This window comes from Molothrus aeneus, chromosome 15 (genome assembly GCF_037042795.1).
Source record: "Molothrus aeneus isolate 106 chromosome 15, BPBGC_Maene_1.0, whole genome shotgun sequence".
NCBI lineage: Eukaryota > Metazoa > Chordata > Aves > Passeriformes > Icteridae > Molothrus > Molothrus aeneus.
The window spans coordinates 18,338,407-18,626,764 of record NC_089660.1 but is presented as its reverse complement, the minus strand read 5'-3'; the positions used below and the strand labels follow the sequence as shown (position 1 = coordinate 18,626,764).

General features: G+C 42.7%; 3 protein-coding genes and 1 long non-coding RNA gene across 6 annotated transcripts; 3 read left to right on the top strand and 1 right to left on the bottom strand.

Moving 5' to 3' along the window:
- Nucleotides 1-16,430: 16,430 nt before the first annotated feature.
- Nucleotides 16,431-19,660, bottom strand: LOC136562987 (uncharacterized). Its single transcript, XR_010784587.1, has 2 exons — nucleotides 18,282-19,660; nucleotides 16,431-17,654 (listed from the first exon to the last, which is right to left on the bottom strand). It is a non-coding gene; the product is annotated as an uncharacterized lncRNA (long non-coding RNA).
- Nucleotides 19,661-63,294: 43,634 nt separating this feature from the next.
- Nucleotides 63,295-239,698, top strand: KCNIP1 (potassium voltage-gated channel interacting protein 1). Of its 3 annotated transcripts, XM_066560212.1 has the most exons (9): nucleotides 63,912-63,951; nucleotides 78,009-78,076; nucleotides 221,745-221,869; nucleotides 228,653-228,722; nucleotides 230,159-230,229; nucleotides 231,856-231,963; nucleotides 232,897-233,001; nucleotides 233,569-233,631; nucleotides 235,857-239,698. In XM_066560212.1, exons 3-9 carry the CDS (start codon nucleotides 221,768-221,770, stop codon nucleotides 235,902-235,904), a joined length of 567 nt encoding a protein of 188 aa, XP_066416309.1. In that variant the 5' UTR covers nucleotides 63,912-63,951; nucleotides 78,009-78,076; nucleotides 221,745-221,767; the 3' UTR covers nucleotides 235,905-239,698. The 3 variants fall into 3 exon arrangements, with proteins under 3 accessions (XP_066416308.1, XP_066416309.1, XP_066416310.1); XM_066560211.1 differs by lacking the exon at nucleotides 78,009-78,076 and having other exon boundaries at nucleotides 63,295-63,951; XM_066560213.1 differs by lacking the exons at nucleotides 63,912-63,951; nucleotides 78,009-78,076 and adding an exon at nucleotides 82,560-82,646.
- A 13,847-nt stretch (nucleotides 239,699-253,545) lies between these two features.
- Nucleotides 253,546-269,410, top strand: GABRP (gamma-aminobutyric acid type A receptor subunit pi). Its single transcript, XM_066560385.1, has 10 exons — nucleotides 253,546-253,585; nucleotides 253,780-253,869; nucleotides 255,205-255,314; nucleotides 258,366-258,433; nucleotides 260,771-260,988; nucleotides 261,810-261,892; nucleotides 264,196-264,333; nucleotides 265,563-265,715; nucleotides 266,244-266,437; nucleotides 267,338-269,410. The coding sequence occupies exons 2-10, from the start codon at nucleotides 253,814-253,816 to the stop codon at nucleotides 267,650-267,652; spliced, it is 1,335 nt and encodes a 444-aa protein (XP_066416482.1). The 5' UTR covers nucleotides 253,546-253,585; nucleotides 253,780-253,813; the 3' UTR covers nucleotides 267,653-269,410.
- A 6,738-nt stretch (nucleotides 269,411-276,148) lies between these two features.
- Nucleotides 276,149-285,137, top strand: LOC136562875 (kazal-type serine protease inhibitor domain-containing protein 1-like). The gene is made up of 4 exons (XM_066559943.1): nucleotides 276,149-277,103; nucleotides 282,417-282,577; nucleotides 283,280-283,424; nucleotides 284,762-285,137. Exons 1-4 carry the CDS (start codon nucleotides 276,647-276,649, stop codon nucleotides 284,905-284,907), a joined length of 909 nt encoding a protein of 302 aa, XP_066416040.1. The 5' UTR covers nucleotides 276,149-276,646; the 3' UTR covers nucleotides 284,908-285,137.
- The last annotated feature ends 3,221 nt before the right edge of the window (nucleotides 285,138-288,358 follow it).

Sequence of the window (288,358 nt, the reverse complement as noted above, 5' to 3'; positions counted from 1 at the left end):
TATTGAATTCTAGAAGTAAGAATTTAATTAGACTTCATGCACTGGTTTTTTTTTTTCTAAGAGGATTTTTTGGTCATTTTTGACCCAGTGTGTATTTATTACCTGCAACAGCTGTGGGAAGGATTGTCTCAGCTTAACTACATATTACCCAGTGAAATACCTTCCCTGTGCTCAATCTCCTGTCTCAGTAGGTTTCTTTGATGGCTTATTCCAGCTTTAAATATTTTAAATATTTTGTAGTCTAAGGCTTTCTTGTCTGCACTGAACATAAGAGAGTCAACATTGTGGCCAGGGATTGTGATAAAAAGGGACCTACAGAAAGGGACAAGCCACTCTTGGGTGGCAGTTGGACTGATCTGTATGTATAACAATTGTTTCAGGCTTTTATAGGAGTTTGAAAGCAGATCAGTGATGGATACTTCTGTATGGAGAGGGTTTTGGAAGATCGGTAGATGAGCAAATGTGATTTTTGTGAAAGGATTGCTAGGCTAGATGTGTTTTCTCCATCTCATTCACACTCAGAAAGATTTGGTGCCATCTCCTTTTGACCTGACCCATGTAAAGGTGTGTGGTTTCACATGCCTTCAAGTGCTAGAGCTGCCAGAGAAACAGACTGTTAGATAACATGACATTTCCTAGCAGAGACGCTCCAGGTACTAGGAGTATGACTGACCTTTTTATTTAAATTTCTCCTTGCTTACCCCATGAGCACATACATACACTGCTGCTGCTAGTCCCTCTTGCATGTCCTCAGCTTGGGAGTTGGGAATTCCTAGATGTTTGGAAGGCAGAAGGCAGTGCTCTCTGCTGTCTGCATGCTATAACCATCCTGGTGGAAGGAAAAGGCTGCCTGAGGGGTTAGGACAGACCTTTCAGAACAACCTGAGGTACCCTGGAAGAGGCTATGCTTCAGCAGTCCTGGCCTATTCTCTATAGGGCACAGACTGATCTTAGACCTGGATTTTAGGCTGTTGATTGCAACAGAGCAACTGTATTTCTTATTCAGCCTTCTAGAGAGTAAATATTTGGTTCAGATCACTTTGCAATTTGAACAGAGACCAGAATAAGGCATGAGGAAAGGGTAATAAAAGACTGAACTTCATTTTTAAATAATTCATATGTAACATAAGTTAATAGAAACAAGAGCAAAGACCTGAATGTAATGCAGTACAGACGCATTTTAAGCTATGCAAGCCAATGCACTTTGCATTGAGGTGCCAGAACCATGGGAACCCTGGAAATCCCTGTTGCCCTCACACACTGCACAGCACCTTCAGGGCAGCAACTGGGATGGGCCAAGTGTGGCTCACCAGGGAAAGCAGTGATTTGCCACTAGGGTGAGAAGGACATGGTGTCCAGAGACTTCCTTGGGGCTGGTGGCTGTGCTGGTTGCAGTGCTAGCTGGCCAGGCACTTTGTGGTGTCCTACAGCAGAGGGTAGTGTTACCTGTGTATGGAAATAGAAACTGCTTTAAAATGATGGCTCTATTCAGCCTGCTTACTTCAAGCTGACACAGAGTTGTTAACATTTATGGCAGATGTATATAGGCAGCTTTACAGCTTTACTGAAAAGATTTTTTTCTGTGAAGGAGATACACAACCCATTAGTTCTTTAACTCTGTACCACAGTGCCAATATTTAGCTTGTAAAGTTTCTCAGGCTGCTATTTTCTGAGAGCATTCCTGTATAGTAGCTTCCTCTGGTAGCATTTTGTCTTAGTGCTTTATTTTTGGGTAGAATTTTATTTTTCTCAACTGCCACCCACGTGCATGAGAACAAATTTGCAGTATAACCTAATTAAGGACAACTGTGTAATTATTGTTCCCAGCTGCTCAGCACTCCTGCCAGGTGATTCTGGGATCTCCATCCTGGCATGAAGCTGTGGGCAGGAGCTCCCCATCCCACATGTGCCCCTGGTTCTGCAGCCTCTGGGCGGTGCTGCACACACAGAGGCCAGCTGATGCTGTGGTGCCCCAGATGATGCGTTGTTTGACTTGGCAGAGGAGCCTCTGTTGGCAGCTGGTTTTTGAGGAAACAAAAACTTCAGCCACCTAAAGGCTGAAGTTCTTGAGCCAAGGTGTGTGCCATGTCCCTTAGGCCTCCTGTATGCCTCTAGCATCAGACATATCTCTACTGGACTAACAGGGTGTTGTGGTTTGACCCTGGCTGGAGGTCAGGCACCCACAAAAGCTGCTCGCTTAACCCCCTCTGCAGCTGGACAGAGGGGAATATATAGAATTAAAGGTTCATGAGTTAAGAACGGGGAGAGATTGCTCACTTAATTCCATCAAGGGCAAAACAGTCTCAATTTAGATATCTAAAGTAAATTGATATTACTAACAAAATCAGAGCAGGATAATGAGAAGCAAAACAAGCCACTAAAAACACCTTCCTTCCATCCTTCTCTCCTTCCAGCTGTAACTCCTAACCCAGCAGTAGATGGAGGCAGGAAATAGGGGTTACGGTAAACCCATCACCCATAGCTTCTCACACTGCTCAGGGACAGAAGTCATTCCCCTGCTGTACCATGGGGTCCCTCATACAGGAGACAGTTCTCTCTGAACTTCTCTGATGTGGCTTCATCTCATAATGAGTAATAGTTTCTTCTGGCCTCCTGCAACTTGAGTCCCTCCCATGGGTAGCAGTCCTCCCAAAACTTCTGTGGCGTGGGTCACTCTTCCACAGGGTGCAGTCCTCTAAGGACAGGCTGCTCCAGCCTGGGAGCTGGGGCCTCTCTTCATGGGTCTCCCACTGGATCACAGCCTCCTCCAGGCATCCACCCACTTTGGCATGGGTACCTCTCCATGGGCTGTGGGTTGATCTCTGCTTCTGTGGATCTCCATGGGCTGCAGGTGCATGTCATGAATGGCAGAAGAAATGCCTCACACGATATGCGTGGATGGCAAATCCCAAAGTTTATTGAAAGCTCACACATATTTATATTGGTGTTAATGAAGCTTATACATATTGCAAAAGCTGAGCTCATTATTGGTTAAAGCACACTTGGATCAATCACACCTACTTCTATGCTCTAATGATTATTTTGTTTCTATGTTTGCATTCTTCTAGCTTCTCTACCTAGGATATCTACATTTTCTGGCAAGCGATTTTCTCCCCCGTCTTCCCGTTTCAGCGAAGGTCACTATGACCTTTGTCAGTGATTGGACACTGGTTACATAATTCCCAGCTTGTTTCCCCTATCCTTATCCAACAGTATCACATCGAAGTGGCTGTTTTCAGCTAGCTAATTATCCAAAAAGCTCTCTACATTTCCCCCGTTTTTCTGTTGAACAAGCATGGTTTGATTAAATGCGGTAGTTATCATCTTTCACACCATATTCTGCAAGCATATACAAAAACAAGGCAAAACTAATATTAACAACAAAGCTACAATAGCTACTACAATGCTAACCTTAACAATAGAGCGTAACTATAACCCTAAGCTTAAAGATTTGAGCCATCCATCAATACCAAGGCCTGATTCCACCTGTAAGTTCCCAGTTAACCTCCGTAACTCAGAGAGCTGTGAGTGAACAGACTGTGCATGATCAGAAAGATTCATGCAACACATGCCCTCAAATTCATCACAGCCATGGCCTTGTGCAAGTAAGAGAAAATCGATTGCAGCTCTATTTTGAAGCGTCGCATGGCGAATAAAATCTACACAAAGCAAAAGACTAGAAATCACTAAAGAAGTTGCATTTGTTTGTTTAGCAAGACAACACCCTAACCTATTTAAAATAGCATGAGCACGTGCTGCTGATACCCCTGGAGCTAAGAAAAATGCTGCAAATATGGCTGCTGGGGACCAAAACTTTACATCGTCCTGGCAGTCAGCTGCAAATGCATGAGCCATTCGTTTGCTTCTACGATGGCGGCGGCTCATGTTCAGTATCATGGACATGTTGGGTGTAAGTAGAGACAGCCGTCCAAGTGTACATGGTCCCCCGTGCAGCATTGATGGGATACCGGCCCATGCACGGTCTCCACATATCAGGAAATATCCTGCTGGCAATTGAATAGGGTCATTGGATGAGACTGACACTCTCTTTGTTGTATAATTGCACCAGGCCGATGCATTCCGGTAGACAGCCATGCTAGAAGTTACAACATTAGAATGGTTCTTGACTGACAGCAGGCTTCTATGGTTAAAATAAATACATGCATCTGCCATCGCTGACCCTAACAGCTCCAACTCTTGGGGTTCCTGTGGTGCTATAGGAAAGTGGGAAATCCACTGATCCCAATTATCCACACTCGTCCTAGCATTGCTGACCTTACAAGTTGGTGCATGTGAAGGGCACGGCCAGGGATCTGCTGGTAATCCAACCAAACAGGTTGTGAAAGGATTGCCAGTAGAAGATAATGACAGGCAAATGGTCTCCTGTTTAGTTAGGTTTGCCAGGGTGACCCATATGTTAGTCTTGGGCTGAGGTGGGGCCCATGCCTGATGGTCTACACTGTCCACAAAAGAAGCAAAAATTAATAAAGCAACAACATAAAGTTTCCATCAAACACAGCTGCTCGGGTCCATTTAGCAGGCACCCACAGAGATCCTGTAGGGGTAGAAACACAAAGATATCCGTGGCCCCAATATAACACCTTAGCAGGACCTTGCCATTGTCCTGTTTTAGGATCTCTGTATCTCACCCATACATCCTTCTTTACGCCATCTGTTTCATGTACATAGTGACGAATCACAGCAGGAACCTTATTTTCCCCAAAAACACACAGGTGGTTCAAAACAAACAAACATTTTAACAACCTTTCTTGTGGCTCTCTGGTATCCATATATTTACTCAAGTATCTTTTCAAGGTACCCTTTGCTCTCTCCACAATCGCTTGCCCTGTAGGAGAATTGGGGAGGCCTGTTATGTGTTCTATCCCCCACATCTGCAGAAATTGCTTTATTCTTTTGCTACAGTAAGCAGGCCCATTATCTGTCTCGATGCGCTGTGGCCCATATAAAAGGACTGTACGTGTCTATGTACGTACTTCAACCTCCCAAACTCTGCCACATGAGCCTCCCTTCGCTGCTGTGCATGGGCCCCTGCTAGGTCACTCTCTGACCCAGGGATGGGCGTCTTACTAGGCGGAGGAGTCGTAGGGTTCGACACCGGGGCAGGCGGCGCGGACGGCACGGCTGGAGTACGCGCTGGGGGGGGGGCTGCTGCCCGAAGCAGGAGCTGATAGCTGCAGGGAGCTGCTGTTTAGAGCAGGAGCTAGTGTTGGCGGGGAGCCGCCGCTTAATGTAGATGCCGGTGCCGGCAGGGGACCGCCGTATGAGGCAGGAACCGAAGTCGGCGAGGGGGGGGGGCCAAACCAGTCTCCGTAACTCCTGTTTCTTTCATGGGCTGCACTAGCCTTCTGGGCAGCTCTTTCCTCTGCCTGGTATTTCAACAATTCAGCATGCACGACCCGCCATAAGTTTCCCAACTTTCTCGTGGCTTTATCATCATCTATGACTGCCTGCCACAACTTATTCCTAAATATACGGCAGTCTGATAACCTATGCACTGCGTGAGGATTTTAAAACAGTCTTTGAGCATACGCATGAGCTAACAACCCATGAAGCTCTTTCTGCAAATCTATACCCTTAACCTTACGCTTTTATAAAAAGCTAGGAAATAAATCATATGCTGCTTGCCTTTCTTTATTCATGTTAAAGATAACAGCGCGCTTCTTGCAGCCCTTCAAGGCGTCAGCAGCACGTATCGTCCGGGGTCTCCGATGAGGTCCCCAGGGCACGGCACTTTCCCTTTTTCAGCGGTGCTTTTGCCGTCCTCAGCTGCGATAGGACTCGACTCCGTTACGCCGCTCGACTGTGGCTACCATCGAAGAAGAACGTCCGGGTCACCATTTGTCGTGAACGGCGGAAGAAATGCCTCACACAATATGTGTGGATGGCAAATCCCAAAGTTTATTGAAAGCTCACACATATTTATATTGGTGTTAATGAAGCTTATACATATTGCAAAAGCTGAGCTCATTATTGGTTAAAGCACACTTGGATCAATCACACCTACTTCTATGCTCTAATGATTATTTTGTTTCTATGTTTGCATTCTTCTAGCTTCTCTACCTAGGATATCTACATTTTCTGGCAAGTGATTTTCTCCCCCGTCTTCCCGTTTCAGCGAAGGTCACCATGACCTTTGTCAGTGATTGGACACTGGTTACATAATTCCCAGCTTGTTTCCCCTATCCTTATCCAACGGTATCACATCGAAGTGGCTGTTTTCAGCTAGCTAATTATCCAAAAAGCTCTCTACAGGTGCACAGCTGCTTCACCATGGTCTTTACCACGGCCTGCAGAGGAATCTCAGCTCTAGCGCCTGGAGCACTTTCTCCTCCTCCTTCTCCACTGGCCTTGGTGTCCCCATATTGTTCTCCTCTGTTCTCCCCATGTTGTCTCTATGTTGCACTCTTCTGTGACTGTAAATATACAACGGTGCCACAAACTTGGCTTTTCTTTCTTCTTAAATATATTATCACAGAGGTGTTACCACCACTAATAGGCACAGCCTTGGCCAGCAGCATGTCCATCTTTGGAGCTGCCAGAGATTGGCTCTACCAGACCTGGTGGAAGCTTCTAGTAACTTCTCACAGAGGCCACCTCTCTGCCCCCCCCCACTACCAAAAAGAAAAGCCATGGAAAACAAATACACAGGGAAAAGTGGCATTGTCAAGGCAGGAATAAATAGTAAAACTGAAAGCCAGCTGTTTTAAAGTAATGTAAAAAGAAAGTCAAACCAACTTCATAGGTAGCTTTGAGAAAAGTAGTTCCACATGTTGAAATTCCCTAGATTTTTAAGGGTCTATTTATATTTGAAAGATGGATCTGTTGTGTCTTGTTCTGTGATTTTGAGCAGATGTTGTGACTTGGCCTGTGCTGAAGGACATGCAGAGATGGGGCATGACTAGACTTTTCTTCCTGCTTTTGGTGTCTGAATATCACATAGTGGCAGTTAACTTGGGAACAGCTGGAATCAAACATCTTGAAGGCATGTTCCAACTGAAACTATTCTATGATGCTGTGAAAGATGACAGACTGAGTTCTTGATCTGATTAAGTGTGGCAAACCATTGTTTGGCAATTATTTGCCTTGATTTGTAATTTATTTTGAAAATTCTAAGTCATCCCTAAATGTGATTTTTCTGTATCCGACAGTGTGCTTGGAAGAAATATTGTCTAAGGGCTAAGAGAAAAAAAGTTTGTACAAATCCACTAATGATTTCAATGGGATGTTTTAATGCCACAAGAGGGGAACCAGATCGGGAAAGGTGGAATATAAACTGAGAGTATTCCCCACTCTCATCTATAGGTTGCTTCAAAGTTGTGTGAGCACCTCTTTACACACATTTACATTGCCCAGTTTAGAGATGGCACTGATTTTTGTATTCAGAAATCGAGAACCGAATAAGAAGTTTCAGGTTAAAAACAAAAAAAATTCTGTTGGCAACTTCATGATCCTTCACCAAGGTTTCACCTAGCAAGCACTTGTAGTACTGAAAATCCTGTAGCCATTTGGGGTTTTTCTCTTCATACAAGTTGCAAGAGTGAGATTTTCAAATTGTATGTCAAAAGGCAAGACTGAGGAAATTATGACATATGGTTTAATTTGTTTGCATTTAAATGGTTTCATTATTTATGGTTATAGTTTCCTTATTCAGTGTTTAAGATTTGAAAGCTATTTTAACTCTTTCTTTCCTTTTCATGTTGTTAGCTTTGAAATTGCAACATCACTTTTAAAACAATTTTTTTGCATGCAGTCTTGCATATTTTCTTCATATATTTTTATCTTGATAATGCCCCTCTTTTGCTTCATGTCTTATTTTAGATTTTGTTTTTTAATTTAAAAATTGAAACTAGCTTGATGCCAAATTTGGTGAGAATCATGTTCTGAACACCTTCTTTAAATATATTGTCTATCAACTTTAATTATACAGTTGCATATTTTTGTCTCTGTTTATGTGATTATTTTGTTTTAAACCTGAATTTAAACACTGCTGCTCAACGAATAAGAGAAATTGAGTAAAAACAAAACCAAAATGCTGATGAACTTGTAAACCTTGTTGAAGTAATTTTCTGTTTTGCAAGAGAGGCGCTTGGACTCTGCATACATGGAGTATGCCCATGACAGAGTAAAGGTGCAGATGGGTTTATATGATGTTGTTGTCATGTGGCTGTAAGCTCCCGGGGCTGCCAGTGATAGGTCCCAGTGAGCTGCTGTACATCTCTGCCCTGCTGTCTTGACCCATTCTACCTCACTATAATGATGCCATTATGCTAAAATACAGTCGCTGGTTCTGTGGCCAGGTCTATGGAGTTTGGTTTTGTTTTCTGAAGAGTACTTGGAAAATTCATTACCATGCAAGTAATACCTGTAAAAAGTCTGTACCCATCATGTAATCTTTCAAAGCTAAATGTTTATTTTCCTAGAACAAATACTACCCTGTAGTATTGAAATTTTACCATGGGGAGCAGCTGAGCCTTCTCTGCATAAACCTTGGTTCCTCAGGCAATGAGCTATTCTGTTACAGCTGGAGACAGTGGTAGCTCTGGACCCCTTGGTAAGCACAGGCATCCAGGAGAGTATTGCAACCACAATCTCTCTGTGTGTTTCTAGAGCATAAAAAATTGTCTGAACAACAAAGTCTGTGTAAGATTGCTGGTGGATAATCTTCAAAGTTCTCTTCTGCCAGAGCAACAGGGAGAAGACTGTCCTACTTGTGCAAGAAAGCAGAAAATGTTGAACTGGATTCAGATTTCTGCTGATTTGTGCCTGTACTTTGCTCCTTGGATGATTTGCTTATCATTTTCTGCATTTGTTTTATTTTTCACTTGGTTCTGAACAGTTTTTGCATGGTGCAAAAGAGGAATTTGTTGACTGAAAAGTGAGAAAACAGAATTCTCATCTGACAAGTTTTGAGCAAAGCTGGTAATTTTTGCCAGGAGAGATCAAAAAGTTCCTTTGAGAGGCTAAACAACCCACCTGCCCAGAGAAGGTCCTAGAAAAAACATGCTTCTTCCCCAGGATGTCCCTGTCTGCTGTCCTAGATGACTCTCATCTCTTCTTAATTGCAGCTGCCTGTGTTCTGTCATGTAGCTGCCAAGCAGGATATTGTTTTCTAATTAATTTCACACTTTACACTTCATGAATATATAATTTCTTCCATTTGGCTCTGTCACGATCCGCTCATATGAGCAGAGAGTCATGATGGTTTGTTTTACTGATCTCTGAGTGCAAAACACAACACAGAAAGGGGATTGCAGTATCAATCAAAACAAATGCACTTTTTATTGAATGACCACAGCAAATGCAATAGAAGGATTAAGAGAGAGAAAAAGATAGAGAAAGAGAGAGAGAGAGGGAGAGAGAGAGAGTGAGATATAGCTACCAAACATAGAAATGAAGTCCTTTGGTCCAGTCAATGGAGTTCATCTAGTCACATCAGGGAGATCTCAAAATCTCTGGTTAACTCAGGGGTTTTTATTATGATAAACCATCGTGGAGGGAACAGGTTAAGTCTATTGAAAATTGCCTAGGGGGGAAACAGATACAATAAAGAATAGATGTAACAGGTAGTCCATGTTCTCAGCAGTAGGTGAGAACCATTGTCTTCTTGGTCCAGTGGCCAAGCCTGTAGGCAAATATCTTGCTTTGGTCAGGTCGGCTCCCCCACACACCTTCTCCATGTTAGGGGTTTCAGTCTCAGTCCTTGGGAGGGGGCAGCTGCTCTGTACAGGGGGCTCACGTCTCCTTGAGAGAGAGGCTTCTTCTGTCTCCGTCCGTCACAGTGGTTGAAAAGCAGATTGAGGGGTCTTCCGTGGGGGGACCACCAAAGGTTACCCCAGAAAAGTCCAACCAGGCCAAGAGGTGGGGAAATTCACAAGCTATTGGAGCAGGAACCATGAAGCAGGTGCAAGCATTCAGGGCAAGTTCCCCCCCTTTACCAGGCTCAGTGTTCCATGGCAGCAAACACACCTGCAAACAATAGCTTGGCAAACCAGCAGGGTTCTCAGGATCTTGGTGAGCAACCATCTCAAGCAAGACCAGAATTCCAACCTGGGTCTTTTCGGTGATCCCAGTTTCTGTCCTTTCACGACGCTCATGAGGCAGATGAGAGAAACTTCGGACAGAGACTTAAAGGCTCTAGCAGTTATCCTCTGTGGTTCTGCTGACCATAGTTGTGCTCCTTTCATAATGAAGAATAAAGAAATAAACTCAGAGATTGGGGAGGAGGAGTCATGCATTGCACAGTGAGAAGGCACAGTTGTGCCATCATCTATACATCATTTCCACAGCTTTCTCCAGTCTTGCATTCTTTCTATGAGGTTCTGCTTGTGGTTCTGTTTGGCCAGGATACTGATGAAACACAGAATCTATGTCAATAACTGGGTTCATTGAAATTCATTAACTTTTCAACTGACCATTCACCAATTTTTCCTGACTTTTATGTTAGGTCAGCAAATCCTTTTTTTGTCATGCAGAACTCATTAATTTCAGTGAAATTTTGTTTTGAAGTTTTGTATTCATTCACACTCATAAGATGAAGCAGAAAGTACAAAGTTGACACCAATTGAAACCACTACAAGTTCCTTTCTGCATAAAGTGTGTATGGTGATGTCCTCTGGCAGGCTGTGTCTTGGCAGCAAGGACAAATGTCTGCTCTTGCTGCAGTAACTCAGCTGTTTTTGAAAGGGTCACATCAACGTCCTCTTTGTGTGAACTTGATTATTCATATCCAAATTTCTGGTTTATGTTCATTTGAACCTAAATATATGACCTGAGTTTTCCAAAATTCATGTGTACAAGTGTAGTCTTGAAATTACAAACATGACAGTGAAGTGACTGCTGTCATGAGTCTGGAGAGCTGGACAGAGTGTGAGCTGTGGTGTCTGCTTGGTAAGTTAGAAATACGCTGAGGAAATCATGACCTGAGATGTTTAGAACTGCTTGAAGGGTTTTTAGGCCACATTCTATGGGCTTAGGAACCCACTGTGATCCTCCTGCTCGGCTTAGCCAAGAGGAGCTGGCTAATAAAGAGGGACAGGAATGATAGAACTAGCCTGGAAAATAAAAACTTTATTAATGAAAATAACAAATGTGGCACAGGTACAGAGGCTAGATTCCAAAGACCCCCTGGGCGGGGCAAACAGCCAGGTATAGGGATGCACGGTCCAATCAGAAAGGTGAACTCAGAACATGACCTTATAAGAAAATGGTCTTGACTAACGGTGAAGAAAAACTGGAAACTTGATCAAATATAGGAAGGTTCTAATAAATATAGGAAGGTTCTAATAGCATACTGGCTCCCAAGTACCCATGGTTCCCACTGTGACCTGACTTGTAGACTGTCTGCCATTGTCTGTGGCCAAAGCCCTCTGTAAAAGTATCTGCAGTAAAGATCTCAGCAGGATGAGACTCCACATTTCCCTGTCTTTAGAAAAATATTTTGCAAAGATTTCTAAAAAACCCTTAACAGACAACTTACAAAACAAGGAAACAACATAAATACAAATTCAACTAGAAAAATTAGTAAACCCGTTTTGAGCAAAGATAAAGCCCAAGCTGATACATTCTATTTTTTTAACAGTCCTTTCAGCCAGTCTTCATCACTTTCCACTTGTAGTTTTCTGACTCCCTTCTTTTAGAATTTGGATGTTCTTGTGTATGGAATTGCTGTGATCTGAGAGCTCATGCAGCACATGCCTTTGAAATCTTCACAACCATGTCCTTGTGTTAGCAGCAGGAAGTCAGTTGCAGCTGTATTTTGCAGGGTAGCATGTCTGATACTGTCCACATCTGTCAGTAGCTCACTCAGTGCCTGAGACATGGCACTGGCTTGCTTACTTAGCCAGCATCCTAGATTGCCTAACATTTTCAAAGCTTTTGCTGTAGCAACCCGAGGTGTCAATATTGAGGCTGCCATTCTTTTTCCTTTACTCCAAAAGTTAACTTTGTCTTTGCAATCTGATTTGAATTGATGGATAAATCTCTTGCATCTGGCCTTTTTTTCACAGACTGGGGCAATCTCAGGTGCTAGTATGTTAGGTTGCACAGGGCGGGGGGGCGGGGTGAGGGGCAAGAAGACAAAGACACAGCTCACCCCCAGATGTTCGTGTGGCAACAGACAGATTTATTTTCCACCCCCCCCTCCCCTCCCCCCTTATAAAGGGCATTTTGAAAGACCTGGTCTGGATATTCTCGATGGTCTTAACTCCACGTCACTTCGGGATCTGGCCAGTGCAATGCTTGCAGCTTCATATGAGATCTGATTGGGGGGGGAGAAGCCCCTGTAAGTCAACCCCGGGGCTTGGTATGTGATATCCAGTAACATATCACCCTTCTTTGTTTAATAAAATTTGTAATTTGTTTTCTGTTACCCATCTGCAAGGGCCCTTTACAAATGGGACAACAAAAGACAGAACGGCTAAATTTGCACAGAAGCTGCAGCATTTCTGTTCAGTATCTGCTGGGGGAGGACTCAGGCCACAGGCACAATGCTTATATGTTATAACTTATAAAAAACAAAAAACATTCAACCTTTAACGCATTTAACCCTTATAGAAAAGCCCAGTTATTAAAAACAACCTTTAACCCATTTATCTCTTGAAGAACCCAACACCCAGAAAACAATCTGTAAACAGAAAAACAGTTTGTAAACTGGAAAACAGTTTGTAAACATGAGAAATAATTTGTAAATGAATCAAGTCCTTATATTGATTGTCCATGAGGTAGGTGGTCATTTGTGATCCACTGTTCTGTTGATGAGACTTCAGAATGCTGTCCAGTGTCCTTTACCTTGGATTTCATAGGAACATTGTACTATTATATGACTTAGTATAAAACATAAGAACGTGACACCAACCAAAACTCCAGACGAGGGGGTGTATCTTCACCCCAACCTTTTTTCCCCTTTTTCTATGTATAATAAGTAGAAATAGAAATAAACCATGCATTTCTTAACAGTATTAATAGGGTTGCTGAAAGGTCTCTTTTTCATTATGAGCAAACCAGGAGGGCTTCTTCTGGACAAAACCTTTATGCCTGTCTCAAAAGAAAAAGGGTTAACTTTTTTTTTTTTTCACAGACTCTTTACCAGCCAGGTTCATAGGTTGATCAGGCCAATGACTTGGTTGGGAGAGATTCCCTGTATAAAAAAGAAGTTTGTATTAATATCTAGTGCAAAACAAAATGAAAAAATTTTAGTATGAATCACAGTGTAGGCAATACTCCCTTCTTGCCTTATTAGAAGCTAGAAATTTTGTTAGTGATTTAATAATTGACTTTTTAAAAATTATTATTATGACAAGTGGCAAAACTTGAAGAACTTTGCAACTGAAATTTGCCTATGATAAATTAATTTTGGTATGTGTATCTTAATGGATATCCCCTGGATCTTACCAATCCTTCTTGAAACAATGCAGCAATAATTAGTAGGAGTATGGAAAAAAAACCATAATAATACACACACTAATGCTTCCCTGATACACAGCATTAATAGTCTGAGGTAGAAATGTAACATCTTACTCATCATGGGCTTGTTAATTTTGGTTCTAACAAATGCAAACATCCATAATGAATATTGTACCATGAGTTCTAATGCATGTTTTACAAACAGTTGTACATTATCATAACTTTTATATGGCAACGTTTCAGCGTCTTTATTAGTTTTTGTACCATGAAAACTTCAATTTATCAGGAGGTAACGTGGTTGTAATGCTTAGTAAGGAAGGAAAGTTGGTGTCTCTTTGCCTTTTTTGCCTTCCATTTGCAAGCAGTTGCTGGGTTCTCGCTGGCGTGAGTGACAGCCTGTCCTGGCCTCAGCTGCTGCGAGAGACGCAACCCCTGCGCCTGACTCTATCTCTTTGGGCAGACTCGACTCCGCCCCTGCGGTACCACACCCCCTGGTGCTGCCTTTTGCCGAGCGGGACCGTGGCAAAGGCTTCTCCCACGCTTCGCTTGTCAGCTCTGCAGCCTTCCCTGGGGGCAGGCTCGGGGTGGGGCCGCTCCCTCCGCAAGTGTGGCCGCGTTCCACGGAGGCTGGGTCGGGGGCGGGGCCCTCCCCGTGACGTCACTGGGCGGGGGTGTTGCCGGCCGTCCGGAAGGGGCGTGGGGCGGATCCCAGCGATCACGTGGGGTGGAGCCGGGGGGCTTCTCCGGTGCCGGGAGGGGCCGGAACGGCTGCGTGGCACGGCAGCCGTGGGGCGGGGGAGGCACCCACCATGTGGTCAGTTTCCCCCGAGCAGGGCGGCATGGTGTGCCCGCCTGGGTAAGCCATATGGCAGCCCGAAGTGGCTGCATAATGATTACCGCAGCCTAGGGAGGGCGCAGGGCAGCTCGGAGAAGCCGGCGCTGTTGGGGCCGCCATCTCTCCATGTGGTTGGATTTCGCAGTCCATTCCACCGGCTCCCTGGATAATTCCGGCATCTGCTGGGGTTCCCTGTCTCCCAGGGGAAACAATCCCTCTTTTTAGAAAGAAGAACATCAGTAGCTTTATCATGGTGTTTTCTGGTCCTGATATCCCAAGTTCCCATGGTCTCGGTTGCAATTTTAGTCCACAAAACAGGCTTTTAAACCCTCGCAGTACTTTGTGCTATCTGCCGAGGGGGTTTTTACCCCTGTCTAGCCAGTGAGTCCCGGTTTTTCGCCAGAAGTCCAGCTTTTACACCGTTCCACCTTTAACACTGTTCCCAGCTCTCAGGCTGTCTTTGGTTCCATGCACTGATCCAGGCTCCAATGTCCTGTACCGTGGGTCTTACCCCGATTCCCAGCTCTCAGGCTGCTTATTAATTCGGTTCTAGACGGAAAACCAGCTGTTATGCCATGTCTCCTTTGCTCTGTGCCAGGCTACGGCTGAGTCCCAAACACTTTGCAGGTCACCACGTGTTAGTTTGCTCGTGGAAGGGGTGAGGCGCAAGGAGACAGACACAACTCACGCCCAGATATTCGTGTGGCAACAGACAGATTTATTTTCCGTGCCCCCCCCCTTCCCCCTTATAAAGGGCATTTTGAAAGACCTGGTCTGGATAGTGTGAAAAACGCCAATCACTTGTTTTTAAAATTTTAAAAGTTTAGTAGTAATAAAATTGTTATGAAACTAGTAATACAATTAGAGTAATAATAATTTGGACAATTTTAATTAGGACAATATGAGACAACAAATACAAAGAGTTACGGACGTCTGGGTACCTTTTTCTGGGCAGCACGAGCCCGAAAAAGGACCCGCGTTAACAAAGGATTAACCCTTTAAAGCAATAGCCTGTTGCATAGTCATACACTTCATACATGATGCATAAATTCCATTCAAATACAGGATTCTGTCAACTTCTTCCTCTGAATCCTAACAGTGCCTTCGAGGCGGGAAGAAGTTAATTTCTTCTGATAAGAGGGCAATAAATTCTTTTTCTCTGAAAGATTTAGGTGTCCTGTGGCTGCTATCTCGCTGCGAGTCCTTTCTTTAAAAAAAGTATCCTACATAGCATTGTTTCTATTTTAACAATTTTTATAACCTAAAACTATATTTAACACAGTACTTAAGAGAACTAATACAGCATTACTTTCTAACACAACACATATAATATTCATTTTAATATTTGCGAAAAGCCAATCATAAAATACATGCATTTTTCACAATAGTCTCATTGGTCTTAACTCCATGTCACTTCGGGATCTGGCCAGTGCAATGCTTGCAGCTTCATATGAGATCTGATTGGGAGAAGCCCCTGTCAGTCAATCCCGAGGCTTGGTCATATGGCATATCCAGTTACACTAGTAGAGTAAGCCTCCCCAAGCTACATAGCCTGCCCTTAATGCAAGATGGAATGGCAGGCCATGCTCTGTCTCCACAAATGAGAAATGTCCCTGGTGGAAACTGTAATGGGGAATCACTGGACCAGGAAACAATGGGTGTAGTTACCCCAGGTACTTTCATTTTTATAAACTGGATGAAGTGGCGAAACATCCCACTATGTATTTGGTTGCTTTCTTATAGCATTGGCATTAATGATAGTATATAATAAATCAAGAGTAATTTTGATATAATGAAATCTAACACAAAAATCCATTTTTGCAGAGCCTAGAATTTCCAATTCTTGGGGTTCTAGTGGTGTGTGCAGTAAGTTCCTGGCCCAGCAATCCCAGTTATCAATGGGACTGTGAATCCATTCCTTGTGGGGATGCAAAACATGGATGGCATCCTTGTTTAAAGGCCACACATCTGTTGGAAACACAACTAAGCAGGTGGAAAAGGGGTTATCTTATAATAAGCTGAGCCATCATCTCTGACTTACTTGTTAAAGGTTTACCAGGCTGGTGGGGTAGGAAAATCCACTCTAAAATCAACAAAGGATCAGACGCCTCGGGGTCCCATTGAAAAATTAAGGTGTCGTGAACGGCGGAAGAAATGCTTCACACGATATGCGTGAATTGCAAATCTCGAAGTTTATTGAAACCCCACACATATTTATATTGGTGTTAATGAAGCTTATACATATTGCAAAAGCTGAGCTCATTATTGGTTAAAGCACACTTAGATCAACCACACCTACTTCTATCTTCTAACAATTATTTTGCTTCTATGTTTGCATTCTTCTAACTTTTCTACCTAAGATAACTACATTTTCTGGCAAGCGATTTTCTCCCCCGTCTTCCCGTTTCAGAGAAGGTCACTGTGACCTTTGTCAGTGATTGGACACTGGTTGCTCAGTTCCCAGCTTGTTTCTCCTATCCTTATCCATTGGTATCACATCGAAATGTCCTTTCTCAGCTAACCAATTATCCAAAAAGCTCTCTACATCTCCCCTGTTTTTCTGTTGAACAAGCATGGTTTGATTAAATGCGGTAGTTATCATCTTTCACACCATATTCTGTATGCATATACAAAAACAAGGCAAGACTAATACTAACAGCAAAGCTACAATAGCTACTACAATGCTAATCTTAACAATAGAACGTAACCATGATCCTTTTAAAGATTTGAGCCATCCATCAATACCAAGGCCTGATTCCACCTGTAAGTTCCCAGTTAACCTCCGTAACTCAGAGAGCTGTGAGTGTACAGACTGTGCATGATCAGAGAGATTCATGCAACACATGCCCTCAAATTCATCACAGCCATGGCCTTGTGCAAGTAAGAGAAAATCGATTGCAGCTCTATTTTGAAGCGTCGCATGGCGAATAGAATCTACATCAAGCAAAAGACTGGAAATTGCTAAAGAAGTTGCATTTGTTTGTTTAGCAAGCCAACACCCTAACTTATTTAAAATAGCATGAGCACCTGCTGCTGATACCCCTGGAGCTAAGAAAAATGCTGCAACTATGGCTGCTGGGGACCAAAACTTTACATCGTCCTGGCAGTCAGCTGCAAATGCATGAGCCATTCGTCTGCCTCTACGATGGTGACGGCTCATGTTCAGTATCATGGACATGTTGGGTGTAAGTAGAGACAGCCGTCCAAGTGTACATGGTCCCCCGTGCAGCATTGATGGGATGCCGGCCCATGCACGGTCTCCACATATCAGGAAATATCCTGCTGGCAATTGAATAGGGTCATTGGATGAGACTGACACTCTCTTGGTTGTATAATTGCACCAGGCCGATGCATTCCGGTAGACAGCCATGCTAGAAGTTACAACACTAGAATGGTTCTTGACTTGTCAGGTTCGGCTGTCTGTCTCTGCCCCGACACGGGTAGTGTGGTTCTTGGGTGGCACGCGTTTTAAAGGATGAGTCTGGACTCTTCAGCTTTTCGGTCTTCAGGTTGTTTATTATTTCTTATCTACAAAATTTTCTGTCTGCCCAACAGAGGTCTGATCTGCAAGCAGTCACAGGCACTCTCTGACCACCCACGGGGCGGTTATGTCTTTTTATACTAATATCTACGTACATAATATTTACCTTTATTTCCCAATGCTTTTCACCCATGTTGGCAAGTGCACCTTCACCATAAACCAATCCCCAAATGCCAACATCACCACAGGAGATGGAGGACAAGAAGAAGGAAGAAGAAGGACAAGACATGCCCTGATCCCTCCATCTTGTCTCCATAACCCCCCTGTACCCAAAAACCTTAAAATCTATATTTCACTTTCTAAATGTGTCTATTTTACACCTTTTACTCTAAAATGATTCTCTTGTCCTCAAACTCTTGTTATTTCTGTGGATGGATCAAAATCAAGCCACCAGACACTCTTGGCAACATTCCAGGATTTTCGAGACCCCCAAGGGTTCTCCTGGCATCTCTGGACATTGGGAACAATGTGCTGAGATCCCACATTGACTGACAGCAGGCTTCTATGGTTAAAATGAATGCATGCATCTGCCATCACTGACCCTAACAACTCCAACTCTTGGGGCTCCTGTGGTGCTAAAGGAAAGCGGGAAATCCACTGATCCCAATTGTCCACACTCATCCTAGCATTGCTGACCTTACAAGTTGGCACATGTAAAGGGCACGGCCAGGGATCTGCTGGTAATCCAACCAAACAAGTTGTGAAAGGATTGCCAGAAGACAGTGACAGGCAAATGGTCTCCTGTTTAGTTAGGTTTGCCAGGGTGACCCATATGTTAGTTTTGGGCTGAGGTGGGGCCCATGCCTGATGGTCTACACTGTCCCCAAAAGAAGCAAAAATTGATAAAGCAACAACATAAAGTTTCCATCCCATCTTGCTTTTCTCAGGCACCCTTTTGGGCCACTCGGCCATCATGCCTGTCACAAACTCTTAAGAACGTCTCTTTCTCCTCAGCTTCAGCTTCCTTAAGTTCTTCAGACAATCCTCTCACACTTGGTTGGGACCCTGACCTCCCAAAATAGGACCACGTTCGAGTGTGCTAGAGGAATATTTCTACCACACAAGTGGAAAAAATATACTGTAGCCAAAATACCACTTTTGAAATGAACAAACAGTTTAGATGCCTGATCTGTGTGAAGCCTTTGTTTCAGTGAAGTCTGATGTATCAACAAAGTCCTTCAGCATCTTGGTTAGACACAGGAAACAGAAAAAAATGACTCAGAACTAACTCACCTATAAAATATTAAGAAATAGAAATCAGATGACGTGTTTTAGATCAGATACTTGAGACAAATAAGCAGTGTAGAATAACTCATGTGCTTGTGAATCTCCTTATGCAAAGCCAGTGAAGAACTTAACACATGAGAGACAAGCTACAGCTCACACTGGTTATTTTCAGAGGGAAAGAAATATAAGAAGTGATGGAGAAGTTACAAGTTGAGTCAGGTGCTTAGAGTATTGCGGGTTTGCTTTAAATTGAACAGGTACAAGAAATATGTTTCTAAGTGCAAAGGGACGTTAATGCTGTGGTATGATTTTTAAACCCATATTCTCTTTCAGATTAAAATGTAAATTAAATGAGAAAATATTTTAAATGACATATTGTGTTCTCACTTGGACAAAGAAAAAGGATAACAACTAAGTACAAAATACTCTTTGTTCGATGTTACAGGAAAAGCTAAGCAACAGTTTTCTTGTAAACTGAAATCATTATTCAAACAATAGAATGAGTGTTTTCTAGGCCTCAAACCTCAGTGTTTATGTTTTATGTTTTAAAAGTCAATTGATGCTTGAACAGTAGGGATGAATATATTCCTTTTGGTAATTATTTATCAGAATTGTCCACAATAATAATAATAATAATAATAATAATAATAATAATAATAATAATAATAATAATAATAATAATAATAATAATAATAATAATAATATGGTTGGAAGTCTATTATATATTTTAGTATCTGTTTTGAGTGGGAGTTTTTTTGGGGTTTTTTTTGTGCAAACTAACATTCAGGTTAAATTATAATTCTAAATGTTACATGACATCCAGTCTAGTTTTCTAAACATATAAATATGTACAATGAGTAACAGTTGTTTGGATTTTCTTCCCGCATCTGTGTAAGCAGTTATAGCATCCGATAAGGGCTTTAGTGATCTTTTTGGGCATTGAATCCAACCCCACTGTCCTATCACGACCTTTTTTGAGCAAATCAGCTAAACTTTCAATTTTCTGAAAAAGGGTTTTATGTTGTTGAAGTGGAGGAGATATCCATTCCAAGGCCCATATCTCCCCCGTTTTTCTGTTATGCTGAGTAAGTGCACCCAGTAAAAATTTTGGTCTACACCAAACTGTTAGCTGTACAGGGAGATCAAGGTCACGTCTCCGAACACTGCCCTGTGTAACACAGTCTAATATCTGCTGCAGTGTCTCAAGGATGAAGAGCAATAGTAAAGAAGCAGTCCTTCAGATCAATAATCAAAAGTGGCCAGTCCCTTGGCAACATAGCCAGGTTAGGTAAAACAAATAATCCCATCATTGTAGCTGAGGAACGTCCTAAAAGCAAAGCTCCCATAGGTAATCCATCAATAATGAGTGGTCTCTTTACTCCCGTTGGAACTTTTCTGGGTGAGCAGATATCAGGGTCACTGTCCGCTGCTGCTGCCAGGTCCACTCCGAGGCTCCCGGCGGTGGCGGGCTGGAGGCCGGTTGAGCCGAGGAGGAGCTGGTGGCCGGGAAGCAGAACCGCGCCGGGCAGCCGCGGGGCGGGCGGACTCCCCGGAGCCCGCTTCCCCACGGGGGGTGGGAGGCCCGTCGTGCCGCCCCCCCCCTCGGCTCGGGGGTCGGGGCGGCTGCGGAGCGGATCCGGAGCGGGAGGCGGCCGCGCTGCAGCTGTTAAGTTGCCCAGGGCCGGGGCCGGCACGAGCCTCTCCGGCGGGGCGGCTGCGGACCCGGAGCGGGGGGAGGCGGAGGCGGTGTAGGGTTTAACACTGGGGCAGGCGGCGCGGACGGCACGGCTGGAGTACGCGCGGGGGGGGCTGCTGCCCGAAGCAGGAACTGATAGCTGCAGGGAGCTGCTGTCTGGAGCGGGAACTCGTGTCGGCAGGAAGCCGCCGCTTAACGTAGATGCCGGTGCCGGCAGGGGACCGCCGTATGGGGCAGGAACCGCAGTCGGCGAGGGGGTGCCACTTAGAACAGGCGCTGATGTCGGCGGGGCCGTGTTGCTTAGAGCAGGCGCCGATGGGGGTGGGGAACTGCCGTTCAGAGCAGGAGCTAGTGTCGGCGGGGACCCAAACCAGTCTCTGTAACTCCTGTTTCTTTCACGGGCTACGCTAGTGTGCTGGGCAGCTCTTTCCTCTGCCTGGTATTTCAAGAATTCAGCATGCACGACTCGCCATAAATTTCCCAACTTTCTCGCGGCTTTATCAGCATCTATGACCGCCTGCCACAACTAATCCCCAAATATACGGCAGTCTGATAACCTATGCACTGTGCAAGGAGTCCGAAAAAGTCTTTGAGCATACGCATGAGCTAACAACCCATGAAGCTCTTTCTACAAATCTATACTCGTAACCTTACGCTTATATAATAAGCTAGGAAATAAATTATATGCTGCTTGCCTGTCTTTATCCGTGTTGAACGATAATAGCGCGCTTCTTGCAGCCCTTTTCCAGCTTCGGCAGCACGTGTCAGCCGGGCTCTGCTATCAGGTCACCCGGAGCCGGCACCGTCCCTTTTTCAGCGGTGCTTTTGCCGTCCTCGGCTGCGATAGGACCTGACCCCACTCACGCCGCCGACCGTGGCTATTCCCGGAGAAAGACGTCCGGGGTCACCATTTGTCGTGAACGGCGGAAGAAATGCTTCACACGATATGCGTGAATTGCAAATCTCGAAGTTTATTGAAAGCTCACACATATTTATATTGGTGTTAATGAAGCTTATACATATTGCAAAAGCTGAGCTCATTATTGGTTAAAGCACACTTAGATCAACCACACCTACTTCTATCTTCTAACAATTATTTTGCTTCTATGTTTGCATTCTTCTAACTTTTCTACCTAAGATAACTACATTTTCTGGCAAGCGATTTTCTCCCCCGTCTTCCCGTTTCAGAGAAGGTCACTGTGACCTTTGTCAGTGATTGGACACTGGTTGCTCAGTTCCCAGCTTGTTTCTCCTATCCTTATCCATTGGTATCACATCGAAATGTCCTTTCTCAGCTAACCAATTATCCAAAAAGCTCTCTACATTAAGGCATAGGGTTGGGGTCCTTTTCCCAAAATAGCTAGCAGGAATGGTAAGTTTAGATTTATTCTTTGTGCCTGACAAGTTTGAATGGCACGGGATACCTTATTTAAGGGATCCCTTGCCTTGTCAGTTAACTGCCTAGGTGAGTTTAACCCAGAATCCCCCCTTAACAAAACAAAAAATGGAACCAAGTCCTCATTAGTAATTCCCAGAAGAGATCTGAGCCAGTTAATTGTTCCCAATAATTTTTATAAATCAGGGAGTTGTGAGAAATGCTACTCACTTCTAAAATTTTAAAAAGTTTATTAAAACCTTATGAAAAAAATACAACAGAAGACTGAATAGAGAAAATATTACAGTGCTGGGATCAAAGGATTTTTTCTACTATGTGCTTATCCACACAGTGAATGTTCCACCTTTTAACACTTTAGCCCCTCCCAAAGTTCTGTCCATCGACTCCTTCTTTGCTGTCCCGTGGTGGTGATCACTTTCTTACACCTTGCTTGGAAGTCAGGTGTTGCCATAGTAACAAGCCAACCCTCCCAAACGTCCTGACTGCCCAGGCCATCCCGAGAGAACAATGCAAGGAGGTGAAACATAACTATAAATCTATAAAACTTCTCTTACCATATACATAATATTTGCCTTTTAATTGTGAGAGTCAACCATTGCATTCCTCATGTATCACAGAGTGTTTCTTGTTTCTCATTTAGCTGCAATGGGTGATGCTGTACATCTGAGAGTGAATTTTGAGTCCCAAACATTTCTAGGGTGATATCTGTTGTATTTTTTCTTCTGCAGTGGTCAGTCCTGCTTGTTGGATAGCTGTGATGGTGGCTTTTAAAGTTGCATCTAAAGATGAATTATTTCCAGGTGCAATAAATGTACTATCCATATGATGAACAATTGCCTGTGAATAATTCTGGTGAAAGGAAGCCAAGACTTCAGCTTTATGCATGGTTTCCTAGGCCTTCGCTATAAAATTACAGAGTCTAGAACAGGTGTATTACGGTGATAAATAAGGCCAGCAGACCAGCTCCTTTAAAAGGCCTTTATTAAAGACAGCTCTGGGTGGGGAACCAGAGGGGTTGCACACACTGCAGCTGCCTGCTCCCACTGGACTACACCAAGGAGGAGGAGTGCAGTTTTGTCTCTGGGCAGAGCTGGGTTTCCGTCCTCACTAAAGTCCTTAGGAAAAGGATGTTAGTTTGTAGCCCAGGGGTATCCTCCAAGCTGGGTACTATCAAAGTTATGGTGACAGGACAGAATCTGGCTCTGGTCAAGAGTGGGTGACTTAGTGTAGTTCTGGTGGGTTAAAGTCAAAGTTTATGCGCTGGTTTGTTGTTTCGAGAGGGTTCATATAGTTCCCACAGCCTCTCATTTGAATTCAGTCCGGGTGCAAGTCCTCCTGGGAGCAGGGGAAGTGGTTCCCGACGGGAATGGATACAAATCCGGGGTGAGACGGAAAGGGGTACAAATACAGAGTATGAGGGGGAGAGATACAAATACAGGGTCAAATGGGAACATTTAACAACAGCCACTAAAGGCATGTCCTAGAACTCTAACATTCAACGTTTAACAACAGACCAACACTTCAAATTAAGACCTTATCAACTTCACTAACATCAGCTACCAATTACTACTCTGGAAAAGATCTCTCATCTCCAGGATTTCATTCCTCACATTACTATCAGGCACTTGCATAAATGCTCTCCTTGCTGCATTTTTAGTATCATCAAGCACTGCATTCAGGAGGTTTGCAGCCTGCTCATTGGGATGGGAATATGGGCTCTTCTCCAGCTAGGTGTTGTAGTGTTTACACCGACCCTGCTTGGTCCTCAGCATAGTCAAACAACAGTTAAATTAACAGTCTCTTCGATCCCCTCTCCCACAGAGTGTATTCTAGTTGGGATAGCAGCACAGTCACCACGTGTTTTAAATCATGAGGGGTTAAAGGATATACAGAGAAATTAGCTTGCATTAGATTGTTAAAGAAAGAATAATATCTTCCATAGTTTTTGGCAGCCTTACTCAGTGCCTTTATATCCCTGTAGGCTAACAGTTTCCATGTAGGGCCAGTCCTCCCCCTTCTGTTTTTTACCGTGGTCAGCCAGGTCTTCTGCCATGGATCAACAGAATCACTGGATCCAGGAGAAGTGATGTCTTCGTCCCAGGAGGAGGGGGTACAGGCACAATGTTGTTTTTGTCCTCCGATACCTCTGCTCATGTGGCCGGCAGGAGTGCCACCATTTTCGGAATCAGCGGCTTCCAGGACTGTGGTGGAAGCACGTGCCCTAAGGCGTGCTGGGAGTTGTAGTCCAGAGCAGGACCATCGGGACTCTGGGCAGCGGTGAAACCTGAAGCGACATATCATCTCACAAGGAGTACAGATTAGCAGAGTCATTAGTAGGCAATGCAACGGGGTATTCAGATGAATTGGAGGTGACTTGCGGTACCTAAGGCATAGGGAAGGTGAAGGGGGAGGGGTCCGAGATGGCGTGGCTACCGCCATCTCACATCCTGAGCGGAGGAGGCAGAATGGGATACGGGGTAGCAGAGTAACCCGTTGTGAAAAACGAGGTTCACTCTCCTGTAAAAATGTAAAAGTTTAATAAAGGACAATAGGATACAAAAATAAAGCAGAGTTTAATGGCTGAGTACGTGGCATTCAGTCAAAAGCACACCTGCTATTTTGGAGACACCCTTTACACACCGTTTCTATTATGCAATATATGCAATTAGCCTATTGCATATTCATAAATAATAATGCATATTTAAACTTTTCCCTAAACTAGTTTACATTTTCCAAGGACTGTTTAGCATGGCTCCTCCTCGGGTCCGCCTTTTTAGAGCATGCGCATTTCTTGCCTGTGGTTTTAGTCTCGTATCGCCTCCAGCTTGGGCTTTGGTCCGTACTTTCTTCAGACAGCAGGCGCTGATAGTTTGGCATGTCAGTAGCAGGGGTCTTCATCATGCGTTCATTGGATGTTATCCTAACCACGCAGGCAGTTCGAACCACAAGCATACCTATATCAGCTATTTCACTACTATGTCTAAGTTAAGATAATAGCAGAAATAAAAACGGTATCTTTATAGCAAAGTTTCATTAACATTAGACGTATAGCATCCACTTTAATATTTGCGAAAAGCCAATATTATAATATGTATTTATAACACCATAGGTTTTGTCCACAAACGGGCGTTCTCTACCCTGTATCCTATTCCAGAGGAGTCTGAGGGGTGACAAGGGAGAGAATACGAGAGAGCAGAAGTAGCTAAAAGCTTTTGTATGCAACAAGATCTGGTCCCGAATTCTGTCCCCAGGTTTAGAAGGTTGGAAGCAGTCCCGGTTTGGGAAGGGGTTGCCTGTGGTGGGATGGTCTCAGATCCCCCAGTCCTGCCACACTAGCAGGGCAGAAGAGGGGTCAGGTGCTGGGAGTTGGAGCTTTTCAGCCTTAAGTGTTTCGAAAACTGTGTGGAAAGCAGGGAACAGACAAACCACGACAGACTCTCCCTTGATTGCTAGGTTGTAAAGGGAACCCCCACGGAATCACAAAATCCCAGAGAGAACACTCCACCGTCTGTGCCATTTTCTGCTGTGCTGAGTGGGGCTGGATCGGCAGCCAGCGGTGCTGTGCCGCGGGCTGCTACAGCTGTGGTGGAAGCAGGCGGGGTTTCTCCGTGGACAGCGGCAGGAAAGTTTTGCAACACCCATTTTAGGAGGTTTTTAACTCACGTTTTTGGATTTTCTTGCCGTGGACTGCTAAAAGTATTTGAAATCGTCCATAAACATTCCTCTGAGGTCTAGACAGTCTTATTCCCCTTTTAAACAGGATTAGGTGGGCATGTAGGCATTCCCATCCGGTAAAGGGAGGATCAGGCGAGAATAAGAGTACCCTTTTCTCTGCTTACCTGCTTTTTTCAGGCAGGCGTCTGAAAGAACCAGGTCCAAGAGGTGGCTTCTAACAACGTCAACTGGCAATTTAATCCACAGCAGAGAAAAAAGTCCAACCAGTTTGCCAAGACCTGGCCAAACACAAACTGAGGAGGTGCCTCAGCGTGAGGTCCCTGTTCTTGGAGTGCCAGATATGGGCTTAGAAACCCACTGTGATTCCCCTGCTCGGCTTAGCTGGGAGGAGCTGGCTAATAAAGAGGGATGGGAACGATGGAACTAGCCCGGAAAATAAAAAAAAATAATGTGATAAATGAGTAATGAAATGGTTGACTCATAATTGAAGGACAAATATTATGTATATGCTAAGAGAAGTTTTATAGATTTATAGTTATGTTCCCTCCCTTTTGCGTTGTTCTCTCGGGATGGCCCGGGTAGTCGGGGCATTTCGAAGGGTTGGCTTGTTACTATGGAGAGACAGCGAGAGATTAGGTCTATCTTTGCCTTGGTCTTATCTCTCGCGCTGCCCCCTCTCTCTCCTTTCACAGCAGCGCTTTCAACACTGTCCCTCGCCCCTCTCCCGCTGCCGCCACGGCACCGCAGCGACCCTGGCAAGGGCAGACCCTGCCCTAGCGGGAGCGGGGGACACTTGCAGACAGTCACCTGCGCGGGGACCCTGGGGTCATGCCTCCCCTCCCTCTTGTTCTCTCTTTCTCTTTCTCTTTCTTTCTCTTTCTCTTCTCTCTCTTTCTCGACCCGCTTGCCAGGGCCGAGGCTGCCATCCTGGACTCGGGACCTCAGCAGGCTGGGAGCCGCCCCTGGTAGCTCCACCACCCCGAGCCAGCCGGCTTCTCAGCGGCAAACTCGGGCAATCCGCGCCCGGCACCGGCACCGGCGCCGGGCCGGCGACTGCATCCAGCAACCCCTTCACTTCAGGACCCTGGCACAACCAAGCCAGCTCCCAACCCCCAGCGGTGCCTCACGCAAACCACACCCTGTGCCGCCTCCACTTCGTGGGCAAACACTGGAGTTGCTCAGCCGGGTCACCCGCATAGATCAGCCCCTGCCGCAGCTCCCGAGACCTTGCCACTCGCTTGAGAGCAGCCAAACACCTCCTAAACTTGACAACCCCCAACCTGGCGTCCCCAGGTGCTCTTATAATTCTTTTTTCTTTTGTAGACATCTGGACAAGCCATCAACTTTTTTTTTTTTTTTTTTTTCCCTCTGGGAGGGCTTGTTCTGCTAGATCTTGCTGAACTCCAGTTCGGCACTGAACAACCTTTAAATAATCATGTGTTAAGGCTCCTCCCTGCCCTTCATACAGAAATTGTACTCAAACTATTCAAACTCCTGTCCTCCTCCAGTATCAAGTTATCATTATTCCACATTCCAACATCTTAGAGTCTGCTAACCTCCCTTCTTCTTTTTCAATCTCTCTTTTTCTTATTTTTTCTATTTTTTTTCCCCTATTTTTCTTCTTTTTTTCCCTCTGATTTAACACACTTTGGACTGCACGAGATGTATACACAACTATTTGATCTCTAAAAGAAAGTCCACAGCCATTTTTTCTTCTGGTACAACCCCCATTTCCAGTTTCATCTGCAACAAGCTGATGCCTGCCCCAGAAATCAACAAGACATCTCCTATTCCCATGCCAGTCCCTCTCCCAATTACTCCATCTTCAATGACAGAGATTTTAAACCTTTCTCCTTCTGCCTCTGCCACCTCTACCATGTCACCACCCACATCACATCTCCACGGAATCTCCCCCACATAAGTTCTTTCTGTCCCAGAATCAACCACAAATTCCAATACTTCCTCTTGGGGCCTGTTTCCCAAGTTATCAAAGGCTCCAGACATCATTTTTCCCTCAGAAAAAAGAGCCCCTGATCTTCCCACTCCTTCACAGGACACTTCCGCTGAAGTAGCACCTACACTTCCGCTGAAGCAGCACCTCCAAGTCTACCTATAAGTGAGGGTGTCCTCCTCCGCTGCAGCAGAAACAGGCAGTCCTGGTCCTCTTCTCTGAAACAGTCTCCCTGACCACACCAGGGCGCTGCCCCCCTCCTGAACCCCTCCCACAGATACAGAGGGAGCTGAAATGACAGACACAAGAACGGGGATCGGCAGTGAGGCTGGAACCAGTAAGAAGACAGAATTAGGAGTGGAAGTCAGGAAACCCGGGAAAGCCGGAATCAACAAAGAATCAGAGGTGGGAGCAGGCGGCTCCAGAGTCACGGCAGGGACGGGAGTGATCACAGTCAGTACGGGTGGGGAGGGCTGAAACTCCTGACACAGGCAGAGAAGCTGGTACAGGTAGGGAGACTGGAGCTCCTAGCAGAAAAACTGGAGACAGGGAGAGGCAACATTACCAGGGGGTTCCAGCCCCTTTCCCTGGCTCCCTGTCTCATTTTCCCAGACTCCAATTCATTCCCCTAACATCCAGTCCATTCCCCTGATAACGTGAACACCTTCCACTCTTCACAGCACAGAGAAACACAATCCACCTTCTTCCAGAAAAATTAAACTTTAAATTAACAATCCATATCACATATACTTTCATTCATTCACAGTCAGTCACTTATATTTCTTTAATATGTCTCATTCACTCCGATTCACAACAGGAGAACACAAAAATAAGGTACCTTTGTTCTCAAATCACTTGTTAATATCCACCCATTACAACATGGGTATTACAACATCTCAAAATGTTATTGGCCAACCCCGGATTTTCTTGGGCATATCCTCAATCCAGCTGTGTTATTCAACCCCGGATGCTCTTGGGCATGTCCTCAATCCGGCAGAATTCTATTCAACCCTGGATGCTCTTGGTCATATTAATCCCTCAACCCAGCAGGTTCAGTCCTGGATACTCTTAGCCCCAACCCAGCAGAATTTGGGGCCCACCTCCATTTTTTATCCTGCTTTCCCAGTGGATTGGGCCAGGAAAACACTCAGCTCCCTGCCTCCAATGGGTCTAACCCCTCCCTGAGACCCAGTCCCAGTTACTCTGGGAGATTCTCTCACTCCTTTTATCTCTCCCTTCATCTCTTTACTGGCTGTTTTTCTCACTAAAGAACAGATCTGCAGTGTGGGAGACTCCTCACTCACTTAGCAGGTCTGGGATAACCAGCCCGCCTCTCATTCACACACACATTCATCCCTCCCCCTGTATTTCCCCCCCATCTCCGAAAGAATACCAATCCTCTTTTCTTCGTGCACAAGAATATATGGGGCTGCCATGGTTTTAGGGAACCCTTCCCCCCCCTTTTCCTTTGCTTTATGTGTCTCCTCTTGTCGTCCTCTTGGGTATTCTGCCTGCAACCACCAATCATGCCAGGAAAGACAGAGCGAGGCTGCCTAAACCTGGCAGGGCATGCCTCCCCTGCTTGGGATCTCCTGGTGGTCTCAGGAGCGAGGTGTTACATCTGGGACAAGCACCCATTTGTGAAAAACACGTTCAGTCTCCTGTGAAAATTTAAAAGTTTAATAAAGGACAATAGGAGACAAGGACCATGGAGCAAAGGTTATTATGGCAGGTGCATCTTGGCACTCAGCCAAGACCACACTGTTACCTTTGGGGATACCCCTTAAATACCTTTTCCCCTACATCAGCCTGTTGCATATTCATAGACCCTTATGCCTATCCATAAATAGTTTACATATTCCAGGAACTATTTTACATGGTCCCTCTTTGGGCCCGCCTTTTTAGAGCTTGCATGTTTCTTGGCTGTGGTTTTGGCTCCTTTATCACTTCCAGTTTGGGCCTTGGTCCACACTTTCTTCGATGGTGAGTGCCGATAGTTGGCGTATATGTAGCAGGTGTCCTCATTCTGTGTTCATTGGATGTTATCCCATCCAAGCAGGCATTTTAACACAAGCATAGCTATTTCACTACTATGTCTAAGCTTAATTAACAACAGAAATAAAAATGATATCTTTATATAAAAATTACTTTTACATCACACATATAAAATCCATTTTAATATTTGCAAAAAGCCAATATTATAATGTATCTATAACACGGTGAAAGAAAACTGGAAACTTGATCAAATATAGGAAGGTTCTATTACCATACTGGATCCAAAGCACCCACAGTTCCCACTGTGACCCCACTAGGTGCCACCTCCTCAGTACACTGTCTGCCACTGTCTGTGGCCAAAGCCCTCTGTTAAAAGCATCTGCAGTAAAGATCTCAGCAGGATGACTCCACAACATTCCTCTTTAAATAAACAGTATAAACTCTTTTAACCTGAAGAAACTCTATAGCACATAAACATTCACTGCCCTGTGGTCATGTGCATAGCTCCAGATGGAGTAAATGTAGGCTGGCCTTGTCCTGCTGCTGTAATCCTACTGACCTTCATGGCCTTCTGTGGGGTTTTGTGTTTTCTTGGGACTTTGTACTTGTGTCTCACATTGGTTTGGGGACTGAGTATTTGTTTTTTCTCTTATACTATCTGTTCATTGAACCAAGCCAAAAGCTACACATGCTTTTAGTCTTAATATACTCACTCTTTCTAACAAGCCTAGCTGCTCATCTTTACCTTCCCACCGTAGCTTGTATTTGACTCAGTCTTTCAGTAGGAACTGTCCTTATGTTTTATTTTTGATTTCATCTGTTTTTATTCAGATGTCTAACAAGATTTTCAAGTTGAGCTACAAGCACTGATAGTTAATTTGTAGAGTCCTTTCAAATAATGTTGTATTTTGTCTGCTGAGAGTACCAAGGCATCATCTCAGCTCTTGTTTTCTCAGACTGTTCACAGCCAAAACTCCTGGCTGTCCCTGTGCACCTTTGTGCTGGTCTCCTCTGCATGTGCTACTAGTGAACTCAATTTTTTTAAATGGTTATTTCTCTAGCTTTGGTACAGAGTTTTTGAAATGCTGGGAATTATTTGGGGCTTTACTTTTGCTATGTCATTTACAATACTTCCTTTTGCATTTCTCTTGTATTTTGACATGTGAAATCCCTTCTGAATTCTTACAGTTATGGTCTTCTGGTTTTCAATTTCCTCTTAAAATGGTGAGACTAACTTTGTTTCATCTTATTTTCATTATAGCATTTCATTCAACACAATGGTTTTTTTCTGGAAGCAAAACCAGCCTTCCCTGTAAATCTATATTTGACAGTATCTCTTCTCTGAGCACAGTCTCGGTCTTCATAAGAAAAGCTGACAAAGTATAATGGTTTCTTTTTGTCTTGTTAATTTAAGAGCAGCCAAAAATAGTTAATCAGACTCTCCTTCCTCCTGCAGGAATCTTTTAATATTCCAATCCCCCAAGATGGATATTCTGAATTGCAACGTTCTTAAGACTTGCAAACGTGAGGCTAATAGCTTGCCCTCTCATCCTAGTTTACTTGAATGATATTTAAGAGATCAATTATCTTCAGGGCTCCAGGGCAACATTTAAGCAATATCACTGTTCTATCTGGGTTTCCATTGTGCTTGAGTCCATCTTCTTTCTTGTGGATGAGAGGGTTCTATTTAAATGTTCCTTTTTTTTTTTTTTTCCCAGGAAATTTCACCAGTGAATTTACTTATTTCTGAACTTTATTTGCTCTACTTGTTTCTTTTTATTCAGAGTTAACTGTTAGGGGTTTTTCTTACCCTCCCTCTGATATTCACTTTTCAAAGTTTTGTTGTGAGGTCCCATCATTTCTTAATGCAGAGTCTGTTCCAATTTCAGACAGTAACAGAGGGAGGAGGTGATACCTCAGTGCAGGGAGGTGTCTGTGTTCCTGGGGTCTCATATCCTTTTAACTAGATCTAGTAGTTGTAAGCGTCTCTGTCATGCATAATTAAGTTGACATATGTCAAGACAGATGTGTTTGAAGGGAATGTTACAAAAAGAAGTTAAATTACCAGTGCTTTTTCCTTAGCAGAAAGGTATAACTCCTTTGAAAAGAAGGGAGTTTTTATCTGCCACAAAGCTCAAATTATTTTTGAGGTCAAGCTGGAAGGCTGGAGATTAAAAGTTTTTATGTAAGACTATAGTTTTCTGAAATTTAGTGAGGTGATAGTTCATTGAGGGTGCAAAGGCTGACACTTGCTGTTCACCAGGAGAATACTATTTTCTTCAGAATTCAGCTTAGAACAGAATTCAGCTTTTCTCTGGAAAGGTGAAATGCTGTTCTGGCTCTGTGTGTGTTTGTGCCTTGTAAGGAAGCTGCTTTCTCCTAGTGCAGAACTGCCTTTCTCAGTACTAGCAAACCAGTTACTTCTGTCCTGTTCATCCAAGCCCTCTGTAGATGCCAGCCATCCCCTTGCTCTGCCCTTCATGAGCACTGCTGCTCTGAGACATCCTTGTTCACACCCCAGGCAGCTCTGAAGGCCTCACTGCCAGTTGCACAGCATAAAGGAAGTTTGAGCCTCCACCTTTCTCACCTTTCTCCTATTTCTCACCTATTCCATAAGGTGATCCTTATGGAATAACTGCATACTTAACAGTCCAGCAGGGTTTCAGTAGCACAGCAGGAGCTATCTTCTCTACTTTGAATATTACAGCAAGAGCTGAAGTGTCATTGCTTTTCTTAGCAGATGGCTAGCTGGGAGCACAGTGTCCTCCTGATTGATGTATTTTTAGTTTGGAGATTATAGCCATATCCTGAAAACAGTTAATGTTAAATACCAGAAATAGTTGAGGTTTATATGTTCTATCATTTGTTGTTCCTGCTTTATCTACTGCTGTTTTTTGAATATGTTGTGCTACATCCAAAAAACTAGTTATGAAAAAGCAATTTGTTAACCATTAAGAGAAGTGGAGGTTACAGCCATGAGTAGTATGGTAGTGGCTGAGGTTGACCCTGCAGCAGCAGTCATAGTTTTCCATATGGGATGGTTTGGGAACTCTCCTGAGTCTATCTCCTACTCAATGATGAGTCTTGGCAGTCATTATATATAACAAGTATTAAACTAGGCTAAATATTAACAATAAGTATTGTTGGATGTGAGATTTTTCAGCTTGTGGAAACTTGAAATACATACATAAAAACAATGAGCTATAAAAATATTTGTTATAATTATGATCTCTTAGTAGATAGGAGATCCATTTGCATGTAAGCAAGTGAAAAAATTGCCAGGCAATAAATATTTAATCAGCTCTGGCTATAGCAACACTGAGTTTTTATTGCTGTGTGAGTCAGCAGTTCTCCTCAACAAGTTCAGCCTGTTTTGTTTGCTGCAGGGGGCCGTCGTTGGAGGTGCTCTTATTTGAAGAAATGGGTTTCACATAGAAGCCCCTTTCACAGATGTTTAGAAATCAGCTGGGGCAGACTTATGCTCATGTTCAATGAAGGCCAGATCTAATTTGAGTTACATTTAATGGAGAGGTCAAACTTTCTTTTTTTTCTTTTTTTAACACTACTTCCTCCTACTGATGTGCAAAGAAACTGGGAAGACAATTTACCATCTTCCTTGTGGCCTCTGCTGAATGTAAAGCAGTGTATAGAACTCTGGCAGAGGACTGGAAATAAGTAGATGTTCTGAGTTTAAAGATGAAAAGAAAAACATCTGAGAGGAGACGGCCAGTAGAGGCATACGAGGAAGCTGCAGATCCAATGGCTTTGTTGAAATGAATTCCTCTCTCTTTAATAATTCCTGACTATTCTCAACATCTATTTTCATAAATAGTCCTTTTTTTCCCCAACATAGATTTGACTTTTCTGCAGAAAATTATAGAACGCCTACTTTTTGACAATTCACTCTTCAGCCCTGTTTTATCTTTATGTGCTCTTTGACTTTAGCTGTTAGCCACCTTTACCAATAACGTTTTAAATATAAATCTTGGTATGGGCCATTTCATCTGTGAAATGGATGCCTCATTTTTCCTGTGGAACATACAGGAGACACAGATGCCAAAGTGATTCCTCATTTTGAGGTGTAGTTGGATCTAAAGTCAGATTATTCATTTGTAATGTAGTCTTGCTGGAATTTCCATGGAAATTACTTCTATGGACTCAAGCTCCAAAGAGGTTCTGAAGTTATGGATAAATATTGGAACCTGGATCTGCATTTTTATTATGCTCACTGTTTTGGCTTACCAAGGTAGAAGTATGTTTCCTGGGGCAGAGAAAGTGCTAAACCTGTCAGTGATATTTGTTCACTGTTCATAGTGAAGCTGCTGCTAAACTGCCAGTGGTATCAGTCTCTCTAAGGAACTTGCCAGAAAATGTCCTCTAAAATGTCCTCTTGGGAAGTACTTGAATAGCTCACCAAGCCATCTGGTATGTAAGAACACATAAACATAGGAATTAATTAACTGTAACTAGCTCTACTGAGCAGGTACAAGATGAGTTGTTTTTTTCTTTTGAATGTTTATAACTTGGATGAAAACTACCTCGTTGCAAATTTATAATTCCCTTTAACAGAGCACAGAGTTGCGAGGACGCCTCGGCTGAGCAGATGTAGTGAGTTCTTAATACTTTTGATGGTTCAGTCTGCCTTGCCCCAGGCCGCAGTGCAGCCTGAGTGTTTTTCTTAGTCATTGCCCAAAAAAGTCATCTGCATGAGGACAGGTGTCTTCTAGCCTGGGCATTTACACCTTAAATTTCCTTTCCCCCCCCAATATTTAAAGGAAGTGTTAAGAATTCTTCTTTACCTCCCCATTGTTAATACATATCAGTAATGTGGGTATCAATAAAAGCCTTCAGTATTGAAATCTGTCATACTGTCTTGATTTACAAGACAGGTGTCTCCTAGGGAAGGCAGAAAGCCTCCCGTGGAATGGAGAATATAAACTCCCTCCCTCCAAATTATTATAATTTTGAAATCAGGAGCTCTCCGAAAAATACATGGGAACAGGAATAACAGTTCCTTATTAGTATGTACAAAGCAAACAAACAACAACCACTCTGGCAAACAAAGCAAACAAACAACAACCACTCTGGCACTAACACCAAACAGAACCCGAACCAGTCCCAGCCTTTGGGCTGCGGCACTTTCCCCTTGCTGCAGTTCTGGTCACAGCCGCCAGGGGCGCTGCTGGCTCCCGGCAGACAGGGGAGGTGCAGTGATCCCCGCGGGGCTGCAGGGGGCGCTGTGGGGCGGGCCCAGGGAACACGCAGCAATGGCGGCTGGGCCCAGACGGGGAGGGATGGAGGAGAGGCTTTGCTCCACAAACCCCGGGGCAGCCGATCCCAGGACTCTCGGAAACAGCAGGCTGGAAGGGCAAGGATGAGCAGAAATCCCAGGGCGGTGGATGAGATATATCAGAAACTCCACGGCAATAGCTCCAGGACAGCCTGCGGATGTCCTGGCAGGGCAGGGGGCCCAGCAGCAGAAGAAAGGTTCCCCACTGGGTGATGGTGCTGGCAGTAAATTTCTTTCGCCAAGCTGCAGGTCCGACCATTTTCGTCTGAAGCCCAGCAGAGAGAGAGAGCGTGTTCCCAACTCCACTGCCCTGTCTTTTTACCTGCCTCTATTCTGGTGGTATCTCTGTCCCCTCCCCCCCTGCCCCCCCCCACCAAGAAACTCCGATAAAACCAGAGGAGTTCCCCTCCCTGCCATCTCAAGCACACAGCCGTCAGTGCTTCCTAGCAACTCAATGGGAAAAAATTCCACAAATAACAAGGAAAGAAAAGAAAAAAAAACCCAACGCCCAACACATATGCATAACATTCTCTGGTTATATTTGATAGAGAGACACTGGCTGACTTAGTAAGTGAATGTTTCAAAGCGTAGCAATGTTTGCATGTCTCTTTCCAAGATTTTAGGCTTCATTTTCATCTTAAAAGATTTCAATAGCACAGCACTTATCTACAGAAAAACTACAGCATGTAGTGCAATGCCTTAGTGTAGCCAGGTGTTCTGTAATGAAATCAGGGAAAGACTTTTAATATCAGTGACACATAGGCACTAGGGTGTGACAGCACTAAGATAAAAACATTGAAAATTGTTGTCTCCTTGTGAACTCTGTCTTTCCTTTTAGATGTGTGCCAGGAAAGAGACTAGGTGTTGTAAATCTCAGCAAAGTGCTGGGCAAAATGTGAAGGCAAAATTCCTTTTGTCTTTGAAATCTTCAGTAAGTAAGAGCAAAAGGATTTAAACAATCTTATTTCTTTTTTTTCTTTTGTAAAAAGGCTTGCTTAGCTCAGCTTTGATGTTTGAAATAAACTCTTGCCTTTGATTGGAGAACAAATGTAGTGTGGCAAACTGGGCTTTGTCACTGACAGGAAAATGTTTGTGGAAGATGCTTTCTTACTGCAATTCACACAATGCTGTCATCAAAGCAATAGCTTGGGTTTTCAAGATGCTTGTTGCTAATGACAACCTAAGACTTGTTGCCTTTCTTCCCTAAAGTTGTGTTAGGATTTTCATTTGTAGCCACGTAGCTATGGGGCAGCTTTTCCACCCTGGGCTTGGGTTGTTATGTGCACTGCTACTACTGCCAGCTTTTAGGTGCTAGGCTCTCTGGACCTGGAGTATAGGGAGTTTCATCATTCATTGTAGAAATGAAGTGAAAAAGGCTGTCAAGCTCAACCCTGAACAGGTGGGAGCTGGTTTCTGCCCTCCATAACAACAGATCCTGACTTTAGTTATTGATCAGTTCATGTATACTAGATCTATTTGCTTCACCATCTGTAAAGGTAACTGATGGATTTGAACTTAGAGTGGGACAGTTAGGAAAGACAATGTCCTACTGCATCATTTTGAGTTATTTCATTCCAAACTGGGAAAGTTTAAGGGACTTAACATTTGACAAGGGGATCTAGATACATGACAGCTCAGGCTGCTTGAGCATCTGCCTTGTTACAGTCTAACTCATCCAAGATGAAAGCATTGAGTAACCAGCTGGTTAAACTATTAGTGGTACATTTTTATTGTATTGAAAAGGTCTGTTGGTCCTAATGGCAGATCTTTGCTTTTATTTTGTCCTCCTGACAGCAATGGGAACTCTGTCTTTGGAACGATCTCTGTTTGGAATGATCACTGGGGTACTTCTGTACTTTGTAGTGATCTTCTGTCTTCCATGAAATGCAGCATAAACTTTCATAGTGGCAAGAGCAAGGTCTATATCTGAGATAATACAGTGTAAACCATTCTTGGCATGTGGTAAATGAGGAGCCTGAGAATGGGCTTTTGTCTGTGTTGTGGAGTATTGTTGTTGTTCTATTATTTCTCTAGAGTCCCATAATGATATTCTCAGACTTCTAAAGTCCATACCTCTTTGGTGTATTCTCATGGCTGAAGATCTTCACAGACTCCTTCTTCTGCATACTATTCTCTCTCAGCTCAGAGCTCCTCCAAGGCTCTCCCTGACTGGCTAACCTGCCCCCTTTTATCCCAGTCATCTTCATTGGTTACAGCTGCAGCCCAATTAAGGACATCACAGCTGCAGCCCATCAAGGGCAACTGGGACCTCTGGGACAAAGCCTCTATACAGATATTCAAATACATTTCCTCTACTATAGAGTATATTTACCTGCTGGGAGTTCTCTGCAGCTTTTATCCTCCTTGAGGTCATGATATCTCTTCTTGAATGCAACTAATTACTGTGAAAGTTTCCTCTCACTAACGCAGATATCATCATTGTAAAGAAAAGAGACAGCTAAAAGGCTCTAGTGAACAGTGAAGACAATTCTGGAGATGCTTCTGCGTTGTATCTTTTCTCCTTTTGTAGTCCAGGGGCTCTTGATAGCTCACAACACTATTTGTACGCCCAAGTATTCATTATCCTGAGCATATTTAGCAAACTCAAATTCAAAATCTTCCAAAATTCTTGGTTTGAGATGAATAGTTTGAGTCCTTTGATCACTCAGCAAAGAAAGATAATTACTGAAAAATGTTTTATTTTTTGCTGAGGGCTCTGCTTGCAACCTGAAATGGAGTTTATGAATTGGACAATTTTACTGCAGAAGTTTGTGGTGGGCATTTGTATGGCACAATTTAAGGCAGGTGCCCACAGAGTGAGTGCAGTTTCACTAGCAGAACTATCTGCTATGCAGTAATTTATTTTTGCCTCCCCAGTGGAACACACCAAAACTGGAGACATGTTGGGATTTTTTCAGAGACTAGAGCATGTTGTTAAGGGAAGCAGCTTATGCAAACCTGGAGCATAAGTCTTCTCAGAGCTTTTGAACTAAACCAAACAATATATTATTACAAATTAGCAGTAGAAAGTACTCTGAGAACAGTTCAGTGAAGAGGCTGCGGAAACAGTAACATATGCTCCTTATACTTCTGCAAATGTTTTTAACACAAAATTGTTCATCCTCTCTTTCATATGGGGAAAATGGATATGCCCAAAGTCTTACTTCAAACATTCTCTTGTCTTATTAATATTTGCTATGTACTTTAATATAACCTTGAGCTATGGCAATTGTGGTGCATGGAGGGAAAGGCTGTAGTGACTCAGGTGCTGCCATAGATAACTGTAGGTTTCAAGTGCAGACATTCCTTTTTCCATATTGTATAGTATGTAATAACTATGAATAGTTTTACAGTTATTCTCATAATATTTTTACAAATTACTTTTTTGGGGGTGCAAAAAAAAGATTGATAGAAACAATTCTTAAGGGAATGGTTTTGCACAGAGGAAAACAATCTAACTAGAATTGTCCAGGGTGGCTTTTTACAATCAGGTTTTTATGCCAAGATTTTATGAGCAGTATAATTCAACTGTATAATTCTCATTTGCTAAAAAAAAATTTAAAAGTGCATAGTATCACAGGAGTGATACTACATAGAGGACAGGGAATTAGAACAGAAGGCATTAAGAAAGAAATATGGAAGATATGAAGGCATCTGCTTATTTATGAGACATAGTAGCAAAAATGGGAAGGTAAATAGCTTTAAGTGCATGCTGTAAAAGCAAGGCTGAAGATGAAAACAAACAGAAATAATTCAGAGTCAGCACAGTAGCAAATCTCCAGGACAATTTGGAACATTTTTGGCTTTGCTTATTGGTGCCCTGAATTCCCACAATGACAGTGAGCAAAGGAAGAAAGAGCCATGCCAAAGTAGAAATTGAGGGGATATAGGTTAATCCCCTACCTCATTCCAATAAGCTACTCTCCAAGTAGACTTTTGTTGGGAGAAAATATTATTCCATGTTCAGATGATCTGTTATTCTCTTTCTTTCTGCAGCTTCAGAGTCTAAACTTTCCTGCCTGGGAATCAGATTTCCCCGGGGTTCCTATTCTGTGTTGCAGTGTTCAGTGTGTGGGAGTTAGACCTGTTAGAGCAATTTAATGTGTAATCTGCTATTAGCAGTATTTGGGGCTTAAAAGATAAATTGGTAATTTTAAATAATAACTTTGAAATCTGGGTGGAACTACAGAAATGACAGTGAAATGGTCTGACTCTGCTCTTACATTCTTTGTATTTAGGCCCCTAAAGCAGATGTACTGAATCAGGGAACTCAAGGGGGTTTTAAACATATTCAGTGGTTTACAGGCTTTCTGCATGTCTGTACATGCATCTTTGTGCATAAAGTCTTGCACAAGAGATGCTGCTACTGCAAAAATTCACACCAATTCAGGCTGTTATGGTGAGTTTGTAGCCTTCTAATGAAACTTCTTTAATTTACAATTGGGCAAAAAAGGGCATTTTTCACAAAAGTCATGGTCCACATAAGGAAACAGCTCCTCTTTTTGCAGGTTCTCTTATGATCAATTCAGTTTTGAAAACGACCTTTTATATTAGATATTTTTACTGATGTTTCAGACCAAGAAGCCAATGAGTTATGTTTTTGTACTTTCTATCAGGTATAGAATATCTACCTTTTTTAAATATAAGGACATTTTTGGAAAATACCTGACTGGATACTTATGCAAGTGAAAACACCTACTTTTGTGTTTGAATCCTCATTTTGGTACCTTAATATCAGATTTAATATTGCATTTGAAATTAGATCTATGTGATTATACTCTCAAAATGAATGCTTACTTATCTGGAAGTCTGCTGGTGAGATATCTCAGTGAGCAGGTAATACTTAAATTGTTACTGACATCTGACCTCTTCTGAATGCTTATTCCCTGAGAAAGAAAGATGGGCAGTTACTGTCAGATTTAATGAGAAAATTTCTCTTCCAATCAAGTCAGTCTCAGCACCAACATGGAGTCAGGATCTGGTACAGCATTGCCACAGGGGAAAAGAATGGGAAGAGGGTGATGAGAAATCTAATTTTAATTATGCAAGTTAATCTTGCAAGTTAATCTTGGCTATTTCATAAACCCCATATGCATAAGTAGACATCAGGGTATTTTTCTCTGACTTGTGCACATTTATTCCCTTCTGATTTTGGGGTGACATTCCTTGTCTCCAACTAATTATCCAGTCAGGACACTTTGGGATTAGAGTCATTGTTCCTTATTTCTTGTTCTTTCTGGTGAACTTGCTCATAAGTGGATGCTGGTGATCTTCAGCAGTGACCAGAAACACAGAGGTCTGAGCTGCTGCCACTGGCATTAAGGACCATGGGGATCCAGCCCTTTCAGAAACAGCTGCATTTATAAAAAGCTGAGTAACATCTCAAAGTTACTGACATGTATTTGAATGGCACCATGATGTTTTCCTCAAAGATCCAATGGCAAGGCATTTAAATTTGCCCAGGGGTTAGGTTACTAGGCTGGCAGTCCCCATGGAAGTTTTGAAGGGGGGTGATAGCACCAAACCTGAAGTCACTGCTGCCATGCAGCTCCTACTGTACTTTAGTAAATTTTAAGATAGTTTTGCCATCAATGTGAAGCCCATTAGGCCGTGAGCCTGGCTTTCCCAGATCTTTCCTGCTCCTTTTTAAATTTTGCCAGCTTGACTTTGGCTTGGAAATTCATGTATCATCATGCATTTTCTTAGCAGGAACTGGAATGTTAAAAAGGCTTACTTATAAATCTAAGAGTTTTGTGCAAAAGTCTCCCAAGATTTGGTTTATAGCTTTGAATGTTTGTTCTCTGTAAAGCTGCACAAATTAAGGGTATAGATGAGTTTGTAGCATGAGAAACTGGACAGCATTCATAGATTCAGCACAGAGCAGTGTCTAGTGCTTTCCCCCTGGCATTAGTGGTGCAGTCAGACCCTACAGGGCTCAATGCCAAAGCCACAGGAAAAATGAAAGCAAATTAGTATTCATTAATAACTGTTATCCCAGTGCACATATAATACCCAAGTGCCTGTGCATATATTTAAAAGACTGCCACTGTCTCTTAGGAGAAGAATTAAATTCACTTGTTTTTTACTTTAATTGCTTCTACAAAATTAAATTTGGGGTGGTGGCTTTGCAAGAGGAACATTGCCTCACCTTTCATAAATTTAATTCTTGGATTGGTATAGAACCTATGGAAAATAATTATATCAATGTGTGTAAGGTCTTTTCCTCTCCTAACAGGAGGAGAATTCTCTGAAATATAGACTGGTGGAATTTTACACTGTTTCCCTAATAAAGAAATAATTAAGTGAGAGAGAGAGAGGGATGACATTTACAAGGCATGTCTTCCAACAAAACTGACAAAAGTATGAGTCAAAATTACTATTCCTTGGGTGAAAATCCAGGCTAACTCTTTGGGTGTCAGTGGATTTACAAGAGCAATGGTAAGATCAAGATCACATGGCCAAATTTTCAAGTAGTGCCTATGGTATTCACATGCCCTCTGAACAGAGAGAAGCTGTGAGACAAGCAGAGAAGAAGGAAAACACAATTCTTATCTCACTTGCTGTGCCTGTGTTGTGCTAAAGTAGAATGCAATATGGAGATTGTTTACCTAAAGTGAGGATGTTTTGTTCCCTTGGCCTATCAGGGCTAAGAAGTATGTGTGTGTGTGTGTGTGTGTGTGTGTGTGTGGGACTGTCACGGGACAGTCACGAGAGAATCAAAGATGAGTGCAGTTCTGTGCAGTTGTGAGCAAGAGTGAGTGCATGGCAGATTCAATTTAGATGAAATGTATATAGTATAGTATAATAAAGTAATTCATTAGCCTTCTGATGACGGAGTCAGATGCATCATTCTCTCTCCCCTTCGTCAGAGTTTCCTTTGATTTACAATAGTGCCAATGTAAGAACTGAGTATTAGCATTCAATTTATTACAGTGCTTGTAGTTCATATAGGGATTTTTTAATGTGATAATCTTTGTAAAATCCCTTTGTATTTAAAGCTAGTTGCATTAAAAAATATTTATTCCTGATCACTCTTTACTTGCCTAGAGATATATAATTTTCCCTTTAGTGTGTCAATTTTCTGAAGCTAGAAAATTGTAATTAATATGCACGAACTGCATTTGTGTGCCCTGTTCACACGGATTAACATATGTTTGCCCAGTTTTTATAGGCAAGTTACTTTTGGGGATGTAGACTGGACACCCAAATTATGAATATGGACCGATTGAAATTGAAAATTATCTCAAAGGAAGAACAGGTCTTGAAGAACCAGTTTGTCTCATTTAATCTTTTGAGACAATTGAGGAAATTTGCTATATGGCATTTGCTTGTGCTCTAGAGCCAGGCTCTTGCCCCTCAAACCTTTGACAGGCTTTAGAGGTTCTGAGTCTGTTCAGCCCATCTTTTGAAAGATTTGCTTTAGGATGGGCCAGGGGGCTGGATCACTCTCACTCCTGAAAGTCCCTGGGATACTAGAAATGCTTAGAGACTGAGGCTAGCAGAGAGTCTTTTGAAGTGAGTGGTAGAAGGTGGACTTTTATCTTGGGATACAAGTTGTGGGACATGCTTTGAACAGCAAAGGTTCATAGGGAGGAGCAAGTATTAAGCAGGAATGTGTCCTTCAAGACAAAGGGAAGTTTCTAGGTGCAGTCCAATTTCATTACTGTTCTCATCATAGGAAGAAAAAAAGCCTATACAAGTGTTTCCTTCTGTACAGATACTAAGAAATTACTTTCAAGCTGATTCTTCAGCCAATACCAAGGCTCTGCAGCCACATGTATCTGGCTGATGAATTTGCTGGTTTGTGCAGCAGGTCTGTGTCCAGGGATTGGATTCCCCTTGCTGTGGAGTATATTGCTAGCCACTTTCAAATCTTAAATGGGAATAATAACACCCTTCTGTAATCCCAATCTCATCCAATCTTGTGAGTCTTTCATAATGACTCCTTTGGTCTTACCCCAGTTGGGAAGGTTGCTTTTGTGCACAGTGTAGCATCATGTGACAGAAAAAAACATGCAGCTCTTCAGTGCTATTTTTTCTTTCCTCTGAGGACAAGAGAGCTTTGTCTGCAAACATCTTCTCTTTTTATATGGTAACTTATAATGATTTATTATTCTTGCTCTCTTTTTCAGGAAGTGCAGTGACTATGATGCTTTCAGTTATTTTTGTAATTTTTTGTGAAGAAATTGTAAATATGATTTAAATTTTTGAGCATCCATGTATTCAAATGAGGCACCAGTAAGGTAACAGGGTGGTTAAGGAACTGAGACTCATTTGTTGTATATCATTACAGCAAAAGCTTTGTTGTTGTTCTTTGCAGATGAAGTCACTTAACAATGATTATATTGCAGAAAATGACGTGACAAAAATAAAAAAAGCAATAAAAAATTTTTTTAGCTGTCTAGAGGGACGCAATTAGTATTGACTGTGTTTTATAGTCAATAAATGTTCCCAAAGTCTGACAATTTAAATTATACATCCATGAAGACAAAACTCTTACTGGTATCAAAGTCTTTATCTTATTGCTGCTGTTATATTCTTTTTGAAGTTCCAAAATAACAAGAAAAAAACCCAAATTGTCTTTAATTATGTTTCAAAAAGATAGAGTAAAACTGTTTAAATACCAGCTCTGAAAAAATGAAAGTTGTCTGGGCATTTAATTTTTTTTTTTTTAGTAACATTACTGGTGTTTTATACAATAACCGACATGGTCATACTCTATGCCCATGGAAATAGTGAGGGATGCAATCCTGGGTTAGTTCTGTTCTCTTTCAAGTTCTAGTGTTCTAAATATTTCTTCCTATTAAAAATTAAAATACAAGGAAATATGGAAACAGTAGTTGCAGGGATAAAAGTATCTCTATTTAACTAGAATACATAGAAGCAATCTTTATGTCCTGTTTTTCATTTAGAATATCCCAGCAACCTAAGAGGTCTTAGTTGTCTTATTTTTTCTGCATTTTCATTTTTCTCTCCAAATGTTCTTTCTGGCTGTGGTGTTTGTCACAGCTCTTTCAGACTTGGAGGGCTGATGTCTCTCTGTGGATATGTAAGCAGTGGCATTTGTAAGCAGTAATGTTCTCTTGTCTCTCTGCTTGTTGAGGGATGTATTTTAAGGGATTGTGTTCTGTTCTCTTCTGTAGCTGTGGTGAGTAATTTTTGAAGCTTTGATTCAAACTCATGGACCCCACAAAAGTGAAGTTGCACCATTTCACATCAGTGCCATTGCTGGTTTAAGTTATTCTTTTTCTAACTCTCAGAGACCTAGCACACCGTGTATTTCTGGAAAAAAAAAATAAAAAGAAAAAAGAAAGAAAGGGAGATTGTGCAAATAGCAGAGAGTGCCAGGCTTGCCTGGTTAGGGCTGGATGAATAGTGAAAACTGGCTCCTGGCTGGTGTACAAGACAGCCCGCAGTGCGAACCAGTAGGGCTGTTGGACCGGGTGGGGCTGGCACGGCTGTCCACTGTATCTCCTGAGCATGTGGAAGCTGTCAGCAATCTCCCTGCGGGTTTACTGGGTGTGGTATTAAGGAAAGGCTGCAATAGCCGCGTGTTTCTTCATTGTTCTTCATTGCTCCTCACACCAGCAAGTAAGTGGGGGTGGATGTGCAAAAGTTGGTGTAAGAGAGGTGGTGATATTAACTTACTGCAGTTAAAGGGGGGGAATGAAGCTTGAGGGCAAGGTGTAGGGAATTAAAAACAGGTTTTGTCCCAAAAAGTTTGAGCCACTTTGTGCACTGAATGTCAAGACTTCTATGCAAAAGTGCCAGAAGGTCAGAAAAACCTTTAAATGAGTGTGCCTGCGAGTGCATAAACAACGGCAGTAGAAGGGGCTGGAATTCCTGCTTTAGGGCTTGATAGTTGATTCTGTTTCATATGCCGGAAATCAACACAGAAGAGATAATGAAAAAAAAAAGGTACACTTTCTAGTTTGCTTTAAAGGTGGATCCTGCATGTCTTGCTGCAGTATGCTAGGGACTTGGCAAAAAATCTGCACTGGTCAGTAAGTGCCAGGAGGAGACCCGAGAAAATGAAATTGAATTGCAGGTAAGGCAGTGTTACTGGTATCATGTCACGCGGCCAAACTCTTTTTCAGTCTATTTTTGCAACTTATGTAAAGTTTAGTAAAACTTTGTTGTGTGAGCATTTGCTTATAAATATTCGTTAGTTCTGTTTTGGTTTTGTAAATCAAGTGAAGAAAAAAAATATTTTTTTAAGAGATGGCTGTGTTTCAGCCACAGATTATCCATTTATGTATTTTAGTATTAATTTATTTAAAAGCTCATACTCCAGACAAAAGATCTGGCCACAGTGGATCAGATTTTTCTGAAGAAAAATTCTAATAAAGTTACTTGCATCACAAAGCAGATAAAGTATTTTTGTCTAGTTATTTCACATTTTATTGCCTGAAACAAATAGCAGAACTGCTATTGTTGACTCAAGAGTTGCAGAGATGCTCAAACCTTTGCATGAACATTTTGGTATGTTCTGAAATTATTTTCCTGACCTTCTAAGGTCACTTTGGATATTAAAAGGATTGTATAAATCTGAACTTTCATTATTCCAACCCTTTGTTCACAGCTCCAACAGAAGTTTGGAATAGTTTCTCAGAAGTAACTTATATGAGAGCCACAGTAATTGAGGTCAGAGGAGCCATATGTTTGATGAACAGCATGCTAGGAGCTGAATTAAGAGGTCAGCATCCATCTGGAGATGAGGTTTTATCACTGAATAATTAATTGTGCACTTGCCTCTGATGGTCACTGTTTTTGACGAGGCTTCTGCCTTCTGAATGAACTAAAGCAGTTTTTCCTTCTAAAAAGGTTTTGAAGAGCTCCTTTTATGTTTCATGAAGCTTCTCCCCCCTGCTCTTTGGTAGCTATAGCTAGTTTGGGGGCGGGGAGAGGTTTCGATTTAAAACTTGGTGAACGCACATTGGAGAAGGACTTCTGGCTTCCTGCGAGCTGGTGCAGCTGAGAGCAGGTAAATTACCATATTCTTTATCATCATATTGTTCTTCTATAAGGGAAACAGGTTGATGGTTTGTAGGTAAGTTAAGATTCATGCATTCTTTTGCATGCAGCTGGCCAGTGGGGACATACGAAGGCACATGCCTGCCTTTGTGGTGGGGTTATCTACATGTGTGCTCTCAACACAGTCCATTTGAAGCCTTCCTGTAACTAAAGATGATTTTTTTTCCTTTTAGTTTGTCTGTCTGTTGTGACAAACATCAGACTTAGATTTGTCTTACCATTCTTCATATAAAGACTTGGTAATATATTGCTCGCCTGTCCTGACTGAAATGGAGGTGTGGGCATATGTGTGTGCATGTGAAGTCAGACAAAATTTATAAATTTTTTCTGCTTTCTTGTTGCTGTGAGAATTGCAAGGGGAGAGACAAGAGAAAATGTGTTGCACTGCAATACACGTACACTGGTACTGCAATGCTAGAAATTTTTCATTTGGGTAATCATGAGCTTATTTAACTAGTCTTGATGCCAAAAGATTTTTGCTTTTTAGGTATTTTTCATATAGACATAACTCTGTAGACTATTATTGTAAAATGTCTTAGTTAAATGCAGTACTTCTCCTACCCTATCAAACACATGAATCCTGTTCTAATCTTGCTTCTTCAGTGAATCAAGGCCATTTTAGTTTCCCATATATTGAGATATAAACAATGTTGGGCAATAAGCAAGGAGGAGGCTTCAGCAGGGGCTGAACTAAGAAGGGGAATTACTTCCTTAACCATACTTTTAATTGGGGATTCTTGACATTTATGCTAATTTGCTAAACTTATAAAAGTGTCAAAGCTATGTATCATATATGCATTCTGCCCTAAGTGCACCTGGTGGACCTTCAGTAAGTGGTAACTGCATTTTATAATTTTATAATTTTATCAGTTTTTTATCATTTTGGTCTTGTTTGGCTTGTCATTTTAGGGCTGATAAGGCATCAGTCTGATGAAAAAGGTATAGTTGTGTATTGTACAGCTTTGTGTTCAAGCATGCTTTGTATCCTGTTAGCCTGCTGTTCACTGCCTGTTTTTCTCTTAGTCTTCTTTCTAGATTTTCTGAAGTTTTCTCAATAAAAAGATGCCAGACTTTCAGCTTACGTAATGTTCTTCATGTTCCAACTTTAATTCCTGCTAACTTATTTTATCCTCGGTAAGCACATAATGTGCCTGTTTTGCCTGTAAGGAAATCTTGATCTCAGAAAATTCTGATCTTGAAAATTACCTTCTGAATGAAGGAGCTGGGCAGCTGTTGAGGTGAAATTGAGGTGAATGAGATAACATGCTATTGAAAGTTGCTGCTTGTAACACTCATAGAGTGAGTAAACAATGTGAGCTTCAGGACAGATATATCTTTCTTAGAGTGACAGAATAAATTGTGCTACACATTTCCAAAAGGTAATTTTTACATCAGTTATTTATTCCTGTAGTAGCAGTGACAGGTGCAAAGCAAAAGCAAATCCTTCCTTCCTTCCTTCCTTCCTTCCTTCCTTCCTTCCTTCCTTCCTTCCTTCCTTCCTTCCTTCCTTCCTTCCTTCCTTCCTTCCTTCCTTCCTTCCTTCCTTCCTTCCTTCCTTCCTTCCTTCCTTCCTTCCTTCCTTCCTTCCTTCCTCCGCCCCTCCCCCCCCCCCCCCCCTTACTAAGGATCTTTGAGGGGCTATTAATAATAACCTCCAGTACCTTATGGTAGTGAAATGTGAAGCCTGCCCAACAGGCATTGCTAGAGCTGTCTCTATGCAAATACTGCACTTCAAAGAGAAGTTTTCTTACATCCAGTCATTTGCAATAAACTTTTCAGAGCTGTAAGACATTAGATTTCCTTGTGTTAATCCAAATAGAATTCTTAACTAAGACAATGAAATCAAGTAAAGATAAATGTAGTGGTTTGTGTTTAATATTGTTTTTAGAGTCCTTACAAATCAGGCAGAAATGTTAGGAAAAATTGATTAAGCATATCCCTGTTGACACCCAACCAAACCACGATTGGTGAATAGACTAGAAAGAACAATTCAGTCAGCAAAATTCAAAAGAGAAGCATTGATGATTTGGACCCAAATTGTGATTCAGAAATTTTTCATTGGGCAAAGTCTAAGCAATTCGCTGTATCCCTATTCTATCCATGGGTCGCAGCAGCCAAAGCTTTAGGTGAATTGGACCACCTAGAGTGCTGGGTGGTCAAACAAGCAAACTTGACATCCATGGCCATCAGCTCCCTCGTAAAGGACAAGGAGATTACCAGGCAGGCCACACGCCAAAACTGTGCTGCTGTAGACTTCCTCCTGCTGCTGCATGGACACGAGTGCCAGGAATTTGAAGGACTTTGTTGCTTGAACTTAACATTGAAAGTGCCCAACGTCCACGTGGCTCTTCGAGAAGTGAAAAGCCTGATCAGACAAGTCAAGCAGGAATCCGAGGACTGGTTCAGCAGACTGCTCAAGGACTGGGGACTGTTGGGGTGGTGGACTTCCATAATTAGGACAATTCTGTTGTTTTTTGTTCTTTTTCTAGTCACGTTAGTGTTCGGAATTCTGCTTTGCATAGTTTTAAAAGCTATCAACAGTTTAGTCTCCACTACCTCAGAGCTTGTGGAGCTAAAGCAAACTGACAGGCCCACAAATCAGGAGTGGTGGAAAAATTCATAATTCGTATCAGAAATAAGCCGATGCTTTCTCCTTTATTTTTTTTAACAGAAAAGGGGGAGGTGTTATTTTTAGTTATGCACTAAATAGTTATTTAGCTGTCTGCACTGGGTGTTTGGTAATTTGCACTGTTCACACGATTTGTATAGTACTGCCACATGGTCTTCCCTTTCCCCCCACCCCAAGTGCCAGTGTTGGTGGTCTCTCCCTGGTTTACCCCTCCCCTTGCCCCTCCTCACTTGTATCCCATTGGCTGTAGTCCCTCTTCTCCAGCCCCTTTTCCCAGCTCTTAAAACCTCCTAGAGGCAGCTGGTCCGGCTCTTTTTTCCATGTGGGTTGTTTCCATCTGGGCGTCCTCCTGGGAATAAACCAAGGACATTTGTCCCCACATGGAGAAGAAAGCTTCTCATCTTCTGCCTTTGTCCATGTAAGATTGTGTGGCCTGGAGTCCGTAGCTAGCCGGATTGGACCCAAACAGCCCGTCCAGCCATGGATTCTTACAAGCATATGTCAGTAGCAAATAATAGAAGCCTGGATTACACCCAAGTCAGTGCTTAATATGAGCAAGTGATTAATATGAGCAGCTGGCTATATGTCTTTCCTGAATTCTGATGGCTTTAAGACTTTGCTTTGTACCAGTGTAGGATGCATCCTGATGTATTTCAAAACTGAAATCAAGCTTCAGTGGAAATTGATGCAAAATATTTGTTAGCATATTTTAACAGCCTGGATACTACTTATCTTTAGATATTGTTTGATGTTTGCTATTCAGTACTTCTAGCACTTTCCTAAAGTGTTAGCTCTAGGTGAAAACAGAACACATTAGAGCAAAATGTGCTTTTTTAAGTCTTCAAAATAAGCAGGGATAATTGTAAAATAACATTTACTAAACACTTGTTGCACAATAGGGAACTTGAAGGAGTTCAGAGTTAGTAAGGGTTTCTGTATGGGGCAAAAGTAAATTTCCCATTGCAGTGTCTTTGAGCTTGGATCCTCACAGTACTGCTGTTTTGGTGATTTGAGATCATATTATGGGAATTCCCACGTTTTGGAAATTTTCTGTTAAACAATTTAGGTTGTTTGTGAAATGTGGATCATCATAAGGAACTGCTGTAAGTCTCTTAACACTTGTGGTAATGGTGCATTTGTTGGAAATCTACTGCAGCATCATAAGAATAGGTGAAGCCCACTCTCAAAGAGCTCTTCTTCTCAAAGCTGCTCTCCTAAAGAGTCATGGGAGCTTGGGCTTCCTGGGGCTCCCTGGGGCCATACTGCTGCTGGCCATAACTTCTGGGCTGTGCTCTGCCATCGGTGCAGCTCAGGTAAGAGACCTTAAGGCTCCAAATTTCTAGCAGAAATGGTGCTTGGTGCATGGTGGGCAAATGCAGCTGAATTGTCAGACCTCAGTTTGGTGTGTTTGTGCTGGGCCAGGCCTGAGCTGGCTTTACTCACTGCATGTATCCCTCATTTGCCTGATGTACTCAGAGTCCATGTGTTGCACAAAACAAGGCATGATTAAGTATCACAACCTGTGACATGCAAAACAGGTGGGATACAAATGAGCCCCAAAGATATTAAATGGGGTGTTCAGGGTCAACCAGTGATTTTTCTAGACAATGACAATGACAAGAGATACTGGGTTTGCGTACAAGTAATGAATTGGGAGGTTACTTGCTCCGGACTTTCCATCACCAAAGCCTGTTCAGTAGCCTCTGCACTGGCTGCCATGCCCACTGCTTGAACCAGAAGAATAGTTTCCCCAGATCCACCCTGAATCGTCACATAGTGACTGACTAACAGCGTTTGTTTCCCTCTTATTTCTTTATTTTAAATAATAATTAGTCTAGCATAGCTGATTATGTGATTGCTGTTGAAGTAGTTTAGCTGGGTTGCACTGCAGTTTTAAAAAATACTTCCTTTCTTCAGACACCTCTTTAACATTCTCTCCAGTGCTCTGTGTCAAGGTTTTATCTATAAATGGTCTTGGCCAATTGACTTTTACTCAATTATTACTGTAAATGCTTCAGTGGATTAAGAGAATGCATCTGATGTGATAAATTTTTATTGTAATAATGCAGTTGATATTTCCTCATCCAGATTTCCATGAAAAGTCATACTTAGTCTAAAGTAGGACCATGGTGGTGTGGCTGGCTGGCTGAAAGATGTGACAAAATGGGAGCCCAATGACATGGGAAGATGAGGTGGCATGGTGGAGAGCTGCCAGAATCAATTGCAGGGCTTAATTCAAGTTCATTGCTGATTGGGGAGATGTGTTATACAGGACATTAATGAAATTTGCAGGTGGTATTAAATTGGAACCCCGCTGAAGAGAGAGAAATTTGAGTTTTCAGTGACCACAAGAAAAACAAGAGGAATATCTACTAAGAACTGTTTCGTTCTAGGAAAAAAGAAACTATTTCTGAAGGACAGTTATCGAATGTAACACTGAAGAGAGAGGATAAAGCTTGGAGATAGAAATGCTGTCACTGGGTGTCTCACTGTAGTTTAAGTACTCTATTTCTGTGTGTTACAACCACGAGAAAGCCACTGTAATTCTGGGAGCTGTTCCTGAAAATACTCTTTTCTGAACAAGTCATTAAGTGATACTGCAAGGCAGTACTAATGCTCTACAAGCTCACATAAAATCGGGAGCGGGGGGGGGGGGGAAATGAAGAAATGAAACCTGTCTTTTATAATGGTAGGATTGTTCAGTCTGACATGCTTTGTTCATGTACTGCACATGGAGCTTTTTTTTTGTCTGCTGAAGCCTACATGGTGCAATGACTGCTCCTGTTTTCCTTTCTTTTTTACAAATGGAAAAAGCATATAAAATGTTTTATTTCTGTCTTTATTGAGCTACTATTTTATTAGAAATGTTTCTACATAACTTGAAAACAATGAGGCCCATTCAGTCACTTTTCAATCTTTGTTACTAAAGAGGAGCTAGAGAGATATGTCATGCCTGTGTAACATGTAAGTCTGTTGCTGACTGGTTGCAAACCTGTCTGGAGCAGCATCAGTTATGGTAATTTCTATGCAAGTTGAAAACTTTGTTTTGAGCAGAAACACCTGATGAGGAATTCTCTAGAAATACATAAATAAGTATGAGAAGTTAGACATAGTTTGTTTCTTGTGCTTTTGGGCAGCTGGTGATATCTCCACGTGCTTATAGCCATAATAAGTATGTTGTAAAAGTACAGACATTATCAACCTGGGGCCAGCTCTATGTGCCAGGAGCAGCTGAGTTGTTTCTCTGATGGCAGTGAAGGTGTTATTTGTAGCTTCCTTCACTCGCTGCTGGTGATTAAACTTCTAATAACCACAAGAAGATATTAATTATGTTTGATCTTTCTAGGCTGTTTTGATATCAAGTGAACTTTTAAAAAGCCACAATCTTCTTCTGCAGAACTAAAAATGAGTTGAAATTCTGCCATGCAATTTTGAGCTGACACATTGGTAATTACAGAGAAGAAGGTGCATAAAAATAATATTCCAGCTGTACCAGGGCCCAAGGCCATCCTTGCGCAGTGCACTCATGTTAGACCACTGCAACTGGGCAGTGCCTTGCAGAGCCTTGCTGCAGGAATACCCACGGCCAGAAAGGAGAGAGGAATTTGGGGTGAAGGGATGAAGGACAGAAATGTCTTTAGCAGAACTGTGGCTACGATTTGCAGCTGGGCTATGGGCTAAATAGTGTGAATTCTCCAGAATTTTATGTTGAGCTACTGTATCAAAAACAAATGCTGTAGCTTTTTTCATTGTCATTCTGGTTCTAAAGAGTTTTGATTTCGAGAGTTATTCTGAGATAAATGTATCAGACTCAGCAATATCCTGTACTGTTTCTGTATGTGGACGGCACTTACCTTGTACTAGCATGGACTAAATTTAAGAAATGAAAGAAAGTAATGATGTCAGGATATTTATTAATAGGACATTAGTGACATATTGCAGTATCTTGGGTGAAATTTTTCGTAATGATAGCTAAATCCACAAACTGTTTGCAAATATGACTGACCTTGAGAAATGTCCCAGCATTAGCTGGGACAAAGTGGTATGTTTTACTGATGAATTCTGCTCTCCTGAGAAGAATGAGACGCAGTAATTTCAGCACGAAGACACAGCACATTTCAGTGTCCTAGTCTAAGATTGCGAGGTGGTTTCTGTTGATATTTCACCCACAAAAGTCTGCCCTACACTCAAGCCAATTGTACTGTCCAAAGTCTCTAATGTAAATAAGGGATAAAATTTGCATTGCCCACTTCTTTTTGGCTACCAGAATTCTCAGAGCTGATGAGTTTCCAGATTTCTTTGTTTAGGCTTTGCTCTGAGATGTGTTTAGTTAGTTGTTAGTCATAGCCTGTTGGCTTTGCAGTTTGTTTCTACCTTGTTTTGCAAGCCCTGAAGATGATCTCAGGGAGACAAAATTTTCTGTAGGTCTGCTTTTATTTTTTTTAAGAGATAATTCAGTGATTACTGGATGGATGGATATGCAGCTTTCCTTGTTTTGGAGGTTGATAATGTGCCAGAGCTGCACTGTACCAGTGTTAGGCTTTGTTATTCCTCAACTCCTACTAGTTTGAAATATTTGTTACTGTTTTATGTGAGTAAACACTTTCAGATTTGCTTTACAGGAGCTTTCAACTGGATTCTGTAACCAAGACTCTTGATGAATGTTCGGTTCATGATGCATCAGTTGAAAATGTAGGTCTCGGCTGCTTGCTGCCTAATCATGCCTGAGAAGATGCAAGTGGGATCCAGCAACCCCAGGAAGGCTGGCTGGTACAGTCTTAGTGTGCATATTTGTGTTGTATCCTTATGCCACCTGCACAAGGGTTTCTGTCAGCATTTGCCATATGCAGTGGCTGCTTCTGTCTTCCTTTTACTAGGTCTTTTACTATGAAAGTGACAGATCTTGGGCCTGTCTTTGTCCTCTGAAAATAGATTAAAAGGTTAGGACATAAAGATGAAATGGTTAAAAGCAAACTGATGTCCAGAGTCCTAAGTATCCCACCTTAATAGGAGTTTTGTACAAAATGCTCCCACAGAACTGAACCTAAAATAGAGCATGATCCATGGATCTCAGAAAGTCAAGGGCCTCTTGGCTGTGTGCTTCTGATGATGGCTGCTCCACCCCCCTCACCTGAACTTCTGGTACAGCTGGGTCCTCAAGAAGCTGATCTGTTTTTTTACATCTGTTAAAATTTAATCAGCTGAAGGGAATGTTACCTGGCTGAAAGCTGATGCCATAAAGACAAAAGCATAGAAGAGACAACCTGTCTAGTCTAGCAGAATAGTATCATGAGGTTAGATGAAGTGTTTGTTACTTTACGACACATTGTCACAGAGATAAATGTGAGCTTGGTTTCTGTAAACATGGCAGGCTTTGTTGTTGTCATTTGTGCAGTGGAGAAAGCAAGGTCATGTCTGTGATTTGCTTGTTCAGACTTTCAACTTGGGCTGGATAAGTGAGATGAGTAGTAACCGAAAAGAAGTGTGCTTTACTGAAAGGCAAGTTGAAGAGAAAGCAAGTAACAACTTTAAAAACATGTAAGCAAATTGTGCAGTAGCAATGTTGCTCTATGGGATGTGTTAATCCCAGCATTCCTGGACCTGGAAAGGCCTTTAACTCATAATAAACAAATACAAATACTTTGGAATTCAGCAGTAAGTTCTAATGCTGTAAAAAAGACATGTTATTTCTGCTGTAGTGTTTTTTTCAATAACTCATCAGTGATAGAATAAATATAGGCTACAGCACTTAACTAGGCTGTGGGAAAGTTATATTAATAGCAGAAAAAATGAAAAGGAAGTATTAATTACAGTGAACAACTGTGGTACATCTGAGGCTGCATATTATCTATCTCAAAATAGTGAAGCTGCGGTAGAACATCTAGTTCAAGTCTTTCCACCTCCCAAGGGAATCAATTAGAAAATATTAGAACCAAAATAACTCTTTGAATTCTTTGGAGTCACCATCATTAAACAGAAAGTGAGAGTAAATATTTAATTACATATGCAATCAGGCTGGAAAATATGGGCTGTTACAGCTTTACTGCTGGTCAAGACTGTATTCACTGGAAAGTGATGTGTTTCTGCCTGGCAATCTTTCAAATTCAGCCTTCCAAAAGACCTTTGGGAAGGTTTGGATGAGTGAAGGCATATCAGATGCAATTACAAAAAGAATCAAAAGATCAAAAAGGAAGACTGAGAGCAGTATAGGAGAAAGCTGCAAAGCAAAACTGAAGGGAGAAAATACTGAAGAAGAAGTTTAAAAGCTTGAAATTTTTTCAGGCACTGAAGGAACAAGAGATCACTGAAAAATTCAGCAGGACTTCAAGAAACAATTTATTGACAAAACCAGCAGACATTTCTCAGATGTGATGAGTTCTCAGACTCAGAGCTCACGCTCACCTAGCAAGGTGGAGGTCAGACACTACCTTGACAGAAACCTGCCACAAGGAGGAGAGGAAATGCTGGATGAAATTTTGCTCACTTGAGGTCAGCCAAAATGTAATGAGCCTGTGATGCCTCCCAATGTTCCAGGAAGACAACTGTGGTGAAGTGAAGCTTTATTAACTTTAAGCAGGCCAAGAATCAATTAATTTAGGAAAAAAGGAGGATTTGTTTTTGACTGTGTGTATGCTTACCCTCTGCACCCTAATTCAGTATTTTGCATGTTTTTAGATTTGTGGGCAAAGCTGATTGTGAGACTGAAGGCAAAGCCTGGCTGTAACAAACCTCTCAATTATTTTATTTATATTGCTCATCATCCCAAGTGATGCCCTACAGCTCAGCTCAGTGTTCCTTCCTTCAGCTCCTTTGGAACCTGTTGAATTCCAGTTCCATTGCTCTCTGAGCCTGGACACAGAGCAACTGAGTCACAGTGAGCACTGGCAATATGGACTTGAGGTAGCATTAGACTTCTTCCTCTAGATTAAACCCAAGATAAAGCTAGTGTGGGATATTTGGATGCTTATTAGTGAAGAGGGAAAGATTTGGTATTGGTCCATGTGAAATACAGAGTATTTATCCATAAGTAGAATTTATCTAAAATTGTTTCAAGTTTGCTGCTTGTAATGGTTTGCTTGCTTATGGAGTTTGTTTTCTAGAGCTGGACCCCTTCCATTTCCAGCTTCTGAGCTGTGTTGAGCACCTTGCAGGGTCAGGGCATATAAGCTCTTTGTGGAAAACAGCTTTTCTCAGCAGTAGTTAGTCCTTTATTCTTGTAGGCCATGAATCTCTATAACTTCATTTAGTCATCCAGTGGAGGGATATGTTGCTTACCACCAGAGCAGTGAGTGCCTTCTCAGGTTTACCTATGACATGGCACAGTATATTTTATATATGACATTCCTTTAGAAATGTTACTGCTGTTGGATTTGGTATACTGGTGCAACAATTTCCAATGTATATGCTGCCACTGATCTCATTTGCTGCTGTCTGGACCAGTCATTTTTATGTGTGAATACTTATGCTAATCCATGCCTTGTTCATATATTAAGTATCAATTTAATAAAAAAAGTTGTTGAATGCTGTAATTTAAATGCTAGGCACAGCTTTTTTTTTTTTTTGACAGGAAGGTATTAAAATAATTGTAATAAATATTTATAATAAAGAAACAACATAGAAATTGCTTTTGAATGGCTCTACAACAAGCAGAACACAAGTCCTGGTGTTGTAAATTTAGAGTGCATCAGTTCTCGAAGAAGCATGGATTTACTAGCAGAAAGGTCTGTGTATTTGCCAAGGTAAAAAGAAATGAAATTATTGGGAATACTTTTCATTTTATTATTTTTTTTCCTGCTGCTGCAAAAATGAATCAAGTTGTACCTGTATAATATCTATCCCATGAAGCTGACTTGTGAATCAGAGATGAGTGGCAAAGCCCCTCTCAACTTGGCTCTTACTTCAAATGGAGAATTCCAGCATAATTCAGGCTTAGCCCTGGCACAAGCCCTTTGGTATCAGTTCAGTGCTGGAAAAAGTGACTCTGGGATCTGTTCATTGTTCAGACCCTGGCTAGCCAGATTAAACTTTTACTTCAACTTGAGCTTGAAGACAGCTCCTTCTGGCCTTTTGGGCTAGAGGCTGACTTCCTGCGTGGATGTTGGTCAGCACTGGGAACATGCAGCCACGTGAGCTGACCTGTGTTCACTGTCTGGAACTGCGAGCAGTTGTGCCAGAGCTCTGCTTACGAGGGTGACCGTGCAGCTGGATGTATACATGTGTTTCTCTATATCCAGTTTCTAGAACAGTGGTTCTACATGTGTTTCAGTGCATCTTAAGTATGTGACAAAGCAGAATCTAAATTTCAATTTGGAATCTGAGTCTTCAGGTAAATGGCAGCAAGGAGAAGAATAATCAGGAGGCTCAGGAAATAACTTTGTTCCCCAGTAAATATACTGCAACATATATTTAGAGTGCATTTTAAATATTTGTGCCTAAAAAATAGAGAATATCCTCAATTTTTGTGTAACACTCTTTCAAATTTCAGTAATTTATGAAATTGTCATTGTGACTTTCCTCAGAATTTAGCCTGGCAGAGTAGGCCTGATCCTGGTGCAACAGGGATTTCTTTTCTTTTTACTCCTATTTTTTTTCATCTCTTCCCAAGTCATTGGCAACAATTCCTAGTTATTGGAGGACACTGTTTTGTTTAGATTGCCAGGCCCATATTAGAAGGCTGAGGAAGGTCAGTGCACTTCAGTAGATGACTTATTTTAAGACGTCAGGTAAGTCTTAGATTTAAAATACCTACAGCAGAGAGAAATAACTTTATTTGTGTGTTTTTACTTCTGTTCTTGCAGAAGTGAAACCAGTAACTCCACAAAGATCAGAAGCAGTGAATCTTCATTCACATTTTTTCTCTCTGGTGTTGTTCAGTGCATTTGGAGGGTTTTTATTTTTTCATGTGAAAGGTCAGGACATCATTATTCTTTCTAATTTAGACTCATTAAAGAGAAAATAGTATGTATTTTATGTTTTGAAATGGTACCATAGTCGAATGTCATAGGGGAAAATGGCTTCATGGATAATGCCGTTCAGTGTTTGTAAAGTTAGGGTTTGCAGCTTTAGCTGAAACCTGACATCTGCCTGTCTCTCAATGCCTCCGTTCATACACAAACTTGCTTGCAATTTGTGGCTGTATTGGGGGGTGGGTTGCTGCGTCCAGGGGCTTCTGTGAATTGGGAGAGGGTAAAGGTAGGTGCTTCTCTACCCTGGAGCCCTGCAGAGCCCTCTGCCCACTTCTTAGCCAACCTGAATCCTGTAAGTTCTTCAGGGCTGCTGTATTCCAGGGCTTTTCCCAGTGAATTAATGAAATCTTCATGACAATCTTCATGAGAGAGGACTGCAGAAGATTTGTTTCATATAAATTGGCTATTAATTCTTTTGCTGTTGTTGCTTTGGCAAGAATGAAATCTAAACCGAGGAATAAGTCTGCTGTGGAAGCCAACTGGAGGGAATCTGAAAAAAAACAAGAGCTGACTGGAATTTACTGATCTGCATGTAACTTCTCAGAAGTTATTCATTAGCTTCATGCAGAAACTTCCAGTCTGTAATTGTCTAGGTGGTTAAAGTGGGCTCCATAGTATGGCAGTGGTTTGTGTAGCTTTTCTTTCACTGAGAGGCACTCCAGTGACACTCTGCTCCTCTTCAAAGGTGAAAAAATTCCCATTCGGTGCAGTTTAGCAGCAGGGTTTTACCAAGGAGGGATCCATGGAATGTTAATCAAGCACCCATTTTCCAGTACACAAGTAAAACACTGACTCTCCTGCAAGAAATCCAAACAGGTCAGACAGCAGCTGGGAATCCTGTGATTGATGTAGTAGATATCTGGTTTGCCCAAAGAAGATAAATGCCCTGTCTTGGTGTCCATGCAGTCTGTGGGTCAAAATGAGTCTCCTGTAACAAGTAACAGAACTTGTATACTACTTACACTAATCTAAGTATGCCTCAACTTCTTGGACTCCTGGAAATACATTCTGGATGCCAATAGAGGAGAGGGGAACAGCAAAAAAGCAATAAATTTTCTGCATGTGTGAAAAGTGCTCGATAGACAAGAGACAAATTTTGTTCCTTTTACTCACATATATCTGTCTGGGCACTGTGCACAAATTGTGGGAACATTTGGCTGACCTCTGTGTGTATGTGAAATTGGCAGGGCTCCCTGAAGCTTGTGGTGAGCTGCTCCTGCCTGCAGCTGAGGGTTTGGCCCTGGTAGCACAGCAGGGAGGCTGCTTCCCTTCAGCATTTCCGTGCCTGAGAGATAAGCATGGCTTGTTCAACTCACAGAATCATATTCTGTGGAAGGTTTGGATTGGAAGGGGCCTTAAAGACCATCTTGCTCCTACCCCCTGTCAGGGGCTGGGACACCTTTCACTAGACAGGTTCCTCCAAGCCCCGTCCAACCTGGTCTGGAACTCGCACTTTAAAGGTGATGTATTACAAAAAGTTGAAGCTCAGTCTTGAAGCATTTACCCTCAAATGAGTAAATTAAAAATAGTGCAGACATTCTGATCTGAATATATGCATTTGAGTTTGCTTTAGTTTGGGTTATTTCACACATTAGTGCATTGCCAGAAGTGGAAGTAGTGCGACAATGTGTCTCCACCCTTCCATTGGTACATGGAGTTTACTTGAAATGGAGTATTTTTAATTAGTTATTAACTGCAGAGGATTGGTGTATTGAACAGAATTTGAAAATATCTGCCACCAATAATGTGATTTGGGGAGCACTTCAGCAGCAAGATAAAAGTTGCTATATAATTGTAACAGTAGTAATTCAGTCCACCAGCTAGCAGGAGAGGAATAGCATGTATTCCTTTTATTCATATATATGAAGCATTCTTCATCTGCTGTAACCTTAATGTGAATTCTCTCACAAAAATGAAGTTAAGATGGAGTTACAGATGGAAATACTCACTTGTATTGCTGAGAGACTCATGTTACAGAGACACTGCAGTTATTCTCCAAAAGAGGTGTTTCTCTGCAATATGCAGAAATCTCTAGATTGTCAAGATTTTTGAGTGTCTTAACAGTATATTTTTCACATCATATCTTTGAAGCTCTACATAGTTCTGCCATGTAGGAATGTAGCTGAATCTAAATAAAAACTGGCTTAAGAAACGGATTCTTTTTTCCCCCCTAAAAAAAATTTTTCCTTTAGTCAGAGGAAGGTTGAATTTGGCTCCCATTAAGATTTCAGGATTTCAGAAGTCCTGAAAACATTTAGTGAAAATGTGATTTTAACAGCTTGGGAAATACCTGAAATTATTTCTTTTTGTGAAACTCAGTGTAGAACAAACCTTATTTTGTCCCATGGGTCTCATGGGAAGGAAGTTTCAGTTTATAGATCACACTATTGTACTACTTTCTCAGTTGTTCCTTATCCCACTTAATTTACATTACTTGTGTAAGTATGCTATAGTGGTGAGCTTTATGCTACAATTTAGTCTTTGTTTTAATTTGGTGAATGACTTTAGTGTACTGACTGCTGGCAGAAGTGTCACAGACCTTTTGGTTTCCACGGAGATGATGGAATTTCCCATGATTGTTTGCATAGATGCTAATAAACAACTGCCCTTCCTAAGCTTGCTTTTGTGTGGAATTGCTGTAGCTATAGTGAGGTATCAGGTACAATCTGGTTTTGGTTGGCTATTTAGGGAAGGTGCCACATCTGAACTTCAAAGCCTATTTATGTCCACTCTGCAGCAAAGTCTGCTCCATCCTGCACAGATGTAGTGTAGTTCAATTCACAGTAACGACAAAGCAAAATACTCCCAGGCAATTTCCTAGACTGATGGTAGTGTGCTGAGATGCTGTCTTAGGTTGCAAATGCAAGATGTGGCCAGGGGTGTGTATTATATTGCCATCTGTTACAGGTGGACAGCGGTTATCTGCTGTTAATGGGCCAGCTGTTAAACCAGGTGGGGCAGTTTTCTGTATCTCCTCCACAGCCAGTCCTGCCTCCAGGAGATATCTTCTGTTAGTGGGCCAGTGAGTGTCCCTGCAGGGCTGATCCAATTCCAGCATCCCACGGGGAGATGCTGCGCCCAGGGCAGGAGCCAAGCATTCCTACCTGGATCCAATCTGAGCCTGGCACAGCACAGCAGCCTTTGCCCAGTGCATTCCCAGAGGAGCAGCTTTCTGCTGCCCTGCATTGCCAGAGGGAGCCCAGGCCCATCTCCAGCAGCCCTGGAGCTGCAGAGGAAAACTCCCCCCTTGTGCAGGATCCTTGCTCCAGCAGAGCCACAGCTGGCACTGCAGGAGGGCTGAGCCCCCATGGGATGGGACTGCTACCGACACCCTGACCCACAAAGTGTGAGGTTCTATTCTGACTGTGTCAGTGTTGTTTTGTATTACTGCTTTTTTTTGTTATTATTATTTTTATTTTTCCTACTAAAGAACTGTTATTCCTACTCCCATATTTTTGCCTGAGAGCCCCTTAATTTCAACATTAAAATAATTCGGAGGCAGGAGGCTTACATTTTCCATTTCAAGAGATGCTCTTGCCTTCCTTAGCAGACACCTGTCTTTTCAAACCAAGACAAGTGCACCTTTGTGTCAGAACCAAATTCTGAATTTACTGCAGGCAGGTTTACAGACAGAGCCTCAGTACATCCCTGATGTACTGAGTGAGGCAGTACCCTGCCCTATAAACCCCACCCTGGCAGTGGCTGCCAATCCTGGCACACTGGATGCAATGCCCCACACCCAACCCCTGGAGCCCCTAACAGAGCTCCTGAGGGGCCAAATGACCCGAAGCCCCACCTGGGGGGAGGGCCAAGGGGTTTTTTAAGGTCACAGGGCGTGAAGCACTCAAATGTCTTGACCCTACCTCCTCTTGGAATTTCTGTTGGAACATCACTGGAACCCAGGAGCTGGTAGCTATATATGTCTTTTTCTATACCTCTTCTGTCTTTCTTTCTCCTAATTTCCTCTTCTTGGAATTTTTAATTTAATTTTTAATTTAGAATTTGGAATCAAATGGGCTTAAAGTTTGCTAAGTTGAATTGGCCCAGTTAATTCTTTGAGAAGTGTTTTGTATTGATTGAATGTTGCACTAAGCCTTTTACCAAAGTTCCTTAATTTTCTGAAGTTGCCAGTGAAGTTCTTTTTTGTTGTTTTGATCTCTTGAGAATATCTTGCCAGCACTTCTGCTGTGGGTCTAACTCAGTGTATATAAGCAACCATAAACCCTTTTAAAAACCTCATCAGTGGAGTTGTTTGGGGCCTTACACCTTGGCAACACTTGACTTCTGCTAGTGACAGTTTGCCTAGATTGAATATTCCAGTTTTGACATCTTGGAGACATTGGCTGTAGCCTCTGGTCTCCCTCCAGCCTTTGTTGAATGCGCAAGTCCCAAGAACAGTGATTTTCCACATGTACACTGTAGTCTATGTAATATTTTGTTCTGTAAATGCAAATAAAATATTATTAAAATGAATATAAGTATTTGAATTTTAAAAAAGCTTAAGAATCTCATACAGCTGTTCAGTGCCTGGTGCAGATCAACGTAGTCTGAGGGACCCCCACTGGGAAATGGATGAGTGGAGAAGCAAGGGCAGTAGGACCTCACCTGTGGCCAGCCTGGGGGAAGGAGTAGGGGCTGGAAAGGAAGGCAAGAGTGTTGGAAGGCAGGAAATGGGAGGCAGGAAAAGTTGCACAAACTAGGACAGGGTCCTCCCACTATGACAAAGGCCCTTGTGTGCCTCCAGTCCTGGGCAATTCCCTGCAAATGGATGTGTTTCATTTCAGAACTTGGGTATTTAAACAGTACCTTCCCCCAGGAATTTCTCACAAAAAGTTCAATTGATGTGTTTTGAGTTATGAAACAATAAAAATTAAATTATTTTGTGCAATGCCTTCTGCAACTAGAAACTAAGGGGAAGCTCTTTGCTTGTATACACTAAGGATGCAAATATACCTGTGCATGCAAAAACAGATGCTGGCAGCAGGTGAACAGCAGGTAAGGCAGGGTTGTACCTCCAGGGACACCAGCATTTGGGGAGCTGGGATCTGCATCTGAAGGAATCTACTGCAAAGTTAGAGGAAAGCTAAGAAAACTTGTTGAGATGAGGTGGTTTGTTCTGTGCTGAATTTCCTCAGAAAAATACTGTATTTGCACAGATGCTGCCCTAATCTCAGTCACCACGTGCAAGTAGCAAATTAATTTGGGTTTTTAGACCTGCCTGAGTGTATTTAACACCTTCCGTACCTAAGCACTTGCTATTTCACTTTCTGAGAAAACAACCAGATGTCTAGCTGATTTTTTGAAATATGACAGAACTGAAAAAAATGCTGGGAATTGCTCTACCTCCTCCTAGTAACTCAGTGTTTGTAGAGTTTTGTTTCAACAGTTTTTTGTTTTAATATCCTTGAAAAGGATGTGCACATATATCCTTGGCAGAAAAAAAGGTTAATTGTCTTGCATGTCTTTCTGGTGTTTGAGAAAAGATATGAAGAATAAGGATTGCGGTGAAATTTTCTGTTTCCCCCCTTTGCCCTTAGTCATTTTTCTCTGACTTTTCTGCTAGACAAGACTGTTGGAGATTGCTGCTTTCTACCTTTCTGTCAGACTTTTAATTAGCAGGAGCACACAGCCCGTGCAGCTGGGGCTTTGATGCCTTCCTCACTATTGCTTCCCACTCAGAAGATTTTTATTCATTCCGAGTTGGTATCCAGCCCAAAGCCCCAGCTTCCCCTGAGACCCTCGGCATGTCTACAGGACTCCAGTTTAGTATTCACTGGAAGAGCTGCACTCCTATGCTAGACCTACAGGCTGCTGGTTGAAGCCATAAGGGAACAGGAGGAAGAATTAGCCTGTGTGTTTATGTGGCTGTGCTCCAGTAAATATTTTGATGCATCTGCTGCCAGCTCTGGTCTGAGGGAATCTACCTAGCATTTAAATTTTGATGGGGAGCTGTTTTGAATAATAACAGTGCAGCTGGCTGTGAGTCAGTGCATGTGTGTTGACTTAAAAAAAACGCTCAAAGCTTAACGCTTGCTGAATGCCGAGCTGCAGTGCTTTGCTTTTTCCCTCCTCCTTCCTTCTTTTCTTTATTGTCTGGTCTTTCTCTGTTTTGTTTTGTTCTTGGGGGCATTTCACATAGATTTTGTTCACTGTCAGTGGAGGGGTGGGGTAATAAGAATTAAAAAAAATCCTAGCCAAAATAAATTCTCAAAAACTCACGAGTAGCTTTTGCAATGGGTGCTGTCATGGGTACATTCTCTTCTCTACAAACGAAACAAAGAAGACCATCAAAAGGTAAGACCTCCTGCTATGCTTTTCCTGTCCCTTTGGTTTATTTGCTGTGGGAGATATTTGCATGGGGAAGGGAGGAGAAAATGAACATGTGCCACTTGCAAGTAACCTAGCAATGTTTTTGTGAGAGGTAATTTGCAGAGGAGAGTGGGATGCTAGGTGGTGGAGAAAACGTGGGCATGAGGAAATTGCTGTGGAAGGGCTTGGGGGTTGAAAAGAATCTGAAATACTGTAATCCTTAATGCAGGCATATATGAGGAGGAGAAACTCAGTGGTATCATATGCAGAGCACTTGCAGAAGAGACCTGTTTATTTCCAAATCCCATGTCGTATAAACCTTTTGAAGAAGGAATAAAATGTAGATATACAGCAAATTCTTCCCAATACCTTTGGGTTTCTGTCTCAAGAAGTATTGTTAGAGTTTGTGTTGCATATTCAGTAATCCAGCACCAAGCATGCAATATTAATGATGTGTGTTTTATAAAGATTAGCAAGAGGGGAAAAAAATAGGATGTTTTTGTAAAAGAGAGAAGCAGGAGCTCATAAAAATGAGAAACTAACCAGCAGTTCCCGGGATTTTAATCCTTAAATCCATAAATATTGCCTATAAATGCTGGTTTTTCAGGAGGTCTAGTTTGTATAGTATTTGCTTGAGCTTTGCTCTATTTTCTTTAGGGTTAATTTGAAGATTCCAGGGTGTTGCTGAGCAGAAAGTTGAAAGCACTGTCAGTGGCACATCCATACCTTACAGAACGAGTATTTTTTAGAAAACAAAAGGAAAAACTCTATGTCTTTAGCAATATGTGTGCTATTTAGAAATATTCCCTGCCTGAACCTCTGCATTTTAGAGTCTCTTTCTAAGGAGGTCTCTATTTCCACTGGATCTGTTGCTCAGTTCATATATATGCTTTTGAACTGCAGGTTGGTATGGATTTTCTTGCAATTTAAGTTGGAAACTGTGTTAGGAAATATCAAACATCAATTAATGATGCAAAAGAGAAGTGGGCAAGGGCTGTGAGATTTGTTTGTGGCAAGTTTGTGAGCAAAAGTCTGTGTTCCTGATACCTGTAGAGTAACGTTTTACGTTGGAGTGTCTGTACATAGTTTACAGTTCAGCTTTCTGTGTTACTGTAATGCTCTCATAATTGTGTGGTTGTTTGGGACATGTATGATATTACTTAAAATGTAAGACTAGCTGTGTAACTGTCTAAGCATTGAGTTGCACCTGAAGCTGGGAAACTTGTGCTTAGGCACTGCAGTACACAAGAACTGAACAGGATGTGCTGGGCATGGTGGTTGCTGTGACACCAAGGGGTGTCTTGTCCACTTGCCAGGAACCTGGGAGCTGATTTCCACTAAATGTAGATAATTTGTGGCTGAACATATCCATTCTCTGTGACTTTGTTGTCTTGTGATTGGCTCTGTGCTCTAGTGGATGGAAGCCATTGCTTTTTGTTGGAGGTCACCTGCAGTAAAAATCCAGGATATGGTTACACATTTTAATCTTTACAATGGAATTCACTCTTGCTGATGCCTGCTGACAGTGGTTGTTCAGCTATATTATATAAAACCTGTGTTTCCAGAGTTATATCCTCTTGGCTCTGATGTGTTATCTGTGTGCTTTGCTGGTGTGTTTTACACTGACTGTTAGCACTTCACCTTGTAAGCACTGAAACACTAATGCTGGGTTTGAATACAATCTGAAATTGTTTGGCTGTCTGTTAAATAGTCAATCATCCCTACATGATGGACTTGACTCCTTGGTGCTGCCCATGTGTTCCCTTGGCATCTCCAACCCTCAACCATCCTGGTGGCCTCTACCAGACCATGCTCTACCATATTCAAGTCTGTTTTGCTCTGGGGAGTCCAAAACTGGCCCCAGCACTCTGGCTGGACTTGCCAACGTGTTGAGCAGAGAGAAAGGATCATTTGTCCCAGTGTTTGCTGTGTAGCTGTTGATGCAGCTTGATGTGGGGGCTTCTCTGCCAGAGGGCAGCTGGCTAGTGGTGCCTGGGTGCCACTGTTCCATTGGCTATTGCTAAGTTTATCTTTGATCGAGTAAAGTGTTTATAAAATCTAATCTAAGTGTTAATAAAGTCTAATTTTATTATTAGATTATCACAATATTATTTAATAATTATTATATTTATCTCTGTGTTTATCTAAATATTTCAGGACTTCTTGTAGCAGATAAATCAACGGCCTGGATAAATAGTTGTAACAGGGCTAGATCCACACCTCTACATATGTGCTCCTCCAAATAGAGCAGTTCACACTAGTGTCTGAAGCTCTGATTCTCTGGTGTAATAAAGTAAAAGCAAAAAACAGGCATTGTTTCAAGAAAATAAACAGGTCATGTCTAAAGTGAGGCAGTTCTGAAGATCAGTTAATACCAGGAAGCCCATGGTGGGTCAGGGCAGAGTGGGTGCAAGAGGCCCATGCCAAACCCTTCCAGCTTCAGCACATGACACAGCTCTGCCTGTGCTGCTCGCCCTCATGTCCTGCTTGTGGCTAGGTCTGGGGTGTTGGCAGTGGGACTAGGGGCTGGTTTGGTTATTCCAGCTATGAGCAGAAAGGCTGGAAAGGACATACTAGCATTGTTCAAGAATACAAGAGTAAATTTCTTGCTCTGATGAAAATGGGTAGCCTGAATCAATAAAGGCAGGAGTGACACAGAAATTATCAAGTGGAGAGCAGTGGTCCATCAAGCATGAGACCTTGTCTCTGGGAGAGGACAGCATTGTGTGTTGGTACAGGAGGACATAATTCGCTTGGCTCAAATGTAAAAACTTAATCCAATATAATTGGGCATTTTGTGTTGGTAGGTTGGGACTCACATGCCCTATCCTGCAAGATAAAGATTTTTGCTTCTTCAGCTTGCAATCCTATCAGTAAAGCTGCAGAAGCTTTCCCTGTTCACTGAAGTGTCCCCAGACAGTCTGTGAGATTGTGCTGTTCACTTTGGGAGTGGCTCAGGACAGTTCCACCAATTATTTGTACATTTCATTAAGAAGTGTTTCCTGTTGGGATTCTTGTCTGTCTTTTCCAGCATTGAGTTGACCTACTAAAAGATAACACCTCTTTCTACCATGTTCACTCCAGTTGTATGTCAGACCAGCATTCTTGGGATGCTGATGGAGCCTGGCTGAGGTCCTAGGGACAAGCTGACAGTGAGCCAGTGTCTTGGTTTGGAAAGACGGAAGTCTGCTAAAGAAGGCAGGAGCCTCCCCTGAAATGGAGACTGTAAACCCTCCCCCCCCACCCCCATCCACCCCCCCGTTCTGAATTGCTATAAATTTTAAATTAAGGGGCTCTCAGGCAAAAAATATGGGAGCAGGAAATAACAGTTCTTTAATAGGGAAGAAAATAAAAGGCATAAAATAAACAATGCAGTACACTAGAACAACACTGACAGAATCAGAACCCAACCTAACACCCTGTGGGTCAGGGTGTTGGTGGCAGTCCAATTGGAAGTGTGGCTGCAGCCCTCCTGAAGTGTCAGGTGTGGTTCAGTTGGAGCAGGGGGTCGTGTAGAGAAGGATGGATTCTTCCTCCGAAGATCCAGTGGAAGAGGAGACAGCTGCTGTTCCTCTAGGGAATCCAGTGGAGAAGCCATGCTGGTGTTTCAGAACCTCCCGATTCTATCTGGGTAGCAATGCTTGGCTCCTCCCTCTGGGTGGGGCATCTCACAATGGGATGTTATAGTTCTTATCAGTCATGCACTGACATTCAATAGCCTGTTATCAGCAGATGTCCCCTCCCAAGGAAGGAGTGATTGTGAGCACTCACAGAGAGAGATAAAAGGCAAACTGCCCAATTGACAAAAGACAACTGCCATACAGATGGCAATAGAATACATCTTGCCTTGCATTCTGGAACAGCCAGCAGCAAGGGTGGCTGGTGGTCTGCTGGGCTGTGCTTGGCAGAGCTTCTCCAGTAGACTGAGGGAGGCAGTGCTCTTCCACTGGTGAGACATTTGCAGTGCTGTGTCTGGTGCTGGACTCCCCATGACGGAAGAGATGAGAACCTACTAAGCTGAGTCTGCTGAGGGACCATGACAAATATGAAGCAATTGGAGCATTTGACGTACAGGGGAGAGATTGAGAGAGCTGGGATTGTCCAGCCTGCAGCAGAGGAGACTCAGGGAAGTCTTAATCAGGGTGTACGAATACCTGAGAGAGGGGGGAGTAGAGGTGATGGAGCCAGATTCTTCTCCCTGGTGCCTAGAGGCTGGCCAAGGGCCAAAGGGCACAAACTGAAATAAATTCCACTTAAGCATTATGGGGGGGAAAAAATTACTATGAGGGTGACTGAACACTGGAAGAGACCCTACAGGAAGACTGTGGAATCTCCAAACTTGAAGGTACTCAAAATCCAAGTGAATACAGTCCTGAGCTGTAGTTAACCCTGCCTTAAAGAGGGAACTGGAGGTCCCATCCAACCTTATCTACCCTCTGGTTCTGGGATTACTGTCTCTTTAAAAACCCTAAAGATACAAGAATTTGAGGTGTTGGGATCAGGAAGTAAATTCAAAGCTCATTGTGACCCAAATGCCAGAAAAGCTGACTATTTGGTCCTCTCTTTAGTACATTGGTAGTTAGTGCTTAGACAAATGGTTGAGATGGACTTGAGACTATCTAGCTGCTTGTATGTTCTCCTGCAAACATAAGCAATAAATCAATAAATGAGCAGAAAAAACCCCATCAAAACCACAGCACTAAAAAGCAGAGGGCCAGCAGAGCAAATAATGCACACACAAATGCATCTCTGATTTCAATTAGATGCAGAAATAGAGATTTTTTTATGTTTTTCCAGCCTGCATCCAATCATGACCAAATTTGTGGCTAGATTCAGCCATTTCTGTATTTGCCATGGAAACGTTTGAATTAGCAGATTGCTAAAGCAGGGGGAATTTCTAGTTTTGACTGCTTTCTGCACCTCTGAGTTCTTTTGTTTGTTCTGTAAATATGCACTCACCCCTACCTCCCCCAGTGAAAGTGAAATATAACTTGAATATTTCTCAATATCTGATTCTTGTTTGGATTAGACCTACAGGCTTTGACCCTGACAGCAGCAGCAAGCACCATTTTCAGCTAGTAATCTGACTCTCTTAAATGTGAGCAGCCAAGTTTTGATCAAAGACCACCCAAACCTAAACTAGGAAGAGGAGTCTGGCACAGTTGTTTAATTTTGCTAGAGCAAACATCAGAAATTCACTTTGCTTAAAATGTCAGTTGTGTGATTTTTATAGTAAGTAATTTTTAATCTTTATTTTGAAATGGCTTATTGTCCAAAATTATCAGATTTTGTGCCTGACCAGCTGTATTTTCAAGTGGTTTACTTACCAGGTAACCAACTCTGCTTCCCTTTGCAATCATCATAAGAACATCAGATTGCCCCGAGCTCCTAAGGTTGTTAGGTCATGACAGTGCCCTTTCAGTTCCCTGTGCTAGAACAACCTGTTTCTCTACTCAAAAGGTGAAAAAGTGATTCAGTAGTGTTTCAAGGAGCAGGCCCTTTTCAGTCTTAGTACAGCCATGGAATGGAGATGATAGATTTCAGGAGGGAAGCTGCCTCGTTATTTTCTTTGTCCAGTACATCCTGTTGCAAAAGAAAAGCTTTGAAAGCTCCCCTTCTCTTCTTTCTTACTGTTCCTCAAAGAAATTTGACAGCTTGCCACTATTGTGAACAAATACATGTGTTCTAAAGACTCAGACTGTGCTCTTGGTATTTTCCGAATAGAGAGAAGATTAGTGCTCACCTGTTTTCTTTCTAGAACAAGGACAGTATTGTTCCCCCTGATCGGAGATCTGAGCAGGTGCTTGAGAGAATGGAAGAAATGGCTGACTTGGTTTCTCCTGGCTCTGCCTAAGAGCCAGTATTTGGCACTGACACTTCACTTTCTCTCCCTAGTCTTGTCTGATTGTTATCTGATACAGCCTGGCAGGTCAAGTCCAGGGTTGTCTGTCTGCACTGAAAACTGAGGATTTGACAGCAGATTTTTTGAGGCAATTACCTTTGTAGAGAGTGTATGGAACAGCACTCGGCAACAAAACTGTTTGATGTAAGCATTCAAATCAGAAACAATTTGGAAAAATTGTGACAAGCAATAAGTGTTGTCAGAACATGCCTCTTTGCATAAAGCATTTTGGTTTCTTTGAAGTACAGAGAGGTGTGTGGGAGGCTGCTCAGTGTCACTGCAGCCAAACATCCCCCATGTGGCTGATGCACCTACGATGGGTGGCTCAGAGGCGAGGGAGCTGTTTGCAGCCGGCTTCACTGTGTCCTACCAACCAGAGTTCACCTGAGTGTGGGGTTAGAGGTCTTATGGACTTGTGACTGCTTCCATTCCCCACTTCTCCATCTCTCAGCCAAAATTTATTTAGCTTCCATGCAGTTGCTAGCTCTAAATTTCTTCCTTTGCCTTCAAGTGACTCCTGGCAGTGTGGCGGAGTGATCTCAAATAGCTGGTCTTAGAAGTGGATAGCAATGATAAAATTAAAATAAGCTATGTGTGCCCCTGATTGCTTCCCACAGGCATACAGCTCCTGCCTGAAATGCTGCAGTCAGACACAGCTTGGAGGTTTGGAATAAAATAAAATGGATGGAGGAAAGTTCACTACAGAGTGTTCTATTTACATTAGCAAACAGGTGTGCTGATTTCCCACCCATGGGTATGGGTACTGTGTGCCTCTGTGCATGCAGCATGTTGATGCAGAGCCATGAAATCCCACCACAAAGAAAAGAGAGGATCAGAGACTTCAGCTCTGCAGGCCAGTGCTTTGAAGTTTCATTTTTTTCCACAGTAATACAAAAGAGTAAATCAGGAAAACTTTTAACTTTCAGCCTTGGCAATATTCCAGCCTTTGTCATTTAAAAAATGGACTTTTTTAGCTAAAATGTTTCATTATTCAAAATTGGTATTAGTGATAATTATTCCCTGAAACTTTCCAAACTAAATAAATTGGCTTGTGATTTGTTGTAGTTTTAGATATGAATGTCTAAGTGTGACTGTGACTTCCTTGCAGTGGGTGACACACCTGTGTGATTATGTTAAGTGTTTAGTTTCTTATTCAAAAGCATTACCCAGAGAATGTCATGGCACAGAGATGCAGAAAGTCTGAGTATCTGCTCAGGGTCTCTGTGTCCTGTCGCTGCTCATACCATGGCTATTTATAAGGTAAGAAGTTTTTGCATTTTTCTGAGAGGCATTTTCCAGCAGGTCTAGAGTGCTCTAGGCACCTCCTACCATTCCTGCAGGAAGGGGCCCAGTGGCCTTGCGTACCAACTAGGAAATGCAGGTAACAGCTGTATGGTAGCACAGCAGAATTTTTAACCAAAATATATATGGGATTCCAGGCAAGGTATTTAATTTTTCTCCTTTTATTTGTTTGAGATGCCAGAGGGAGGTGGAGTAACTGTTATTATAAAATGGATTGTACTTAAGCAAAAAGTTTTAAAAGTATAAACTGCATCCATGTTTTCAAAATAGGCAAGTCAAAACTGAAGGCAGCTGTGTCCAGATGTCGCCAGTCTGTGGTTGTGGCTGTGGTGATGTCTGTCCAGACTGAAAAGGGTACAGATAGCAGTCACTGCGTCTCTACCTTACTTCTGCCAGCACTGCTCAGTGCAGAGAGGCTCTGAAGAGTTTGAACAAAGCACAGTACAATTGATTAGAGGTTCATGGGCAGGATGTGGGTCTGGAGGAGGCAAGGGAGGACTGTGTGCTAGCAGGCAGGTGTGGGGCAGCAGAGTTGCCTGGGGGGCTGAGCTGGTACTTGCAGGCAGGCTGAGGGTGAGCAGGCAGGAGGGGAACTGGCCTGGCTCTGGTACCAGGATATTTGAAGGAAGACGCAAAAAGGGTAACAGAGTCATCCTTTCCTGGCACAGCTCTACTACATCTGTTTGGCTTTCCTCAATCCAAACATTACTTTCTTGACATATTTAACAACCACAGCTCTTCACACACACCAGTGTTTGCTTTTCTTTTGCTCCACAAAAACCCTTCTCTCCCAAACTTGTTCTGTGGATGGGTGGTTGGGAAGTGCCCAAAATTTCTGTAGATGGCCACAGCTACAGTCTGTAGGCTTAGGACATTTTATACTGTGGCTGAGAACAGCTAAGGGAGAACAAGGCTGTGAGGATACATGTTGTGCTGCTAGAGGCAGGTTTCTAGGAAACCCATGAGACTATGGCATTGTTTTACTGAAGGCTCCTTAGTGGAACAGGAGAGTGTTACTGGGAGGGGGGAACCAAATTAAAGCCTGCCAGAGATCAGTGCTGAACATCAAGGGCTTTTAGTGCTCTGACAAAATACATGTTTCTGCCTGTCAAATTTATATGCAGAAAAATATGGATGAAACAAGCCACGTTCATGAAATTTACCTCGCTACAGCATGGTTTCAGAAGCACAGTTCAAATGTTTTGACAACTATTGTAACTTTGGTGCCTGCAGCTTGGGGCCGAGCTCCCAGGTATGTTTTCCCAGGCTGCTGTTGCTCTATTCTAGTGAGTGATTCTGCACATCAACCCCATAGCTTTTTGATAATCAGCTGAAACCTCAGGCAAGGCCTCTGTTTAGCACATCAAACTGCATGAACTGAGGGTTGATCCCTGTGGGGTACACATAGCCATGTAAAGGATGATGCTGTTAGCTCTCCAGCTGCAAAATGTTGGTAGCCAGCAAATATCCATGGGAAAGGACAATTTCCCTTAGGGAAACTATTTCATCCCATGCAGATGAACATTGTGGTGCAGTGGGGAGCATCAGCACCCATTTGCATTCCTAATCCACACAATTCAAAGGACTTGTTGACCATGTTGCCATTTGAACTGGAAGCAGTAGATGGAAATTAGAACTGGGAAGCAGGAAACTTTTGTGTCAGTGCAGAGAGGATTGTTGCCTGCTAATCCTAATAAGCCAGTTTAATTGAATTGGCACACTGGTTTACATGCTTCTCTGGGAGTGTCAAACACGACCCTGAACTGTGATACTGGCACCCCAGGAACTGAAGGCATGTCCTTGTGTGGAGCTGAATCCCTGTAACATGGCTTTTGTTTTTAACCAATATTTTAACATGGGAGCTGACAGAAGGTCTCATTTGCGGTCTTGTGCATACAGAATTAGCCAGGCTGCAGACAGCTGGGGAGACAGCTACAGTAGGGCATGAGGAAAATTCTGCCAGGGTGGTCATTTGTATATACTTCACAATGGGTAAAGGCAAGCACGTGCAGTTCTGCAAAGGAAATCTGATCCCAAAAGGTCCTGTCCTGATTGTGTAGGTAGCAGCTGGACCTGCATGCAGAGCAGGTTTGGTACTGGGACAGAAAGTCAACCAGAGACTGAGCTTTCAGGAAAATGCCTTTCATTTCCAGGGTTTTAAGTCATCAGAAGGGGGTATTTACATTAGCAATTTGGCATCCTCTGCTTGGCAGGAGTTAAGGACATTACAGCTGAACTCCATCATTTCTAATCACCTTTGATTGAGCACTGGGCTGCCCTGGCTCACTGCAGCCCTCTAGAAAAGTATGAAGTAAAAAGCAGAGAATTTTCTAATCAGGTATTTTCTGGACGATGCCATCAGCTATAACACTTTATATGACTACATTTGCATTTCTTGTAGATGATAATGTCTTTTCTGTTTCCTCTGTCCTTATTATTGATGGAAATGAAGTACTTGCAGTTCAAAAGTTCATGTAGCACAAGAGAGGAGCATGCTGTGTGCACTTTCCTCAGGTGCTGGTTGCTGTGGCTGCTCAGCAATGCAAGGAGAGACCACTGTGTCATTCTGAGTGTCACTCACAGCCCAATCACATCTAGGTGAATGCTGTGCAGGGTAAACATGGAGCTGCATCTGTTCAAGCAAATGCATTCTCATATGGTGCATACTACTAGTTTGTAAAACCTATAAAGCCTATCAGTTGTTAGACTAAAAGTCTGATTCAAACCTGAAACTTTTCTTTGCCCCGTGGAATTTGTGAGATATTTTGGAAACTCTGGAAATGCTTAGACTTGGAATGAATTTTGTTATGGCTTTTTCCATTGTTTGTGTTTGGCAAAACTGTCCCCTTATGAGTTGTTGCCTAGAAATTATCAATGGGGGAATGACCTGGTAAAAGTTCTTAACCTCCATCTGGATCAAAACCAAGCTGCCAGTTGTTGGAAGCTGCTGGGGTGTGGCAGAGCCGATGCCAAGCTCATGGGCTGCCACGCTGCAAAGCACAGGCACAGCTTTGCTGCTCCCCTTTGTCAGCATGGTCCCCTTTTGGAGGGACATGCTCCCATTTGGAGATCAGTGCCCTAAATATCAGTATAGTTTAGGATCAGACCCTGTATTTTCAGTTAACATGCCTGATTTCTGTGTGGAAACAATAGTTTAAAATAGTTGAGAAAATATAAATAAATGCAAGGGATGTGTATGTCTGGTAGTGTTTTCCACCTGCAAGAAAGTTTCAAACCCTACTGAATTCCTGAATAAACAGAAACAATTGAGTGCACCTTTGATCCTCTCCCTGTTCCCATGAAGAGAGGCTTCCTTGCAGATGCCCACACAAATCACATTCGTTTACTTAATATTTCTGTCCTGTCAACCATGAATATAGAGCAATCCGTTTAACGAGCTTCATTTCCTTGTACATTGAACTGCTGAGGCAGGATGAGGTGGGAACGATGCTGCAGGAGATCGGATTTCATCTGTGCTTCTTCTGTGACCTGGTGCAAGTGCCGGGTCTGCATTGCATCTTCACAGCACCTGCTGCTCTGTATTTGCCAGTCTGCAGGTCGAGGACATGATGCTGCCAAGCTGCTTTAGCGCCTTTGGACATCCTCATCAGATGCTTGCTGTCCTTTTCTGTGTGATAGCTGTTAAGAGATGTAGAGTTTTGTCTAAGTTAGTTGCTTGCCACTGGTCTGCTTGTTGTGATTCAGTTTTGTTGTATTTTGTAAGCACTATGAGTTGGCTCCCAATCATGTGAGATTTAGGAGAGTGGGAAGGCATAGCTGAGGCACCATTATTCATGTTGTGAGTGCTGCTTTGCAATGTCAGACAGCACAGAGACCACAATATTGGAGTGTTTTGAGATCAGTAATGGTTGTAGACAGTGGTTGTAGGGCTCCAGTGAGAACATTTGTGATCATCCACAAATGGAAATGTTTGAGTGTGTCCACTCTGGTGCCAGAGTGGGCAGAGAAAGCTGGAACCCTGCAGAGCTAGGCTGGGCTGTGTGTGCATGGAAATAAGCATCACTTTCCTGAGGAGTCTGTGCAGCGTTTACAATAAGATTTTGTACAGAGTGAACGGATGTCAGCAGTAACTGCTCAAATCTTTATGTTTTAAATCCTGTGTGTGCTTTGAAAAATGTCCTTTATTCTGGTTGAGGGCAAGGTGCCCTTCCTCCATCATGTTGAGGTTACATCAAACAAAGTGACAATTGTTAAGGGCAAAGTAATGTAAATTATCTATTTTGCTCCTGTTTCCCTGATTTTGAGTCTGATCTTTCAGTAAATAACAGTTTGTATTTTAATCCGTTCTCTCGTGTGAAGGGTGGTTTTGAAGGTACCTGCAGTGGGGAGAGAGCAACTCAGAGAGACAGAGGTGTTAGTTTCTATGCTGGAAAAGACAGCAGAATATGACTTAAATTTGAACAAAGATAATATTAGGTTGGTTTCTAAGCCTGGTTTCCAGGCTTTTTTGTTAACTGAATGTTTCTTGTACTACTAGTAAGACAGCCTTGACCTGATTTACGTTTCATGGTCCACATAAATGTGGAGACACTGCCAAAATGATCTCTTTCCTACTTCTATTTTCTAATATTCTCTTTCCTTCCTATAATTACAGATATTCCAGAAAATGGAGTGAAATGTTTTTCCTACTGTTTGATTATTTGTTTCATGCATATGCATTTCTGGGACACACAGTTCTGGAGCATGCAGCTGAGTGCACAGGCTTGGAGTCTCTGCAGGCTTGTATAGCTTTGAAGCAAAGAATCTAAAGCATAAGTAAGATATTTGCAGAATTAAAGAGAATTTAGAGGAACAGGAGTAGAGATCTAAATTCCTGTAAATAAAATCCAGTCTCAAAACCAGGGATGTTTTCACCTTCCTTCTGCTACCATCTTAGAGATGTTTATTGGATGCTGAATGGAGATATTTACAGAATGAAAGTACTCACAAATATAAGGAAAATCACTTGAGTTACTGGCTCCTGTTGATGTTCACTCTAATGATCACATTACAGAAGGGATTTATTAGTTAACAGTCTTGAGTGCTAAACCTGCAGACACATGGCAGTGCAAGAAAACACTGTGCATAAATTGGATAGCTTTATTTTTGCAGCACTCTAATTAGGCACCTTCATAAAACAGACATGTGGATTTGTAAATCCAGTTCCCAAAATCTCCTTGCTCACCAGCTGGAACATATCTAGGACTCTCAATTAAAACATCTCAATCTGCTACCTGTCTTATTTTAGCTAAGCCTCGGCTTTTAAACTTCAGCAGCTATTAGAAAAACGTTACCCTACATCATACAGCATCCTCTGAGTCCAGGAGGAAAGTTTGAAGCCATGAACTAATTGTGCAGGAATTTAACAAATCTTGTCGAGATGAATTCAGCCAGGAAAGTTTGGGGCTGGCTTTGCTACCAACGCTGCTATCTCCAGAGAGTCCCTTCCCATTTTTTCTGGAGTTGTACACTTTGGTAGTACAGGAGGGCAGTGAGCAGATTAACGTAGGTTAATTCTCAAGGTCTCACTTCCCTTGGTACCAGTAACCTACTTAGAGGAGCGGCAGCGCAGACTCATTGTGCACTGGGGAGGATTGGATTGTCTCGCCCAGCAGTGCGGCTGTGGCGCCTCTCTGGCAGCCAGCTCGGGTAGGGATTGACGTTGTGAGCAATAGAAAACCTCTGGTGCCCAAGGAGGGTGAGGGGGCCCCATGCACCTGATTTTTCTGAGTTGTTGAAACAATAGGCATTGGAAGCAAGGGAGAGGCTTGTGTAACAACGGGTGATGTGTGCCTTGGGCTCTGAGTAGAAGCGCACTTTGCTTAAGAGCTTCCTCTTGAGCAGCCTCCACAGGTTCCTTTAAAGCCAAATAGGACATATTTTTCTCTGCAAGGGTGGCAGGCAGAAGTAGGACAGGGTTTTGTCCTTTTGAAGTATTAATACAGATCACAAAAAAATGAAGTGCCAGAAGATACAGAAATTTAAAAAATATGTTGAAACTTTTGAGATAATTTATTTTTTATTACAGCTAATATTGTATTTGGTGTAAAACACAGAACATGTTTTGATCTATCCTTTCCCTGGTGGAAAAGAGAACAAAAAGGAGAATCCAAATTTACTCTTGATTAAAACCTTCTGAACCCTAAATGTCTTTTTTCCATGAATGGTAGTCTTAAGAAAGACACATTTCATTCCTAAAGCCCAAAGAAAAAATAAAGTGTAGCCAGCACAAACTGCTACTGTCTTCTGAAAGAGCTTTAGCAAGTGTGTGGGACAATAAATCACCCAACATCAGTCTTAGCACCTGTCCAGATTTGAAGAGGAATACAGCATCATGTGGTGAATCCATTTTCTCCCGCATGAAATAGAAATCATCACATCAGCTGTGTTAAAAGAGCTACTGCATGTGCAGTGTCTATATGATTTACACAGTGATTTAAATATCTGTAGATATCAGCTCTCCAAGGAATTTTGTCTGTTGTGACTCACATCTTATGTTGTAAATTTATCTGTAAATGTCATCTTTTACTGAGGTATTTACAAACTTAAAATATTTTTTGTAATTATTTGTAAATATTAGCTGTATTGTCAGCAGCAAGAGTTTGGATTGTTTTGTCATAGAAAAGTGGGAAGGAACCACTGTTTTGGCTAGTGAGAAGCCAATAATTCAAAGTCAAGTGTTGGATTGGAGTAATTAAATCCAACAGCAGTAGATATTCAGAGTGAAGTTCAGCAGTGAGATTGTGGCTGCTGAAGGCAGCTGTGCTGCATGCATGTGTGAAGTGCAGTTTGGTGTTCCTCGGAGAAACCTTCCAACTGCACCTCTTGCATTTACCAGGTCCCATGGAAGCCGGAGGAGTTTGGTGCAGCTGCTTTTCCAAAGTGTCTGGCAAGTGCTTCTAGAGGGTGAGTGTTTAGTAGATTACCTGCATGAGCCTGTAGAAATTTAGCCATTGACTGGGTAAATTGCATTAAAAAGAAGCCATTAAATCACTAAGCAAAATCTCTTTTGAACTTGCCTAGTATCTAACCATCTTCTGCAAGAGGACATTGGCAGGCCTCCTGCTCTGCCTCTTTGAACTCATGCACATGTCCTTGTGCAGCTCTCAATCCTGCTCTGTTCTCCCTTGCCCTCTACATGGTCTGGGCTTTTGTGTTGCCAGCTGTGCTCCTCATCCCATTGTTGCAGGCTTGGGCATAGCTGGGCTGCAGTTTGCTCTATGGGCAATTACACTGAAAGCCATTGGGTTTTTGCACTGCTTTTGCCTGTGTGGAGGTATTGTACCTACAGCTGTTCTTTCGTGCTCATGTGTGGTTTGTGCCAAATGCAGTCATTGCTGATGATTAATGAATAGTTTTGGTATACACTGTAGACTGTGTCCTAGATTATAACTCAGTTCTCCTATATAGAAGTCCGTAGCAGCACTGTGAGCAGCATGATGTAGAAAGCATCCCAAAGGACAGGATGTATAGGCACACAGCTTCTCTTGTTCCTTGCCAAACTACCAATGCATTCATAGTTTCATCTTAAGCAGAGCAACAGCATTGCCTGAGGCTGTAACTACCATCCTTGCTCATAATGGCCTTGGGATCCTGGGGTGAGCTGAGTGCCCTGGTACCATTGTGAATTTGGTGAAATCATTGCACATACAGTTCAGGAAATCATTCATGTGCTGCTTAGAAACTGCACCACTTATTTTATAGAGAAGTATTATTGAATTAAGGTCATAAATTTATAAAGTGAACAGCAAGTTTTTTGTTTGTTTCAAAAACCTTTATTGCCTTCATCCAAGGATGTTGTCTATCTGTAGTATAGCCTTTGTGGTGACAAATGGTTTTAATATTTGTCCCAGTTTGTAGCTTTTTCTTTTTCTTCTTTAGTCAAGCATGGCAGAAATAGGAGTGATTAATACTGAGAAAAGTTTGCAGCTACCCAGGCTCAGAAGTATTCATCCTGTCTTGGAGTATTCCACTTTCTCTTTTCACCTTTTCAAATAAGTAGATTAGATTTTGCCTGAACTCAAGACATTAAGCCTTCAAAAGATGAAGGTTTACTTTATTGAGCTCTCTTGAGAAGAAGCCCAAGATCTAGGCCCAGTCTTACTTTAAATGATGGTCTGTCCCCACTGTTTCACCACTTCCTAAACCTCAGGGAGAAGCTAAAAAAAGAGGAGAAAGCGAATGATGGTTTTGCCCTTGGCAAAATGCTTTTTTTTCACTCCCTCACTGTCATGCCCAGCACAAGCCTGTCTCAGGAAGCCACTGGTGGGGACTGAGACTGAGATGACTGACAAGGTGGTCAGGAAGTTCCAGCCTAAATTACAGCCCTGTGTGTCCTCAAAGTGCACTGGTGTAATCTTAGGGAGCACAGTAAGAGGTTAGGACAGAATGAGGAAGGGGTCATGAACATGCATTACAAAGGAACTGCATCTGTGAATATGAGTATAGAAGCTAGTGTCAGGAGCCCACATGTTTATTTTTTTTTAGGTATGATATTAATCTCTTTCTAGGACACTCAAGATTACCTCACCAGGGTTTATGTGTGTTTGTAAGTTTAAACATAGTATAAGAAACAAGTGCCACACAAGCCAGCTCAGAATTTTTTCTGTGGATACACTCAAAATTACTTCATGGAAGAAGCAAAACTTTTTTCTATTAAAAATGGCATGAATTTCCAGTATCAGCATGTGTCTGCTTGTTTCTGCATGTTCCCCAATCTTAGTCAAGGGAAGAGTTATTTGGTATCAATATGCAAAAAGAAAATGCAGAAAGAAAAATAAAAAATAGAGGAAAGCAGATAATGTTATCAGGACAGCAAAGGGAATCCTAAGGTCTGTGAGCTTGGTCAAGAAAAGCTGGGAGAAAAAATTGCTTCTGTCAAAGGAGGCTGTAAAAGCATGCAAGCAGGTAGGATAGGTGCTAGAGCAGGCAGTATGAACTTTTGGATCAACACTAATAAACTAAGTATTGTACAGCTGCTCTGAGGCTTGATTTCACTTGGAGGAGAAAGTGACCCATTTGGTAAGCCTTTTGCTTTTCTTATTATTCACACTGCCTTGTTCTTAGTGCTTTGTCTCACAAACCGGAGGTGAGGAACTCTCTGGGGCAGCAATGGAGTATGGAGCAATGGAAGCCTGGACTCTTGTATTGCCCCTATATAAAGAGAGAGTTTGGGTCTTGGAAACCTTGACGTCTATTATTGTCACAAGCCATGTGAGACAGGTCAGGTGGAGGCAGTGACTGATCACAGCAGGAGCTCCATAGCATCAGCTGTCTGGACACAGAAATGATCTGTGCTCCTCCTCTCTGCTAATCTGTTTTCCATTGCTCGATAGTTAAGTGTGGCTATAATACATAGGGGAAAAAAAACCAAACTCATGCTATACAGCCCATTGTTAGGCTACCAAAAAGACTCACTGTCATCCAATTCCTTCAGCTTTGGACTGCTAGTAGACTGCGGAGCATGGCTGCTATATCTTATTTTCAGCAGTTAACTTGCATCAACAAACCGCTGAGTCTTACCAAAACTAGGACCTGAGGATGGCAGGGGGTGGTCTCTGAAAGCAGGAAGAGGATAAGGGGGATAGGCTTTGCCATCAGAGTGTTACTGAAGGCTTTGTGCAGTTTGGCTGAAACAGCTCAAGAAGCAGGTGGCACCAGAGTTTGTTTCCCTTTTAGCCAGGTTAGAACAGGTTGGGTGGGAGCTTTAGAGGCTGATGCTTCCCATCTCATCCATGTGCTAGCATATGCAGGAGAACAATTCTTAGATGCTGTATGACTGGCAGCACAAAAGTGTGAACACTAACTATTCCTCCTCAGTTCAACCACCTCCATGTATCCTCCAGACACATCTCTTTTAATCTTACTTCTTGTCCAAAATCTCAAAGGTGACTTGAGTCTGTGAGGATGTGCTGAGGTAGTAGGGCAGAACTCCCTCCTCTCCTGTGCTGCTCGTTTATTCCCTTCCTGTGCACCATGCTCAGGATGAGCACGGTTGTTTGTCAACAATGAAGCTTCAAAGATGTACAACCCAAAAGTTGTGCCTTCCTTAGCTTGATATACAGTGTGTACAGCACCATCCCCTTACCCAGGTGGAAAACCAGCAAAGTACAGGGAACTGAGGAAACCTTGCTGAAAGCTCAAAGTGAGATAATACTTCAGCTGTCTGGTGTCCATTCCTTGCCATATGCTTCAGTATTTAACCGTCTTATTAAATCTAAAATAAGTTTCCATGGCTTTATAAAGCTTATTGCGTTTTTGTCGCCTCTGGAAGCTGCTTGGATTATAATTTGACCAGTTTGTGCCCAGGTATTAAAGTCAAAAGCAGCTTCTTTAGTTGTGTCTAATCCGTCGTTCTTAGCCCATGTTATTAGTGCTAATAATGCTTTTTCATCATAGTCTAGGTCCCATTCCTCAAGAAGAAGTTTCCATACCTTTAGTACTGGGTGGTCCTGTGCAGAAAGGAAGTTTCCCATATCTTCAGTGGGGTTTTTCCTCTATTTTCAGCTTCTCTGGTTTCTTCTTTCACACAGCCCTTTGGCAGTGACTCTTGCAGCCTTTGCTGCAGTTATTATTCTTGCAGTGTTTACTGCAGCTGTAATTCTTGCAGCCTCTGCTGCAAATTGGGCTCTCCCCACCTCTTTCTTTCCAGCTTATTCCTGTGGGGACAGGCTTTGCAGGCTCTGCCCTGTGTCCCTCTCTGCTCTACTTGCGGGCAAACCTTGGACTGTTCGTCCTTATAGCGGGAGCACCATGTGACACGTGGGGCTGTGTTTGAGACGGAACACACACCAGACCTCTGGTGTACATCAGCCAAACAGCCTGTTTTATTGTACAGAGCATACTCTTATAGGCAATTTAAAGCTCTCGGCTCTAAACAGTCATCGGTCTAATCTCCGCACCCTCTGAATCAGTCAAATGTGTGTATTTTAGGAGAGTTGTTATTGGTTGAAACATCTGTCAGTCAGCCTAGAGGCTGGTTTATGGAGCTGGGCTGGGTTTCTTTTTATATAACCAGATTAATGTTCAGTACAAGTCAGCTTGTACTGCAACATCAAAGCTCACACATTTTTTCTTAAAGCAATAAATAACCAAAGTAAATGTATCTGGATGCTGTGGAGGATGACAGTGCTATGCCACTGCCCATGTAGACATGGGCTGTGGGCTGATAAAGCAGCATTTTGAGTATTGGGATGTTTCTCTTGGTGTGGCAAATGCTCAGTCACCCTGCACGTGAGGCTTTGAATTTTTCCTGTAGGATTTGTAGGCTTTGAAATTTTTGCTTAGGATTAGTGAGCTTTTATCTGCATAGGACATCTCTGGAGGCCTTTAATAAAGCTCTCAAACACTTTCTGCTCATCCAGCTTTAAAACTGTTGTATTTTGAGCAATAAAGGGGTCCTGGTGAAGAAGTTATTCCTGATGCAGATTCTGATGGGGTGCTGTCCTGCTGCCAAAACGTCTGGGCTGGTCTCCAGGTATTTTAGCACTGTTCTAATTGTTTCTTGATGTCAATTCCTGCTGTTTTCTAAACTTTTTTTTTTTTCAAATATCTGCTTTTCCTGCTGTGTGATTCTTCTCCTTTTCTTCTCTTTTTGTATTCCTGATCCTCTCTTCTTTCTCTGAGTGTTTTGCTCTTTCTTTTTTGCATCTTTCCACGTCTCTGTTCCTTCTATGGGGAGGTAACTTGTGACTCCTTCCATTGCAGCTGCTCAAGAGAGCAGGGATTTCTTTCACAGGTAGGTGGTTTGAAGGGAAAATGCGTGGACTACACCTGAGAGAATGTGATCCCTAGGCTCCCACTCCTCAGCTACCACTGCTCTTCTGGCTTTCGCATTTCAGCTTTCCTCAAAGCCCACCAATAATCAAAAATGATGCAAAGTCCTTCTGACCCTGCTTGGGGTAACCCTCTGAGGTTACCTCCATGTGCCAATATTGAGGCTTATTCCTCCTGAAAGCCCCCACTGTGATGACTTCCTGAAAAGCATTTTCTGCACTGCTTAAGTTTTAAGCACTGGAACATTCAGAAGGGAGAGAGCTGGGTCCCAGTGCAAAGCCTTTGGAGCATATAAACCTCACAAAGGGACTATGTGTTTTGTGTTCGCTACAGAAGTTCTGTACTCTGTCTTTTTTGGGGAGGGATTTTCTCCTTAATGATTTTCCCACACCACTAGGTTTTTATTAATTATTTGGTTGCCTTGCAGGAGCCAAGAATTATGCTCATTGCTTTTGATTAAGAATGACACTTTCCCAGTTATTTCCATACACTTCTTCTAAAGATTATAAAGAAATTTGCCAGCAGCTATTAATTCTTCTTAGACCATCCTCCATGTTTTACAGAATTCCCGAGAGATTAATGTGCTTCAGTAAGTGTTGATTCACCCTTTTACTGATTTCTGTGCTGAAATATAGACCAATGTACAAGATAATGGTAGCAGTTCCCAGTAGTGTTACTTCTGATTAGGTGGGGCCTTGCTCTACAGATGCTAATTGCCTACGCTGTGTTAAAACTAGAAAATAAGTTACATTAATCACTAAAAATTGATTTTAAATAGTTTCAAAGTTATAAACAGTTGATCAATAAAGGTGAGAGAAAATGCTGGGGCCTTTGGGGATTTAGCAATACATTCATTACTGTAAACAAATTCAATACAAGGAGTAAATCAATGTCTTAACTTGCCCGCAATGTAATGTAATATTTAATAAAATATTGTCCCACATAATCTAGTCCAGGCCAGACTGCTATTTCTTTCATGTGATATCTGAACAATTACTGTCCTTCTCCCAGTGAATTGCTGTTTGATATTTTCTGCAGAAGAAAATATGAAATAATAATGAGAGTGTCAAACACTGCCCTTCCCCTACGCATGTGTCCAGCTTGCTTTGGTCTGCAGCCTACTTGCCAACACTTCTCTGCATGCCAAAACCCTGGAATGGTGAGAGAGTTCTACAGAGTGCAATACAGAATGGCAGCCCTGAGCCACCAAGACCAACAGCGAGATAAGTGCATTGTATGTCACAGAAAAGGATTGGATAAAATAATTTAAAAGTTAAACTATATGGCAATTATTCAGAAAGAAAAAAGTCTGTACCGGGTGATACCTACTAGAATGCACATAATTGTAAGGTTTATGGCAGTGGATCCCTGACCGGGGAATAATGTGCACTGACTCCAGGATTGCAGAAGGCTTATCAAACGCTTTATTGTGCTATACTATATTACACTATACTACTATATGAAAAATCCCTTCGCCCTTGCCAAACAATCCATTTCAGCTTTGACCTAATTGGTCAATCAATCAAAACACCATCACCAGTGTCCAATTAAGAAACTATCTTTTGGTAAACAATCTCCATAACACACTCCACATGTGTACAACAACAGATGCAGCAAGTGGAGATAAAAATTGTTTATCATACTTTTTCTGAGCTTTCTCACAGCCTTCCCCAGGAAAATCCTGACAAAGTCTATGTCTCTCTCTGTTCAGAGGATATGTGAATACCACATTTATGTGCTCCAAAGGCTTTGCACTGGCACCCAGCTCTCTCCCTTCTGAATGTTCCGGTGCTTAAAACTCCTAGTGTGCAGTATCAGTCTCTCAAATTCTTCAGAACAAAGACCTCAGTTAATCTCAGTTATCTTTTCCCAGATTGGTTTTTCCATGCCCGTTTTCCCCTGTAGCACCCACAATGCTCACAGGGAGAGCCAAGCCATCCTCACAGGCCAGAGGTGGGAGCCTCTCTGCTCTGGCCTATCTGGGATCCTGTTGTGAGTTTTCTCGCTGTTTTCTTTCTCTGATAAACATAGGTTAGTGCACAGTAGTGTGGTTTCACCATGAGAGAAGAGATGACTTCTATCTCTTGAATTATATTCAAAAGCACTGAATAATGACTGAAGTGGATTTCCTATCCCTTGCTGAAACCCTTTGCCAACTATGTTAGTACTGACAAGCACCATGTTCCATCTGTCAGCACTGTTGCCCAAGTTGGCAGGAGATGCTTCTGGATCACAACTGGTCCAGGAGAATGTCCTCCCTCTGCCCCCCAGCACAGGGCATGGTGTCCAGGATGTCTGATATATAACAATTTGCTACTCTGCAAAGATAGCTTTAGACAGATTCTCTTCATTGTCTTTAATTTCTTCACATTTGTTCTCCTTGAAAGAACAGCAATGTTATTTAACTGCTGTTCTCTGTTTATAAGATACTGCTATGTTATTAGGTCAGGGAATTCAATCAGGAACAGAAAAATTAAATCAGAACAAATGAAAAGTGTACTTTGGAGGAGGGTAGTTCTAACTGCAAGAAGATGTCAGAACATGCAGAACAGCTTAACACTTAGGTGTGAGATAAGGCCTAAGTGTCTGATTTTATCAGCATGTCTGCAGAGCACACAGAGGTTATTGAGGTGGATGCAGGCACACTCTTGTTAGCATGACTCCAGCAAGAGCAGACAGAAGGGGTTTTTTTGCAAGGTTTTGCAGTCATGTCACCACTGCTGCTACCCTCCTCCGTGCTGCTAAACAAAAGCCAGGGCAGGACTGGCTCCCCTGACAGTGAATACTTTCTCCTGCTATGCTGCCATCCCTGCAGTGCCCTCCATCCACCTCCTACTCTTCTCCTCCAGAACCAGAATGTTTACTGCACGTGTGCCAAGGAAGACCCTGCCAGCCAAGCTGGTGTAAGGCCTGGATTTGGTCTTATGAGGTTGTGGCCAGTGAAAACACAGTGCCACTGTGTCTCTCTGACCTGGCTGGGCCTTCTCTGTTCTTTGTTGTTCCCCAGTCATGTGATCTTTGTGGCACTAAGTTGTTGGATTGAGAACCTCATGGGGGTCTGGTTTGACTAGCTCTTGACCCTAGCTTCACCAACAAGGACAAAAGCAAAAGACTAGAGGCACTCTTTCTTCTTGGGACTAAAAGTCCTATAGTTTATTGTGGAACCACTCCAAGGATGTCTGGGAAGGAGCTGTTCAGGAAAAGAAAGAGGCTGGGATGGAGCCGTCCAGGAGAAGAAAGAGAAAGAGTTTCTCATGGCAGGAGATTTTAAACCTGAGGGAAGGGGGGCGGAGGGAAGGGACTACAGCCAATGGGATACAACTGATGGGGAGGTGACAGGAGGAACCAACCCGGGGCAAGACCACCATCAAGGGCTTTGGAGGAGAGGGGAGAATGGAACAAACCACGTGATACAAACAAACCACTTCGTGCAATATAAAACTACTAAGTGCAAAATTCCAATCACCCAGTGCAAAATAATAACTAAATAAACTACTTAGTGCAAAAAAACACCTAGTGACACCAGTGGAGAATGTATCCTCAGAGAAGCAGCAATCCCTACATTGTGTGAGTTTAACAACCCTCTGCTCCCTTTCTCTGCTAATTGTTCCTGTTATTACAAACCAAAAAGGGAAATTCATACATCAGGCGAAGAGCGTTGGCTAATTGTTCCTGTTATTACAAACCAAAATGGAAAATTTATATATCAGGCAAAGGGCATTGGCTGCTCTATCTCTGTACTTTAGGTCTGTACTGTGGAACCACAGAAGCTCCCTATCACTCATTTAACAATGGGCAGTGGTTTCTGGAAGGACTAGACCTCCATGTCCAGTTTGAGCTCTGTTGAACATTTATCACTAACCTCTAATGGCCATACACCCGGCCCAGCCACTTGGATGTTATTTTTATGTTGGTTGCTGCACTGCAGTTGGGGTTTCAATATTAAGACCAGATGCTGAGGAGGAAAGAGCAATCAGTCCTGCTGGCACATGTTCCCTGAATGACATGCTGAAGTGATGAATTTAAGCTTGTGACATGTTCTTCACTGTAATATTAATAGCAGTGATTACTTCAGATGTCAGCAAATTACACAGGACAGGGTCCCCCAATGCTTACTCCCTGCTACTGAATTAATTTTGGTGGTAATATTTCACTTGATTGAAAAGTAGCAATTAAAACCTGTACAGTGTCCCATATTTTCATTCCCTTCCAAGAAACAGAAAATCAGGCTTGGGCTGAAAGTGGGACATTGACATTCAGGTCTGTGTGATGATCGCCTTGGGAAGAACTGGTGAAGTTGCACTGGTTAGGAGTTGCAACCTCAGCTAATTGTGTGGAAATCAGAGGCAGGGAGAAATCACAATTTTTCTTTCAACTTAAAGACCAAAGCCTTATTTGTAAATGTGTATTCCAACAGTGCTCAACTGCAGGAGATCAGCAAAAAAGTGATTTAATAAAATTTCTTTCCATAAAATTGCATATATCGTACTTGATAGTGGTAGAGCTTAAGGTTTTCTTGAGGGTTTTTTTCCTTGCTTGGTTTGGCAGGGAGAAGCAAGGGACAGCGTTTTGTTTTCTGAAGTTGATTCAGTGCAAGCTTTAGTTGATCAAAAAGCCCAACTTGCAAGTAAGTCCTCATCCTCAAAAGCTATGTTGATGAAAGGCATATAATGAGGACTTCAAAGTGCTTAATGAGAAGCCACAGGCAAAAAGAAAACTTAAAGAACGCTATTCTGCACTGGGTCAGCTGTCATGTGATATTTGTGCCATGCCATGATACAATGTCAGGACCAGGCTGATTGCAATCCCTTGGACTTTGGTGTATGGAAGAACTGCTCTGTATGGCTGGGAAGACATTCCCTTGCAGACACTGTCTTGAGTTAAACTGTCCCTCCTAAATCTATTGGGAACTAGAGTGTTTCATGGAACCGGTGTGAAGGTGTCCAAAGCAGTTATAAGAAGGCAGGGATGGCAGAACACTGTGCTTGAGCAATGGAACATTAACTTTCTTTATGGTTAGCAGCTGTGGCAGCAGTTTCCATGTTTGTGTGACTATTTGGCTTCAGAATTCAGAGCTCATTTTATTATGCTTGCATTTCTCCCATGGTCTGTGTGTTGTGTCCTGTTTAGGTTTCCCTATGATCTGCTCATGTGAAGGTGGGCTGAGTTGCATCAATTACAAGACCCAAGAGTTAGATCAGTGCTGCTTCCCTAAAAAGTTTCAGCTGTTTTTTCTTGACTGCTGCTGATGGATTGAAGGTGGTGAATCCCCTCATGCCAGTTACCATTAATTCCCAGAGAAACAACCATTTCCCAGAGTACCCATCAATTTGATGAAAATTTGATTTCAAGACTTGTTCTCACAACATGACCAGGGATGATTAACTGGTGTTGGCACAGCGCTTGCACCACTTATTTGACTCTTATGAGTCCTTGCAGCAGGAAGAGGTGAGTGCAGTGGCACAGAGTCCTTTGGGGTAGCTTTAGTTTTTTTGAGATGTTGACCTAAGTGAGAAATTTTATACTTTTTTTGCCTCCTTCGTTTTGTTTGGGTTTTTGGTGTTTTTTTTGGTTTGCTTTTTTTGTTTGTCTTTTTGTTTGTTTGTTTTTGTTGTTCTGGGGTTTTTGTTTTGGTTGTTTGTTTGTTTGTTTTGCTGATGCTTTCTTTTGACAAAGAAAACAGTAGCAACGAGGACCCTGCAAGTCCTTAGAGCCCCAGTTGATTATTGTTTGAATGTGGAGAAGTTAGCATTGTTTTACCCAAGAAAGGCATCACACACTGCTGGAACAAAACTGAGGACAGCAATTTGTACATAATTTATACATTATTTCTGTGGGCCTAATCGCCACACATGCACTGGCCATTCTCCTTACTTGAGACACGTAAACTGCAGAGAAGGGCCCAGGTGAAACCATGTATTAAGTTTCCTTGTGTTTTCTGCCCCAAAATCTGCTTCTGTTAAAGGTTTGCTAAAGTACTGAAAGTACAGATATTAATAAGTAACACACCTTTGAATTATTATTGGGTTTTGGAGGGATTTATCATTGCCCTCAGTTAACACATGATTACTACAAATTGCTGTGGTTCAGCACACACTCCCGCAGTGTCAGAGGACCAATCAGGAGTCATTCTGGTGCCCATGGCTTGCCATGGAACTGGAGTCACTGCTGTCATGGCTAATGCAGAAACAGGATTCTGCAAGTTTCTTGTACTTCCTATGTGACTGATAATGTAGGCAAGAGATGGGGATGCTATAAAGACAGAGTTTTGTGAATGTTTATTTGCTTTACATGAGCTTGTCACAGACCTTGTAATGTTGTCTGAGAGGTGGCAGATGCATTTATAGATCAGGAGAATGTTGCTACCTAAAACTGCCAATGAAGATCATGACGGAAAAGGAGAAGTCCAGAACTGAGCACACCAAACTTGTGTGCTTGGTCAGTGCCAGCAGCTGAGAAGGGAAACCCAAGGCTGGAGTTAAATATTAAGCTGAATTAGGATTTTGTGTTGTGTTTGCGCTCATTTGTTCCTTTTTCTAATAGAATCACTAAAACAATCTTTACCTGAAATATTAAGCCCTAAATATTTCCTGCCACTGTAAATTTGCTGTCACTTTTGAATTGATTAGGCACATTTTGGAAATCAAGTCACATTCTTAATAGGGGAGAGGTGCATATTTCCAATATTTATCATACTGTATTAGGTGTTTAATTAAAAATAGGTTCCCAGAAGATTAACCAGCTTTTGCCATGTTGATGGCAAAAGAATATCCGTTAGCAATTTTTGCAGGTAATTATAATGTGGAACTGGATGGCTTGAGGTTAATATTTTATGATAGCTCTAGTGGGAATGAAGAGAAATATAATCACTCTTCTTGCTAAGGGGAAAAGACAAATTAAACAAGTACATCTGTTTGCTTCTGCAAGTTTGCTAGCTTGGTAAATTAGGACAGAATTAGTGTGCATGTGACCCAAATTACTGGGCTGAGCTCTGTGTCAGGGAATGTGGAGTTGGCTGGCGGCTCTCGCTGCATGCACTCCTACAAACACTGGCTCTCCTGTGCTCCTTGGGGAGCTGGGGGACTTGATTTCCATCATCTGCTCGTCCATTCGATTAAGCCAGACCAGCAGGATGAGATGTTGCCCTGCTTGTGAGACATACAGCATGGCTGGCAAAGCAAAGTGTCTTCCTCTCCTTAGGTAACATGCTGCCTATCCAGGTGTGATTTTCAAGAAATGATTTTACCCAATGGAGCCAGCAACCACTGATCGCTTTGCTATCCCTGTGTCTGAGCAACCTTGTCAATGTTGGTTGATCTTAATACCACTTGTGGCGGCTGGTTTGAGAGGAGAAACAACGCCTTGAGAGATGGGTGGGCGTGGAGCACACTTGTTTCAGATAGCCCCAGCCCAGACCTGGTCCCACCAAGCTGCTCCTGTATGAGATCTGGTTCCATGGCAGGTCTTTCGGACAGATTGGCACATATGCCACATATATTTGCTGCTACTCATGTTGTTGCAAAAGCTGCAGATGAATAGGTTTTACTGGATCAGATTGTGAGATCTCTCACTTTTAAATTTCAAAGGTTTATTAAACCATACCAAATACAACAAATGGCTGAATAAGGAGAAAGAGCAGCACTGGGAGCTTGGAACTAAACCACCATGTGCTCACCCACAAAATGGCTGCTCCACCTTTTATACTTGAGGTGCTGCATCAGGTAACCCTAACCCCTCCCAAAGTCTGTCAGTCAACTCCTCTCTGTCGTCCATTGGTGGAGATCACTGTCTAGCAACTTCATTGGAGGTCAGGCGTTGCCATGCTGCATCTCCTAGTAACAAGCCTGCCCTCCCCCAAATGCCCCAGCTACCAAGGCCATCCAGTGACAGCAATACAAGGGGGAGGGGAAAGAGGGCTATGCAGAGAACATATCACAATAACATAACTTTACATGAACAAAACTTCTCTTAACATACACATAATATTCATCCCTAAATTGTGAGAGCTAACCATTGCATTACCCATCTATAACAAGGTCCTCAATCTTTTAAGTCCTGCAGCAATCCTTTGCTGTGGTGAATGCCTGAGGTCTCATGTGAGAGCAGAGGAACCTACTCCAGCTGGAAATATTCTGTATGTTATCTGTCTGCAAATCCAAGAACTGAGTCTGATGACTCTCTGGGAGCAGACTTGTGAGAGACATTCATGAATGTGGCTCTATCTAATCACTCAGTGAGTCCATGAAAATGAGAGACCTTAAGGTGGGAGAACTTGACCCTGTACTGACAGGTATTTTATTATTAGGTGTTATATTCAGGGCAGATGGAGACACAACCCAACACTCCAAGGTTCAAGCAGCAGAGAGAGCTTTTAATGCCTTACACAGCTTTTATATACCTGATTCAAAAGAATCCACACTCAAACCTGATTGGCTCTGATTGGTTACCTCCCAATTCACTGACCAATAGCTGCCTGGTTACATTTTCATCAGGGATTGGGTCTCTGTAGCCAAACCCCTCCTTCTTTCAGGCTTCACATACAAGCTGTTTCACTGTTATAATTAGAGGCTGAATTAACAATATATACATATTTTTTAAATTGTTAATATTTGGTACTGACTGCAGTGGTATCTGTCTCTGCTCTCATCATGCCCTGTGTAGTGGGGTATGTTTACACACGAGCATGTCTTTCCTGGAGCTTCCAAATCCAGGGAAAGGTGGCTGAAGTCACTCATGAACGCTGGCTGGGGAGTTTAGAGATGCCCTGAAACATTTGGCTCAGCATTTTATAGGCATTAGGCTGAACGAGTTGATATGAGGAGAAGGAGAAAACAGATGGGAGAAAGCATTTCTGAAGCAGCTGCCCAATAACCAATAATTTGGTACATTTCCTTCAGTTATTTTCATTAAGCCACAATGTGTGGTTGTCTCATTTTATGTGAGATGCATTGAACGTTCAAAAGACTCAGCTATAATTACACAAACACTGAAAGAGCAGAGGCATGTGCTATGTCAGGAATAGTTCTCTCTCTTTGTGTTGTGGAGTACAACAGCCTGATGCAGCATCCTTCCTCTATAGCCATCTCTTCTCTGCAATTAACGGGGAAATGTGAGGAACTGATGTTTTACAATGAGTTGTTTAAATCTGAGGGCTCTGTATGGAAGATTTGATTCCAGATTTGGACACATAGGTGGCAGCTTAGTATGGTAACACAGAATTTATCAATTAAACTTGCTTGATTGTCTGTAATCTCTATTCCAGGAGAGAATTTAATCTTTCATTCTGATGACAGCCAGATATGTCACATCTTCCTTGCACTATTCTGAGACCCTTTACACCTGCAGTTAGAAATATAAGGCTGAATTTTTCTAAGAATTCAGAATAAAACTTATTTTCCTGACTGTGTTGCACAGTTTGTTAATGATGACGAATGTTTATGATATTATATTAATGGTTCATTACCTATGGATGTTTATGATATTATGTTAATGGTTCATTACCTATGGACAATAGTCCATTACTACCATCTTGCCTGCCCACCTCAAGTTCCTCACCAAAATGCATGCTGGCTTTGCCAGAACTCTGCCGTGAGATTAGTAGGGAGAGGCCATGTCATGTGAAGCATGTCTCTCCTGGAGGAGGAAGATGAGCACAGCTTTGGTATGCTTGCCTGGCCCAGGAGCAGAGTGGGAGATGCTGTTAAGCTCTGCTTCTCATTCCTTCTCATTCTGCTTCTGGTCCTCTAAATCCACCTGCAGAGAGTTTGATTTACACCAGTCTCAGGCAGTAGATGTGAACACAATTCCCAGTGTGTTGCATATAAGCAGTTTCCTTAGTGACTGTATGCACTGAAGGGATGAGGTGCTGGATGGGGAGAAGTGCCTTGAATACACTCTTATATAGGCTAGGAATTCTACTAGATTTCAGATGGAAAGGACTTTTGTATGACAAGACATAATACATAATCTTCTATATGCTGCCATGGTGAGCAAGCCTTTGTTCAGTCTGCAGTTCCCATAAGGTAAGTTAAGGCCTCAGATACCAGGTCTGCCTGCAGGAATCTTGCATCATTTTTAACCTCGGGTGAAAAGAAACCTGAATCATTACAGGCAGAACCAGTGCTGCCTGACACAGTGGCTTGCCAGGCACCCTGAAAGTGACTGGAATGGAAACCTTGAATTTGTGTAACTTTTGCCCACTTGTTCTTTGGGCAGAATTTCCAGAGAGTTTCAATCTTTCTGTGATTTTGGATTTTGGAGTCAAGGGCAGAAATACTGGACTGTTGGCAATTAGACGTTCATTAGGAAAAAGACAGTCCCATGGATCTGGGACAATTTCCACCATTTAAGTGGTACTCAAAGGAACTCCTTAAGCCACTAGCACAGTGAACTCAAAACGGATTTCAATTTTATTTCTGAAAGCCTTAAAAATACTGATGTCAGAAAATAGTAACTTTCTTGTGAGCTTCAATTGGGGTAATATGCAGATATGGTAATGCGGGGATGTGCAGAATGTCAGTTTACCAGTATCCACTCCATGAAGGTGTCTGAGACTTTGGGGATGTGGCAGCCAAGTCCCACCTTTGTGTTGCACCCAGAGAAATGAGGATGTCCCCAGCCCCTGAGAGAGCTCTGCTCTCCAGTGAGCAACACAGTGGTGGCTCTTACCTCTCGGGTTGTCTTTGGTCCTCAAACACGAAGTGTTTCAGCTCCTCTGTCTATGCCAACAGCCCAGCCAGCACTGCTGGCTCACTGTGCTTCCCTCTCTCGAGCTGGAGGCTGGGCCTGCAGCATTCTGGCACTGGGTGTAGTGGGAGGTGTATGCGTGCAAAGCCTCTGGCTCCTGCGGAATGCAATTACATTGATCAGGAAGAAGCAGAGCTGTGTGCTTTGAGTTTAGCTTTTCATGCCAGAATTGTTACCTGCGAAATCCATTAACTCTTCAGTGCTGCTCAGAGTGCTTTAAAAATTTAAATAAAATTGACTGAAACCCAAAACTTAAGTACAGATGAGTGTTATTTACCTCCAGTTCTCTCTATAATTCTTATTTTGGAGCTAAAGCAGCAGCAGTAATTTTCTCCACCTTCTAGGGATACTAGTCTTCTATGTTAAAATTTAGATTAGTTGTGTGTCTGTATTGCCCTGAAGAAAAGCAGGATCCACCTGGACACAGGTGAGGCCAGCATCAAGGAGGAGTTGAGGGCGGCAGGAGCTGGCACTGAGGAGAGGTGGGTTTGCAGTTTGTGTGATGGCCACACCAGCCTGTGGCAGGTCAAAAAGCTGCCTGGGCTGTCCCTGCAGGGGCTGGTGTGAACAGAGCTTTGCTTTCAGCCACAACATTGTACTGTGTGTTACTTACGCAGAATCTCTAATGGTTTCTGAGAATGGAGCTCTTCCTCCATGGAGGTATATATACAGCAAGTTCCTCCTTGTTACTCATATAGTACCTATTTTTATGGCACCTGTATGAGTTTTAACTTTCCTCAAGGAGTTCTCTTTTGTTTTCCTCACAAGAAGATTAAATTGGTTGTTCTGAGCCTGGAACATGCAGCTGTTCTTATGGTGCAGGAGTGATCGGGAGGAAATCGGGCCCATTACTCATATAGTACCTATTTTTATGGCACCTGTATGAGTTTTAACTTTCCTCAAGGAGTTCTCTTTTGTTTTCCTCACAAGAAGATTAAATTGGTTGTTCTGAGCCTGGAACATGCAGCTGTTCTTATGGTGCAGGAGTGATCGGGAGGAAATCGGGCCCATTTCCCTTTTTTTTCCCTCATCCTTTGTAATATCCAAAGAATGAAAAGGTGGATTTTTCCAAAGGAGGGCATACCGCCAAAGAACAGGCTAAGCCTCAGTAGACTGATGTTGCCCATCCCACTTGTTTTGCTGCAGGAAAACTGTAGCTGAACACCACCACATGGGCACTGGTGGCACTGGCAATGGAGTGTAAAAATCAGTTCTTTCCCTTTTTCATTGGTGTCATACATACATCTGATGGACCTCAGGCAGAGTGCAGTCATGTCTACCACTGGCAGCCTGATCTTTCCCAGGAAATTAAAAGATGTCTGGGCCACTGATAGGATGCCCACATAGTGAGGAGTTTTTCTGTCCCCTTCTGCTTGCTGTGCTTTGGGCTCCTGTTACTAGAAAATTACTGACTGTGCAGAATATGGAGCAATGGATGCATAACTAGATTAACAGAGACAGCACATTGTGCAAGCAATTCTTCCCATCTCTAGAGACAGAAATAAGCAAATGTCAACACAGGACAAGATATTGCAGCTACAAAACTAGTGCTGGACTTACCACGACTCCTTATATGTTTTTTGCTCTGATTACAAGTACTTCTCAATGCTTGTTACCTTTACTGTATACATTGGACAGAATATGTACAATTTGTTTCAATCACTGTGTTTTGTAAGGTTAGAAGGCAAAAAATCAGAAATTAAATTTGAGGAGACTATAAAATTTAAACTACTTAGGGTCAAATTTTAATGGCTGTAATTTCTGATGACAGGCCTCTGTCATTGTTGCATTCAGCGGAAACTAAGTGCTCCCTGCATTGAAGTTTGAGGGCCTAAAGTGCTAGAGTTGCTCTTTAACTATTAATTAAAGTGTTCTGTTAAGATGGTGAAATCATAATAGATATTCTGCAGTTGGTATAATTAATTATCTGATTTATCTAAGTGAAATTATGGGTTTGTGAGAGTAAAAAAAATTATTACTAGCTTATTGTTATGTCTCTACATCACAGCCTTATTACTTGGATATAGAAGGTTATTATGAAATCTATTTATCTGTAACCTAGTTACATGCCTGAAATATTAGTGCCAGGCACTGCATTTCAATAATCAAAGGTAGATTGTTTTTAAAAACTAAGGACATACACAGTCAATACTGACCCTGGTTTAAATCTTTATTTTTAAAAATATATATATGCTAATGTCAAGCAAACTAGATTTCTTTTAGCTTTGTAATTCTTTAGATCCTTTTTTACTCTATCAACTTATGCTAGTCCTAAGTTAATTAGTACTGATGTGTGCCTGAATAGATAAAGAGAGGAAAAATATTGGTTGTCCTTTCTTGAAAGGGCTGGGCTTCTTTTTCGTATTTTGAACAGTACTTATTGATGCCATTCAAAGGCATTCCTTGCTGAAGGATGAGAAGTTTCCAATAGCCAGCAATGATTCAGCACCACAGCTGTGTATAACAAGAGAATCATCATAAATACAGTAGCCAAGAGCAAAGCATGTCTGTAGTGTCATGTTTTTGTGGAATAAAATAAGGAATGGTTCATGTATGAGACATCAGCATAGCCATGCTAGAGGTATTTTGGGGAAACTGCAGTCCCAAACTGCCATTTAAGAGCGAAGTGGTTTCTGTGAAAAGAATTAAGTGTTATAAGCATTAAGAAAGTTAGTGTTATGACAATCAAACTGATCAAAGGAAAAAGAAACTATTAACAGGAACATCTCTGAGTTTTACTGAATTTGTTTATCCATTCTGGCAAATGCCCCTTTGCCACCTGGTTTATCTGTTCAGGAAGGTGCTTGGAGAAGAGATGCAGTACATTCCTGCCCCAAACAGTTTCACACTCTGTTCAGAGGGCCCATGCACAGATCTTGGGGCTTGCATCAGGACAAAAAATCTGTGTAGCCTCCTTTTAAATACATTTCTCCACTGAGATTTTAGAAGAAGGAGCATGAATTATAGCAGAAACTGTAGAAAAGCATCCTGCAGGCAGGGAATTCTTTACTCCCACTGTGTTAGCTATTTCTGTGCTACATTGAGCAGAGATTTGAAATGTAATGTTGGCCTTTTAATAGAAAACCAACCACAAGCAAGAAAGTAGCAGTCACAGTATCAAGGGCTTACATGCCACATTGGCCCTAATCTCTAAAAAAATGAATCCGCACTAGCTTGGTGGACACAAAGATCCTGCTCCTTTTAGTCCAGCTGTGGTAGTTCTTAGGACTGAGTGCAGTGTCATCCTGCAGAGGCTATTTGTCCTGTAAACTTTGAATACAGAAAGCAGCAAATGCACCTCCAGGATATTCTGTGGTACATGCAGAATGCACCTGTACATCCTCATCTCATCCTTTCTGTTTCTGCCTGGGGGAATGCCTGTCCTCTGCCAGCTCCTCCTGGGAGTGATGCTGGTCCAGAGCTGCCCAAGGGCTTGAAGGCTCAGTGCATCACCCTGTCCATTCGTGTTTTATGGATGGAGGGGAGACCATGAGCATCCTTGGGTCTGGCACCCAGGGCTGGAAGGAAGCAGGACGAATTTATTCTACTGCCCAGGTTAAAACAAGCCAGGACACCAGCCAAATCTTAAGGCAAGTATGCAAGACTGTAATGTGGGGATTTTGTAGGGTAGGTTCGTAGCAGAAACTCAAATGACCACATAGGCTATGTTCATAAGAAAGCCAGAACATAGAAAACTAGTCTTGTGTATGTATAGATTACATCAATTTTCTGGGCATTTCTACTCCATAATATCAGCTGCAATCATAAAAATTTAACTTAATTATCTGCTTTGGCACAGGTACAAAATAATAATCCTGTCTTGCTTGTCAAAACTGAGATGGTGGCTGATGGCAGCTGTGTGATTGTCTCTGCCCCAACCATGAATTTCATTAACTCCATCAATGTGACAACTGTGGAGTCCTGCTATTGACAGGAACTCCATGGTAAATTTGCTAAATTCCTTGGCTCGTGCTGCTGCTCAGCTGTGTTATAATACAAAGATATTTTAATGAATCCTAGGAACCAAATTATGTCTACCATAAAGACTACTCCACAGTTTTTCAATCTTATACAATACATAGAAATTAGTCATTTAGTTCTTGAAAGGGTAGAGAATGTGTAGAGTTTACATCCCCAGTGAAGCATGGTTCAGTGCTCATCGTGATGTAGTTATTTATCAGTGACTATACTGGAAGAAGTGTTGAAATTCAGCATCTCTGCCATTTCTAAGAAGAGCATTACTGGGAGAACTGTCAGCTGCTTGATACCAAGTTATTTGTTACATCTTTTTATAATTCATAATATCAGTTCAGCCTTTTTTCAAACAAGTCTGACTTGCTTCTTCAAACACTTAATAATCTTCACAGAGGCCCTCACCTAATAATGCAGGCATATATTCCTATTTGAAGGAGTTATGTTTACATAGCAGTGAAGATTAGGAAGATTAAATGTCTTAATTATTAGTCTATATGTTTTTAATGAAAAACTGCAGGTGTCAGTGTTGGGGGAAGCAGCAAAGCTGCTTGGTGTTACAGTCACTACTCTTCAGGAATGGGGCGCTTGCTGTCTTTCCACATCATCATCAGTCACTCCAGCTGTCAGGCCAAAGGGGCATCGGTGAAGAAGCCCAATTGTTTCTTGAATGATAATCCTGTCCACAGATGGTGTCAGAGGGTAATGAGAGAAGTGCACTCTTGCTGTGGCTGTTCCTGATTGCCCCTCTCCAAAGGGGGAGACTGCAGAGGTCAATGCTGTACATATCAGTCCTATCCAGAGCTGATTCCCCATCCCCACAGCAGTGGCTGTATGATGAAAGCCTGCTGTAGCCAGCAGGGAGAGCTGGAGTTCTAGGTGAGCTCAAGAAATTTGGGGTTTTCGCCAATAGTTACAGTAATCTGACGAATGAAAATTACAATTTGACACACTGCATGTGCTGCCAGAAATGACTGCAATATTAATAACTGCTAACAAATGCTATCAGATACCATGGCTATGACTTTTACTGTGATCCACTCTCTAACAGTCAAGGCAGGATCTCTGGAGATGGGCTTAGGAACACCAAATCTGAATCTTGCAATACTCCCTAGGCCCCTTTGGTACTTTGTATGTATTATCTACTCTTAACTTTATTTAGACTATTTTTGCAGCTTTGAAAGATGTGTTCTTGATTTTGCCAAGTGTGACCAATTAACTGTAAAGTCTTTTAAAATAATTTATTGGAATGCAGTAAATTGCTTTAATTCAGAGAGATTAATGCTTAGTCCCCTTTCTGAATTACATGTACAGGTCTAAGGGATCATTTCAAATAAATGTAGATTGTAAGTGGGGTAGCACTGCTGGCAGTCTTCTGGGCAAACCCACAGCTGTGGACAATGATTTACTACTCTCTTTTAAGATGAGTAGAGCTAGTTTTCACTTGGTAGGGTAGGATACCAGTAGGATAAGGACATGGATAGGATAGGATAGGAGAAGGATAAAGGCAGGCTTACAGTAAGTAAAGCAAAAAGAATCTGTATGACTCTGGGAAGAGAACTTTTTCAGAAAGAATGAAGGTATTATCCATAAAGTAATTATTTTGATAGACTCTCAGTGGCCCACTGAAGATGTATTTGGGTTTGCATTCATGCAATAGAATCAGGTAGATAACCATCAGCCCAGTTAAACATGTCATCTGTAGTTGTTTTTCCAGGTACCAAAGACCATCAACTTTTAATGAGATATTGATTGTTAAGGAGCATTTGATGTGTTCATAAATCAACTGGGCTGAGCAATGGAATGCCTATAAAACTTAAAACAGTAGCTTGGCATTTTAATGTCAGTTAAAAGCCTTTTCTTGAGCTGGTATAATTTCCAGAGGTATGTGTGTTTCATTATTGGAATGGCCTCACAAATAGCTAGATAATGTGACTGTGATTCCAGGTCCTTGCCAGAGTTTTGTTCTACAAAAAGAGAATCTAAAATTAATTATTCCCAGGACCTACATAACTTACAGAGTTCATAATGACTGGTGGGGCAGCCACTGTGTGCAAGCAGGTGGGGACAGGCATGAGGAAGATTTGACTGACTGTGCTGGGGAACCACGATGCTCTTATGAAATTATGCCAGGAATAATTATGAAAATGACACATCTTCCAAACAATTAAATTGCTTCTGAGCAAAAATCTGCTTGGAAATAATCAATGACCATAGCAGTTTACGCTGTGACCATAGGATGAACCTCCTTACTAAATATCTTGTATACTGGTGGGTATAAAAGGTTATTCCTGAAGCAAACACAGTGCAAAGTGAAAATGGTAGAGAATAGTAACAGGCAGCAGCTTGCAGAGCTGTTCTAAGCCCTAGAGCTTGAGCACAGGAGGCTGCACTGTGATGGGCACTTCCTTTACCCTCGTAGCTTCCCTTGGAGCAGTACCTAATCCAGAAGGGCTCTGGGCAGTTGTCTGCTACACAGAGAAGCAATGATCCTTATTTTCCTATCTCTTTTGCAATAAAAAGGTCGTAGCTCTGCTGCAGGGGAATAGCAATAGAGCCAAGAGCAAAATTTGCCATTCTTCTTTGCCAACCAGCAGCATTCTCTTTAATTTTTAATGATTACAAACTACCCTATTCATGAGGCTTTGGACAAATCAATAATGTATGCACATTTTGGGGTGGGGAGGGGAAGGCAAGTGATGTCATCTATCTTCAAGTGTGCGATTATGATGTGAGATGAGGTACTGACAGTTCAAAATCCTTTATAAATGAATTAAATTGCTTTGTCTAAAAAGAATAGCATGAACAAGATCAAAACTGTTATTTTCTGAGATAATAAATAAAGTAATAATGTGATTGTTAATTTCCCTGATTGAGGTTTGGAATCAAATTTAGAAAGGAAAAACTGAACATAGGTGCGAACTCGTTTCTAACAGTTGTTTTATCTCAAGAGGATCTTGGGTTCCCTTTCCATAGGAGAGCCCTTGGGTTCTGTTGAGAAAAAGCCTGATATAAAACACAAACTAAAGCAGGCAAAGCCAGGAAATTAACACAGGCCTTCCCAAACCTACTTTGATGGAAGTTCACCGAGTGAACTACTTTGATAATGTCAGCTAGTCCAGCTTTACCTTTAGGGAGAGGCTGCACCCCTGTCAGTATGCTGGGAAAACAGTGCTGCTGGGCTATTATTATACATCAAGGTTTACTGTTAGCTGGGCAGGGATCACTTTTTACTGGAGTACTGTGGTAAACTGAGTTCACTGAATTAATTAATGTTAAGTGTACATTTCTATTGGGAGAGTCTTTCTGCTTCCTTAAAGAATTTTCCTCAAAAAATAGAGCAGGTGGTTCCTTACAGTTTCCATCTGTCCAGCCCTAAATAACCTGCTAGCACATAACTAAGAATCCTCCTCACCCTGATTCTAAAATACCTATAAAAATGCTTAAATTTATTTGCGCCTTCCAGAGGCAAATATCTGTTCTTGTTTAAAACCTTCTGTAAGGAAATGTGTGCCACATCATTGTCACATGCTGTCAAATTAGAAGTGTTGGTCTGAGGAGATGTCCCCATCATTTTTATAGCACAAGCACACCCCACTTCACTCCCTGATTACAGACAGGTACCAAACAAATCAAAGTAATCAGGAATTAAGAACAATCTATTTCAGACCACAACCATTTGAGATTTCAAAGTACATACCTTGCCTTGCAACTACTGCTATTCTGGCTGGTTTTTTCCACTTCAACCAAGTTAGCATGACAAGGATGTGATAGCAAAGGATGAAACAGCTGGGTCCTTTTCAAACTATGTCAATTATTAACTTTTCTCTGTTTATCGAGGAAAGAATCCACAAGGGTTTATTTTTGGGGTTTTGGAGGACTTTGTTGTTTTTCATTCCCTCAAGTTTTTTCAGTATCACGTCCAAATAGAATTCACTGCTTTATATTGGATCCTAAGTCATGGCTGGGTTCTAAGAAGGCAAAGGGGATCTCTCCTTCCATTTGCAATTCCTTCCTTGTGTAAAACAGTACTAACTCAATGTTAAACCAATATCTAGTTAACAAAATTACCCTAACAGATACTTTGTTGGCAAGAGGAAAGGAAAGGACAGTGGGGACCCATCCCGCTGTTTGAATGTTTGAGCTTAAATCTGGAAAGGAAGAGCTTGAATTTATCTTTTTGTTTTATTTATTTGTTGTTATTCACCCATGCAGTTGTTTTTAACACTTCCCCAGTTGCTGAAGCATGTTCTCACTGACAGTGCAAGTGAATAAGTCCTATGGACCTGGACTTTTTTTCCCATATTTTGCATAAGCACTGTTAAAATACAGCTCTTCACTCTGGTGCCATGTATGCTAAGCAGAAATGTAAATCAGTCTCATGCAATTCAAAAGCAATTCAAAGGAACTCTGAGTACTGCATACTTTTTAATCATCTTCTTGTTACAATTAACAACAATAATTAGTACTATTAGCAATAACTGTGTATCATTTTAATCTGGTAATATCTCCTGTTGTGAGGGAAAGGGTCAGGGTGCAGTATTTAGAAAAACAGGAATGCCTGTATGAAAAGAGAGAAAAGTGGTTTTAATATTCAAATTAATTTTGAATTGGGATGAAATTGAGGCATTCTCAATTGTGCAATGGTTGGATTTATGCATTTAATGCAGAGCAGGCTTGTGAGCAGGGCCAGCAGTTAGCACTGAGGAAGATGGGTATGAATCTGGCTCTGCATGACTTGCCCCAGGATTTTTGCCCCATTGTCACCTAGACCCTGGCTAAGGGCCTAGGGCAGCCATCAATCTAGCAAGGAATATCTTAAAGACGTAATTCAGGAGCAGGCCTAGTAATGCCAATCTGGGAGTTAATCCAGCTGTATTCCAATTCATGGGAGTAAAGCAAGGAGCAAGAAAGCTCTTTGCTGCACTCTGCAATATTAGTAGACATCAGAGTGGTGCACACAATTTCCACCTCTTGACCATGACTGAATTACCCTGGGTTGTGAGCCCTTTATTCCTCTTCCGATAGCTTTCTTTTCATATTTCTCTACTGAAACTTGAGGTAGGATCTCTTCCACCACATCTAGCTCAAAAGCAGTCAAAATACCAGGTGCTTCCAAAGTAGATGCTGTCAAAACCAAGACTTTTGCCTCCCTGCCTTCTGGCTCTACCCATCCTTGCAGGTGCAGAGGGGGGTCTGCTAAACTTTTTAAAGTTCCATTCCAGAACATAGGTGGATTTTTAGTTGCCATGTTCTTTGTTAGTTTGTTTTATTCCTGGTTTCCCATGCTCTTCAATAACTATTTGCAAAGGCTAGGGTTAACTGTATTAATTGTACATAAATAGTCTTACATAAATTAGAAATGTAGAAGTTCTGAGCTGTGCCTGGGCTAGTGAGGCAAGAGCTCTTGGAGCTCTCTGGAAGACAAGTAGCTCCATGCAAGTTTCCATCCCACCTCCCTTGAGCACCTATTTTGGTAGGGAATTAATCACTTTTTCATTCCTTTGCGCAGAAAGAACCTGCATGACTCACACACACTAGCAAAGTGCATAAATGTTAAATATCCTGGCTAAGCTCATCCCTGAGAACTCTTTCAGGAACTGGTACTTTCAGAGACTGGCTCAAATGCCTTGTTTGAGAGGAGAACCAGGGCGGGAGGGAGGGTGATTTCTGGCTGCAGTGTCAGGGCATCACTGGTCTGGCCCTCAGCTGTGCAGTACATTATGGTTGTGCACCATAGCACAAGCTGTGAGTCCTGGTTACAGTGGCCTCATGCCTGAATCTGGAACTGTTCCAGTCAAGCACAATCTGAGCAGCTGAAAGAAAACGCTCTCTAGTCCTAAGGAAGGCTTACACATGCCTCTGGGATGGCACAATCAGCAAGCTGCAAAAGGATGGCTCCAATCCCAAGTTATGTTTTCATCATTGTGTTTTCATCCTGGGTATCTTAAACTTGCTGAATTTCCCCAAATCTCCCAGATGCAGCTGTTATTGCTTATGTCTTTTTAGGTGTGGGTATATTCTGCTAAAACTGCCTGTTCTTCATATGATTTCTACAGCAGTACTTCTCATAACAATAAATTCCTTTCTCTTACAAATACAGTTAAGATAACTGCTCCTTTTACAACCCATGCTTAACTAAACAATTTTAGATAAGAGCTCTGAACAAGCATTTCCACATCCAAAGCAATAAGGACAATCCAAGAGTGCTGCTGCCAAGCAATGCTTGAGCCCCCCTGGGGCAGGACCTGTGCAGGCTCTGTTCACTGAGGTGGTCTTAGAGCCAAGCTCCTCAGCTCCTTATCGGACCTGACAAAGAATTTCATCACAGATGAACATTTCCAAACAGCTGTGCAGCTTGATACACAGATCAATATTTGGCATAGAAGGTTGCACAGTCTGTCCTTTTCTACTTCACACTCATCATTACTTTTCCACCATTTGGCATTGGAATAGCTGTCATTCTGCTTGATTAGCTCCCAGATGATGGAAAAGTTGGCAAACTGTTTATAATGGAAACACAGCAGTCTGTGTCTAGAAGGGGGTTGTTGAAAGTGAATTTAAAATATAACGGATACATTTAGGAAATTATTTACATTTTACTGTGTGATGGTCCCCTGGCAACTGTGCACAGAATCTCACTGAGGTGTTGCTGTGTAACAACCCTTTGGGAGAGAGAGCTGGCTGAGAATTTCCCATCCAAGCAATTTTCTGAAGTGAGGACACAGTTCCCAGAAAATAAAGTATTTTCTGAGAAGCTAATTTTTATTACTAACAATAAAAAATTCCATATTTTACAGTCATTTTCATCTGTGTATTAACACATTTGTTAAAATGGCCTGAGGCATTTAATATTGTGTTAGTATTAGCTCAAATTCCCTTACTGCTGTGCATCGGTCCATGGAACCACAGCTCAGGACTCTCTGTGTTTACCTACTTGCAGGCTGATCTATATATCCCTCAGCTCCAGGCTGGTTTCTGGCCAGCATCTCTCACTTGTTCTAGAGAGGGACTCATAGCAGGTCTGGGACTCAAAGGAAGGCAGGAACAGCAGGGCTCTGGAGGCTTTCACACTGTCTCAAACTACACTATTGTGTGTTGAAAAGGAGTGGTTAAGAGGTTGCACTCTCAGGTGGGTGGGAAATCAACAAAATCAGGCTCAAAGGTAGTTTAGTCAGTTATTTAAACTTTCCCAGTGAGTCAGATTACTAATACGTTTTTTGCTCAGAACAATACCTTTGGAGGATATTCAGCACAAAATCTGTTGGACCAAATTAGAGGCATCGTTTCAACAAAGAGAGCAGGCTTGAGAAAGGATGTCTTCTCTGGGGGGAGGAACAAAAGATGCACAAAAGCAATCTGCATTCCCTCAGGAAAATGAAGTAAATTCATTTCAGCTTGTAAAAAATTAAAATATTGATATCCCAAGCTGTTTTGGTTATTTTATCCTGATCACTGCACTCTGTGTGCCTCTGCACTGCAAAGTTAGCATTTGCTGTCTGTAATCTCTGTCAAACCAATTGCATTGATTTATACCTCTGCTCTTATCCAGCTTATCTCCCTTGTGACCAAGGAGGCAGTTCTCTTCTGCTGTTGTGACTTTTTCATTATTGGAATTTAACTCAAGGCTGTTACTGTAGTGCAGAGCGTGCTCACTGCCTCTCTGAATGAAGAGCATGTTGCATTTTGACACAGCTCTGGAAGGAACAGTGTTTCCCTCTCCCTGCCTTGGGAGCCTGGTACCATGCAAAGCATGAAGAGTGACTTCAGAACTCCCTGGGAAACTCTGTTTCCACTGAATCAGACTTTAAGAAGGCAAACATGAAGAAGAAAGATTTTTCTTATCATGGCGGATCAATTCAAGTTGTAGCCAACTGCATAATGCTCTAGATGCTATTTTTAATGAAAATATTTTAATCTCTGTGGCAGGCTAAATGTTCCTGATAGACTGTATATGCTGTCTCTGACTTCTGTGGATAAAATAATTTTACTGTTACCATCAATAATTCTCTCTGTTTCCACTTAAAGTGCTTCAGTATTATTCCTGGTAATTGAAACACAGACCCACACACGGCACACATTGCTGTGAATGGGAGCAGATGAAGGACATGGGAGCCAAGCTCTTGCTCTGGCTTCATGGGCACAACTTTGGGGTCCCAGGGGAGTGAGAGTCACCCTGAAGGGATGCTGTCTTGAAGGAGCTGCATCCCATGTGCAAGGAATTGTAAAGTGGGGGGTTATCCTTTACTGCTCCCTGCTCTACAGGACTCAGTCTTTCATGGAGTCAGCTCAGCTGGTAGCAGAGATGGAGAAGGCACAGCTAGGGAAAAGATACCCTGAATTGCTTGAAAAAGCTCCTGATACTTCAAAATGCTTTCATGTGACCCAGGTGTTACTATTCTTCTAGTCACTTTCACATCTGTATAGCAGAGAACAATTGGTAAGGTTTCTGAGTTAAAAGGGTCCTAATTCTCGTGTTTCACCATGAAAACAGGGAGAGCCAAGCCTGAAAATACACTTGTAAAATGATATCTGGGAGAGCAGAGCCATGCTCCCAGGCCCAGATACAAACCTTTGGAAGGGATATGGGGTCATCTGACTGTGGCTTTAGGTAGTTAAATCCCTTCACTGGCCTGCACAGTTCCCTCATCCATTTATTACAACACTGAAACTGAAGTTCAGGACCTGCTGCCAGATGGCACTGGCACTGCGTGGGCATGAAGTGGCAAAATTCAACCCTGTGCAGTGAACCACCCAGTGCTGGTTGGCTGCAGGTGTAGGGTTGGGAGCCACTGGCAGACACCTGAATTCCTGCTCCTGTTTCCTGAAGGTGTGCTGGCTGAGGCTGGGCCACCCTGTACTGTGCATCTGTCTGTCTGTAATGGAAGCCAAATGTGCATTTTGGACACTGAAAAACACATCTGAGAAGCCCTCTGTTAATGGTTATCACTATGTCACTTCTTCCCACCCAAAATCACATCAGATGAGAACATCAGAGATAATGAATTGCACAAATCTTTTTTCTTCATTAACACATACCTATTTACCACTTGAGTTTATTACAGGTTTTGTTACTTTCTTTTGTCATAAGCTATTGATTTGACCAAATCTTTTGGTAGGCAGCAAAACGTAAATTTTGTAGTAGTCTTGTTACCCTGAATAAAAAAACCAGCCACAGGCATAGAGCAGGAACCAAGGATTTGCTATGCTCATGTCTATTTGCTGGGGAGTGAGCTGGAATTTCGCATGGTGTGTTCAGCAGCAGCTACTCAGCATCACCTAGGAAATTGTAATTAGGGACATTCCTCCTGCAGGATGTGCAGCCTGCTCTCTTTCAAAATCCTCACATCTCTCTGTGGGTGTAAGACTTTGTGTTCATAATTCCTGTATGGCTGTTTTGGAACCAGGTTGTTTTTGGGGGTGTCCCCAAGAGTTGTGAGTGACAAAGTGTCTCCAGAGGAAGTGGCAGCCCAGTGTGGCCCTGGGGACTTGGGACAGATTCTGCAAGGCGTTGAGGAGGTTGATTTGGACTCCAGCAGCTCCAGGCCTGCTGCTTGCAAAGTAACAATGTGTGGGTACTGTCCCCTCTCACCCAGCCTGTGGCCACCGTGGGCTTGCAGAGCACCCGAGGGCATCAGGACACTCAATATCCCCTGCTGCAGGAGCAGGCACTGGGAGGGCAGCAGCTCAGGGTGCCTTCCTCCAGGGTCTCAGACATTTCTGTGCAGGAGAAAGTGGCCTGGGTGCAGCTGACATCCTTCTCCCTACAGTCCTTGAGCTTTCAACAGAGCCACAGAGGAGGAGGGAGGGGTCTGGGGGCTGGGCAGAGGTCAGGGCTGGAGCAGGGTTGGGAGGGGGCTTGCACAGGCTTCAGGGCAGGGGAGAAGGGCACAGCAGGCTGAAGTCTGACTCAGGAAAAAATCCCATGATGTCAATCACTGATGGCTTATGTTTACTGATGAGAGAGGGCCAGAGGTGGTCTCTCTGAGCTTGGTCAACAGTTCTGCCATTGTCCAGTGCCTGGGCTGGTCAAGCTATTCCTTGCCATGGACTTTTCTCGTGAGTAATCACCCACAAAGGAAAAAGCCTGGAGTGCTGCCCAGATGAGGTGACTGGAGTGTTACTAGCATGTTAGTAGCAAGCAGTACCAGCAGTGCAGTCTAAATTCTCTGCTTTCTATTAGAGCCCCCTCCTCTCACAGGACATCCATGCTACTTACAGGTTAATCCTCCAGCCTTGCAAACTTGGCAATGCCACTTCTCCCATGATCAGGGACTCTGACAAAAACAATACCCTGATTGCAGACAGAAGCTTGATAAATTATAGCTCCTCAAGTCTGGAGTACAGTGAAATGTTATGCAATGAAAAGGAGTGAGAGACCATTTCAGTGCCTTTTATGGTGATTCATTTGGGAAATTATCTGGGAGCAGATAATTTAATGCTAATGCCTTTTTTTTTTCCTCAGTGTCATTGTCAGATGATATTCCAGCATCCACTCTCCATGCAAAATGGGCAAGGATTTACTTTGAAATTCATCAGCTACACAGCCAGTGAGATGAGTAATGAGCAACAAAGATCAGGAAATATTCTGAGGAGGATTATGGAGCCTCCCAGAAACTGATTTTTTTCCTGACTGGGTGTTATAGGGCAAAATCATAGTCTGGGGACTAAATACTTGGTTGGTGTTAGGTGTTGTAACTACAGTGAGCTTAAGGAATTGTACTTTATGGTAGCTCTAGATGCAGCAAAGGCCATGTGTGCAGAGAACAAGCAGGAAAAGTACTTGAAAGATGGGAGGCAGAGGAAGGGAATGGTTTATGTCAATTAGTTTACTGGAAATGCTAAAATTGTTAATTTGCCATGTAAACAGTGTTTCATTTTCTAGCCCTCATAAGTGTGGTGTAGAGACAGGTGCTTTATTAGCATATGGTGGCAGAAGTCCATTAGGCAAGTGATTAGAACACTTGGCAGGTTGAGGGAGCCTGATTCCACCTCATCTCTGCAACACCAGCATGCCCTTGCTGCTGCCTCTCTGATTTTTATTTCCTCCTCTTGACACATCCAGCTTGCATAACCAGACATCCAACTGGCCCAGACTCCTGTTGGAGATATGGGAGAGCTTCATCCAATTCCTCACTCCAAAGTGGGCTGGCCATAAGCAATTTTTCATCTAGGTGCAGAATGTACTTATTTTTTTCCTCACAGTTTCTAAAATGTTCCTAGACCATGTACCAACCTGAGACTGGTCTTCATGTTACCATTCCCTGCCACTGCTGAAGAGCCCACAATTTCTGACATTCATACTTAGGAAAAAAAATGCTTGTTAGAGTTCAAACGAAGCATTTCCATGTTATTGTACAGTCTCCAACACATGCTTTTACCACCTCCAGCTCTTTTTTGGACAAAAATTGAAACCAACTGTATTCCAAGACTTGGTATATAATAGAAAATAGCCTGAAACAAAGTGAAGGAAAATGCATTTGAGATCAAAATGACTTCAAGGTGTAATGTGTCCTTGCTGCTGCCATAGCTTATAATGAATGGCCATACAAGCACACAGTTGAGATGTTGAGACACACTGAAAAGAAGTTTCCTTCATGTCAAAAAGTAATGTTCAATCACAGCTGTTATTTTCATGCCAGATGAAAATGCCACCAAAAAGCCCCAAGAGTGAAACCTCTATCTGCAGAGTAGAGGAAACATTACATCCAGCTAAACACAGATTTTGCAAGGTCATGATTTTTTTTTCCTAATTTATTTCAATTTTTTGTACCTCTTAGAAAACTTCGCCTCTTTATCTTTTTTTTTTTGAGGTATACAAAATTACAATTCTCTCCATCAGGAGGTTTGCATCTCCACATATAGTTTTGTTGCATTATTTTGTGTTCTTAAACCCTTTGAAACCTTTTTTTCCATATTCTTATTCCCTTGTGTACAAAGCAAAAGTCAACATTATAATTTCATTACAAAAAAATTAAGTTCATAAATTCTTTGATAAAAAAATTCAGGGACATACCTTTTTTTTTTAAACAATGTTTAAAAGTGTTTAAACAAGGTAACAAGAGAAGTGGGAAAATGCATAACAGCTATTTTTTAATCAACTCTCTGATACCTGACCTATCTTCAAAACAGGAATCAGTTTCATGCTAAAACTTTCCTAGTTTTTTTGTGGCTCTGGCAATCTTAACTAAATAAAATTTTAAATGACAGATGTGAAAGCCTGCAGAATAATTGCTGTGCAGGTAAAAAAGCATGTAATGGATTTGATGCTGATCCTGTGATTTTTCTGGGGGTAGTTTTGCAAGCCTGACTGACATACTGTATTTATGTTTTCTGCTATTTTACATGTACTTGTAGACATTGAAATGTGCTTTGAAAAGAATAGTATCCTGTGAATGTTTAACAGGAAAGTAGAATTTCACTGCTGCTCAGGGAGCACCTTAGGCCTCGTGCAGAGCTGTGGTGCAGAGGCAGGTTGTGCCCCCTCACGCTGGGGATGCTGTGGGCTCATGGGAGGGCCAGAAGCCATAAGGAGGAATGTGGCAGAGCTTCAGACTTTCTGTCCTCAGTTCTTCTGCAAACACCATCAGTGCAGCAGCTAGTGTGCTTTTTTGTTCATTTCGTGCTCCAGGGGCAGATTTCCATCTTTCCCCCAGAGGGAATCCTGTGGGAAGGGCTGCCACCACCACCATCTGTCCCACTCCTGGGCAGATGCTCTGCCAGGGGTTCTTATCCATTCTCTCAAATCTTCAAAACCTCAGCATTCAGAGACATTATGTATAAGAATAATATGGCACAAACATTACAGATATGAGCATTAAGCAGAGCAGTACTTTAAGGTAACAGACAGCAGCTGAAGTCCCAAACAAATAAAAAAAATCATGGGCCCCATGGCTGAGACAGGTTGCTGTCAGGTGCTGCATGCAGTTGCCGGGTGTTGTCATCTTATTGCAAAAGTTCCATACCTTCTTGGGGATTTCTCATAGGCAGCTCCTCACAGAACTGACTACTTTCTCACACCACAGCCAACAAACTCCAACCCTCTCCTCACCCACCTAACCCACTCTTTTGTAGCACTCATCCTTATTAGACACAGCTGTGGCCTGTTAAGGGCAGGCCTGTTCCTAATCTTTGGTAATTAGTACAGCTGCAACTCTTCAGGGGTGAGATTACCTTCTCCACTATCTTTATTTTCTTACATTCTATCCCCCCACAGCTGGGTTCCTCATCTCGATGGGGTCGATTATTCAGGGCCTGACAACCCCGAGTGACACTCAGAGGTTGTCTAAGCACTGGGTGTGACAAACATTTCTGCTCTGGTATTTCCTCAGAGAAGGAACCAGTGAAACACCTGCTGCTTGCCTGAACCTGTTGGTCCTTTGACGCATATACAACTTGTGTTGCACTCAAGTAACACGTGTGTTATTAAATTTGGTGAAATTGAGAAGTTTCGCAGTATATTCTAGCATGGTTTATGCAAAATTCCATGATAGCTCTCCTTAAGCTTTTGCCTTCATCTTACACTACTCTTTGTTACAGTCATTTGGTGGAAGGCCGCAGTGCGCAAGAAGAATTAGCTGAGGTTTACATTAGCACCTGTAACAAGATTGGAGATGACTAAAGCAATTTTCAGTGAGTCACTGGCATACCAGTGCTATGATGCATGTGGGTGAGAGCTTGACTAGCACTGGAGTTCTCTGGAGACAGCTGCTGTCCACCAGGTGCTGGACTTCCCAGCCCAGCAAACTGATGTTTGAATCTAATGCACTGAAAAAGACTGAGGCAGCTCTTTTGCAAAACCAGATCCCACAGATCTAGTCAATCACTGTTTAGGATACCCTATTGCTCCTGCAAAGGGACTGTGGACAGGTCAAGCAGTGAAACTTGCCCCTGGTTTCAGCACAGGCTTCAGACATGCTTTGTGGGAGGGCATTGGGGATGCTGGAGAGCCTTCGTTGCTTGGGATGGGATGGGATGGGAGCAGTTGGGAGCACTGCAGAGTGCAGGCATATGCCTGCTTTGAGAAAAACACCTGCCTGTTTTTTTGGCAGCTCCTTTGACCAGTTTTTTGGAGAGGAGTTCAAGCTGTACAAGGTACACCCTGCACCTTCTAAATTACACTTCATTACATGAGACTCTGTGTTAAATTTAAAAATCTGTTTTGACAACCAGTTTGTTTGCCTGCTTCAAACAATAAATAATTCAGCATTCCTCCCAAATGTTTTTTACAATTAATAAAACTGTGTTTATGATATTGAAATAAAATATTGAAGACGGAGTAAAATGACTGTAACACAGCTGTGAATCTCATTCACAGCTCTGCAATCTGCAGTTCAGCAGTGCTGCTTTCACTGCCTCTTGTTAGTTGTGTGTTTGCAAACTTCTTTGACAATATTGGGGAAGAGCTTTTCTCTGGGCCAGGACAGAGTGAGAGCCCTGGTGCTGCCCTTGACCAGTGCCAAGCTGTTACTGGCCTCAGCAGGGCCAAAGGGCAAGCTCTGGCTCCTGGGTGTGAAGCGCTACTTCACTGCACTATGTCCTGGGCTGGAGGAGATATTCACCCCCAGCAGACCCTTTTCTCCCTCAGGCATGACTTCTGCTTGCCAGGAACTTGTGTGCTGCTGGATGGATTGCATTTAGGTGGTGTTGTAGAAAAGAACAGTAGTTTGAAAATATTATTTTTACTGTGGTTTGTTTTTCCAAGTGTAAGGAGTACTAGGTTGCGGCCATTAGTGAACACAGATCTTTAGCATTGCAGTCTGAATAGTTGCTAGTAAAATCCAGGGTAAGGAAGAAAAAAGGGCCTTTGCATGGTATCCACAGATGCTTAATTCAGCCGCACAGTGAGATGTTCAGAGTCCCAAAGCACACACATGTGGCGGGTCCAGGTTTCCCTCCGCCGAGGGGCCTGGGGGTGAACCTGGTCTTGGGTCAGTACAAAGATGAGGGCCAACCAGGGAACAGAGAGGGAGTGGCTCAGGGATATAGAAACAGGGGAATAAGCCAAGGGAGTCTTAACAGCTTTTTGAGGGAAGATTCTAATGTCTCTCTAAACCAGGGAATGCCCCCAAGGTCTCCACAACTCCTCCTTTCGATATTATTAAGAAAGCTTCTCTGAAGGATCAACTGAATCAACACAAAATGACAAAAACAATCAAAAGCGCCTGTAAGACAGTTTTCAAAATGCAAACAATTCTGAGTACCCAATGTCCAAACAGATTTTCTTAGAGCTGGCAGGACGGGTGCAGGGTTTTCTTAGTATGGTTTATCGGGAAACTGAGTCAGGAGAAGGTTCCTTCAGCAGGGACTGGTTCTCTGCCACCTATGGCAGTGCTGTTGTGCTTGGCTTTGTATGAGGTAGTGTAGGTGGTGGTGTGTCTGCTGGAGACTCCAAATAAAAATCATTCATTTTAAGAAAATGATGGTTACTTTAGGGAAACTTTCCTTTTTTTCCCTCCCAATCACCATCCCTCTGATATACTGCTGTGTGCTGGATTTCTTCAGACCAACTAGCTCCCAGCACTGTCAGCGAGAGTAGGCCACCCCCAGAGCTGTGGAATCCGGGGTGCAGCTGTAGGGCACAGCTGCTCTATGGCACAGGTGGACTGCATTGGGGATAGGACTGCGCCGAGGGTAGGAACACGGAACAAGGAACAGGGAGAGGTCTTCTGTATATTTTTCAAAGGAGTTTATTCCCTGGAACGTCACGGACAGAAAGACACTGACTCAAATGCATACATCAACTTAGAAATGGGGAGCGGTCCCAGGCAAGGATACAATCATTAACCAACTGGGAGAAACTGGGGGTGGACCACAAGGCGGGGAATACAATGTTTAAACTAATCGGGGACTACAGGGGAGGAGAATAACTTAAACAAACCAATGGTGTTTCGAAGGATACAAAATTGATAGGGAAGTTTCTAGAGAAAGGGGCAGGCTTGGGGAGGGATTGACATTCAATGGGAGGAGGAACAGGGTACAAAAGGGCAGGTCTTTGGGGAGATGGACAACTAGGGCAAAAAGCAACAGCATGGGGGGAAAGGAGCAATCTATTGGTAGTAAAATGTGCTATAACAATACAAAATAGGGGGAGGGTTATAAAACTGACTACTGGGACTGAATTACAATCAAAAACACGCACCGCAACACTTTAGAAAGTTTATTTATGTCACTCACCTTGTAGCTTGGATTATGTAGACTTTGCTTTACCCTGGTTTCCAGTGTGATGTTCAGCTGGTTCCTCCTCCTTGCCCCAGGCAGCACAAGGGAAGTGGCCACATCCCATGGCTGTATGCAGGTTCAGAAGAACATTTCCCAGTGTCCAAAACTCAGTGCATTTTTTGGGGGGGCCTTTGCAGACGTGGATTTTGATTCCAGACACTTCTCCAAGGCTGTCCTCATAATGTGTCTCACAGATCACTCCTTGGGCTTGAGCTCATGGGAATGGCTTCAAGGAAATCCCATGGCATTTGTCATAATAAGAAAATGGAAACAAGGGAGATGAAATTTATACCTTTTCTCTGACACCATACAGCTGTTGGTTTAGCTTCCTAGGGATGAAGTTATGCATATTTATATGTTCTCCATGCTATGATGGTTCCTTCTGTAAATGACAGAGTCTAGCAGACAGGGAAGCAGAGCAGCTGGGCTTATAAATGTAAAAGCCTGAATGCTGAAGGGAAGCATTCACAGCAGTTTTCCTGAGCAGCCCTTCTTTAAGGCTAGCAGTGTCTATAGATTCCTGTGGCATTTCCACTGTGTGGGTCTGCAGCATGTGATGCTTGGTTTTGACAGACTGGATGCAGTTTATCTGAAGTAAGGAGCAGTCTGTGTTTGTGCTCTAAGGGCCTGACTCAACAATCTTTCAGCCTTCCCTTTTCCTTGGTTTTATTGGGAAAGTGCTCTTCCTTTATCATTGTGAACTGTGCTTCAGCTGTATTATCTAAATAAGGGGTTTACACTTCCCCTTACCTGCCACTGGTTCTAGCAGAGATAGGTGGCTTTCTTGATCTTCCGTCCTAGGCAGGGAGGTCCTTCCCATCAGCAGAGTACAAATGTGGCCAAGTTAAGCACTCAAAACACGGTGATGCTAGGGTGGAAGGTTTCTGTACAAAATGAACCTGCATCTTGGCTGTAAATGCTGAGAATGCAGGTCTAGCAGGGAGAAATACCTCAGTAGCCAAGGGAAAGGAAAGCCCAGGTTCAACAACCAAAGAGATTGTCCAGTTATTGTAATAAAACAACAACAAAAAAACCCCGGGTGATTTTCAGTAGTTTCATCTCCTAAACCAACTGAGTTGCTATGGCCGGATTTCCAAAAAGAAAAAAATTCATTAGTCTGAAAAATTTTTCCCATTCTGTAAAGTTTTAGCTTAGAATAGTGAAGAGAGGATGTTGCAGCAGACAGTGTCAGCCAGCAGTGCTAACAGACTGTTCCTGCCCCTACCTATGCTACCTAAATAAGTTCATTTCAAAGATTTAATCCATGATGTAGTTGAGTGTTTGTGTAATTTGTATTTTCATGACATGTGTCATCTGGTTTCTTCTGGGTTTGTCCTTAGTGCTCCAATGTTCATTTTCTGAGTGTGACTCTGAAGTTACCTTTCCACAGGGATGAGCTGTCACAGGCACTCTGCTCCACCAGCAGTAAAACATTCCAGAATGAAGTGGCAGTGCACAACCCACTTTAAGAAAAGCCTCCCTTGTTTCTTTGTGACAGTAGCTTCCATTGATGGATTCCACAAAATTGATCATGTTTTAAAGAACAAGGCCATCAGTCATGTACTACAGGCTGTCCCAGGCACAGTCTGCAACAAACTTGTTGCCAAAACGTCCATCCCCACACACATGTGGTGTATAGCAAGATAAGAGATAAAGAATATTATTTGTTCTATCTGGGATTATTTGTTCTAACTCAGATCTCTGGAGACATGTTGTCTGGAAGAAGACAACAGAGAAATTAAGGCATTATCAATTAAATTTAATATCGAAGTGTTAACTGATAGTTGCTAGACATCGGAGAAATCTAATAATTTATCAGTCAACCACAGTGGTATCAGATGTCCACTGCAGTTTGCTGGGGAATTAAACATGAGGAGAATGCAAGTATAGCGGGTCCTCCCTCCCTCCCTCTTTGGTTATGTTCTGTGTTTATTTGCCTGCACAGAATGAATGGTTGTAACTGCTTTCTCTACAGCACCTTGTTACCTTCCATTCAAAAATATTCCCAACAAAAGGGAGAGCAAAAGGATCAATAGGGAAACGCTGCAGAAAGCCTTGTTTTCATTTCATAGACAAGATATATAGAACAGGGGATAACTCAGGTATTTGCATTTAGAAGAATATGAAAGGAAACTCAAGAGATGAACAAATCTGATTTCTGCATGCTGTCGCTGTTTTCTGTACATCTGTTCAACAAGAGAAATGGTGAAATAATGAAAGATTCCCCTCCAGCCTGTAAACATGCCCAGCACAGGGAATTCTGCTCAACCCCACCTAACATTGGTATGTCTTTTGGCAGAGTTATTGAAGTTTATTGCTGTGATGCCATTTTAGCTGCTGTTTAAGCCTAAAGTTTCACTAACAATGCCAAAACACTTCTGGAAATCAGCCACATGCCTGGGTGCCTGCTCCATCCCTGCAGTGGCTGGGACAGCGTGTACCCCTGAGCCGTTGCCTTCCACAGGGCCATCATGAGGAAAAAGAAAGAAAGAGATTGATTCACTCTGTGTTATTTTTATTTCCCACTCTTAATGGTGAACAGATATTTTGTCCTGCTGTCCATCTCTCCTATAAGTTTTCCAGCTATTCTGAGTACATTAAATACTCCCCTTATTAAAATAGAAGGAAAAAAGGGAGGGGGAAAAAACCCACTGCTGATTGTGGGTGGGGGTAGCCAAATTCCATCCCCACAGTACTAAAAAAATCTTCCACATTGTCTTCCTCATGCTTGGTTCCCTGAGAAGCTGTAGTGCTGATACTGGTGCAAGTCCTGGTGTTCCAGGTACCACACTTTTTGCTTGACTGGGGCTGTCAGGAGCTGCACGGTGTTATGGCAGAAGCTGGACTCACTGGCTTGTTCTGTGCTGAGCTCACTGGTTACAGGTGCTGAGCCCTCCAAACCAGCTTCTCTGATGGGAGTCTCAGTGCTTCATATTGCCCTGTGTTACACAGGATGAGTTGAGCTCCTGGCTGGCACATTATGATAGATTGCCCTTTAGGGACTTGTTGGTGAATAAATTTCCAACTTGCAATTACAGCAATTGGACTGCCTTCCTGTTCCCCAGAGCATAGCTTTCTGCTTTAACAGGTGAAACTTTGAAGGGACAAGTGCCCAAGCCTCACAATGAAGCCATGTCCTATGAGCATTGTAAAAGCCCTTGAGCAGCACTGAGGTACCAGAGGAGCTCAGGCAATGACTGCAACCTGCTGCCTCCTCACCACTGGCCACCCCACGAGGCCTGGCACGCTCAGGTACGGGTATGACTAATCAGAAAACACTTCTCAGGCAGTTAGGGCCCTGCAGTAGGGCAGGTTCTTCATCATCTGTTTCTCTGGATTTACTCAGTTGTTCAGAGACTAATGCAATTTCAAAGTCTTTTAGCTCAGGATTACACTTGCCAGTAGAAGGATGGGACAGTATCGGCCAACACAGGAATATGGTAAAGTGTTTTTCTTGGGCAGAGGGTAAATATTAATGCTGTCCAATTTCTTTGAGAAAGGCAGCTGGCAGATGTTGTATCAGACTTTTTTCCCTAATTTGTTGTGTGTCAGGAGCCATCGCTACAGTGGGGTCATGCCGAGGAACGGGGGGCTGAGCGGGGCAGCTCTGGCAGCACTGGCCCATGCACAGGCACAGGACTGCGGCACAGGACATTATCTGTCTCCCTGCTGGTACAGAGGTTGTCTGTTTTATTTTCCAGTGGCTACCAAACTAATACACTGTGTGCAATATAATAAATTGCTGGCCAAGTAGGATGTTCCGGCACTTAGACTGCCGAATATCACAGATGCTCTAAATTCAGTACGCAGAGAGGATAAAACTGGACTACTCCTGATGCACTGGCACAGCCAGGGCCTGTGGTGTTGTGTAGGATCTCTTTCAGTTGCTCACCAGCACTGCATTTGTTAAGATGGTCTGGTGGAGATAGTTCTGATCTCCTTCATCGAGGGTTTTATGAATAAGTGGGCACCGGGAGCAGTGTACACCTTCCACTTCCACCATGGCAGGAAATATACCTGCAAACAGAGTTTTTTGGGAAACTCAAATACAAGCATTTACATAGAAATTTGACTGACTTTTCAAAGAATTGCCCTATTTGATATGCAAGGTTTTTATCTAAATCTGACTTTCCCATGTGTAAAGGAAATCAGGGCAAGCATTTAGCACTAAATAAATTAGATGCACAATGAACTGTGTTTCATCTTTGAGAATTACTCATCACTAACATTTCATTAACATTAAATGCTTGTCAATAGGTTTACAAATTAAAGTGGTCTAACAACTTTCCAGTGATTCTAGGCAAGGCCCAAAGGCATGCATAGCAGCTAGACAGCCTCTGTTGTGTGTCAGCATAGCAAACAGCAGTGACTGTGCCAGTCTGGCTGCTGACTCAGTGGGCTTGTCCAGCAAATACCCTGAGGGATGCTGGAGTTGTTTATCCTATGAAGTGAATCCGTTCATGCAGGTTTATTACTGTCTGTTTTTAAGGAAAACCCCAAATGAAGCTGTGAACCAATTGATATAATGCTTTTCCTTACTTCTGCCTGTATTGGGCTTGCATGGCCAAACTTTGGTAGCAGGGGGGCTAGAGGGGTGGCTTCTGTGATAAACTGCTGAAAGCTATCTCCTGTCGGGCAGAGCCAGTCTCTGGCAGCTCCAAAGATGGACATGCTGCTGGCCAAGGCTGGGCCGATTAGAAATGGTGGTAACACCTCCATAACAGATGTAAAATATTTTAAACAAAACTTTTCCTTTTCAAAGGCATTTCTGGAAAACATCTAGGCAGCAGTTTTTTTGCAGTTTAATGCTATTTGGATATGAATATGCCCTAGCCTCAATATAATAGAAGATAGCTGGGGACTTCAGGACACATGAAGAAAAATATGACTTCACAAAAACAACATTAGGACCTAATTGCAAGACCAGTGGGTTAGAACAACACTAAGCTGCCAAAAATCCCTGAATAGTTATTTATTCATGGTGAAATGAAATCTAGCAATTGAGTGGGGAAATGTGGCTGTAATAAAAAATCATGCCTGGAATATTTATAGAGAAGTTTATCAAACAGAGTTCAATAAAAAATACAGTATTAACATTTATAGGCCTTTAAGACAATCTTCTAATTTCAGTTTGAGCTGCATAATTTTATGCAGCACCAAGTCCATTTCAGCATGCCGTGTTCATTAAAGAAAAACAAAAATAGACTGCTTAAATAGAGACACATTTCATAGAATCCCAGGCTGGGGCAGGACAAATACCTACAGAATACTTACACTGTGTTTTCTCTTCTTTGGCTCATACATTTCTGACAGTAGGCAGGGCTGTTTAGAAGGCTTCACCTCTGATGTTTGCTACAGAGGATTGGAAATAGTTGACTCTTTCCCTAGACAAGAGTTAAATAAGAAATATTTGGGAAATGTTTCTGAATATATTTTTTCTTCCAAGAATATGTCTGTCTTGCATAGAAAGCAAAGAAAAGCAAAGAAGAATCCCCATCTTCTGTTCTGAAAACTGGTGATCTTGTGTTTAGCCTGTAGCTAAGAGAAGTTATAGAAGATGGAACATTCCACAAAGTTCTTATTTTGTTCACAGAAACATGTATTCCTGACAAGTTGAAAGACATTTTCACCACCTATTTTTGCATTGTGCATGTAGGTGTTTCAGCTCCCAAATATGTCTGTGCTGCATCTGGAAAAGGTTTCAAATGTAACTATTTATCATCACCCACAGAACTTTGGTCCTTCTTTCCTACCCTGTTCATGCTTTCAGCATCACTGAGCTTTTACCTCATAGTTATTGGAACATAAAATACTCCACATTTGGTGGTGTGTGTGGCCCCCCAGTCCTGGAATCAGGTCTTCCAGACGCTTGTCATTGATGTGAATCTGTTGGGAAGACCCACTGTGAAAGGCTGAAATGCTGCCTACCAGCCAGTCTGCCTGAAACTTCTCCTTTCTGACAAGTGCCATTCAATTTTGTCCTGTTTAATGTCTGCGTTAGAGCAGAGGCTTCCTTTGCTTTTTGAGGTTTAATGAATGATTCAGGGCAGGGTGGTTCTTTTGTCATGAAGGGAAAGCCATCACAGCTAACAGTGTCAAATGCTCCTTTGATGCCAGTTTGCAGGCAGAATCACCATTCTTTGCTTTCATCCATTCCTTTGTTCCTTTTCTTCATTCCCTGTTCAGTCTCCTAATACCAGTGTCACAAGTAGTGCAGCCACAATATTTTTATGGTCAAGTTCCTGTGGCTTTAAAGAATGTGTGAAACAGGATTGTGTTGCACACAGGCTCACCCAGCACACCATCAGCTAAACAGCAAATTCAGTTAATGAGCAGTAAAGATTGATGGTGGCTCACAAGGATCATTAAAGTCTGTGACGGAAGTCTGTTTTCTCCAGCTGATGCTTAATGTGATAATTCAAAAGGATCCATCTGTTTTCTGTGTTCTGCAGGAAGGCACTGCCGACCTCAGCACTGCCTGATGTGCTGTGCCTCACTGACCTTTGTTCATGTATCAGTAACTTCCCTGAGGGATGCAGGCAAGACTTTAAGGTGCTTTGCATATGGCTTAAGGGGATTTTTTTCCTGCCCTGAGTGAACCCAATCGCTGCCCTTCTGGCTCAGTTAGAGTTGCCCACCACTATTACCAACCTGGTACATGTGGAAGGGGAGGGAAAACAAATCCAGCCAGTAAAACACTGTCCTTTGCTGTATGTATGCTGTGACAACTGAAATCTAATGACAAATTGGACTTCTGTTCTAGACAGCAATCTATAGACTAAATAAACCCCTGTTATTACTCACATTAAAACTAGAGAAGATCCTGGACAATCAGAACACCAATAGTAATAAAGCATCTTCTAGTGCCATTACCTAAGATGATCCAAGTGGACAAGGTTTGAGCGGAGAAGTCTCGTGTTTTATTAGACCAACCAATGTAACCAGCAAACAAGGCAGAGCCCCAAGGCTCCAGCACTGGAGTCCCTGTGAGTGCAGTAGGTGTGCTCAGCTCCCAGGTTCATCCCATCCAGTCACTGCAGGCTGTGTTTTCCAGGGGCTTCTCACCATTTGTTTGGAGGCACAAACATTGCTACCACATTTTTTGCAGTGAATAAACAGCATTTTCATTTTGTGGAAATAAAAATGCCTTCAGAACCTAGAATATCTCATAGCACTTAGTTGTTGTTGTTTCTTGTGCTTCTTTGAATATTTTTCATTACAGTTGCTGTTTCCTTAAATATTCCCTGCCAAATGGTTGTGAAAGGGAGCTGCTGCAATTATTAATTTCAGATTGAGACCCCCTTTTTTTCTGTTTTCTTATTTTGTGAATCAGTTCTGATTTCAGTGAAATCAGTTGTTTATTCCTAAGCATTCACAGGAGAGATTTTTAGACTGCGAATGCTTGCTTTAGAGTGTTTGCTGCAATTATGGGTCATTTAATTATCTGGAAATGTTTGTTCTGTTGCATAGGGCTCTGGAATCTTAGGCTGCATCAGTGGACAGGTAACAGTAGAGCAATTTTCAGTGTGAAACTGGGGGGGAGGGTCCACGGTGGTGGTGGATACTACCTTCCCCAAGAGTGTCTTCCACCAATGGGTAGGAGCCATGAGAGCACCAGCACACAGACGGACAGACAGACAGACACACACACACAGAGATAGACACAGATACAGACACACACACACACAGACAGACACATGGACCGACACAGATACAGATACAGACACACACACACACACACACACACACACACAGAGCAGCTCAGCAGTGAAGACACAAGAGGGTCCAGGCATGCAGCTCCAAGATGCTTTATTTCACACAACGCTGAAGGTGTCCAGGGGCCAAAGACAAAGGAGGGTCCCGGGTAAAAATGCAGGGAAAGAAGGGCCTGAGGGCTCAGGGGTGGTACACAGGGAAGGGCCCAATAGGGAGTGCCAGGGTGGATGGGCAGAGTTACACAAACCAATGGGAAGACAGGGAAGGGAGAACTCACCAGAACATGAATTTATAAAGCTAAAAAGGGTAGGGGAGACCAACGGGACTAATGTTCCAGTGAGTAAGAATATTTCTGTAGTGTTTTAGCAACCCATGATTGTTTTATTTCACCAGCATAACAGTGATTAGAAAGAATTTCCCAAAATCTGAAATCTTGAACTTCTATCTTGAAAACCTGATCAAAATGTTTGGCCTCTCGTTTTTCATCACAAAACCCTCCTGTGCATTTCTCCCCCTCCAAACCACATCAAGCAGTGGGATTTCTCCAGCTCCCTCTTCTGTGCCCCTTGTAACTGTCAGCTTCCAGGTGTTTGTATGGTTGTAGTCCCTTATTCAAAACCTCAACATTTCTCCCTCCTTGGTGTTCAGACAATCCGTTTTGTATTTTCTAGTAGCTGGATTTTCTGTATGCACCAAAACGAAGAGGGGATTTTTTTCAGTGGAAATGACATACTTATGTAGCCTTAATGCTAGGGAGCTGGGCATGGAAAAGTGCCTCCTGCAAGCAAGAGGCACCAAAAATTCAATTTTTTTAACGCTGAGCTTCTGGTAATAACTTACCTGCTGCTTTGGGGGAGGAATGTAACCTTACATCTGCAAGCAGGTCTGTTGCTGATACCAGTGACAAATTTTGCTGGGGATACTGAGAATGTAAATATCCAGCCTAAGCTAAGATCTTAATGAGACTGTCTTATATGTTAAGTTTAATTAGCCAGGAAGAGACCAAATTAACATAGATAAGAATTTGCCTGGATAAGCCATGGAGCAAAGTTCTATAAAAAAATGCATGAAAGACTCCTTGTCCTCCTATGTCTTAGCATGAGCTACAACAGCTCTGTAGTGGTGCTTGCTGGGGAAGAGGCATGGTTGTGATGGGAGCCAAAAGCCAGCCTGGGGCTGGAATTCACAGGAACCCCAAATACTTGTCAGGAGAAGAGCCTCTTGCTGGTGAGGGCTTAGTGCTAAAGGCGAATGTAAATGTCCTAGACTCAAGCAGAGAACAGGTTCTGGAGGACCTCTTTCAGCAACATCTTGGTGTATGCAGGGCAGACAAGTTAAGCTGAACTTTCAGTAGCATTAGAGTGTCACCAATGGCTGTGCTGCAACCTCTGCATTTCAGTGAGATAGCAAGGTAGGAGAGTGAATATTCAAGATGAAACAATCTCAAAATTAGACAGTAGTTGTGATGTTTGCGAAGCTGTAGCAGACTATAAGCACTTCTGCTTTCTGTTGCTCTTGCTGTACAATTTGAAGCATAAATAAAGGTTCTTTAAAGAACCTTTATATTTTTGCATCTGGGATGAAATGCTGTTGTGTTGGAACATTCATCAACAATCCAGCAAATTCAGAATTACTGTTTGCTTGTACAGGATTTGTCAGCAGAATTGGAATAAATAATTTTTGGTACATGTTAAAAGCCCCAGTACTATTTTAGCGAGCTCTTTGTTTGCATTGGAACGGACTGCTGCTCCAGCCTGGCCAGATGAAGCAGGAGATACAGTAAGGAGCTGGTGTCTAGCACTGGGATTTTCAGAGATACTGATGTTTCCTGGTACTTGCCTCATTCTGGGTCCAGGAGACCCTCCAGATCCCATGCTTCTTGTGAGCCTGGAGAATGTGGCTGGGGGCTGGTCCAGATGGTCTGTCTTGAGGGCAGGCACGGCTGCTGTGGCTTTGGGGAGAGCACAGACAGCCCTGGGGATCCTGTGCTGTTTTAAATTCTGTTTTAAAATTAGCAAAATATTTCACTGTGTGACAGCACAGGCAGCTGGTCCCCACTCCATGATACCAGCACAAAGAGCAACATCTCCAAAAAAGCAGATGAGAACAAAAAGGTCCTGAGCCACATTGAGAGAAAGTGTGCAGCTCCACTCCAGCTGTGGGAGGTCTAAACTGAAAGCCCTGAGATTGGGTAGCCCAAACAGAAAGTGAGAAACCCAAGAAAATCCTTCATGCCCGGCACTTACCCAGCATCACAGGCAGCAGGAAGGCTTTGGGTTGCTGTTTGCAAATCTTTAGTCTTTCCCTTCTGCAGGGACATGTTAAAAAAGCAGCCAGATGTGAAGTGACAACAGAGAGATTTTTTAGCTCAGATGTAGCCTCTGGAAACAGAATATACTATATAAAGCTGTGAGTCTTACCATACCTGACCACACAGGTCTAGGTGTTGTATTTGGCTCTTGGTTTTTAAAGTACAGGCTTAACCAAACAGTTCTATCCACAACAAAACAGCATGATAGTAATCTAAAATGACTAATTTTAGTTTTTTCTGCCTTTTGTTACCATTATTGCAAATTTTAATCAAGATTATTTCACATCAATGAAGTTTCCTTAAGCTGTATTATCTGCATATTATATGGAAATCACAGAGCTCAAGTATGTAATGGTGTGAAAATAGAATGTGTTCATTTCTCTCCACTCCTAAAATATCAAACTAGATCTTTTTTACTGGGATGCTGATATTCTCTACTAAATCTCTACTCCAATTTCTCACTCCCTTTCTTGCATTTGTTCTGTAAAGATTTCACATAACTGAGTTTGCAGTGGTAGCTGCTGGAATCAGACTCTCTCATCAGGGAAGCCCAGTTAAAGGCTGGGCTAATTCACCATATCTTTCAATTATTCTTATCACTATATCTTTCAATTATTCCATTTCTTGAGATTTCTGTGAGTTTTTCATGGAAGCTCTTCACAAGCTGTGGTTCTTCAGATTAGCCAGGCATTTGTCCTCCAGTAATGCTGATTGTGCTGAGATAAGCCTGACATTGAGGGTTGATGTTGAGCCTATGGCTCAGCAAGCCTAAGCCACACAAGCCAACTGCCCCTTTTATGTCCTGCATGATGTACATCTTTTATAAAGCTGTTCTGTCTTTAAGGAACACTAATCAAGGAAATAGCACTTCTGATAGCATTGCTGGCAGCATGGCACCAGCTGTAGGAACAAGAAACTCGAGCTACTGCTCCTGCTCTGGACCAGGATGTAAGTCCCTCCTGGAAAAGGTGAAAAAACTCATGTTAAAGAAAAAATAACATCTGAAATCAACACATAGGAAATACCATTCTGATGAGGCACAGCTGGACACAGCTGAAATGCCATCTTTCTCATTGCTCTGGTTACCAATACTCTAATGGGTCAAATTGTTCAGAAAAATGTGTCCTCTGTCCTTCAGGTATGTGTGTAACAAACAGGGCTGTAGTTTTGCTTGCTTGTTCTTCTGTGCTTTCACTTGTTCTGTACTTCCATGGCTTTTCCATTTCTGTACAATTCTTTATGTTTCATGCAGACTGCTTTTTCTTTTTCATGCTTGTAACAGATCTTAGACATTTTACTGTTAAGAACAGTTTTCTTAATCCATTTTTAGTTTTCCCTTTGTTAAGTAAAGCAGTCTTGTACAGCAATTCAGGAGGGTCTTTGCTCCATTTCATATTAAATTCTAATTGAATGGCAGCACCTTGTAAAAGAAAAACCTGGTGACCATCTTTCAAATGACTTCAGTGTTTTAATCTAGCAATGCTTGATGGAAGGCTGGTTGCAGGAGGGCTGTGGTGAGAGATGCTTGCTCTCTTTCTTGTCACACATGCCATCAGCTGCCATCCTGCTGCTCCAGGGTGCTGGCTGCTCCCATTTTGGCAGAGCTTGCATTTGTCTTCTGCCTCAGGTGTTTTCCCAGATCGAACTCCATCAACTGAACTGCTCCAATAACTCATTTTTCTTCATGAGTTCTATCACTGGGTGTTGCTGAGGATGCTGGTTGGTGAGGGACCTCCCAGATGCCCTCCCCATCCCACTCCTGAGGCCCTGTATTGCTCCTGCCCCCCTGCAGACCTGGGGCATTTCTCATTCTAGCTCTTCTTTGGGCTATGTAACTTCCTAGGCACTGCTGTGAGCTCACATGAAGATTATAAAGACTCAGGGCATTAAGGATGTACTTTCTTTACTATGAATCCCTATTGGAAGCAAGAGCAGGTATTTAAGTTCTGGCAGTGGCTGCTGGATGTTTCAGCTCACAGCCACAATAACTGTCCCCATATTAGAATAAATCTCTTGAATGAGAGATTTGAGGTTGGTATTAAACCTTGGTCTGAGAAGTCCTAAGGCTAGAAGAGTCACCTCATCCAGTCAGACCACTTACTGATTTCAGTCTTGAGCTGAATTCTCCAAACTGGACGAAGTCTGTGAGTAATGGAGCTCTGTGTGGAGCTGCACCCTTGTCAGGCTTGGCTGCTCCCCTGTCACTGGGCTCTAGGCTGTCACTGCTTAGGGTAAATGGGGTGCCTGGCTGGCTGTGTGCTCTAGGCAGCCTCTTCCTAGAGCAAAACCACCCCATTTTAGCACTGCAGTCAACAAATGAGCTCTGTAAAACTTAGAAATCCCTTAGTGCATGATGCAATTATCTCTATCTTTTTATTTTATTTTTCTGGCCCCAAAAGATGTGAATAATCCAGTTTAAACCTGCACTAGCTCTGTATCCTCCTGGATTTTCTCCCTCAAGGGACAGATCATCATTTCACAGAGATGATCATGACATAGGGGACAGGTGCCTGAGATGAGAATATTTTAATATTTGTTTTTAAATTATTCTGGTCAAATGGATCTACATATCAATTGTTTAACTCATCAGCTCTTAAAAAGTATACTCTGTGGAAGGTAACGTGAAATTTGGTTTAGCCTGAAGGATGGTAGAGAGGTGTGACTCATCCTTCAGAGATAAAATTTTTCTTTTCAGTCATGAATGGATGCACTGTAGGTCAGGCAGGAAAGTGAGGCAGAGCTGTACACGGCAAAAAGATTTAACTCAGAAGAATGTTCTTGTATTGACAGCACAAATTATATAAGCAATTTGTTTTAAATTACTACTTTCTTTAGAGGAATTAATGGTTCAGGAAAATCTCTTTGGTTAGAAGTTTTCCTATTTTATGAACAGATCTGCTTCTCTTTGCCAGTGCATCATGCCACTCCCTCCAGCTGACACAGAAAGATTCTTGCAATTACAGGAGCTATCAGCTCCTTACTGATAAGGATTTTAATTTGGCTGTTTCTAAGACATGCCATGCATAGAAATCACAAGATCCTCAACCCCTTCTGCACAAATTGTAATTGCAAGTGAAACTTCATCAGCTAGTTCACAAGCTAGGTCTTCTTTAGGGTCCTGAATGCGTTGAGTGGTGAGACCTTGGGGAAATGTGCAAGGAGCTCTCTGGCAGGCTGAAGTTTCTGCTGGCAGAAAGCTGTGGAAATGAAAATTGTGGAAATGAAACCCTCTGTGCCATGTTCAGCAGTGCTTCTGGAGCAGCTGCCCTGTGGAGAGGCCCAGCTCTGCTGTGGCCAGGCTTTGCTCTGCAGGGACAGGGACAGGGACAGGGACAGGGACAGGGACAGGGACAGGGACAGGGACAGGGACAGGGACAGCCCAGCTCTGCTCTGCAGGACAGGGACAGCCCAGCTCTTGGTGCTGCCAGGTGCCACGCAGCCTGCCCGGGGTGCTGCCACCAGCTTCCTGCCTGCAGGGAATTGTGGCAGGGTTACCTGGCTGCAGGATTCTCTTGCTGGCTTTTAGTTACTTAGTTAAAATAAAAAGACACAGAATGTGAATTATGATCATCAAGGAAAAACAAAGAATGCAAATCAAGAGTGGTCTATCCTTGTTATTTCTTTCACATTTGCCATTACAGTTTGATTTCATTCTGCAGCTCTTTACCTAGAAATACAGACTTTTTTTAAGGACCTCTGTTTTTTTTTGTTTTTTTTTTAATTCTACAACAGGACCAAAGATGCATCCCCTTACTGCTAGACTGCAAGAGACTTCTGTGCTGCTACATCTAATAAACATTTTTAATTTGGTTCCATCTCTTCCAGCCTTTCTGAAACAATTAAGAGCCCTATTTGGATTCTGATCCATGCTTGCAAGATAGCATTAATGCCCATGTCTTAAAGAAAATGGTTTGCCCATGTTAAGGGAGGAAATAAACTACATTTACCCTGATGGGGACTTCATTTTTAAATGTCTTTAAAAACAGCAAGAGCTGTTTCTTTCTGAAAACAGCAAGAGCTTAATTTTGTACATGACTCGAGGCTTCCCTGGGTTGCCAGCGTCGGTGGCTCCAGGAACAGCAGGGAAACAGTCTGGCCCAGCTGGCTGCCACAATTAGCACAGGCACATGCTGCCTCCCCCTAATTACTGTGCACTCACTGTGGGCCTGGAGTGATCCTTCAGCGTGTGCTCCATGTGCTGCAGACATGGAACAGCCTTGCTCCAGTGGTACTTCCTCCCACTCTCCTCTGGGTGCTACAGACCAGTGAAATAGAAACAGATTTCAGTAAATAATTTAGATGACCAAGTTTTCAGCTTTCTGAATTTTCCATCCATTTTCACACTGGGTTTCATACTGATTGTATCATCCTTTGGTTGCTGATTGCTAAGGGGTAGCAATTATTATTAAGAAGGTTTAAAGCAATCTCTCTTTGATTTTGGTGGGGGGGAGTTGATTGATTTTAGTTGAGACATGCTGAACCCAGATTTTCACAAGCCTGAAGGTCTCTGGGCATTCTTGGCATCAACATGGGTTTGAGTGAGAGTTGCAGAACCCTCCCCATGTCCGGGGCTGCATTTATATTAGCCAAAGATTTTCTACCAGCTCTATGTCTAGGTGCAAGCTGATGCTCTGTATACAGTCCCATATGGTGTTCACTTTATCTTGAGAAAAGACAATACTTAAATTCGCCTACATGAGTGTTGGATACTATGTGCTCTCTGCCTGTGCTGCTGGAAGGTCCTTCCCTCTCATTATTCATTAGTGAGTTATGAAAAATAAGCTGGCAATGTAAATCCAATATCTGTTAGAAAATGGATATTGCACTCGTGCTTGGCATTCTTCTTGGCAGAGGCAGTAATAACAGCAGGTGGAAAATTCATCTCCTCCTGGTTATGGCCTTCACAAGCACAGAGGAGCACAAGACTGGTACATTGGACAGCAGGAATGTGTTTCAGGGACATTAGCTGACCTGACTGCAGTAGTGTGGCATTTATTTTTTTTAAGAGATAATAAACTGTACAGTTTAAGATATAAAATTGACATTTGGATATTCCTGAACTTAACAGGTTTTTTGCCAGAGGAATTTTATCTGGAAAAGTGTCTATTTTGGAGCCCTAGTTTCTTGATTTTTCCTGATCTTTTATGTAGTGTGACTCTTTCCACAGCTGTGGCTGCAAATGATACTGATCTATGCAAGAGTTACACATAGAAGAGGATTTAACTTAATGTGGTGAAAGAGAAAATCTTATGCTGATCTTTTATTTGAAGAATCCAGGTACTGCTTCATGAGGGAGCCATCTCGAACCACCATTCAAGCTTCACAGATGAGCTTTTAAAAACTTCTTGGAAGAGCCATGTGCACTGCATGGTTTGCAGTTAAAACACCATGACCCCCTGTATACTGCTGACTAGTTGCCGCTGTCCTCCTTTAGCTGATAAAAACTCCATTGTTTACTACTTCCAGCAACTGATGCTCCTTCCTCTACTTGGCCTTTTGCTTTCCCATCCCCAGGTGTAGGAGGAAGAAAAGCAATATGCAATGGGAGTAAGAGAAGTTGAGTGTCAGAGAGTTAGTGTTTGAATGTGAAGTTTATGCATGCTACAGAGCATGGTGTTCTTGTCCCCAAAGATGGAGGAAATGGGCTGGCACTTCCTTCTCTGCACATTTTGTTATCCTAAGTGTTTTCTCCATCTCAGGCTCCTGGGAGAGTTGTGTCCATGTCCAGACTTTCTGAGACACAGGATTTACAGTCAGCCAACATTTTAATGACTGTGAGATATAGAAAAAGGTACCTGCCATAAAACTCTGGTAACCTGCCTACTACTGCCTCTGGGCATAACAGAGTTGACCACAAGGGCTGCAGGTGGATGACAAGGGAAGCTCCTGTCTCTGGTGGAACAGCTCTCGTGTGCTGCCTCACACTGATAAAACTTAAGTTGCGGTGGGCTGCAAAGTTCCCCTGCCCAGGTAAAACCTGGCCATATTTTCTCAGCAGATCTTAGCTCAGTTTTTTCCCAACTCTTGCAGACTCTGAAGGTGGTGTTGGCCTAGTCCACCTAGTCCACCTCCTAGTCACCTCCTGCTACTGGGAGTCCACCTAGTCTGGCACTGAGGTAACTCTGCTTCATGGAATATCCAGCAGGATAGTCAGCCATAGTGACAGCCTATTGTGATTTGGTATTTGTTACTGCTTTGGTGCAGCAAAAACAACCATTAGGTGTCACATGAGAGGATTTCTGTTGTTGTGCAGGGAAAGAAAGTGCTCCAGGCAAGAATCTTCTCATTGGGGAAAATACCCACTTGTAGGGCTGTAATTGGATCCCTTATGTTAGGCTAAATTGGGCTCCACCTGCCTTGAAATCCTCTTCAACTATGCTCTTTCCAAAAGAAAACAAATTAACAAAGCTCATAGCCCACCTGTAAATGAGCAGAACCTGTTCTCTATTCTAGGAGGAGACAATTAGACAAAATTATTTGTTGTGATGAAAAATTAGCAGAAAAGCCTGTTATGCTATTAGCCTTTCTGTATGCAGGGGAAGTTGGATATTAAAAAAAAAAAATTATAAATGGGAGAAACTAAACTGAGCTGTGAGACCATGATGCTCTACTGCCACATGGTGCAAACACATTCCTTGTTTACAGCCCCCTTACACTTCACAAATTATGCTGTCTTATGAATCAGATAGTTAAACAGTGCTTTATTATCTCTAGTTTGGGGAGATGGTCTACAGTGCAGCTTGCAAGGCAAGCTCTCCCCTCCTGTCCCTAGGGCAGGCTGAACCCTGGGCCCTGCCTGCAGCTGCAGCAGCCCCAGAGACTGCTCTTGGGTTACTAGGGTGTGTAATCCTCCTTCCTCTGCCAGGAGTGCTGTGCTCCCTCAGCTTCAATTCCTTCTGAAAACCCATTTGTTGTGAGGCTCACAAATACTAATCTGCATACATCACATCTTTATGGGGAATGTGGTTTACATCTAGCTCTCAGATCTCCCACTGTGTGGGTGTCTTCTCTGATGGGTTTTTTTGCACCTTGTATTTGGTAAATGCAGGGAGGCAGAGCACCCTCTTCTCCCTCCTAAAGTGCCAGCCCTATTGTCAGTAGGGAACTGTCAAACCCTTTTTGTTTTACTGTGCCAATGGTATTCTGCAACCTGCCCACCAGATATTTTAGTTTTCCACTGACATTTGAATAACCCACTCTGCACTTTCTTGCTTAGTTCTTTCACTAATGCTTCAAAAGAAAATCCTCAAGACTGTGCAGCAGCTTGGCATGCTGTACTTGGTGATAATACTGTTGATATATCACATGTCACTTGGTCTGAGCAGCAGAAAGCGGTATCCTTCAAAAGCAGCTGCTTGCCTCTAGAAAGGTTACATCTATGGCTTTGTGCCGTGGAAAAATAATATACAGCAAAAATATTATTTATTATTGGCAGGGGCACAAACAAGAGTGAGCTTCAGGGAACAGAGAGGCACTTTGGGCTAATAACTAAAAATTTGTGTTCAGTGGTGTCATGGAAATCACCAAAGGGTGGGAGTTAACATGGTGAACATAGTTTGGGAAGGTAGAGAGATTCCCTTTGTCCCTTTTGATGGGAAGGTTTCTGCCTTGTGGGGGGAATTGTTGTAAATTGGAGTAAATCTCAGCTCTGAGATGATGCTCTACAGGCAAGATTTTAGTAAACATTTTGAAAAGCATTTGAAGGTGTCAGGAGCCTAAATTCTCATGGCAGATGTTACTTAGTCTTTGCAGTCAGTCTTGTGCCATTTCTGTCTGCAGTCCCATGTAAAAGCTGACACATCTTGAAGTATGTGCAGCAGTGGTCTGATCTGCAAGGACAGCCCAAGGCAGTGGCTGTGCTGGTGCACGCAGGGACTCTGAGAGGCATTTGGCTTGGGTGGGTTTGCCTTGCCAGTGGGAAATTCAATCTGCTTTTGGAGAAGACAGACATCAGATGGGCTGGAGCCATATCAAATCTGAGACAACGTATTCTTGTGTGGCTCATAATTCTCAGTCTCTGTTACATTTGCTAACAGGAGGAACAGTAGGTGCTAAATGGAAAAGGCTTTTAAGACTATGCCTGATGGTGTAAAATAATCAGGTTTGTAAGCTCTTTACACAAACAGCTCTTTAAGGCTCTCAGCTGGTGAAATGCAAATACACATTGGAAAAATGTACAGCACTATAACCTGCTCTACTCCTCAAACGCTCCTGTGCTTCCCCTCACCAGCAGCACCATGCTCTGGCAGGATCAAAATCACAGAGAATTGGAAGAAAATTAAGCATTTTAAGGGAGTTTTAGCATGTGAGAATTACTGTCCTTGCACGTGGTCTGTGCCATGAGCTGCAGAGGTGTGCTTCCTGCAGCACGAGTGTTGACAAGTCTGGATAATACAGCAATGGCCCTAAAACATTTAAGATGAACTGGCAAAGGGGAGTTTCCATTGTGTAGAGGCCTTTGTGCCGCTCCTCATGGATGCAGTTGGAAGCTTGAGCGACTCAGGGTGCTTCTGACCTCCTCTGGCAAAACACAGCAGACACTGAGGGGAGGTCTGGCTTCAGGAGGGAGACTGGATTTATCTCACTGTGGGAGTTAACGCTGAGATTCCCAGAGTTGCTGGCAAAGTGAGCTCCCGGTGCTGAGAGGGTGCCCTGCCTTCTTTAGGAAAGGTGATATTTTAAAAGGGGTAAGGCTTTTCCTCACATAAATTAGGCTATTCCCAATTTTAAAGGAAATGTCAGGATTTCTAGTTTCTTCTCAAGTTACCTCAACCAATTTTACCCCTCCTGGGAAGGAACCATGTTTCAACAACAGTCATGAAAGCAACTTACAGAAAAGTAAAAGGCTAGATTACCAGAACAGCTTCATGAAATAGCATGTGTGCCAAAGTATTTTTATACCTTTCTATTTTCTGTTTCCCTTCTGTGTGAGAAAGATGTTTATGTGTTAATCACATGCATCTTTTTTTTAATGTGACAAATGTCACTTATTAATCACTCTGAGCCTTTCCTTGCACCATAACTCAACTTCTAGTCTTGAAAATGAGCAAAATGTGGTTCTCCTAGTCTATGCCCAGTTTGGGTTGACTTATTGCACTGAAGTTCATATCCATACAGCTCCCAGGGTCAGAAAAGCTACAGTACACATTTTCTATCCCATGAAAGAATAATCTCCATGGAAAGACATGCAGTTTTTAGTTGAACATGTTCTTTTATCTTTTTGGGAACATTCTGCCTTGGCTGCAGTTTTTGCCTATCTCTGACGTTAGAATAATGGTGATTTGGACAGAAGAAATATTCTGCAGAAGTGGGGTCTTAGGATGCAGAATCTCTCCCCCTGTAGAAGGGGCGAGAACACTTGGCTTTATTCTCACATTCTTTGGTTACCAGTGTCTGTAGGTGATTCTGCACTGAAGTTTACCATCAAGTTATCCACCTGTCAGTAATCTCCTTGTGTATTTTTCACTGCAGTTAGCTAACAGAGAAGAGACAGACGGATATTGAGTGATTAATCTCTTGCATTCTTTAAAGTCTTCTACCTCAAAACTCAAAATGCAGGCAATATAAGTAATTTATCACATAGAAAATTACTGCTTCACTTTCAGGCATCTCACTGCTGGACCTTAAGCAAACAACCATATAAAAATATGTTTAAAATATAATTAAATAAAAACGTCATTATCTCACATCCTTAACATGTAAGACTCAGTGAAATTTCTGTTTCTTTAATGGAAGTACATGCTAGTACATCATCAGTAAATCTGTAATTGTTTAATAGCTCAAATTCAATCAGCCTTGCAAGCCTCATTTTTCATAAGTTTCTGCTATAAGGGAGCTGTAATTTCACATTTAAATAAGCATTTTATTTAATATGTAATGACTTTAAAATAACAGCAGAGCCATAACAGGATCAAAGAGCACATGGAATACTCTGATACACTTTAATTGCACTTTTAGTGCATTGGGAGAATCTTAACCTCTTAGCTTTTGGAGATACTTTCTATATTTTCCATGTGATGCCAGTCAATACTGCCTGGTCCTTCCTCCCAAAAGCCTGAGATGCTCTATGAAATCTGACCCCTGTATTTTAGGAATTTTTTTATTGTTGTGAAGGCTGCCAAGTGAAAGGGTGTAGGCTTGCTACAGCTGTGGCCTGGCATCTATAGGGTCAAAGTAAGAGGTTTTGTAAGCCATATACATTGCTTAGGGAGTATGATGTGCTGCAAGTGAGAAAAGGAGGCAATGTGAGACTGGCTCTCAGCCTACCAAGGCGTCCGAGGAGCAGTGCTGGTCTCAGGCCATGCTGTTAGGATATCCTATGCTTTAAGGAGCACAGCTTCACACAGATTTAATGGTCCCATGCAGTCAGAGGGATGAGAGTCAAGTCCTGGGAGTAATCCAAACAATGAGTTTTATTCTCACTGCCCAGGCTGGGCCTCATTTTCTCCCTGCCACTGGAGTGAGACATCTCCAGTCTAATCTTTTAGGGATAAGGCCTCTATTGGGCCTCATGCTTCAGCTGCATGAGACCAGGAATCAGAGAGGAACCCCTTGTGCCAGCTCTGGGAGCACCTTCCCTGCCTCCTCCTTCCCAGCAAGACTGCTGTTGTGTCCTGCTGCAGGAACATGCCCATGTATCACAACCTGTTCCTATAATATCAGCTCCTGTTATAGGTGCATCTTGCCTTCCTTTCCAAAAGCCTGGCATTTGCTAAAAGTCACCCTGTGGTAGGGCCTCCTTCTGTCTGGAAACAGGGGACCCATGTTTGGGAAGGAGTGTTGGGCTTCTGAACCAGCCCATTAGCTGTCAGCCACTGGCAGCACAATTAGAATTGTCTTGCTGTTACAGGGCACCTTCGTTGCTTTCCTTTGGGATTAAGCACATTTCTCTGCCTGACATTAATTGCTGTTGAAGCAATAATTCCACTTGCTCAAACCCTTGTCAAATTCCTGACATTAAAATTTTAAATTATTATTAAGATGGAATTAAGAAGTCGCAGGATGCCTCTCATAGCCTCATTATTTAATGCTGATTAATGTTGCTGCAAATGTCTCGTTGAAGCTGCTGAGCTGAGAGGAACCAAGGTTAGGTCTTAGTTTTTGTCCCTCCTTCCCTCCCTCCCCAGAAGCCTGCTGCCTTTTTCAGTGTAAGGAATTACATTTGATGTTACGTGAGATTGTTGGTTGGAGACAGACAATGACATGAACTCTCTGAAGATCATGAGACAAACAGCAGCGGTTTATTATGGAAGACTCTTTGTACAGGGGATTGAAACTCCTGGGTTAAAACAGCTGATTGGTTGGGATCTCTCTCTGCCCAGACCTCTGGCCAGTGGTGTGCCTGCATCTAAGTTTGAACAGGGTTGGCTGAGGGTCCCCTGTATGGGTTTGAATACAACCTATTGTACTGTGAAAATTTGATATTTTGGAAAAAATGTGGTTTAGTTTTAAACTTGTTTTACATTCTGCTCCAAACAAACCACTCATACTCTCTACTCCCCCAGCTTGGCTTTGCCAGAGAGTTGTCAGAGATGTCTCAACAGGGGGGAAATGGTGTAAGATGTAAAAATCTGCACATCAGAGTTCTTGTTGGCCAGTTCCTCACATCCCCATAAATGTTTACAATTCCATAGCGCAGCACAAGTGGAAATTACTCTTGAATTTTTATCAGCTGATTAAGAGATGAAAACAAATTGTGGCTACTGAGGTTTGCTGTGTAAACCTGAGGAGCATTAAATGGGAGGTTAATGGGCTCTTGACTTTGGCTTATTCAGCCTCTGCTGAAAGTTATAAATCTAGAGCTTATGGAAAGGAACTGTTTGCTAATAGGTAGACTTGAAATAATGCAAACATAGAAAAAGTTAAGTGTAAAGAGTGCTGTCTAGTGTTATCCATGGCTGAAGCTGGGCATTTTTTGTTATTGGAGGAAAGCTAAAGTTTAGCCTGGATTTTACAGCACTTTGCTGTCTGTTAATGAAGGTGGCATATTATGACACACTTCGGTTTTTTAATTGCTGAGTTGAATTTACATTTGTTTACTGAGATGTTAAAATGAAGTGAGGATAGTAATTAAAAAAAAATACTATAGCAGATTTGGTCAAAGCAGTTGGGTCGTGGGAACAGGTTTTGTTGCATTTAGATGAAAGAAAGTTTTTTCTTCATGAAATGTTTGCTGCCTACAAAATGTCCCATTAAAATCCTTCCTTTTTATACAAGTAAGTGAAATTGCTTTTATATGTATTTCCCTACAGGGTTTATTTTGCCTTAAGACATCAGCATCACATTAGAGGTATCATGATGTTATTTTAACTCCAGGGCACTTGCTGTTAATGTATAGCTTGTTTCATTACACCACACACAGAAAAAGCTTCAGCTTTAAGATAAATCACAAAGAATTCTCACATATCAACATCTGAAGATCTGGAGGATTGGAAAATCACTGTCAATTTGCTGATTCTGAAAAAATCTGTAAATTGGTAAATAATCTTGTAAGGACAGATCTTTAAAAAATCATAGTTATTGCTGCTCTTTGAACCACACAAACCTGGCCAATACTGGTCATCAATGCAAGAAGATATAGCACCAACCAGACATAGTGAACCTGGGTTCATTGTGAGCCTCTGAACTCTTGTGTAGTTTAGTGTTGATACTGTGGTGTCTTGCTGAGGCAGTCAAATCCTGCAAATAGCATTTTCTTAAATTGCTCTGCAAATTTGAAATTACTCTTGAGGTCTTGAAGATTTTTGTGAAAGCTAAGCCATTCTTCATGGATTCTTGTTCTCCATAAATGAGGCTGCAGCTCAAGTGGGCACTTCATTGGTGTCTCAATCACACATTTTTCAAGTTGGATGTTTTCAGTGCAAATGTCATGGATTCAAAGAGTTGTGTTTGGTTAAGTTAGAATAAAACTCTTCAGTGAGATTGCTGAAAATATGGAGTTTTAAAAACAGGCAGGCACTGCTGGAAGGCTCTGTGCTTTCCATGTATTACACTTGTTTCCCTCCTTTGTCCTTTCAGTCCTGGCACAATGAGGAACTGGACTCTCTCAGGTTCCCAGGCACTACCCAGAATCAAGCTGGTAGCTCCCACAGAGAACTTGAGCCATGAGCACCAGCAGTTTCCATTTTCAGAGATGTGAAGTGTTCTAGCATGTCAATCTTTTAAAACAGTAATTTCCTGTAGGGGTGTTCCATGTGTGTATGTGTTCACAGCTATAAAGCTGGACATATATGAGCTTCATCCCCTCCTAGCCATGTTCTGCAGCCCTGGTACTATCCTGTTCCTCAAACTGAGAACCCTTGCTCTCCCCTGATAACTTATCAGTGAATCTGTTCTCAGTATGGTTTTGATTGCCAGGAAGACAACCAATTTGATTCTCCCTTATGCTTCAGCTGCCTGTTAAATTCATCTTGGACAGATAACATCAGTTTGTAAAGGTATATTAAAATTTTTGAGATGTTATTTCCTACCAAAAAAAAAATCAAACCATCAAATATCTTCTTGACTTAGATTTGAGACACTCATCAAAAACCCCTCAGAGCTGGTTTGATGCTGCAGGCAGATTTGCACAACTCTTCTGTTTGGTTCTGGTTTTGCATACAGCATCAGAATCAAATCCCAGCAGCTGTGTCCTGCAACCTACCACCACACCAGGGCATCCACAGACAGTACTGGACACTATGCTACATGATGTTGACATCAATAGCTTTCACCCTTTATATTACCAAGGCATTGCAGCATTTGACAAGATTTGAGTTATAGGTACTTTTAACAAACAAATCCATATTTCTCTCGGCTCTGGCACTGTATTGAGAGATAAAGCTTGGGAGGAGCATTCCGAGGCTTGGAAACAGAGCACAAGGTTTAGTAGTGTCTGACTTGTTACTGTTAAATGTAGCTACTGCTAAATGTAGCTATTGTTCCACTTCAGGGTTGAAGAAGAGTAAATAACATGTTCCCTTCGAGGGCAGGCAGCTGTGGCTGCAACCCCGGGCATAAGATGTGAATGTAGAAGTACCATAATACAGTTTCAAGAGAGATTGTTCTGTATTTATGTGGTGAACAGAAGATTAATGTTGCAGTGTTGCATGGGGAAAATTCCAGGTTTTACTAGCTACTTCTGATCTTTTGGTAGAGCTGCCAGCTGAAGTCAGATGTAAAGGGGCAGACCCCAATGGGAATTTAACATCAAACCAGGAACTTCTATGACCCCCTCTACTGTAGCAAGTTTAAGAGAGTGAACCCAGCATGTTGGAGCTGGAGATAGCTACTTTGCCCTGATGGTCTTTTCCTCCATATAAAGGAGAGCTCCTCTAAAAAGGAAAGCTGCTTTGCAGCAGAATATAGTAGCAAGTGTTTGAAACATTCTGAAAATATACTCACTTTGAAATTTCAGATTGTGGGAAATTATACTCACTTTCAAAAAATTTAGAAGGTTTATGAAAACCTTATCAAAAAATACAACAGAAGACTGAAAATAATACAGCATGCCAGGAGCAAAGGATTCTATCAACATGTGCTCATCCACACAATGGATGTTCCGCCCCTTTAGCCCCTCCCAAAGTCTTGTCAGTCTGCTCCTTCACTGTGCAGTGGTGGTGATCACTTTCTTACACCTTGCTTGGAGGTCAGGTGTTGCCATTGTAACGAGCTGACCCTCCCAAATGCCCCCACCACCCAGGCCCTCCCACGATAACAATGCAAGGGGAGGAGAAACATAACTATACATCTACAAAACTTCTCTTAAAATATACATAATATTTGCCCTTTAATTGTGAGAGTCAACCATCACATTCTTCATCTATCACAAACCCCCTTTTTCCTTTTCTATAAGTCATTTGTCTCAAACAACTAACTCATTTTTTTTTTTCTCCTGAATGAGTCATACTCACATCTGTTGATGTGGGCAAGGACAATGGGAACTGAAGGAAAAAATCTCAGATTTTCCCTGGACAAACTTATTTGGAATGGACTAAAGGACATTACAGAGGTCTGGTTTTGACTCCTGTCTACCTTGCCTGTGGGGTTGCTACCCATAGTAGGTGTATCTTAGTGGTGAGTACAGAGTCCAACTCGGTCTTGCCCTCTAGTCCCTTTTGTATTAGAATTGAGGAATAATAAGAGGTCCAGTATGGCCTTTTGTCCCTACCTTACCATGCCTATGGGGTTGCTAACTGCACCAGAGCTATGGAATCTTCTTGGTAGCCAACAAAAAGGCCAACCTGGTCTTACCCTCCATTCCTTGTCTTACTTTACTTGTGGTTCTTATGGAAGCTGCCCCATAACCTCTTAGGGTCCCTTGTGTACTTGCCCTCTAGAGATGCTTGTAATTCTCTCCCATTAAAACAGATAAACAGTTCTTGAGCTGGTGGGTGGAAGCTTGACTCTACTTTTTGGGTGTCTTGTTGTTTCTCTGGTTGTCTTTTGGTCTCTGCTTAAGAGTCAATCTCATTTCACCTGGCCTGGATGTTATAGTCCATTCTGTGGATTCTTCTACTGGGCCTTTGACTCTGTTGGTATGAGTCCATCCCCCTCTGCACTTTGCACAGCCGATTTGGTGGTGAGCAGAACCTGAAAAGGACCTTCCCACTAAGGGGTTAGAGGCTGATCTCTCCATGACTTGATCCTTACCAATCCCTGGGATTAATATTAATAGATTTTGAAATCCAGGGTGGTAGTTTGAAGAATTGCCCCTTTAAGTCTTAGCCCTTCTAAGGTCTGTGCTCTAGACATAACATATTTCTTGGCATTGGCTTCCCCTTCCTCATAGGTGGCAATCTTCTGGAGTGAAGTCAAAAAGGGTAACCCAAACATCATTTCGTAGGGTGAGACCCAGAGATCTGTCTTGGGGCTGGGTACTAATTCTTAACAGAGCTAAAGGGATGTATTTTATCCATGACATCTGGGTTTCAATCATCCGCTTAACCAGAGTTCTTTTAAGAGTTTGATTCATCCTCTCAATGTGACCAGAACTCTGTGGATGCCATGGAGCGTGCAACTCCCATTTTACTCCCAGGACTTGAAGAACTTGCTGTAATATTTTAGATGTGAAATAAGTCCCTTGGTCTGAATCAATCCTGTTTACAATCCGATATCAGGGGATGATTAATTCTAGAAGTGTTTTACTCACAACACTGCTACTGGTTTTAACAGTGGGTACCACCTCTACCCAATGAGTCACATGCTCTACTATCACTAGTAAAAACTTCCACCATTGTACCTGGGGAATCTCAGTAAAGTCTACTTGGATATTTTGAAAGGGCCTTAAGGCTAGTTCTCACCCTCCTCTGGGTGTTTTCCTCATGATTTTCTTATTCACTTGTTGACTTATCACACACCATTCAGTAGGTTGCTTAGCTATTCCAAAAATTCCTATGCAGCCCCAGTCCCATAGGTACTGATCACTCAGCGCTTGTGTACCCCAATGTGTTGTACCATGCATGCCTTCTAGCATTTTCTTGGCAAGGGGTTTATTCAACATTTGCCTCCCATCTGCTAATCTCCACTTCCCTTTGTGATCTTTCTTGGCTCCTATTTTAGGGAGTTCTTCCTCTTCTGTCCCACTGAATATGGGGACTTCTTGCATTTCTCTCATGGGTGTTAATACTATCATTAGTTTTTCTGTCCCTAATTTAGCTGCCTTTTTAGCTTCTAAACCTGCTAAATTGTTTCCTTGTGCCTCTTGAGTCACCCCTTTTTGATGTCTTTTAACATATACTACTGCCACTTCCTCTGGTAATTGCAAGGTTTCTAACACTTCTGAAATAAGTTTCTCACGAATCAGTCCCTTTCACTTTGAATTTAATAGCCCCCTCTCTTCCCAAATTTTTCCGAAGGTATGCACTACTCCAAAAGCATATTTTGAGTCTATATATATTGTTCCTCTTTTCTGTGTTATTATTTCCAGAGCTCGTTTTAGGGGATACAACTCACATGCTTGGGCTGCCCAGTTGGAAGGTAACTTCCCCTTTTCTATGGCTACCAACTCTTCATGCACTATAGCGTACCCTGATACCTGGTGCCCCTGGATTACACATGAAGATCCATCAATGTACAATCCTTTCCCTCCTTGCAGTAGTTGATCTGTTAGGTCCTCTCTTATTTTAGTTTGATAGTTTATAACCTCTAGGCAATTATATAATAATTCCTCATCTGGTTCTCCATACAAAAACTGGGCAGGGTTGAGTTGGTTACTCACAATTAGCTCTAAATCATTATCTATTGAGATGGCTTCATACTTTAGCACTTGGGAATCAGTGAGCCATTTCTCAACCTTTTAGCTTAGAATACTTATAAGTGAGTGTGGGGTATATATTTTCAATTTTCCCTCAAAGGTTAATTCTTTGCTTTCTTCTACAAGTAGGGCGGTCGCTGCCATCTCCTGAATGCAGGTTGGCCATCCCCAGATGACAGGGTCTTGCAATTTTGATAAATAGGCCTCTGGTTTCCTGGACCCTCCCCAGTCCTGGGCTAGTACATGTGCTGCTCCTTTTTCTACATCTACAAACAGATAAAAGGGTTTGTCTAAGGCAGGAAGACTCAGTGCAGGTGCACTGACTAATTTTTGCTTTAAAGCTTCAGGCTTTTGCTCATTTTCTTTTTCCCATGTAATCTCTTCTAACTTTTCATACAGGAACTGAATGGCCTGCGTGTATCCTTCAATCCATAGCCTACAGTATCCCAACAAGCCTAGAAACCTTCTAACTTCCCTCTTAGTTTTAGGCCATGGAAGTGAGACTATCCCCGCAATTCTCTCAGAGTTCAGCCGCTGGCTCCCTTGACAAATCACATGTCCTAGGTATTTTAGTTCCCTCTTTACAAATTGGAGTTTCCCTTTTGATACCCAAAGTCCTTGGTCTCACAGAAAATTTAACAATGCTATGGTGGATTCCTGAACTTCTTTTTCTTTCCATCCTGAGAGAAGCAAATCATCTACATATTGGATAAATTTTATCTCAGCTTTGATGGAGAACAGTTGTAGTACTTCTCCAAGTGCTTGACTGAATAGGTTGGGGGATTCAGAAGACCCTTGGGGTAACCTAGTCCACCGAAGTTGTTGCTTTCTCCCTGAATTGGGGTCCACCCATTCAAAGGCAAATATACCTCTACCTTCTTCTGCTAGTCGGCAAGCCCAGAAAGCATCTTTTAGGTCTATCACACTAAACCACTGGTGCAATGGAGGGATATTACTCAGTAGTGTATAAGGGTCAGGCACTACCGGGTATCAATTCACTGCTCTTTTATTCTCTGCTCTCAAATCCTGGACAAGTCTGTAAGTCCCATCTGACTTCTTTACTGGTAATATGGCTGTATTATGGGGGGACATACATGGCTCTAAGGTCCCCTTCTCGAATAGGTCCTGGATCAGCGGCTGCAGTCCTCGTCTCCCTTCCAGGGAGAGTGGGTAATGTTGCACCCAAACTGGATGTTTCTCATTAACTATTTTTATTACTATAGGTTTCATGTTTAATTGACCTCGATTTTTTGGTTTTGCCGATACCATTTTATGATTTTTTATCTTCGTAATTGGAGAAGCTTAAATACCATTTTCCCTTCCTCTGGGAGTACTCCCATGTCCAACTGCACCTGTAAATCCCATCCTAATAAATTGCATCCTGCTTCTGGAACTCATAGAACATTCCCAATCCCTATTTTATTTGTCCCTTCAAACTTCACTTGCTTTATAACTGAGGCTTTGAACCCTTCCCCTTTAGCACCTACTACTTGCACAGTATCTTGGCCCTTTTTACACCCCTTTGAAATTCTACAAACACAAGTTCTTTCAGCTGCCATGTCTACTAAAAGTTCAAATTCTTCCTCCTGTGGACCTATTTTTAAAGTTATAAAGGGCTCCTGATGGTATTCTGTCCCCAGGAGGTAGAGCCCTTGACACCCTAATCTTCTGCTTCTCCTTTATGCTCAGTCTCATAGACCCTCAGGTCCTTTTCCCACTAGGGGCAATTCTTTCTCATATGCCCATTCTCTTTACAGTAAAAACAAACTGTTCCTAGGTTCCCCCATTTCCGAAACTCTTCCTTTGTGCCCAGTCCCAAGGAGCTGCAGCCCCCTTCCATGTATCTCTTTTCTTTCCAGCCATGTAACTTTTCCAACTTTCTCCATGTATCTGGCCAAATGTGAGTGATGAAATTTATCTTTAGTAAGATCTGTCCAACCACTGTATCAGGGTCGACCCCTGAATATTGCCTAATACTTCTCCTCAATCTTTCTAGCTGCTCTGTTGGGGTTTCTTCCCTCTTTTGCTGCTCATCAAAAGCTATACAAGCATTTTGATTTCATGGAGCTTCCTCTTTGATACCTCTTATAATTAATGTTCTATACTCCCCCATGTCTAGCCTTCCCCCATGCTGTTTTGGTCCCAACTGGGGCACACTGTGGGCTTTTTCAGATCCCCAGGAGGTCCTTGCACATGCTCCCTTTCCCATATCTGTATCCCAGCCGCCTGGATCACCCGTCTTTCCTCTGGTGTGAATAGCATGGTCATTATTGATTGCATCTCTTCCCACATAGAAATATTGGGCCCCAGAAACTGGTCTGTTTCACTAATCCAGTGGGGTCCTTTAGTAATCCTTTTAATTCTTTCTTGAACATTTTCACATCAGAGGAACTGAGAGGTACAGTTATGAATCCAATCCCTCCCTGCACCCCACCCAGTGGTACTTCCCTCAGGGGATATAATCCCGCTGCTTGGTTCCCCTCCCCCGATCTGCTTTCCTCTCATTGTGCCACATTGTCTCTGGTGTTTTGGCTATGCCCATCAGGGTCCAGGGGAGGTGCAGTTGGGGCTACTGGAGGTGCAGGGGGCAAGTTTAAGGGGGCAAGTGTTCTAACAGGTCCCCTTCTTTATTTTCTGATACCTTAAACATGCTCACCTTCAAGGGTGAAGTCTCCCCCTCCCAGCAGGCAGCATATTCACTCTCTTCCTGATTGAATGGTTTCTTAGTTCGTACGTGGATGTTTAATGCCCAACATATTCACCCTTCATCTGATCCATATCTCAGCCAGTGTAAATGATCGCTCCTTATTTCCCTTCTGGTCCATTCTACTATGCAGTACTGAATCATTCTGAGCTCGTCCTTATCTCTGGTATTGGGGCCATATTTCTACTAGGCTAGTTTCCTTGCTAGTGGGCTCTATGGGGGTATCCCTGTTGGTACCTCCTCGCTTCCTCCTTCCTCCTCGGGGGATTCCCTACTTGTTTCCAATCCCATCTGGACAGGCAACCACAGGCCCTCCCAGCAAGGCCCACCTTCCTAAGAAGGGAAAAGGAAAGGAGGGGGGAAAAAAAAGAAACAAGGAAAGGAGGAAAGAGAAGGAAAGGGAATAGAGAAAAAAACTTTACCTCTCTTCTGAAAAGTAAAAAAACCACCTATGATCCAGGGGCTTCCATATCACCGGGTTGGTCCCTACCGTTCCTCTTCTCCTTGGTTCAATGCTCTGGTCCCACGGTTGCACTCTGCTCCCTATCCAGCCTAGCTCCGCTGGGCTGTGGCCCCTACGCTGGCCTGATCTGGCTTCTGCTGCGGCCCCGCCATGCCTGGCTCCACTCGGCGGCAGCTCCACCCCGAGCGCCATCTCCCTGATGGGCGACCCCAGTGTAAACCCTTTGGCGGCTGCTGCACTCACTTTGTGCGGGTGGGCTGGAGTGAGAGCCTGAGATGAGAGATGCAGGACTTCAGGCAGCTCTTCAAAATGCAGTGTATTGTATCCTAGATGGTACAGCAGTCCAGGGTCGTGGGTGACAGAGGCACGTGTACAGCTGTCAGCTCCAGCTGCAGACAAGCCTGACGACCCTTTAATTTTGGTTACAATGCATTATATATTTTTCTTTGCTGTGCATCTCAATACATAATCAACCAATTGATACCTTTACCATTACCTACAGCCTGTCAAAACTACCATCATTACCATATTATGGTTTATACTATTGAAATAGAGATTTTTGGAGTTCATTTGAATTAGCAATACGATTTAAGCATTTAAAGTTTAGCCTGTAGAACAATGTGTTGAATTTTAACCTTTCTACTTAAGAAACCTCTGCCATGGTACAAAGGGCATAGGAAAATGCAAATTTCTGAAGCTTCTTGCATAAAGAACAATACCAGAGAAGACCAAGAGATGCAAAGAACCCAGATAAAGGGACTCCTCCGTCTCCAAGCTAATCAAGGCCAACAGACGAACTCAGATAAGCACCAAGGGACCAATAGCGCATGTGCAAAGGAGAAAAGTTCAAAAGTTCAGTCATGAGGAAGACCAAAATCTTCAGCCTCAGAGACCACCAGAGACCCCCATGTGACCACCACAGCAAGCAAAGCATGCCCAGAAGGGCGTGGATCTGATTACCATCGAGGCGAGAACAGGCGGGGCCAAGGGTTGAATATGCATGGCAAAGTTGTGCAATGTATTGCATATGGGACATCTTTGTGAATAAAGATGTGGGTCAGACTGAGGCTCGGGGCACAAGTTCTCACGAGAGCTATCTCACTTGTGCCAGGCGCTGATATACATACCCACTTCATAACTATATCTAGTTGCGGAGTTCATTTATTCCGCGTATCGCTTCACTATCCAATCACATGAGTTAGTATGTTACAGTTTAAGCTTAAAATTGTTTTTCAGTTTTCTTGCAGTGGAAAATTCTTAAACCTTTTTTTCTACTTGCCATATTGACATGTCTTGTTTGCCTGTGATATCTTTCTGCTTGGTAAAAAAATCTTTTTGTTTGTGGTCAGCTTATCCTTTGCTCTAAGTCATAAAATCTCTTTCCAAGTTGACATAACCTTGGCTTTCTTAGTTGTCCAGTAAGACTGGCTCAGCAAACCTCAATTTACACATCTATTATTCTTCTATATCAAAACTTGCTTACATCTCTGTTTTGTTGTTCTACCTTCTGAGAGCTTTCTGCCAAGCACACATATCTGTTAAACTTTCTTGTCAGACTTTTATCCTTCCCAACAGGCTGGGAAACCCGCTGTGGCTCCCTGCCCCGACACGAGCATGGTCTTCCCTGATGGGTGACCCTTTGGCAGCTGCCCCGCTCCCAAGTCTCCACAAATTCTTCAATCTCATGAGTCCCGCTGGCCACAGGGTCCTTGTCCACAGGGTCCATGTTTTCTTCCCCCCATGAGTCCTGCTGTTTTTTCCATCCAATATCCTGAAGCTCCAACAGATCAAGACCGGTCCCGTGTATACATGTTTGAAACTAACTTTCATACATCGGAATTACGGAATTACAATCTGGCCAAAAATAGTTATGAGGATGGTACTCACCTCCCCTTCCCCTTTTTTCTTTATTTAGTCTCCTGGTGTCTTTGGGTTGCAACCTGTGACCACTGGTGGACCTGGGAGGTACAGATAGACTCCGCCAAACTTGTGGTGGGGTGCAGCTCTTTCAAAAACTCCTAGGGTCAGTGGGGCGAGGTGTATTTCCTGGAAAGAGCCCCCATTTGTGAAAAATTATACTCACTTTCAAAAAAATGAGAAGGTTTATTAAAACCTTATCAAAAAATACAACAGAAGACTGAATACAGAAAATAATACAGCATGCCAGGAGCAAAGGATTCTATCACCATGTGCTCATCCACACAATGGATGTTCTTCGCCTCAACCCTTTAGCCCCTCCCAAAGTCATGTCAATTGATTCCTTCTTTGCTGTGCAGTGGTGGTGATCACTTTCTTACACCTTGCTTGGAGGTCAGGTGTTGCCATTGTAACGAGCTGACCCTCCCAAATGCCCCCACCACCCAGGCCCTCCCACGATAACAATGCAAGGGGAGGAGAAACATAACTATTCATCTACAAAACTTCTCTTAACATATACATAATATTTGCCCTTTAATTGTGAGAGTCAACCATTGCATTACTCATATATAACAAGATCAAAATGACAAATGTAAAATACATTGCATCTTGAAGTGCAGACAATAATTTAACAACATTCTCTGTTCAAAAAATTGAAATCAGTGACATGTCAGGGAATAATGTCTTGGGACTGAAGACCATTTCAGTGATTGTTACCACAGTGATGATTTCCTGTCTAAAGTCAAAGTGATCAATAACTCCAGTTAGAAAGAAAACCTTTTAGAGGAAAGAAAACTCAAGTCAGAGGAATTCACTGCACTGTTTAAGAAACAGCATTTTATAGATCTAATAAAAAGCTATTCCCAGTCCAGTAATCATAATTCCTAAACTATAGGTCAGGTACAGCACAAATTAACTTAGCTCAGTATGTGTGTAGCTTGTAGAATCATTCACAGCATTACAGAATTATTTTGGCAACACTCCTCATTCCAGTCTGGCTGTCCACAGGGCAGTTCACAAAGGAGGATCACAGACTCACTGTCATTACATAGAGTGCTTTGGAAAACCCCAGGTAGGATTCATCCTGTGTGGTTAGATAGAATCATAAAGTCATTTAGATTGTAAAAGAACTTTAAGATCATCAAGTCCAGCCATTCTGCCAGGACTGCCAAGGCAATTAGTGAACCCAGTCCCCAAGTGCCACATTCACGCCTCTTTTAATTCCCTCCAGGAATTGTGACTCCGCCCCTGCCCTGCTCAGCTGGTTCTAATGCCTGACTATCCTTTCAGTGGAGAAATTTTTCCCAATCTAAGCCTTCTCTGGTACAACTTGAGGCCATTTCCTCTTGTCCAGTCACTTGTTAGTTGGGACAGGAGACCGAGTGAGTCCAGACAGACAATATCCTCAGCAGTTTCCTCATTCACTGAGTGGGTCCCCATGTCACAGGAGGAGATAAGTTTGGTCTAGCAGGACCTGCCTTTCATAAAGTCATGCTGACAGGTGTTTCCCTTCTGCATCAGCTGTAATGGAAGGTTTTTATCCATCTCAGCTGATCAATGTCTGTGTGAAATACAGTCATAAATGAGTATCATCTCTGCATGACTACAGCTAATGTGAAATGGCCAGACAAATCTGGTAGGTCAACAAATGGTTAGAGCAATCGTGTCATAGTCAGGGTTGGTACTCAGACCATGGGACTCACTCTGCCAAGCCTGATCTGCTCAGGGCAGATGGGGTCTCTCTGACAAAGAAGCGAATAAATATCTTTGGTCTAGGACTTGCCATGAGTGAAAGGGCTTTAAACTAGGTTTAAACTGGTTTTGAGAAGATTTCTACATGTGCTTCTGTGCACTAGCCTGCTCAAAGTAGGGAGCACTAGCCCTGAATTTCATTGACTGCCACTGGGAATGATTCTACTGCATTCGCTTTAGCCAAGCATGTCTCTAATGCTTCAAAAATGGGTCATCTTGTTTTTTCCCTCGGATGTCACAGGTTCTTTTCTCATCACATAAATATTGATCCAGAATCAGCATAGGCCTAGCCCTGCTCCCACAGATCTTGCAGAATAATTTAGGAGAAGTGAACATAATGGTTGTTTTGACTACCTCAGTCTTAATGTGAAATGACAGTTCTTCTTAATGAGTGTTATCAAATCACTGGTTTTGCATAAAATGCGTTACTGATATGGAGGGGTATTAATCTATGCCTAGCACCCGAAAGAGGATTTTAAGTTTAAAAGCTGTTTCCAGATCTCTATATTTAGCACTTCCTGTTTCAGAGATATTCAATTTGCAAATACCTATGCTACTATTTTATATAAATCCTATTTAAGGTATTTGCATTTCAAATTTGATTGGAGTTATGCAAAAGGCTCTGCATAGTGTAAGGCAGCTTGGTTTGGAGGCCTTCCACTGAAAAGTAGCAATGTAGCTCAATGCATGTTCCACAAAATGGGCAAGACATGATCACATCTTAGAGTGCTATTTTCCTACTGTGACTAATGCCCCAGTCCAGCCCCCACAGCCATACTTGACAGTGCAAAACACTGCAATTCAAGCATGGAGCTATACCCACAGATGGGAATGCCAAGAACACTTAGCAATCCATGATTCAGTCCAGCAGATTCAGATAATGTATTCGATCCATAAAGAAAAATATGCTTTTAGTGTACTACTAATGTTTTTCTTTCTGAAAGGGAGAAGATTTTCTGCACAGGGTTCTCCCCTTCTCCAAGGGAAGTAGCTCTTTAGAGATGATAACTCCAAGAGCCTGTACGCAGCCCAGCCAGTCCTTAGGGTCAATGAACTCAGACAAAACCACTTCACTCCTTGCTCCCGCATGAGCCACGGAGACCTCAATTTAGCTGAAGAGTGCTCACCCATTCTTGATCACATGCAGTGATCTTTCTTGCAGCAGGGCTGGTTTGTATCTCTGGTAGAGGAGGAGCACTTCTAATATTGCTGGGAACCAGGGGGTGTCTGGGATGCTTCCTAATATCATTACAACAGGAGGAATCTGCAGAGACCCTGCAAAAGAAAGGACATTTGCCTGGAAATTACTGATCACTGTAACACCCTCCTTCTCTGGGGAAATAAATGGATAGAACTGCAGGTGAAACCCAAGGGAGCCTGAGGTACTTTATGGCAGAAGTATAGGGAAATAAGCACCCAAAGAACAGCTGTCAGGGAATCTGTCTTCTGGTTGCAAGGCCTTGTGTCCCACCCTGGCTGGGCATGCTGTGGGACACAAAAAGAAACAAGGCACCACTACCAGCTGTCTTTCTAGCCCTAGAGAAGGAAGGAAGTCAGTCTCTGTTCTTTTCACCACCTGGAATAAGACAGGTGTAGGGAAACCTTGGTTGGAGTGTAAAACACTCTGATGTTGACCTGACAATCTAGAGCAGCAGAGTCCCATCAGCTTGGATAGGAGCCATAAAACCTATTCTAGTGGTATATTTTTCCAATTTTTCCTCTTTGTGAGGATCTTTTAGAGCTGGACAAGGAGAGGACGAGTGAGCTGTGTACACTGGGGGAACAAAAGCCTGTTAAGGAAATTTCTCAGTCTGAATAATGAGACTCTCTGGCTGTCGCACTTCCAATGCCAAGACTTTTACTGCTGGTACTGAGGCCCTTTCACAACAGTGGCTCCAGTGAGCCCACGGGTGCCTTGCTCCTACACACCCCTCACACACAGTCAGACCAGGTTTCCCATGACAGAATCTCAGATGTGCTTTTCCATAAAGCCATTTCTTCCTGGTGCAGTCCTGTGGCTGTGGCAGGCACTGTGAGAGATGATTCTTATCATCTCTCAGCAGCCCATTGTTACTTTTAAGGGCAGAAATTCAGTACTGCAAATAAGATAGAATGCTTATGCCTATATTTGCAGGTTTTGACGTGCATTAACTTCATTTAAATGAAAGTTTCAAATGCTTAGACTTTAAGCCTGGCAAGGCTATGGTGTCAAACAAGCCTTAAAGGATGCTCTTGGCTGGCATCTCTCTGAGCCACAGGCCAGCCAGCGTTGGCTGCTCCTGCTAGGTGGCAGAGCTGTGTGAGGGCCAAACTCCAACTTTTAGCTCTTTCCTGCTGTTATCTGGCTTTACATTGGCTAGGGACTAGGAAAAGGAATAAAACAACAGCTAAAAGAGAGAGTCCTTGGATGCCCTTCCTGCTGATTCTTTGGCTCTGGTTTCCCTATCCCATTCTCTGGCTTCTGCCTGTTGTGACTATGCTCAGCCCATCTCACTTCTCTCTGTTGGCAGCCAGTGAGGCATACTGGTGTATGAGTGTTGAGGGTTGGGCCACAAGTACAAGTTTCTGTAGGAAGAAAGGCAAGGTTTTTCAAAGTCTGCGCTTAAAAAGACACAAGTTTATTTGTGCAGCAAAATAATGTTAATGTAGGGTTGCCCAAAAAGTCCCTTTGAAATTTTGAATGTTAATGTGAAAACTCAGTAAAGCACAAATTGGGTTTATTTATGCAGCAGGAAAGGAGGAGAATTCCTCATAATCTAACCTAAACTCGTACAGTGATCGCCATTCTTTTCTTTCTTCACGTAATTCTCTTTCCCTGCAGTTGTGGGCTGCCAGGGCACAGCGTGTGGCGCTCGTGTGTGTGTGACACGGTGACAGCAGGTGGCAGCAGGATCCCACCGGCTCCCGGCATTAATCCATCCCCAGGGCACGGGCTGGGAGCCCCAGCAGCCCGGGCCGGTGCGGGTGGAGCGGTGAGAGCTGCAGAGCGCGCCGAGCTCGTCCTTTCCCCGGCACCCCGGGAATGTGCGGTGTTCCCGCTGGATCTGCACTGCCCGGCAGCGCTGGACACCGCCGGCCTGCTGCTGGCACAGCGCATGGAAACGGAGGTGGGAGACAGCGCAGCGCAGCCTGGCTGCGGCGCTCTGCTTTTGCCACCTGACAAAGCACCAGTGCCACTAGGTGGGGATAAGAGCCTTTTAGGCTGAAGGTAGATAATACGGGCACGAACAACGGCATCAAGTTGCTGCCTTTATTGTGTCGCCTGTAGAGTAGAGAGGGGAGAGCCTGGAGTGGGACTGTCACTCCGAGTGTGGGACTGTCCCCTGGAGAGAGGAGAGGCTGTGTGTGGGACCATTTGTCACATTCCCACCCAGGGAATTGACGCAGAATCGTTCTGTGCTGTGGCATCTAATTCACCTCAGTGCATCGGGCAGCCACTGGGGTTAGAAATCTGGGAAACCCGGGTATTTCCCAGAGGAGGAATATTTCAGTTGGAATTGCAGCCTGCCACCCAGCATGGAGAGCCTCTTCTTGTGATGATTATTAAACCACCATTAATAAATTTACTGTCTTTTGGCAAATGGAAAAAAAAATTCATTCAAATATTTTTCACCCAAATGTCATTCTGTAAAAAAAAACCTGCTGGGAGACTGATGTGAGGACTTCATTATAAAAGCTCACCTAACTCCAACTGATAGTTGGGATCCAGGTACTTGCTTCCATAGTAGGAGCAGAGTTCACCATGTGGATGTTGGATTTTGACCTTTCTTCTATTTAAAAGGTCAATGAAAAGTGTGCAAACCCCATCTTTTCCAGTCTGCTCAGCCTTGCTCTCAGTCATGCTGTTTTAAACAATGCTGAAATCTGTTGCATTGTAAAGTAGCTGTGGAAGGGAATGCTGGGCTTGGAGGGCAAGACTCAATGAACAGACAAAACAGTACTTTGTAATGAGAAAGACAACAGATTTTATGTTTTTCCCTTTGTCAGTGCAACCTTTTTAAATTAAATTATCAGGTTAAAATAAACGTCTTTCAATTATTTAAGGACTAGGAGAAAAGTACAGTTAAATAAATTATTCATCATGCTATAAATAGTTATTTTAATTCTAAGTACTGTAACATTTTTCAGGGAACCATTATTTATTTGCATGCCTCAGTGAGAGAGTTTTATTAAGGTTGAAGTTGTAACCCCAGATTTGCATGTTGTTTTCTCGCATGTAAGTCTGGATTGGTCTGTTTGAACTGTGCTGTTTGGGAATGTATGTGAACAAAGTAATCCTTCTTCAAGCTGTCCCAGCCTGTTGACAAACTCAGAGAATTTTTTTTTTTTGAGGTCTAATGCTCTGTGTAGATCAAAATGAAAATGGAATGGATACTGTAATTGTAGATTGCATGGTTGTGAGACACAATGAGATCTTCATGTCAGCTGTGAATGTTACAGAACAAATATGTGCACTGGGAACTATTATGCAGGCTGCTGTTTCTCTGGTGTGTCCTTTAACTAGAACTGAGTGGGGACAATATGAAATATTCATGTTACTGACATTTTGGAGGGTAATAAGACTTTTTATACTATTTTTTCATTGATCATTTAGATGGGTTATAATAATTTTCAGATATAAAACTTATAGTACCTTCACTTGAATAGGGCCAAGTTAACAGGTCATACTCTGAAAACCTTACTTTGTGGATCATTCAGAGCTGGTTATCTTTTATTAATCAACTGACAGCAGGACCTTGCTAGAAGTCAGTAAAATGCTGGACTGGCATGCTGTGCTTCCCACCTAACCCATGCTCTGTGGCACTGCTGCTAGCAGCAAGAGGGCTTCCCTTGCAAGCTCCAAGCACTGGAATGAGTGGGCTCCATTCAGACAGTGGCATGTTTATTGTATCAGAGTTGAAAATTATTTCCTTTGAAATTTTCTTTCTCTTTTTTCTTCTCCCATTATCTCCAGGAACAATTACATTCACATCCTGTCAAATCCTAGTGTTATCTCTGTAAATCAAACTGTGGCTTCTTTAGAAATCCATACTATGAAGGATTCTCTTGTCCTCATCTATGATTCCTCTGTATGTACCAGTAACAAAAATCTTTCTGTAAGCAATATTTCTGTACACCCATGTTGTGGTATCTCTTCAGATCAGTGCTATTATAATGCAAATTGCAGATATTGAAGATCAGTATACAGAAAATGTATACTGTATACTGCAACATAACAAGGCATGTTATGTTGCAGTCACTTGGGAGTTTTAAAACTCTTACTATCCAAATACAATTTTTTTTCATATTTCAGTTAGACACAGCAAAAGCTACTGCCCATCCTCATAATATTGATTAGTTCTGCACTACTCTGGATTTTGTGCATTTGGTTTTGTTTCGATTAGTATTCAGATCTGCCAGTGAAATGTTATATGAATGCTGAGAAACTTCTTATGCTTGGCTTTTCCCATTTCCTTTTTTCTTTCCCATTTTCTCCTTTATCCTTTCCCTTTTCTCTTCTATTTCCCCTTCTGTTCACTGATGTTAGGATGGTTTTCATCAACTAAGAATTCACATGTTCTTTACAGCTGTATGACCACTACCCTTTTGAGCATGGCATATCAAGGGACCATTTCCCAGGTTAGTGAGTGCCTCCCTTCTAAAGTGAGTGAAGCTGATAGTTGAGGTCAGCAAAACGTGTAACTGGATTCACATGTGCTGCATGTCTGTCTGTTACTTTTTTCTCCTGAAAGATAGCAATGGCTTTGGTCATGCTCACCTGTCTGTTTGGACATCCTAGACATAACAATGTCAATATACATTTACATCCACTTTTGAACACTTTCTGGTTACTAGTTTTAGAACTCAGCTTACATCCAGCATTTGCTTCAGATCACGACATTCACCACAGAAGTTTTACACTTTAGGGTTGTTCCTTTGAAGCCTTTTGATTCCATTTTTGGCTTTTGAAATCAGTTTGGTTTCCAAATAATGGTTGAGCAGATTCTTTTCCTCTCCAACAGTTACCAGCCTCTAATACATCTGTGTACCATTGACTCTGTCATGACATGTGATACTTCTGTGCCTTTTTAAATGTCATGTACTGAGCTCATGCCTTAGGTACCTGGCTGTGTTCCCCCTCCACATTCCTTAGATCCCTCATCAGCCTTGGCTTGAAGAGTTTTGCACAAAGACCAATTTCCACACTCCTTGAACAATTTATTCATTGCCTCCAAGGGCAGTAAGCATCATTTTGAACCAGGCACACTGCACTGTAATAAATATGCTGTAGTGTAACAAGGTTGCATGGTGTATTTTAAGGAGCTCTGGAGCTACTAGTGACAGAGGGGTTGAATGTGAAAATACCATCCATCACATCTCATTGCCATGAAAAGCAGACTTGTATTTCAGCATTTCTGTTTGAAATGTATAAATGCCTCTCTCAAAGGTTTTTAGATGTAAGTATGAATACTGCCAAATAAAAATAAAGCCTTTAAAATACACATCTAAAGTACCCAAAGTTATAAGCAGCATTATGGAAAGAAGCTGCAATATAAAAAACATACAAAAAATAACTTCCTATAGATCCACTGAAACTGAAACTGGTATTCAGTTCATACGATCCTTCCACTGGGTGCAGAAAAGATGACGATGATTTAGAAGAGAAGTTAAAAGGGAATGCTTTTGAAAATGCTGTCCATAAATAGTGAGTATCTGCCCCAGTATCTGCCTCAGAACTCTGCACCATGTAAGATTTCATCAGGGTTTAGAATTTAATTTTTAATTAAATTCTTACTGCATCATTTTGTATGACCCCATTAGAGAAGAATTATATTGTTTTGTGTGAATTTTATTCACGGAATAAATTTGGCCCAGAATTAATTCTTTATCAGCAATTGAGAAAATACTGAGAACATTAAAGAAAATATTCAAAGAAAACTGGAACTGACACATTTGGCTTAACAGAGCTGTATTTAAAAAGGATGTGCACATGAAGAACCCAAGGCATAAATGAAGCCTCCTACACACAACATGGAATAAAATATTTATACTGTAATCATGCTATTAATAAAATGATGTATCAGCTGGTGTCTGCTGCAACAAAACTCAGCTGAGAGCCTGGTTACTGTCTAGATGGGGCAAAGAAATCTAAGAACTGAAGACCAGAAGCACATGGACTAGCTTGGGAATCCCTATCCTGATTTAGCTGTTCAGTTGTGTAATACCCTGACTTTCAAAAAGTCTCCCATGGCAGCTGGCATTGTCCTTTCACACCAAAGATGTGCAGTGAAGGGAGCAGAGGGAAGGTCTGCAATCTGGCTGTGCTGCTTCCATCCCTGGTGGATCCCTGTGAATGCTGGGGGTGTCTGCAGTGATCTTCTTTTTTCCAGTTGTTGTTGAAGGTAATTCTATCCTTAGGAATGGTTTGGCTTGATCAGAGCAGAGCAATCTCAGAGGCTTTGCTGTCAGTTGCTGCCCTTGTCAGAGTGCTGCTGTGGTACCCAATGGGTCATCTTCTCCTCTTTGGGCTTGGTCCAGTTTCCAAGGTTTAAAGAAAAAGATAAAAACCCATGAGGTTTGTGTAGGGGCAAAATGACAGATAGGAATGAGAGGAACAATTAATCTGCACTGTGAACGGACACTGTGGGGCCAAATCTTAGATGCAGTCTTAAGGGTAGCTGTACAGGAAAATTTAACTAGCAAATAGATACTGCTTGGTGCTTTTCCTGTTGCTATCATGATTCCTTGTCCTGGATTGACAAGCAAATTGTATTCTATTTGCCATCTGTATGGCAGTTGTCTTCTGTTCAGTGGGCAGTTTTCCTTATCTCTCTCAGAACCACTCCTCCCTCCGGGGGGGCATCTGCTGATAACAGCTATTGAATGTCACTGCATAACTGATAGGAGCTACAGCATCCCACTGGGAGATGTGAGCCCAGAGGGAGGAGCCAAGTATTCCTAACTGGATATAATCTGGAGATTCTGGAACACCAGCATGGCTTCTCCACTGGGTTTCCCAGAGGAGCAGCTGCTTCTTCCACTGGATCTTCAGAGGAAGACTACACCTTTCTACAGGATCCTTGCTCCAAGAGAACCACACCTGACACTCCAGGAGGACTGCAGCCACATTTCTAATTGGACTGCTGTCACCCTGTTCTACTAAGTTCTTCTAAGCCTTCTGATGTTTACATTCTTGTAACAAACTTTCTCATGTGCTTTTCTCTAAATAATTATTGGTTTACATTCTTTTCTGGAGGAGGAGAAATTTGATGAACTGTTCGTTTGTCCAGTGTCATTGGAGAGGTGGCACTGTCATCCTCCAATCCACTGTCACTTTTGAAAATCTATAAATGTTTGGGTCAGAAATTAAACTGCCTTCTTTTTACCTTGGAGATTCCAATGTCTGTGTAGTTTTATTTCATGTCCTATAGTGACAGACTGCTACCAGTACCCTGACCAACAAGGTGTCAGGTCATGTTCTGACTCTGTCAATGTTGTTTTGGTTTACTGCATTGTTTATTTTATCTTTTTATTTTCTTCCCTAATAAAGAACTTTTATTCCTGCTTCCATATTTTTTGCCTGAGAGCCCCTTAATTTAAAATTTATAGCAATTTGGAACGTGGGGGATGGGGGGGGGGGTTGGTTTACATTTTCCATTTCAGGGGAGGTTCCTGCCTTCCTTAGCAGACACCTGTCTTTCCAAACAAAGACACCTACTTTCTGATGCATGTGTGAATTCACTTTGAGATCTCTCCTTGTTTTCTGGGAGCAGAAGGGAGGTGTTGCTCACAAGTGAGGTGATGGCCCTGGCATGAGCCATTTATCTGTGTGGTCCCCAGAGTTCTGCCCAACACATTACCTGCCAGAAGCATCTTGATGCCCAGTTCTGCAGCAGTTCAAACTTTATCCAGAGCCAGAGTATGCTGAGCTCCCAACCTTCCTCCTTGTATAGAGAGGAGGAATACAGGCAGCAGTACCCCTACTGCTCTGCATGTGCATGGCTGAATTGGATAGTGGTAGGTGGATACTCTCCTCCTAGAACACTCCTGCATTTCTTTGTTGACAGGATTAGTTTCCTGCACGGTGTATTGCTTAGGCTCAAAAAAAGAACAACTGAAAATTATATTGAGAGTTATAAAATATGATCTATTGCTGTGAGAAGGTTACGAGCAGGAAACACACAGCCTGCAGCTTTGTTCTGTCGGCTTGGCCAAGCTAAATTAATTTTGATTGGAGTTTATTGGAGTAGGTTCTCTTTTCTCTCTCTCTCCCTCTGTCTCTCCCCAAAGACACTGTTACTGGTGGACTAAGCTGTTCAGAGAACAGCTGGGAAGTGCTCTAGGTTTAAAAAATTGTTCTTTTTTGCCTGAAAAAAAAGAGGAAACCTCATGTAGCCTCCAGGAATTAGGGTGCAGAGCAACCAATAACTCAGTAACAGAAGTGTCATAAGGAGAAGGCAAAATCTGTGGAAGACCCTCTCTGCTTTCCAGGGGTGGGAGAGGCCCCCTGACTGGAGCGGTGCGCAGAGCAAGGGCATGTCTCTGCTCCACTTGGGATAAGGCAAAACTTGGACTTTACCTCTTGAATCCAAGCAGGGAGAGTCACAGAATTATAGAATGGTTTGGGTTGGAAGGGGACATTAAAGGGCATGGAGTTCCAGACTCCTTGCCATGGCAGGGCCACCTGCCACTGTCCCAGGCTGCTCCAAGTCGCAGTGTCCAGCCTGGCCTTGGGCACTGCCAGGGATCCAGGGGCAGCCACAGCTGCTCTGGGCACCCTGTGCCAGGGGCTGCCCACCTCCCAAGGAAGATTTTTTTCCTAATATCTAATCTAAATCTACTCTCAATTTGACCCAATTCCCCCTTTGTCCTCTAACTCCAGGCTCTCATAAATAGTCTTGCCCCATCCTTTGTGTAAATTCCCCTTCAGGCACAACTAGGTGTCTGAAGCCTTCTCTTTTGTAGGATGGACAATCCTAATTCTCTCAGCCTTTCCTCATAGGAAAGGTGCTTCATCCCTCCGAGGAAGGGAGGATGCCTTGGCATGTCAAAGAGCTGGGCTGCTCTGGAATGCAGCTTTCTTTAAAAAAAAAAGAAAAAAAATCCATTTCTCTGGAACAGTTTTGTTTTCTACAAAATAGATCTTTTAACAAGAAAAAGAAATAATGTATTTATTAATTTGTTATGTCGGTAGATCAGCTGAGAGCAGCAGCAAACCAGAAAAGAGGTAAAAGTGAATTGTGAGAAATCCCCTTTCCCAGACAGAAATAAAAGTAAATATCAATGCTTATTGGCATCACTGAGCTAATTTCATTTTTTGTAGGAGCAGAGATTTTAAACCTGACCAAAAATAAGATTAAATTCCTTTCTTCTTTTTACCCTCTGTCCCAGTCCATTTCCATCAGGTAGTGTTTCTTTCTTTTGCTTTCTGTACTCAACCATTGTTTATTGCTCTAAATTATAATAACTTATGTCTGGACTGTTCCAAAGGTGGTTTGATTTCCATGGCAATTGGATTTGATATTTCAGTAAATTCTTAACCTACTCTCAGAAGTGTTTAGGCTCACTGAGAATTTCAGTAAGGGCTGTGAGATGCTCAAGTGAAGTTCAAAAATGGGAAGTATAAGATTTATTTTGGATGAGAAAAGCTGTGGATGTCAGTGATGCTAATTACATTGCTAAGGAATTAATACTTCTAAAATATTAATAAATATTAGTATATTGGAATACTCATACAGAAAACAGCTTCACTCAGGCCTTTAGGGACACCTTGCTACACAGCAAAGCTTTAGTGAAGTCATTAAGAAAAGCATTTACAGCTTTCAAAAGAATCTTTCAAAAGAATCTGTGGGACTGATCCTGCTGTGAACAGCAACACAGGGTCCACTGTGGAGCTCAGGAGAGTCCCCTCTTGTTACAGAGACAGCCTCAGACTCACAGCATATCAGTGCTTAATGTGGCTGGACAAGAGTGTCCTGGGAGACAGCAACATAAAGCATTAGCTGAAGATAGAAGTACCCAAATGGTTAAAAACCAGTAACTGAAACAGCAAGCTGGATTTCAGGCTTTCAGAGGAGTACTATTAATGCAGTAGCTTAATAAGTACAATAGTAATGTAAGGTTTTACTTTTACACACATCTATCTGTCTGTCTATCTATCTATCTATCTATCTATCTATCTATCTATCTATCTATCTATCTATCTATCTATCTATCTATCTATTTATCTTCCCAGGTTAGATTGTCCCAAAATGAGTTAAAAGAATGATGAGTGTGGTACTTGATGTTGTGTGCAGATTTTTTTTTTGTAATTATATGCACGCCTGGCTGCAAATCTGGAGAGCTAAGGGAAGGTAAGTAGGAAGGACAGACAAGTGCTTGCTAATGGCAGCTATTAGGTGGCTCCGAATAAGGTCCTTCAGAGAATTGGTTACTAACTGTCATGTGCAAGGACTTGGAAGCAGTTTCAGTGTTTCTGGGTGCTTGTGGAAGTGTCTCCTAAGCCAGGGGAGTCAGCTGCCTGCAGTGCTGACCATGGGCACACTTGTTGGCTTTCCTCGCCTGGGACAGCCGCAGGACCAGCAGCTGACCTGCACCAAGGGCAGGTGTTAAATGCCTGCACAAGCCCCCGGTGCTGTGCAGCATGAGGAAAAGGCTTTTGCTGCCCATAGACCCCTCAGACTTAATCTGATTTCCTTCTAACAAGCTGCTTCTTATAGTATTTCAGATTCTACTAGGTTCCTGTTAATGTATTTGCAGTGTGGGAAAACAAGCTACTTGAACAAATAGCTAACCTTTTGTAACTGTATTCCAGTCAATAGTGAAATACAGAAGTGGGGCATCTTTTTAATGAAACAATTTTGCTTTGAGTTTTCTAAACTTCACTATCAGGCAAAGAGAGTGTTTTGGACTTTTTCCTCTGTGTTGTTAAAGTATAAGAGCCCTCTAAAACTGTAATTCAGCGTGAAAAATTTTACTAGGTGGATTTCGGCTGTGACAGAGAGGAAATGCTAAACAAAGTGTTTACTGTATATTCTGTTGCCTTAGAGACTAAAACATCTGTATCCATGCAGGCAAGTGATGCAGACATGGTAAGATTTGACTCCTTACATTCCTCTGTTCCTCTGGCTGTCAATGGAAATGTTTTATGGTGCGAATATTCTGGGCTTCTTTAGCATTGTATTTATCTGGTTGTGTGGCATGTCTTGGACTAGGAGGGCTTTTTAATTAAAGTCTAACTCTGAAGTCAGGACTCTCCCTAAGAAAAGATGCTTTTACACAAATAATTTTTCAAGATGAACTTGGAGGGACTTGAAATGATTGTTGTACTGGTGATAATAGTTGGATTTGTGAAGGCACTTGAGCATATGGGTCTCCTAGAAGACAACTTTGAAGGTAGGATATTAAGAAATCAAAAATATTTTATTCTGAAAGCCAGTTGCTGCAGAGGCTTTTACTTTAATCTGTATGTGCATGTGCAGCATTTGAGTATCTGGGGAGCTGAAAAGTAGCTGAAATAATGTTATACACACTCTTTAGGCAAATGATATATATTTGAATGTCTGTATAGTATTGTAGCTCTCATTGCAATGCTGAAAATAAATGTGACAATCTTAAACCATTGTTTATGTTTAAGATTGTTTCAAGAACTTCAATACAGATTTGTGTGCTTTAGTAAACTGCAGCTCACTTCCCAAAGCTCTAAATGAAAAGTTTGCATTTTAGTAAGTTTATCATTATATCCTCTCAATTTGTTCTAATTTCTAGAAATGTCATGGCTTATTTTTAGCTATTGGCTGTTACTAACAGAAAATCCAAAAATCTTACTGAACTTACTTGGCTGAATGTTTCTGTTGTAATCAATTTAGCCCTCTCTCAGAATATTTGTCTTTAACAGATCTGCTTGGTCTCGCTCTCTATTCTCGAATATGTTTTAGGGAAACATTGCCGATTGAAAGGTAAATATGCTTTGCAGAATATATTTTGAAGGAGCTATAGGACTGCAAAAGATATCCTAATTCTTGTTACCTCTCTGATTTATAAACAATTCATGTAGAAACATGCAAATATTAAATTTAAGAAGGGATGAATTTTAGACAGTGAGATCCATAAATCAAAACATATCTGTACAGAGGGTGTCATATTTTAATAGGGAGAGTAGATTTACAGTATGCCTGAATATTCCTGAATATTGAACAGCTGCTTTTTTTAGACACTTGAGAGTCATTTTTTATGGTGAGCAAGAAATACACAGTTGTTAAAATAACCTTCAGCTACAACAGATAAGAGAACAATTATTCCTTTCTGCTTCAGAGCTTCTGACAACGTGGAAGAGGTGAGCTTGCTGGCCTCATAGTAATTTACCTGACTACATTTGGTAGAAGGTTTGAAGAATCTTGAAGAACTATAAATGAAGGGAAAAAGTTATAAAACTTTTGGTTCATTGACTGTGTGCTTTATTTTAGTTCTCATGCATGTGTTTGCTTTTCCTACTTCCTGCTGCTTTGAGCATTTTTCCTAACTTTTATGTTTGCATGAATTAAGAGGTACCTGGTGATGACTGATGCAAAGCATTTTGAAGCTGGGGCAGTAATGCAGTTTGCATAGCAACTGCTTTACCTACCAGCTCTGACTTTGCCAGGGCTATTGAAATTATCAAATTCTGCAAACAAGACAGAATGACAATAGAAATATTCATTTATTCTGGCTTTTGTGAGTCCTCAGATGTCTATGTGCTCCTGTCACATCTAAGGGCAGATTCTATTGCTTGTTAAAAAAGAACAGAGCATTGAAGAAGGAAGCTTTAGGAGAGAGTGGTTCATGGATTTGGGTAGCTGCTCCTTCCCAGCACCCAGTCTCCCATGTACCTGTGAGCTGTACTCATGTCATGAGTAAGGGGAGAATGGCACATTGCTGACTCCTAAGGAGATGGAAAGTTTGGGAATATTTGAATAATTCGGAGCAAAGCATCATAATGTCTAGTTGTATTTCTGATTAAATTTACATTAAAATACTGTGAATTATGCTGAAAAAGGGATGAGGTTAACTTCACATTAATATGTTAGAACTTCAGGTAAACTGGTATTCAGACTCTGTACTTTGAACCTGTACACAATTATGGCTTCTCCTGCCATGTCCACCCTTTGTAAGAACATACAACATACACATACTTTGTGAAGTTCTGGTCCTTGTGAGATCTGCTGCTTCCTTTGCTGTAATGGTGAGATGAATGAGGTTGTCTGTCAGTAATTTCCAGCAGAGACTATTGACTGTTTGTTACAATAGGTTCTTAATGCTCACATGTTGGTTGTTATACAAAGAAATTATATTTAATATTCTAGTGAGAAAAAAATTGAGCTTTTAACTTCCCTTATTTTTAATAGTACTGCGTAATGCTGTAGGATTTACAGAGCATGATGCTCCATAGGAATCTACTCTGTCAGTACAGTGTAAATTCCACAAGTGTGCGTTATGCTAAGAAGAAACAAATTTCTGTTGCCAGGCTTCATTGAGCAAAGAGAAAACAGGTATCAAGTTAAACATGGAGCTGTAGAAAGGTGTGCTGAACCTTAAGCACTGCATATGGAGTGCTAGCCAGCAATAGCTGGAACAACTGGACCTTGCCTTGGGCCCAGATAATGCCTAGCTGTACTTTCAGTTTCCCCAGACTGTTGTGGACTTTGTTTATACTGAACAGCTTACAAAAGTACACTGCTAATAAACTCTGTGTTGAAACCATTGTCATTATAATTCAAACTCATCAGTACTTTCTACAGAGAGACTTTCAAACTGACATACAAATACAGAATATAAAATCTATACATTTTTAAGTGGAGGAAGAGAACTCAAATTACCATCGACAGAAATAGGCAAAACTTCTTGAAATTCTGCACCCTTCCAGCTAGCCATGACCATCCAGTAATAAGTGTTCTCTCTGGAAGATCACAGTCACTAAAGGAGATGCTGGTGCTGGAGTTGGAGTCCTTGACTCTTGCTGGCCTCTTGCTCTTACTCAAACATTGGGCACCTGGACAGGTGAGCCAGCTGAGTCTTTGTGCTGCTGAGAAAGGGCCTCTGTCTAAATGTCACATAGAGCACTCAAACTTACAAACTTTTTTGCAACAGCATTAACTCAATCCATCTGTCAGTAACTGAACAGAGTGGAGGACATCAGAGTTTTCCCAACTGTGCTTTTGTTTCTGTCCAAAACTGGTTTTGAAAAACATACCAATATTCACAGTAAACCCCAAATACTCCTATGCAATTTCCTATCTCTTCCACTTCTACTAAATGCAGTGGAGAACAATGTTCAACACTAGACTAGGTTCCTAGGGAAACCTGCTGTCCTTCAGCTTCAGCCTGTGGTATACAGGGTGCAGGACAGAGGAAAAGAGTAGAGTTTCTCACAGAAGAAAAGCAGAATGATATGAAAATTCTCTTGACAACTACAATTCAAATGTTCATATACATCTCATAGTCTTAGTTTGGTTAGAATACCTGCATATTAATTCCCATCTTTTTGAGATCTACTGCCATGTAATCTTGAAATTTAACTCTCTGTTCCTCAAATCTCTTATCTCCTTTTCCTTTTCCTCCTTTATTTTCTTGAAGTGTGTGCCTTGTTAAGTCTCAGCCCTGGCTCACTTCCCATGCCTTGCTTTGCTGTGGCTTGGCTGTTTGGCAGTATGTGGCTGTTGGACAGGGGTTCCTCAGCAGGGCTGGTGGCAGAGCTCTCGGAGCACGGCGATGGCACCACCACAGTGCACTGACTGCCTGTGGCCAATGGGGCAGAGCATGTCAGCACCAGCAGGGCTTCTCAGACTGCAGGGCCACTTCCACACAGCAAAACACAGGAGCACTGCTAGAAATATATGGTCACACAACAGATTGAAAGGCCTGAGTTTGTATTTTCTGGCGCCCACACTTGGGTTTCTCCCTTTGCTACTCCTCTTTCTGGCCCATTTGTCCCTGCTTTTTATCTTTAAAAAAATTAATCAAGCCAGTGCCCTGGAATGAGCTCAGAGAGCTATCCTTGAGGATAAAAGACTGGCTCTGAGTAGACTGAGCCAAGCCAGCAGCTTCCAGACTAACAATGAAGACAGCTCTGTGTATGCATTTACCCTTGCGAGCTGAGAGACACCTGCTGTCCTCAAGAAGGTGACAGAGCTGACTGGATGTCACACACTTGCTGGCTGAAAGGAAGTCATTATCAGAACTGCAATATTTTCTCGGTGTTCCCACAGCAGTCACAGCATGGCTGTGTGCTGTGTCTCTGCTCATAGGTTTTGGTACTTGGTGCACACTGACGTGTGCCCACAACACACCCCACAATGTGCCTGCAGGAGAGCCTGAGCTCATGGTCAGCACCTCTGCTTTGGGCTGTATGAAGTACCACAATTAATCTGGTACTGGGCAGTTTCAGCTGTCATTGATGGACATACTTTGGGGGTATCTGCTTCAATGTGGACTCAGGATGAGCAAGTACTCATCTTCCTGTTCCAGCTTTGGAATTTTTATGGTCTTGCACTTTCATTGGCTTTTTTGAGTTGCTGATGAACTCAATAGGAAGCATTTATACCTACAGGTGAGCTCTGGCCTACAAATCACTTCTGTGCACTCATGTGAGCCACTAGGACTGTACCCCTTTTGTGAGCACAGAATAACCAAAGGACAGGGACCTTCTGAACAGAAATAAACTTGTTTGCTACCATCTGGCATGGTTTTCTACATTCTAACAATGACAGGAGTGTTCAAGAGATTTTCCTCTCACTTCTTCAAGATGGTGCTCAGACAGATTGAATGTCTTTTTCTCTACATAATTTATGCATAAGAAAAATTGAGTTAAAAATAATTACTAGTTCCATCTCCTCCATGCTTAACCTTGACCATAAAATACCTGTAACTCTTACACGGAAAGGTTCTAAATCAGCAGGCTGTAAACTGTAAGAATCTGCTAGCAGTGTGTGCTATTATGTACTGCTGTGCATGTAATAAACTTCTGTCTTCATTCTGCCACTTCTGACAGACTCATCATAGTGATCATATAATTCACACCTTAGAAGCTGGATGAGAGATCATCACAAGAGACTTGGTGGGTGTAATGCAGAATCAGGATCCTAATTTTTTTCCACTGGTCTTACATGACTCTAAGTTTGTAATATCAGCTGGATATTTTACATCTCTGCTTATCACCTACACTTGAAAAATCTTTCCACGTTTCAGAAAAATCTGGAGGTGCTTGATGCTTTCCAGGTGAGTACAGTGCCGCACTTTTCTTGCATTCAGTGCACTCCTCAGGCACACACACTTCAAATGTGGAAAGTGACAAAGTAAGATTCTGTCTTAGTGTATAATTCCTAATAAGCTGTCAAGATGAAAAAGGCAGGAAAGCAGGTTAGGGCAGAAGAATGTAACTGTTATTTCAGGTGGGGAGGAGTATGCCCTAATTGTAGAATCATAGAATTGCAGAATGGTTTGAATTGGAAGGGACCTTAAATATCATCCAGTTCCAAGCCCCCTGCCCATCCACTAGATCAGGTTGCTCAAAGTGGCTCCACAACATTATGAGACTTCTTAGGCAGGAACTGATAGTGTTTGTCTCCCCAGGGATATTGTATCAGCACAAACAAGAGTGAGCCCCGAGTGCTGCTGTGTTAGTGGACGGAGCAGCTGTTGCTGTGTCAGTCATGGTGCGTGGCCCCTGGCAGGGTGGTGCCACAAATGGTCTTACTGAAAATTCCTGCCAGGGGAATTGGATGCAAGACATGTTGACCCAATAGGAAAGTCACTCTATTTATAGTTTCATCATCTCAGGTCTTTTTGAAGGGTTAGGGGATCTTCTCTGACCCCATCATTCCCACAGAGGCCACTGTGGTGGACTTAACCTCTCTGGGGCATTCCCTGGACTCTACTAACTAATCCTAAGTCCATATTGACAGAATGTCAATTTTATTTCTGTATCTCAAAACCATCTAGCTTTAGGCTTGTTATTTTATTGCCGTACTGCGGAGTGGAAAAAAACTTTTCCCTTTAATCTGTGGTTTTCCATTGAACACCTGACCCACTTTTGTTCTAACTGGAATGCTTCTGTGCTTAAAATTGCTTCCTAGTTCAGTTGTCTTGGATTCAAAGGATTGTAGCAGTTGTTAAAACTGTCCCTCTTTTTGGCTTTTGTCACAACCTCTGAATTGTTAGCATTCTTACAAAAATTCTTCTATTTTGTCATTTGAAAAATGGTAGAAAAATATGAATTCAATAAACATCCCAACAATGTTGAGATGACCTAATTCTGATGTGCTCTGAAAGGTGGGTTTTTTCTCCTAGTTCATTCTTGTGAAAATTCTACTGTAAAATATGCATATTTTCAGAGTGGAAAAAGAAGAAGTACTCCATAAAAATGTGATGCATCTTAATTTTCATTTATCATATAGTTCAAAATATTCTGCTTTCTACAGCACATTTTTCAATTCTTTGAGCACACACCAGCTCACATGCAGTCACTAATTTGCAATGCCTTGGTTAATATACTCTGAATTGAAGTATTTCATTGAAAAAGTAGGGAAAGAATGTTCTTATATGTACATCAGTGGTGACATACTGTGGTTCTGTTAGAGGTCACTGTTATACACCATAGGAGAATCTGAGTTGTCTTTTGAAGGTGGAAGATCATTGCCTTGTATGAACCAAAAAACACAGGATGAAGAGGTAGCCCAGAAAAGAACACAGGAGGAGGGCCTCGAGGATCCCACTTCAGTTGGTATCTTCCTGCATTAGAAAAAAGAAGAAAGAGAGCCTCGGAGTAAAATAGTCTGAATAAAAAGCACTTCTATAGCATCTCAACAGGTTAAAGAAAGCCTTGTGAAATGGACAGGCCAAGGTTCAGTGGATCAAAGAGAAGGTATGACCAGAGGGCCCCTTCTGCATTCCTGTTCCTCCATGGCCTCTCAAGGGTCTCCCTGTGTGGGACCAGTGGTCATGCACAAGGCAGGCTGAGGCTTTCCTTTGGCAGAGGGGGATGCATTGCTACTCAAGGGGCATCCAGTCTGGGACAGCACGTGAGCTGCTCTACCAGTCTAATATTACTTTAGAACATGCTAGGATGATAAAAGCAAATCATCCTACAGTACTGGAATGGAGGAGACCCAAATCTCCCAGCCATGTGAACAATTAGCTACTTCCTTTACCACAGCCTAAGATGATTTTCACTTTTGTAAGTAAAAATAGCTCCAGTAATTGTTTTCTCTGGGTTTTTCTCCAAAGAATATGAATGTGTCATTGCTTCCAGTTGACCTAAATTTGTTTCCTAGCAGGACTATGTGCTAGATTTTTTTCTCCATGTCAGGAAGAGCACTGGCTATGGCTGGCCATCTGCTCACTGTCCTCTACCGGCTGTCCAAAACTTGCTTTCCTCAAGTTTTCTGTTATTTATTAAACTTGAGAATCCTGTGTTGAGACCTGCAGACCAGAGGGTTTGAAGAACAGTGAGGTTCTTCAAGTTTCTAAAGCTTGTCCCTGCAAATATGTTTGGGAAAAACCTGTTGTCAGTCCTGCTCAGAACTAGCCACCCAGGTCCTGCCACATGCATCCTGCATGGACACACTGGGAACCAGCTGGCTGTACCGGAGTATTTCTGCTTCCACATTTTGAAGATTTCAGTAGCTCTCCCTGCAGCTGATTGCACTTCTGCTTCTTGATTTTAAAAGCAACTTTTTGAGTTCAGCTGCTTAGAACTCCCAAATGGGCTGTTTAAGTACAGAAAGAAAAGGTTGAAAGGAGCTACCATTGATCCTGAGCAGAAAAGACAACTCCTAAAACAACATGCACATATTGTTGAGAAGAAAGAAAACAAATGTGATGGGACTTGTAGGAGAAACTTAAGTAGCACCATTGCAAACATCAGAGACAAACTAAAATGTGTGGTCTGTTAATGATGTCCTGAAGGTCTTTCTTTTAAGTTATGATTACTCCTGACCTCTCTCCTCTTCTGCCTTCATCCCTTGATTCTCCCACATCTGTTCAGTGGGAAAGGAAATTGGTTCCAAAGTAAAGACCTGAGTAATGAGCTAACAGAGCTGGCAGAAGCACAGAGCCTGGTTTCCTAGCTGTGGGATGGCATGCTCCATGCCAGTAGGGACAGTCTTCCACTTGACTGTAGATGCCTAATTGTGCTTATAAAGGAAGTTGTTTGTCTGGATTTTGGTTTTACAGGCAGAGATGATGGGAATAGTCTTTGGATGTCCTACAGCTCTCCCCTTCAGAGTTTGTTTTCTGCAGTCCTGGATCAGTTTCCTGGGTCCAAGTTCCATGGGACATTGGTGCTGACCCTGCAGAAAGTTTTGAAGATCTCTCCTGCACTGTATCTTCAGGTTTCTCATTTTGTTTTCAACAGGAAGACCAGTTCTGCCTATGAATGGGCTTCACAGCAATATGAGTGAGAAAAGCTTTTCTTCCTTGTCTCTACTTGAATATTTGGCCCAGTGATAATATTAAAGTGAATTGCTGTGCATCTGGCCAAAGAGCAGGGTCACACTGCATACCCATAGCTGCTGTTGTATGGGAAGAGCTTTTGCTTAATGGCAGTGTTCAGGCTATACTAATTTGTACATTATTTACCCTTGTGGAAAGAGTTCTGAATTGCTTGAAAACTTACATTGCAAGCCTCAGAAAACCTGCAGGGTAGGCCATTATAGGCTTCAGCAAGAACTTTAACAGTCCTTGGCTAAAAACCCAGCATTTACTGTAGGTCATAAAAGTAAACACAGATGTAGCAAATCCAATTACTGTGGAATATCAAACATCTGAGTGCAAGATGAAGGAAGTTGTACATGAATGCCTGACAAGAAAACTATTGAACATATTCAATTATGCACCTCTCCCAAAATAGCTGGAGTTTTAAAAAGAATATAGTGCAGCAGTACTCAATCAAGAACAAAAGTAAAAGCCTGGTGCACATCAGACTTAGGACAACTTACTCATAAGGACTACTTTGAAAGCGAGAAAATAGCTTTGAACTGAACACTGTGCCTTTGCGCAAAAAATGCATGCAAATTAGAAAGCAACCTCTCAGTAAAAGTGAAGCAATGTGACAGCACCCTCCTCTATAAACCAGGACAAAGGCAGTGGAAATAAAAAAGAGAGCTGAGAGGAATAGCCGAGCACAGAGCCAGCACTCCAGCTGGCAAATGCAAACTACAGGCCACTGTGCCCTGGCTGCAAGCCTGTTATGTACCCACTATTCTTCGGGGGGGGGGGGGGGGGGAGGGGCACAGCTGCAGTCAGGCTTTTCTTCTTGGTGCCTGATGACTCTTACAGTTACAGCTGCAGAGGCAGGAGCAGGAAACCTTAGTGGAAGAGAAACAGTAAGGTTAAAAAAAAAATCCCCCCCTCCAACAGCTGTGAATTACTATTCTCTCTGGGAGGTTCTTTCAGACCCCGCACCATGTATTGTTTGTTAATAACATAAAGCAGATTTGATTCCAGCAATGTGTTCAATGTGTTGTGGCAAAGGTAATGGTTATCTTCACTTTGTTTCTTTAGTTATGCAGAGTGGTGAGGTTCTTTTTACTCAAGCCCAAGTGTTTAGATTTACCCCTAACTCGGAAGCTTTGCATTTCAACTGTGTTGTAGTTTAACCCCAGCCAACAGCCAAGCCCATACAGCCTCTCTCTCACTCCTCCACCAGGAGAATCAGGGTGAGAATCAAAAGAGTAAAATCTGGAAAACTCCTGGGTTGAAATAAAGACAGTTTAAAAGGGAGACCAGAAGTTGTCCACACAAGTAAAACAAAACTGTTGTCCCTGTTCTTTGCTGGTCTTAAACACAGGCTTTCCTTACTTCAAATATAATATAAAGTCTTTTGTATGTTGGTATTAATCATAAACATCACATGAAATAATGTTAAACTCATGATACAATGCTGGAAGAAAAATTCAGTGTCAATTATTGAAATTAATCCCCAAATTTCCTAATCAGTAATTTGCCACTGATTTCTTCAAAAGCAAGGTACATTTCAAAACATGCCTTAGCATACAACCAAAGGAGTTGTGCTTGAAAAGTGGGGGATATTCACTGGATGGGAATAATTTCCAAGTGATCAGTCTGTGATTCTGTGTGAACAGAATCCCCAAACCTTTAGCTTGAGAAGGGATGTGAGGATTGAGAGCTGTTGAGGTGACAGGATCTAGTTTGTAGGGAAAAGCCTAACACTGACTTATTAACAAAATACACATGAGATCAGGCTGGCATTCCATAGCAAGCTATCAGGCTTTTTGTCATTATCAAGTTCTAAATGAAAATGTTTGCTCTTCTAGTAATGTTAACTTACACACACAGAAAAAAAGTGCCATTCAAGAGTTTTGCTTTTCAAAAATGTGTGGGGATAGAATGTAAGAAAATAAAGATAGTGCAGAAGGTAATCTCACCCCTGAAGAGTTGCAGCTGTACTAATTACCAAAGATTAGGAACAGGCCTGCCCTTAACAGGCCACAGCTGTGTCTAATAAGGATGAGTGCTATAAAAGAGTGGGTTAGCTGGGTGAGGAGAGAGCTGGAGTTTGTTGGCTGTGGTGTGAGGAAGTAGTCAGTTCTGTGAGGAGCTGCCTATGAGAAGTCCCCAAGAAGGTATGGAACTTTTGCAGTAAGATGACAACAAAAAAAATTAGGTGAAGACATTGTAAATCAATTTTTCTTTAGTCCTGAGATAAGTCCAAATTTGGAGAAGTATATACTGCCAGCATAGACCTGTATTTACAGGGATCCACTCGACTAAAACATACATTTTACTGTTTTCCCAGTGAAAGCCTGGCTTTGCCCAGGTACATTTGGCTTAAATGTTCATAGATAATGGGACTAAAGCATCTATTGGTGTTAGTGACAAATTGCCCCAAGCTCTGGTGCCTATCATCCCTTCTAATAATAAGTACATTACTTATTAGTCCAAGAATTAATTCAAATAAAGAGGTGGTTCTTACAACAAAATTGATTCCAGCTACTCATCTGGCTAAGATCTGTAGTACATGTGGTATTGTGACAAAATCTGGTTCTAAGTGAGGGGGGAAAAAAGTCTAAAAACTTAGATTTTAGCCTTGACATTTGTTGAGTCATATAAAATTTGTGCAGCATCAACATAAAAGCTGGGATTATGAAAACAGTAAAGGGAATTCATCCATGTCAGTTCTATATATTTTAATGAGATGATAACTTAACCTTAACTTGTGTTGTCTACAGAGTACTCCAAGGATTTTGTAGTGCATGCTATAAGCACCAGAAATTAATTGGAAGGTTGCTCCTTAGCTGCATTTAATGCAAAACCTAGCCATTTGGCTGAATTATCTTTTTTAGGGTTGTATGGTTTGGTTTTCTTTGATGCTACAGCAGTGTCCTGAGTTGACAAGGAAGTGAGTTTTTTGGGAAGTTGTAGTCAAACCAATCAGTGGTCAGATTTGAATATTGGCACCTGCTGTGGCCACTGGAGACATGGATATACCTCTGAGAACACAGGGGGTTAAAAGCAGAGAACTTTCTCTTGGTTGAGGTCAGAGCTCCCCTGCCTGGGTGTGGGAGGGGAAGCCATGCGGCCGGGTGAGGTAAAGCCTTGGACAGAGAAGGGAGGTGAAGGCCCCTGCAGGATGGAAGGGTGGAGGAACACTGAGAGGCATCGGGCAGCTCCGCCCCCCAGGAGAGACAGAGAGAGAGCTGGTGCCTGTGCTCGTGCCCCCTTGAAATTTGATGTCATGTGCTGGCAGCACAGCGGAAGGAGAAGGGGAGGTGTGGTGAGAAGGTGCCTGGTCACTGTGAGAGTTCTGTGTGGGCAGAGCCTGGGATTTTAACCCTTTTCCTGGATAATGAAGACTTTGCAGAACATTAATCCTCCTTGATTTGAATGAGAAGAGAGACAGACATGAAATAGAAGGAAATGGGTAAGTGTGGTGGAAGTCTGAGCAAGTGAAGGATGTCAGAAGAAGATGAGGAAGAATGCTAGGTGGGAGGAGATGATGGAGTGGCCTTTGGCTGGACTTTTCTTGCATAGCCATAGATTGAACCAATTTTTCCTGTAACACAGAGACTGCATTTAGGGGGATGCAATGGCTTCAGCCAAGAGAGTGACCTGCTGCAGTGACGTCAAGTGCAGGAGTGGAGAGAACAGAGAAGGATGGGGAGGGTGTGGTGGTGCCCCCTAGCTTCAGGGAAGAAGATCTCTGCCCTTGAGACCCTCAGCCCTAGGGGAAGTGAAAATGGCGGGGAGGGGGCAGGACACTGTTGTTCCCAGATGAGAGATGGTTATTCTGTGGTACTTGAAAAAGCATCCTTAAAAGGGGAACCCTATAAGCAGTTTTGGTCCATGAAGGGTGGTGAGGGCACTGCATGTGGAAGGAAGGTGTCACGATGGTGGATTTTCTCCAGGTAGTGCTATGTGTCACATAACTGTGTTTCCTGGGGAAGACTATGGTACAAGAGAGGCTCTTCTCTCCCTTGATAAACTGAGAATTGATTATCTGAGGGGTGGTAATTTGACTGAGAATCTAAGGTTTTGTCTCACTGTGCTTGAGTGGAAACTGGGTGGGGGCAGGGAGGAATGTTTTGGAAGGTTTTCATTTTGAATTCTGTGTGTCCCTTCTGTTATAGTTGCAGGTTAATAAAGTTGGGTTTTTTTTTTTGGTTTTTTTTTTTTTTTTATTTCTAAGCTTGAGGCTGTTCTGCTCTGTTTCTGGTTGCATCTCACGGCACTCATTTGAGAAAAATATATTTTCATGGGTGCACTGGCATTGTGCCAGCGTCAAACCATGACAAGCAGGTACTGTGCAAATTGCAATGCTGCCTGTAAGACCAGTGGGGAATATATCAGTCACACACCTCTGTTATCACTGCCTTTTAGCTAGGGATGGGGAGGCTCATCCTGACATTTGAAAGAGAAATGGCCATGCTCCAGCAACCAGCCTGGAAACTGTACAGCACTGCAACTCTCCTATTCTGCTTTCCACACCCAGGGAGTTGGGTAACAGTTTTGTAGTTTGACCAAGAGACACTCCTTGAACATTTCAGAAGCAGAAAAAAATATAATTTGTAAATTGATGAACTTTTTTTAGGTACAAGTATCTAATAAATCATTTTCATAAACTACTCTTGCCACCTAGCTAGGGAAGCAAGCCATTTCAGGCAACCTGTTGTGACTACTCGTAGCACAGAAAACACACAGATGCCTCCTTTTGGATCCAAGTTTTCTAACAGCCTGATTTGTAAAAAAGATTTGTATAGTCACACAGTCCCAGTATTTTGGCTGGCAGGAAATGCAGTCATCAAGCTGTGAACAGTTTCCCACACTTTCATGCTTCATTTCCAGGGAAAGAATCATGTGTGAGTGACTTGAGGGGAAGGAACTACCGAGGCATGTCAATACCTCTGCTACTCTACAACTTTGCTGCTTAGACGTGATCCTATGTCTCAGGGCAGTTCTGCTGGGAGTGCTTTCTGCGGGAAACAAGCTTTAACAGGACATGCACAGAGTTGTGCAGGTAGTAACAGAGGCTCCTGTGAGGAGTGAAGGTTGCATGTGAGCAGAGGTATTGATAGGCAAGGCTTTATAAAGGGGAGGCCTAGTAACATGGCTCTGGCCTGTTACTTTGGCTAAGTAGAAGGAAACTATGTGAGAGTGATTCAGCTGGAGCAGGGGTAGAGTGATGTGCTGCAGAGACTGCTGCATGTCCACATTGTGGTGTATAGTGATTGGTTGGCTTGTGCTTGTTGTCTTAAAACTATGTAAACTGATAACCGGCTAACTGCTTTAAAAGACCGGGTTTTTAGCAACAAAGAGCATTCCTTGGCACCTGCCTGTGGTCCTTGCATCACTCATTGTCACAACCCAGGTATGGTGAGTGTGTGCACTCCCCTAATGCTATTAAAAGTACTGACCTGGCTTCCTACCTGAGGCCTTTGCAGGCACTGTACAGGACTGTCTGTGTCTGGAAGTGTGTGATCACACACTGCTGGAGAGGTGCTGCTCTTTAATGGGAACATCTTTGGTTAGCTGTGAACTTACTGCTGTAATAATGCGTTGATGTGCCATTATCTGCTGTCATAATAGGATGTCTTCTCCCCTGCACTGTCTGTATGTCTCATGTGTTTCAGGGATGAGCTGTGATCCAGAGGGAAGCATTGTGCTGGGGTTTAAAGTGTGGAGTTGGTGTTGGATCTTTTCAGTTAAACTGTTTATGCAGCAGAATGGTCAAACTCATTTATAAATTTGACACCTTTAAATAACTAGTTTTAGCCAAAAAATAGATTATTGAAGTGACATATACACATTTCATTTGAGCTCATTTTAGAAGTTAAGGTAGTTCACAGAATAGTAAGAATTGAGTCTTGGCAGGTGCTGAGGAAACCATGATGTGTATTTGGGGAGCCTGAGGAAGAAACTCCTAGTCCAAGAGGCTGGAATGCTAGTCTGGTTTGGGGGAAAAATTCCTTCTTTTTGAAGTGACATTTGAATGTGGGTTCCCCTTTCCCAGGAGAATGTGTGTCATCCCAAGAGGTACTCTGGTCTAGGTCTCTTTCAGCATTGTTGGTTGGGCTCAACATGTAATAGAGACAACTGTAATAGTCACAAGGCCAAAGAGCAAAAGATATCTTTGGCAAGAGATCTCCGAGGATAACTTAGGTTTAGAAACCTGAGGTACAGGAAAGCAATTTAAACTTGGATTTCTGTTCTTGATGAGCAACAGTATTCTTGGTCCCCAAATGTTGAAGAGGAGCTCCAGGAAAGGCTTCATGGCAGTGAATGCCTGTTAGAGGGAAGGGCCCTTGTTACCAGATGGGTCCACAGGGCCTCCTCACAATCCTCCTGCTGCCTGCACAGAGTGCAGATCTTCCAAAGCCTCCAGATGGGCCCATGCTGTGGAGAGCCTGGCCCATGATCAGGGAGGGGCTTCCTCTAAGTACCTGCTCACTAAATGTAAGCAGTGCTCCTTGCCATCACTAAACTGATATTAAAAAATGCTTTGCATTGGGATTTTGCTGCCATTTGAGCTGTTTTACATGAAAGCCTGTGATTACAGAATGATAGTGTTTTGACACAGTGATAAAAGCCAGGAAATTCACCATCAGTGGTGGTGTTTCTCTTGCCTTCACTGCACGACTGTTCTTGTGTAGGCAGTAATTGAGTAGAAATGACAATGGCAGTTAACTTAGAGCCTTCGGCTTTGGTACACATTTTATCATTCTTTCTAGGAAAAATGTTCATTAAGAGTAAATATTTGTATCTGAGTGATATGTATTTAAAAATGGCACAGCTTCAAGAATCTGCTGTAAATATCTGCATCAATATAGGTGAGACTAGGATTTTTTGCAGGTTTTGCAAAAGTCCCTTGCAGGTTTCACAATAAAAGAAGTATCCTGAATTCCTTCTCTTCCCTAGTTTCATGCTTTCCCTGTAACAATAATTGTTCAGAAAAGTGAAGTTTAGATAATGTTCTCTACACAATTACTATTAATTGGTTAAATAGGCCCTTTTGGCATTGAATTTTTCCCCCAAAAAAGCCTTTGAGGTTTTGTTTATGGTTCATTACTGTTTGCAATTAGCTGGGTGGGAAAAGAAATGGAAAATGCTGATTTATGTTTCATGAATGACAGCTCCCTATTTCTGGTTGCTCCATATTTGTGGTTTAAAGCCTGGTTTATTAATAAATAAGTAGAATTTCTCTGTGTCTTTGATCATTGATACAATCACACAGAATACTGATTGTTTTAAAGGAGTTTCCAGTTAATCTCTAGCACACGTGCTCTATTACAAGTCAAAACATCACCTTAAAAGAACTATGCTCAGTGAATAAATACAAAAGAGGCTTACTCTCCTGTTTGGAGTGAATGTATTGTTGGTGAAAGTGATAGGTTTAACACTGATTTGGGCTGAGCAACTGCCAGGGCAGATTGTGAGATGTTATTCCTAAAATAGCTGCTGACAAAATTCAAAATTATTTTTAAAAATTATCCATCTTAATAGCTAGACTTGATAAGGAATAACCTGAGTTTCTGAAGTCCTGGACTTTTCAGAAATCTTATGGATTTTGGTACCTCGTAAAGACAAGTTATTTCATTAAAACAACTGGATTTAACCTACTACCTAATTAGGGGAAAAAAAGATCCCCTCAAAGCCAACAAACAAAACTGAAAAAATCAACTCCAACTTTCAAAACCAGACAGCGCCAGCTCCCTTTTGGTGGTTTCTGAAGATCTGCTTAATGTGATAACTGCTCATGTAGGCCTTGGTTTCCCAGCCTGTCAGCATTTTGTCCCAGTTCATGCATAGCAGAGGAATTTAAAGAGAAAACTGTGTTTGGGATAAGGTCAGCAGTTCCTTATTCATGTAACGTTCTTCTATTCTCTGTGTGCTGGGGGAGGCCTTGGATTCAGAGGCAGAACCTTTCCCAGGACTGTGGCACAAGCCGAGCCCCGCCCAAGGAGCGGCAGCGCTGCCGGAAGGAGCGGGGTGGATCGGGGCAGGGCAGCCGGCAGCGTCTGCAGGGAGCCGGGCAGGGCCGACGGCGTCCCCGGGGCCGGGGCCGCGCCTGCACCGAGCGCTCCCTCAGCGGCCCCAACCCCGCTCACCTCCAGCCTCATCTGCCGCCAGTAGAGTCGTGCGGAGGTGAAGGCCAGTTCGCCAATGGGCAATAACTCAGAAATAATTCCCATAACTCAGCCCACCTGTTCAGAGTTTATTTGCAGCTGGTTCCATTAAATCTGGTAGATACACTCGAGGTTAACGAATACCTGAGTTGCAGCCATGTTTTGATGTGTTTTCTGGGGGTATATGTATCCTTTTGTTGAATGCTAGTAGATGTTTGCTAAGGTACAGTTAGTCTTTTGGGATTCATTCACTATGCAGCACTTCTACTTGGAAAAAAATGCATTTGTATGAAGCACAGCCCTTTGTGAAGAGAGGCACTTGCTGCTGGGTGAGCACCTGAGTGAGCGCTGTTGCATAAGGGACTGGATACCAGGTCAGAACCCTTGACTAGCATGGAGGAGCACTCAAGTTCAGCAGAGCTGCTTCAGGCATGTTTGTCTTTTTTCATCTCAAGTAAGACCATTTATTTAGTAGTCTATTTCTCCAGGTATCTTTAGCCTCAAGATTTTTATGTGTGGCTTTTAAAACCTTTTTGGTTTTGAAGTATATTGAGTGCTTCTGAAGCATTTTTTTTGTAAATAGCTTTTTCTTTATTGCTTATTTAGTAGTAATTAGACTTTCTAATTGTTTTAGTCTAGCAAAATTTTGAGTTGCTTGCTAAGGCATTTGTGTAGCTGCACTGGTGGATCAGGCTTGCAGAGAGCAGGAGTGTTCTGGAGCTGAACTAAATGTGTTGCTTGGATTTGACTTCAGGTAAAATTCTGGTAGACAGTAGACATTACATCAGACTAAATATTAGCAGCCTGCTCTGAGTGTACTATGGGAGGTCAACTTGTTCTGTTCCCAAAGAATATAGTAGGAGATAAAGGCAGGGGAGCAAAGCAGTATGAACAGAGGCATAAACTTAGCTGCATGGTTGTCTTCTGTGAAAGTAAACAATAATTTGTTTAGGAAAAAATTGTGTGGGAAAAATATATTTTTAAATATTTTCTTAATCCTTAGAATTCTTTGCATTTGTAAAATTAGCTACCTATCATATAAAACTGAGGATTTGGAGGAGAATAGAACAAGTTCTTCTTGCTGTTTCTGTCTCTGCTCAAAATCCTTCATGGTCCCTCTTCTCTACATTCTCCAGGCCTTGTCTTTGTTACATTTCCTATCAGGTTAAACCACAGCTGCCATGGTAATGCAGTGGAAAGACAGAAAAGAGAGCTTTCATTAACAATGTTCAAATTGAACTGATTTGTTTCGATTAAAATAACAGTGAAGGTGGAATGACTTGGATTTCTACTTTAGTTCATTTTCCAGCTTAAATGGCTACTGCTTGGCAATCAGGGTGTTGCAGTGTGAAGCAATATCCTGTTTTAGCTATCCCAGTTTCCCAGGTGTGCCAGCCTCTCCCTTCCCCTCTCCCTTGCCCCCTTGCTAAGTGCTGTCTGTCAATCTTAACATTCCAGCAAGGGCGTCGTCTGGTTGGTCAAGTTCAAAAGATGCTTCTCAGCCCTGGGGTCATTGGCCAGTCTCGGTGTCATTGTCCCCTGAGACTGCCCCCCTCCCACCTGGTTGGTGGCACACCTACCCCTTCCCCTTTCCCCGGGCTTAAAAACACACGGGACCACGCAGTCTGGATTCTGTTGGAGCTGTTACCAAGATTCAGAGATCTGTGACCATGGAATAAAACTCTGGATTAAACCCTCTGGCAGAATCAGTCTCCTTTTCCTCTTCACCTCGCCTAAAGCCTTCCCATTAGATGTAAAAACTGAATTCCTGCTTGCCTGGACTTGTTCCACGTGCCAGCTGCAACATCCAGCCAGCCAGGGGTGTCTCTGAGGTGAAAACACCACAGTTGCCGCCTCTGTTCAAGCAGCAAGGGCCAGAAGAGCCCAGGCACATTCCACTCGGTAATATTGGGATCATATTCCAGTACAGGGAAATCTCTCTGGCAATCTGCTGAAACAGTTAAAAGCAAATTGTATGCTTTTTGTTCAGCCCAACAGTCTGGTGATTTAGAAGATGAGAAGCACTTCTCAGCATAAATGAACTGTGAAATGTATTAAAGAATGAAAGTTTTGATGAGAAGCTACATAAAAAATCTACCCAAACTTCCATTTTAAAATATATTACAATGTTTATTCTTACAGAGAAGTCTTATTTTTTGAATTTCAGATGGTTGTGCGGAACACATCTTTTAAAGATATTTTAATGACAGTTGACATCTGAACCCTCCCCTCCAACTGTGATGGGGGAAATATTCTATTCTTGAGTTTTTCTTGCTGCAGATGTAATAAACCTTGAATATTCTAGGCCAAATGCCTTTCAGAGTGATACTAGGTTTTGGCTCCTAGATGGTTGGTCTGAGCTGAGGAAAGCTCTTCTGCAGATGGCATTGCAAACTCTGCAGCAGAGTTGTCACAGAGCAAACTCATTCCTTGGTTCCTCGGAGGGTGACAAGTGCTCCTTATTGTACAGAGATGAATAGAACATCATTTTTCTAGCCAAGGTGCATATGACACAGGACTACTGCCTATGTGCGTTTGCATGAGTCTGAAAAACATTTGTTCTAGGAAGTGCGTGAAATAAGTTATATGAGGAAATGAATTGAAATTATGGTAAATTATATGCAAACGTAACCAGAAATGGTTCTCTTAAAGCACCAAGAGAGACTGATAAAGTTCAACTGACTATCATGAGTGAAAGTCACAAAATGTAAGTTGCCAAGTATCCTGGTTCAGGGCAAATGTGGGAGAGAACCCCCAAAGGGGCTCCTCTAGGAAAGCAGATTCAATTGGCCCCTCCGTCCAACCGGTCTGGGAGAAAATACCTCCTTGGAGAAAAGTGGAAAAAAGCTGTTTATTAAACAATAAACCCTAAACAATATTAAGCAATAAAACCCCTTGCTGCTCCAAAAGAGATGACAAACTGCGAAGTCCCTTCCTCGGGTTGCAGTTCAGCTCACTCAGTCTCTGATCAGTCCCTCAGTGCTGGAAATGTCGCGGGCCAGGCCCGGCCTGGTGGGGCACAGGTGGAGCTGCCAGTGCTCCCCTGGGTGTTCAGTCCAGAGCAGGTTTAAACAGGGCCAAAGAAAAGGGGGAAAACCCACAGTCCAGGGAACTTCTTTGCCTCAACTAGCTAAACTAACTAAAAGCAAAGGAGAGCTCTGTCCCGCTGTCTGTCCATCCACAGACAACTCAGTCCAGGAGCAGGAATGTGGAGGAGTGAGTGCAGTGTCTGAAAACAAACTGCTGCTTCTTCTCTGCCCCCTTCACTGTCTGCAACAAGTCATAAAGGTGCAATACTTATTATTCAGCATAAACAGAACAAGACGATTGGGGATAAAAGCATTATATAGTCAATCTAGGACATCAAGTCTAATAGCTTTTACAAGCCTACTGCCATTTAAGTATAATAGAAAGTGAAAATTATTCCGCTTTCACAAACAGTCGAGCTCCTCTGAGTATACTGTGGTCCATATGTGTTGTCAGAAATCCTTAAAAGATATAACTATAACAAAAAAGAAATTAACAAAAAGAAATGAACCCCAAGACAAGTGATGCAAATAGAAGCATTATTCACCCCTGACCAGAGTTATTAAACTTTTTATCTCAATATTTTTTTTTTTCACTTTCATGCTTCTAATTCTCTCCCCTGTCCCACTGAGGGTGAGCTAGGGAGCAGCTTCATGGGGTTGAGCTGCTTGTTGCAGTTAAGTCACAACAGCAAGTTCATGCCAGCTTCATCAATTCCAAACTTAGCGTTTTTACTTTTGTAATGTGGACCATCTCTCAGAGCACACTTAGGTTGTGGGAAATAGCACCTCTAATTTTCTAGTGTGGCTTTTAGTTGAGCTGGGAAATGCACTGCATGCATCAATTACATATTGGTGAGGATGGGAGCACAATGCTTGTGGTCCTCACCTGGCAGAAATACTTCCCTCTGCAACACCAGCTTCTTGATCACTGTCTTTACACTGCTGTTCCTGAGGGCTGTGATGAATGTGTGCACACAGGGCCTGGCTTGCTGCTGCTGGATGTCAGTTGATGGTCATGCCATGGGAACTGCTGGTTTCTGTTGCTACAGGTATTAACCAAAAGAACCTGTGATGCAGCAATGTAGTATCAGAAAAGCTGTGAATGAAAACACAGTTTTCAGTGAAGGAAGAGGGGAAAGAAAATGCCCAAATCCCATCAATGTTCAGTGCAGAGTTGGGGGGATTGATTTCAGTGACCTGACAGCTGTCTTAAAATCTGTCCTGTATTTGCTTTAATGATTTGGTAAGCATGGGTTTTTTATAAAATGGCTTCATCTGAATGAAAGTATCAAAACCTCTTCTACATATAACGTACCAGATTGCTTAGTGACTGCAGGTATAGAAGTCTCACAGGGAAACGTAAGTGCAGGGATAGTGCAGCAGCTCTGGCTGGAGACGTAACACAGATATGCTCCTTGTGCCTGCTCTGAGGATGCATGAAAGACTTTTAATCTCTAGAGCTTTTACTTATGTTTTTTTTCTTGGCAGTTCACTCAAAAAATGCAACTTCCTTTATTTAATGTACATTTCACGCAAACTTGATTAGATGGAAAACAAAGCTTATTCTGCTGTAGCAATGGATGGAAACATTCCAAAATCCCAATTCACCTATTGTCAGAAGTAACAAACAATCTGATTTCTCATTTCAGTGCCACCAAATAATTCAGCATTCAAATTAATCATAGACCTCAGGAAAATCAATAATACAATTATGCATGAAATAAAGCATGGCTTCTATTTAAATAAGCCTGCTCATTTCTATTATATTCTGATTCAGCAAATCTTTAATATGCAGTTAGCCTGCCTAGGAAGGTTGCTCACAGCAAAGCATTGATGGCAAAAGTGCAGTGTGTGTCCTCAGACCAATTTTCTTGCTTGGTTTTTCCTTTATGACGCAGATAAAGAACTGCAGAAGGATCATGTAGGTAATTAAAGAACTGAAGCATCTAAAAATAAAGAAGCAACTAAGTCCAGGATGTGCAATTGACAGCTGAGATCTGCAGAGAGAAACTGCACATTCTTGTTCCATCAGTTTGAAGCTGGAACTATGGAATTTTTATCCATAAATACTCAAGTGTAGATCAGCTTGATGACATAAAGGGTCAGAAAAGAGATAGCTCAAACTGTGGCTCCAGTGTTTCATTATAGCTGCTGGGACCATATAACTAGTACTTAGTAGAATAAAGCTTTAAATTATACTCATGTCACACACCTGCTGGCAATTATAGCATCTTGTCTCATTTGGGGTTTTGTGCCTTTCTTGTAGCAAACTGAAGTCCGTTCTCATTTAGTGAACGTTTTAGAAATAGTTCTGTACAGTGTGAAGATCACTTCAAGAGTAATGAATTTTTTTGCATGAATAAGTGATTGTCAGGATTGATGTTTGAGCTGCTTGAGGACAATAGTAACTTGTCTGATGTTGCTTGTGAGGTGAGTAGGCAAACTGAGAGCAAAACCTGTATCTAATATCTACATATCTGGATCAGTCTTTCTTTTCTCATTTTGTCCCTCATTTATTTTTCCTTCAGCAAAATCCAAACTAAACCTTTTCAACCTGATCCTATTAAGAAATCTAATTAGTGCTACAGCTTGCAGGGCACTATTATTGTGTTGACTTTTAATCATGCTACTGTAAGAGTGTTTTTCCTGAGCCCTGAGTGTTAACAGAATAATCAGCTTGAACATGCTGAGGCAGAAAGCTTTTCTTAAAAAAGAAATAACTCTTCAAAGTATTGTGTATTTACTAGTTGCTTATGAGATGTGGTAAGAAAAAAAGATAAGTGAGCTATCCAGACCAGACAGGTGAGCTTAACGTTGACTTCTTTGTAGCAGCCCTCCATGAGTGGAACAGATTGTCTTGTGTGTGAGAAAGTGTAAGAAAGTGCAAGCTGACAAATAAAATTAGCTGAAGGACTCCAGAATTGAGCCTCCTCTGTAAAAGGACTGACCACAGCTTTCAGGGATCTCTGAAGGTTTGTGTAATTGCTTCTTATGGCTGTGTCTTACTTATGAAATGCTTTCTTTTAATTAAACCATAATTTGTATGGTAAGTACTACTTTCACTTGTTTTTAAATTAGGGAAAAAACTGTGCTGTGCATTGCTGAGCATTCAGAGGATACCAAGTGAAGAATAAAGAATTGTACAAACAGAATGTCAAACCTTGTGAGTGTTCCTTCATTCACCCCTTTCTCAGACCTCCATTTCTACACTTCGGTTTTACTGTAGTTGTAATGGCTATAATGTCTATTAACACTGCCAGGATGATAAAAGTACCAAAATTTTCATCTAAAGTCCCCAAAAATAGGACTTTAGGCAAAATAGGCAAAATAGGAGTTGGGAGGAATATAATGGATTGGAGAGGCAGGGGGATGGAGGAAAAGTCCTTTCTTCAAGAGTCATCCTGCCTTGCAGAGCAGAGCCAGAGGAATGCAAGGGCTGTCCTGGCCCTGCTGCTTCTGCTGTCTCTGTGACTGTGTCCTGAGCCTGGGGAGGGAGGAGCTGCCTTGCAGAATGGATATTTTCACTTCTGAAAAATTAAGTGTATATTTTGTCCCACAATAGTTCCTTTTTGTAAGACAACAGAAGTTATTCCCTTTTAAGGGGTAGAGAATAGAATTAATAGGTTGTATCCCCAGAAACTTGGAACAGATTCCCTCAGAGTGATGGGCTCATCAGGCAGAATCAGGGGCTACCAGGAGCCTGTGCTTGTCTCCTCAACAGAAGCAAAAGGACACAAAGCCACTTCTGCCCTTACAGTTCACTTCCACCCTCCAAACTGCCTGGATTTTTCTTTATGCTACAAATGCATGGACCAGTGTGAGCTATGACTCATGGGGGGCAGGAAAGGTGGGCTGGGAAAACCACTTGGGTACAAGACTTAGGGATCCAAATTTGGGGCTGGGGGAGGTTGGAAAATCTTGGTGCTTTGGCAAAATTTGTTGCTGTGAACTAATTTTCTCTGACTTTTTTTCATTATTTCTGCTGCCCTTTTCAGTAAAGGGGTCACTTCCCATCCTCAAAATTCTGCTCTGGGCTTTTGTTGTAGATAATGAAAAGTTGGGGGAGGGTTTTTTTTTAGTTAGCTGAAAGAGCACCATGCCAATTTGCAGAAAACTGTTGTCATTACATGATTATATAAACTGTGTAGCTTTTCTGCTATTTTTTAAAGTTTCATTCCCTTTCTGAAGTACTACAGTGACACTTAATCTCATCTAAGCCAAGGCCTTTTTATTTAGTATTATTACAAGTCCTTAAATCAAAGTATATATAGATAAATTCAGTATAAAACAGTGAACAAGTTCTTTGAAGTTGTGAGTTATGAGAGATTTACATGGGTTTTTTTTTTTCAAATGAGACATGGAAAATTGATAAAAATGAAGACATCAAGCTGTTTGACTCCAATTTGTTTAGGATTATTTATGGTGCACTTCCCATACCACTGCATCAAAATGTCTTATGAAGTAGAAGGCAGAACCACTTGCTTTCAAAAAACCTCCATGATCTTTCTAGAGTGTTTATGAGCCTAAATAACGAGTGTCATTGTGCAGGGTAACTCATGAGGTGTTGAAGTCAGTAGAAGGTTGCTTGTTGACTTGAGCAGGTTTTAGATCCAACACCGGAAGAGGCTGACTGGATGGGTTATGGGGTCTGTATTCGAAATAGCCCAAGCCTGACTCTAAACTACCCTGCTGTAGTTTAGAGTGTAGTGTAGTTAACCCAGCTCTGTACAGTGCTTCTCATCATCTTCCTAATGTCAGCTGGTCTCTGATATTCTATAAGAAAAAAATATGTTAATGTCTCAATCATACGCTAAAAGAATGACGATATGAAATTGCAAAATTAAGTATTTAACAGAAGAAAAAGCACTTAAAGTGAATGTTATATTTTTCTTGGAATGAATCAGGCTTTTCTGATATAGTCTGATGAAATAAGAAGTGTAAGGATGACTTCATGATTGTTCTAGCAGGGGGCAAAGGAAGTTTACAAACTTGTGTTATTCTGTGTGCTGCCTATAATGGGAAATGAGATTTGCCCTCTCTGCATGTGATTAGTTTCCTTTGGACATGTAGTAGAGATAGACATCCTGGTTTCAATTGTCCTTGTTCATGATAGATTAAATGTTGGCTCTCTCATTACCAGATTATAACTTGGATTTACCATCTGTGAAATAAGACAGTCTTACTCCACTTGTCACTGGCTAGGGGAGCTCTTCTCTGTCTGCTTTCACAGCTGGATGTAGTCCACATTCTTGCTGATAATACCAGCAAAGAGATCAAGCACAGAAATATCCTGGCTCAGACTTTGCTGGGTACTGAAGTTCTTGGCAAAACTTACCAGTGCCATCTTCAACAACATGGAAGATTTACGTTTACTGCTGTAAAACTTCTAAAGTTGGACATAAGCTGAAGTGTAGGTGTGTGTTATGATCCCCTCAGAGTTGGGATTCTGTGGGCAGAGGCTCTCATATGATAGTGTTTGCAGCAGGTCTCTGACTTCTGGGTCTTCTGGCTTCAGTTGGAAACTCCCAACATTTATTCCCAGTGTGCACAGGTAGTAAGAAGCAATTCTTTTCCTAAAGAAGGTGACATCTATGGCCTCCCAGAGGTATGAGAGGAAAGGGTGTTAACATGCTGTTGAAAATACCCGGCACAGGAGTCAGCTCTCAGCCATGCAGCCTTCCACTCCAGCTTACTACTCATGGAGAAAAAAAAGGCTAAATTCAGATATTTTTCCTGAGTCTGGTGAGCCTGGGTTTATTCCCTCTCACATGAAGGTATGCATAAAAAGTCTGCAATCTGCACTGGAATCTGGGCAGGTTTAGGGCCGGTAGATGATCTAGAGGATTTCTGAACAAGCAAAACTGTGTTGTCTGAATTGCTGGAAGTATTTTATTTTTAAGATTCCCTGTCCTTCTCTTTGTTATGTCATGCACAAATTAGTCCTTCGGAGAGTAATTTGAAAACAATGACTGTGTGTGACAAGAAGTTACAATGTGAAATGCATGGTACTTTTGTTTTCAGTTAATTAGAAACTTGAGATCTCTCATTACTAATAAAGCTTCAGGTTTCTGTTCTTTGAAGCTGACACATTTCTAATCAGGCATAATTATTGAGAAGAGCTCCTTGGCTGGATCCATTACTTACCCTTCTCTTTTGGTCCCACCCCCATCCTTTTCCTCATGTCTTGGACTGAAGACAGTAAAATATATAGCGAACCTCCAATAATTACCTGAATGGCAGACATTTAATAGCTTTATAATGTGTCTGAGTGAAGGTTATTAAATCTGCTGTATTGAGCTTTTCAGCTACAGCTGTTTTATTCTCCATCTACATAGAACTTTAAAAAATTCTCTGTGCAAAAGAAGCATTACTTTCCAAGTAATTACTTTCCAAGTAATGTTAATTAATTGTCCATTTGTATTTATGCTGGACATAATTTGTGAAAAATTCTTACAAAGTGTCTGCCCTTGAATGGTTTTTTGGGTAGACCACAAAATGCAAATGCCTCCTTATTGTTACAGATTGCTTTTCCCTGTGTCACTTTAAAATTACTGCTTTCTCCTGAGCAGTGAGAAATTATGCATTTCAAACATTTTCCATGGGGACCTTACCTACTAATTCCCTGAACAGCCTGAGGTTTGCCCTCCTCATGTCCAGAGCTGAGGTTTTTCTGGCACTTTTCTTCCTGTCACCAGAGATTTTAAACTTGATGGCTCTGTGCTGGCCATGGCCAAGTCAGCCCCAGTCTCTACTCTGCTCCAAGATCTGCTCTGTTGACCAGAAGGGTGTCTTTCCCAGTGGGCTCCCTTAGGACCTGTTCCATAAAGTTGTCTTCCAGGTTTTTTAGCAATCTCCTGGCCCAGTTTATACCAGCTCTGTGATGTTCTCAGTTAATTTCTGGAAAGCAAGTCAGAATGGCTTTGTGGATGTTTGCTTGGGTAAAAGCAAAGGGTCTCAAGAGCTGCCTGTAAGGTTTATTGAGCTGCAGTCTGTTGTGACTTCTCAGTGTTGTGTCCAAGTGCAATCATTGTTCATCAGAATTTCAAATGGGTTTATGAAAATTACTCCTTAAAATGAAGTCCTGCTGGGAGAACCTGCTGCTGGCCTGTGCTCTGTTTTTGTGTGTGCCTGGTGTCACCTGCAGGGGGAACAGAATTGCTTGTGATGAGTACTGCAGATTTAGACAAAAAGTAACTGCTGTTAGGTTATACTCCTCTATCTGTGGAAGTATTTGCATTTAGATAAATGCTTTAGAGTCATCCTCAGTCTTGAGCTGCTTATTAAGGCGTTTTCCCTCAAGGTTGGTTCAGTCAATTGACACATTTCTTGAAACAAAGGCAGGCATCTCTAAGTAGAATTAGGCAATAAGCAGCACAGCTTTAGCTGGCACATGTGGCTGGATAAACTGGAATCTGATGATTCTCTTGTTGTTAGTCTTGATTTATCACTCAGTTTTCACTTTTTCCTTCTTTCTTTTGTCTTGCTTTTTTCTCCCCTTGTGTATTCTTCTGCCTTGTGTTCTGAGGCTGTCTAAAACAGTATTAAATGGTATTGAAATTAGGAAAAAAAAAATTAAGGCAAAGGCGTCTATGAACCTAAGCCTGAATAATTTGAACTTAGGGGTTCAGAAAGAAGGCAGAGTACCAAACTAAGCTGCTTCAAAAACTCAGGAAATCTAACTTCTGTCCCTAGCTTTCCTTCAGGGCTCTGGGAAACATTATTTTGCTTTCTTTCATTTTTTTCTTACTAGAATTTTCTTTGTCAAATATTCCAAAACCGTAGGTGAAGTTTCCATAATAGTAGTAGCAATTATCCCCTGTGTGGTATTTACCTAACATGAATTTCTACCAAAACAATTTGCCCATTTGCTTTCTTTTGCTGCTCTTTGTTTATTACAAAGGTTGTGTGACACTTTCTCCCCTTTCTTAATAATTTGCTAAATTTTATTGTGCTGTGCAATTTAAACCTCATTTAAGCAATGTAGTGTACAAACCATATCATCCAGAACTAGAAAAAATATCTGCAGACATACTACGAAAGTGCAGTTCTCAGGACTTAGTTCCATTTTGTTATAGCTGTGAAATGGAGACCTTTGCTTTTCAAGAAATAATCCAATACTGTAAGAAGCCCCAATTGCAGTGCCAATTCCTAAACCAGCTAGAAATGTTTCCTGCTGATCACATAGGTGTTAAAAGAGGTTTTATGGCTTGATTTATAAGCAGAAACTGAAGCAAAAGCAGCTTATGAGTTTTTCCCTTCTTTAATCCTAAGAAGGAGGCAGAGAGCTGAACTGATAACTTAGAAAAAAATTGCTGTGAAAGGGAATTTAGCACTCTTTCTCTGTAAGTGGCTTTCAGGCAGAACTGAAGAGCTGCTATTCTTACACTCCTTGAATACATCAGGCTTTAATATTTGAGCTAAGACCCAGCAACAGGCAAATAAAAAGGTGCGACTGAAAGGTTCCTGTAACTGCCCTTTGCCTTTGCTGATTTTTGCTGTGTATTGAGCACATGTTCTGTTGGTAGAGCAGGGTCTTGGAGGAACTTTCTAAGATACCTCCAAATAGTGCATCCTGAATATTTTGATACACAAGGCTTACTCTGCACAGAGATTTATGCTGCCAGGCCTTGCCTTGATATGGGCCAGTTCATCGCTAGTTTAATATTATGTTCAGAATACTACTTAAAACTACCCATCTTCTGTGTAATGGCAGCTGGCTCTGAGCAAGCTCGCCAGCAGTTGAGTCCCTCCAGCTTTCCTTGGCTGTGCAGTGTGAGTCAGCTCTCGAGTATGCTGGAGACTGCAGCAGTTGCAGTAGATGTGTCTTACTGGGTCTTACCTCTCCCACCTTTTTCTGCAATTACAATTAGCTGGAAAGCAGAGGCTCGGAGGAGAGGTTAATGAAATAAGAACATGCAACTTCTAATGACTTATATCTAAGATAATTGGTTAATTACAGAAACTTGTTAATTCCCCATTACTGGAACTACCTTCCCCTGATGGCATTTTTGGTAACTGATTTCTTTATTAAAATGGAAATGTTGGTATGTGCCTTTCCTAAGTCACAGCACACCCACAAGATAATGTGCCTAGCAGCTGATGTCTTACTGAACACCATTAGATAAAGGGGACCGCAGCCCGGGGCCTCTCTGGAATGCAGTCTGCTGAAAATGTATTATTTCCTATCTGTTGGTAGAAATGTATTATTTCCTATCTGTTGGTAGATTTTACCAATCGTTCTTGGTAAAACCAGAACGATTTTTCAAGGAACTTGTTTTAAAATTATGCCGATGAGACCTGGGGAAGGGATCTAGTTTGATCCCAAATGACTTCCTGGAAGGCAAGTGTCCTTGTCAGCATGTGACAAAATTGGCAGTGAGTTGCTGAGCTCTGAGAGGCTGAAATTTATATGAAGAGGTTGTTAATATTTTGTGACATACAGTTATTTCCTAGAGCTAAGGCTTACACCAATACCAGTTCTGCCCTGTGTGTGTTTCACACTGAACTTTGCTCAGTGAGCTCCCCATGCTGTAACTTCCCAGTGTTGCACAGCACTGAGCACACTGGTAGGGAGAGCTCTCTGAGGCAGCACCGTTACCTGCCTGGGAGAGGGGAGCAAAGTCACAGCTCAGGGCAGGTGTGTCCCTGAACACACCAGGCCATTTTGGTGTCTGTGACTTGGCTGTGATTTCATAACTTCTCCCCAGCACAGCAACTAGGTTTCTGAAGGCTTGGGCTCACACACATCTTTCCTCTCTTTTTGTGACACCCTGTAGCATGTTAGGAACAAGAAAGGGCTGGCACTAACCACCTATTAGTTATTGCTTCACACAAGTAACAGCATTTGTGTGAGTCACCTAGCAGTAATTGAGGAGCACTGTAGCAGTGGTGACACAGAAACACCTCAGCTAGGCAGGAGCAATGACAAAAAAGGACAATGCCACTATCCAAGTGGTGTTGACTCAGATATGCCCAAGAGAAAAGTAAAGGTGATAGAAATAAATAAAGAAATAAAGCTGACCAGCAAAGCCAAACTATTAGGTGTTTTTTGGATAGTCGGGCAGAATACAGGCGTGCAGAAAAGGACTTCCCATACCAGCCAGCCCCCAGCAAGTCACAGTGTGCCTGTGATGCCCTGGTGATTCATTTGTGGGTGTCCGATACAGAGTGTGGTGAGTTGATCCTGCTTCATGGATATGCAGGTGGGACTCTGCATCCTTTCCCTCCAGCATGTTAAGAAAAAGCTGGATTGGAGAAATTGGTCTCATGAAGGCTCCAGCTCAGCCTTTGCAATTCATCATGATCCAAGGCACAGCTTTACTTTCAAGTACAGCCGCAGTTTAAGACTTGTCAGCTTAGTTTTTGTTAGCACAAAACAAAAGCCTGTCAGCTTTGTGGCACAGTTAATTCCCCTGTTGCAGTACTTTGGAGTTATAGTAGAGACCAAAGCAAAGTCAGTTGAGGGTCTGTGCAGATAACACCAGTGTAAACAAGTAATAACCAGAACCCTCAGCTGATGTTTAAAGTTTAAAGCTGTTGTATGGCATTTCCAAGTCAATGTGCTGTCTAATGCCCCCTCTGAGCAAAATTACTGTATAAACTGAACAGAATGCATTGAATAAATATGCCAACTTCACCTTCTCCTTCTAGAGTCGTAACAGTGAAATTTTAGTGGGTTTGAGATTATGTTAATTGAGAAGATGCTATTTCGTTCTTAACTGACTCTCATAGCACTCTTCTGTGGTTCAGGAAGATATATATATATATATATATTCCACTGGAAAATAGTTTACACCCAGGTCTGAAGAAACCTAAGTATCAATGCTTACTGATGGTTATATCCTAACAACAACAGGCTGCCTACTTGGTATCCAGGAGAAACACACAGGAATTGGGTTTTTCTATGGCAATCTATAGATTGCAGATTTGCAACCTGGGCAAGAAACTGGAAAATTCCTTCCTGTTTAGATCAGTTATTTTAGCAGAATCCATGCCGTTTTGCCCATGTGTGAAATCAAGTGGTTTTCCACTTTCCTGTTTTGATGATATTGGAACTAGCAACTGAAATGGGATTAGTGCACTTTGTGGAACTGGATGATTTCAGAGGCTTGCAAATAGCTTTCAGGCTCACAAAGCTTAACGTATCCACAAATATTTTTATGTATCTTTTCCAAAAAAACCCCTCCCATAATCATGATGTATGAGATTTTCATGGTGCCTTAAGATTCAAATGTGTTTTTCTTCTAATCTAAAAGCAATCCCTCTTGTAAGCAGCCCATACAGCTGAAATAGGTCGAAGTAGGCAGAAAGACACTAATGCTGCCAGATGAGCCTCTGTTCCTGTGTGGTTGTAGGCAATAGCCAGTCTGTAAAGGCCACCCCTGCCAGTTAAGTGTTGTACCAAACAGTGGGAATGGTGGGCAGCAAATATAGTGTTTTCCCAACATCCATCTACCCTTAAGCAACCTAAACCTTTATATAGCAGCTCGAATGCTTGCATTTACATCACCCAAGTGCTGTCATTCTCTCTAAGAAGCCTAAACTGTCAGAATGATTTCGTGATTTGCCACAAAATTTAAAGAATTTTTGCCTGCCTTCATTTCCCAAATGTTAGCCTGCATGCTTTTCTTCTGCAGGGAAGCATCCTTCAATTCTTAAGGCCCAATAAAAATGGGATCCTGCTCAGTAGTTTGTTATTGAGTAGATAGTGGTTTGGGTGTGTGCCATCTTTTTTTCTCTCTAGAAATAGCAGAGGTATATCTAGAGAGATATCTCTAGAATTCATATCAATACTTTTGTTCAAAACATACCTGGAAGGTAATCCTAATACAAACCCAAGTGTATTGTAGTGCATGTTTTCCTGATGACTAGCAAGAGTTAATAGTAATTAGCTACTTGCTGTGAATGTAAAATGCTTAAGGATAGAGAAATCTCAAGCCAAGGATTCTTCAATGTACTGAAGAGTGTTTCATGTTCTACATTAACTAAACTGTTATCTCCAATACCTCCAGACATAATTTGGCGTAATTGCTGGATTTTGGTTTTTTCTTTGCCTGAAAGCACTCTGAACAGAAAAAGTACTGACAAGTGAAATACACTTTGATTTCATCTAAGTGTATTGCCCTCCAGGCCTGAGCAGGGATGTATTTGAGCAGCAGCAAAGCATGCACTGATGCATCCATTGATATGTAGTTTAATGATGACAATTAAGCTTTGCACTTTTTTCATGAGAATGTAACTCGCAATTAATTAATAAGCTGCAGTTTAATTAAATTGCAGGGAGGGCAGGGAAAGTAATGTCCTCTATCATATTCTTTTCCATTAGTTAGGATGTGTTCCAGTCAGCAAATTGACAGGAATAGTAAAGTAAAGGCAAAGGTTTATTAAAATTTTCAATTAATAGTAAGGACCATTGTGAAAATATCTAGTTAATTGAGATGGACATATTTGACCAAGTTTTCCTTAAAAATGCTCTTTGAATAGTCCATTGCAGTGTCCTGGAGAACAGTGATCTTCCTGTACCTGAACTGATTGAAATTTAGATTGACAGGGAACTGGTCCATCACAATTCACTATGGGATTTGGCCTTTCATCTCTGTACTTTGCATGCTGTGTATTTGATTTTCATCAAGAAATGTTATAGTACAACTGATAATGCTTATCACATGGTCATTTACATATGGACATCCAGGGGAAACTACTTGGCTCCTGGTGCCAGGGTCAGGTGAGTGCTGCTGTAGGGCAGCTGTTTCTGGAGAGCTCTGGGGTAGGAGTCTCTGGAAGTGCTGGCATTCTGCAGACATTGACAGAAGCACTCCAGTCCTGTGCTCCTGTGCTTCTAATATGTGCTGAACTCTGTCCCTAATTCTGGAACCTGGTTTTATCCCATTCAGTGCTGGGATTAGCCTAAGAGGTGTATAATTCCTTCACAGGATGAGTGACTCTGCAATAAGATCCAAAATTTTTCATGCAGATGAATGTTTCTCTTATCAAGGAGCTGGCTCTCAAATGTCTTACTTTTTTTGGAAAAATGTTAGGCTTTGAGTTTTGCATGGTTAAGGCTTCGCCACATTTCTCTTCACAGAGAAAAGCAAGGCACAACTTCCCAAGGATATTCTGGGATTCATATTCTCTGAACCTCAGAGAAAAGAAAAACAATTCTTACCTCATTTGCTGTGCCTGTGTTTGTTCACAAGTGGAATGCATTGTGGAAGATTGTTTACCTGAAGAGAATTGGTAATTGGATTTTGATGTGTTTTGATTCACTGACCAATTGAATCCAGGTGTGTGTGTCGGGACTGTCACAAGATGTTGTGCAGTTGAGCACTGGGCAGATTTAGTTTAGATGTAATGTAATATAATATAGAATAATATAGTATAACAAAGTAATTAATTAGCCTTCTGATAAGATGGATTCCTCCTCATAATTTCTCCCAGACATCAGGCAAAAATATCCACTATAGAAGGCCTTTGAAGAAATGCTTACACACACACACACACAAACACACACACACACAGAGCTATGCTTGTGATACCATCTTAGTCATGGAACTGTGAATCAGGAGGACTGTGGAATACTGGGGGAGTATTCTGCCTGCTCAAATGTGCATGATAACATGCTTGGTCATGGAATATTTTGATACACACAAGACACATGAAGGAGGCTTGTTATCTGAGGCTGCTGCTTAGCTTTAATATCCTAAGTATAGTTTCTGTCATGCACTCTTCATGTGCTTTGTTTCCATGAAAGTCAGCCTACCTTCATGTCAAGAAGCAGAATTTCACTAGTGGTGCCACTAGAGGAGCAGTTAAACTGTAATTTGTAAATCAGGGACTGTCTGGTTAGCTGTGAGAGCTGACTCCTCTACTGAGTGCAGGTTACAAGCAGCTGCTGCCATAACCTTACAGTGGGAGCACTGCTGGCAAAAGCAAAGCCAGCCCCCTTTCCAGACAGCACTCTAAAAGTTCTACTCTCTGTGTGCTTGGAACTACATCATAAACTGGCATTTCAGCTTTTGCTGCCTATGTTTTACAAACTACTTTAGAAAGTTTGACTTCAGATATTAGCTTTATAAATTGACATTTTTGTTTGCTGAGAGTTTACCTGCTTTGTACAGATTTAAAAAAATTTGGGATGGTGGAATTTGAGGCTATGATGTATCTAAAATAGTGTGGTACTACTTCATAATTCACTGTGATGTATCTAAAATATGGTTTGTTTTATACAGATTCATAATTCTTTCATTAATTTATTACTCTCATCTCCTAGTAGTTGTGGCACTATCTAGTATACTTATGCAAATAACTAAGTAAATTAAACCTTTTGAGCTGGGTCCAGAACAGGAATACAGATGATTATTTTATGATATATTAGACGATAAATTACAGATGATAAAATAAAAACCTAAGTGCAACTATTACATAGATGGTAAAATGAAGATGAAATGCCAGCAGAGACAACAAGAGTATTTAAAGGTAATTCATACAACAGTTCAGTAAGTGAAACAAATATAGGCTTATTCAGAATATTGTATAAAAGTATAAAAGACCCTTGAGGTCACTTAAAAATAAGAAATCCAGAACAGCATGAAAAATGGTGAGAAAATAGTTTAATGTAACACACAAAGAAACACTGGTCTTCAAGAAGTGGAGTGTTTTTCAGTGCTTAGGCCTGTTGTTACTAAGAAAAATGTATGAGATGACCTTTACTGGGCAGTATTTTTTATAATTCTTATGCAAAAATGAGGCCATCATTTAGTATGTCACTAGAGTGTGAGTTAAAAATGCACTAAGCAAAGTGATTATTCAGTTTGCCTCTTAAAAATATCTTGATTGGAGACCACCAGAGCTGTGATGAGTCCACTGCAGCCTGAGTTGATAGCAGAGGCTTTGAGCTGTATGCCTCTTAACTGCTTCCAGAGCCTGACAGTGATAGACCCCCAAGGGAGGGGTCACATCTCCTCTTGCTTGTGGCAGAAATCCAGTCAGCTAAAAACTGCCAATGCAAAGCACATCTGTCCCCTGGTTATTTGTGGGCTTTAACAGCTTCTTTTGGCTGCTTGTCACTCATCAGTGATGTGTATTTGCTGGCAAGGTGTGCTCACCTCTGAGTACAGGCTCGGGGGGAAATGCTCAGCTGGGTGTGGGGCTCAGCACAGATTTGCTGCATGGACTCATACAGTGGCATTTTCCCTTTTTGGGGAATGAGCCTCCCAAATAATTGAATTCTATTTTTGAGTAGTTTCATGTTGTACATAGTCCCATCCCACTCCCTCACGGATCTGTTGTTCCCATTACATACCCATATGCATTGTTCCTTGTTTCAGCCTTGAAATACCTTGTTTTCCTGTTTCTTCTTAACTTTTCACCTTCTCTGCCTTACTTCTCTTTTCCTCACAGCATGTGTCCTCCTCAGCTTTCATTGGCTGTTTAAAAGTAGGACAATGAGAAATGTCCTTGCAGCCTTTCCCTGTCTCGTCTCCTAGCACAGCTGAGGTCATTAAGTGATTGCTAGCAGTCCATCCAGCCTCAGTAACAGCATGAAAGGACAGTAAGTTTGGTGCTGGAGAACTTCCTCGGGTCCATCCTGAGAACAGACACTGCATTTCTGCAAATCTGAGAGTGACGTGTGATCTCAGAGGAGGCTGCTGGGTTTGCTGCTGTGGTTTGTGTACCTGGGTTGGTTTACAAATAAAAATCTAGAGAAATTGGTGCAAACTAGAAGGGAAAAGTTAAATAGAGCTTGACAAAGATATTTAACAGTTGTGAGCGGCTCTTATTACTTTTTCATTAATTATATATTGCCTCTATTGCGGTTTCAGACTGTGCATGTAAACTGTGGCTCAGGTTAGTCCTTCAAGGTTCCCTGGTTTCTTTGTTAGGTGCTGGTCTTCTCATGACCTGGCTGTGCATTGCTAACACTCACTCAGGTTTTGCCATCGTGAGCTCCACGGTAAAGCCAAACCCTCACTTCAAGGTGGGATGTGCTTGTCTGTGCTACCAACTCTTCTGGAAAAAGTCAGGAATGATGGATTAGATTTCTGGAACCTTTCAGAGCTATTCCTGTGTGTTGTGAAGTTGACGATGTGAATTGTGCCAACAAGCTCACAAAACGCTGGGAATCACTGGCTCAAGACAGTCCTCTGAAAGGGGGGGATCCTCCTGCTTCTCCTCATGGGTCCATGGACCCCACAACCACCTACCGTTGTCAGCAAGCAGGGAGATTCTGATAGCTCAAAGATAGCAGAACCTTCACATGCATCAGAAGAACTGAACTAAGGGGAGAATGTTGAAGGAATTATAGCTGGTTTTGTTATAGCAGAAAAATTGATACTATGTCAGGTCAAGTGTTCATCTGCAAGTTATTTCCCTTTGCTTACACAGCAAGGAAATGGCAGCTGAAGAACTGAGTTCTTTATTCCCAGCTCCCTGGGTAGCACTAATAGAAAAACATCCCAATTTCTGTGTTATCCAAACTACCTAGGGAGATTTGTGTTTCATCTATCCTTATACTGAATGTACCTCTACTGACAAAAATAATAAATAGCAATTAGCCAGGACTTTAAAAAAAAACTATTCTAGCTGGTGGATAACTGCTGGAAAATACCAGTGTGATATGACATCCAATTAATTTGCAGGCAGAGGGGTCAGGCTGGAATTGTAGTGGTGCAAATGGGCAGGGACCTGAGCTCATTGGCACCAGATGGCTGTGTGGCTGTGGAGATTTTTTTTGGACTTGTTCTAAATCATCAGTTACTTAAACACCAAACTTCTAAATTTACTCACAGCTTTTCTTTTTTTTTAATTTTTAATTGTAGTCAGTAGTTATCAATAAGTGGCTTTCTCGTCACACAATTCGCAGATGACACAAATTCTTTGGGGCTAGTGAGATCCAGAGAAATCTGAGAAATGTGGATGAGCATGAACAGGACAGAGAAATGACTGGAGACCAAGGCAAGCTGATAAAAATCCTTCAATTTAAGCAGTAAATATAATTGCTTGGGACTAGGTAAGTTAAAGTCAGTCACGAGAAAGGCCTAATTTTCTTTTTGGTTTGAATAACATTAAATCAAAACAGCAACAAAACCACCTAACTTTATGTACACACAAAAGAACTCATTGGATAAATATGTGGGAATAGTAAATTCATATTTTTGATGCTGCCGTGCTGTGAATCATTATGCCACTTCTAAAACAAGCCACAAGTGGACGGGCTTCAGAAATCTGCAGTGGAAATAGATTTATGGACAGCAGCCATATGAGAAGACCGTTCAGGACTGCTGAGTGTCAGAAGATAGGTACACAGAGCTGTTCTGGGGGTGTATGGAATAATGTACTCTATAAGAAGAATCATTCAGATGTTCCTATTTATTCTTTATCATAACACAACAGCAAATGAGTAGTTCATCAAAATGACAAAAATCTAATATTTAGAGTTTTAAAACAGGCAAATCATAGAATACCACCAAGTTTTCTTAAAGGTATGGGTATTGAGAACATGTCATGTTTCATTTGTATTATGCAAAATGAGGAGACAAATCCTCCTCTTCAAAAGTGTAAATCTGTTCCAAATAGCTTGGTCATTGAAGAAGCTTCTGCTGAGAGGAATATTATTCTCCATTTTGGTGTGAATTTTTCACCTGTTTGATGCATTATTTCCCCCCAGCCACTTTTAAGAGCTGATTATATATTACACAAATAGTTTATATGACTCATCATAGCAATTCTTTTATTACCAGAAAATACTTTTCATTGCATGTTATTTTGACTGATCTTTATGAAGTTCCCACTTACATTCTCAGTGCACATGCTGTGCATACCTGTTCTGCAGCTAATTGAGCATTCAACTCTTCTTGCTGCATATGAGAGATGTGTACAGTAAGCACTAGCAGGAACATCTATCTCTATTATCAGAATGTCTGGTATTTTAACATTACATCCTCATTATTTAAGGTTTGGTAAAAACAAAGCCTACTGCTTCATTGGTGAGCTTAACCTTGTCTGTATATAACTAGAAAAATGTCCTTCCAGCTGCTCTTCTGCAAAATCTGTTGATCAGTGTCTACAGTAGAAAACCAGGCAGTTTAATTTGTGCAGTTTATTCCATGTGATTCTAGGTAAAATCATAGTCCCTTGAGCTGCCTACCCTAAGGATGACAGCACATATTTTGCAGAATATTAGAAATCTTTGGGAAGCATCAATCCAAAACCTGAATCTGCAGCATTGTTTACAGATTGCAGAGCGGAGTTCTGTAGAAATTTTTAAAAAAGAAAAAAAAAGTCACACACAATATTTACTTGGCATTGGTTTGGGTTTTTCCTCATATCCTCATTGCTTCAGAAGCAACTCAAATAAAATATCTAATAATATCTTGATTAATATTTCTGCCTCTTTTAAGAGTTGATGATCCTCTATTTCTCTGCAGATTTCTACTGTAAAACTAAGCTGGATAGCCTTCCTTTGGTTTAAATCACAGAACTGATCTCACTCATTAGCTCAACACTACAGTAAAGAATGAGTGTGACTGTAGGGAATGGGCCCAGCTGTTGAGGAAAGCTCTAACCCTTACTGCAATTAGTTCCTATTATGGGGAAAACACATGAGTATTTGGGTCCATAGGATTTGCCTCCCATGACTCATCTGTAGTCAGCTCTTCGGTCAATCACTTGTGATTATTTGAATTCTTAAGGAACACCAGAAAGCTGATTTGGATTAATCATAAACTATAACAGTAGGTCAGTATGTGGCTTCCAAGCTGGATGGTTGTATGGATGAAGGGACTTGGTGCTCTGCATGTCAGGCAACTTAACAGCATTTTCCATTAAAAGTTAGCACAGTATGACCCTGATATGTGCCCAACATGAGGAATCCCTGTTCTTGGGGTGTAGCAGTCTGAATTCCTGCTAGTATAGTCCAAGGTAAGGAAGCAAAAAGGGCTTTTGCATAATACCCCCAGATGTTTTATTCAGCCATGCAGTGAGATGTTCAGGTCCCAGCATCCACACATGGAGTGTCTGAGTTTCAGTCTCCCAAGGGGCCTGGGGTTGAACTTGGTCTCTGGGCTGTACAAAGATGAGGGCCAGTCAGGGAATAGGGAGGAATGGCTCAGGGACATGGGAACAGGGGAAGGAGCCAATGGGGTCTAACAGCTTTCTGAGGGAAGCTTCTTGTGTCTCCCTAAACCAGAGAATGCCCCTCCAGGGTCTCCACATTGGGGCACAAACAAGCACGTGAGCAATGAACCAAGTGACGATTTTGAGTAGTTTTGGGAAGTGGGAGAGAAAAAGCAGCATTCAGGAGGAACTGCCAGCATCAGGGTAATCCTAAAGCAGCCTGAAGGTCCTGGATGGGAAAATTCTCATTCAACATTCCCTCCAAGCTTGTTTGAAAACTGATTCAACCTCATAAAAATCATGATTTGGCCTTGACAGCATTGGATATATTGTTAAATGAATTCTGAACTTCTGTCAGGCACAAACGCTGGCTCACTTCAAGCAGTGAGTACTTGAGGGAACAAAACTGCATGTTCTTTTGGAGCTGCTTGTATCAGGAATGCCTATAGCATCAAACAGTTTGGACTTGGTATAAATTGCAGTAACACAAACAATGGAACTCACACTTTGCTGTGTCTTTCCCCCTTCTCTTGCTGAGGTGCTGCTGCAGGGCTTTAGGAGTTAAGATATTAGGGTGAGAGAACCAGAGAATTGCAAGACACACCCTTGGGGAGCCAGGTGCTTTGAGTTTCATTGCTCATTATAGCATAATTTTTTTGAGATTCCCTTTCTTTTTAATTAGTGGTAATCGGATGCAGCTGGGAAGAAACTTTGTGAATAAATATATCTGTAAGTAAACAAAGTGCCTGGGAACAAGTGTGTGAAGTGGACTGTGATTCTGTGTGCTCTTTAGGATCTGTAAACTTAAGGAGTCTAAGAAAACAGTGCAAAGCCCACCAGACAGCTAGTAAATCTGACAAGCATCCCTTCCATAGACAGGAAAGAATCTGGCTATTTTTGTGGTCATTATTCCTGTCCAAACCTCATGTGATGAAGGAAATATTTAGTGCAATACAACGGGGGGGGGGGGGGGGGGGGCATGATTTCTTGTTTATTTGGGGGTTTTGTGTAGTAGTAGTTTGGTTTTTTAATTGGAACAGGACATGGTACACCAAGGAATTCTCTAAATGTTTTGAGGTCTACTTCTCATGATACTCTTTCAAATTATCCTCCTTATCTGGGAGAGATTTGACAGTACAGTGATTTCAGATCCTTGATAGTTTTAAAGCTGGATGTGTTAATCTGGGAGATATGAAACATGATGTGGCATTATAGCCAGCCATACAGCCAGGGGAATGAAAACCTAATATGGCAGATGCTACAGAGCACTAAAAATTCCTTTGGTCTAAAGTATTCATCAGGAGAAGAGGCTTTGATATAATGCCACTGAGCTCTGGGAAGGTGGATGCCCATGGCAGAGAACCCTCATAACACATTTGCTAGTGTGTTCTCCTCCTTGGCCACCTACATAGAGAAATAAAGCTCAAAGTCAATTAAACTGCTCATTGCTTGTTGACTTGATCACTCAAGTGTGTGTGAGTAGTCTGCACCTCCAACCTGGCCTCACTATGAGCATCTCTTAGCAATCCAAGTGCACTATTTAGTTACTATGATACACAAAATCCTGTTGAGATTCTGCACCTGATGTTGGTATTCACCAGCAGTTTAAGGCAGAGTCAGCACCAGGAGAGGCTGTGGTCCAGTGCTGTGGGTGAAAGGCAACCTGCCCTGCTCACTGGGAACTGCAGGAAAGGGGAGCTACTGATTGCCTGGATTGAGCTGGAATGTGGGGATGTAGCAGCCTTGGAGTCCAGTAAAATAAAAGGCATCAGTGAGCTCAGTTCTCCTGAACATCCAGCATGGGACTACCAGCGTCTAATAGCATGCCTGAAAACCCCAGCTTTTACTGGTGTAGCAATATTGCATCAAAACTAAGTGTTTTCTTGTCTCTGCTGATAATGGAGAAATACAGAATCAGCTTGTGAGCAGCCCACAGTGCTGCCCAGTGCCAGCAGCCTGGTGAAACACTGAGATGAAATGGTGGGAATTGCTCTTCTGCCTTAGCTTCCTGCAAGGGGAGCTTGTTCAGCCAGCCTGGCCCACCCCATTGTGGCTGCATTGGAGATGCTGGGGTGCACTTCTGGCTGTCCAGCTGTGTACCCCAGGGGAGCTGTTACTCTGCAGCTCCTGGGCTGGGTGTGGGTGCACACATGGATGTCGGAAGTGTGATTTTGTTTATCCCAGCATGTTGTAGGTGAGGGGAGGCATTCAGCAAAGGAAAGCCCTTTCCTCTCCTACAGTTTCCCTTATTCTCTTATGCAGTACAGAAGAGGCATTGACAAAAAGCATCTGCATTGGCAAAATTACTGAGAAAAATCTCGAATGCAAATGGTATCACAGGGTTAGGGTTATTTATATTATATTATTATTATAGGGGTATTTAAAAAAAAACCAAGAAAAAGCTGTTAGATGTCACTGAGGTTAGCCATGTGGTGCTCAATTGTTCTGGAGCAGAGCAAACTCCTGAGAGAATTACCCTGAGGTGAAAGAAAAGAAAACCTTAGATTATGGTTTAATGCAGAAGTTGCTTGCGTGTTCAAAACAAAAAAAAAAAACAAAACAAAACAAAAAAAAAAAAAAAAACAAAAAAAAAAGCAAGTGAGAGGGGGAGGGGGAGAGGTTGGGAAAGAGAGGGAATGAGAGAGGGGGAGAGGGGAATGTGCTGTGCACTTAGCTGAGCAGCAGGAAGGAAAGCTTGAAACAGGATTTCTCAGCTTCTGATGCCTGGCAGTTGTTTGCAGGCACACCAGTGGTGTCCGTGTGGTGCCTTGCAGGATGTGGACTAAAGGCGAGTCAGAGGGACTCCAGACATTAGGGATTGTGGTGGTGGTGTGCTCCTCTCTGAAACTCTTGCACTACCTCGGGCTAATTGTCTTGTCAGATGGTAAGAGAACTCCAGTTTTGCAGCTCCTATTTGCTTGCGCTTAAATGCATGTGAGTGTAGCCAGTGTAGGCAGCAGATGGCTGTGGGAGGAAAGTGGTGTCTGTCAGTGCACAGATTCTCAGTGTGGGCTTCATCTTTATTAAGAATCATACAGGCTGCAAAGAGGCAATTCTGATTTATGCTTTATTGAGGACTTTTGTTTGCTTTTGATATATTACCTTAGCCAGAGAGAATCTGAAGCTGTGATGGTTTTTGCCTTGTGTATTATTTAAGTTTTCCGAATTATTTTTTCTTACTGGTAGTTCTTGCTCTTTATTGAAAATGAATTAGTACCAAACTTGAAAAAGGAAAGGGCCTCTTGGGATAATGGAACCAGAACTGATAATTAGGTGTATGATTTCATAGGGCTACAAGAGTTTTGTTGTGACTGTAATTTGCAGATTAAAGACATGATGGATTGAATGTGAACAAAACAAAACTTCACTGCAATTGCCATTCCAGACACATAACCTAAGAATAAATATTTCTGTTTTCACCAGCTGGAAGATTTGGTCTTCTCTTCATCTTGTAGTGAATCAATGTAATAAACTCAAATTAATGTAGTGAACTTTTTTGTATTAAAGGTTTTCCCAGATGTAAAGCATACAGGTTTTAACAACTAAGTCTGCTTTAGAGTTCATCTTTTTATAAAGGGATGTAGGTATCACTGAATTTTTAAAGAAAATAACTTCCTAGTTATGCAAGTGAGGTATTTTTTAAAACAAAGGGACCCCCAAGTCACTGACTATATTCTTGCTTTGATCATTAACTGTGTCAAGTTTATCTACCAAAGGAAATAGTAAGGATAAAATACTAGCATAAACACTTATGTTTCTTTATACGGATTTCTTCAAGATATGGGTTAGTACAGGCTGGCAAAAGATTCCAAAAAAGTAAAGAAAATTTATATATTGAATCTGTTTTACTGGATCCAGAAAAGCAGATGGAATTTTAACCCTACTGCAGTAAAATCAATGCTGTCACATAATCCTAGAAATCCTCCTGCAGAATTAGGAAAAAATACTAAAAATTGCTTAATTAAGAATTATTTATATTAAGAGATGTAAAACAGCATGTATTTGTTATTACATGATTGATTTCCTTATTTCAAAATTAATATCGTGGGAGCTTTTAGTTTACTCTTAGAATGTCACTGGATTGCAATTACGTAATTACAAATAAATTAAGATCTCCAACTATGACAACTAATTTCAAATAATGGCAACAGAAATGCTCACCTTAAAAATAGGTGACAAGTAAAATGTTGATGCATTTGCATTGCTATTGCTTTTGTTTTGCATTTACTGCAAGAATGTTTTTATACCTCCTTTGCAGACCTAATTACTATAATTCCACTCTCTGTTCCTGAATTACTTTTTTCCTAGAAGAGTCTCCCTAGTGTTTCCCCAGCAAAGTCAAGTATATGACAGGTGAGAAAGGTGTCTGTGTGAAGGTGAGAGGAGTAAAAGTGAGCAAATAGCTCACATTGTATTCATGGAACAGCTCTGCCTGTGCTTGTTGGTGGTCAGCAGTCAGTGACTGCTCCATCCCTGCAGGTGCAGGAGAGGGTGACATTTACCTCTGTAAGGGACCACAGTTACTGGTACACAGAGCTCTGATTGCATGGGCTGCCTGACAACATGTAGGAACACAGTATATAAACCTGATCAGATTTGGATAGCTTTTATTGGATATCTGTGTTTCTGGCTGCAAAAGAGTTCACTTGGAAACCAAGATATATTTATTCGGTACTTATTAGATAAGATTGCGTTTTTCCCTTTTGACTTTGTTCCTGTGCTAAAAAATATTTATATGCGAAGTTAGAACATTAATAAAATGTGGGTGGTTGTTAATATCATGCAATACAGATTTCAGTAAGTCAGAGATCTTTAAAGGTGACATTAAGTTGTTTTCTTTGATGTGCTGGTGGCAGCAATGGAAAAGGCAAAGTAGATGATTACATTGCAATGCAAGTATTTATCAGAACTTGATACTCACTAGAAATGATCACTACTTTTACTTATTAAAAATAAAAACCTTATTAAACACCTAGAAATTCCAGCTGTGTTCTCATAGTTGTGCGTAATAATACTAAAATAAGAAACTGCAATTGGCTATGTATATTTCTTTTAAAACTGTTCTCTTCTGAAGATGGAACAGGCTTACTTAAGCCATGTTCCTTTGTTCTGTTTAAATAAAAAATATAAATAATGAAAAACCCCCCATACAGAGAAAAAAACTGGCTGGAAAAGCCTGTTCTTCTGAGTACTTTTGGGCAAGTCCTTGCTGTCTTTGCAGCCTCTTGAGACTAGTCATTTTTGTTCAGCTCCTGAGCCAGGATCGTGTGCAGATCTCCAGCTGTACCTGTGTGCTTTGCTCTGTTGTCAGACTTGTAGCCCTTTGCATCTGTCTTTATTGAAATCCATCAGTAGGAATCTTCAGGCCTTTTCTCAATTCTTCCCAGCTGTCAAGTCAGTTTCCATCTGACTCACAGCCCTTTCATAGACCATTCTTTTCCCCAGCTTCCAGGAGTGAATGATATGTGAGACAGGGCCAAAAAGGATTGGGATGGAGATGTAATGCATTCTGTTTCTCTCCTCTGCACAAGGATGCATTCTGACAAATGTTCTCCAGCAGTTCTGGCCATCCAGTGACCATGCATCATTGGTTGTTTCAGTACTTCCCAAGAAGTGAAGTGAAAGGTGAAAAAAATTACATAGTCCTGTATCCCTCCCTCTCTTTTAGCTGTTTCTCCCTTACAGGATAAAATAGAAGGGCCAGTCTTTGGTCTCCCAGTTCCCTAAAGGTAGGGAAAACACAGTGATCACCAGTCCTGCGAAGCTAGGAACAAAAACAGGATGAGAATATCATGGGACACATTCCACACAGCCTCATATTTAGGATTGTCTTAGAGAGGTTCTGGTTGAGGAACTGTTCCCTTCTTGCTCTTGGTGCAGTGTCAGCTCCCCACAGGCAGCACATGGCAGGGCAGGAACAGCTACCTCAGACCCCTTGCTTTGGGTTGATTAGAGTGAGATACTAATGCTCTGTAAGGAATTTGAAAGTAGGGGGTGTCATCTGACTGACTTTGGCAATGCCCTCCCCCACACTTCCCCAGGTCATGTTCTTTAATTGCTGGTATGGGAGTGATCATGACTTGAAGTACAGAAGTGCCCTCCTTGAAATTCTGGAGAAAATGGCCACGAGAAGAAAGGGATGTATTTTTAGCGGGATGGGCAGAGTGCTGAGGGGAAGATAAGTGCACTAGTGTGTGAAGTAGAACTGCTTATTGTGCTTTATGCATCAGTGTTTGAAGGACTTGGGTGCTAAGTTAACTTAGAAGTTTGTTAATGGTTTGAAAAGTGCAAACCTTTGTAATAGTGATGCAACAGCTAGATAACTATCTTGATTAGGTATTTTATTAAGCACAACTTAAATTGGGCCTTTCTTAAAATAACACGGTAGATGTGCAAAAAGAATATACCAATATATCACAGCAAAATTTCTAACATAACCCACACCATATTCCATGATTGTTGTGCTTCTGGTAATTTTCCATGTATATAAAAATGCAACAGTACGTGAGTTTTGTACCTGGATATGCTTCTTCCCTTGCATCTTGTCTCTATCCCTTCAGACGTCCTCCCTATATGCATCACTTTATCTGCTGGGAAGAAGGTTGCAGGAAGCACTTAATATTCTGTAGACTGTTTTAAAGTAAAAATAATTGAACTGTATAAAGCTTGATGGAAATCCTCAGTTTTATTTTTTACAATAATTTTTGTTTGGCTTCAGTTTTTTTCCAAGATAAAATGCACTGATGATAAACTGATCTAACATATTTCTGAAGAGGAGGAGCTTATGCTTTACCCATTTTCTAGAGCTGCAGGAGAGACTGTGGACTGTAACTGCTGCCTAAAATCCACCTTGCACACTCTCGGGCTGCGGGTGGCCGTGCATGTCAGAAGTGCAGCTCCCTGAGCCAGGATGTGGTGCTGGGTGCTGCCCTCGTCCATGGGGATCCACATCTCATCCAGCTGCAGCAGGGGTAGAGGCATCAGGCAGCTAGAGGGGAGAAGGGTGCAAGGTTTAGTACCTGCGAGGCAGGGCTTGGTTTTAAGGAAAAGCTAATATGATTCAAGAAAAATACATGCTCAACATTTTCTAAACTGAATGGCAGCATCACTGAAGCTGAGTTTGTCCTTGTAGAGCTTGTAGCTGTCAAAGTTATTCTTCATTAATAACCATGGAAGTGTTGGCTGTGGAGGGTAGAGATCCCCCGATGCTCTTGAATCAGCTGTCAGGCTGCTTGATAGATGTTAGAGTGTCTGTGATCGATTGTTACAGATCAAACTCTCTATACCTGATGAGTACCTTTCTGTTCTCTTACTGTTTATTGTCTCTTCCCTTACAAGACTTTCCTCTGATGTACTTTGGAAAGGAGGAGCTGTTGGATGATGAGCGATTCAGGCAACATTGTACATCAGTTCCATGAAGGTTACTTTGTTTAGAAGAGAGTGTTTCCAAAACAAGGTAATAAAAAACCAATCCAACCTCCTGAAGACTGAAAGAGAATTCTGAAGTATAATCTGAAGGGATTTCATTTTCACAGGAAGATTATTTCTTTTTCTTTCAAATCGTGGGAAATACAGCCAATATCTAATAGAAAATGCACACGGTAAGGATAATACCTTACTAAAGAAATTGGCATCCCTGCCTGCTTCGCTCAGCCAGGCAAGAGCGATTCCCCGTGTGCAGTCTGGAACACACAAGTCCTGAACATCTCCCTGAGTTCTGTCTTTTGTCTCTTCAGTCCTGCCATTGCGTTACAAATGCATTTCTAGGTGTTTCTGGAATTATTTTCCTGAGTGAAGAAGCTGTGCAAGCTGGCCTCAACGTGTAACCACAAGGTTGGGTGTGTTTAAAGAGCTGACCGTTCCTTGTGTGCGGTGGCTATCAAAAGTCTCTAAAATCAGAATGTAATAATCTGATACTCAGGAAGAAATTATCAGACATCACTGTTGTCTGTCAAGAGATAAAATGTTAGCAAATGTGGAAAAGAAAATATTCCTTCCATGTATACTCTTAAATGTAGCCATGACAGGAAAACTTGTCATTTCATATGAGAATTTAGCAGAAAGAACAGAAATTATTTTGTGGTTTACCAAAAAAATCTTTCTTTTTCTTCTTGCTTCTCCCCCCTTCTTTTTCTTATTTCTGAAGTGATACTATGAGGCTCTTTAAATGAGTTTTATTACAGTTAATTCCCCCTCTCCTCAGGCAAGCTTCAGCTTTATGTACCAAATTTTTATTATACCCAGAAGCTTTTCTGCCTGCTAATAAATAATGGTGGTAAATTTTATATGAAATAGATGTGGTTTCTTATTGCAGTAGAAAGGAAAATAAGTGTGGAGTTTTTTTTCCCACTTGGCATGCATGTTTAAATTATAGAAGTTAAATAGTGGGAAAACAGCATTCACTTTAAAGAGATATGGCCATGTTAAAAAATAGGTTTTTTTGCTTGTACCATTAAAGATAACTTAGATCATCATTACACAAAAGGTGTTTGGAATCTTGCAGACAGATGTATTTAGTAATTTTTCATTTGGCCTGCGAGGAGCAGCCAGCTATGGTTTCTGTTCCCATTGCTGCAGTGAGCTCCTGTGAGCAGTGACAGCCTCAGTGTCCTGAGAGCAGGTGAACACAGTAGCAAGTCCAGCAAGGGCAGGAGATTCTCCTCTCCCTGCAGGAGGAGGGAGGGACGGAAAGGGGGCACTGAGGGGAAGGAACGAGAAGTGTGTGACCTGAAGCTGACTGTGTGAACTCTGGAAAAGACCATCAGGGTTTTGAAGACACGTCCTTCCACCAACCCCAGGGCAGTGTCTGAGATGGCTTCACTCTGGTGAAATCTTAAAAATTGCTCATCTTTTACACTGATTTGCCAAAGTATCATGGACACAGTTACTAGTAAGTCTTAAAATGAGAGTTGCGCTCCACCTTCCCCTATTGATGCTGAACACATTCTCACAGACATGAAGCATCACTCGCCTAGATACAGACCTGCCTGTGCTTTCATGGTTGTCTCTGTGTTTTCAGAAACATTCAAGAACTGCAAGAAAGCTATTTGAAAGTATCATGTTTTGAAATCTGGAATAATTTCACTTGACTTGATAAATTTATGTTTCTAGGGGGAGAGATTTCTTTTGACTGAAGAGGATCCTCAAGAATTTCAGGATAAGGCTGCTTTTCTTGAAGGAATTGAGTTAGACGTGCTTATAATTGGAAAGGGATAGCTATATAAATAGTTGATATAAATGGAATATAATGAACATTAAGCCCTCTTCTGCAATTCTTAAACCCACACATGGGAACCTTGAAGTGAGGATGCATATCCAAATGCATCTTAATTAAGTCCTAATTAATCTTAATGTATCTTAATTAAGTCCTAAATTCTTTCTCTCTTAAAAGGAAGTTGCACACAGTTGAAAGAGTAAAACATTTAATTTGTCCATTTTATGTGTACCACCCTTCCTGACAGGAGTGCTGGCAGTCCCTGGCTCCCTGCTGCAGCCGTGTGCCCATGGGTGGCTGTGGCTGTGGCAGTGGCAGTGGCAGTGGTGGGGTCTGTCACCACACCTGGTGCGAGGGGCTGCTGGAGCTGAGTGCACCTGACAGCACTGGGGTTTGTTATAGATGAGTAATGTGATGGTTGGCTCTCACAATTAAAGGATGAATATTATGTGTATGCTAAGAAGTTTTATTGCTGGATAGTTATGTTATTGTGATTTGTTGTTTGAATGTCCTCTGTTCTCTCCATAGTCCCCTTTCCCCCTGTACGGTTGCCAAGGGACGGCCATGGTAGTCAGGACATGTGGAGGGAGGGCGTGTACCTGTGCCCCTTGCATGGGGCATTTGGGGGAGGGCAGGCATGGCAACACCTGACCTCCAATGAAGTTGCAAGGAAGCAGTCTCCACCGATGGACGGCAGAGAAGAGTTCACTGGAAGACTTTGGGCGGGGTTAGAATTACCTAGCGCAACACCATAGGTATAAAAGGCAGAGCATGCATTTTGTGGGTGAGCACATACTGGTTTAGTTCCATGCTCCCAGTGCTGTAATTTTTCCTTATTTGGTCCTTTGTTGTATTTTGTCAAAGTTTAATAAACCTTTGAAATTTTAAAAGTGAGCATCATTTCTCACAGGTTTAGGCACAAAAGGTCCTGTAGTGAAGGTGAAGCTGCCAGACCTGTCCTAGGGCCAGAGGGGCAGGAGTGCCCTGTGCCCACACCTCAGGGCTGCTCCTGCTGCCCCAGGGCAGGAATGAGGGCTTGAGGGCTCCCAGGTGCCAGGGCAGGATTGGCAGCTCACAGAGACTGCTTTTGTGTGTCTGCATGTACAGTGCTCTAGCTCTCCATTGTCCTATTATTCTGGGACTAGGCCAAAACTTAATTAAATTTTATGTAGATGAATAAAAGGAGTATTGACATTGCAAGATGAAATCTGAAGCATTCTGAAAAGGAAATTTTTCTTCTTTATTCTTCACATGCACCATTTAAAATATTTCTTGCTAAGTATTTCTTTCTCCCTAAAATAAATAGGACTGTGCACCTGCACCTGGTCAGGCTTCCCTAGGTTGATCCTAGATCAGAAGTTCCCATCACGGGTTGTGGGTCTTGGTTGCCTTTTCTCTTTGGTGGTCCCCATGCAGATGTCAGAGCCCAGAGCAAAAGAGAAAGAGCCAAAGGGCTCTTCTGTGCAGTGTTCAGCTCTGAGATGAGCTTACCCATGATGGCACATTCATCTCAACCTGTTCCTTGTGCCTCTTGGTCTTTGGCAGATTTCCTTCTTGTAGTGGTTTTGGTTCACCAATTTAAGATTTCCCCAATTTTAAAATTTCCCAGTCAATGCATTAAGGAGTGTGGTGGGCTTCAGTGTTGGCCAATCACCAAGGCACTCGCTTTCTGCTGTGAGATAGGATTAGGAGAAAGGCAAAGCAGGCTTAAAACTTTACGAGGGTAAAAAGAAAATTTTATTAATAGTGACTAAAAGAAAAAAAGTAGTGAGAATCAAAACAAACCCTTCAGAACACTTCTCCTCTCCCCACACAACATTTTCTTTTCCACTGACAATGTTAAGAAACCAAACCTAAAATTTCCAGTCAGTTTACCACCTCTAAAATAGTCTTTCTTCAGTTCACTTAAGGAAAGAAGTACTTCTTGTTAAGGTTATGGAGACTTCTCCACAAGAGAAAAAAAACAGTTCTCTCATGGCTCTCAATTTTGTCAGGACTAGCAGCTGCCTGGGGAACTCTGCCATCATGAAATCCTTCTCATTTCCACAAGCCTTCCCACAGCTTGTTGATGGGCCATGTTGACTTATGGGGTATTGTTTTAAAGATGAGCTGTTCAAAGACAAAAGTTCTCTTTATCTATCTCTAAAATAATCTTCATCCCTGGGAGCAGAAATCTTCTCCTGAGGGCATGTGAGAAGGCACCCTTCTCTCTTTCTCGGTTCAAACTGCTTATCGGATCACAGCTACTTCAACATCAGCTTACTTTAACATGGAGGCCTTTGCTCGGTATCAGTTTGAACACTTTCATCTCCCCATAGTTTCATGCGTTATAGGGGGGAAAAAAAAAGTCTTTTCTCCATAGCTTACAAGAGGATTTCAGCCCGAAGATCAAGACATCTTCTCCTCCCTCCCATCTGAGACTTAACTTCTTCCTCACTAACCCCACAAACATGTTTTCATGTTGTTCCTTTACATGCTTGCATCTTGTTCTTTTCTCTGACTCATGTGAGGACTGAAGCACTGAAAGGGTTAACATCACGCCTGGGGCATACCTGACGCCGGTAACTCGTGGTGGGAGTGCGGCTGGGCTGTGTCAGGATCGATCTCATGGTTGATCTTTGGTTTTCTCCGCGTTCACTTCCAGCCGCCGGGCCACAATGCATGGGCTGCAGGATGCAGGGCTGCCTCTGGTCTCAGCCGCGCTGGGGGAAGGGCATCTGACGCCAAGATCTTCAGCCCTGCTCCGGCCAGGGCTCCGCAGCCCCCCCCCCGCCATTCCATTCCTGCCCGGCAGCTGCTGTGGCCCAGCCTGGCCAGAACGGGGCCCATGGGGGGCGGCGGACGGCCTGGGGAGGGGGAAGGGGCACAGCCCGCGGCAGGACCGCCCAGCCCGGCCTGGCCAAGACGTGGGCCGGGGCTGGGGCCTGTTACCTTTTTGCCGACCAGAAAAGAGAGTTCCAGGCTTTTTTTGTCTTTAACATGCGTCTTTCACAGAGGCATGTCCAGCTTTTCAGTGGTTCAACGGACTGTCAGTTACACAAAAAAACTTTGCATCGCTTCCCTGAATTTCCTCCCATTCCAAACCATGACAGTCCTATGGATTGCATTAGACCTGCTACATGACTTCCTTAAAACAGAATGAAACAATGAGAATTATGAAATCTAATATAGTCAAATGTTTTTGTGGCTTCTTTAAAATCAACTGACTTGTAAGAGCGATCAGCGCACGTGTGCAACATCTGCTGTAATGACTCTTTTCCAAACCTTGCTCATATTGCCAGCCATTTCCCAGTACTCATGGGCACTCCGTCTCCTCGTTCTGGTTTAACATCTGTGCTGCTAAATGAAAGTAATCACAGTCAGCATGAAAATTTAATAAGCTGCGTTCTGGCATTGGTCATGTTCCTAATTGTGTATTTGTTTTCTGCCCACAGAAGTCCTCAAACATTGTAAGCCAGAACACTTCCAGTGTTTATTAGTCTCAAATCACTCTCTGTTGGTGGTATTTCGAAAACAGACCAGATCTCTGAATTTGACAGCGCTTTTAGGAGACTGATCAAAGCCGGAGCCCAGCCTGGGAAGATCTAAACCTCACGGCCTTCCTTTCCTAGTTTGAGAATTACTGAGTTTTGGAAGCAGAAAGATCCTTAGACAGAATAGTAGAATCTAAATCTTCTAATCCAGAGAATGGTAAAGTTTTAAATAACTAAATATTTTGGCTTCACAGCAACTCACCAAGTGTGTAGTTGGTTGCATTTACATCCTAGTAAAGTGTCTTACAGTGGTTGTCCCTATTGGCCTTCCAGGAGAAGCAGATTAAGGACAGAGAAAAATGGAAGGAAGTTTTGTGCTTGTCCCAAATAACCTTCTGCCACAGGAACAATGTTGTAAGGTTCCCAGCACCACTAACGGGGCCAAGTTTAGGAAATTGTTAAGCTACTGTCTGTTTCCTGAAACTCTTCTGTCTTGTCTGCTGGGCTTTCAGCTCCCTGCCTGTTTGCTTTGCTGCCTGGCTGGAGCAGCTAGCTGGTGATTCGGCTCTTGCACAGGAGTTCAGGGAGGTCTCAGTTTCACCCCTGCTCTGATGCTGCCAGTGAAACACCTCAGACCATGTGCCCCTCATTCGCTTTCTCCCTCCCCCTCCAGTGGGATGGAGAAGAGAACTGGAGACAGAAAGGTAAAGATAATGGGTTGAGATAAGAACAGTTCACTAGAAATAGCAATGAAATAAGAAAACAAACAGTAACAACAACAATGCTGATATCAGAGTGTACAGGACAGGTGAACGATTCACGCCCCTCTGACCACTCACTCCCTTCCTGAGGGAATAACCCCAGGGGTGAAGGATGGGGAAGCAGTTGGCTGAAACATCACCACAAGCTAGGTATAGCCCTCGGGAAAGAGAAAAGGAATTCCTTGTAAGAAACTGTTGGAAATCTTGAAACAACTTGCTGCTCTTACACTAGAATTTTACTAATGCCAAAGAATATAGTGCATTGGATAATGTTTTCTATTTTTTTTAATTGCCATCAGGAGCTGACATTTATTTGGATGAAAAGTTTCAGCAAGCAAATGCTCTCACCCTGGGCAGCAGTGTGTTTGTGTATGTATCAGTACCTGAGTTATTCTGCATTCAAAACAATCTGTGGGAGGAGAATCTGACTACAGGTACCAAAAGCAGTTTTATCTGAGCCAGGAAGAAGTACGTAGTCTGTACTTAAAGGAACATCGGCAGTAGTGGGGTTCAGGCACTGTCCTTTTATCTTAATGTCCTGAAGCCTCCCTTCTGGTTCTGCCTCTTGGCAACCAAAAACTGGGACATAAATGTTTTTATGAAGACATCCAGGCACTGTTGCTTGCCTGAGATCAGGATCCATTGAAATGCCCGAAGTGAGGGTGCTGTCCATACAAGCACATCTCCAGAGCAGTCTCTGCCCGGCGGGCGGCCCTGAGCTGTCCCCAGCCCACTGGGCATGCACCATGTGTCAGCCAGAGAGCTTGTTCACAGCACCACACACATTTAAGGACATTTTCTCTTACTGAAACATCTGAATCTGTATTGGAATGATACTTTTTTTGCAGTTTCTTCCGTGCAAATAGAGCTTAATCGGTACTTGTGTTCTGCTTAATTATGCTTCACATTTTGGAGCAATCTGTTCAACTTGAACAGTTCTGTGAAGTGGGAAAAGTGATCTTCTGGGAAGTAGTAGCTCATTTGGCTGGGATATGCAGAGTGCTCATTTATGGTGGTGTTTCTGTCCTCAATTCTGACTGGACCAAACCAATTTGTTCTTTTTCTAGTCTTTACACAGGTGAATTGCCATAATGCAGTGGTCCACCTGTTCTAAGAGGAAAATTGCTTCCACATTCACACTGCCACTGTTGCTTTATATTTCTGTGGCAAGTTCTGTTTCATACACTGCTGTTTCTGAAAGGGAGTTGTCTTGGTTTGGAAAGACAGGTGTCTGCTAAGGAAGGCAGAAGCCTCCCCTGAAACGGAAAATGTAAACCCCCTCCCTCTGAATTTCTATAAATTTTAAATTAAGGGGCTCTCAGGCAAAAATATGGGAGCAGGAAATAATAGTTCTTTATTAGGAAAGAAAATAAAAAAGATAAAATAAACAATGCAGTAATCCAAAACAACACTGACAGAATCAGAACACAACCTGACATCCTGTTGGACAGGGTGCTGGTAGCGGTCCAATTGGAATTGTGGCTGCAGCCCTGGTATGGTTCTCTTGGAGCAAGGATCCTGTAGAAAGGTGTAGTCTTCCTCTGAAGATCTAGTGGAAGAGGCAGCTGCAGCTGTTCCTCTGGGAAATTCAGTAGAGAAAAGCCATGCTGGTGTTCCAGAATCCCCAGATTATATCTGGGTAGCAATGCTTGGCTCCTCCCTCTGACAGGAGCATCTCCCAGTGGGATGCTGTAGTTCTTATCAGCCATGCAGTGACATTCAATGGCCCATTATCACATTATCAGCGGATGTTCCCCCCCCCCAGGAAGGATTGGGTGTGGAAGAGATAAAGGAAACTGCCCATTTAACAGAAGACAACTGCCATACAGATGGCAAATAGAATACATCTTGCCTTGCAATCTGGGACAGGAATGTATGCTAACACACACACAAATTTCCTTAATAAATGTGAGCAAACCCACATGTTTACAGCTTGGGAAAATAAATATTTCTGTTTTAAAAATCCTAACTGAAGCTTCATTTAAAAAACAACAACAACAAATTCCAAACAAACTGATCATAAATTGACATTTAAGGTCAAAGTAGTAAAAACAGCTAATTGTTTTTTAAAGTTTATTAGCATGAAATTGGTGTTGTGCAGAATTCCAGTTTAGGTTATGAGCATGGATGTATTACAGCTCTGCTCATTTGCTGAACAATTCCCCAGTGAAGAAGTAAAATTTTATGTAACTGGGTAACTTGAGAGAGAGAAAGCGGCAAAGAGCTGCTGTGCTGTCAGTAGACTTTGACAAACTGACCACAAACATGGTGCAAGGGGGAGATGGCTTCAGGATCTATCAGAGTCATGTGAACATTTGCAAGGAATAAAATTTGAAAGAGTGCTCTGGCTGTCCCCACCTGGGGACAGGTTGCTCCTACAGGATGCTCCTGCATCTCCCCAGATATGCGCTTGGTGTCCCCCCGCTCAGGGTGCCTTGGGAAGGGCACAGGCCAGGCCCTCAGTGGAAAGGGAATGCACACACACTTAGAGGCACAAGTTCTCTGTCTCCAGGTGAAAAGTCCCAATACAAACTAAAATCTCAGGGGAGGCTACAGTTTTGTGTTCCACTGCAATTGTGCCCTTAAACACTGTACATGATTGAGAGTACAAGTACACTTACAAGCAGTTTATGTGGTTTAATTTGTGTTTGTGCCAAACTGATACCTGTTCACCTTCTCTGTGCCAAACTCTGTACCTGTTCACCTTTTTCTGAATGTTTTTCTATGTTCTCTTGTCAAGTCTGCAGCCAGTGCCAAGTGTGTGTAATCCTGCCTGCTCAAAAAAGGTGCCTCTAAGGAGGGGGAAAACCCTTAGGTTTTACATTGTAGTTAAAACATGCATGAATGTAAATACACAGGTCTATTTTCCCCATGATAACTCAGGGATAAAAGGTACTTGAATTAGGCACTGAACTAATTAATATTTTTGATTGCTTGATTTCACTCTATTATATATATTCATTGATAATTGTTCTTCCAAAACCCATTTCCTAACTCAAACCTAGAGCAAACCAGTCTAAATGGAAGTTGATGCAGTCATAAATCAAGGACTTGAAGTGTCTGATTTGCTTTTTAGTGACAAAAAAAAAACATTGACAACAATAATTCACAGAGATAATAAGTTCATTTGTAATGCATTTTCTGGGCTCATCAGAGGTTTTTTTGATAAATTACCTATTCCATAAAAGGAAAAAAAATAGTTTTACTTACCTAATTCATAATTCAGAAGTCTCTTACAACTATTTAATGAAGTGTGCTCTGAAGAGTTTCTGATAGTTCTTCTAAAAAGGCATCAATGTTTGATGCATCATGGGTTTTTTTTTCCCTTGCTGCTTTGGTATCATAATCCTGCCTTGGTTCCAGCTCAACCTGCATTTCCCACCTGGGGAAACCAGTTTAAGGCCAGTGGCTCCTGCCTGCATATCCTTTGTGTGTACTGCAAGGACATGTTGCAGTCTCCTCCTCTGGGAATGGTCACAACAAAACCAGTTCTACTGACAGGTGAACTTCATACAGTGTCTGCAAAACGTCTGAATTCAAATTTGACATTGTATATTTCATGTTGAAGCCATGGTACCTGATCTTAGCTGTGTGCCAAAAAAACATTTGGGAGGTACCTCAAAATTCTGGTGCCCCCCTTTTTGGAGAATAATATTGATTTTGCATCCCTGTATACAGCTGTGAAACTAATTAAAGGAGAGGCAGAGGACAGTATTTATACCTTGTGAACAGATCATTGTAAGGATTAGGCAAGAAATCTAAAAAAGTCTATTTTTTACTAATTATATTTGTTATTATTAGCTGTTTTTATCTTAGAATTTTATACACTGTTGGGTTTTCAGGTATCTTCTCTTAGCAAGTGGTGGTGTTGCAGGTTCACACAGGCAGAAACAGCCTGCTAAGCTTGGCTGTTTGTGAAAATAATTTGATGTTGCTGGTTTAGTGGTGAAAATCACAGAATATTCTGGCTTGGAAGAGACCGCAAGGGCCATCAAATCTAACTCAAAATAGACCTGAAGGAGTCAAAAAGTCTTATCAGAAAAAAGGGACTGGATAAGGAGACAACACTCTCTTTTTGGTTTATTGCCTGGAGAGAGTCCCTTTTGGAAACTGATCTCTCCAGCCAGGCAATATAATGTTAATAATTATTTTAAATAATAATAATGGGTGATCAACTTTATTTGTGTTTACTATTTGATACATCAGTAGGTACCTCTTTTCCATTTTTTAACTGCTGTTTGCCATGAGCAGATTTTCCTTACCCCTTTTCAGGATCACAGCTGAGTGTGAGCTGGCGCTCCTGTCCCTGTGCGGCTGCGGGGGTGTGCGGGATGTGCCAGGCGGGCGTCGCCTCAAGGCTGGACAGTGCCCGGGGCGAGCACATGGCACAGCCCAGGAATGAGCTGCCGGACAGCGGGGCCAGGCATCGGGAGGCTCAGGGTCCCAGGGACACCCCAAAGCTCTCGCCCAGCTCCTGCCCCAATGAGCACTTCAACACTCAGGCCTTGAATTATTTTTCCTCGTGAAATTTCCAAATATTTGCAATTGATCTCCCCACGGGGAAGACCTCTTTTCTGCACGACCTGCCCAAGAGCACATTCTGTCTGGAGATGAATTTCAAGTATAATGCGGGTAAACTAGAGTTAATTTTTTTCTTCAGGTCCTTGCTCCTAAAATATAGCTTTTTCTTTTTAATAAAAGTAAGATGCAGTCTAATAATTCTTGCACATAATTTAATCCCCTTCAGCTGTATTTGTAAAATTACCCATTTTATCTAACGCCTGTCAGTTTTACAATTAACACTGGGCACATTAACTGCACTTTATGCCTTGACTGTTTTCCTTAACAAAAAGTGAATTTATTATAAGCAACTTGTTTTCAAAGTCCTCCCATGAACCATGGAGACTGGTGTTCTGCATTTTCACCTTGCAGCCTTCAGATGTAGGGGACAGTGTCATTTACATCTTTATTAAAGTCATCGTTTACACCCTTTAAACTGTTTTAGGCTCTGCATTGTCCTTGGCCAGCCAGCACCTGTATGAGGCTTCAATGTTGTGCATTTGGCAGGACATGGGCTGGAAATACTGCAGGATTGCACCTGAGGAAGATGTTAGGTGCTGTTTGGTGATTGTTTCCCCAGAGCGTGGGGCCGAGCAAACCAGCCCTGGGCACGGTCCGGAGGTACAGGGGCAGCTGCAGACACCAGCAAGGATGGGCAGGCTCAGGATGGTGGCTGCTCAGTCCCAGAGCCGAGGCAGCAGCTGGGGAATAACACACCATTGTTTTATGGAGCACAAATTGGCTTTGGGGTTGGTGGAAGGTGTCCCGGCCTGTGGCAGGGGGTTGGAACTAGATGATCTTTAAGGTCCCTTCCAATGCAAACCGCTGTCTGAAATGCAGGGCCATTTGCAGGCACTTTGAGTGTGGAACTTTGCCCAAATTAAAGATAACAAAAGGTAAAATTGGAGCAAATATAAAAGGATGAATAAAGCAAGCATCATTAACTAACTTCTAAAGTGTATTCTATTTAAACACTGATTTTCCTTAAGGAAAATTCACACTCTGCTCTTGAGCAAGGAACAGTGAAATGAAAAAAGTCTCTTTCATTAGCGACAATCTAAAATATGCATGTACTTGCAAGTGTGTCAAGATTATTTTTCTTCGTAAAGTGAAGTCACTGTTTGATTTCCGTTAGGAAAGGAAATGTGCATATCCTATGGGCTAAGCAAATACAGCTGCTATTTTGCACAAAAAATAAAAACTTAAGTAAGTGATTATTTTAACCTGGGCCTACAGTGGAGTAAGATTACCACAGGTGATTCTACCAGATGCAGACCTCATACCCTGCTATTAAAGCAGCCACAAAAATATGGGCAGAAATAGATCTGAACTCAATAAATACTACATCCCACTATTCCATTTTAAAACACATCGTAAGGAAAACACTAAGTGAATGCTCTGTTACTGCAGTCTCGTCCCGCAGCCACTGGAGCTGACGGGGCCGGCTAGCCGCTCCCGGAGTGACCGGTGGAGACCACAAATCCCGCCACTCCCGGGTTCTCTGCGGGAACCCCGAGTAGTGGCTCCGTCTGCGGCATGGTGACGCAGGCGAGAGCAGGACTGCGAAGCACTGAGGCGAAGGAAGGAAGGAGTGGACACGCGTATGGACGCTAAGGCGCTTCAACAACCCAGGCAGGGCCAGTAACGGTGTCACAGAAAAACCCCGAGGTTTAGGGAGGCACTTATAATGGGGAAGGGTGTGACACTAGGAGCCACGAGGGACCAATGAACGAAGCCCAGGGGAGGAGCGAGGGACCCAACTGAACCAATAGGAATGGCCCAGGGAGGGAAAGGCTCAGGGGACAAATCATATGTTAGGTAAGGGAAGATTGACATAGAAATTTCTCGAAATGAAAGGGGGGTTGGTTACAATGATGGACAGGTAACTGGTGGGAGGAACAAACCATTATGAGGGAGAACATGGGGGGAACCAAATCTTAACTTATAAAAAATAACCAACTTTACAATAAAACCCGTATAAACGACACAATGCTACATTGTACTAGCTAAACAATCCTCAGCCTAGGACAAAATTCACTGCAGCCATCTGGTGTGGAAGGGATTCATCCTGGGATGATTTCAACAAATGTTGGAAATAAAAACAGAAAAAGAATAAATTACCATGTATCAGTACCTGTAAGCAGAAGAAGCCTTCTGCATTAGTTACTGCTTCCCCCTGATTAGTGAACACGGAAAACCCAAAAAAGAAAAAAAACAAAAAGAAAGAAAAGCAGCTTTGCTAAGGATCAAGCTCTCACTGAGCGGCTGGATGGTGTCCAGCCCCTGAGTGTGTGTCTCCATTGTCTCCATCAGCAGCACAGGGATGTCTTGCCAGCTTGGAAAGGATAAGGATGCTGTAAGAACCAGGCAGGTACAGGTGTCACTGAGCTGGGGAGGTGACGACACTCGCCCCTCATTGTGTGTGCAGTTGGTCCCAAGGTCTCTTCATGCATCAATTAATTGAAGAAGAAAAATTAACTTTAAAACAGCAGCAAGGTTGTTTCCTACACTTGAATCTCTCAGGAGAAAACTGTAAACAAGGCAAAACTGAGGAATAATGTGGTATTAGATAAAATATCTTAACATCATTCCTATCAGAAGTTTAAATTTGCATGTGTTTATGTATATACACTTCTGCTTGCACTCACCACCCTCAGTGAAGTTCAGTTTAATAAAACTGTAGTTGTAATAAATGCAAGAGCTCATATTTCATACAGTGACACCTGGGAAGAGCTGGAGGGACTGAGCCAGAATGATAATGAAAATGCAAATAAAAGGAAGTACAATGCCCGTGATAAAAAGTGAGGGCAGAGGAGGAAGTGCCAATCTCCTGGTTTGCCACTGAAGTTTCTGTGGTTAATGTATAGGTGGAAGAAACAGGTTGAAAAGAGCTGACTTGAGAGCAAGCACTGAAAGGAAACAAATAACAAAAAACACCAAATCTTTGTGGAGGGTGAGGACTATTGAGGTGGATTTTTCTCTCCTTTTTTCAACCACTCATTTCTCGTCCCTCATTTTAAAGAATTTCTTCCCCACAATTTTCTCTCTTTATAGCTTCTGCATTCCTTTGTTTTGTGTCATTAATTCTCTTGCAAAGAAAATGGCTTTCCCCCTTTATTTCAAATTACTTTTTCCTGTAGTAGACATCCTTTTACATTTCCTTTCTTCTAACAGGAGTTGTAATTTCTAGATTCTTCATTTTCCCTTTGTGCGGGGAAGGTGTGTACTTCAGGCTTCTTTTGGCCCCTTGCCAGCCTTGAGTCCCTTTTTCTTTATCATGAACAGCTGATACTCTCCTCCTGTTCCTTGCTGTTACAGCCTCTCACCTTTTTCCCTGCTGTGCAAGGGACCTTCAGAACAGGATTTAGGAATACATTTTATCTGTTCAAGCCTACAAATGCTGACTGTGATTTTGCAGATGTGGTGGATTAAGAGGATGGCTGAAGTCACCAATATTTTGAACCAGTTTCTTAATACTGACAAAATGAACCAATGTTAATTAAGCATTAGCATTTGCTGACATGTGCCCTCCTTAATAATGGTCAATTTAATATGTGTATATGTATGTGTGTGTGTATTTCTGCAAAATTAATTAGCTTATGAAAATACACCTTTGGGCTGGTCTGTTCTGGTCTTTCACTAAGCTAGTCTGCTCTGAATTTATGCCTTTCCTCTATTCAGAGTAACTCTATTTCCTTGCAAATTTCGATTTAAATTGTTGGCTTGCAACAGAAATGACTACATTATGCTTGAGCCAAATAACCTAAAATGTTTTTACAAGATATGAATTGTGCAGTTTTTGACAATAAGGGGAGTGTTTGCTTTTATGCCAAGCAACTTTTGGGTGTGGATTGGATTTTCACGTCAGCTGAAGGCTGGATCTGGTCTTTCAAGTTTAGAGAATCTCAAACTGATAGACACTAAATATCTATGTATTTGAGCATTACATACACTGCTGGGGGATGGGCTTGGCAGGGGAAAACATGCATCAAAAATGAAGTGAGGTTATGGTAAATCAGGGTGTGATAGTATCTTTCTTCCTTGTAGAAGAACACTCTCTTAAATAAAATGCATAGAAGTGTTTTTCCTTTTTATCTCTTTCTCTAGAAAGTCCTTCTAAATTCAGACTGTGGTATATGGTAGAGATAATTCATGCTATTTATGTATAAAATATTGTAAAATCCAAAGCTATGTCTCTGACCACCCCAGCCAGGGAGCAGAGCCTTATTTTTATTCAATTAGTTCCCGGAGAACGTTAATATCAAGCCTGGAGAAGCAGTCGGGGTGAACCACTGGGGAAACGCTGTCACTTTGTCAGTCGGATCCTGGTTCACCCAGCACCAAAACCCGGGTTCGACGCTGCCCGAGGCTGTGGTGGTCTTTCGAAATTCTATTTTTTGTTATCGATCTAATAAATCTTTGTTAAATTTTTTATAAATTTGGCCACCGATTTGATAATTTATAACAGGCTGAATTAATTCCAGATTCTGCAACTGTGGACAAAATTTGAATTTCTCCTCGGACTACAGTGACCTACAATGTCTCTAGAGCAAGCTTTTTGGTTAGCGCACAAAGGAGATTCCCTTGGTGTTTAACCCCAGTATAAGGTCGTTGTCTGATATGCCTGATCATGTCTGCTCTCACTGGTACATTTGCACAGCTAGAAAGCTAAAGCCAGTACTTTAGAAGTGCCATTTCTCCACACTGTCTCAATATTTAGGTATGAAATGCCTGTGTCTGCTTTTTGGAGCAATGTGTCTGCTGCCGCCCTACTGCTGTCACCACCATTTTGGCTCTGTGAATGGGCAGCTAATTGGCAGCCCAGGAAGAAATGTGAGCTATTGCCTTACTCCTGTGGCTTTTATTTTGCTTTCAGGAGGTTGAAAACAGTTACACAGATCAGTTCTGTTGGTGGTTTCTTTTTGATCTGTTGCTCTTGAAATCCAGTCTGTCCTATCCATCATGTTAAAATAGCAAGGGTAGCAACCAAAATAAATATTTTCCTGTCTTCTCTTTCAGATAAAATTGAAGATGAATTAGAAATGACGACAGTGTGCCATAGACCCGAGGGACTGGAACAGCTTGAAGCACAAACCAATTTCACTAAAAGAGAACTTCAAGTTCTTTACAGAGGATTTAAAAATGTAAGAACAGTACTGCAATGAACAGTCTAATATGTATGTCCTCACCAGCCTCAACTGCTCAGCTTGATTTTGTATTATTCCCCTGCTAAGCATTAGTAGTTTTGTACAAGATCTCCCTTACCACAGAAAATGAGCACAATCTGCCTCTCCATCTAATATTTATGACACTGCAATCTGCCTAAAACTGGGTTTGGATGAATATTCAGCACATAATGGTCTCATTAAACTTGTTCCCCAAATGTCAGCAAGCACAGTTCAATTTCCTCAGCTGTACTTCCGCCAGTACTTGAAGATAACCTGAAAATGTTTTCATGGCTACTTATTTAAACCTTGTTTTCATCTCCTCATGTTCAAATATAAGTGGTACTGTTCGCTTGTGATTACGTGCCCAGGATGGACATTTCATCCCTTCTCTAGCTGCAGAAATCTTGCTCTTGTAGAAGAGCACTTTAGGACTTTAAGGTCCTGCATAAGTAGGGAATAAGGCTGGAGTGGCAGGAGCTAAAGAGAAACCAAAAGCTGAATGTGTGTTAAGACTGAGGAGACCAGAGAGAGGCTGCAGATATCTGGGCAAGCAGGCAGTAGTGCCAGCTGGTGTGACTGGGTGTGCAGAGAAACTCCATGCCCAGTCTTGTGAGCCACAGTTCCAGCCAGGCTCCCTGGGAGCCCAGAGTCTGCAGCTCCCAAGCCTCAGCCTGGCTCTGCTGCTGCCTCTCAGGGGCTCCTCACAATCAGGAGAAATGGATGGGGAATGTTGAGGCTGCATGGAGCAGATGCTTTATGGACCTTGAAGAATGAGTATTCATTACATGTTTGCCTGAGGGTCAGGATTTAGTCACCCAGGTGGTTTGTGCCAGCCGATATTTTAATGATGATTAATAGGTCAGAATCAAACTGTCTCAATAAACACAGAATGGTTTTTATATTCTCTTGCAGGACAGCTCCAGCATTTAGAAACCATTACAGCAAAATGCTGTAGTTTCTCAGTCAAGTCTATTGGGTAAAAACTTGTCAAAAGAAAGCTGGGCTACCTTAAATACAGGCAGTTCTGAGGAACCTGTGGGACTTTGAGAAGGGCCTTTATTTTTGACAGATTTTTGAAATTTGATCAAATCATGTTTCCAGTGTATATTTGACTTTTCCAAGGAGTCTGGTGGTTTCTCTGGTTTATTTCTCTGCTCACCTAAATGGGCCAAAGCACAGCTCAGCTTTCTGTATTTTTGTTAGTGTGTGTGGCATATTTCTGCAGCTTTGCTGCACACAGGAGGTCATTTCATGTGTGAAGTTGCCTAACTAAACACTGGTGTCTCTTTATGCTTTTGCCAGCCAGCAGGAAATCACACGGCTTTTGAGACAGAACTTGGCAGGTTAACACCTTGATATGACATGACTGCTTACAGAGTGAGGTTAAACCCAGTTTTGCTAAGATCTCTACCATGCCTTCTGTATCACTGTTGGGTGGGAATCCTGTGTGGGAGAGCTCTGCTCTGTGCTGGGGGGATTTGTGACTGCAGATGCAAACCCGTGAGGCAGACCTGGAGCACTCTCAGCACACAGGACATTTACCCCTTGCCTTTTCTAATTCTGCTAGCACTTTGCACTACAGAGGCATTACCTCCCAGGGCAATAGTGGCAGACAAGGGCATTTAACTTGTGACCTAAATCTAGGATATCACTGAAGGTCTTGGTATTAATTGCCAGTGATGGCAAGGTCTTGGTTTATATCTGGATATTAGGACAAAGCAGGCTGGTTTTATCCAGCTAATCTGCGTACAATATACACAAAGTTTCGTATGTAAGGTTTAAATTGACATGAAAGTACAGCTTTAACACTGGTAGCCTGCAAATCCTGGTTTCAATGGGGTGGGTAATTATGCTCAAGAGGCAAACTGGCTCATCTGTTACCGTATTTGCTATTGTACCAAACAGTCTGGTCCTTGGGATGATGTTACAGTGCCATCTGGAGATTCAAAATCCCTGTGGGAATACAGTAATTTTCCTCCCTGGCTTATACTCACTGCTTGTTCTCAGTGATTATTGCACAGGTCCTGTTTAATCACAAGGCAATACCTGGATAATCACAGAGCAATTTGCAGGAACTTGTGTAGGGGACAGAGGTCCTGGCTGCAGAGGATTTAGTGCACAGGAGCAGGGATGATGTTCCACCAAAGGCAGCTCAGCACAGCCTGGGCTGGCTTCCGGACTAGTGCTTGTCTGACCAGGGTCCTAATTCTCAGTACCTTTAAACCTGTTCTTCCTGTGTCTCTGAATTCTGTTCCTGCCCCCTGCCCCCCCCCCCCCCCCCCCCCAGATTATCTCAGTCTCTACCCAGGGTGTCACTAGTCTGGTCTGGTGGTTTTGCCCCACAGTGATAGAGGATGCCAATAAATTCATCTCCAGAGAAGCTGAGCGTGCTAACCAGGTCTGTATCATTGCTGCCTGGCCAAATGTTCCCTCTCTTTGCCTTCAGCTTGCTTTTCCAGTTGTGAGAGGGTGCCACCCTCCAGCATCTCTTGGTTGCAGGACCAACAGTTCACATTTATCTAGCAGTTGCCTCTGCCCGCAGGATTCTGCATTATGTGAATGGTCTCCTTTGCACCTCTCTGTTAGCTGTGGTAAGACTGAAGCCAGACTAACCTGAGGTGTTTGGTCCCATCTCTTTGGCTGAGATTCTAAAAAAGCAAACTTACAGGCAAACCCATCAGAGCCTTTGGTGGGTCTTGCCTTAGTACAACTTAACAAAAGAAAATGTGATACCTTCTGTCTACAAAAGCACCAGAATTGTTTGAGCTAAACGGGAATATTGGCACAGGAACAGAATGGCCGTGAATAGGCATAGGCTGGAATTAGAAGAGAGTTTCTGCCCCCCAGAGGAGTAAAGTTTGGTGGCCAGTCATGGACTTGCAGGGAGGAGAGCAAGGAAGTATTTTTATTATTAAAACGGATACATTGATGTCTAATGAAGTGACCAACTATACAGAGATTTGAGCTTGGTAATTCAGGATCTTCCACTTAGGCCATGTTTCATGACTTGCATTCTTTGGAATCGAGTACATCGATTTAAAAGAACTGGAGGTTTTGTGAGTTTTTTTGCTCAGTGGGGGGGTTTGTGCTCTTAGGGGAAATGCTTGTTAGCTGCAAGGGATAATTTCTTAATACTGAATCAGGAAACAGACAACCCAAATGACTGAGGAGCTGCTGGAGACATCCTTACCTTGCTTTACTGTGTGTATTTTAGCAAATCTGTAACGTAGGGTAGTATGAGATGTAACTGTAAAAAAAGCAGGATTACGGAGGTTAAAGTGAGCAGTACAAGCAAGGGAGAAATGTACTCATACTTTAATAATCCCCAAAACATCTTCAAAGTGGGAGAACATAGAGCAACAAACTACATGGAATGTGTGAGTGCTTAGAGATGCAAATCTGGATTGTGCCTTTGTCTGTGGTCAACTAACTTACTGCCTCTAATTTAGCAAAATGTGGCCCTGGGTACTCATCCTCATGTTCTGGCCAGCTGAACTCAGGAGGGTCTGAAAGGCAGGGCATGCTTTGCTCCCCTGTGGTCCCTGCATCTCTACTTTGCACATCTCTGAAAGCAATCCGTGAAGTTTATTTCTAATTCCAGCAGAGGAAAAATGCAACTGTTTTATTTATGTTTTATTTTCCTTTTGGTTTTGTGGGTTGGTGTGTTTGGTTTATACATGGATTCAGCTCCTTTGTGGTATAGTGATTTAAAAGAAGAGGGTAAGTTCAGATGCACAGTTTGTGCTGCCAGAGCTTGATAGTCAGCCCTGGGAAAATGAGGGATTTGTTCTGTGCTTGATGACAATACAAAAAAAAAATGTTCACTGTTTGGCATTTTTAAAAAATTATTAGTTTAAGGAAATGAGAAGGGTTAACCTAAAGCCCTGCTATCAAAGAAAAGCCTTATGAATACTACAGTGAAGGACTGTGTTCTTCTTACTGACAAGGATTTTTTCTTGAATGAGTGAATCTTTATTAACTTCAGTGGAATTTTAATTGACACTAAGCTCACCTGCTCTGTGTCACAAGAGAGATTTCTTTCAAGTCAGCAGAATTAAGTAGTACTGTAGCACTAATGAAGCCTCTGGAGCATTATTTGGCTCTTATAAAACAAAAATTGTGATCAATTAACTGCAAATAAATTGGTAGTAGCATATGTGTCTGAAAGCAATCCAGTTATAGAGAGCTAAATGGGCTGATCAATGTCAGCACTGCCTCTCCCCAGCACTCCTAGAGCTGTGATGCAAACTTTCATTTGGCTTCCAGATGGAGCATCAGAAGCAATAAGGATCACGTAGAAATTCAGAAAATTAAGCAGGCCCAATGGCCCAACTGCCAGGGTAGCCCTTGCCCCTGTGAGAGAGCACAGGCAGCAGCAGCAGCAGCAGCCACGTGTGCATCTCTAGTAATAAACAGAAGGAAGGGACCTCAGGGACTCTGCACTTGTGGGAAACATAGAGAAAAGAATGATCAGTCCCTCAACTACAAACCGTCTTTCAGCAGGTGAAGTTGTGGTTCTTAGAGAATGCAACAGTTGTCTTATCATGAGGAGAGAAGGAAATAAATCTTGGTGTAGCACTGTGCTGGAAAGGATGGGCCAATTGTGCCAGGCTTGATTTTAAAAAGAATGGCAGTTTAGTGAAGTACTCTGCAAGGGCCCTGTGCAATCTTGCAGTAACAGCAGTTCAGTGGCCAAGGAGAACACTGCTACCCAAGAATGGCTGTGGATATGGTTCTGAGCCTGATCAATGATTAAAAGATATCATAAATAAATATCAGATGATTTATTTAATGTATGTTAGCTTACAAGCTTCAGAAAACATGTATGTTTAGGAAATATTTGGGAGAATCTCTTATGGTAGCTGTTAGCTTCTATTTAATTATCTTCCTTTGATGATTTCTGCTTTACACATGAAAAAGTAACCACTTTTCTTGTGATAAGGAAACCAGGCAACAGATGTTTTATGAGGAGCTTTGGAACAGTTTGAGAATAGTCATCTAACCAGAAATCTTGCAGCCTACAAAATCACAAGTGGCACATAGAAAAGTTGTCTGATTGACTGTTTGCTGTCTCTGTCTAAACAGCAGTTCAGGACTCTCAGGCAAGATAGCAGGAGTCAAGTTCCAAGAATGGAAAGCTGGTGGTTCCTTGAGCAAACAGTTATTTATATTTTGTGAAGTTCCTGGCTGAAGCACCTGTGTTGAAGTGAGGCAGGGATCATAGCCTGACACAGAGAGGGATGCATGGAGTGAGTATAGTGCCAGGAACAGAGGAACTTTTTTGATCCCAAGTGTGCCCTCCAGCTCAGTATAAGCATCAAGCCTGGCCATACGTGCCAGTTCTATGAGTGAGTTTTATGAGAGATTTAGCCTGCTCAAAGAATCCATCTCCAGCACCTCCTACCAGCAGGGACAGTGCTCTTGCTCCCTCCTCCCTCCCTGATGAGAGCTTGGGGAATTAAATGGCTGAGTGGGATCAGTGCTGCAGCAGGACACAGACCCCAGGGTCTCTATTGATCAGTGGCTCAGAGTGTGGGAGAAAGCTGACTTTTCTGTGTAATTCAGTGCTCTTTGAAAAAGATGGAATGATGTGGTTATTTTATTGGTTTGCTCTGGTTTGATTTTCAAAATTGGTTGATAGGCAAATTTGAGGAATAATGCCATCAACTGGGAAGTATTTTCTCTAACTGAAAACATCACATGGTTAGGTAGCAGTGCCCAAGGCTCTGTAATGTATGTTAGAGCAGCACTGAGCTGGTGGGGGTGTATTTATTATTGAGGTTTGTTTGTAAGGGCTTACTAGTGTGCTATGGATTGTTAGCCTGGCTACAGTCTGCTGCTGAGGATTAAAAAACAGGAATGAAACTGCTGAAAACACAGTTAGAAATGTTAATAATGGTAAGCCAGCTTTGGAGATGCTTAGGATGAAACTGCAATCTGAATTACTGTCATGGTTTGACACTGGCACAATGCCAGTGCCCCCATGAAGATACCTTCTCCATTCTTCTACTATCTCTCACTCGCCCAGACCTCTCTCATACTGGCCCATTTCCTTCCTCATCTTCCACTCTATCTTCTAGGAAAGGTCAATGTTCTGTAAAGTTCTCATTCTCCAAAAAGGGGTTAAAAGCTCCTACAAGTGGCTGGCTGAACCCCCCCTCTTCTCCGTCCCAGCCGTGCTGCCGGCACAGGCCCATGTTTATCAAGCTTCAAGGTTACAGTCCCAGGCAGCGGCTCTCTTTCTCTCTCTCTCTCTGTGTCTCTCAGGGGGGGCTGCCCGATGGCTCCCGGTCTCTCTCTCTCTCTCTTCCACCCTTCCACCCCGGGGCTCAGGCCTACCTCTCCCGGCCACATGGCTTTCCCCTCCCCCTGCCCAGCCAGCAGCTGGGCCGGGGCAGAGACCCGAACTCTTTCCTGCCGGAAACCCAAGAGGACCCTCCCAGGGGAGAGCTCTGCTTTTAACCCCGTGTTCTCAGAGGCGTGTCCATGTCCCAATGGCCAGGTTAAATGCCAATATTAAAGTCTGAATATCCATTGGCCAAAAACACAGCATCCCAAAAAACACATTTCCTGTCAAACCACCACAATTACTTTAATTTCTCCAGCTGCACAGCCTGTGCATGCAAAACACTGTGAGAACAGGAAGGTGATTTGTTTCATTGCTCTCTTTGGGCTTGTAGAGTTTTGCAAATGAACCTTTACAAACGTGTGTTTTTCTTGATTCTCTTTCTCTCTTTTTTTCCTTTTGTTTTCCAACAGGAATGTCCTAGTGGGGTTGTTAATGAAGAAACATTTAAACAGATCTATGCACAGTTTTTTCCTCATGGAGGTAAGTGGAGTGCTTTGTGCCTGTCAGAATTCTTGAAGCCCTAACATTGCCTACTGCCAGCTGGCTGCAAAACTGCTGCAGATCATCTGTGCGAGAAATGGGAATCAAGCTGAAGTTTTGAGGGGTTTTAGACAGAAACACAAACATCAAGGTAATAAGATTTTAGGCCTTTGAACAGTTATTTCACATAGAAAACCCCCCATAAAGATTGCCTCTCAATGTCAGCTCTGCATTCCCCAGGTCCAAAATAGAAACTGGGGGTTGATGTTTTGTTCTGTTCTGACTTTCTGTTGGCAGAAAGTGGAATTGCTTCCCCTCCGTGTGTCTCTGCTTCCCTGCTGTTGAACTGCTGGGCATGTAGTGTCTAGCACAGGAGGGTCTCAGACTTCTTTTTGGTCTGAAAATTAATCAAAACCTCCTTAAAATTCTTAAAGCAGTTTTTTGTTGATAAGTAAACTTCTGGATACCTGAAATGATCATTTTTGGTGTTTATGTGACTAAGACAGGACCATGTCATGAATGGGCATATTAAGGTATTGTATTAAATCTCTCAAATAATACATGTTCTTGCCTTTTAAAAACATCAAGAATCTATATATTCTAATTGGATATGTTTATATGCTGTTGACAAATTGAAAGAAATTAGTCATTTAAGTGGCTTTTTAGCAAAATATTAGGTATTTGAGGCTTTCCAAAATATCCCATTCTGTAGTAGCTGCAGAACATAGTCTTTGGGGAACAAAAACCTTTCTGCAAGGGTGTATGTGTGCATGTACATTTACTTAAAGAAGGTCATTTACAAATGTTTTTTCAACTAAATGTCAAAATAAAACACATTATACTTATGTTTTACCACCCGTGGCACCTCAAAGAGGTACATCTATAAAAGGTTTGCATTAAATTTCATTATGAACTTGATGATTTCCTGTCATGATTTTCTAAACCCAGCAGTTTAAGATTTAAAAGGACAAAAAAATACCTCTAAGTGAGATTGCTCTCCAGCAGCCATGGGTCAAACTCAAGTAACTGGAGCAAGACCCTTCTGAAGCTGGGCATTTCCTGGGGGGGTCTCTGTTGTGTCTCCCACAAAACAAAAAGGTACAGAAAGGATGTTGCAGATTGCAGTCACTCTTTGATGTTTTTGCTGTGTTTCCCACCATTTGAACCAGAGACACTCATGGTTGGTGGGAATTTCCTGCTTGTTCTTTCAGGTAATGCTCCAAAATCCAAATAGTTTCTACTGTAATAAAAGCTTTTGCATTTCAAGGCTGTTTTAAGGGAGGGTGCCAGGATTTTGCAAGTCCATGGTAACATTTACTGGTTCATAGAATACCTGGCAAGGTGTCAGTGTTGAGTTGCATACAGAAGGAAAACAAATTCATGACTTGTTTAGAACCATCAGTGTATGATGAGTGCCTGTCCTTTGTGCCTTTCAGATGCCAGCATGTATGCACATTACCTCTTCAATGCCTTCGACACTGCGCAGAATGGCTCTGTGAAGTTTGAGGTGATTCTTTGCATCTTCCATCCATGCCACTTTCTCAATTTTGTGTTTTTAACCTTTTCTGTCCAGTCTTTATTGCAAAGTAGTAGGACGTGTTGGATTAAAGATTAGAGGTTTCAGTCTAAAGCCAGTCAGTGTTTTCAAATCTGGTTCACTTTAGTTTATGCAGATGCAGTTCCATGTCAGTAAAGAAATATCTGGATTGTGCTAGTTGGGATCAGAGGGAGAAAGTGCAAAGGCTTATGCAACAGAGAGGAGTGGCTGAGGAGGGTCCCATGTGAAATGAGATGAGGGACACAGAAAACTTGCATCTTGTACCTTCTGCAGTCATCACACATAGCATAATGTTTTGAACAAGCATCTCAGGTACTTGGAAACTAAATGCACATTTTAACTAAAAGGCCTATTGCAGTGGCTACAAACAACCTCTCTTCATGCTCAGCCCATAGCTGTAGGAGTGCAAAGGGATGTATTAAATCATAGACTTCTGGAGGATGAACTCCATAGTCTTGAAGACTATAAAACTCCTATAAAACTACAAATCATAGGCAGTCTTGCCTTTGCTGTCAAATGTCCAAAACCTCTATTGATTTCCAGGTAAGACTGGGAAATGTATCCGTTCATTGAATGCAAAATGGGGATGTTTCTATATGTATCTGTGTGTCTCTGTGGCAAGGGCTGCAGTGGAAGGTTTGCATGGGGCAGCTCCTCAGTAGTTGAAGGTGTTCAGAAACCTAAACAATCTGAGAACAGGAAAATCCTGTTAAAATAACAAACAAAAAAACCTCCAAACCTAGAAAGTGCTGACCTTTCATTTCTGACAGATCTGTCTCTTAACTGGTTGTCAAACATGAGTATTTTGTCCCCTTTTTTATCAAAAAATTCAAATTCTTCAGAGGCTTGGCAAGAAGGAGCAGAGGTTTCTAAGCAGTGCTGCACCGCCCCATACAGAGCTCACGGAGGTGACTAAAGCTATTAAATGAGTTATCAGGAGCTGTATAGCTCTGTTAGCCTCAAGCTCTGCCTGTGCTAAAAATCCCCTGTGGCTATGCTACTCTCAGTGCCTGAGCCACTGTGCAGTATAATTAATAAATCACAGTTATCAGAAGCAGTATCTTTACTGTAAGCAAAGAAAACCAATTAAAATAATGTGTCCCACACTGAGTAATTAGTGGTGGGAATCACATCTGGTCAAGTCTGGCAGATTTTGCCGGAGAGCAAAATCTAGGGCTCCCTGTGTTAGAGGATTTTCTCTCTCAGATGGGATTTTCTCCCTTCTTTGCCAGCACCTCAGTCAGGAGGTAAGAAAGCATCAGCTTCTACTTCCACAGGCACAGTCCAGCTGTGTTTAATCAGGTGGTGGCAATCTGAGTGACAGGTCCTTGCAGCAGGGAGGAGAAAGGCTACTGGAGCATCTGGCAGTGCTCTTAAAGACCAGACATCTCAGTGAATGCTTCAACCATTGAGTTCAGTCAGAGAGGACACATTTTTGGAAAAGGGAGCCAAAAGAGTTTGATAAGCATATGCTCCATCCTAAAAAGATAGATCTTTTGACTGGCATTGTATAAAGAGGGTGACTTAGAAAATGATGTTATGAGAATTCTCACTTCTCTCACTGTTCCAAACCAGGATTTTGTGATGGCACTGTCCATTCTGCTACGGGGAACTGTTCATGAAAAGCTGAGATGGACATTTAATCTGTATGACATAAATAAAGATGGCTATATAAACAAGGAGGTAAGGCTGTTCCTGACAAATATGGTTGATTTTGGAAGGGAGAGTTGATTTGGTTTTGTTGCAGAACACAATTAATTATACATGCAGCTAAGTAAATGCAAATCAGAGTGGACTCATGCATTTGTCTGTGTGGAAGCAAAATGCATAGGGGTCTATTGCATGATTTTCTAGACATATTTTCCTATATTATGGTACCTTTAATGAATTGTGTTATCCAGGAGCAAAATGTTGGTTCCGCCTCTGAGCCACATAAGCTTTGTGAAGGGGAGGGTGATGGTGGCAGAACTTTGTGACTAAGGCTCAAAGGCTTGCTTTCTGCACAAGGAGATACTGTGGGGGTCATCCGAAGCAGCACCACTACCAAATCCTGCATTGTCATCTGGTTTATTCTTCTTAGCTGGTATTGCTTGTTCCTGTTATGAGAAGCCTTAGTTTTGAGCATGGTGACCTTGAATATGTGTCAAATACAAATTGGTCCACTCAAACCCATTGTGCATCCCTGGAGGGTTTGCAGTTACTGCCACCAGTCATGGAGCTGAGGGGCAATTTGTGCAAGGTATGGGGAGGGACCAGATTACCAGTTCCAGCTGTGAGGGTCCCCAGCCCTGGAGGATGCCCTTGGGACAGGGTTGGTGCCACAGTTGGCTGCCCTTGGTGCCAGCACCTGCTGTGTCAGAGCCAGGCCAGGGGAGGGGAAGGGAGGGGAGGGAGCACTGGGAGCATGTGGCACTGTGGGGGCAGAAGGAAGCAATTCTTTCTATAGGATGTTTGTGTGTCTGGTACATCTGTCTCCATGCACATGCGCGGGCATTCCAGGTGCTGGTTTGTCATAGGAGAAGGAGGGTGAAGAAAAGGGCAGTGCAAGACAGAAATGGGCCCTCATTTCTTTTAATTTCCTTTTTTTGTGTTTGTGCTGGCATGCTGCCATGGCAGGAAATGATGGATATCGTAAAGGCGATTTATGATATGATGGGAAAATACACTTATCCAGTGCTCAAGGAAGATGCACCAAGGCAGCATGTAGAAGTGTTTTTCCAGGTACCTGGGTTTTTATTGGTTTTTCTTAACACTCAGACTAGGCACTGATAGACTTTCCTGTAAAGCTGAGTCTTATACCTCGTTATATATTTCAAAATAAACCCTAGCATCCACTCAGCCTAGCACTGCAATGCCTGCTGATTTCCTGCCTCCAAAGGTATCTCCCATGTCTCTTAGCCTGACCCTTTGCCTTGGGATGTGCCACGTCCAGTAAGTCTGAAGCCTCTGCATGTGTTGCAGGCCTTCTGTGCTGCTTCTCCCAGTTGCCCTAAGGACTGACAGGAATGTGGGTGTGGGTCGGTCAAGCAGTGAATAAATAAACGATGGAATAAGGACAGAAGTTCTGGTGTGTGTCAAGAAAGCAGTTAGAGATGACCTCAAAAGTGCTCCAAATCCCAGAGTAAACAAGTCTTTAGCAGTTGGCCAATCCAGCACTGGCCACTGGCCACTTAGTCTGTGGGCTAAGCTTAAGTGCCCAGCTTTATTCAGGTTGCATCAACTAAGATACTGTACTGTAACAATAGTGTTACCAATGTAAACTAATTTTTACATTATTTTATTTTGCAGAAAATGGATAAAAACAAAGATGGAGTTGTAACTCTAGATGAGTTTATTGAATCGTGTCAGGAGGTAAGAACTAAGTTATAACTGCAAGGAAAGCTCTATCTCATGTCACATCATTTGCTTTCCTTTGGATAAACTCTATTTGAAACAAGATGCTGGTCAGGATCCTGGGTTTTCTTTGCTCTGTGGAAAAAAAAAAAACCAACCCAAACCAAAACAGCTTCAAGACTGAGTTTGTGATGCCCTGTGAAGCCTGTGACTCAATAGCGAGGTAGGGTGAGGCAGAATATGGGAGATGATGTCTTCATGTGCAGTGCTTTTATTTTCCTGAGAGGACTGCAGTCCCTGATTCTACAGACAAGCAGACAACTGTAGAGAAAGCTCTTAACTGTCTTAGGTTGTTTTGGGGTTTTGTTGGTTTGTTTTTGGGGTTTTTTTCTTCACTTTGAGAGTCTGCTGCTGTCCCTGTGTGCTGCCCCAGATGTCATTATCAGGTACCACATTGCTGGAACTGCCCAGAGTCAACGGTGTCTCAAATTCCTGTAATTAGAGCATTGAATTATAAAACAAGTTGATGTTTTCATGGTCAAACATTAAAAGCAAATGCTGTCATTGTAGCAATAATTTTCATTTTTCCTCTGTTTTGGAAGTAAGCCCCCTCTTACAAATTCCATTTATGAGGTTGGCTCTGTTAAGATTTGTTGGTACTTTTAGCACTGGCACAAAGAAGCATCTGTGTTAACATGCAATTGGCCTAATGTCAGTTGTCTTAGACCTGGACTGTGTGAATATTCACTCTGAGATATCTCTAATATTTGACCACTACAATAATAGTGTAAAAGGTAACCTCTGCCTTTTGGAATGTTTATTTTGGTGCACCGAATTGCATATTGGCCCTTCTGTGCATTTTATGTTGCCTGGAAAATTCCTTCCAAGTTCTGCAGCCAGACAGCTCTTCTGTCCCTGAGCAAGGGGAAGGTGCTCACTGTGAAAGGCTGGGCTGGCTTCTGCTGCTTTGGTGTCAAACCTGGCTCTGGCCACATCCAAGTCTTAGTCACGGACTTCAGGCAGCCAAATCCTTGTTTAGCAGATGCATAATAGAAAGCTAATGTTTTTCAGTTACTTTATTCTTGGTCCCTCCTGATTGTTTGGCTTTTTTTTGGCACCATCTTTATTTAATCATTTGTGTTGTGTATTATTCTGCACGTTTGTAACTTGCCTGTAGGTGTGTGTATGATCAGGTGGTCTCAGTATTGAAGCAGCTTTACTTTATCTATAACTGTTAGTTTTAATTCTCTGTCCCTGTTTGGGTTTGGTTCCTTCTGCCATCCTGGCACTGGGAGCTGGGCAGGCTGATGCACTGTCAGCTGCTGTTTCCTGGCAGGCAGGAGCAAGCTCTGCCACACCAAGATTTATTCTTTTTATCTTTATGAAAAACAAACCAAAGTGCACAGCAGTGCTCACCTGTGCCTTTGCAGCAGCTCTGGCTTGAGGACAGTGAAGCCCTGGCACGACCCTGGAGAGGTTGATTGGCTTCCAACTGCTGCTGGGTGAGCAGTGACAGGGATGATGCAGCCTCACAAAACGACTGAGGAGTACTGTGATAGATCTCTTAAGCTGCTCAATGTGGAAAATTGTTTTCATGTTACAGGCAAACAGCTGTTCTGAACTGAATTCCTGAGAGGAAAAAAACCATCATTATGTTTTTGAATACTAATCTGGTTCTTATCTTGAAGTAAAATTCCAATACTTTAGGAGAAATAATCCAGGATTTCCCTTGTGTCTGTCTGTAACTTTCTCATTTGGCTCTAGGAACTTTGGAGAGGCTGAGGTTGCACAGATTGCATGTGTTTTGGGTTTAAATTGCAATTTCTGGCAGGAAGTGCTCCCTCAAGGCAGTTTGCTTGTTGGTTCAAAACCTGCCATTCCATTTGGACTTGTGGAGCACATTAGCCAAGAGCACATTTGCACACCCAGGGTCAGGGAGGGATTCTGAGGGTTGAGCACAGGCACCCACCCAGTGCCCTGCCCAGCACAGCTGTACTGGACATCAGGCTCAGGAGAGGACTCTGTGCTTGGTGTGCCTCACACCAACCCAGGGCCAAAGCACAAGCCAGCTGCTGTGCTGAACCAGGCCTGGGCACTGAGCCCCAGGTCACAGAAGGGGAAAGCATTCCCAGAGCAAGGCTGCTGCCTGCTGGAGAAGCAGCAGAGCTCCCTGGTGCCAGGCAGGGTTATGAATTGTGCTTGTCCATGCTGGTTTCATGGGAGTATCTTCTCCTTGCTTTCAGGACGACAATATCATGCGATCCTTACAGCTCTTTGAGAATGTCATGTAACCAGAAGAGCACTGGAGGAGTCTGAGACTTCTGTGTAACAAAGATCTTCTTTCTGGGTGAAAGATTTTACAATTGAGCCATGTCCAATGTGTGAGGATTTTGTATGATATGTCCAACCAAATGGCAACTGAATGCAGCCGATCCCACCACTTCTCCCTGGAAGATGCTGGTGGACTTTTCTTTCATTTTGGAAGCATGTGAATATTTTAATAAGTCCCGACAAGAGAAAACTGCTGCTCAAAGTTCAATGAGTAATACAGAGCATTGTTTGCTAGGCACAAATCCTGCTTTTAATCTAGCAAGCTTAATTCCCTATAATAGCACATGTTGATAGCTATTCAGCCATCAATTGCAAGTGACAGCTCAGTCCATACCTCTGTTTGGCATAATGTTCTGTGGATGCCTTTGCTGTTAATCTGCTTTGACAAAACCCCAATCTGCCAGGGCAGTCTGTGAAAAAATGAACAGTCAATGTACCTGGGACATTAAACAGACAGCCCATGTAGCCAGTATCCCCATTTCTGCAGAGATCTGCTTATCCTCTCACATGCACTGGTGCCACTATGCTGAGTTTAGTGGAGTTCTTCCTGAACATATTAATCAGGTGATCTTCATGCCAGGGTGAGTCAGAAAGGAGCAGAACATGTTGCACATATTAATATAAAAGTACAGGACAAATCCTGTTCAGGAGTGGTAAGTTTCCAAGAGACCAGGCAGGTGTGTAAGGGCTGGTACAGAAAGATGAACACATGGTCTGGTCCCAGCTGCCTGCTGAGTCCCAGGGACACCAGGTGATGCTCCACAGTGCATCTCAGCAGCACCACGGCCATGTGCTCTGGTCCTTTTGCTGTAGTTTGGCACACACTTCCCAGGTTCATCACTGGACGTTACAGTCAGGTCTTACCCCCCCTTATGGATTTATTTAAGCTTTCTTGTTTGACTTAGTGAAAAACTAAGATGCAGCTGGGTTTCAGCGTGCAGACCTTGGTACCTACAAAATGCCCAGCACATTTGATTCCTGAATTGTATTAGCCTCAGAATCAGCTCCCAGAGCCCATATTTTTTTCCTACAAGGCAGTAGTATGCCTTGTATAAGCCCCATTTCTTTGCTAATGCCAAGTAGAGTATTGGTTTAGGGGTTTGGTTTTTTAATTAATAAAACAGAAAAGTTCTGTAGTGAATTTACACCAAGATTGGATGATTTGTCAGCTGGGGAACGTCAGAGTCTTCTGTGAAGAAGCCTTTTAGGAAAGCTGACCCACCAGAGTGCCATTGTCATCTCCAGGCAGACAATGGCTGAGAAGCAAAGGGAAGAAGGGAACGGCCAGCTCTTCCAGCTGCTCAAACCACGCAGATGGGACAGTCCCTGCAGTAGTGCTGCATCATTCCCATCCAGTGAGCATCTATTGTTCTTGTATCACACACTATACTACAGACAAAGTGTTAGCACTGAAGATATATTTTAAAAATTATGTAAGTGGAACATTTTTATAATACAGAATATACAGAATGCCTCAGTTCTGTAGCCCTAATTTTATAAAAATATCATCTATTGAATCATTCCTGATTACAGAAGTAGGTATGATCAGTCCTAGTACAATGATAATGCCAATTCCCCAAGATGGGGCATTTTCCCCTTTTACTGTGCTCCCCCCCCCCATACACTTCTGTGTAGTCTTAACTTTATTTCTCTAAGTTGTTCCCTTGCCATCAAAAGTGGTGTTCAAGTAAAGTTACATGTTTGCAGGAATGACACCTTAGTCCATCTTGTTTCATACAAATACCATTAATGAATTCCTCCCAGCAGTGATCCAGCAGCTCCGGTGAGGGGCTGGGATTTGCAGGAGTGATGCCCTGCTGTGGGAGTACCTTTCCTCCAGTTGTTGGGTCATTTAGGCTTTATTTAACAGGCACTTTGTAAAGACATCAGTTGTAGCTGAAATAATACACAGTTTACACCATTCCTTCTTGATTCTTCTTGCAATCATTTCAGCAAATGACAGAATTTAATATAATTACCAGGTTTTCCCTCCCACCGAAACTGCTTAATCTATTATTCTAAGCAGTTCACTTCAGCAGAGGGAGAAGTGATCAGGCCAGTGGAAATTAAGGATTTTAATCAGGCTAGCACAGTGCCTTTTTCCTCTAATAGTCTTGCTTCAAGGGTGCTTAATGAGATGGCACATACAGACAGAAGTGTTTGGAATGTGCCCTTTTCAAAAGAAAATGTTATTAGTTGCATGATGCCATAGTCCCTGAAGCTAAATTAATTTCTGGAGTTACTGTGATGAATTTGGCCTCATCTGTGTTTCCTGGCCTGCTGGCAGCAGCTCTGTGGGGGCTGCCTTTGTCACCAGGGCTGTCACTGTTTTCTCTGGAGTGTTGCTCCAGCTCAGCAGCAAACAGCTGCTGTCACTGTCAGTGTGTGCTGACGTGCATTGCTGATCAGAGTGCCAGTACTGACCCTGCACTTCTGCCATCTCCTTTGCTGCTCCACTGTGCCTGCTTTTCACTGCCAGCAACAATGAGGGTGCATCAGGTAGAGAGGAACATGCTGACAGCCACACTGATCTGCCCTTAGAGGATAAGGAGCTTTGATTTGGAACCCACTGGAGTCAGTCCCCTCCCACACACCCCTGATGTTCTGCCCTGTGTTGAGCTCTGCACTTCACCTGAAGCCCACAGTAGCTGAGACAGGAGGACTTGCAAAGTGTCACCCACAGCTGCATTTTCCCAAATCTCAGATTGCAGAATCTATCTGTGGCAGAGTCCTTGCCAATGCAAACCCAATTATTTCCCTGTGTTTGTCCCTGATCCCACTGTTACAGCCAGAGGCTGAGATGCACCAGTGCATAGAAGGCCTCTGGGCTTTCCATCAGCAGCATCTGTCCATGGCAGGTGTGCTCCAGTTGGCAGGTGAGACATCAGTGACTGAGAGAGGTGCTCTCTGCATGGAAATGGCTTTGAGTTTGTTTTTCATGTTTTCCGTGAATGTTACTCTACTGTAAACTTGCCAAGCCTCCACTCTCATAAACCAGGCTTGCAATATTTATGACAAACACTACTACAGATTTCTAAATAAAACACACTATGCTACTCCAGTCTCCCACCTTCATCAATCCTCCTGCCAGTAGACAGAAGGCAGTCAGATTCTCTGTCAGTGCTATTAACTGTGCACATTTCCTGCAAGTTATGAATGTTTAAATAACGTCTGAATCAGGACTCTTGACTGTTTCACTAGTTACAAACATTAGTCTGCATCTTCATGCCAGCATTTTATAAAGAAAGCCTTTCTAACATGCATTTTAGGTAACAATCTGTTGACAAATAGGAATGTGATAAATGATAATGCAAAAAAAGAAAAAAAAAGTAAAAAAATAGTACCATGCCTCTTCTGTGGCTGTTTGTTTTCCTATTCCTCTGAATGCAATGCAATATTGTGAGTAACCATGAGCCAAGCTAAAGGCTTGAGACACAAATACCCTGAGGTTCAGGCATCGTGGGCAGTGGCATTTCCTGACTGCAATATGTGTTGAGAACAAACACCCTTGTATCCGTGGGTCACCTCTGATGAGATAGTAGCAGCAGTGTGTCAAACTTTTCTTCTTCTTTATGGAAGTGCCATGAAAGACTAAGGAAATGTGCAAATAATGTAAATTGTGATACCTAAAGCCATGTTAATGGATCAGCCATGTACAGCTGTTACAAATGCTATTCTCCAATGGCAATTTGTATTCAATTTTGTTGAATGGTTTTAAAAATGTTGGTTTTAATAATAAAAATAAATACCTGTAGGAGGGTGTCCTTTCCTAAATCCAGTATGTATTTTTTCTCAAGGGACACTGTTAGGTTAAAAATTTGCAATGAAGCTTTTAAAACTGGGACTCAAACATATATCTGTGTGGGTGGGGGCTGTAAAACTGAACTGTGCCGTGAGCCAACACTTACATGCCAATGATTTATTTGCATCTCTGATACAGGGATGCTCTTACATCTGATGTGGTGGCATATGCTGAACTGATAGTTTGGCCCTTGTGTAAAGTTCAGAAATGTTCTTCTACCTGCACCGCTGATAGTAACTTAGGGTAGTGAAAACTGCAAGCTTACAGGCATGGCTTTTCTCTTCTGCAGTTCTGCTTAAGTATAAGCAGGAAAACAGACAATTGTGTTGAAAAAAAAAATGCAAACACTATTTTATGTTATAGATAAGAAAAATAACCCAAAACGTCAGTGTCCCTTCAGCTTTGGCTTATTGTAAGCATCCATTCTGACACATTGAGGAATGCAGAAATGATTTTGCCAGACTACATATATATGTGTGTGTATATATATATATATATATAGAGATATAGATATATAAATATATATAGATATATAGATATATATATATATGGATATATATATATGTTTGCTAAACTCCATTTTATAGGGTATTATCTGTCTACCAGTACATCCCAGGAAAAAGAACATTCATCCATGCAGAAATACAGAAATAAAGGTGTCTGTGTGAAACATGGTCTTGGTGTCACTGCAGTACCTGCCCAGCACTCGCTCCCGCAGGCACCTCCTGCTCCCAGAGACAGCAGGGCCCTCTGGACAATGCCAGACTGGAATTCTTGCTCCCACTGCAAGAAGAAGGTGTGCTAACTGCCTGTTCAACACCTCTCCCTCCCTGTGATGTGTCCCAGCTGCTGCCAGGCAAAGCAGGCTCGGGCTCCATGCATGTGCGTAGGCTTTTTTTCGCTTTTTGGCTGAGGTTTGTTCCAGTGGCTGGTGAAGCCAAAGTTACTGCTGTGAGATATTGGACAGCTCTGGTTTTATTCTGAGCCCATTACTATTGCAGTCTAAGCATCTTGTCCTGCTGCTTCAGGGGTCCAGGGCATTGCACCTGATGGATGGAGGGGTGCTGGGGAGGGAGCAGCTCTGCACTGGCCCAGGGGCTGTCCCTCACTCTGGAGCACAGTGGGGGAGCCTCAGGTGTGCGCCACAACTCAGCATATGCAAGATTACTTTTGAATCCAATAATAGCCCTTTTTTTTAACTGAGACATTAAGTCTGTAACCTTTGCTTAACCATGCAGGTCCAGCAAACTGGAAAGGGAGGAGTTTGCTGGAAAAACGTTGGTGCATGAAGTCCTTTCATCACATCAGATCTGCACTGTGTGGGATCAGGCATGGGAGCTGCAGGAGCAGAAATTCTGTGTGATGGAGAGTGAAGAAATTCTGGGTGATGGACCCACCCCTGCTGCTTGGCCAGGAGAGACTGGTTCTCTATGAATAGGACCCCTGTCCCCATCACCCTCCAGGAGGTGGGAAATAATGAACTGACCATCTCCAGAGCTTCAGTGGATGTGGTTATTTCCAGACTATTCTGTTAAATTATTAACTATTCCCTTGTTGTCTTGCTAAGGAAAAGTCTCTCTTTCTCCATCTGTTCTTGTAGAGACTGGGAATTGCTGTAGGGCTCTGGCTGGAAGCCCCCATGGCAGGAAGGTGCCTTCTGAGCACAGGGTGAGTTGTCACATTGCCTGGGACATTCTCCTGGGGATTCAAATGCTGTCCTGTCCATGTGCACAGCAGCCTGTGAGGAGCTTGCGGGGTGTGGGGTGATCCACACTCCTTGTTCAGGACAAGGGCTTCTGCAAGGAGTGGACAGGGCTCCTGGTGGTGGGGAGAGGGGGATGTTTCCTTTACAACCTGGGACACTTCCAAAGTTTCTTGTTGGGATTTGCACCCACAGCCAGCAGCCATGAAATGGAGAAGGGGAACAGCACCAGTGCAGAGTTCCCCTGGCAGGAATCTGCTCTGTTCTGAAGTCTGGCTGCAGGAGATGGGCCTGGATAGTCACTGCCCTCACTCAGATAACAAAGCACGAGAATGAGCCTGAACGCTTCTGGCAGCTGTGAGCTCCCTTCCCTGCAGCATATGGGGACATGCCCAAACCCAGCCCCAGTTCCCTCTGCCTCGACTGATGGAGCACACCAGGGATACACTACCCCAGCATTTTAGAGTCTGTGTTTGCTCTTTACATTGCAGAGAGCCAAGTAGTAAATACATTGATGTTGTGAGGGGTGCAGGGGAAGGGCCCACTGCTAGTAATGTCCAGTCATCTTGTTGTTAAAATGTCTGTGAAGTGTTATTCAGTGCTGATCCAGGATTTTCTAGAAGAATAATAAATTATTGAAAACTGTTGATTCAAAAAAAAAATCCAAGATTGATTTTACAATCCCAGGGTTAAATTGAATTTGTTGACATTTTCACAGAAACTGATCCAACCTTTCTGTTCTAATTATCTTATTGATTTACTTATAAATCAATATAAATTGAAAATATATAACAGCATAAATATACACAAAGATAAATGTCAACACAATGTTTTCTGTCTGAACAAATCTTCTAGAGAACTCAGAATACAAAGAATTACCAAAGCCTTGTTTTCTTCATACAGCTTAAGCTGTTACAGAAGAGCATTTGTCACCAACCAGTTACAAGTAAGAAGACTAACACCCATTGTGGTGGGTGAGCATTGGCAGGAGGGAGGCACACTGTCTGTTCTGTAACTGATAATGAGGAAAACTTTTTGGAAAAATCCATCTATGTGTATGACAAACTGAGTTGCAAAAATGCTTCTCAATTTTTCTCAATTTTTGTTTCAGACTTTTTAAAATTTACCTCACTTTATTTGCCTTATTTTATTTTGCACTAAGCTGTGATATCATAATGCTTAGATCTTGAAGAACATCTGCTACAAACAAGTTACTGAATTGCTTTTGGTTCCTTTGGTATTCAAATGATGGAGCTATGTACAAACAAATGAGATACTCTGAAAGGCAAGGAAGGTAAGAGATTTCTATCTCCTAGAAATCGAAGAGATTTCTATCAGCAATACTTTGTAGTGATTTAACCAATGAAATAAAATTAACAGAATATTGAAGGTTTTAGTTTCTGTCCTATTCTAGCAGTGAATATTTCGTGCATGTCATAAATAAAAAATGGGAATATATGTTGTAGATTTCAGCAGCTTCAAAGTGTCCAGAAGCAGAATTTCAGAACCTAAAAGTTTCCTTTTCTGAGGGCACATTAATCCCTATTTGGACCAGAAATCACATTCCAGCCTGTGAAGAGGATATTTCAGGGCTTGAGCTGCCCTGCTCAGCACGACCCAGAGACATCAGTGCAGAAATGGGCATGACATTGCAAAGACCTGTAAGTAATTTTAGATACAATAAAAGTCACATTCAAAGGCAGCCTGTTCCTTTACTGCAGCTTTACTCTGGGTTTGGTATGAATTTGCAGTACCTGGGCGAGGTCTATGCTGACACTGTGGGAGCACCTGGCCAACTCCTGTGTCCCCAGAGCCCCAGCAAGGCCTGGAGTAGCTGCCAGTTCTTGGTGGAGCTGAATGGAACCAGAGAACTGGGGAGGAAATTTTGACAGCTGGGAACTAAGGTAGTGTTTCACAGACTGGATGAGTCCCTTTGCATTAGCTGTGCCTTTCCTCCAAGGACAAGTCCATGGAGTGAGGAGATGCCTTGTTTTAGGCATCTCCTTCTTTGGAGGAAGTCAACAGCAGCAGGCTGGAGCTGCCCTGGGGGAAGAGCCAGAGGTGTCTCATGGCACTGACACAGTCTGGAAGGGATGGACAAAACCCTGCCTGGGTCTGTGTTAGTAGAGAGAACACAAAAATGTGACAAAGCTGGTCAAACTTGCTCCCTGTGCTGGGACTTTCGGAGATTTTTTTTTCACTTGGCAAAGAAGGGGCAATAGTAGTGTTTCGCTGGCCTTCTGTGGTTGTGCTTTCCAGGTATTGTGTTTTGCTCTGTGGGCACCTAGTCCCTGGCTCTGCAAGTTTCTTCCTTGTTCCCAAAGAAGGGCAGCACTGCAGCTCTCAAGCCCTCAGCTTCCACTCACCACACAGGCAGAGTTGGGAATTAACCCAGGGCACAGCTGGCACTCAGGTATTGGGATACTGACATGGGAACAAGCAAATGGTCTGAGGCTTCCATGGGTAATAGGCTGTACCCACCCCATGGCTCGAGACACCTCCCAGTGCTCCCTACTCCCTGCATGGAGTTGGGCAAAACAGCCAGTGTTTGTCAGTGTGTGTGGAACCTATGGATGTGTGTGGATGTGTACAGACGTATGGATGTATGGGTGTATGGATGCGTATGGATGTTCGTAGCGTAAGAATAATGTCACACATTCTGCAGGTCTGTTGTCACAGGCTATACAAGCTGTTACAGGGCATTTGGGGATCAAAGGGTTTGGAGTATTAGGACAGGAGTCTCCAGTGAAAGTAGTTTGCTGCTGTAGAGCAGATGCTTGTCATGCTCTGGACAGTCTCTGCCTGGCAAATGGAAAACAAAAGGCTGTGGATTTGCTCAGAACTCCTCAAAATTGAATCAAATGCAAGTAGAAAAAATGTGGTGGTAAGTCCCATTGAATTAATATTTATTAGACTTACATTTTCCCTGGCAAACGTGACATGGCATCAGGTGTGTGTCTCAAGATTATGCTTTTCAGGACATCGCAGGGAGGAGTGCAATGTTCCCAAAGTGGCCCTCAATTTTCCCAAAGCATGTTCAGTGGATGAGCTTTGCAGAGACCCTGTTGTCCCCAGCCAGGCTGGCATCTGAGCCACGGGGACAGCTGAGGACACTCTGTCACTTGTCATTCCACCGTGCTGGAGCACAGATCACCAGGGCTGCTGGGCTGGAACCAAACCCGCAGGGTGGTCTTGGAGGGCTGCAGCTTCTCCCTCAGCCATTGTTAAATGAGTGCTGACTGCCAGCATGTGGCACAGAGGCAAACTATAAATAACTGCATGAGCTATTCCTTCCCTCTGATAACAAGGCCAGAACTGCACATCAGCTTTTATCTTCTTGTACAAATCTCCCAGTTCACTGGCAGGCAGAGATATGGCCCTGGCATACAAAAATTCCCTGTGATAATCATACCAAGGCTCTGCCAGGGCACTGCTGGTCCCCACGGTGGGAACATACTGGTCAGTACTTTTCCAGATGCCACAAAGCTTCCTCAGGGGTGTGTGATGATGTGGCTTGACCACAGATGTAGCAATAGTTAGGCTACAGGGCCTTTAAGGACACCAGACGTTTTCTCCCTGTCAGATAATTATCAGTCTCATACCCAAGGGCACATTCTCCATCAGGTCACAAGTGTTCCCATGATTTTTGGTTATTTTATTTGTGCCAGGTCTGGTGGTGCTTTATACTGTAACAAACATAAAGTAAATAATCATGAGGGAAAATGTCAGATCTTTTCCTCCATTTTTATGGATTGCTTTTTGGTTTGGTGTGTGCATTCCCAGGCAGACAGGTCAAGATCAAGATCAAGGATTACCCTGAGAAGGAGAGGCCTGAAAGCTGCTCTATCCCAGATGCCCAAGGAGCATCAGTCTGTCTCCAGCCCAGAGCCTATGGGGGGCTGACTCCAGCCCCTCACACACAGGGGCAGAGATCCCTGCAGGTAGCACCTGCTGAACTGTGGGGAAATGATGTAAAGACTTTTTCTGTCCTTTAGATGCAAACCTTAAGGTAAGTCTGCAGTAATTTGGTTTTATCCCTTTAAAATATTTTCAGTTTTTTGGGAAACTTCCATCATAAATTTGTCCCCTTTTCCTTATTTCCACAGTGTTCAAAACAATCTACTCCAAAGGTAAACGTTTCAGTGAATGCTTCAGTAAAATGAAAGGTGTGTTTTGTGATACCATTCACAGCTTTGAAGACCTCTGAGTTCATCCCCTCAAAAGCAAGAGCAGCAGGGTTTTTGTTTAGGCTCTTTACACCCCATCAGAGCTCAGAGCTGAGTTAATGTTTCACCTCAGGCTGTAGTAAATTAGATAAAAAGTATTTCCTCATTCCCAGAGTTACCCTTTTACTTTGTCAGCTGATACAGCTCCGTTTGCTGATACAGGAAAAAAACATTGCTAAATCCCTTTTAACAACCGTTGAGACTATTTTTAAACACAAAATATGTTTCTGTACTGCATTGTCTTTTGCTGAGACATTTTTAAGACTACCAAACCTCAACCCATTCTAAGTAATGAGAGCTGTCTTCCTTCTGGCAAACCTACCAGCACTGTTTGATAAGCTTAGAAAGATAAACCCATGTGAACCTCGGTGATTTTTCCACCTCATTTTGTTTCACCCAAAAGCAGGCAAGGTTTGCTCTTTGGACATTAATTTTGGAAATTCTGAAGTGCACTTTGGGTAAGCTTTTCGAAGAGGTCCTTACCAGTGGAGATAGCACACACACCTGGCAGCTGACAAACCTGTGCCTGTGCTCTGCCAAGGAGCTGCTCCCACACCTGCCATGCTGGAGCTCCTGGGGAAGTGCCATGGGACCCCTGCTCACCTGTAACAGCAGAGGACAAGAGCTTCAGGTGAGACATTTATCTGCTCTTTCACTACTCTGCTTGGAGCATACATATGCCACATGAATAACATGAAGCCACAGTCTTCCACTGGCCAGAGCTTCTCAGCAAGAATTATTATTCTCAAAGAGTGAAAATAATAATAGGAAGTGTTGTCCTATAATCAACATCCAGTTACCTCAACAGCAAAACACTAGGATATGTCTGTGTCTGTGACTGTTCAGGACAAAATGAGGACCCAAAAGATTTTGAATTGGGTATATTGCTGCAGTGCTTGGAGAGATGCTGAGAGCTGTGGGGGTCCCTGCTGCACCCTCACCTCCTGAGGCACTGTGGCTGTTCAGTGGAGATGCTGCTGTGCCCCTGGGATGCATCCCACTGGTCAGTGCCATCTCATTTGCAGAGCAGCATAAAGCAATCATGGATTCATTTAAAGTGTTTTGGGATTTTTTTCCTTAAAAATATTCCTCACCCCTCTCTTGACAGAACAATATAGGCCTAGGTCTTCTGGGGGGAAAGTTAAACTAAAAGAAAGCCTTTTAATTAAGATTTTTTGATGTTTATGGTGTTCAGAACAGTTCCAAATACGAGGCACTATCAGTAGAGATAACTTTCTCTCTCTTGAACATGAAAACTAAAAGCTAGTACTTACTGCAGCTCATTTAATGAGTACATCTTGATCTGTTTTGTTGTCTCTGAGTGTATTTCATCCTATTAATATAAAGGTACGCAACTGTTTCCAATAAATCCTAATCTTGTGTAGTTATAATATCTGCCCAGCTTTTGACAGCCAAAGTCATTTGTTTGGATGAAATATTTATTTAACAAGTTAGGGAGCAAAAAGGAATTAGGTTATATCAGGTAAGAGCTTTGGCCAAAGATAAAACCATAATTGTGCATTTATCTGACATAATAACAGAACGTTGAGCACTTAAAAATGTGTATACAATTAACTGTCAGTTCCCAAACTCTTTCCTGTATCTGACAAGAGGTTACACCAACCTTCTTTTACATTTAATCTATATCCTTTGTCTTTAAAGTGGAGTTAAAATCATGAACATTGGGTGCTGATGTGCACACAGATAAAATGTTTTCAGGTTGTCATAGGCAACGTCATAATGGAAATAATTAAATGGGGTTCTAGATTGGAAAAAAAAACAAGCCTGGTATCAGTCCAGAACTTTTGCTCTTACTTGAAATGTAGTTCTGGTATGAGCATCACTGGCCCATGGCCCCTGTTCAGAACACAGCAGGTTTGGTGACAGAGCATTTGCTGCGAGCACTGAGCACCATGTGTTTCTCAAAGAGCAGCCGGAACCTGCAGGGCATTTCACAGCGGGAGCTGCCTCACCCTGGGTAGCGCCCGGTGCTGGGGGTGCTGCAGAGCACTGGGCACCCAGGACTGCTCCCAAGACACGGCAGCTGAGGGCACCCCCAGCCCTGCTCCCTGTGCTGGGGCAGCCTGGCCCCGCTCTGCCCTTCCATGAGCAGTGAGGCTGGCACTTGAGGCACAGGGACAGAGCTGTGTTTGTGGTTTTAAATTGTGGGGAGAAAAAATCGAGGTGCTGGATCTATAATATAAATAACAGGACAAAATACAGCCCCACTAATGGCATCTCCCATAGCTGTGGGGCTTGAATTGTGGTAAGAACCTGCTGCATCAAAGTCTCTTTTACAGAGCAGGAGGAAAGACCAGAGATGATGTGGGATGCGGCTGGGCATTGAGGGCATTGGTGTGTGGGAAGGGAAGGGAAGGGAAGGGAAGGGAAGGGAAGGGAAGGGAAGGGAAGGGAAGGGAAGGGAAGGGAAGGGAAGGGAAGGGAAGGGAAGGGAAGGGAAGGGAAGGGAAGGGAAGGGAAGGGAAGGGTCACTACCTGGATTTATGTGTTCCTTGGCAAAGGCCTCAGCCAATGGGGATGGCTGAGCAGTACTGCAGCCTGGGACCAGGGCCACGGGTGGGAAAGCACTGACTAAAAGTGGTTCCTGTGCAGTCTGAGTCTGCTTTGAGGTCTGTGTTTGCTGTATCATTTCACCCAAAAAAAGCATACTGGTAATGACTTAGTGGTTGATTTTCTCTGTTGCTGAAGACACCGTTGTCAAGTTACAGAGTTTGATGTAAATAAGTCTAGAGTATAAAACAGCATTTCTTTTCACAGAATGTCAGTTTTCTCCCTCCTCTTTCTAGTCTGTCTTTCAAGCATTTATTTTGGAAAATCTAGAAAGATAAGTTATGCAATGGTCTGGCTTGGCAGTCACCTTAAAGGCTGAAGTGGGGCAGTACTGCTGCTGGGATGGCATTTGGCTCCAGGTCACTGCTGGTGCTGAGCCCCCACCTTGCCCTGCCTGTGCTCCTTTCTGCAGGTAGTCTTTGGCAAGAGCCCCACCCTCACCTCTCCCTGTAGCATGAGTGGGTTTTGCTTCTGCTTGAAGCTGCCAGGAGCCCAATGCAGAGCTACAGAAAATAAATGTGCTATGAACTGATTGATTTATTGGCATTTTCTAGCCCAGCAATTAATTCTGCTCTTGGGAGGCAGAACCAAAGCAGCAAGCAGGCTGTAAAGCCAGATCAGGGCTGATAAGGAATTCCTCCCTCGGTGGCCCTGTGCTAGCACACCGAGCAGCCTATTAAGGAATCATCTCCCCAGGATCCCTGGCCCCAGCAAGGATCAGCCCCAGCTGCAGCGCTCGGCAACAGAGCGGGGACTGCGAGGTGATGGGAAGGGGGTGGCAGCAGGGCTGGCACGGGGGTGAGCACTGCTGCTGCCCTCCCACGGGGCTGCAACCTGCACCTCAGGGCTGGCAGGTCACTGCTCTCACCTCACATTTTGCAGATTTCTTTGACACTCATTCTTAGTACATCTTAGCACAGATACATCTTCCCACAGCTCGAGCTGAAGAGCTGGGTGGCCCTAAATGTGATGGCCCTGTGCTGGTGGCTGATGGTGTCTGTGTGGGCTGTCCAGGGGTCAGCATTGGCCGCTGGGCAGTGGGGCCAGCTTGGGACTGGTGGTGTCTGTAAATGTGAGGCCTGTGGGGAACCTGAGGCAGCTGGGAGTGCTGACCCAGGATTTGGGAAATGGTCCCCACAGGTGCTAGAGGTGCCTGAAGTTGCCATGGTACCTCAGGCACCACAGTGGGTTCTCAGTCCTGGGGATGTGGGGGCCAGTAAGGAGGAGAGAGAGAGAACTACTCTTGCCACTGCTTGTGTCTCTTCCCCTTCTCAAGCAGACTGCACCCCCTCTCCCTGTCCACACTCTCTTTTTGTATCAATTTCTCACTTTTGAGACCTGTATTAAATTTCTCCCAGCCCTCAGGGAGCTCAGAAGGGAATTCAGATGCTGTAGGTAAAAGCTGCAGCATACAAGCAGCATTCCTGCTGGGAGGGTTTGTGTCACAACAGCTCAGCAGCTCACTGATACATCCCTTGGACAGGCAACAAGTACCTGTGCAAAGCCAGTGCAGCAAAGAGAAGGCATGGAGAAGGAGGAGGCTGCTGCTGAGGAAACCTCCTTGAGCCACTTGTAAAATTCTCTGTGTTTAAAGGTCTCTGTGTGCTGCTTTCATGGGAATTTTCATCTATCTATAGCAAAAGAAATAAGCTGAATCTATGGTCTCTTCTACAAACCTTTCTGTTTCAGTCAAGTGGAATCAGTGTAGCTCTTTTTTTAATCCTGAATTGTGTCCTTCATGTGTACCTTGCAGTTCTGAACTGTTTGTATGTACAAACTGAAAAGTGAAAACTGGAAACATTGCATCCACTTTTGAGATAAAATTCAACCTCCCTCGGGGCAAGGCGAATAGCTCCCTCCAGCTTCGGGGATCCAGATGAAGTTTCTCAGAGTTGATGACCGTGCCCACCTCCTGCCAGAACCCACGGGAGCAAGGCAGCAGCACAGATTGCTGGCCAGTGCCACCAGCCAAGACTCCTCCTTGTGTCCTGCAGGTGCTCTGTGCTGCAGGGATGCGATGCTGATGGCATTGGGCACCACTGGGGCAGAGCTGGCCTGGCCCTAAGCTGCCTTTGGAGTTTGGAGCAGACATCTGCATCTTTGCAGGACTGAAACTGTGCAGCCCAGAGGAAGAAATGTAACAATTTTCCAGATTCTTCCTCCTCCCTTCTAAAAGGGATGCCTTGAGTTTAAAACAAAGCAGTTCATTTGAAACAAAAGACTAATGAATATAGCCGCTCTTGCTCTTTTGCAAGTTTAAACACCTCATCTTTCCTCAAAGAACAGCTCTAAATAATTTTATCTGCAAGCCCTAAGCAGGATTTTGTATTCATGGTAAGACACTTATTGAGTTAATTTATTTAATGCTGGGGCATAATTTCTAATAGTGGAGGAGTCCCTAGGCCCAGTGCAATTGTCTCCCTGTTAGGGCATTAATATTTAAAGGAGTTATAATATTATGTCAATTGATCTGTGTCTTTTAGGAAGTAGGTTAGCAGTTATTGATGGTCACTTGTGTGAAGGATTAGCTAAAAAAAAGCTGGTACTTGGCAGACCAATGCCTGCCCCCCGGTCAAATCCCACGTCCCGGCAGGGAGGGGCCCAGTGTCTGGGGCAGTGGGTCCGAATGGAATGTGAAGAATGCGGAGGGAAATAAGGCAGTGCCCGTCTGGAGGGTGCTGCTGCGGCTGCTCCGCAGTGCCGGGCTCAGGCAGCAGCAGGGGGAACGCTGCAGTGCCTTCGTGTGGCTGCCAGTGCTGCTGCTGTCAGCATTTCTTGGAGAGCTGTGAGTGAGCCTCGTGTGATCTGAGCGAGGAGCTGTTGGTACGTGTTCTGCAGGAGGCTCGTTCATCTTGTCAGATAGTCTTACTGATGACACTCAAGACAAATAACTTGACCTCTGTGTACCTTAATTTATCTGTTCTTAGAAGTGGGGAACATTTATGCTATTTCTTGAGTGATTAAAAATGAGAACTGTTCTGAATTTTAAAAAATTCTTGGTTGTTTTACTTCTGTATTAAATTCCATATTGCACTAAGAAACATGGTGCTGAATGGCCTTTAAAAACAAGGTAATGTGGAAACCAATCCAGATGAAATACCTTTGTGCTTATTGTAGATATTGAGTATTTATTGAGGAAAACTGAACGTTGGCATGGAAGGTCGTGCAGCTGCAGTGCAGCTTTTACTGTGCTGCCTGCAAGAACAAAATAAATGTGTTGGGTAAATGTGGGCCGTGGAGGTGCTCAGGAGGGTATGTGGCTGGTTTTCCCACAAAACTTCCTGCAGCGAGGAATGGTTCACTGCCCTGCAGAAACGCAGACTAATAGATGTGTAAGATGAATGATTGTGTCTGAACTGTGCTCCTCGAGGCCCCCATCTCCTATTTTTTCTTTGCATGCTTCTCTGTCAGCAGATTGTCAAGCCTTCAATTAATGCGTCACTTGCAGCTCCTTTCACCTCGCTCCCTGCTTTCAGCCCTGCCGGCTCCTTTCCCGTCCTGGGCAGGTGCTGCAGAGGCAGCTGCTCAGCCAGAGCACAGACACAATAAAGCGATCCTGTCCATCCCTCCTTTCCCGCTGGGAGAGCTCAGCGCGTCCCTGCTGCTGCTCCCCGGCTGGGGCGGCCCGGGCAGGGATTGAGCGCTGAGCTCCCCTGGCTGTGCCTGCCAGCACGGGCGGCAGGGGAAACCAGTTCCCTTTGCCATGGACATCGCAAAGGACCAAGGAGACTAATCCTGAATTACCAGGGGAACTGCACAGTTTATTTGACATTTACCTGTTACCTGGAAGCTTGGAAGAAAAATTCCCACGTGTTCAATGAGGATTTTGTGGCCATGTGTTTGCTGTAGCCTCTTGGTGTATTGACTATGCCCTTGGTCACCAAACAGTGTTTAAGGTTACATTTTTCTGTGAAAATGAAACCCTTTGCTGGACAGAGAAACATAAATACACAGCCTTATTACAATTTCTTCCTACTACTGGTAATCTCTGATGAAAACTCCTGCCCTATAACAGCAGAATTTCTGTTGTATTAACTGACACACTGAGCAGTGAAGAAATACTGTGGTTATATTCAGCTCTGGGCACTGGTGTCACCTTTCTCTTGCCCAGGAGTACTTATAGATTTCCGTTTCACTGCCTCCCAACCTTTTATACTTATTGTCTTTATGGTCATCCTGTGCAAAACATGGGATATTCATTAGGGATGCTCATGAGAGGTTCCTCAGCTGAAGTTTATGAAGTCTCATACTTTAACTGAAGTCTGATTTGTAAAATCAACTTATTTCTACAAGTTTTTTCAACAACCTGTACCAATCTTCCTTCTTTTCAATCAAAATTGTGGTCTAATATTGCTGTGAGTGGGTAAATGATTCTCTCTCTGGTCCTGCATCCTCACATTATACTGAGGAGCCCTTGAGAGCATCTAGAAACATCTGAGTACAATTTCAGAGAATGGGCTAGAAGAGCAAAGCCTTGTTGGAAATTCAGATGTGGGACTGGTATTAGAGCATATTGTGTTTTGAAAAAACTCCATCCTTTCTCCAGGGGGATGCCTTGCATTCATAGTACCTGAATGTTCAGGTATTTTACTGGCTCAGTGTGGGCAAAGTTATTATTTCCTGGTGCTCTGCTTGTCCCATGGCACAGCACCAGAGCTGTGCATCTGGCTGAGGAGGCAGTGTCCTCTGGGCTCTACGGGAAGGATCTAACCCAAGCAGAAAACTCATGATGTTTGGGTTATTATGGTGCAGCTACATTGGAAGCTGAGGCTCTAAATGCCATGTGTGATGAGAGAGGTGCTAGGTCTGAAAAAAAGGTGTGTGACTGGAGCAGCACTTCCAGCAGGAAGCTGGAGATCAGAGTGGAGCAGAGTACAGCTCAGAGCTGCCACTGTGGCACCTGCTCCAAGGCCAGCACAAGCCCCAGGAGTCTTGGGCCAGCAGCCAAACTTGGTTCCACTCCCAGAAAAGTCAACGAAACCCCTTTGAAGTGCAGTGACCTCATGCTCTGCTGCATGCTAAGTGGCTTGCCAGCTTTGCTGTTAATAGCAGGGGTTTATCCCACGTACAATCAATGGAGCACAGAGTTACAGCACTTCTGTGAGGTTGGGCAGGGGAGCCTGCGACTAAAAGAGGCTGGAACTGCCATCTGTGGGCAGGATCTCTCTTGGCTTCAGAGTCTGACTGCTCTGGGAGCTACCCACACATTTTCCTATTTAATCAATCCATTCCTGTGGTGCCATTCTCAACATCAGCTATTGCCATCTCATACTGAGAGGAGAGGAGCTAGAATTCGTCGAGAACTTCAAGACCTGAGTTGTCACCAGGGCTTTTTATGTGGTAAGTGATAGAACATGCTGAAAAATTATACTAGTCAGGAAAAAGGACAGGAGCCACTGCATATCAGGTATGTTAAACATCAATCTGTGATGGTTCTGACTGTGCAGCATTTCTTCTCCCTGTCTCCTTCCCTGAAAAAATTAAAATAATTTTTCTTAAACCACAAGACTTCATCTTTCTTTTCTTCTTTACAGACAAGCAGAGCAAATACAGAAACAATCTCCAGACATGTTCTGCAGATATTTTTCCTTCTTTGGTCTGTGTCTTTTCCTTCTAACCCAAAGGTAAGTGTAGAGTTTGTTTTGTTTTAAAGGGAACATTTGAATGATATTTCACATAAATAATATGGGTCAAAAGGAAACTATGCTTCTAGTTATCCAGCCCACCCAAAGGTGGCAGGGTGCAGTCAGGGATGTGGTATAGGAGAGAGCAATCTTCATAGGTCCCTAAACCATATGATGTCCATTAACAGTGCAACCCTGATTTCCTGTTCAGAATCACACAGGTCGTAGTTCTTTACCAGAAATGCCTCCCACAAGGTTCCCAGCTCTGTTATTACCATCCTTGGTAGTACAAGTCCCAGATTTGTTGAAGTATTTACATACATACTGTGTAAAATCTTATTCTGCTGTAAGGTCCTGCTTAGTCTAAATCCTGCAGCTCCAAGGCCCTATTAACCCAGCTGTGAAGGAAACAGAAGAAAAACCTTGGTGAGAGCTGTGAGTAACTCTATGGCTGCTTCCTGCCCAGAACAGGGTCCTGGCACTGGGAGCAGCAAAGGCTCCTCTTGCCCAAAGCAAGAACAAACTCCTAACCTTTCATTCAGTTACACTTTTCTCAGGTGAGGCAGTGCCACCCTGCACCTTAACACTCACCTTTTACAGTCCAAACCCTATCCCTCTCACTGTCTGTGTGAGGGTACTGATCTGTCAGCCTCATAACACAGCTTCTGCCTTCAATGACCAGCCACAAAATGTAAATGTTGACTTTGTAATCTAGAGTTGGACCCTCAGTATACCCAGCAGCTGGAGCAGCACTGCCCACAGAGCTGAGGGGGTGTCTGTGAAGTGCACAGTCCTCCACCTTTCCCCTCCAGTATTATTCCTGACAGCAGCTGTAGAAGCTGACACTCACATGTTATGAAGATGAAGCTTATTTAAGGGACTAGAGATTAGAAAGGAGGATGTTGGGCTTCAAGATTTGTCTCAGGTTGTCATAAATGGGAGGAAAAAAGAAAATAATATTCCTTAAATAGACTGTACAAGAAAGAGCGGGAAGGGGAGATTGGGATTTATTTCTCAGGCTTGTGATCTACAGATCTTGATTTTTGTTTGAACAGAACTTTCTTGATTTTTCTGTTTGAACAGAACTTTCTTAAGATACTGTGTGTGCAACCTGTAGCTATCAGCTGAGGCAATTTGCCATTTTCCCACCTCTTGAAAGTGTTAATTATTCAGCCACGACAGCAATGTGAGCAAATGTTTGTGATTTCAATTATCTACTTGGTTTTAATAACTATTTTATACTGTTTGTTTGTTTGAGCACAAGCTGGAAGCAGCTGCAGCTGTACACCAGATGTGCCCAGCCCAGCATGTAACAGTTGGTGTTTGTGTCCCCAGGAGCTCTCTGGGTCATGGACCCAGTTTGCATGGCAGGGGTACAACGTCCCTCCCTGGATTTGAGAACCTCACCATGGGGTACAACAAATACCTCCGGCCCTACTTTGGTGGTATGTTGGCTCCACACAAGGGAGCATTTAAAATCGGTCTGTAACGCTCATGTGGAGGGGAGAGCAGGCTTTAACCTTGCTGCAGTTTCAAAGGTTGTGTTTCTTTTAAATTAGTTGGTGTCCCAGGCTGCCCTTCTTTCTCTGCATCCACTACTGTCTTGAATAGCTGGTGCACATATGTGTGGGGCTTGGGATCAGGTCCAGATGTGAGGTGAAGAGCAGGGAATTTATAAACTTTAACATCTCTATGAAAGACTTGACTAAATAACTAAATTCTGCTCTAAGTGTACAGGCTTTTGTTTAGAGCCTGACCCTTGTGATTTTCTGCTTTACTTTTGGTCACGTACAGCTATTATAGCTATTTATGCAGCTTTAGAGGAAAAAAGCCATTCTTCTTGCCTTGATTATTGACTTTTGACACATGCTTTCACCTCACACTGTGACAAAAATCTGTTTCAAACCCTAGTGAGACTCTGGGGAGTTGGGAGCAGGCAGGAATTTAGGAACTTATCTGAGGCTATTGAGCAATTTGGGTGTCAGGTCTCCCACCTTCCAGGTTAGTGCTGTCATCACATAGAGGAACAGGTTTCTCAGAATGACATCCAGAACCTAAAAAGTATCATTGAAAGTTTTAGAAACAGCAATGACCATTTTTATTTCTATTAATTTTGATTTTGTGCCTGAACTATTAATGAAACTCCGCTTGACAGAAAAATTTCCCATCAGCTTTCACAAGGCCACGGATATTTTCCATTGTTGACTGACCTGCTGCTACTGGCAGCCCTGAGCTGCTTCCTTTTTCTGGCCATGGTAATAAATGTCTGAGACAATACAGAATTTACCATCTTGCTCTGCCAAGAATGGCTGACCTGATGCAGGATTAGAAAAGCTCCTCTAAATCCTGTGACACCAGTGAGCAGATGCTTCTCTACAACAGAACAGAGATCCACTGCATCTGCAGCAAATGTTAAACAAAACCAGCCAGGACTCTTGTGTGACCTCCCCTGGAGGCCAAGTCCTCACAGTTGTGTCCTGTGATCAGTAAATGCAGTGGGTTTGAGTCTGAATAGACAGAGACATGAACAACAGCTGCTTTCAAAAATACACATCTTCTGCAAATGAAATAAATTTATGAACCCGTTAAAACAAACAATCAAAGCCAAAACCACCTGGAAAGAGTTTCAGAAATTGTGTACATTGGTCGTTCCTCACTGTGATTCATGTGATGAGCAGCAATTTCAGCAGTTCCAGCAGGAAAGGCTCTGTTGTCATGCAGGCAGAGAGGGCTGTGCTGGAAAGCATTGAGCTGCGCTCGGAGCTCGGTGCTCCCCCAGCATCGGTGGAGCCCGGCCTGCAATGGGGTTCCCGTGTCTCTGTGTCCCTGTGTCCCCTTGTCCTCGTGTCTCCCTTTGTCCCCTTGTCCTCATGTCTCCCTTTCTCCCTGTGTCCCTTTGTTCCCTGTGTCCCAGTGTCCCTTTGTGCCCATGTCCCCATGTTCCCATGTCCCTTTGTGCCCATGTCTCCGTGTCCTCATGTCCCCCTGTCCCTGTGTCCCCATGTCCCTGTGTCCTTTTGTGCCTGTGTCCCTGTGTCCCCATGTCCCTGTGTCCCTTTGTGCCCGTGTCCCTGTGTCCCAGTGTCCCTTTGTCCCCATGTCCCTTTGTCCCTGTGTCCCCCTGTCCCCATGTCCCCCTTCTCCCTTTGTACTTGTGCCCCCCTGTCCCTGTGTCCCCGTGTGTCCCTGTGTCCTCATGTCCCCTTTTTCCTCATGTCCCCCTGTCCCTGTGTCCCCGTGTCCCTTTGTCCCCGTGTCCCTTTTTCCCTGTGTCCCTTTGTCCTCGTGTCCCCATGTCCCCCGTCACTCTGTCCCTTTGTCCCCGTGTCCCTGTGTCCCCATGTCCCCCTGTCCCTGTGTCCCCTGTCCCTGTGTCCCCATGTCCCCCTGTCCCCTTTGTCCCCGTGTCCCCCTGTCCCTGTGTCCCCCTGTCCCCTTGTCCCCGTGTCCCTTTGTCCCCCTGTCCCCTTTGTCCCTGTGTCCCCCTGTCCCCTTTGTCCCCGTGTCCCCCGTCCCCTGTGTCCCCTTGTCTCATGTCCCCCTGTCCCCGTATCCCCGTGTCCCCCTGTCCCCGTGTCCCCCTGTCCCCGTATCCCCGTGTCCCCCTGTCCCCGTGTTCCCGTGTCCCTGTGTCCCCGTATCCCCGTGTCCCCCTGTCCCTGTGTCCCCCTGTCCCCCTGTCCCCTTGTCCCCGTGTCCCTTTGTCCCCCTGTCCCCTTTGTCCCTGTGTCCCCCTGTCCCCTTTGTCCCCGTGTCCCCCGTCCCCTGTGTCCCCTTGTCTCGTGTCCCCGAGTCCCTGTGTCCCCCTGTCCCCGTATCCCTGTGTCCCCCTGTCCCCGTGTCCCCGTGTCCCCCTGTCCCCGTGTTCCTGTGTCCCCCTGTCACCCTGTCCCCCTGTCCCGGGCAGTGCTGCCCTCTCGCGGTGGCTCCCGGCGCTCGCGGCTCTCGCTTCGCGGGTCTGTCTCGGGCGGGAGCTGAGCCGGGCAGAGGCCGCTGCTCCTCCGCATTTCAGGAACGCGGAACTCCTGTTCTCGGGAACCAGGGACCTTCTTTCCTCTCGGTGGCTCCTCGCCACGAGCCGGGGCTGCCCAGCACTCCCTGAGCTGTGGGAAGTGCTCTGTGCAGAGGTTCCTGGCCTGGCTGCTCTGTGCCTGGTGTGGGCTGGGATCAAGGGACAAAGTGGCCCTGGCTGCCTGTCCAATGGCAAATGCCACTGAAATGTTGCTGACCTAAACTGTTGAGCTCTGCAGCCAGTGTTAATGGGTATTTGCCCTCTGCTACCACCACCAAACACAGAACTCCACCTCCCTAACAGTGACAACTGCATTTCAGATCATAGAATTTGTGAGCCTAATGCTCTGAAACTGTGTCTGACCCTCTGGGCCTCTGCAGTTTTAGTGACAGTGAGTGAGGCTGAGGACAGTGCCCACCCTGCACAGCATCCTGAGTGGCTTTACTTCCCTTCTCTCTACTGAAGCATTTCATTCCCTCTGCAGGAGAACCTGTACAAATTGCAATGAGTCTGGACATTGCAAGTATTTCTAGTATATCTGAGAGTGACATGGTAAGTGAAAAAAACCTTTTATTTTACAAGGTAAGATTGAGATATGCCTGAGAGACTTCACATGTATTCCTGTGTGTCCAGCACAGAAATGGTGATTTTGAAACTGCTTTGCTGTTGGGGACTGTTGACCACTTTCAGCAGTGGGATGAAAACAGAGCTCATTTATGACTGCAGACTATTGTCCTGGTTTAGGGCAAATTTGGGAGGAAAGTGCCAAAAGGGTTCCTCTAGAAAGCAGATCCAAGTGGACCCTCTCCCAACTAGTTCATGAAAATATTTCCTTGGAGATAAGGGGAAAAACCTGGTTATTTAACAAGCAAAGTACACACAAGCATAAAAAAATTAATAATATTAAACAATAAAACCTCTTGCTGTTCTGAAGAGATAGCAAATTCAGAAAGTTCTTTTCATGGGCTGTAGCTTGGCTCACTCAGTCTGTTATCAGTCCCTCCCATGCTGGAATGCCATGTCCTAGACCCAGGTGAGCCACAGGCATGAGCTCCTGGTGTTTTTCTGGGTTTTCAGTCTAGAGCAGGTTCAAACAGTTCCAAGAAAAAGAAAAAAAAACCACAGTTCTGGGAACTTATCTGCCTTTGCTAGCTAAAAACTAACTAAAAGCAAAGGAGAGCTCTGTCCCACTGTCTGTCTGTGCTGCAGACAACAGTCTGTGAGAAGGAATGTGGGGGAGCAAGTGCAGTTTCTGAAAATGAGCCGCACACTTCTTTTCCCCCGCTTCACTTTCGGAAGCAGTCTTAAAGGTGCAGAACTTAATATCCAGCATAAACAGAGCAGACGATTAGGAATACAAACATCATAACGTCACCCTAAGACAACTGTGTAGATGCCATAGTAATGTGGGCTTACAAGAAAAAAGAAGTGGTTCCAAAAGTCCTACAGGTCATAAACTCAGCACCTTCTGGAAATCAGACCCCATGGATATAGAAAAAATCAATCCTGCATGGCATCCCTTGTGAGAAGGAAGTTGAATAGTCCAGCAGTACCTGTGGTGTCCAGAAGGCTCAGCAAAGCATCAGCTTCAGAGCCAAGTGGTGCTGCTTGGGGGCAGGCCAAACTCAAGTTAACCCCAGTGTTCTTAGATTCAAAATTCCTATTAAAATAGAAGGCACAAGTTTTCTTTTTTGACTTGTTTGGTTTTTTTTTTTAAGATGTCCCTGACATAACAGGTTGGATTCACTTACCTTTTTTCCCCAAAGTGCCAATGCCTCCTTAATGACCTGATTTATAGTACATGTGGAGTTTCCTAGCTCTAGGCAATGACTGATCTGTAATGTCAATGGCTTGTGGGGTGGCCTCAAGTGTGTGCTTCCTATCTGTTCTCTGCAAAATGGGCACAAAAGCATCAGTTATAAAAACTGCCCATTAAAAACATAAAGTACTGTAATTATTGTTATAAATGATCAGATTGGTAGCCAAATTTATGAAAAAGTTAACAAAGATTTGTTGGATCGATAACAAAAAAATAGAATTTCGAAAAAGAACCACCACAGCCAAGACAGCGTCAGCCCTGGGTGCAGGCACTGGGTAAACTAGGGTCCACTGACAAAGTGACAGCGTTTCCCCAGGAGTTCACCCCAAGTGCTTCCAGCAGCTAGCTTATATACAGTTTATTCTGCCTGAGGCAGAGATGACCACACGTTTCTTTGTGTCTCTTCACATGTAGAGCGGGATCCATACATGTGCAGGAACAGACAAAGAATAATCCGGAGACTCAGATGAATGTCTGAGCATCCAGGCAGAAGCTGCATTCACATGTAGTAGAGTGGTACCTGTTCCTGAGTACCGCAGATGTAATCATGCCCAGGTGCAGGTCTTGTGAGTTTCTTGAGACATTCCATCAATCATGGTCCAGGAAGGTCTAGATGCTATCTCCCAGGTGCAGATGCCACGGGAAATCATCTATGATGGACTGGGACTGTCCCATTCATACGGTAACAGACCTGATATTATCTTAATGCTGTCTGGGAACTGGTTACAATGAGAATAGAACTCTGTTCCCAGCCAGAGTGGTCAAAGGCATAACTTTGGACCTTCACAATATTTTATACACACATATATCTATCTATATAGCATGAATTATCTCTACCATATATTACAATTATAATCTTTAGTCCTCAAACTCCACACCTTAGAGTGGAAATGTATTAGAGATATTACAGAGTGAATAAAACTGTGACAAAAGTAAAGCTTGAAGCTTGAAGCCTGGCTGCAATAGGTTGAATAAGGATGTGTTCTGTCCCTTGTCACACATGTGGTGTGCCCCAGCTGTGCCGTGCAGGTGCCTGGACACACATCCCCAGGCTCTGCTCTGTTCCACAGGATTACACAGCCACCATCTCCCTGCGGCAGCGCTGGACAGACCCTCGGCTGGTCTTCCATGGCAACAAGAGCTTCACGCTGGATGCTCGCCTGGTGGAGTTGCTCTGGATGCCAGACACCTACATTGTGGAGTCAAAAAGGTCTTTCCTGCACGACGTCACTGTGGGCAACCGCCTCGTCAGGCTGTTCTCTAATGGCACTGTCTTGTATGCCTTAAGGTACAGAGACCTCTAGCTTTGCTGCTGCTGGCTCAGAATAGATTTCCAGAATTACCCTGGACAGGAGCAGGTACCACCTGTCACAGGTCATGAGTTTGGGGTCAACAAATCAGCTGTGAGCATTCTCTGCTGATCCATTTCCCTCTGTTCTGGCTTCCAGAAATGCCAGTCAAGGATCAGGATCTCCCATCAAGGTATATGCTGTATCCTGAGGCCTGCTCAGAAAGCTCATGAGTTTAGGTGTCACCAAGAAAAAATCCAGCCAGATGGGGGCATGGGAGGAATGGAAGGAGGACATCACAAAGTAAAAGTTCAACTGATAGTGAGAAACCATTTGCTTATCCAGTGATGACTTCTGTTTTTTTACCAAGAATTGTATTTGTCCATGAACTGCAGGAAGGCACCCAGCGCTTGAGTTAGCAATTCCTACAGTGCTCTCCTTAGCTTGCATTAAGTGAGTCCCAGTTACCTCAGCTGCAGAGCAAAACTCACCTACCTCCACATCAGAGAAAGTCAGAGTATGTGTGCAATTAGTCACTGCACCTCAAGTCGCAAGTGCTGATTCCTTAAGATGAGCAAATTGTAGCAATGGGGAAAAAAATGTGACTCTGCACTCTATATCCCACCAGATCAAAGCAAAATTCCTCCTTGGGGTACATTTTCATTGGGGTGGCTGCAGAGAGTGCTTGTTCTTGAGGGTTCTCAGTTAATTCATATCAAAGGTCCAAATAATCTAACTGACAGAGCCAAGCTTTGTGATCCAGTTTGCTGTGTAAAATATGCTTTTATTGCAATTTTCAGAGTTCTTTCTCTCCCTACAGAATCACTACTACTGTTGCCTGTAACATGGACCTGTCAAAATACCCTATGGACACCCAAACATGCCGACTGCAGCTAGAAAGCTGTAAGTATAATGTTCTAGAAAACTCTAAATTTTTTATTCATAAGTAACTACACATCTTGAATATTTGGATTAAGCACAGTGGCTTTCTGGAGTAGATTTTTATTCCTGCAAATTATTATGTCCAAAAGAAAACAACTTCTGTGTCATCATTCTTCAAAGGTTTGTGTTGTAATCCACAGCCCAGAAAATTCCTGTCACTGCGCAATTTATGCAAAAAAGTGGTAATAAAGAATATTTATTAAAGTGTAGATAATTAAATCTTGCACAGAAAGGATGAGGTAATGTTGGCTGGTTTTCAAAATTCAGATTCTTTTGAACACACAACTTCTTCAAAACTAACTTGCGAGGTAAGTGCCTGTGATACAGTACAAGAAGGAACAATTCTCACATCTTTGGGTAGCTAATACCTGTTGCAGCCCCCAAATCCCCGCTGCAAAAGGACATGGGGAAGGGTGGTTCTCACTAGAATTAGAGTTGAATGTGGCTCTCAAACTCATGAGCTGAAATTAGGGCCAAACCCAGGTTTGTGCTACCTGCCCCCCCACTAGGGAGGGGATACAGAGGATGAGACCCCTGTCAACAGAAGAGTGTCAGACTGAGAAGTCTCAAGAAGAGGAATTATCAGCGAGTTCTGTTCTCAGTTAGATTAAAAGCTCACCTAAGGCAATGCTGGCTGAGAAAGACTCCAAGGCAATGTGGGCCACTGCAGGGTTGCTGTCCCAAAGCTCGGCCAGTGCAGTGCTGCGGCTCCAGACCTGTGATGAGTATGCAGCTCCTGCTGCATGACACAAAACCAGACTTCCACCATCTCAGCATGGAAAAGACCAGATTTTTAATTTCTGGGGTTGCAGCATGAAGCACCTAGGGAAGAACATATTATTTTCACATTAAAATCATATTAGTTCACCATGGTTAACTTTATTACAAAGAATAGCTCCTGAAATAATAATGATTGGCCTCTTCTGCTAAAGTGGAGCATGTTTAGGCCTGGTTTAAAACTGATTGGATCCTACATCATGCTCAGTTGCTGTATAATTCCAATGAAATTACATACATATTGCCCACTGGAGATTTCATTAGGATAAGTGCCCAGAAATAATGCTATTTAAATATACGCCAGATGAATTAACAACAATCTATCACTTATAAAATTTTCCTGATTAACCACGATTTATAAAACCACTTAGGAACTTTGAAAAGTCACATGCTTAGGATTCTACTCAGGGATTCATGCTCTGGACACCTAATTTAGGAGTTCATCACGCCCAAGCTCTGGTAATTTGTGTCTAATAAGAAAACACAATTAGATGTAAATAGAGCTGCAACTTCATCTGATTCCTTCTACCAGGACAAATGGTTTATTATCAGAATCACAGCATCCCTACTCATGGTCTCAAAGAAGGGCTCTTAATAAAAAAATTAAATCAGTGAAACTGATGGACTTGTTTCCTAAATTAAGTCAAATTTTTGAAGGGAATGGCAGACTGACAACTCAGTACAAGATTTAGCCCTCAGACTGAGGTATCCCTCAGTCTAACGTGAGGTTATGTCACCCCTGGAGGTACACACTCAGATGGCATATATGGAGTCCCACTGCTTTGAGGCAGGAATTTGGTGTTACCTAAATGTTGTGTGCATTTATTTGTCCTCCGTAACTTAATGCCTTTGAGGATATGAGGAATGATGTGTAGAAAAGGTTGTTTTTATGAGCAGGTTTCCTGGACAATGTGTACCCAGTCAGAGGAGCCTAGTTCATAACCACATAGCAGTCTCAGCTGTAAGCTCCTGACTAACTGAAAATGCATTTTCTGATGTTTTGAAGCACTTGACTCAGTGAAATGTGCTTCTGCTCTGTGGTAAGGGGCTCAGTGAGATCTGAATTCTCTTTCTTAACCACTGTGTTCCTCCTGCTCTCCTCTCAGACACCGGAGAGAGAGTCTGTATTTGAGGGTTAACCACGGCAGTACTAATATCCCATTGTATGTAATCAAGCTGTGTATGACAGCAATGGATTATCTTTGAAAACATGAATACCCCATGTAAACAACTGCAGCACGTTCTCAGCAGCCTTGCACGTTGTGTGTCATTCCCAGAGGTGTGTGTTCCTGTCCACATCTGGAGCAGCAGACCAAGGGCAGTGAAGGAAGCACAGCCGATGTCCCCGCGTGGTCAGACACAGCTCAGGGGCCTCTGTCCAGTGTGCAGTGCCAGGATCAGGGTTCTGCTCCCCACAGGAGGCAAAGCAGGGCACAGCTGGGCTCTCCCTGGCCACAGCAGTCACACAGTGTCTGTGTTCTCCTCAGGGGGCTACGATGAGAACGATGTCACCTTCACCTGGCTGAGGGGAAACAACTCCGTGCACGGCATGGAGAAGCTGCGGCTCTCCCAGTACACAGTGGAGCGCTACCACACCCTGGTCTCCAAGTCACAGCAGGAGACAGGTAAATCTGGGAGAGCAAAAAGCAGGGAAGGCTCTTGGGTATTCCCCTTTCCATCTCCTCTCCTTCTGTGGGCCAGGATCGTTTGATTCAGTCCTGAACCAGTAAAGCCTTTAGCAGATCTTAATCTCAGAAAAAGAGATGAACAGAAAGGTGGTGTCATCCTATTAGTTGCAGTCAGGATATTCTGTAAAATGGAAATCCACAGAAAGATGGAAGTTTAAAATATACTGTATTCATTTGATGGATTTTAAGGTTTTTTTTCCTTCTTCCTATTCTCCTCCACACATACCTGAAGAAACTCTATCCCTTCTATCCAGGTATGCAGTGTATAGGTACTGTGGAAAGCAATGTTTACAGTAACTAGGAGTAAAATTAATTTTTAAAATATACATTTGTTTGTAAATTACAATTCTATCACGATGGAATAACATATTTTTGTAGATCAGAATTCAATGTCTTTTTCATTATCAGTGTAAAATACTCTTTTCTCCAATTACAGATAGTATGAAAGGGGGCAAGACTTCCTTAGAATGACAAGGTTTTAAAAATAACAGTGTTTTGTTGTTTTGTTGCATACATAGCCATGAACAACATGGACTTTGTTTCTACACTTCAAAGGGAATTGTTGTTTATAGAACAGAAATACATCCTGAAAACACTACTGATCCAGCCTCAGAACCCTTATGTCAGTATTTACAACAAATTGGTTTTTAAAAGATGGAGAGCTCAAAAATATACCATTATCAAATATCACAAATCACTAATGAAAATGGGAGTCTGATTCTCTGTGATGATAAGGCACAGGGGTGCTTTGGGATGTGAGCCCAGAGCCTGCTGACATCAAGAGACAATGTTTTGTCTGTTTTTCAGCCATCAGGTAAGGCTGAACCTAGCAGTGCCCTTCAGAGCAGATGTTGGGAAAGGTGCTGTGCTGAGTGTGAGAGAGCAGGTGAGATTATCAGCCCTGCTCTGCTCGGAGCTGAGGCCCTGCTGTAACATTCCTGTTATGCTCAGGGGCAGGAACCCTTTGCAAGGCATCTGCTGTTCAGATGGGGTTGTTCAGATGCCTCTTTTTCTGTCAGTGCTGTGTGTGTCCTCCTGTGTCAGGTGTGTTACCTGCATAAACTCTGCTGAGCTCCATCAGCTGGTGCTGGTGCTGGGCTGTCCCAGTTTTACTTCGGGGGTCCTTGGGAACCTCACATTCACCAAGTCTCTTCTTTCATAAACAGGCAGTTACCCACGACTGATATTACAGTTTGAACTGAGAAGAAATGTCCTTTACTTCATATTGGAGACCTATGTGCCCTCCACTCTGCTTGTCATGTTGTCCTGGGTATCTTTTTGGATCACACTGGACTCAGTGCCTGCAAGAACCTGCATTGGTGAGTTCTTGCCTGAAGAATGGAGAAGATTTAAGCAGACAGAGGAGCCTTTGAAGGCTGGGTAGATGGTACTTTTCTTGAGCTACCTGCTCAGGGATAAATGGTCTGCTCGCCTCTGCTGTTCTTTGGGGCAGAGCTGGGTTGGTGTGGGGGAGATGCTGCGGCAGGGACATGTGCCCACCTGCAGGGCTCTGTGTGGCTGAAGCTCTCAGGAGATCCATTGCAGAGTAGAGGACAGGGCACAGGTGGTGTGCTTTGGAGAAAGCAGGATGGAGGGATTTCTTTACTGAAAGCATGAAAAACAAGAGAGCCAACTGCCTGTTGGAGCCAAGCTCCCAAAGGCAGGGAGAGCCTGTGTGAAGCTAGTGAATGCTACAAAAGTATTTCAGTTGCTATGATGGATGATTTGGCTTTGGTAAGAAGTGATGTCCTTTAACCAGCCAGCAATGGAGAGCAATGACATGAACAGAAGGGTAGGCCAAGACTTCTCCAAAGTGTCCACAAGAAAAATGTCTCTCTGTTTCCAAGGAGTTACAACAGTGCTTTCTATGACAACTCTGATGATCGGCTCACGAAGTTCGCTTTCAAAAACCAACTGTTTCATTAAGGCCATTGATGTTTATCTTGGCATCTGCTTCAGCTTCATCTTTGGTGCCCTTGTGGAATATGCAGTGGCTCACTACAGCTCCTCACAGAAATGTGCAGCTAAAGTACCAGAAGAGGTAAGGCCCGATGTACCTTAATAAGGCCAGTGGTCTTGGACTGGCAATAATTAGTTCTCCATTAACTGAACAAGACAAATGGTCTTCTTGCTATAGATACATCAACAATGTTTCTCCTAACTGGCACTAAATCTAAACTTTTGTGTGTAACAAATACATGAATAGCACAGGACTGCTGTGTTTCTGGCAGACTTGTGAGCCGCAGCCTTAGCTGGCAGTCCTGTTAGGTTCACAGGACCACATCCAGAAAGGCACTTGGGCCAGGCACTGGATTGGGTCCACAGCCCTGAGTTGAGCTCATGTGAGCAGGAAGCACCACTGCTTCTTTCAAATGCACTTAGAGAAGAGCCAGTATAACACAACTCTTCACTCTTCTGTCAAATAACTCCAATAAGGGAGGTACTTCCCTCTGCCAGAGGAAAACTGAACTCTTCTTCCTCCTTTCCCAGAAGACGCTTCCAAACATCTGTCCCACAGTGTTCTGTGGGGATTGTGAGAGTGAGTTGTTCAAGGGCTCAGCTTTAGTGTGAGAAATTAAATAATCAGGTATGACTGTAGTCCAGTTGTCATCAAGGGCCCAGATCCTGTTGGGAAAAAGGAGGTTTCCCACCACAATACTGAGTTCCCAGACATTAAGCTACTGGGTAGACAGGAAGAGACGGATGTTGGATTACCCAGAGTAAAACTTGCTCAAGGATCTGAAAATATCTCTAGAAATACAGTGGTGGAAACAGGCATCTCTTGGACCTCAGGCCCTCCTAGGATTAGGCAGCAGCTGAAAGGTGTGTTTGAGTATTGGGATGACCACATATGAAGCTGTACTCTTATGTCTTTATCCTTATGGTCTTCCTCCTCTGCAGGAGAAGACAGACCTTAAAATTGTCCACCCTTGTTTCCTAGGGGCCTGCAAATGAACTGACTGAAGAAATGGAAGAAGTTAACATCACCAACATCCTCAAAAATTCCATCACCAGCTATAAACAAAAAATCAGCTTCACAAGCATTGAGATTTCCAGCGATAATGTTAACTGCAGTGACTTGACCATGAAAAATCATGAGAAAATCAAATGTGTCTTGAGGAACAAAATGCACAGGATCATTGGTTATTTCACAATTCAGAACCCTGGCAATGTGGACCACTACTCCAAATTGCTTTTCCCTTTGTTTTTCATGGTAGTCAATGTGTTTTACTGGGCTTATTATCTATATTTTTAGTAGAAATTAGTTGCTTCATTCTCCTACTTCAGCAGGAGTGGAATTGTGCCAGTGGGCATCCATGTACCTAACCTCAGTGAATTCAATGTGGACAAAAAGCTTCCTTGTGTTTCCTGAGGTACCCAGCAGAAGTGTGTGAGGTGTGCATGCATCAGCAGCACTGACTCTGACAGCAGCTCTTCAGCTGAGTGGCTATGCTGGGCTCTTCTGCTCATAGCTGCATTTCATACCACACTTCACTTGTCTGGAGATGGGTGTGCAGGACTGCACTGGCAGCTGCAGAGCACTACAGGTGGCAAAATTATTTTGGTAGCTTGGAGCAGGTTGGAACCTTCAAGATGAGATGTCCCAGAGGATGAATAGGATCATGACTGTTATTCTTTGTTTGCCAGAGAGAACAGAGGGACTGTGATTGCCTCCTCAATAGCTGCTCTGTTGCAGTGAGAGCCCCGAGGCAGCAGCAGGAGCTCAGTGCAGTGCAGCACAGTGGGATGCTTCTGTGCATGGTGCTGCTTTGTCCTGGATGGTGCAGAGCCAGGACAGTGATTCGGTACGGCACAGTGGTGCCTCACTGCTTTTAACCTGTAACTCACTGAAGTAACCCTCACTTGCTGAAGTTCTACATCCCTGAGACAGATGAAGGGTTGTTGTTTGTTGAGTTGCATTTTTTCAGAGATTTGGGAACATGAAATAGAGGCAACAAAATAATTTTGTAACCCATCTCTTATACTCTTCCTCTTGTACTGCACGTGAACAGATTCTACCACTTTCCATGTCTTCCTCACAAATTATTTTCTGTCCTGGAGAATGCTTCCTTTGACCTTCACTGCTACAAGCAGCTCTCACTCCTTGCCAGCCATAGGCACAAGTAGCCATTTGTCATCCCCTCCTTTACATGGCTGTGCAGCTGCGGCAAGTCAACAGTGCTGCTGGGTGTAAAACGTGCATGGGTTTGGGGTAGGCTAGTCTAAATCACCCTTTCAGTCTCACACTTTCACTTTTAGGCTGACACACTGTTACTTTTTTGAGAAAAATCATATACTAAGTGGGATCTGGAAACTACCTGAAGTCAGCTTTGTTTATCCTGCAATCAGCAGAAGCCAAAGTTTTCTTTTAAAGATAAATGAAATGCAGCCACACAGTTACATTAAAGAACCAAATACGATTTGGTACTGTGTAGCTTAAAAATACTGGAAATCTTTATTTGCTGTTTGTAAAATGAACGTTTTATGGCAGACTCCCCCACCTGGCACCCTTTTTTGGTCTGTGCTGCTTTCATCACTGAGAGGGGGCAATCCTGCAGTTATGTGGGCAGAATCGGAATTGCCTGCAGTGGCTCCATTCAGCAGAGTTCTGGCTGGGTGAGGCCTCTCAGTTTGTAGCTTATGTTAAGAGTCTCAGCATGCAGTGTTTGCTTAGCTTAAGTATCTCTTCTTGGGGGTTCCTAGAGAAGGTGAACAGAGCACATGAAACTATAGATTTTTTACTTTAATAACTTTTTATTGAACCACTTCACCACACTGTACTTTGAGAGATCTAACCCAGATATCCATAAATCATCACTTTAACAAAGAGCAGCACAAGAAGACAGAGGGGAACAGGCTGACAATGGCAAGTGGATAAACACAAACTCCAATAATGAAGTGTTGGCTTGTATATACTGGCATTTGAAGTCCATTCCATAAAATGTAATAAAGTGAATGTTTGTGATATGAACACAACCCCTCAGAGAGATTCTCTACCAAAAAAAAAAAATCATCTCTTCTCTCTCTATTGGTTTCTTTCTTTAAAACCCAACTAAAATGCCCTTATGTGTTTTACACTAGTCACCAAATATTAATGTTAACAAAAGGAATTTCATTGTACAAGGCCCTCCAAGATGATCGAGTCCAGCTGTTCCCCCAGCCCTGCCAAGGCCACCACTAGCTCCTGTTCCCAATTTAAAAGCCACATCCACATGGCTTTTAAATCCCTCCGGGGATGGGTACTCCACCACTGCCCTGGGCAGTCTGTTCCAATGCCACCACCTTTCCGTGAAGAAATTTTCCATAATATCCAACTAGAGCCTGCCCTGGCCCAGCCTGAGGCCGTTCCCTCTGCTCCTGTCCCTGTTCCCTGGAGCACAGCCCGGCCCCCCCGGCTGTGCCCTCCTGGCAGGAGCTGTGCAGAGCCACAAGGGCCCCCTGAGCCTCCTTTGCTCAGGCTGAGCCCCTGCCCAGCTCCTTCAGCTGCTCCTCACATAACTTATGCTACAGACCCTTTTCCAGAAAGGCCTTCTCCAACCTGAACAATACCTGATTTCAGCAGGTGGCTGCTCTCAGGGCTTGCTTTCATTTGCCACAGCTTTTGTTATGACTTTGCTGGCACCAGGGGTGAATCCTATTTCCCTCAAGAGACAGGAGCAGTTTATGCAAAATCCCTGTGCAGCAGAGACAAGGTGAGAGAATGTTGCTTATATCACAGCTTGGATTCTGGTCGCTTTCCCAGAGGAAGACCAAGATAGAATATCTCTGCATTCACTGTCATGGAGAAGACTCAGTACTGCTGTGAGAGAAAGCAGGAGCATCTGAAGGAACATCCCCCAAATTTCCTCTCTGTGCCTGATTTCCTGGCTGGTTTTAGGGACAGGTAGTTTTTGCTAATGTGACTTTGCATTATAAAGTTTCCTTTGCTTTGGAAAATATTAACTTTGCTCTGTTGACAGACAGGCCCTTCAGTTATAGCTGGAATATCCTAAAGCTTTAGTTCCCAGTAATAATAGGCTAAACTACAGCACCACTAGAGGCAAAAACTACATTATTTGAAATGAAACTTCTCATAAATATCCAGCTGTGAAGTAATTTTATATCAGCTGCTCTTATATAAACTGGAAAAGGCAAACTGTCCTATCCATCAGCATTAAGGTTGGCAATAAAAATTACTCTGTATTCATAGCAAATTTTGGAGATCTCCCTTTCCATTAGACTTTCCCAGGAAACACTGTGGTTGCCACTCTGAAGAACTTTGCTGGTAGCAGCACCAGTGTCAACTGTGAGTTTCAGCCTCCTTGTGTTCCTCCTATCTCTGCCTCTGTAGGGGAGGGATGGACGGGCACCCACAGCAGCCAGAGATGACACTGCTGCTCAGACTGTCTGCTAAAAGCACCTTGAAACATTGTTGAAGTCAGAACTGTGTCAGGGTTTTCTATTTTGTTTTCTTCCAGCCCCTCTTCAAATGCTTAGAGCACATTTGTTGCAGGTCTGCAGGAGAATAGCGAGGGGCACACATGGATGTTGCTGGACACTTTCATGCCAGCCACACCCTGGTGGCAGAGGTAAGTGGGTGCCACCCAGAGCCCTACCTGTATTTCCCACCCTTTGCTGCCCACTGCCTGCAGGCCCCCCAGTCCACTATCCCATTTCTGTCCTGCTGCTTGTAGCTGGCAGCATGTGCAAGACTCTTTCTTGTGTTGCTCTTTTATTCTCTGGGTTTGTGGGCCAAGGTCTGATGTGTTTTCCCCAAGCCCTGGTGTCTTTGAAGCCCTGCTGTACCTGGTAGCACTCATGTCACCGGTGATGTACACAGCAACTGCCTTTGACACAAAAATTGCTTCACTCTGCATGAAACTGCAGTAAAACATGTCACCTGAAAGTACTGTAGTCTGTGCAAAATAGACGGCTAATGGAAAAATGTCGCAGTACAGCTAGTCTGTACCTGAACAAGATAAATCTGGCCATAACAAATCCAATTTGGCTGACCTAGCTCATTCTAGAAAAGAGGTAACAGACCCAACCCTGTTCACACTTAAATGCAGATACCCCACTGGCCTGAGAGCTGGGCGGAGAGAGGTCTCATCCAATCAGCCATCCGGGCCTGGAAGATGCAAAGCCCCTAAAAAGGGCAGCCATAATAAACTCACTGCTGTTTGCTGATCTTGATCAGTGTGTAGTGCCGTGTGTCTGTCTCCAGTCCAACACCCCATGTAACTGAAAAGCATTCCCAAAACAAAGGCAGAAGGTGAACAAAAGTTCATGGTTTCCTCTCAACAGGAAGAGGAACGATGATGGCTTTTGCTTCTATACAGCAACGCGTGATGGACGGGTACAGAAAAAGGGTGAAGAGGAGCAGGCTAAATTTGCCAGGCTAGAAATGTGGGCAGGGCATATGGGTGAAATGTCCTCCTGGTATTTTCTGTGAAAGTCTCCTTGCTGCAACTCTCATCTCTCAAGAGAATGACTTCAGGGAAATGCTTGATTAACAGCTGCTGATGTTTCCAGCACCACCTTTCCATTCTGGGATGGGAGGCTCAGGTGTTTCTGGATAAGGCTGCAGAGTTTTCAGAAATTTAGTCTACTTAAAGGACAGAAGAGACACTGAACAGGCTTGAAAAAAAACCTTTGATATATCTGGCCCCTTGGAAAGAAATAACTTGTAGGAAGAGGAGTCAGTAAGCCTGTATTGAAACAAACCCAGCAGCTAGTACCAGCACAGTGCTATCAGGCACTTCTTTCATCTTTTTAAGTTAAAATTTGTCTGCAGTGACCAATAATGAATATGCTGAAATACATAACAGGAGAAATCTACAGAGAGCCACTGTTGGAGACAGGTGCAAGGTGAGTCACCAAAAGTCTGGTCAAAGCCTTTCATGGAAAGGTCAGCTTACAGGTAGGGGACAAACATTAATTTTGATTTTTTTTAAATTATATGTTAAACCCTAAAAAATGAACCTACATTTTAAGCTACAAAGAAAATAATTAACATCTTATTAAAATATGCAAAAATTATAATTTAATTATACAATTATAGTCTAATAGCTCCACTGTATTTTGCATATTAGGGAACAATTGCTTTCTTAAAGCTCCTAGCAGAATCATTTACTTGATGCTGGAGAATAAGTTAATTATGGATCTCCTGCCTTTGATTAATGGATTTAATAATCATGTTACAGTAGGATTAACTTATAGTTCATGTGCTTACAGTACTAATGATGAAATGAAAGCAGTGTCAGCACATTGGACTGGCCCCAGAAAAGGCCCTGTCTGGAGATCCCAGGACTGCCCCAGTCAGCATTTCTGGGAGGAGCCAGCACATGGCATCAGTCATGCCCATTTGCCACTTACTTCAACAAAATTAAATACTGCTCTCAGGTGAGCTAAGCACCTTGACTGAAGCTCAGTTCTGGTACTATGGGTGGAAAAGTTTTCCTAGGAGATGGGTACAGTAGCAGGTAATGTACTTACCCACTGGGCACAGCCACCTAAGGCCTGCTCTGACCCAGTATAACAGGCTGAACATTCTTTAATGCTTCTTTTGGGCACATAATACAAGTATAAAATTCCTGGGATAGAAACACATGGAATCAGCCAAGATTTCCTATTTCTAAGGAACCTCAAGTATAGGTAATTAGTACAGCCTAAGGGACAGAGCACTCTAGTTTCTAAACTTGACTCCAAATGTTTAAGGAGAGGAACCATTGCAGGACAGAGAAGGTAGAAGGAACATGTGGAAGGTTTTTGTATTTTGCTGTTACTTCTTACAGGACTCCTGTGCTTATGTAGGAACCAGGTCTGCAAGTCTGGCAGGAGCTGAATTGAGAAACCTTCACTGACTTAAAACTCAAGTAGACACAAATAAAAATAGAATAAAGAGCCAAACCATATTTTGACTGAAAGAACAGTACCTCAAAAATCACCAGCAACAGAATTTCAAATTGCATCAGCCACATACCTTACTTATTATGATACAAAGCAGAACAATGTGATACAAATCAGAAGCTGAGCATAATACAGCCCTGGGCTGCTTTGCTGTGTCCCTTCCCTGCCCATCATCCAGCCTGTGTTTCCACAGGAAGGTGGCAGAACTCCTTGCACTGATCATGCCATATGGAAATACTGGGGAAAAGCCAGGGAAATTGCTGCACAGCCAGCACAGCCCTTCCTGCTGAGACCAGGGCATGTGAATACTGCTCCACCTCCCTGTTCAGGACACGATTCTCCAAGGTGTCATTTCCCAGCTGATGGCAGCCAGCTCCCCATCCCTGCAGCCTCCTGCCCTTGCTAGGACTGTGAGCCTCCAGTGCCCTTGCCCTGCAGGCAGCACCTGGGGACTGCTGGCTGAAAGCACAGGGCACAATGCTGGTTGTCCTGCAGCTCCAGTGGTGACATTCATCCACGGCTGCTTGGGTTTGCTTCTAGAATATATTTAGGGTTTATTCAAGGTTTGTGCTGAAAATCAGCACTTTTCCTTACCAAAGCAAGCTTCAGGGATTAGAGACAGCCTAAAATCATGCATATTTTATTCCTGAAGCAGATGGAACTATGCCTTTAATGTGCCTCTGAAAACCCAGCTGTGCATCCTGCTCTCTCTCCCTCCCCCCCTCTGCTCTGACTGCCACACACCCATCCTGAGCTGAGGAGAACTGTGGGGAGTTCTCCTCAGCTTGTCACAGCTGGCTTGATAATGAAAGACATTCAGAGATTTACCAGGCCATTTCTCCATGTCATACCACAGTGCTTTAACCTCAATTTGTTCCAGGTGATCTCAGGAATCTGTGACCAAGTAACCCTCAGATGCAGATCATCTGCCAGGTGGCAGCTGTTTAAACAATACTGCAGGCACTTCCAGTTCTTAATTTAGAGGCTGAACCCACCAAGAATTCAGATTACATGAGTCAGGTAAATGCCAAAAATGCTTTCTAGGATATCTATGATGGGTTTTCTCTGTGCCAGCTCACAGGAGGTCCTTCCTTGCAATACACTCACTGTTTTTCAGCACTAAGATCCCAGGTTTCCTGAGAGATGCCAAACAAACCTCACCCTGCCAGGGGTGTTGCTGGCCTGCAGCTCCTTCCTGCTTTAGCTCCGCTTTGCACATATGGCTTCACCCCTATAAACATTCCTTTACTTCATATGAGCCTTAGCAAATCCTTGTCCTATAGGTACTCCTCCCCTACAGCTGTAACACAAGCTGTACAGACAGATAATGAAATAGACTGTGATGACTAGACCCTATAATGCAAAACTAAATGTCCAGTTAGGACTTGATAAAGAAATGTGAAATAAAACACATCAAACTGGACAAAATAATCAATTTCCCATTAAATTGAGGTTACTTTTTTTTCTGACTCTCAATGTTAAAAGCATCAATTACACACACAATTTACTTCTTTACAGTATGATTCAGAGTTCAAAGCAAAAACTTGCACATCCAGAATATGAATTATCCCAGTGATCAGAGGAAAAAACTCAGTGCCCTGCAGGTATCTCCAGGCTGGCTTTGAAAAGTGTGATCAGTGTAGGCTGGGGGAAATTGCATTTTGTGCTGTTCAGGAGAAGGAAGTGATTTTGAAGCAGCCTGCTACTTAAAGGAAGAGGTAATCTCAAATGGTGCAGAAGGTATGGGAGCTGAATTTAGGAAAAGCTGTGGAAATGGGATGAAAAGTAAATATATGACCTCAAAAGATTTGCTTTTGTGAATGCAGCCAGAGGATGCAAGGCTGGTACAACAAAATGCATCCTTCACTGAGCTTATGCAAGGACTTACACACCAAGAACAAAAAAAAGAGGAGGAAAAGCTTCTTGTGAAAGATTTTAAGTAGGCCACAAGCATGACTTCTCTTTTACTTCAGCTTGTTAACAGTGTCCTAGTTTTATGTGTTTATCTTCAAACTGTGATGCACGTAGGATTATTTTAAGCTAGCACCCAGAGACATTTGCTTTGTAGCTAGTGGTGATCTTTGACCCATGGCATTGAGCCATGCTTGCAGGGCTGCAGGTCCATGATGCTTCACTACCACCCCCACAACCAGGAAGATGAATTGCTGGTGAGCTGCATATGGTTTGAACAATGGTAACAGCAGTCCGTGGGCTACAAAATCTCAGCAGCAGGGCAAAGGAAGGGAGGTTTCTGCCAGGAGATAGGGAGCACATCTAAATCCTGAGATGGAGAAAGAACAGTACAACACCTGGTGAGAAATGACCCTGCAAAGCCATCTCCCTGAACTGGCAGCCATACACACACAGGAAAAGCATGGAAAGAAATCCAAGCTACCTCTTTCATCTTCCTTCATAACCTGCAGTGTAAGCACATCTTAAGAAACTAAGGCAAAGAAGTGCTTTGAAAAGATGATCACAGGATCTAATACTTGAGCAGAATCTCCTTCTGAAGCTGCAGCAGTTTGCTCAGTTTGCCTGTGCTCTAAACCTTTGCACATTGTTCTTAGAGCCAAACATGGACCACGTTATTTTGTGTTGCAAAGCACGGACACCCATAAACACCGAGCAGAAAATATATGGAGAGACAAACAATGGGTCCTTTAATGATTACAGGCATCTTTCATCTTAAACCTGAGAGTTTAAAGTCAATTGCAGCTAACTTGGATTGCCTCTTGCTTGTATAGAGCCTGTAAATAAAGTGTTAATTCAGAGCCCTTAGCTGTGATCAGGAATGCATCACATTTGGTGTTGCATCAAGCTCTAGTCTCTAGAGTAATGCCCAAGCCCCAGGGCACTGGGGTGCTACTTTGTACACATATTTATCTTTTTGTGGACATCTATTTTGCCTGATGTAGGGGAGGGCCACTCATAGCAGTAACTTTTTTTATTTTACACTCCTTGTCCCTGTCCCCCTTTCCACAAGAGCTGCAATGTAATGTTTCAGTAGAGCAAGGCTTTGCAAATTTGGCTCAATGAGACATGGAGCAAACAGCTTTTCAGAGAGCTTCAACTCAGCTGTCAGAAGGGGCAGTTTGGTCTTTGTGCAAGCAGTACTCACATTCCAAACTGCATTAGGGAAAAGCTGCTGAGTTTTTATGCATTTTTATTATCAGTTCCAGATTAGGAATCTGATACTAATTTTTTCTTAAAGCCAGTGTTCAGAGTACAGCTTATATTCTAAAACAAAACCAGGATTGTGATGTTTTTCTCTCACTAGCTTGCTCTTTTTTGGTTTGCTTTTTTTTTTCCTCTCCCTGGCTTTACTCCAAGGACCTCTTCTGCTTTTTGCTACACTCTCAAGATGAGGCACCGGATGGTTACAGCAGTGCTGGTAGCACTGGTACAGGTTTCACAGTGTTTCCCTGCCTTGTACCACCGAGGCTGGTGGAGGCTGCTAAGGGAAGGAGATAGTTGTGGAAAATGTGATTTGGCACTCTGCTCTGAGCCCAAAGACTGTCCAGCTGGGGCTGTGCTGGATCGCTGTGGCTGCTGCCCGGAATGTGGGAACGTGGAAGGTCAGATCTGCGACTTGGACCAGGGCAATCATTTTTATGGGCAATGTGGGGATCACCTCGAGTGCAGGTTGGATGCTGATGAAGCAGGGTTTGGGGAAGTCCCTGAACCCCAGTGTGTGTGCAAATCTCAAGAAAGCATCTGTGGATCTGATGGGAAAACCTATGAAAACATCTGTCAGTTCAACAAGGCTTATGCTGCGAAAAGAAACATCAGCATGAAACATAAAGGGCCATGTGAATCAGGTAATGTGTACAGAGGCACTTCCAAACTGAAAAAAAGAGCTGATTCTTATCTTCAGACGTGTTACTAGCTACTCTAGCCTAACTTCATTAAACTAATACTGTGTTTTTGTTACAATTATCATTATTCTGTTATAATGCAGAGACACATTTTTAACACAAAGTTAAAAATGTGTTTCAGCATCTGGTACTAAATCTTGTCTTTTATAAGCCTCTATATTAGACTAGTGGATTAAATCTCCTAAAAAGGCATCACTCTACAACATGGGTCTGTTCTGAATAATCAGAGTGTGATTACTGTAATCAGAGTATGATTTTTTTTCTACAAAAGTTGTATGTGGAGTTGGGAATCGGTAAACAGATAGGATAGTCTGGGAGGAATGGGCAAATGATTATTATTGTAATAGGACTGACTTAAAGTGGTGATAGCAAAGCAGATCTCATTTTATATATATATATATATATATATATATATATATATATATATATCCTGTGTATACATATACACACACAGGTACATGTGTGCATGTGTGTATCCACCTGTGAGGATACATGGTAAGCAGTGAAGCAGGGGCAATAGAAGAAGATAGGGTTTAATTAACAGCTCTGTTCTTTTTACCAAAAAGTCCAATTCAGAATCATCATAAAATCTAGCTAACCCATGAAAGAGAAATCCAAACAGTAGAACAGAATCAAGCTGAAACAATTTCCCTAAAGGACTCTTAAAGTGCTCAGTTGTCTCTGTCCATTGTTAGTGGAAGGATTCTTAGGTGGGCATACAGGGGACTCCTGCTCCCTGCTCATACGCTGTTCCCTTTCTTTGCATTACTACAAGTCATTACTCCTGGGCATCACTTAAGACATGACTATAAAATGAAAATGTGAAGAGGTTTTTTTGTTTCTAAATGAGAAACTACTGTGGGTTTTTAAGTTAATCAAATATTTTCTCAAATGAGGTAGAAGAGGTCTGTGGGTCACAAATGGGCCACAGCTCCAGGAATCTGAAATTGCAGCTCTGGCAAAGGACTGGGAGTAACTTGGGTATATTTCACCTGCTCTTCTCTAGCCGTCTTAGACTGTATCCTGTGCTTTTATATTGAATCAACAAGGGATATTGACCACTTAGAAAAATTGATGAACAATTAATATCAGGCTTCTTTCATCTTTCTCTAGCTGAGAGAGAAGGATCCATTAGAGAATCCTTTATTTGCTGTCAGGGTATTAAGGTGGGAAACAAGGCTTGTCAGGAAAGAGACATGCATGCCAGCCTGCAATACAACTGAAAGTCTGTTCGGTTGGGAAGGGTCTTTGTTTGGGACTCGGTAGCGGTAGTTCTTGTGGCATAACCCCTCCAGCAAGATTTCGACCAGAAGTGTCCCTTCCTTAGCAAATGCCGGTAACTTTGCAGCAGCGGCGGCAGCCCCCAGTCGCCCCCGAGGCGCATCGCGCTGCTGCTCCTCCAGCAGAAGGATCTTGGCTGCTCTGTTCTGCATGCAGGCATCACCCCCAGCGCTTTCCCACTGCTTCCCTGGCTCCCCAGAAAATCTGGAGCCTCTCTCCAGGAATGCAGAGAATTATCCTCACCCCTCAGCTTTTTGAATTGCACAGAAGCCTGCGCAAAGTTCACAGCTGTGTCACTGCTGCGCGGTTTAGTTGAAGAGGCTGTGGCGGAGGAAAGCGCCCAGCTGGAGCGTGCCCGCGCTGGGCAGGGTGCTGGACTGGCAGCGCCCGGGGTCACAAATGCCCTTCTCCTGTCCCCGAGATGCCGCTCCCCACGCTGGCTCGGAAGCTTTAGAATCGGCCGGAGCCCGGGGCTCGGAGGCGCTCGGAGGGGCTGCAGCGGGCGCGGCGGGGCACGGCGGGGCTCGGAGGGGCTGCAGCGGGCTCGGAGGCGCTCGGAGGGGCTGCAGCGGGCTCGGAGGGGCTCGGAGGGGCTCGGAGGGGCTCGGAGGGGCTGCAGCGGGCACGGCGGGGCTCGGAGGGGCTGCAGCGGGCTCGGAGGGGCTCGGAGGAGCTCGGAGGGGCTGCAGCGGGCTCGGAGGCGCTCGGAGGGGCTGCAGCGGGCTCGGAGGGGCTCGGAGGCGCTCGGAGGGGCTGCAGCGGGCACGGCGGGGCTCGGAGGCGCTCGGAGGGGCTGCAGCGGGCACGGCGGGGCTCGGAGGCGCTCGGAGGGGCTGCAGCGGGCGCGGCGGGGCTCGGAGGGGCTCGGAGGGGCTGCAGCGGGCACGGCGGGGCTCGGAGGGGCTCGGAGGGGCTGCAGCGGGCACGGCGGGGCTCGGAGGCCCCAGCCCAGCCCGGCCCAGCCCAGCCCGGCTCGGAGGGCGCCGCGCTCCGCCCCGGCCGCTCCGGGGCAGCTGGTGACAAGAGGCAGCAGGAGCCTGGCTCGGAGAGCCGCAAACGCTACAGCACGGGCTGTCCTGACGGCAATTTGCATGCGGAACAAACACTGAGCGCTGTGGGGTTTTGGTACCAAGCTATAAATATAACCTTCACTCAGCTCAAAGTACTTTGTTTTGTTTTTCTCCCCTTTAAAGCATCTGCTGTTTGCTCTTGATGCCAAATGGACTAATTGTATACAGCAACCAATGCATAAATAAATAACAATAAACTCCTTTCATCAGAGGAGTACAGCCTTTCATCTTTCTTCTCTTGCCAGAAAAAGAAGAAAAAGGCCTAGCTCGCTAAAGAAACATGGAAAAATTCTTTCTTTTTCTGAAAACTAGTTTTGATCAGTTTATCTAATAATTTACCAAGGTTTCTAAGTACATTGATTATGTACAGATTCTCCACACTTAAGCCATCCCCATTCACATTCAAACATTTCTCACTGACAATTTAATGAACTAACAGAACAATATAGCAGTGATTCTCTTTATATTTAGCTGTGTCACATGATTTATTTTAAATGTAAATTTTGGAGTTAAAACAAATAAACAAGACAAAAATTTCTGCCATTTCCATCTAATCAGATATAGATTAGCAAAAATTAATAACGTACAATATGAGAAAAAATATCCTATTAAATATGTAATTAATTGGTCTGGAGTGATGTCAGGTTGATTGTGAAAGGTAAAACAGTATTTTGACCTTTCCTGGCTTCTGGTTTACATTTTCTATAACACAGAGGGATAATTCATGACTGACTGGGACTGTAAAAGGAAAGAATCAGCTCCTGCCCATTCAGCTCTGGACACCAGGACACCAGAACACTTACCTTAGCTATCAAAAAAAATTATCTACTCCAGGAATCAAAACGACACATTATCAAAACAGTACAGCTCTGTTTCTAATCAGTTATGCAAACAAAATACACATAGATATCATGGGAGAATTTGTCTGAACACAAAACCTGAAACACTCAAAAATAAAGTTTATAAACTTCTGTTTAAATTGTAGAATTTAAATTAATTTGTAGAATTATAATGAATAATAATGTAGAATTACTTTAATTTTCTTCCATAAAACACAGCAAAATTATATTGCGAGGTTGTAGTATTTTATTTCTGAAGTTTGGGTGGACAGTGAAAGTACTGATGGTGTGTTGACATTCAGAAAGGGCAGTTTGGTTAGATCAGAACTGCTGCTTGCTGTGAGCTTGGTCTCAGGTGATGCCAGTCCTGGTCAGCCCGGGACTCAGCTGCAGAACTGGGACCAAGCCCAGACATTTCCCAGCTGTCTGCTGTATTCTCCTCACAGGTAATGGAAAGGGGAGTATATCAGACCCTCTGTGATCAGTTCATAGGCAAAAAAAAAAAAACCAAAAACATTCTCATCCAAGATATTCAGTTAATACTGATTTGAATAAAGATTTTTCAAATAATAGATTCTGAATCTGCAGTTCTCGTGAAAGAACAAGCATTTAAGGATTTAAGTTTCCTAGTTTGGAAAACCTTACTTTTAAAGAGTAGGAAGATTGTTTAATGAGGCATTTATAAATGGGAAAATTGACCGTTTCCTGTATTTTTTGCCATTAATTTTAATCAGGAATATTAATTTTAATATTTTTCTGCACACGCACTAATCCTTAAAAACTGACAAATGTGTTATAAATTGTTGAAATTGTTGTTATAAATTGTTGAAAACATGGAACAGGCTGTTAAAGTTTCAAATGCCAAAGAATAAATGCTGCACATAGGTATTGATTCAAATGTGCAAGTAAAAATATATTAATTATTTACTTGAAGTTTCTATTTCCAAGCATCTGGGATGTGTGGAAAAAAAAATTTAATACAAGTCAAATCACCCAGAAAATGCATTCCTTTTTGAGCACTGGTCTGGAAATAGAAAATAGGTTTTAGAAGGCAAAATATTTCTTGTTGTCGACAAATAGGTCAGGGGAAAAAAGCAGAGATCTCCAAGACAGGAAATCTGTGCTAACAGCAAATCCACTGTTTTGTCTGTGGCGCCGGACGCCCTCGTGCCCCGCTGAGACGGGAGAGGAGCAGACGCTCGCACGCTGCAGGGGGATGGATGGATGCGCCCGCCATCAGCTGTGCCAGCGCTGGGGATGGGCTCCGGTGCCTCCGAGCCCCGGGCTGGCTCCCTCTCGTGGCTGCCGGCAGCTTTCGCTTCGGGAAAAGGGAAAAAGGAGAATTCCGAGGCAGTCAATAAACGCTGGAGGGGGTGACAGTGCGAGAACATGAGGAAACAAGTGGAAATGTAACAAGTACAATAAGCATAACATGAAATCTTACAGAAATAATTGAATTTCAGTCCTTTTCATTCCTAACACCAATATTGGATGACATCAATAGCAATTGAGGATAAATGTAAAATTCATTAATGCTGTTGTAACTTGTGACTTCCATGGGTACCAGTGCTTGACAATGTTTAGCAGCTTCAAGGCAATGATGTACTCAGAAAATGCCAGCAATAGCAGTGTTTTGCCTTTCAGCTAACCAAAATGTGACACATTCAGAGCTGTCACACAATCAAATCACTCTGTGCCTCATGTGCTGCGAATTTCCTGTGGTAGTTCCTCTGAGGCCCAGGTCAGGCACTGGTGGCTCTGCTGAGGGGGCTGAGCCTGGCCACAATGACAGCTCATGGGGCAAAATAAACCCTCAGTTTCAGCTCGGGTTCCACTATCATCTGCAAGGGGGAAAACAGACCTGCATAAGCATTTTTAGAAAGCACAGACACAAGGTTTTCTGAGCTTTAAAAGGTGCTTGGAATCATGTGGCTCTTTGCAGTGTGTGAGACCCAAAAGGTAAAGACAATCTGATGGTAGGCTGTGAAGCAGAGATTAGTTTAACAAACCTTTTGTTTGTGTTCTTTGTGTACTGCCTCCTAAAGCACCTTGTTGGCTCTTTGCAGCTCCTGTTATTTCTATGCCACCTCAGGATGCCCAGAATTACACTGGCAATGATGTCGTTTTTGGCTGTGAGGTGTCAGCCTATCCTATGCCACAGCTTGAATGGAAAAAAAAGGGGAATAAAATGTTTCTGCCAGGAGATGATACCCACGTCTCCGTTCAGGTAAAACTTGAATTTACCTTCGCATACAGTTTGGGAACAGGAACAGGGTGGTTAATCTGTGAATTCCTCCTACAAAACACAACACTGTTGCAATAAATAGATTCCCAGTAGGGGCCCTTTGACTATGCAAAGAATGATGATTTCTGTCAGTGCTTCGGCAGTCCCAGCAGAAGGAACAGCCAGGGTACCACTTATGCCTCTTTAGGAGGCTTTACTCCAAGCCAGCTGAAACTGTCATGAAGTGTGAAAGTGCCCATGGAATGTCATGACAACCCTTAAAACCTGGCTGCTGAGTGTCAGCTTGGTCAAGCCCCCTTGGCCCTAACAATTCCCCCAGACTCACTCCCCATCTCATCCTGAGCTTGAGCATAGGTGGAATGCTCTGAGAAAGCAGCAAGTGGTGCTGGGACAAGGGATAGGAGGAGCACTGGGAAGAGTGGCATGAAGGGCAGCAGGAATGTGAGCACTGTGCAGGGTAGTGAAGGTGCAAGAGCAGAGACAGGAAAGCATGAACTCACAGGTGCAGAGTAGCAAGAAGGTAAAGCACAATCCAGCAAGAATAAACAGAATCAAAGGATGATGGCATTAAAAAAAAAAAAAAAGCAAAAGTTGTAATGATATTTAATCCATCCACAATTATTTTGAGAAACATCATGGTATCTCCTAGCTACTTAATTTCAACCATTTCTTTTTTTCTCAAAGGCAAGAGGTGGGCCTCAGAAGTATGGTGTGACAGGCTGGCTGCAGATTCAAGGCCTCAAAAAATCAGATGAAGGCATTTATATCTGCCACACCAAAAATAAGCATGGTGCAACATATGCCTCTGCAAGATTGAAAGTCATGGATGGTAATTTTTTTTAAATTTGGATGTAAAATTATAAAAATGCATACAAGCAGGATGCAAAGGATGGGGTTGTTGGAATGAAAATGAAGCATAGGAGAAATTACCCAAAACTAACCATGTTTTCACTATTCTGTGTGCTTTTATTTTACTTTATCCCCTAATGGTTTATATAGTAATATTTTGCTGCAAATTATCCTGGCTTCCAGAAAACAGAAAGCTGTGGATTGGAGCCATACAGCTGAGACACATCATTCCACTGTCCTTATCCCAGAAAAGTCCTTTGATGTTAGCAGGACCCAGAACAACAGCTGGGGTAACTGAGGGAGTCTTTGAATCATGGCAGGTTTGCTTAGCTGTTTATTTTTCATAAAATTAGGAAGGAAACAGTTGTTGTTCCTTAATGAGAGTGGTTCAAAAGATGTAAGAAATAGCTTTGCTATTGATTTGCTTTGTGCCCAGCCCTCCTCCATAGAGAAATGTTTTTCCTGGCAAATTCAGGATAAAAATGTGTTGTCATATTTACCTCCTGGACTAGGGGAGTTTGTCACTCATCCAGTTTCTATAAGTGGCCTTCAAAGCTTTATTTTCTCTGGGAATATTTGCAGATGCACAGGAGCTGTGGAAGACTGATACCATAGTTTACTAGTATTAGGAATTAAATGCATTTTCAACATATCTTCAGCAGAGCAAAGACATGGACCTGTTAGAGTGGGTCCAGAGGAGGCCATGGAGATGCTCCAAGTGCTGGAGCACCTCTGCTCTTGAGACAGGCTGAGCAAGCTGCTGGTGTTAAGCCTGGGGAGAGAAGGCTCTGGGGAGGTCCCTGTGTCTTTCCAATCCCTAAAGGGGGAGTACTAGAAGGAGGGAGAAGGACTTTTTATACAGGCAGATAGTGGCTAGACAAGGGAGAATAGTTTTAAACTAAAATAAGAGAGATTTAGATTAGATGTTAGGAAGAAATTCTTTACTCAGAGCATGGTGAAGTACTGACACAGGTTTTTCAAAGGAGCTGTGGCTGCCCCATCCCTGAAGTGTCCAAGGCCAGGTTGGACGGGACTTGGAGCAACCTGGGATAGAGGAAGTGTCCCTGCCCATGGCAGGGAGTGGAACAAGATGAGGTCTAAGATCCATTTCAAACCAATCTATTCTGGGATTCCATGATTCTATATAGAAATTTGCTCATGACCTTCAGTGGGATGAGGTATTGGCTAAAACCCCTGTCCTTTTCATAGATCACAAGGATTCAGAAAATCTGGGTTTGCTGTAAAAATCCAAACCCAAGCCTTCCTCTGTGTTCCTATCTTCAGCTAATTTAATCTGGATTCAATTACATCTTGCAGGCCCGTCTCCTGCATTTGCATTCACTGCTGGCAGTAGAAGTGCAAGCTACAGCGTTGAATACGAGGAGTATTATGACACCTCTGATGAGGAAGATGATGAAGAATACGAATCCGGGAACTACGATAATGAAAACAATTCTAAATAATAATTTTTATACACCTCTTGTCCAAATCCTTTCACACTGTTATATTTACCAGTAGTCTCTGTTCTGTAAATGGCTCTTCTGATAACACACATACTTACTTGTCTATCCACCTTCCTGAAATGCAGCTTTGGATGATGTGTATTGTGCTACTCACCAGAAGTAAGAACAGTTGTAACACCATATATTTAGATTATTAAATAAAATGCTTCAGCATGCACCTTCCAATGAAATATGCCAAAGGGATGAAATTTTATATTAATTTTTAAATTATCTTTTAATTTCTTTCACACATTCTAATTTGTTCAGCAAAAATGCCAATAGTTTAACAAAATTTTTATTTATTTTCTATCAATTTTCTTTTTTTCTGTAAAGTACTAAAAAATATCAAGAGATTGTTCACATGGCAACAAGCCTAAGTATGGAGGTTGCAAAACAGTCTTTAATTTCCTTAGTTCATGTTTTCTCATAAGTTTCACCAGGATTTTCCTTCTCATATGAAATTTTCTGTGGCTCGTCAAAGGTGAATTATCTGTCTTTTGGGGGATGTTTTTGTTTACTGTTAATAGATACGTGAAGAAATCAGGGTCTAAAGGCAGTAGGAACTGTTTTACAGTCAATACTCAAACACAGCCAGAAAAGATTCCTTGTGCATCCAAACTTCTGAGCACACTTTTGGGCTCCTTCTTGTAACAGCTCCTGCATTGCTCCCCACAGCAATGGCTCCCTCCCAGCACCCTTGGGGCGGTTCGGGGTTTGGGATCATGATCTTCCCCCTGAACAGGATGCTGGTTGGTGGGAATTCCTGCAGTTAAAAGGCAGCAGCTGCTCTGTAGCTCAATGCATGCCCTCCAAACACACAGGGATTGCACTCTGGAGCCAGGATCTGTGCTTTGTCTGCGGCTGTGAACAAGTTACCCCTATCCCTGAGCCATCACCATTGCCAGGCTGCTGAAAGAGCAGCAAACCACCAGAACACATGAACACGAACATTGTTCCAACTGACCCATGAACCAGACAGCAAAGGAGTTGGAATCAAAAGCACAGCACTTCCAAGGGCTGAGTGAGCACCCTGAGAAATTTCTCTGATTGCTTTTATTAACTAATTAATGAAGGCTGGCTCTGAGTTAATGGGTAATGCAAAACACCAACCCTGCTCTCACACCTCTGGTTCCCACTGGCTGAGGGCAGATGACCAGCAGTAAATTACTGACCACATTCAGGACTAAGGCAGCAGAAGCTTTCCCTGCAGGGAAAGCCTTGGCATGAGCAGGCTCCTTGGCCGAGGCACAGCCTGTGCAGTGATCCCTGCACACACAGAGCTGCCCCCAGCTGGATTCACTGAGACAGGGAGCCTTTACGGGTACTGGACACGCACACTGTGTAGAATTTTTAATGCATATACAATGCCTCACAAATTCTTCTTTTAATGTGCTATTTGTGCCTTTATTTGCTATCAGAAAGATTTTTCTTTTCAATTTGAAATTCTTTAAGAAATTTGCTATAGACAGTGTTTGCCCTGAGGTGTTATTGACCTCTGTCCAGCAAACAAGCAAAGAATAATTTATCTCATTTCAGGCTTCATGGGGTATTGTCAGCTTATGAGAAGAAAGTGTGTCATTGTGTTATTGAAAAAGATTAATTAGTTTTAATTAGGAATAGGAAGTGGCTGGCTTCATATTTAACTATTGATTTTGGTTTTATGGACTCTTCCTGGTCTTGTGATATGTTAATAACTTTTTTTGCTTATCCATTATATTTTAACATAAAATTATCTGATAGAAATTACTGATTACTTTTTATGGAACTATTTAATATGCAAACATATCCTCAAGATCAGTTGTGATCTGCATTGCAAATTAATGAATTAGATTACTAAAGTAATCACTAAATGGTGGCAATATAGATTGGTATAATATAGTACATGGCACAGAAAATAATCTTGAAATCATTAGCCATCGAAAGAAATTAGAATTCTTGAGGGCCTTTTGCTGTTGCTAATGGAAAATGAAAAACAGAAAGAAAAAAATGTTTGAATGAGAAAATGTGCAGCAGAACTCCAGCAAATACCTGCAAGTGTTTGTCCAGATGGAGTATGTCTATTTAAGAAAAGCTAAGAGTCCCAGAACAAAGAATTATAAATTAAATACCTTGCATTTCTCTCTCTATGTATTTTTTAATATAATTTATAAGTTCTTGTAAATTATCAGCCATTCCTTTCAGTAAGAAAACTGCATTTTAGGAAAAATATCAGTGTGATGCGAAAAAAACCCAAAGGAACACTGATACCTTGAACAATTCCTAGTTTCTTTTTTTATAGGAGGGGACACAAATGGCTGGTTTTGTGTATATGCTTTAATTGAGCAATTTATTATTAAATTTAAAAAAGCATGGAGAAGGTTCAGTCCTCTCTAAGCAGTAGATTGGAATCTCATTGTGAATGCATTGCCTGTAGCAACAGATCTGTTCATGTAACCCAAAGGAACAGCAAGTTCAAGAAGGGAGGTTTATTCCACCCAGTGGGAAATGAGCCAGGCTTGAGCTGAAAATGATATATTAGTCCTGGTCCTGTATTTTGCAAGCCAGACCTGAAGCTTTCTTTAATTGAGCTTCCACAACTGTTATATTTTGTAACATGCACATCTGAAGTTCATAGCACAGCTTCCTCCTGTCACACAAGCATCTTCACTATGTCATTTCCCCCCTCCCTTGTGAAGGTAAAGGAATTGTACAGAAGTTGCTGAAGAAATTCCACTGCTTGGTGCAGAAGGTCCTTTGGGTAAGACCCTGACATAGGCTGGGGTACTTGCACAATCTAATATTAGTACTTGCTGTGTCAACTATTAGTCTAGGAATCCATTAATTCTATAGCTGGAGCAATTTTTTTCCCCTTAAAATAATCAGGATATAGCTGACAGAAATTGGATATAGAAAGGCAATTGTCTGTGTTCTAGAGACTCAAATGATTCAAGCGATGGTTAAAGTGTGTGCCAGGGCTGCCCCTGTGCAGCTGAACACAGCATGGGCTCCCTGCCTGCCCTGTGGAATAGCTTTGTGCTCTCCCTTCTGTCCTTGCCCAGCCGTCACCTCAGGCAGCAGACCCACACCAGGGGGACAAACCCACACCTGTGTTTGGCCAGGAACAAACACACTCCAGACAAGCTGGAAATTGGCTATCCTGCAGGAAGCCCAGCTCTCACTCATACTTAGATACATGTGCTATCCACAGACTCTGCTCTTGAACTATTTATTTATTTATTAACCCCATTTCCATAATTTTGCTTCACACAATTAATGAAGGTTTTTTGTATAAAAGCATATGGTTCAGTGATTCAACTGTGATAGTTCATGTACAAAGAAACTGCTCTTCCTATCCTGATTAAATTGTCATAATAATTGTTTCTCGACCTCACTGCTGAAGATGAATCCAGCAAATACACCCAGTTCATCTTTT

Excerpts from the sequence above, each read along its gene's own strand:
- KCNIP1 (XM_066560211.1), top strand. The coding sequence starts at position 63,891 with ATGGGTGCTGTCATGGGTACATTCTCTTCTCTACAAACGAAACAAAGA. Across the intron at positions 230,230-231,855 it reads ATGGCTCTGTGAAGTTTGAG|GATTTTGTGATGGCACTGTC; the intron begins GTGATTCTTTGC and ends GTTCCAAACCAG. Across the intron at positions 231,964-232,896 it reads ATGGCTATATAAACAAGGAG|GAAATGATGGATATCGTAAA; the intron begins GTAAGGCTGTTC and ends CTGCCATGGCAG.
- LOC136562875 (XM_066559943.1), top strand. The coding sequence starts at position 276,647 with ATGAGGCACCGGATGGTTACAGCAGTGCTGGTAGCACTGGTACAGGTT. Across the intron at positions 277,104-282,416 it reads TAAAGGGCCATGTGAATCAG|CTCCTGTTATTTCTATGCCA; the intron begins GTAATGTGTACA and ends GGCTCTTTGCAG. Across the intron at positions 282,578-283,279 it reads ATACCCACGTCTCCGTTCAG|GCAAGAGGTGGGCCTCAGAA; the intron begins GTAAAACTTGAA and ends TTTTTCTCAAAG.
- GABRP (XM_066560385.1), top strand. The coding sequence starts at position 253,814 with ATGTTCTGCAGATATTTTTCCTTCTTTGGTCTGTGTCTTTTCCTTCTA. Across the intron at positions 261,893-264,195 it reads CCGACTGCAGCTAGAAAGCT|GGGGCTACGATGAGAACGAT; the intron begins GTAAGTATAATG and ends TGTTCTCCTCAG. Across the intron at positions 264,334-265,562 it reads CAAGTCACAGCAGGAGACAG|GCAGTTACCCACGACTGATA; the intron begins GTAAATCTGGGA and ends TTTCATAAACAG.